Source organism: Vanessa cardui, chromosome 15, assembly GCF_905220365.1.
Source record: "Vanessa cardui chromosome 15, ilVanCard2.1, whole genome shotgun sequence".
Lineage (NCBI taxonomy): Eukaryota > Metazoa > Arthropoda > Insecta > Lepidoptera > Nymphalidae > Vanessa > Vanessa cardui.
This window is the reverse complement of record NC_061137.1, coordinates 10,936,645-11,198,913: the sequence shown is the minus strand read 5'-3', so window position 1 is coordinate 11,198,913 and position 262,269 is coordinate 10,936,645. Positions and strand designations below refer to the sequence as shown.

Genomic DNA, 262,269 nt, shown 5'->3' with positions numbered 1-262,269 from the left:
TGCAATAATTTTAACCCCATATGCATAATCCAAAAGTGACGTAACGGATGTACGTCGAATTACCAATAACCCTTTTTTTTGTTTTACGAAGAGGAAAGGTATTTACGCCTTAGCCGTGGCCGACGAGCAAGCTCAAGCCGGCCCCGTTGCCCAGGGTGCGCCACGAGGAGGCGACTGACATGCACCCCATTACCAATAACCCAGTACATAATAACGTTATTAGAGAATGCATTTAGTCGTAAAGAATTTATGTATCCAGCATTTATTTCTGAATTTCCTTATGAAGTTTCTAAGGATATAGCTTGCTTTAACGGTTGATCCAAAGTTATTGCAAGGTTTTCTAAAATATTCTCGAATATCCCCAGAAGTAATAACAGCAATAAACTAACAACAGTAGTCTGTTGTATGATAAAGTATATTCTTTCCAGGACTTTAAAATTGATTTAAGAAATTGTTGTTTCATCAATTAGAAATTCAAATAGAACGAGAAAGTTCCAGATTATAGATGAGCTTCTTTTTAGGATGCGGTAACATTAATAAACGTATATATCTATGATAAAAGTAGCTATTTCTTACAGCGTCAATGTGTACTGGCGCTGATGACCATTAACCATCAAGGGGCTAAATTCTCCATCCGCCTTCCTATGTAAAAAAGATACGTTTCTATATTAAACAAAATCGACAAATGTCTATACTTTTAACGCTTACTGTTGCACTTGTTGGTTTTTATTCTTTGAAAGGTAAAATAAACTAAGTAAAGTAAAAGCCTGTAAATTTCCAACTGCTGGGCTAATGCCTCCTCTCTCATTAAAGAGAGGGTTTAAAACATATTCCACCAAGCTGTTCCAATGCGGGTTGGTGGGATGCACATGTGACAGAATTTCAATGAAATTAGACACATGCAGGTTTCCTCACGATGCTTTCATTCACCGCCGAGCACGAGATGAATTATAAACACAAATTAAGCATATGTATATATAGTGGTGCTTGTCTGGGTTGCAAACGGAAATCATAGGTTAAGATGCACGCGTGCTAACCATTGGGCCATCTTGGCTCTATATGAAAAGTATTCGTTACTTTTTAATATTCGTTAAAAAAATCATGGCACAAGTTTATCCTATATCTCATTTGGAAGACATAGAAATGAACAGAGATGTCTTAAAAAGAAACACTATATATAAATATATATCGATGTACCAATAGTTATATTTTCTGTCGTCTCGTAATAAAATAGACGACTTAAATCTCTCAACGGTGCGACGTCAAAGACCAAAGTTTTAAAGTACACTCACCTGCCAGTAACTTACTTATGCAATTACAAAAGTTTTATTGGCTAGGCATTATATGATTGCAAAGTTTGAGAAGATTTTGTTTCAATATATTGATGTACTATGATATGCCGGAACTACGGTGCTATTTATAAACATTTTTAGGGGGAGGTTTGACGAAGCTTTTTATCTCTTTCTGTCATAGCTGATTTGATATTCAAATGAAGAAGACAGCATTGTTTTATAAATGATCACTAAGATTTATAGTATGTAAATCCGATGAGTAATTATTAAACGAATTCTAAGTTTAATTTCTAATTAAGACGGGTCTTAATGCAAGGTGCAAGGGGTGTGTAAACCGAGGGTGTTCGCTGATGGTGGTCAAGTGATGGACCATTAATAAGGTGCCCCAGATGCTCCAATATATTTGGAACGAGGGGAGATCCCCAGAATACTACTTGTGCCCGCGCAATACATTAAATAAATCTTCTTTTTGATTAATTCGAATTCACTCTCCTCTCTTAAAACGGATGTAACAATTGTATTAAATAAATAAATGTAAAGTCAAGTAACAGCCTGTTTAAATCTTGGTGACGAAACGAAACCTGCGAAAAGTTTTGGAGCTTATTCCACCACGCTCCTCCACAGAAGAAAACCGATGCTTTTCTTTTCCGAGCCCGAGCACGGGATAAATTATACACACAAATTAATTTAGTGGTTCTCGGTGATAATATCGGTTGAATGTCAGAATCATCAATCATAGTTCATGTTTTGTCATCAAATGTGTAGACTATTTAAATAACAACAAATTTTCAATAAGGTCAAAACGAAAGTAACAAATAACTATCATCAAATAACACTCGAATCATGAGTTTATATCGTATGTAATTATGTATTTTTTAACTCAAATTATTAACAGAACTTATAATTAAAGCACTTTAAACTTGTCTCATTAGTCACCGCGTACCGTTGTTATTATAACCGTACAATACAGATTTAAGATTGTATGTTTTTTATCAATATGTATTGCTTCACCAATCACCGGTGAGACTAGTACAGAAGATAATGATTATAACAACCTATAACAACAGCCTGTACTTGACCCACTGTTGGGCTAAGACCTCCTCTCTCTTTAAGGAGAAGGTTTGGAACATATTCTAACACGCTGTTCATTGGGTTTTGTGGAATACAAATGTGGCAGAATTTCTATGAAATAAGACACATGCAGGTTTCCTCACGATGTTTACCTTCACCGCCGAGCACGAGATGAATTATAAGCACCAATTAAGCACAAGCAATTCATATAGTTGTGCTCAATAATATATCGATGACTGATGGGACTGAACATGTTTCTATGGAGCGTTTCTAAAGTTATTAACATTTCAAGCTTTTTATGACCTATAAATCAGAATTTCTTGATTTATTTCTTGTAAGGGTAGTTCTACAAACTAAGGAATTTTTTGCGGCTCAGTCAAAATATGTAAAAAAAATGTTACTAATAATTTTTTTACATGGAATATTATTTATTATAATTGTTTCTAGATTGTCACTAAAATAATAAAGATTTACAATTACTTTTCTGAACAAAATCACCGTTCAAAGTGTCGAATTCTCAGGATCCTGCAGTGGCCCTCGTACAAATTTTAGTTCAAAGTGCGTCGTGATACATTTACTTCTACATATATTTGGGTCTTAAAAGAGTCGCTTATTAATAAGCTTACTATTTTTTCTGGACAGTAGGCCTAGTTTAGATGAATTGTTGTTGAAAATTATAGATTGGTGTGTATTTTATTTTTAGACAGAAATTATCAGAAACCTGGCCTCAGGATCCTGTCAAATTAGTACCCAAGCTACGGAGAACTATCCAGGATCCTGAGCAGATCCTATTAAAAATATTGATGATGTCGTATCATGTGGAGGTGATGTTACTAACCTAGTGAGTTCTACGGAGATATTCAAAATTGCTGCTCTGGTATATGGTTATTTAAAGTGAAATTGAAGATATGGAATATGTCTTTCTTGTGGCTCGATTTTTTTTAAACGGCCATAAATCAAAAAATATGTAATATTTTGACTATTCCCTTTATACAAAGCTAAAAGATACTGTACTTTAATTATTAGACTGAATTCCGCCACCAGAATATATAAAAAATGTCAGGCCGAAATCAGACTCGAATTCGTCCATAAGAGTAAGAGTTTTAGTACAACTGCCTCTCGACCAACCAGGTTTTTTTGTTGGTAATATTCGTTATTACCTTGTAATGGACAAATAGGGGTCAGAGTCGAAAACGAAAGCATAATAATAAGTGAAACAAAACATTTCAATACGTATATATACAGTCCATATATTTATATACAAAAATTAAATTTTGTATGTATCTCGTATTAGAATTTTACGTATAACTAGCTGTACGCGTTTGAATTTAACAAAAAAGATATTTATTGTATCCTAAGTTACTCCTTATTATATCAGTTATCTGCCAGTGAAAGTCTCGTCAAAATCGGTCCAGCCGTTCCAGAGATTAGCCGGACCAGACAGACAGAGAGACCGACAAAAATTGTAAAAAATGTTATTTTAGTAATATATACATATGCATGCAATATGCATAAAAAAGCCTTTTTTTATTCAATGTATATTTTAATATTTCAAACAGACACACCAATTTTATAATATATATAGATATAACAGTACCAGAAACTACACGTCTGTGGAGATAATTAATAATAATATAAGAAAAAATGTGTATTATATTAAAAAGCAAACTTTAAAAGGAATTGTTAAAAAGTGAAGCCTACAGCCAGACTAAAAGCTTGATGCAACAACGACAAAACTATCGGACGATACAAATTCGTCAATGCGCTCTCTGCGACCGGCGCCGCACAGTCGACAGTCGGACCGACAACTGGGAAACTGCCAAGAATTGATTGAACGCTGCTAGACTACGTGACGCTGGTTTGTTTATTATCTAACAATGTCACCGCTTAGCTGAGCTTATAATTATTTCAGTCACGTTTAATAAAAATGCTATAACGGCTTGCTTGAGATTTTAAGACAAAGGGTACATTTTTCGTTTCTTTTATTCGCTGCAAATTATGGGTGTACTTGAATATTAGATCTTTTTACATTTAAAGCTAGAAAGTATTTTTCGAATTTAAGCTACCTCCATAAATAGAAAATAACTATAGGATATATGTGTGTTAGTTAAAACACATATATCCTATAGTTATCACACAAAATCCACGGAGCAGTTGCTCCGCGGATTTTTCCTAAAGGTTATATCAAAAAATAAAAAAGTTACATTTTAAATGATGTGTCGCCCGCGGCTTAGCTCATTTTAGGGGTTTGGCTGTCATGTGCTGGTCATAAAAGTGGCCTATGTCCGTCCTTGGAGTTCAAATTTGCTCCTCGACTAATTTCATCAAATTCGTTTCACCGATTTGATAGTGAAAGAGCGACAGACAGACACACATAGTTACTTTCACGTTTATAATATTAGTATATGTAATATATGTAAAGAAAAAGTATTTTCTTTAATTTGAATTCCGCGTATGAACTGTCATCGAACGCATCATGACAATTAAATTTTGTTAGCTATAAAATATCGATAGAGAGTTCTTAGAAAATTAAAGAATTTTGTAATTTAGTACAAAGACATTGTTAATAGTAACATTAAATGTCGTTTCTTTTACAGGTGCGTAAATATTATTTTTTTTCAATGTTCAATGTTATTTTATTTTATTTTTATTAATGTGAGGTATGTAAAACTAACTATTAAATTTCCTTTTACAGAGAAACACAATTTTGTTTTATTAACCGTGTCATCCTAGACAAAAGAATAAAATCTTATAAAACGAAAACTTAAAAATTACTCAGAAATTGCCAATAAAAAAAAGTGAAATGGTTTCCAAGGAAACAGACAAAATAGATAAAGTCTCTAAGGAGATTAAATATGATAATTTAATAAACTTCAATGAAGGTATACAAAAAGAAAACTTCAAAATTTGCATAAATCATCTAGACTTTCAAAAACAGGCAGTGATTGATGAATTAATTTCTAAATATAAGTCTGTTTTTGCAAAGGATAAATATGACATAGGACAGGTAACAGGTTATGAAGCACATATTGACCTACTGATAGAAAAATATTGCTCCAAAAGACCATATCGTTGCACAATAGAAGATAAGAAGGAGATTGAATATCAAATTGCAAAATTATTGGAAAGAAATATAATAGAAGAATCATATAGCCCATTCGCAGCGCCAGTTACATTAGCTTATAAAAGAGATGAAAACAAAAGATCAAGATTGTGCATCGACTTTCGAGACTTAAATAAAATTGTTGTGCCTCAATCACAACCATTCCCTCTTATTGAAGACCTAATACTAAAGACGAGAGATTGCAAGTTTTTCTCAACTCTGGACCTAAATTCAGCATTTTGGTCAATTCCTTTACTTGTCACAGATAGACATAAAACGGCGTTTGTGACGCAGGAGGGACACTATCAATGGACCTGTTTGCCATTTGGTTTGAAAACATCCCCAGCTATATTCCAGAGAATAATGTGTAATATAATACGGAAACACAAGCTTGGAGATTTCACAGTATGTTTCATAGATGATATTTTAATTTTTTCAGAAACTTTCACAGATCATATAAGACATTTGGAAAAACTTTTTGAAGCAATAAAAAGCGAAGGTTTAAAACTAAAATTCTCTAAATGTACATTTGCAGCAGATACAGTTAAATACTTGGGTCATATAATACAAAATAATTCAGTTAGACCACTAAAAGATAACTTAATATCAATAAAGAACTTCCCGACTCCTAAAACTCAAAAGAATGTGAGGCAATTCTTGGGGAAAATAAATTTTTATCATAAATATGTGCCGAATATAGCTATTAAATTGGAACCGTTGCATAACCTATTGAGAAAAGGACAAACCTTTGACTGGACTGATGCATGTCAGGACTCATTTAATGAAATGAAACAAATATTATGTTCTCAGCCGATATTAACAATCTTTGACCCAAACCTACCTATTAATATATACACAGATGCTAGTATATTAGGAGTAGGAGCAGTACTTAAACAACCACAAAAAAACAATGAAGAAAAACCAGTAGCATACTTTTCGAAAAAATTGACTGAAGTACAGAAAAGGAAGAAAGCTATCTATCTGGAATGCCTGGCAATTAAGGAATGTGTAAAGTATTGGCAACATCTATTGATAGGCCGGAAATTCACTGTATTTTCTGATCACAAGCCATTAGAAAATATGAATATAAGATCTAGAACAGACGAAGAATTAGGAGATCTAACATACTACTTATCACAATATGATTTCGAAATTAAATATTCGCCAGGAAGATACAATATTGAAGCTGATTGTCTAAGCAGGAACCCGGTCCTTGGACCAAATGAAAACCTAGAGGAACAGTTAAAAATAGTTAATATAATAACACTAGAAGATATTCTAAAAGATCAGGTTAACAATGAATATATACAATGCAGAAAAGACAAGTTAATGAAAAAACACAATGTTTACTACAAAAAAGTAAGGAAGAAAGAAAAAATTATCATATCAGAGGAATTTAGCATAGATTTCATGAAAAGTGTACATACAGATATGGGGCATATAGGAATTAAACAAATGCAAAGAATGATTAGCTCAGTGTATACAGCAGAAAATATGACTAAAAACATAAAAAGAATCTGTGAAAGTTGTACAGTATGCTTAAAGAATAAGTCAAGGGGACAAATTAAATATGGGTTGATGTCTCACTTGGGTCCCGCCACGAAACCTTTTCAGATATGCTCTATTGATACCATTGGCGGTTTCGGAGGTTCCAGATCAACAAAGAAATATTTACATCTTTTATTAGATCATTTCACTAGGTATGCGTATATTCTAACATCTAGTACTCAAAATGCTAATGACTTCATTAAATTAATAAGAAATTGTACAGAAAGTGAAGATATTGAATTGATACTATCAGACCAATACCCAGGTATCAATTCTAAGGAATTTAAAAGGTTTTTGGATCAAAAAAATATTCCCATCATTTTTACAGCAGTAAATTCTCCCTTTTCAAATGGCTTAAATGAGAGATTAAATCAGACATTAGTTAATAAAATCAGGTGCAAGATAAACGAACATGACACAAAAATGGCATGGACGACTATAGCCCACAATTGTGTGCAGAAATACAATGAAACGGAGCATACTATCACTGGATATGCTCCTAAATACCTACTTTATGGTACAGATGTTACGATTTTGCCAAATGAGTTAAAACAGAAGAAGACTGATCATGATTTAATCCAGGCTAGGAAAAAAGCTTTAGAAAATACAATCAAATCACATAATTACAACAAGACAATTTATGATAAAAATAGAAAACATATAGAGTTCAAAGTCGGTGATATTGTTTTTATAGAAAATGGAAACAAACTCAATCGAAAGAAGCTCGATGAACTGAAACTTGGACCGTACAAAATTTTAGAAAAGATTTCAAACTCAATTTACAAAATAAATACTGAACATAAGAGATCAGAGTCGAATTTTTTCCACATTTCAAAGCTAACACCAGCTCCTATCTACGATTAAAGACTGTGCAAGAAAAAAACATCTCCATATTACTTTCTTTGCGGAGGGGGGGAGATGTAAAGAAAAAGTATTTTCTTTAATTTGAATTCCGCGTATGAACTGTCATCGAACGCATCATGACAATTAAATTTTGTTAGCTATAAAATATCGATAGAGAGTTCTTAGAAAATTAAAGAATTTTGTAATTTAGTACAAAGACATTGTTAATAGTAACATTAAATGTCGTTTCTTTTACAGGTGCGTAAATATTATTTTTTTTCAATGTTCAATGTTATTTTATTTTATTTTTATTAATGTGAGGTATGTAAAACTAACTATTAAATTTCCTTTTACAGAGAAACACAATTTTGTTTTATTAACCGTGTCATCCTAGACAAAAGAATAAAATCTTATATATATAATGTAATCTTAATTATTATATTACTGAAAAAAATAGTTGTATTTCGAAAAACGGTCCCATATTCTTGAATAAATATCATAAACACATTTATCATCTGTAATGCATTATGTTTATAAAATGTTATGATTTAATTGGAGTTGGTGGATATACGTATCAAATGATATAAATTTCCAACAAATGCCTGCCTTATTTCCTGACGAATATTTCTTTCAACATGCACGGGGGGACTAATTGCAAATACATGATGCACTTGACCGGCTTCGACTTTTACATTGTTTTCTCGACTGTTACACAACAAAAACTAATTAATTATTATTTATCAGACATTAAAATTCATTAAATACATATAACAATACAAATTTGAAATGTCCTGCTATTTTACTAACGATGCTTTCGTTCATCTAACACGAGAAGAATCATACGCAGAAAGTACGTGAAATTTAAATCGTGTTTGGGTTCAAATCCAACTCAATCCAGTTAAGATTTACTTGAACTATCTAACTGTACAACTCGACTATGAAGTTAGATAAACAAAAAACAGTTTAATGTACGCTTATTTCAAGAAATCGTAAAGGAAATAATATTTCGTAGCGGCGACAATTTCTCAGCTAAACAGGAAAAACATATGCATTTAATATTGTGTCTGGAGTAATGGTAATCTTAATGATAAGATATCAGTTAAGAGAATATTATTAATAAAGGAAAACCTTAATTTGCTTTAGCGATTTATTATTATTTATTTATTATTAGTGTCCGCCGGATGTGACCGCGCGCAACTATTACGCAGATTTTGCGTTCTGCCACTATTTCATTAATTCATTCAAACATATAACTGTTAATTAATATAAACAAATAAGAAATGCTGTTTTTATCTAATTTGATAAATTACACATTGTAATATTTTTTGTACAATAATTGTTCATTGTTGGCTAATTAGAGTGTGTAGCGTTCCGTAGAATCGTAGCACGTCTACAGCGTAGCTCAGTCTATTTGCTGACGAAATTAAATCGTAGGTTAACTATTTGTACAAACATTATTTGTTTGTTTCTTATGGCTGGGAAATGGCAAGAGATATTACTTTCTTATTTCATTTGAGTCGATTTGCTATTTACTGATTTTATTGTAAATGAAGGATTTGTATAAGTAATTGTTTCGATTACATATTAGAAAATTCTCCTGTATAACGAAACAGAAATTATACATAAATAAATTAAATAAGAAAATTTTATTTTTTAGTTAAGAAATAGTTGTTATGATAGAGCTGGAAATTTTTTAAGTATTTGTTACATATTTTAGTTATAAATTGTCCTTTTCGTAGTATGGGTATAAACATTTTGAATAATACAATATACAATATCATAACAATCAAACAAAGGTAAACATATATGTAAACAACGTACAGACTTTGACCTCCACGACAAAAATACAAAAAAACCCAAAATCTTTATCGAAACGCTAACGATACTGCATTCTTAAGAAATTAACAAAAAACCCACCCCAGCCGCTAGCCGCAGAAAACTCGCCAGCTATTTGTGAATCATGTCCACCCCCCGGCGTATATAAAGCGAGGGTTTCCCAAGACATTTCAGTCGCGTCACATTCGCCGTGGGGGAAGGCTGTTCGTCGCTGTCAATGGAAAACTTTTTACGTAACTCAAACGACGAAAATTTTCCAACGTGAAGGTAAGTGAACCTTTTGAAGATCACAACAAAATAAATAAATAAATCACTCGCTATATTAATTAATGAAACTATGTTTGCTATACTTTATACATCGTATAAATGCTTAAAATAATATTTAATATAATATTTGTAATATTCAAAATCAAAATGATTCTTCATTTCTTCACTAATGTAATTAATGTTCTTGCATGCACTTTTATATCGTCTTTTTACAAAACTATAGTAAGTGAAACTACCACCGGTTCGGAATGTAAACCAAGAGGAACCGACGAGAAACTCAGTATTTACTTTTTTCCAACATTTAATACAGTAATGTTACTGACTGTTAAAGTTATTTGAACTTTATTTTTTTATTTATAAATAATATCAATCTATTTAAGATGGATAAGTAATGTAGTAGGGATAGCTTTGTTTAACAATGAAAGTTACTTAAATAAAGTTACGTCGTAGAAGAGTTCAAATTCAATTTATGCAGAAATTTTAATTAATCGAATTTATATATACAGTTAGAAAATTATAAATTATATCACACATTCAAATTATTAATCAGTATTCAACGTTATAAAAGTGTAGAATGAAGTGAGAGAATTATTGTTTTACATAAGAAATCATTGAAATAAGAAATACATAAATGCTTTAATACAATATTTAATGATAATACTTCATGACGTACGTTTCATTACTTATTCATTTCTAATTGACAATTAATAACACCATACCCTACCAAAGAAACACACTCTATGTTATTTATCTCCTTATCATTGTAGAACACAATAATATTATATTTTTACTCAAGATAGAAGAACACAATAATATTATATTTTTACTTATGTACACAATTTGTTTATTTTTTGCATTAGCAACACTGATTGATGACATTGAAAGTAATATATGTATTTTGTAATATCAGATTCAGTGAGTTTTCGAAAGTTCATTGCACACTTCATATTTATATGCAATAAAAAATCAAAGGATTCCGAAAAATATGCTAATAACTAAATATAAATAAATTTTATAATTATTGATTAATTATTAACATGAAAATGTTAAGTAAATCTTAATACATTTAGATACGCTAAAACTAGTAACGATTATTTAACGTAAATGATTTAAATCTTAAACACATTAAAAAGTTATGACCGTAGCAGAGTCGGATCGCCTAGTCCATTAATAAAATGAAATAGTACGCTCATACCTAATATTTCGTTCCGGGATAAAATCATGGGATGATATTATTATAAACAACGTAATCTCTTTAAACTCATATAAGAGTTGTGAATTTTGTTTTTTCTTTTCACTTTATTTACTTTGGCAAGGAAATAAAAATTTTAATTAACTTATAAGTTTTCTTCGCAGAAGCACATTTTAAATATATGTAGGTTAATAGTCTACCTTAATACATTCTTTAAAGTTATAAATACAATTAATTCGAGTCACTTTTTCAATTTGTTATACATTGTTACTAAAATAAAGTTGTTTCATTTTGTCAAATATGTAATATATGACAAGTACTTAAAACTTATAAGGAAGTCAAGGTAAGGCCTAAATTATTTATTTATATCATAATTTGTATCAATGCTTATATATTTCAACATTCAGCTTTGCTTTGGTCGTACAAAAAATCACAGGACATTTTAAGTTGGATTCTAGTAATTTCATGATTGCTTATATTTTGAACATCACGCCCTTGTTTGTCGAACTTCTATTAATTTTATTCGGTTTTCATTAGAATTCAAAGTTTTAAAATGGTTCTGAATAAATTCAATTTTAGGCGAAACCTTGTACAATTACTATTATTATCGGAATTTAAAAATGTTTCGAAGTGATACTATAGATACTAGTCATATTAGTTATGTTATATTATTATTTTTACCAAACTAGGATTTTTTTTAAGAAATTTGAAAGTCTTAAAAATCTACGACCAGAAGAACTTAACTTACTTTTTTATTGTGTTATTTTGTTCTTAACTATTGTTAAAAAAAGTAAAAAAACTCATTTTCACCAGTTGAAAATAATTTAACCAAATGAAAATGAAAATTATAAACACAATCAGTATCAATGTTATATAGATTTATAGCAGCAGCTCAACCCGACTTCGTGCGGCTAACAACAACATTTGATAGTTGGAACAATAACAGCCTGTAAATTTCAGTGAAAAAATCAGCTTGCTTGGCTTGAACCCGCAAACATTGGTTGAGATACACGCTTTCTAACCACTGGTCTGTTACGGCTCGTATAGGCAAGATTTATACAAAATCCATATTTAAAATGTCCATAAAAAGGAATTCTTAGAAAATAAATCTAAGACGCAAATCTCAGCTTTCTGTACTAGATAGTTTTGGCTGTGCGTTTATAAATAATAATCAGTCAGGAAAAATGGTTTTATAAACATACATTACTTTATAAATAGCAGTGAGATAAAATATTAATGTATTGACAGATATACATATATCATCTTATTCTGAAATTGAATGCTACGTTTCAATGCTATTATAACTACCCAATTTTCAAAAAGGGCTACAACAGACTTATGATAACCAAACAATGTAATAATGATTTATCTTTCTAGATATCTACCTAATGTTTATAAACTAAACATAAGGTATTCCCAACAATAGCGTTACATAGTCTAGAATAAGGTCTTACATTACCTTTGTGAAGATTGATATATTTTCACACGCCTCCTTATTCAATTGTAATTGTTAAGAATTATGAAAAAAGCCTTTCATTACAGAATATTACAATAGACGCTAAATTAGGTATATATTTTAACAATTAATTCTCTATACAGAACATATGTTCCTTCCCGCGCTGAATAGTTATCTTTTATTAAAACTATGTATTGTTTAGTGGACACGATAATCTTGAAAATAAAATCTTTTATTTTATTATTACCTATATAGGCGAACCTAACAGTAGATTATGTATATTTCTGTATGGACTATCAAAAATAATAACGCTTCGAAAAAAGTTGTGGTCAAGAGCTGGCAAGGACACTCACACTAGTATAGTTATATGACGTTTGTAGGAGTGTCAAACGTAGGTGTTATGCACACCAATATAAAAAGGCTTGTTTTTCATTTTATTATTTTGTATTGAAACACTATTTATTTATAAATAATCTAAATAAATAGTTAACCTTTTGGTTATTTTATTGTTTAATAGTGCAACTTGTAATGCCAATAGTATTAAAAATAACTCGTGAATAATGTCACTATTTATTTTTAATACTTAACGTGTACTCGCTAAAAATACGACACATGAAAGGATGACAATTAATAGAATAAATTGATTATGATACCTACAGTGAACGTCGCCGCATTTATTCAAAAGATTTATAGGGATTTTGAAACAGGTTTTGGTTTGATTTAATTTCATTGTATACTGACATCTTTTCGCACGTATAACTTTTTTTTTCGTATTTATATATCGCCGTTTTCTACCCGGCCAGTGTCTTTTTCACCATCTTAAATACTTCTTTGTTATATAAATCGTAATAATTTATTAAATCCTTCTTATTTTTCTTCACATTTATGGTTGGAACTATTCAAAATAGGACCATAACTGATCTTCTAGGTGCAGCTATCGTCCCATAATCACTGAGACAAAAATCAGCTTACGCTAATAATATATAAGATTTTTTCGATCCAATTGATACACAGAATAATTATGCTATTATGTTTTTAATTTATTATATTTACATTTTAACTTTTTTTTACTTTGTTAAAGAAACAGTATCAGTCGTTTATAGATTATATATATCTTTTTTTTTTTTAAATAATCATAACTAATTTTCTGCCTAAACTACTGCTAACAACAACAAACAACAACAACAGCCTGTAAATTCCCTCTGCTGGGCTAAAGGCCTCCTCTCCCTTTGAGGAGAAGATTTCGAACATTTTCCACCACGCTGATCCAATGCGGGTTGGTGGAATACACATGTGGCAGAATTTCTATGAAATTTGTCACATGCAGGTTTCCTCACGATGTTTTTCTTCACCGCAGAGCACGAGATGAATTATAAAGACAAATTAAGCACATGAAACAGAGGTGCTTGCCTGGGTTTGAACCCGCAATCATCGGTTAAGATGCACGCGTTCTAACTACTGGGCCATCTCGACTCACTACTGCTAAACTTGTGATATATTTATACTGAAATGAACTACTTAGTCTAGGCTTTGGAATATATTATAATTTGGTTACTAAAAACATAAACACCCACCATTCTTCCCTTTAATATGCCAAACTAAATGCCTAACAATAATATTAGAAAGGTAATCAAAATTAAATTATTCTAGTTATTTTTTAGAATTCGACGAAGCTTGCCTGGCCTTGATCTAGAACAATAACATTCAGCCTAAACTGAGGCTTTTATTATTAAAATCGTTTTCAATCGAATAACATGGGCTGACCTTCAATTCTAATTGAACGATAACATTGCCGAAACGGTGTTAAAATAAGAAATTTTTGATATTTTGAGCCATATTTACGTGGACTTAGCATTTACGTAAACGATTTTTTAAAAGTTTCCCAAGTTAATTTCCCAATTCTAGTAAGTTATAATGATTGCGATACATGCCCTTCAGTATTCAGTATAAACTTTACGCACCAATAAAATTAAATTACAACAGCATCTAGTTTAAATCCAATGGGATGTTTCAGAATTTGGATAACATACTTTTGACGTAACATGACGGTATTCGTATTATCTGAGAATTGTATGTGTTTTTATTCTTATATCAAATTTTACTGACGACTACTAAAATAATTAATAGACATAAATGATTCAATTAATTATTGGTTAATTCTCTTATTATGTTTAGACTAATATCAGGTTCAAACTTTGAACAAAATCTATCTAAATCATAATATTTAGCAAGTTAATCAAAATCAAACGTCTTATTAAAGTAGGCGAGGACTTTGTGCCATCGAATCGACAGGAGACCCAGCATATTTGCCTTTTTCGTACTCAATAATCGTATCAAAATAAAATAAAACTTTATTCAAGTAAACTTTTGCAAGCACTTTTGAATCGTCATTTAACAAACATATTGTATATTAAGTGAAGGCCAAGGTTCGGAAAGTAGATTCTATCTGAGAAGAACCGACAAGAAAGTCAGTAGTTACTCTTTTTCGACATTTAAAAATATGAAGTCATGTTAGTTAAATACAATATATTCGTAATTACGTATATATGTATTTACAGCATAAACAGCAAACTCAAACTCAAATTACTTTGTTCAATATAGAAGTATTACAATTTCTTATTGATGGTCAATTGAAACAGTACCACCGGTCCGGAAAAGATAATACCCTCACCTGAGAAGAACCGGCGAAAGAAAATCAGCGGGGTTTTTTTTTACTGACTCATATAATAGGTTGGGGAAAAAGTTTCTTCGTATTTTATATGAAAATTAAAAAGTTTTTTTTATAGTTTATTTACATTTGACTAAAGTATGTACGTGCAATTTTGTTCCATAACTTTTTGCCATCTTGTTGGTAGTGACATGATCCCATTGCTGTAAAAATTTTGGGGCTTCTGATCGAAAAACTGCGACAAGTGGTTTTGGCAGTCCTCTCGTGATGTTAACCTGACACTGCCTAAGGAATTCTGCAGAGACCGAAACAGATGAAAATCTAAAGGTGCAAGATCAGGACTATACGGCGGATGCATTAATACCTCCCAGCCAAACTCTCGTAATTTTTGTTGAGTGGCTAAAGATGTGTGAAGTCTAGCGTTGTCATGGTGAAAAACCACACCCCTTCTGTTGATCAATTCTGGCCGCTTTCTCTCAATTTCTTGCTTCAATCTCATCAATTGTTCGGAATACAGTTCTGAATCGATGGTCCTGCGGGGCGGTAACAGCTCATAATGAATGATGCCCTTCCAATCCCACCATACACACAGCATTACCTTGTTGCGAGTTAATCCGGGTTTTGCCACAGTCTGTGAAGCTTGACCGGACTTTGACCACGATCTTTTTCGCACGTTCTTGTCGTATGTGATCCACTTTTCATCACCAGTTATCAGCTTCTTCAAAAATGGTTCGGTTTCATTACGTCGTAATAAAGAATCACAAATGAGTACACGGTTCATTAGGTTTCTTTCAGTGAGTTCATGAGGCACCCATATATCGAGCTTTTTTGTGTACCCAGCTTTATTCAAATGAGTCAAAATCGTTTTGTGGTCAATTGCCAGTTCTTCAGCTACATCGTAACTACTAATATGCCGATCTTACTCCACTTTTTCAAAAATGACATCAATTTTGTCCGTAACAGGGCGACCAGAGCGAGATGCATCTTTGATATCAAAATTTCCGGCTTGAAAACGCTTAAACCAAACTTGCGCTATTCTCACAGATACTGCATTAGGTCCATAAACATCACAAATTTTTTTCGCGGCTTGAGTTGCATTTTTACCTTTTTTATAGTAAAATTTTAAAAAGTATCGAATTTCTTCTTTAGATTCACTCATTTTAACATCAAGAAAAAAAAATGAAAATCACACAAATTCCTAATTTGAATTTGGAAGTGCCTTCTTTAAAATTAAAACTTTTTAATGATACCAAAACCAGCCAGATACAAATGGTATAGCCAAAGAGATTTTATTACAAGTTCATACATACTATATGCGAAAAGACTTTTTCCCCAACCTAATATTATATAAATAAGCATAAACATCAATCTTCTTGTAAATTTGCCTGATTATGACTATATTTAAATGAGCTTTAATGTTGTTTATCAGTGAATATAAAATGGTCGGCGTATTTTATTACGTGGATATGAATAGACTGAAAACAATTTAGTATTAGATTTCTGTTTTTCCATGCTTTTCTTGAGGATAAAGTTACCTGTACTTTTCTTTAGGGATTGAATAAATCTTGTTTATTTTTAGTTTTTTCGAAAAGATTCTATTAACAACTAGCGACGTGACCCGACTTCGCACTGATACTTAATCGTTATCGTTACATTATGACCAAATTACATAGAATCATAAATTGTAGCCATTTTTTTTTTTACAATGAAGCTGTAAGAAATATTAACTATTCCTTATATCGTCAATGTGCCACCAACCTTGGGAACTAAGATGTTATGTCCTTTGTACCTGTAGTTACACTAGCTCACTCACCCTTCAAACCGGAACACAACAATTCTGAGTACTGTTATTTGGCGGTAGAATAACTGATGAGTGGGTGGTACCTACCCAGACGGGCTTGCACAAAGTCGTACCACCAAGTATGTGTTACTGCCTATGTGTTACTCTAATATATGACTATATTACTATAAAATTTCAACCAAATCCTCTTAGCATTTGTTCGTGAAAGTAACAAACATACATATCCTACATATACATATCCTCACAAAGTATCCCATTTATAATATTAGTAGAATAGGATACTTGAAGTTCCAGCTTGAACTTATTTTGTGATGCTGCCTGAAATAGTGTATACCTTTACATCTGTGACGATGAAGTGAAGGGCGTATTAATGATATAATATTATAAATTCAAAAATGGCTTCGTTTATTTGGTTATTTACCCTTTCGAGCTGTAACGACTCAACCGAGTATCATAAAAATTTGCATACGTGCTGTCAGGGGTAGAGAAAGGTCATGGGATACCTCAGTTCCGCTTCTATAATATGAGTTTGCATTCCATATTTATATTATAAAGAGGTCAAAATATTTGTATGTATACATAACATGGCACATGTTAACTCCGGAATTAATGATCTTTTTGACGACCTCCATGGTCGAGTGGTGTGTGCACCGGTTTTCATGGGTACGCCACTCTGAGGGCCCGGGTTCGATTCCCGGCCGAGTCGATGTAGATTACCATAAGTTTTTTGTTTTGTCTTGTCGTTACTTCTGATTTACATAACACAATTGCTTTAGCTACTTGCATTGAGATCAGAGTAATGTATGTGATGTTGTCTCATATATTTACATTTTTAACTAAGAAAACAAAATTATTCTAGATTGTTATCTATGTTAATGAATAAATGTGAAAATAACTCGCTCTGTAGACATACAGAGCGAGTTATTATTATTTTATTATTATTTATACGAGTTTACATAAGAGCGACAGCTCTTTCACGACCAAACCAAGGAACAGAATTTGATGAAATTTTCTGTGAAGCAAACTTGAGCTCCAAGAAAGGACATAGGCTACTTTTTTTTCTAATATATGATAACCAACCCCTAAAACGTGGGCAACATTAATAAATTACTCTCGTGGGAAGCCGGCCCGAGTGGCTAGTAAAATGATACTTAATAGAATAATATAAAGAATACTAGTTTCATTCATTCACATTATCCATAATAATGAACATATTTCATTTTTATATAAAACCTTTTTTTGCAATAATACTGTTTAAATAAATTATATATATCGAGTTAGTGTACATTGATTTTAATTAATTAATTGAAGTTATATTCCGAGGTTAGTTTTGTATACATCTTACAAGATACTTAGTGTATGTAGGAATCTTTTTATAAATTATAGCTTTTTCTTTTAATAAACCAATTTTTTTTCGTTGTCTCTGACATAAAAGTTTAAAGCCTAGTTGCAAATAATTACTAAAGTTATCTGTGTCTATGCAGACCAAGGAATTATTCGCGGTTAAAATTAAAAATAATTATTATACCGGAAAAAGTTAAATCAAGACATTTCTAATGAAAGAAGGGAATATAAGTCACGCAACCAGAGGTGTTACTGTTAACAATTAACGCGAAACGTAAAACTTCGAAGAAAAATAATCGTGATAGTGATCGCCGCGTAAGGTTCAATGGCCTGTTACCTGAGCAATGAATATATTATTATTATAATAAGTAATATGATTATATTCTTATATATTTATATATTATTAAATATAAAAAATAAATCAATGGATAAATTATATAAAAACCGGTTGTATTTGTGAAATCAAAATTTGAAGTTATTTTGTTAAGCAATTTGTTTCGAAAAACTTTGACTATTTATAACTTAATTGATTGATTAACATTTTTTATTAAAATAAGAATTAACAACATTAAATGCTTAAATATATATATATACAAATACAATACATTTTTTTTATGTTTACTAGAATTTATAAACATGTACTACTTGGTGGTAGGGCTTTGTGCAAGCCCGTCTGGGTAGGTATCACCAACTCATCAGTTATTCTACCGCCAAATAACAGTACTCAGTATTGTTGTGTTCCGGTTTGAAGGGTGAGTGAGCCAGTGTAATTGCAGGCACAAGGGACATAACAACTTAGTTCCTAAGGTTGTTGGCACATTGACGATGTAAGGAATAGTTAATATTTCTTACAGCGTCATTGTCTATGGGTGATGGTGACCACTTACCATCAGGTGGCCCATCTGGTCGTCCACCAGCCTATACCACAAAAAAAAAACATGTCTTTAATATTTTTTTGTACGATTATCACTAAAAAACCCTCTTTCAAATGAACTTTCTTTTATTTTCTAACAGCTTGATATATATAAAAGCTTATATGTTCAAAGAAAGATAAAACAGTAAGCATACATCATGAAGAACAGCAAATTCTGCTGCACTACCAAATCTATTGGGGTCATCTGTCAACCTCGTTAGGTAGGCTAGTTTACTTAGCAGTTACTGGCAACTTTCAGGAATTTTCGCATATTATCGATATATATTTCTATCCTTAAGCCTCCTAACAATTAAAACATGCATAATATTATTATAATTTTGATGATATAATTATTTGGATATCGGAGTTACATGTATCCAACCTCAATTTAAGCCAAGAAACGATTATGATTAAAAATAATGTACAGTACTATACACACTAAAGGCAATAATTATCAGTTTTGTCCTTAGTTTGCATGTTAGATTTATTTAACGTGAGTGGTCTTCGCTCTGAATACCAATGTTACGGGGCTTATAACCAAGGCCGTAGCAAAGTAGAGCAAATATGGTAACTACTGGAACTTGCAGCGCCAAGTGATCAAAATAAAATATTGCCATTTTCTTAAATAGCAAATTCACATAGGTAGAAATTATTGGAATAAACTAGATACATATATTTTATCTCAACACACTAAGGACTCAAGGACTAAGGAGAACTTTTAATAGATATCCCTTATTTATGATTTGGCTTATGTAGATGTCAGACTTTTGCTCACTTATAAAATCACCAAAACATTAATTAAATGGGTTCATCTAAATCAGTTCTCTCTAATATTACAGGAAGTTTTCAGTTTTAAAGCAATTTTCTTAGGAGTTTTCTTTAAATTTTAGTAGAGCACGTATGGAATAATTTATATTTGGAACAACGGCAACTTTTGTTAAGAAGGTTCGCGAAATACCTATTGTAATCGTGACACACTTGACACAAGCGATTTACTATTTTATTAGACGGAGCGGAAATTGCAAAAAAATATTTAAAACGAAACTTGTATGGGTAAGAGCATACTAAGAACACTGTTTTAACGTAACGTGTTTATGTTTTATTGGAGTGAAACGCTTCTCACGCAAATTAATAATTTTAAATATGTATAATTATATTTAATTCGATCAAGGGTCACTGACCTTAGTATGTTCTATTCAAGGCGAAATTGTGACTTAACGAAATAAAATTAGGATTTTTTCATACCATATGTTCGAAAAATAAAACATTAAATACAATCATAAGAAATCGATCCATACTTCACTAACAGAATTCTACCTTACTAAATTCACCATATGTACCTTGGCAGTAACAGTACCGCGTCTGCATTTCAAAGATTGATCAGGCGTAAATTAGTACCTAACTACCTCGCTGAAGACCTATGTGTACTTAGTTTTCGTGTAAACTAAATTAAAGAGGGCATAAGAATCGATATAGTTTGTTGCATAACATTGCACTAGCGACAAGTTCGATCCACTGCCGTGAATTATTTAACCCCATGTAGGTACCATGGCTAATTTTAAACTGGCCAATTGACCGCCTTAGTCTTTACCAAGCGATTTAACGTTGACTATGAAAGGCAAGAGCAAAGTATGATTATTTATTCAGTATTTCTTTATAACTCGGCCGCTACAGTCCGATTGATATCGACTTGGGAGTTGTTTGTATTTAGTAAATGTCGTTTTAATTGTGACAAATTAAATGCAACGAATAAACAGTGCTTTTGTTTTTATAAGTTAAAATAATGGTCTCTGAGTATGACTTCGATTTTGGAATTAAAAATATATTTTGGTTTTAAAGTTTTAACGATATTCGTTCATTTCTTTATAGTCATTTGTATCGATTTAATAACAATACAATCGATTTTGTACTTTTTCTACCATTTGGACAATATTATTACATTTTAGTTTTTGACATCTTAACATCGACATTTTCATAATTTGAAATTCGAACGAGAGGAATTAGCATTATTTAACCAATCAAAAGCTGAACACACATTTATAGGTAAAGCCGGCGATACATTTGTTGTGGTTAGATATATTTTTTAAATGTTGGAAACAAAATAGAGTAACTTCTGAGTTTCTTGTCGGTTCTTCTCGGTAGAATCTACTTTCCGAACCGGTGGTAGCATCACTTAATATAATTGTTAAATGACGATTCAAAAGTGATTGTAAAAGCCTACCTGAATAAAGTATATTTTGATTTGATCGATTACCACACATTTAAGGGACTACTTACAGCATCTTTAATTCCCGCTAAGTATGATATACTTATATACGCCCTTTGTTTAGACTATATAAATTCAAATATGACAGATTTCCTTAGAATTTTTAAATGTTTTTTTTTTTCCTTTTAAGGGCAAAATTTACAAAAGTCAGTTCAGTTCTTCAACGATATTTAACTAACGTATTTTTTTACGTGATAAGAATATTATTATAATAGATTTTTGAATCGAATTACCGTCACAATAAATCAACTATTTCACGATTAACTATTAAAGAGGATTGCCAGTAAGAATATTGCTATTGTAACTAACATCTATAAATTTATAGACTAGATTTTTGTAGATATTTTGAAGTTGTAGTCGCCTTCAGTCAGCCAGTCGGCTTCACCCTTGTTTGAGGTTTTGGTCAAGGACAAGTACTAGAAAAAAAATATTTAGCATGGGACAGGCTATAATTTCAAGCTGTCTTCATACCATGGACTTTAGTTCAGTGGTTTGGCCGTGAAAGAACAATAACAGACAGAGTAACTATCGCATTTAAAATATTCGTGTAGATAAAACAATGTTTAATTTAAAGCAATTATTTAATTTGACTTTTCTTTTCAGGCATCACAATGCGCAGAGCCGATCGCCTGCGTGGGGTTCTATTTGCACCGTTGGATATTCCGTAGTCAAAAATTTTCATATATTTTAACGAGCACGACAGCTGCTGTGATGCTGTTCTTAAAATTTTATTCACGTCCATTCATTAGGTTTTTCTATTTGATGTCGGTGTATGCACGGCAACGCGCACCTGAATCGGCGTGTGTATTCGTGCTCACTTGAACGAGTAGACACGGCGACCGGGCTAGTGTAGCCTACAGCCATAGGCGACAAACGTGCACACCCGGCCTTACCTTCCCATCCTTCCCAGAGCCTCACAGCTGCTGTTCGAGTCATTTCGCCTTAGGTAGGGACCATAGGGCCACTCTTTACGAAAAGTGTAGAATCGTCATTTGAATTAGAAAGTTTTCTGTTATTAGGTGAGACGCTCAATGGTCAGCGTCTTATCGAGTTTCGACTAGGCCAGGAAGCAGAGTCGGAACAGGGGCTGTCGGTAGCGGCAGCCGAGTTAATGGTGCGCGCTGAAGCGACGCCGAAAGCACGCCGTCTACGCTACACGCTCTGGGCGTTCACCGTTCACGGGAACTCGAGCGTGGGCGAACTCGCCGGCACTACAGAAGCCGGGGGTGTGTTACTAACGTTATTACGTAAACCTTTCATATTTACAATACATCCTCCGGCCTAGCTAGAGAGCTAGGCCGGAGGTTAGATGTCAAGGGCAATTAATATAAAAATTTAGAAGGATGATAGTATGAAGACGTATTTTACTTAAAAAGCAATTATTCAAATCAATGCGCTTTCGAACCTTTGAAATATTTTAAATATACATTGATATTTTACAATACGACATCGTGAAGGTGGTAGAAGCGGTCGGGGATGGCAGCGTGTAGACGTAACGGGCGCCGCGCGGCGATGGGCGGCGGCGGGCGCGCTGGAGCCGCTGCGGTTGCTGGTCGACTGCAGCGGGTGCGCGGGCCGCGTGCGGCTGCGGCTGGGGGGCGCGGCGGCGGCGCGACCGCTGCTGCGGCTGCGGGTCGCGGCCCGCGCGCCCCGACGCCGCCGCGCGCTCGACTGCGATGCCGCCGCCCACGGCCGCTGCTGCCGACAGACATACTACGTGAGCTTCCGCGCGCTCGGCTGGGACGACTGGATCGTCGCTCCTGAGGGCTACTACGCTAACTATTGCCGTGGCGCGTGTGAGCCATACCTCAACTATCACTCGCAGGTAATATTCCGAGATTTTGTACATGCATTGTGCTGTGTACGACTTCACTGAGTTGTTAAGGTTGTGTGAATTGGAATTGCTTTTGAATAATCATATGTTTGAAAGTGCCCTTTAAGTAATTTCGCCAATGACGCAGGTGGTGGAGGCGGCACGGCTGGAGCGCGCCGCGTGTTGCGCGCCCGTGCGCTTCTCCGCGCTCTCGCTCATCTACTTCGGCGCCGACTCGAACATCATCAAACGCGACCTGCCCGAGATGGTGGTCGAGGAGTGCGACTGCCCGTAGCGGCCCTGTACATAGCCTCCGCCGCGTCGCCCCGCCTCTCTCCCGCCGCCCATGCGGCAACGCTTTCGCCGCTCGAATCTGATTTAATCCGAATCGATTATAAATAATATTCTCGACTTGTGTAATATTTTGTTCCTCGCGTTCGAAAGACTGTATCCTAAAATCGAATAACAGACCGTCTGCGGTCGACGCGCGTCGCGGGCGCGGTGCCGCTAAGACGTTTTGCATTCGGGCGCGGCGCGGCACACGCGTGCTGCGAGTTCCGTTGCGTTACGAAGCCGTACCTCAGTGTCGCAACCTGCCAAATTCCCTCGCGAGCACGCGTGTGGCGAGCCGCCGCCGCGACGGCCGCCGCGCGCCGCCGGTGCGTGTCGTGTGTAGACGGCCTAAATAATTAAATATGCCGTTTTCTTTCACCCCGTTTGGTGATCGCTTGTAATTATTGTAAACTGTATTATAATAATTATTATAATTATAATAATAATAAATCAACTTTTTCATAATTATTACGACTTCTTTCATTTATCATCACCCACCAAATATATATATTTTTTTATATTCATGTAATAATGTATATTACATGAAAAAATGCCTTGAAAAAATTATGGAAATAGCAATATATTTTACAATTAACAATTTATATTTCCAAAAAATGTTAATTGATGGAAAGAAAATATATGTATATAATTACTTTTAACCAAACAAACCTTCCTTTACATTGATAAAGCAACATCATATCAAGAAATATGGATTATTTAATGAATACTTATAGTAAAATTTTCTCGGAGCTTAACTTATTAAGCCATGAATACTCATTTGCACGCGGATATAATAATAAAAAAATATATATATTATGTTTATATATGTTATCAGACAATAATTGCAACGAAATTTGTTTATAATTAATCTAGCTAAATTGTAAATAGTCGATAAATACTATCTACATTGGTTGACAAGTAGTTCATACAATTACTTTACGGTGACTTATATATTAAATCGCATATTGGCTTAAATTGTATTGTTTTTTTCCGAAACTCTAACAAATACATTTGTAAGTAATTAATTGAATTTCGTTACCCTGTCAAGGTTGTATAAAACTTTTTTTTTATTTATACATAGGTAAACTAACGACCTATCCTGACATTTTTGTCGATAGAATCTCCATTCAAACCAATGATAGATTTTCATATATTATTCTCACTTCAATTATAATTTATGTTATTATAATGATTAATATATGAAAAGCCTTATTAAATTTGAAAAAATCTAGTGGCAATAATAAAAAAAAAAACACTTTACATCGACACTTTGCTGGGCGTAAATAATAACTTAATAATAATAGAGCTTGAACTTTATTATTTACGATATATTATAAGAAAGATTTATTATAGACGTCTCAAATTTTGAGTCGCTTTAACATTATAAATTATTAACATTTAACCTCCGTGGTCGAGTGGTGTGTACTCCGGTTTTCATGGGTACGCCACTCTGAGTCTTGGGTTCGAATCCCTGCCGAGTCAGTATAGATTATCATTCAAATCAAATCAAATCAATTTATTCAAGTAAACTTCACAAAGAAGCGTTTTTGAATCGTCAACAATTAAATACTACCACCGTTTTGGAAAGCAGCTTGTAGCGAGAAGAAACGGCAAGAAACTCGCATAGTTGCTCTTTTTAAATAAACAGATTTACAATGCTGTTGTAAATGTGCAATTTACAGTAATTAGTGTCCTATGATGGAACCCGAGCCTATCTCCAGTCGTTTCTTTCTAAAAAGTACTCTTTTAATGAATAATATGATTTATTTATTAATTTAGTCTTAATACTCTTTTTAAATTTTGAGAATGGTAAATTCATTATATTCGTTTTCTATACTGTCTTGGGTCTGGGTGTTTGTGGTACTTCGTTACTTCTGATCTCCCATAACACAAGTGCCTTAGCTACTTACTGTGGGATCAGAGTAATGTAATAATATGTGATGTTGTCTCATATATTATTATTATTGATCATGGAAGAGATGGTATTATTATTTTTTATAGCAAGATAACAGACGCCGAACGAATGAGCAACCTGATGGAAAGTTGTTGCCGCCATTAAAGTATATTACTAGCGTCCCGTCCCGGCTTGCAATGCAATGGTGATACAGAATGTATTACCACGTTCACAGTTTTTCAGTCGCTATATTGTGCGTATAATATACACATAAACTTTCCTCTTAACAACAGCCTGTAAATTCCCACTGCTGGGCTAAAGGCCTCCTCTCCCTTTGAGGAGAAGGTTTTGGAACGTATTCCACCACGCTGTCCCAATGCGGGTTGGTGGAATGCACATGTGGCCAAATTTCTATGAAATTTGTCACATACAGGTTTCCTCACGATGTTTTCCTTCACCGCTGAGCACGAGATGAATTATAAAGACAAATAAGCACATGAAACAGCGGTGCTTGCCTGGGCTTGAACCCGCATTCATCGGTTAAGATGCACGCGTTCTAACCACTGGGCCATCTCGACTTGTCTTTCTTCTCAAATAACTCTATATTTAAAAAAATCGCATTAAAATCCGTTGCGAAATTTTAAAGATCTAAGCATACATACGGACAGACAGCGGTAAGCGACTTTATTTTATACTATGTTATGATAGCGATATTACAATCGACCTTCCACTAGAACATTTAAAATAAATATCGACGGATACTAATAAACCAAGTTGCAGTTATTACCAACAAAATATTATTCAATTCATCAAGAATGCAACAGACAGTCACAAATTAGTTACCCCATGACAACCTTAGATAGATGCCCCTTGCTTTTACTAACCTCTGAAAGGTGACGTCACTGATGATTACGTCACTCAAATTTCGTTCCATAATAATATATGAATTATTCCTTAGGCCGTATATGTTCCGCTAATTTTACGAACTATGACTTTGTTTCTTGTTATTGTAATTACATCTACAAATGCCAGGTTAATATATTAAGGATATGATTCGTTTTACCAGGAATTCGTTTGCTACGTTTCGCTTTTTATACATAGTATTTTTATACACAATAGTTTTCTTTATACGAGGTCAAAAATCGAAACATAATGCTAAGGATAACAAATACACAACTACACTACAATTATTAATAAACATAATAAATACGATATTCTTTATTGTAAATTGTAAAATATTGTAAAATATTGTAAAATTATGAATGCCTGCGCGGAATATATATGCGAACAAATCTTTACTCTAAAATCAAAATTTATACAGCCACAGCTTGCTGTTAAAAATACATATTTTTAGTTCTCATTAAAAAGTATTAGTTTTTTATCTTAAAATTATTATTATTATGAGTCTATATCTATAATTAAATTAAGGAATACAACAACGTCAGCCTGTAAACTTCCCACTGCTAGATTAAAGCCTCCTCTCCAGAGAAGGTTTGGAAGACACATGCAGGTTTCCCCACGATGTTTTCCTGCCAACCACGAGACGAATTATAAACTCAAATTAAGCACACGAATATTCAGTGGTGTTTGACTGGGTTTGAACCCGCAATCATCGGTTAAGATAAACGCGTTCTAACCACTGGGCCATCTCGGCTCCAAATTAAGGAATACTAGAACTTTTTTACTATCTGCATGTATTTTTCCGAATTTATAAATAGAATAAGATCTACCACGTCATTTTATCTAAGAGATTTTTTAAGTATCCTAAATCATAATCCTAGTTTCTCGTATAAAGGTCATCGCCCACGCGCAAATATCAATCAAACGTAATAGACAACGTTTATTATATGAAAATGTTAATGGAAATAGAAAATCCCGCTCAATGTAATAAATATGTTGACATGTATCAATTTCTTCCTGAGGACCTATTCTACTTATACGCTTTCGACTATTCATTACAAAAATATTTTTGACTGAATATACTGGTGACAATCTAGTTTACTTTAAAGTGTGTACACCGGTTTTCATGGGTACACTCCGAGGTCCCGAGTTCGATTCTCGGCCGAGTCGATGTAGGAAATTCATTAGTTTTATATATTGCCATGGGTCTGGGTGTTTGTGGTACCGTCGTTACTTCCGATTTTCCATAACAAAAGTGCTTTAGCTACTTACATTGGGATTAGAATAATGTATGGGATGTTGTTGACAATATTACATAAATTATAAAACATAAGTATGAAGCTACGAGATACTAGTTGACTTCCAGACTGGAAATATTCTACACATAATTGTATTTAACTAAGATAACTTTGTATTTTAAATGTTGAGAAAGAGCAACTACTGGATTTATTGACGGTTCTTATCTGTAGAATCTACATTCCGAACCGATGGTAACTTCGCTTAATATATATATTTTTTTATGTTATAGGTTGACGGACGAGCATAAGGGCCACCTGATGGTAAGTCGTCACCATTACCCATAGACAATGACGCTGTAAGAAATATTAACTATTCCTTACATCGTCAATGCGCCACCAACATTGGTAACTAAGATATTATATCCCTTGTGCCTGTAGTTACACTGGCTCACTCACCCTTCAAACCGGAACAACAATACTGAGTACTGTTGTTTGGCGGTAGAATAACAGATGAGTGGGTGGTACCTACCCAGACGGGCTTGCACAAAGCCCTACCACCAAGTAAAGATTGCAAAATGACGATTCAAAAGCGCTTGTAAAAGCCTACTTGAATAAAGATAACTTAATTTTGTTCGTAGAATTGTACCCCTGCTTTGTAATGAAGTACAAGCTTTCATTTGTTATCTATATAAGCGCTTGGTAGAACACAAGCGAAGTTATAACAATCATATCGTGACGAACATAATCTTTTATAATCTAAGTATATGTTTAAAATATTAATTTCATGTAAAGGTTATATTATATCCGTAACATTCAAATCTTTACAAATCTATTTTTAGATAATTTCTTGTAAGAAGTATATATTTGTTGAACAGTGGCGGATTTACAAATTTGCCGCTAGTAGGCTAGTATGCTATTCCATTTTGCCGCCCCTACTGACTTTTGAAATTCAATACGTTAGTTTAGTTCCCAATCATATTAATTACATTTATTATGAAATTGCAACTTTATGATTTGTGTTCTATCGTCCTTATTACATCGACTTTTTCCCGTTATTAGTATGATTAAAAAACTAGTTGATATGATATTTTTTTATTTCTATAAGATAAAAACAAATTTAGTGGCGGCAAATTTAGTCCAAATTTGCCGCCCCTCTAAATCAACCACCCTAGGCTCCAGCCTACTTATCCTATTGGTAAATCCGCCACTGTTGTTGAAATTCCTTTTACCGATTTTAAAAAGTATAATCAATCATTGTAACTAGAGTTTTTGATGCGTACACGTCGAGGCATTTTCTATACATTTTTTGAACTGCCGTATTCAAAGTGTGTAACTGTTTTGAAAACAAATTAACTATAAATACATAAAATTGACTTCCGTAACACAATTCAACTTCCTGACAAACAAATATAACGCACGGACTTGATACAAAGTTAGCAAACAATTGTTTACGAACAGGCGCCGCGGTGTCGAGAGCTGTGCGATTCGGGTGCGTTTTGCGATCGATGGCTCTCGCAGACGCACCGGCGCCGGCCCGTCAACTGTCGGATGCAACATCGTATGTAACGGCCTATTGGAAACTTGAGATGATTCCAAACATTGTGAAAACTATACCCTTTGAAAGTAAACATGCTGAGTGATTAAAATCAATAAAGTAAAAAAGAACACCAATATACAAAAACTAGTGAGAAATATTTATTACACGGTTGTATTATACGGTAATAAAAATATATAAAAGCCTTTAGATATATTTTTTTAGGAAAGCTTAAATATAAATGCTTATAAAATTACAACATATGAAAACATTATAATAGTTGTAAATGCACCAAGATATTGATAATTCCCTTGTTATACATTATAACTCATATCATGTATATTTTATGTAATAAATTACATATTATAACAATTACGAAGGCTAACGAGGCTATTAGGGGGTGTTTTGCTGTAATAATACATTTTTATAGTATATATTATCAAAACCGTAGTAAAAATAATACAAACAAAAATGCAAATAGTTAATTTGAAAATATATTTTTTGGGATTAGTATTTAATTATAAACTTTGTATATTTATTGAGATATAGCAAGTTCTCGCAGAAGCTGGAAAAGTTCTGGTTTGTTAAGGATTTATTAACTATGTTGTTGTTATATGACCACTACATACCGCAACGCTTCCCAGCATCCCGGCGCCCGCCGTCCTGTCTACCGTCACGTGTAAACAATCAGTAAGATAATACACCACAAACAGATCCCAGCCTGCCGCCTTGCATTATTACGATTGCTCGTTTAAATTAATGATCTTTTTTATAGTCAATTTACGTTATAGTGCACTTTTACTTCTTAGGGATACATTGTTGAAAAAATAATGTATAAATCTTCGTCAATGTCATTTTTATCTGTGTATGAAACACAGATAATAATTACATAAGTTTTTTATTTTACAGAAACTAAGTTTCAGTATTATTACAAGTTTTTAAAATTGGAACAGTTTTTTTTTTATTGAGACAAGTCTTGTATATTTGTAAATTTTAATTGATTTGTGTAGTTTGTTATTTATGTATTTTTTATATACCATATTGAGTTCAGATTTCAAAATGTGTTAACGGCTCGTAGGTGACTTTAATATTTATTTTTTCATCTTTTTCACCTTTTCAGCAATTCCTTCACATTTTCTATGCCAGCCTACGTACACGATTATTATAATAATGAAATAAAATTGTGAATAGTAACGATTTTATATTTTTTGATTTGTATTGTATAGGTTGGCGGACAAGCATACAGGGCCACCTAATGGAAACTGGTCACCATAACCCATAGACAATGACCTTGTAAGAATATTAACTATTCCTGACATTGTCAATGCGCCACCAACCTTGGGATCTAAAATGTTATGTCCCCTGTGACTGTAGTTACACTGGCTCATTCACCCTTCAAACCGGAACACAACAATACTGAGTATTATTATTAGTAGAATAACTGATGAGTGGGTGGCACCTACCCCGACGGGCTTGAACAAAGCCCTACCACCAAGAAGAATATTTCTGTAACTGTAAACATGTAAAATATTATTTAATGTACCTTATGTCTCATTTAATGCTTAATGTCTGTAATTAAGAGTGCTTGTTCTGAAGCAAAATATTAATATAAGTGTATATAAGATGTCAATAAAATAAGGAGATACTCATTATTTATTTCGTCTAGTCTTTCTGAACTCACTGAATGTAAAACATCATTCATAGTAAATTTTTCGAAAATCCATAGTAAATATCATAGATTATTAGAGCTCTTCACTATAAATGATATCGTGTCAATTCGATATCCAATGCATATATATATATGTTTGTTGTATATTTATTTATGTTTATTTAGTTTTCGTCATCTCGTATCATTTAAGGGAGTTGTTTTTTTATGTATCAGCAAAAACTAGCTTTTATATATCCTTCCTTGGAGTTCAAGTTTGCTTCAAATCAAATTTAATTTGATTTGAAGCAAACTTGTTCATTCGTTCATTGGTTCAGTCGTGAAAGAGCGACAGACGGACAGACAGACAGATAGAGTTACTTTCACGTTTATAATAATAGTAAATTTTTAACATAAGAATTAACAAAATTAAATGCATACAAATATGAACTAAAACTAGTTACTGTATAAATCTTGACCGCGTGGAATGGTGGCAATAGTGGCAATAACGATGAAATTAATTAAAATTTACATACGTTTCGAATCAAATCAAACACTTTTGAATCGTCATTTTACAATTAAATAAAGCTACCACCGGTTCGGAAAGTAGATTCTACCAAGAAGAATCGGCAAGAAACTCAGAAGTTACTCTTTTTTAACATTTAAGAAATACAAAGTGATGCTAGTTAAATACAATTATTTGAATGAATAGGTATATCCTGTTTTAAAGTCAACAGGTAATTAGTTCCAAGCTTTTTTATCATCTATTAAATCTTGTATCGAATAATATGCTTTTTCTACCAGTGTATTTTTTACAAACGATTTAAATTTACTAAACTAAAGTTACAAAATGTCTGCGGAGAAAGAGTCTTCGATTTTTCCGTATACATATTTCTACGTAATATAAGTATTTCATTCAAATTCATGACTATCATTGTTATTACCTATCACGTACTACTATGTTTTAGGGATATATGTATATATATATCCCTAATATATATATACATAATATGTTGTGGTGGTAATAACTTAATAGTAACTATATTTGTGGCTAATTGTAAACCAGCAACTGCATAGCATTCCTTGAGGTTTGTGCATCAGCATAACATCATGCAGCCAATGTCTATAGATTAAATAAAAATAAAATATATATTCTACAAAATATCGTTCAAATTTTACATAGATTATCATGGAAAAAATACTATACTTACTACAATGTAAACTCTATATAACGACACTGAACGGACTGTGCATTTTATGGCGTTATAGAGAGTGGTCGTTAAATGAAGAGAAGAAAAATCAGAATTAAAAAAAAAGTTTATTTTAGTCTATTGTTGGTAGTTATGTACAAAAAATATATATCTTATTTGAACGCTATTGCGTATACTCTGTTATTTTTGTCTGACGCCTTTTGCTGCACCAGTAATTTTGTTGTATATTTTTAATTATTTTATTTATATCTGATATAAAGGAAGTAATTTTCCAATAATTTAGCTGCGTTCAGAACTTCTTTAACGTTCGGTGGAGGCTTAAGCTCATCCGTCTCATCTTCTTCATCTCTTTGTTCTTGAACCTCAGTTTTTCTCACTGAATCCAAAATTTCTATGTCTGTGAGTGAAGCCGTTGTAAGCAGGCAGTTGTCTACTTCGATGTAGGTTTGAAAATTTACTGTATTTCCTGCCATGTTGACCTGCTGAATCCACTCAGTTAAAGGAAGGTCGTCGTCGCTATAAAACTCAAGTTCTGTTTCCACCTCATCAGTCGTAGAATACATATGATAACGTTGTAATCCATGACTCCTACTTATAAGGCATGGTCACTGTCTACACGTGCAAGCAATCCCAATTTGTAAGCAAATGAACGAATTTCTTAGAAAGTTCCTAATGCGTGGTGCCGACATTCGAGTTTATTGAGGGCTAGAATAATAAAGTGACAAAAGAACGTACACAGATGCGCAGTTTTCAATTTTAGCAACTTAAAAGGTATTTTTTATTTCTCAATTGTTGTCGTTATTGAGAGTGGGTGTGATGCTATGTAGAGTGTATCATTGTATGGAATACAAGGTAAACCAACTAAAACCAATTGATTTCGACGCTTTAGAGAGTTTGCCGTTAAATCGAGTGACGTTACATGGAGTTTACACTGTATATGTTTATGTACATACTATGCAATCCATGCTATAGTGATGTATGTATAAAAAGTTTTGTCATTCATTTTATATAAGAAAACTGTATATAACGAACACATACAAAATGACATTTATATAATATACCACATACAACCTACATGCTAGGTTTATGTACATTTGGCCCATTGATGTGACCTTAAAAAGCCAGTGTTGTTTTAGAAAGTTATAACCGTCTCTTTCGTACTCACTGCGATTAGCGCTATCTCTTTTTATCTTGAATGAATCCATTCTCGCCGTATGTGCGGAGATCTTTGCCCGTACGCATGTTTACGCGGTAAAAAAAAAAGAAATTTGTGGTTTTGTTAAAAATATCGTAAACATTTTTTGTGTATAATGGTTTGAACAATTAATTCAGAAGATGGATGAAATTAAAAAGAAAGAGGAACAATATAGAGAGGATGTGAGTATTTTTTTCATTTGTGTGAATAGATATAACATTAAATGATAATTATTTTAATGTGACTACACAAAGATGCAGATCTGCATAATAACTTCTTAAAAACAGCACTTTTACGATTGATGTTATATGGATACAGCAATTTTCATTTTTTTTTTTTTTTTTTTTGTTTATTGGACCTCATTTGTTTTTGTCCAAAAACAACATCAGAGGATTTATTTCAATACAATAAGCTACATCTGACTTGACTACAACTTGATATTAGACTTTCTAAAGAGTCGTACATTCTTAATCTACTTACAATCATATGTGATTTCGAATGTAGAAAAATTAGCATTAACTCGTGTCATCCGACATTTCATATTAAGTTATAAAGTCACTATACCTCATCCGGATATTACCCGTCTATAATGCAAGAAATCCTGAAGTCCGGGTTCGAATTCCAGTTGGGACGCGTAGAGTTGATGGTTACTATCGAATCAACTGCGATCTCAACTGGGGTTTTAGAGTTAGGAAACGGGTCGTATTTCTTTCCAAGTGCCTAAAAAATGGTGAAATTTATATCCAATTTCTCCCTAGTCTTATTAGTCTATATAAAGTGTAGGAATCCTTAAAACAGTTACGGTATACAGTAATGCTAGCGGGACGCCCGCGATACTTCGCGTTTATTCAAAAGAAGTTTTTAGGTATTTTAAAACTTATGACTATTTTTGATTTGATTTCATTTCATTGTTAACTGATAAAACCTTTTTTAAATTAAACTTTTAATGTCAAATACGTTAAGTCTCTATAACAGGCCAGTAACTTTTTTCCGCTCTCCTAAATTAATTAAAAAATGTAAAGGTTTTACCTGATATTCGAATGTGTTTATAAGCTTACTTAATCAAATTGTCTTTTACAAATTATTGTAGTATTTAAGAATACCTCTATTATGTATCTATATATAAATGGATAAAAAAATGACGATTCAAATTATCTTGTGAGAAACTATTTCAATAAAGTACTTACCTTCATTTTGATTTTTTTATGTATTTTTTAATCCAGTTTAAATAATCCATAAAGTTATCGTAACACTGAAATGATTAAAAAAATTACAGGCAACGTTACCTAAATTTAACATTATAGGTACTTTCTTTCTATAAAGGGTATTGTTACATTGTGCCTTAGTATAATTATATAGAAAAAAAAACTGAAATACAAAATGTCTTACGTCCATCACATTAATCAGCTAATATATCCTTCCCAAAATATCCATTGAGTAATGGTACATAATAGACCGTTCAACTAATCCTATTAATTTATTTTTAGAATAAACAATTATTAGATCGTAACGAGAATATATCAGAAAAAAATATCGAAAAGGAAAACGTCACGAATGTATACAAGTATAAAGGAATACTGACAAGAAATGACACAAATACAAATATATTTCTTGTGATATGTATAATAGGTCTATCTTCAGCGATACTATTAGAGATAATAAAAGTACAAAATAGAAAAGAAAATATTTACAAAGATTATGAAACGAACAAAAGAAGATATTGGGTCTACTCTGCCTATAATGATGTAGAAAATAAAAATGGATTACTGAAACACGTCCATTTAGTTCTAGAGAGAATTGGTTATGAGAAAGCTACCAATAAAACTCCTTGGACGCTACTGTGGTCTCACGATTACCCTTTCAGAGTTCTATATCCAAATTTGCACAGATTAAAAACAAATCAGAAAGTCAATCACTTTCCCGGCACGGGCTTCATAACGAATAAGGTTGACTTAGCGACATCGCCTTCCAAATTTATTCCAAAAGCGTTCAAGATTCCAAAAAATACCAAAGAATTTTTAAGATACGCGAGTGAAAATAGGAATGCAGTGTTTTTGGAAAAGCACAATCAACATCGAGGTGTATATTTAAAGAACGTGACTGCAATTGATTTGTCGAGTGGTGAAAGTTTCGTTCAGGAGTACGTACAAAAACCTTTCTTGGTGGACGGACACAAGTTCGACATTGGCGTTTATGTGGTGCTCACGTCTGTTGATCCTTTGAGAGTGTATTGGTACAAAGGAGATGTACTGTTCAGGTGAGAATATTTAAAATTAAATATAACATGTCTACATCATAGTAATACAATGAATTGAATACAGCTATAAAGACGGCTCTCAGAGTAATTTTTTTTAATTTTGTATAAATTTAACCATTTTTATAGATTTACTCGTCTCATGCTCACTAAGCCATCTAATAAGCCTGTACCGTGTATCACATCCAAACGGATACTCCAATTTCATTATATGAATAGTTGTCAAATTGTAATAAAAAACAAGATTAATCAGATCACTAATGTGATATTTCGCGTTAGTGTTATTGTGAATACCTAGTTTTTTTTTAAATTATAGATTGGCGGACGAGCCTATGGGCCACCTGATGGTAAGTGGTCCATCACCCATAGACAATGATGCTGTAAGAAATATTAGCTATTCCTTACATCGTCAATGCGCCACCAATCTTGGGAACTAAGATGTTATGTCCCTTGTGCCTGTAGTTACACTGGCTCACTCACCCTTCAACCCGGAACACAACAATACTGCGTACTGTTGTTTGGCGGTAGAATAACTGATGAGTGGGTGGTACCTAACCAGACGGACTTGCACAAAGCCCTACCACCAAGTGTACATAGTCTACACTATTATTTTAACTCTTCAAAGCATAGACGATCAAAATAATGCGCTGCAAGTTGATTTGCAATATTTCACGACTCAGATACGAAGCTTATTCTAATAGAATAGTCTGCTAAAGTCGAATAATTAATCCATATTAAAACGACTAATTTTATGCTATTAATTTAAATTAACTTATCGAGCTGAACCTAGGCTATAAAACATTGTGTTACAATGCATTTTATACAAGTATAGGATAAACGATTAATATATATGTAGATAAGTGAACATTAACGCGATTAGTAATCTCCACAACAAGATTATCTTTACAACAAATTTAGCTTGCATTATGTTCTTTTTATTCACTTGACGAAATAGAACAAATAAAAATAGCAGAAAAAAAAAACAATTTCGGCCAAAATCGACATTTTTTTCAATTTCGCGCTTACATATGTACCAAAATGTGCTGAAGTTTTGGCCGAAGCCGATGGTTTGGTTGAAGGTGTTTTTTTGTCAAAGCTAGTCGATGCTGAAGTCAAAGATTCAGTTCATATAAACCTCGGCAACTGATCTATTAAAATTAGAATAGGTTATTATAAATTAGGTTATATATAGGAAGTGATCTATTAAACTTAGGAAAATTGTCGGTAATAAATCTTATTTCCCAATTAAATAATTTCAAATCAATAAATCGCCTATATTCAATCTGAACTCTGTAAAATAATTAGATATAGCTTGATTGCAAAGTTTTTCAAGAGTTCCTACTAGGATAATTTACAGATAATGGCTTCGCTATCATATTTTATTACACCACAATAATATAATGCACAAATTAATTTTCGTGTATCTAATCAATAGTATCATATATAATAATGTTCCATATATTGTATTTTTATTATCAAGTGTTTAAAAAGAGGTTCATTTAATGACTTAATAAAATATAGTTAAGTATTACCACTTTTTAAAAATTGACACTATATTTGTCCTTGAGAGCAAAATATGTTGATTTCACTTCTGCTTACTTTCGTACAGTAAATAGTATTTTACATAGTGAGCAATTCGGCTTTACTTGGGTCGCTCAACAAATGAGGCTGAAATAGCACTTATACGAATAAATGATATGTGAGAGAAATTCCAGAATGCTGTTAGAGTATTATGCGTTTTATCCAAAGCATTTGATTGTGTAGATCACAAAACTCTTTTATGCCAACTTCAACATAGCGGTGTTATCGGTAAAGCTCCTGATCTCATTGCTTCAAACTTAAGTCTAATAATAATTCAACAGGTGAATTAATGCCATAATGTCATCTTGATTTGCGATCAAAATTAGTGTTCCATGAGGATCAATTTTGGAACCTTTTTATTATTGATATATATAAATGACCTTCTTTTTTATATTGAAGATATTTGTAATATTGTATTAAATAGTGATTCTGATGACTTCATAAAATTAAATTTTGTCAGAAAACAAGCCAATTGTAATGAGGTATACGCCTTAAATTGTCACTGATGATATAAATTTTGTTTACAAAATAATATTTAATTTCATTGCCGAAAAAACAAAATGCTTACTTTTTGTCTTAAAATTTAAATTTATTCTTTAAACAATAATCTAAATCTAACAGAAATGTAATTTTAGGAATCACTTCAATAGAGTCTTCATTTATTGTCCCTGCCTTAGCTCTTCAACATACGTAGTTAGAAAAAATAAATAAGTAACTGACGTTTACGCTGCCCAGTTAGTAGGTATGCGTTTCTTATTTTCATAATATTATTTCTAAATGTCACCGTTACAGATATTGAAACTGTTTTCATCCTGCAAAAAAGAGATATCTGGTCTATTTATAATCTTGGATCTCAAACTCCCTTTTTTTCATTTAAATACATCATTTAAATGTTTAACACATTTTTCTTTGTATTCACCATAAAATAGACATAAGAAGCACTTCACTAACCATTCCGTCTAAATATACTACAGAATTTGTTTATTTACGACATCACAATAGAAACTTCTAAAATTATCAATGTTTCTTTACTATATTGTACATATATTACGTTTAAAAAACTTCCTCTCGAATCACTCTATCTATTAAAAATAACCATATCAAAATCCTTTGCGTATTTTTAAAGATCTAGGTATACATAGGAACAAACTGCGGTAAGAGAATTTTGTTTTATACTATGGAATGATAATATTGATAATGATGATGATGCTCCACTTAATTTCAACTTGGACTATAATATATACATTTAATTGTACTTTACTGGCATACATTCTAGAAACTATTAAGTGTCTTATCGTGTCTCCTCTGTTGCGAACCGGTGAGCTTTACATTTGATTCAAAATGCCTATTATTATGTACCATACTTATTTTGTACTCTGATATGAACTTGCATACCATAGCTTAATTATGCCTAATATTAAGCGCAAATTTAAAATACTCTTTTATCCAATTTACAGATACTGCCCAGCAAAATATTACCCCTTCGATCCAAAAAACCTTGACAAATACGTGATTGGAGATGATTACCTACCTACATGGGAGGTACCGTCCTTAGCACATCCGTACACTGCCCTGGGATTCAGTATGAAGGAAGCTTTCGACCATTATGCAACATCTAAGGTAAAATTGTTAATAAACTTTTATACACTATTTATAACGGAATACAACAACTTAAAGAAAATATCATGCTTGTGCATTTTATTTATACCTCGATTAATGTTCTCTATCAGCTTATCAGATACAACCTGTCCATCATCTTCCGTTTTGAGATCATATAGCTGAGATGGCTCAGTGGTTAGAACGCGTGCATCTTAACCGATGTTTGCGGGTTCAAACCCAGGCAAGCAACACTTATGTGCTTAATTTGTGTTTATAATTCGTCTCGTGCTCGGCGGTGAAGCAAAACATCGTGAGGAAACTGCATGTGTCTAATTTCATCGAAATTCTGCCACATGTGCATTCCACCAACCCGCATTGGAACAGCGTGGTGGAATATGTTCACCTGCGTGGTGGAAACCCTCACCTTAATGAAAGAGGAGGCCTTATCTCAGCAGTGGGAAATTTACAGGCTGTTACTTTACTTTTTAATTAACTTTTATTATCAGGAAAACAACGATGAGTTAGCTCTAAAGACCTTTTAATAAATATCAAAATGTGTTTTAGTATATTTTTAATATCTCAAATAGATAGATTTAAGCTATGTTCTTCAAAAACAACACTTTATATAATTTATGTTGAATATCCAATACAAATTAAGTTGGGTTAAATCCATAAATCAATTTATGCAACATTGTAAACTTTAGTTCGAATCCAGCAAGCATTTTTCTTTTGTGTCATTTTAATTACTAAACAGGAGTCGAGTGTTTAACGCACTGGCGTTGGCTTTTGCCATGTAAATCCGTTCAGCAGACGATAAATAACTCGACACCATGATACGCACTTTAAAAAAAGGGGAAAATAAGGCCCCCAATACACGATGCGTTGCACACAGGACAATATTTTATGTTACATTATATAATTTTAAAGTAGTGCAACAAACAGGAGAATACTTCAAATAATAGTATTAAAAAATTGAAATAAGTATACTTTTTTCTAGTAGGCTTTTACAAGCACTTTTGAATCGTCATTTAACGACTATATTAAGTGCAGCTACCTCCGATTCGGAAAGTAGATTCTATCGAGAAGAACCGGCAAGAAATTCAGTAGTAACTCTTTTTCAATATTTTAAAATACAGTCATGTAAGTTAATTACAATGATATATGTATGTAATCTATATCTTATATTTTATATCTTATATTTATATTATATATTTATTAATTGAGTCGAGATAGCCCAGTGGTTAGAACGCGTGCATTTTAGCCGATGATTGCGGGTTCAAACCCAGGCAAGCACCGCTGATTCATGTGCTTAATTTGTCTTTATAATTCATCTCGTGCTCAGCGGTGAAGTAAAACATCGTGAGGAAACCTGCGTGCGACAAATTTCGTGGAAATTCTGCCACATGTGTATTCCACCAACCCGCATTGGAACAGCATGGTGGAATATGTTCCAAAAAATCTTCTCCTCAAAGGGAGATGAGGCCTTTAGCCCAGCAGTGGGAATTTACAGGCTGCTTTTGCTATGTATGTAATTTATCCTGTCTGGAAGTAAACAAGTGTTAATTCCACGCCTCTTTATCGTCTGCACAATCTTGTATTGAATAATATGCCTTCTTTACCAATGTATTTTTTACAAATTATTTAAATTTATGAAACGGCATAGTTAACAAGAAGGTTCGTTCGTCAATAATATGACTTAACGTAAAAACATAGCAATAATATTTAGTTTCAGCTGTTACATTTAGTTATACAAGGCGAAATACTTTAACCATTCAATAGATCACTGCCAACTTTCCTACTCCTACACATTCATACGACTTAGAAGAATCTTCGACTAAAATTCGGTGCAAATAAAATTTATTTGACAGCGAACACTGGAATGCCATTCGATATTTTATCGAAGTTACTTAATGAACAAGTTAAATTATAATGTGAGATTACTCTAACAAAAGCAATCGCTTACAGTTCTTTGAGCTCTCTGTATTCTGCTGTTACGAATTTACCTGCAACATATTAAGATATAAACGTCGTTTATATTAATACCCAAAATAATATTAGTACACACTTGAAAAAATATGTACAATCACTTTTCGTACTTAAAAATTTTTAAAATTATCAAACGATCAATTAAGTGGTACCGATAAACGAGCGGGTTCAAACCCAGGCAAGCACGACTGAATATTAATGTGCTTAATTTGTGTTTGTAATTCATCTCGTTCCCGACGGTGATGGAAAACAGCGTGAGGAAACCTGCATGTGTCAAATTTCATAGAAATTCTGACACATGTGTATTCAACCAAAACTGCATTGGAACAGCGTGGTGGAATATGTTATAAGCCTTCTCCTCAAAGGGAGAGGAGACCTTTAGCCCAGCAGTGGAAATTTTTCAGGCTATTGTTGTTGTCATTGTTGATAAACGAGGAATTATGCGGAAGCCAGTTATGGTATAGGTATATTATATATAGGCATACGGAGTAAAGAGGAGAGTATTGTGAGGAAGGTTTGAGCATGTGTATAGAAGAAAGGGCGACCAAAGAAACGATGGATGGATTGTGTAAAAGACGATATGGCTGGAAAGAATGTTACTTGTGAGATGTCGTCAAAAAAGATAAGTATGGAAGAGTATATGCTGCGCCGAACCCAAGTAAAATTGAGTAAGGACAGAAGGATGATAATCAAGTGATAAATTTAAAATTGCCTATATTTATTATATTATATATTCAAGTTTTTTCCCAAGTAAAATAATAAAAACAGTCGTAGTATTGTTATTTGTAAAAACCAGTAAAGATTGGGTATACGTTTCTTATGATAAGTTAATTTAAAACAATAGTAGGTAATAGTTTCGAGTCGCTTGGAATTAAAAGTAACGTCTGAAGTCAGCATACGCTTAGCCTGGCGCCACGTTTAGCCACTACACGTTAATATGTCGATCACCCCACCGACACGAACGCAATGGGATTAGCGAATTAAGCCTTTACCATATCGATTGTCATTCAACGTCGACATCCCATCTCGTATTACCTTGTAGCGACTATGACTATATGATTAGACCTTGCTGACGCGGAAATTCTTTGATGCGATTTCATAGAAATTTCAAGGTCAAATTTCAATAAAACCTTTTTGCTTGAATACTTTTCTTTTAATGTACTTACAGGATTTATCTTTTCACGATAAACTGACCATTTCTTCATTGTATTTTTCATCATCATCATCATCATCAGCCCGTTTTTGTCCACTGCTGGACATAGGCCTCTCCAAGTGCACGCCACTGTGGTCTTTCTTCGGCTACTCGCATGCAGCTCCTGTATTGTATTTTTATTGTAAATACAGCTACAAAATATTGATTACTTTAGGATAAGGTTTGGAGCCTTTTCCCTCACGCTAAAAAACCTGGTTTATAGATACACATCATACTTACATATTTCATCCGATAAATACATGTTTCCTTACAATGTATTATTACATTGTGCACGAGAGCATTAATAGCAGAAATAAAGTACGTGTTATTGTGGAAAGTATTCATGAAAAAAAGAACTGGTATTAATAGATTTTTAACAATTTTAACGGTCTTTTAACAAAATACAGCAATAATACATTTAGATTTTTGATAATTGTTATGTTTCGTTTTAATATGTATCTCTTCAAATTAAATTATATAAACAATAGGTATAGTATGTTAACAGATAAACTTGTTTAAGTATACCTTTACGTTCTCTATTTCAAAAATAAAAGAAAGTTTACTTGCTTCCCAAGTAAGTTAAAATTATAAAAAAATTACTTAGAAAACTATCGTAATTACCTGAAAGTATTTTTATTTCAGGGTAAGAACGTAACAAGAATGTGGGAGGAGGTACAAGAAGCCATAACAGAAGTGTTTTTGAAAAAAGAACACTATATTATTGAAGCAGTGAGTACAAATGCTTTCATTTTATTTTTAAAATACTAATAAGATTCATGATATCTATTTCATTATAATATTAATTGCAGGAAATATACATTTATTTAATGAAATTTACTCATATGTGAGCTGAGCTGAGTGGCCCAGTGGTTAGAACGCGTGCATCTTAACCGATGATTTTGAGTTCAAACTCAGACAAGCTCCACTATATATATTTATTTATTTATTTATTTATTTGGGAAGCCAACGTGGTATACAAGGTGTCTAATTCTACAAGATACATCCTTTCTTAAAAAGTATTACCATGTACATCACTCTTACAGGCTAACTCATCATGTAAAAAAAGAAAAAAAAAATAAAGAAAAGAATCAGACAAAAAATACTACTGTGCTTATTAAAGAAGAAACAAGTTACAAAAATGAAAAAAAAAAAAAAAGTTAAAAACTAATTAAAACTATAAAATAAACATAAAAAAATACATTATACAAAAAAAAAAAAAACAAAGAAAACAACTGTGACATTAAAACAGTGTTATGGTAAAAAATATTTCCTTAATTTATTCTTGAAATTCAATTCAGTGTTGCTAAATATATCAATATCAGCTTGTTTAAAAATAGAATTATAGATTTTTATAGCTCTGTATAAGGGAGCAGATTTGCCTAAGTTAGTTTTAGTATTCCTATATTGAAAAGTTTTTTTATTCTTATTTTGGGCTCTTGCATTTTTCTTCGGTACGGCCAACATGATTTTACTTAATAACTCAGAACAATCTATACGTCCGTTTAATATTTTTTGTAATACACAAAGATCCATCATGTCTCTGCGATTAGACAGTGACATTGTCTTGTAAAATTCTAACTGATCTTTGTAACTTTTATTACAAATTAATTTATTACTCTTATAACATAAATGGCGCATAAATTTTTTCTGTACTCTTTCTAATCTCTCCTTATGACTTTGATAGTACGGACTCCAGACAGTAGAACAGTATTCGAGCTTGCTTCGAACCATTGAAATGAACAAAGTCAGCCTACTGCTTGATTTCTTAAATTCTTTTGTACTTCTAATTATAAACCCTAATGTTTTAAATGTTGTCAAAATCAAATTATCTATATGCGGTATAAAACTTAATTGACTATCAATTATAACACCCAAATCATTTATTTTTTGAACTTTTTCTAAAATATGGCTTTTTATATTGTAATTAAAGTTTATTCTAAATAACTTCCTACCGAAAGTTATAATGTAACATTTTTCATTATTTAATTTCATTTTATTTTTTTCACACCATACCAAAAGTCTATCCAAGTCTTGTTGCATTAATTCACAATCATCAATACTATTAATTTTTTTATAAAATTTAAGATCGTCCGCGTATAGAGAAAACTTACTGTTATTAAAACATTTTGCAATGTCGTTGATAAATATTCCGAATAATAATGGGCCGAGATGAGAGCCTTGTGGAACTCCAGATGTAGCAATAAATGTATAGGATTGATATCCCCCAATAACAACATTCATTTCTCTATTTATTAAATAAGATTTTAGCCACTTACCAAAACTTCCGCATATACCATAGCTTTCAAGTTTATGTAGTAAAATATTATGGTCAATTACATCGAATGCTTTAGAGAAATCCGTATATATGCAGTCTATTTGATTATTATAGTCTATGCTTTCCGATAAGTTACCAATAAATAGTGTTAAGTTAGACAATGTAGATCTTCTTTGAATAAAACCATGCTGATTCACGGAAACTACAGACTTCATGTGCCATGTCAACACTGGACAAATTAATGATTCAAAAATCTTAGCAAATGCTGACAAGATACATATTGGTCTATAATTTTTTATTTCTGATTTATTACCCTTTTTAAAAATAGAAACGACTCTTGCTATTTTCCACGTACTTGGCATTTCACCAGAACTTAATGATTTATTGTAGATTAATAATAAGGGTCTAGCTAATGATTCTGCACACCGTTTCACAAATACTGGCGGTATATCATCCGGGCCTGCTCCTTTATTTATATCCAGACTTCTGAGTTTGTCTATGACTTCACTCTCAGTAAGACGGATACTATATATATGTATATATATATATATATATATATATATATATATATATATATATATATATATATATATGCGTAATTTGTGTTTACAATTCATCTCATGCTCAGCGGTGAAGCAAAACATCTAGAGGAAACCTGCATGTGTCTAATTTCGCATTGGAACAGCTTAATGGAATATGTTCCAAAACTAAATTTGCAGGCTGTTACTGTACTGTTTTTACTATATGTATTTAGATAATAATTAAAAAGTACTAATACTTTGTCCACAGTTAAAAAACTACCCGTCAAAAGAGAACTTCTTCGAAATGATGCGTTTCGATCTCGTTTTGGACGAAGATTTCAAAGTGTATCTGTTGGAAGCCAACATGTCTCCAAACTTAAGTTCAGCTCACTATCCTCCGAACCAGCTTCTATACGAACAAGTTCTGTACAACCTGTTTAATCTTGTCGGAGTTGCTAATTCTGTTAATAAGTAAGTGTTATTCATTTGTAATCAAGGGCAATAAGACTGCTGATCATTTTATATATAGTCAATTCCTCCATGACCTCCATGGTCGAGTGGTGTGTATACCGGTTTTCAAGGGTACGCCACTCTGAGGTCCCGGGTTCGATTCCCGGCCGAGTCGATGTAGATTATTATTAGTTTTCTATGTTGTCTTGGGTCTGTGTGTTCGTGGTGCCGTCGTTATTTCTGATTTTCCATAAGACAAGTGCTTTAGCTACTTACATTGGGATCAGAGTAATGTATGTGATGTTGTCTCATATATTAATATAATCGAACATCATAATCGAACATCATTTCTTCAATAAATTGTTTTGCTCCTGTAAGATAATGACGTCATCAGTGATACACATTTGAGTTCGAAGTAATATTCCAGTGTGGCTCATGATGTGCTATTGGCAGTGGCGGATTTACCAATAGGCTAAGTAGGCTGGAGCCTAAAGCGGCAGATTTAGAGGGGCAGTAAATTTAGCCCAAATTTGTTATTATCTTACAGAAATTAAAAAAAAAAACTTATAATTATATGTATACACATTACGTCCGCAAACCGTATACTCGTCACTACATAGTTGGTTGGAAAATTAATCATACTAGTAACGGCAAAAATGAAAATGAGGACGATAGAACACAAACCATAAATGTTGAAAAAAGAAGTAGGGGCGGCAAAAGTTTAATAGCCTACTAGCCTACTAGCGACAGATTTGTAAATCCGTCACTGGCTATTGGTCTTAGAGCTTATACTACATTTAATATAATATATACAACCAACTGTTGATAGATATGTTGTAAATTATTATACCCATATTATATGTTTCTTACATTCTCGAAACGCATTACATTTTCTGTAACACGTTTGATTTTGTAGTTGTTATCTATTAATAACGAAAAAAAAAACATTAATTTATTGATATGAGCTGCTTACAGTTTTCGAAAATTCAAAATACCTACCCATACTACTAAGGTATTATCAAAACGTTTTATTCTATAGTTCAAAAAAACTAGACCAGTTATTTTATTTAAAAAAAAAACACTTGATTTAAATATTCAGCTGGCCTTTAGTGTTTTAGTATTCTTAGAGTCAAGCAAACATCTTGTACGCTCGTTATACTTTTATGATACACATGTCAGCAACTATTTATTTTATACTACTGACAAAAAATCATATGCCTACAATGAACCTATTCGGAGATAAATATTATTAAAATAACATTATTGATAACAGGAAATATCTAAAAATAACAAATTAATCGTCTTTTAAGATATGGTCGGTTATTATGTAATATGCGGCCACAAATGTAATAAAAAATAAATGTTTCAGTAACAATGCAGCGGGAAACATGATATCATCGCAGAAAAATATAGCAGTTTACAGCCACGAGTGCAGTACGATATGCAAGGATAATTGCGATTCATCTGATATTTGCAAATTATGTAAACCATGCCTAGAACCTAAGCTAAAAACAAGCTTACTGAACGCACACAGAGAATATCTGCACAAAGGAGACTTTAAAAGACTATTCCCGCCTCGGATGGTATGCTAATTCGAATAAACGTCAAAAAATAAATTCAGTTATTGCTCTTTTAATATTGATATGACACAAATATTTTTATATTTAAATTTAGTAATTAACTCTAAAAGTTAATGTTTTATAATAAACTTATTTTCGCCCGCGTGTTTTAACAAAAACACTTGTAGTTCATTATGAACAGATAATGTACGCAAATTGATAACATTATTTCACAAGTTATAGTTACACTGAGTCATTTTTTTTTTACAGATGCCAAATTCAAACAACTTAGAACAAATAAAAAGCGCTAATCAAATGAACAAATTACAGTATTTATGGTTTCAAGGAAAATGCAATAATGACATCACTTGGTGCTTGTAAATAAAACAAGATTTATTTATTTACCCATTTATTAAAGATTTAATACCAAAAATAACTTTTCTTACATTACTAATAGTTACTGGACCATTGATTGTAATAATCCTAATATATAACTACCCAAATCCTCATCCTGATTGGTCCATGACACATATATACTCTTAGTATTATCATCATCACCTTCAACTTTAATTAGAACTGATTCGACAGATATATTACCATCAGATATTGTTATTGACCAACCTTGAAGTTTCTCTGCTAGCAAGGTCTTCAACTTTTCAGCAGTTTTTACTGCAGAACCAGGATCATCAAAACGAACAGTACTTGTAAACCTAATCACATGTCTATTTATACCAATTTCATCACAAATCTCATCTATATCTAAGAATGAAAGTCTATTATCTTTAACGCAAAGAACTCCATGAACAACTCGACGCCTTTTTGGATCTGGCGGCTGGGCATTGTATCTAACAGCCTCTGCCTTCAATAGCCTCAAAGATACATCAATAGGTATCTTTGTAGGAGTGTTTATAACAGCTGTTTCACCATTGGCTGGCATAAAGCAACTTATCTTAAATTCTTTTTCGATTTTGTCTTTCAAGAATTCCATTTTTTGAGCCTCACCATGTACTAATAAAACATTCTTTGGTTCACAATATTGAATCAATTGCATAATTCCCTTTGCATCAGCATGTGCAGAAAAAGACATGTACTCTACTGCCATCTTGACTTCGACTACTTGTCGATTTTCAAATTCAATCTTCTTTGCCCCATTCAATATTTTATGTCCGACAGTTCCTTGGACACAGAAACCGGGCATAATTAACATGTTCTGCTCATATGGGGCCCATTTTTTAAATATGTTCAATGATAAACCAGCATGTAACATTCCAGGAGTAGCAAACACCACCATTGCACCTGGATTGTCAATGTATGATTTATCAAATGGTTTGATGTGTTTAAAATCAAACATATTCCTTTGGACGAATGTCTTGCGGATTTTTTGATTTGTCCATGTGATAAACATTTTATAGTAGTTATTGGCTTTTTCTGTTAAACCCAAAGCAAAGTAGACAGGATACTTTAAATTCATACGCTCCCAATATGTTTCTAATAGAATACAAAGTTCTTGTGCTCTTCCTAGTGCAAAAACAGGAATCAAAACCTTTCCTCCTTTTTCAACGCATTCGTGAACTTTCTTCAAGAAATCTCTCTCACGACAACGCTTAGAATCTCTTATTGTAGTTGCATAAGTGGACTCTGAAATTAAAAGATCTGGCCTGCATTTATCAATCCATGCTGCTCCCAAATGTCTATCTGGAGTCATATTGTAATCCCCAGTATACACGACAGACTGGGATCCAACTCTTATCCAAAACATGGCAGCACCGAGTACATGACCTGCATAATAAGCTTTTATTTCCAACTCATTGTCTACCATAACAGATTGATGTAATGTTACAGCAGTAACCTTCTTAATACAATCCTTAATCATTTGAGAAGTAAAAAAGTTGGATTCTCCTTTCCTTTCTACAGCAACCTTTCTCATATCTTCTAGGAGAATAGGTGCTATAGCCTTTGTGGGGTGTGTCATATAAATTGGACCCGTGTAACCTACCATCTCAGACATGTATGGTAAGGCACCGCAATGATCAAGATGAAAGTGTGAAATAATGACACAGTCAATCTGACTTGTTATAGGGCCTTCGGGCACTATGTAAGAGAAATCTGGAAACCGCCTCTCGTCATTGTATCCCATATGCATGCCGCAATCCAACATGATGTTTTTGCCGCCCATGGACAGCAAAATACAACTGCGACCGACATCTTGGCCTGCGCCTAGAGGGGTTATCTTAATCTCAGGCATCTCAATGGAATTATGCTGTTGTCGCTAATAATAATATATATTAATAAGTTATAGTAGTAATAACTTTACGTATTCGCAGGTTATTGCGTTTTTAAAGATTAACACTGACATAAATCATGTTTATATTGTTGTGTACAAATATTATTTCAATTTATATAGGAATATAGTCATGGCACCACGTTTTTTTACAAAGTTAGTTTTAAAAAACAATTAATCTTGAACCTTGATATCAAAATCAAGTTTACAATAATTATTACTTAGTAATGTCAGATTAAAAAAACAACCTAATAGAACAAATGTCAGATTATGGATGGATGTGTAGAGGTTTCTTCGTGTATAACAAATGTTCCTAAAAAATATGAAATTCAGATGGCGCTACCTAAGCTAAAAAGAGTGAAAGAATTCACTAAGTTATAGACTGTCAAGTATAAGTTGGCGTTCCTGTGGCAGCACCTGCTACACCTTTGTTTTGCCACTTTTTTGTTTATTTTACCAATATCTCCCTAGAAAATAATTCTCTACGTCTCATTTTTAATAGATTTTGGGTGAGTTTTCTTAATAAGAGTAAATAAAACAAATAAGATATTAAATGAACACAAAAAATTGGTACTTGTTTTTGCCACACGCCAACTTACACTTGACGCGCTATAGCAGATGAATGGAAACAGGTCGACTAAAAATAAAATTAGACATCCACCATCGAAAGACCCAATTTTTGAATTTATTATAATAAATATGCACGACAATTTTAAACAACAAGTTTTACCAGACAGTATTAAATATCTTTTTTATGTTTCGAAAATACCTATAACTTTCTATTATATCACATATCTTAAATATTTATGCACAATGTAATAAAAAAATATAGGCACTACCGTCACTTTAACACTTATTTCTGCGTTCTATATCAAATAATTTTTTTCAAAGTTGTTTATTCGTAACCAATTAACAAAAAAACAATTAAGGCGTTATCATATATTTTTACTGGACTTTGACTATGTTTTATGTATATTCAGTATTACAGCAAACAATACATCACGTACCCTAGTCCTTAACAATTTTTAATTTTACGTATATTCTCAAATCTGTTCTTAAATTCCTCCTACGAGTCATTAATAACACTTTTTAAATTGTAATAAGCTTTAAAAGACATAATTTTTGATTGAAAAGTAATTACTGCACTTCTTTAAATATATCTTGAAAAATCATTTCTCTTGGATTTGTAGATATTTTGCACATTAATCCAGACCAAACCGATCTTTATTATATTCATATATTAAGAATATTTTTTATAAATTTGTATAATATTTTATTTATATTCATCTCGTTTTGAATTTATTAATAATTCCATACGCAATTGTGATTAAATTGTATTTTGCTTGTTCGTGAACACAACGTTTTGATTTTGACATTAGGTTTACTACTGCAGTTTTGTTTATTAAAATGTACTGAAACATCTAATTTCCGTGAATCGTTAATCAAAATACATGGTTCACTACACTCATATTGCATTAGCAATGTTAAAACGTATAATCAAAAAGTAAATTCTGTTATATTCCGGGTTTAATTGGTGTTGACTATGTGTAACAGCGTATGTGATAAGCTTATCATTATTAAACGTTGCCGGCTCGAGAGTTGCAGACGTGTTTTTTATTACGTTCCCCTTTTAGATTAAAAAATATACACACAAAATGTCCGGCGAAGGGTCTAGCGCTAATGGTAACAAGAAGGTGGCTTTAATTACTGGAATAACTGGACAAGTAAGTTTTATTCTTAAGGAACTATAAAAACATAAATATTTAAGTTTTCGCTTCGTTGGCAAAAAGTGTAGCCCTTTTTAAAAAGAATGCAATTGTATCGTGTCATAAAATCTTATAATTATTACATTAAGTAGTTCATATAACATTATTTGTTAATTTAATAGACCTATATAAAGATGTTAAACATGAAAAAATGAGTTAAATATTTGCTTAATAATTTATAGAATAATGAAACATTTGTATTTGTTTTGAATGTAATACATAATGGGTAGAAATGATTAGCTTCTATCCTGAACTTAAATGTTAATATACAATATGAATATTATTTTAGGATGGTTCCTATTTAGCAGAATTTTTAATTAAAAAAGGCTATGAAGTACATGGAATACTTCGCCGATCCTCCTCATTTAACACAGGTAAGCTCCAGATACATAACATTGTAGACTTATAATATATACATGGAAATATATAATATGCGTAAAGAACTGTTCTGTTTAATGTATCTAATTTTTTTTTTTTTTTATATTAGACTTAACTTTATTGCTGATATTATTTTTTTCATATTTCAGCCTGTCTTGATATTAGATATTTCATTCGTAGTACTAACCATTAGTATTATTAATAATATATTATATTATGTAAATGATGAGATGTGCATGGACAGGAGTATATAATGGCAATAATTATCACTTTATTTCTTAGGTAGAATACAACACTTGTATGGTCAGCCGGCTTGTCATACAGGTGGTCAGATGCACCTACATTATGGAGACCTCACAGACACAACCTGCCTCATTAGTATTATAACTAAGGTATTTTTAAAATATTTATATTTAACTTCCAGATCCAAACATTACATTATTCATCAAAAAATGAATTCAAACACTTCCATTTATATTATGATATGACCTTTTTGAATTTTAGTTATTTATAAAATAGGATTTGGAATTGATTATACCTGGCCTAGCACCATTGAATTTTTCTTGTTGAATTTGAAGGAAATCCTTATAGGAACCTTCCTCGTTTCGGTTAAAAATAAACCAGCATAATTGAAGTAGTATACTATAAAAAGTATGAAGTTCTTTTCAATAGAAGAGGTGGCCTTAGCCCAATAATGGGATATTGACAATACAGTTTTATAAATATTTATTACTATTTTTGTCATAATAGACTACTATGCAGGCGTTTATAGGTGAACATACTGTATTGTCATGCATATAATATATTCAAGGCCTTTTAAAAACAATTGTTGATGGTGTTACAATGTAATAGTCCTCTGTGTTTATACTATGGCAATATATGTATGTACTGGTGCATTGTAACAATATTGTTCTTTATACTGGATACAAAGTAAAGTAAAATGCAAAGTGTAAGTAGTTCATCGGTATATAGTTCAAGTTATATTCATACATGGGCCTCGATATGTAGACATTAAATTTAGAATGTTGCTTTTTTTAAATTTCCAAACAGATGAAGTTAATGTATATTGACGATTTTATGGCCCAAAAAACGGCTTAGGTTTTATAGAAGCCGCAATGTAAGTAATTCTCATACACTATGTTATTTTACATAGTTTAAATTTAGTATTGCTTTATAATAGTACTATTGCTATATCAATACATTTATTTTGGCTGACGTTTCGTATGATCTGTATGCGTAAACGCCAGTACTACAGTACGTGACAAGGCTAAATATCCCTTTTTTGTCAGAAACATTGTAAGTATATACTAAAATTTAACCTTGACATTTTCCTTACTATGCTGAAAAATAAGGTTCCTATTTTTCACAATGAGGATTCAACCTTAGCAATATATAATACAATAACTCGTATGATATAATTATGTAAGTACATCGCATAAGTTTGAAGTATAGAATTAGAACTATTGATTAGTATCAATGTATTTGTAACAAGATCACAGATATCGATAAAACATGCTAGCTAGCAGAAATGTGTCATACTTTGATTTGTAGTGCCATTAGCCAAGTGCCAAAACGTCGTAAGTCGTAGCGTGATATCGGGCTATCTACTTAATAGTACTTGGTAGTAGGGCTCTGTACAAGCCTAATCTACCGCCAATTAGAAATACTAAGTTTTATGTTGGTAACTCATTGGCGCTGGTTAATATTTTTTACGACGCTGATGTCTGAGGAAACTGTCTGAGACCACATAGAAGTCACTATTTGTGCGTCCGCTTGCTATTTAAAATATTATAAAAAAAAAAAAAACGAAATCTATTACATTCATATTACATACAACCCCTTAATATTTTGAGCCTTAGATAATCATTTGAAGGCCAGTGAGCCATTGTACAGGCACCAGACATTTAGAATCTTAACATCAGTTATATGATGTTTTCTGGCATATTACTGGTATTAAGGGTGGTTTCTTACCATATACAGAAATTTTCCATCGGATCAATTTTATTGCCCGCCTTTTTAAAATAAATTGTAATAGTAAATATTATCATTAATAATCTAAACAAGATAAAAATTTAATATTTTATAAATTTAAAATTAAAGTTTACATGAACACTCGATTAACTTTGTGATAAAAAAAATGTAAACTGAAATCACGAAATCAATAAACGAAGCCATGTGTGTTTATTTTATCTGTGAATAATTATTGAGCGGAAATGACCCAGTATCGATATAATACTTGGATCTTAAACAGAGATCGTGAATTAAATTCTGGATAAATACCATCTATTTTTTTCTGCCTGAGAAAATAATCAGTTGCATATGTCAGAAAAATTTTTGTTGTACCTTTGGAAAATAGGTTTTAGTCCAGTCTTGGAACATTTACGGATACCTACAATACTAAAGAAATAAAATATATTCATCAAAAATTAAAAATCTTTACGTTCGTCGCTAAAATAGCCAATAATTGTTACAACATTTTCTTATCGTTTTACAAACTCACTTAAACCGATAACATATACATAGTTTTCTAAGAAATAGATTTACCGAATGTTTTACATGATATTAATCTTAAAGTAAATTATAAAACGTTTTTACGTGCTAAGTGTGTTTGTTTATTCTTAATCTTTTGGCATCAAAATGTGTCTATCCGTCACAATTACGTACGGATAAAATACGTACAAATAAACCTCTCCCATAAAGATGAAATTACCAAATCTTCCTAATGCGATATGTCACGAAAGTTGTAACTATGCTAAATTTTCAAGACAATATAGTTTCAGAGATCTTTTGATGAGTAGTATATTATATACTAGTAATCGTCCGCGGTTTCGCTCGCATTTTGGAATGTTAGTTGTGAGGTGTTAGGGAAAAATGCCATGTGAGTGTCTTGGAGATCAAGTTTGCTTCATAAGAAATTTAATCAAATTTATGCTTTGCTCAAAGGCTTGGACGTCAAAGTGCAGACAGACAGACAGAGTTACTTTCACATTTATAATATTAATATAGGATAATGTAGATAAAATATTACTTTCCGCCTGTCTGATTGTCTCCTAGGGCTCAGTCAGTTTTTCAGTGTATTTTCTTTACATAGTATAAAACAAAATCACTTTTTCTGTCCCTATGTAGGGACACAGGGACAGAAAAAAAGGGTTGTACGCTTTAATATTTAAAATTACGCAACGCATTTTGATGCGGTTATTTTTAATAGATAGAGTGATTCGAGAGGAAGGTTTTTATATATAATACATAAATAAAGAAACACTAAGATAATTTTAGAAGTTTGCAATGTGATGTCGTTAATAAACAAATTCTGTAGTATATTTAGTATCAATATTGCACTCGTGCGAAGCCGGGGCGGGTCACTAGTTTGGAAAAATGTAGCCTATATACACTGGGCTGTAATCTATCTCAGTGTCAAATATCATTTACATCTGTCGAGCTGTTTTAATGCGATTGTGTAACAAACATCATTCACGTGACCAAGCTAAACGTGAAAATTTGTCGTGCACACATAATGAAGCCGTCAAATAAATAACAAACACGGGATTCCTCAGTCATTGTACGATAACGGTGCATTTTAAATTTCTTTAAGTATCTCTTAACGCGCAATCGAAATCTTAATATCAAAAATATTTCAATACAATCAATTTAAGTTGATGACTCATAAAATCACGTCACCTAATTTTAAAAATTAATCATATCATAATCTTTGAATATGTTGCTTATCATCAGTTCGGCCAGTTTTTCATTAATGGGATTGCCTTTTATCAAGACAAGATAAAGTTTCGGCCTTATTTGAATATGCTTCTTCGCTTCTGGTTTATGTGTAAAATTCAACTGATGCGATTTCACTTACACTTTTTTTACCGCTGAGTAAATGGATAACATAATTGAAGCATGTGAAAAACCAATATTACTTCCCAGATAAGAACCTAATCCGTTCTTGGTAATGGCTATCTCAGTTCTTGGTAAATTGTAACGTTCCACATAGTTTTTAGTCCCGTATTTATTTCAAATTACATTTATATGTTTATTTAAAACATCGGCAGGATAATATCCCCTAATATATAGTCACAGTAAAGTATTCTTTTCCAGATTAGACCCAAAGAAATATACAATTTAGGAGCTCAGTCACACGTAAAAGTATCCTTCGAACTGAGTGAATATACGGCACAAGTAGATGCTTTAGGCACGTTACGTCTCCTGGAAGCAGTCAGAACGGCAGGACTGGAGAAGGAAACGAGGATATATCAGGCTTCCACGTCAGAGCTCTATGGAAAAGTCGTTGAAGTGCCACAGACTGAAAAAACACCATTTTATCCAAGATCGCCTTATGGTAAGTAATGTAGGCTGTGCCTAGAATACACATTAATAGATAGAGCAGTAATATATACTTTCAGATAATAAATGGCAACTTATGGTCTCCCACAAGCCGAGATGGACTAGTAGTTAGAACCCGTGCATCTTAACTGATGATTGCGTGTTCAAACCCAGGCGAGCACCACTGAATATTCATGTGTGTGTCATTAAATTGTTTTTATAATTCATCTCGTGCTCGGCGGTGAAGGAAAACATCATGAGGAAACTTGCATTAGTCTAATTTGATAGAAATTCTGCCAGATGTGTATTCCATCAACTCGCATTGGAACAGCGTGGTGGAATATGTTCCAAGTCCTCTCCTTAATGGAAGAGGAGGCTTTAGCCCAGCAGTGGGAAATTTACAGGCTATTACTTTACTTTAAGGCATTTTTCCACAGCATGTGCAAAACTATACGGTTACTGGATAGTTGTCAATTACCGAGAGGCGTACGGCATGTTCGCTTGTAACGGTCTCCTGTTCAACCACGAGAGCCCTCGGCGCGGGGAGAACTTCGTGACGAGGAAGATCACCAGGGGAGTTGCCAAGATACAACTTGGTTTGATGAAGCACCTGGAACTTGGTAACTTGGACTGCAAGCGGGATTGGGGGCATGCCAAGGATTATGTTGAGGTAGGATAGTTCCTTGCTTTGTCTTTGTTCTTTAAAAAGTATCCTATGTCATTTTCTGGTCCAATATTATTCTCTGCATATTCATGTAAAATAAACTCTGATTAATACATGTGTCCAGCGTTATCTCTGGGGGTTTATGAAAGTAGTCATGTGAGTCCTCTGGTTCCAAAGAGATAATCAGCGATATCAAATATGTCGTGAAATCTTAAGTGAAATAACTCATAATTGGTTGTATTATAGTATTAATACTACAGTCTCGTGGTACTTAGTTGTCAAGTTTGTAGTAGTTTATAACGCTTTGTTGGTTTATTGGATGGGTGATTCTTGACGCTCCACTGTTTATATGCATAAGAAATAATACAAAAGACTAGGAATATCTCACTATTTATCGCGAAGTTTGCTATGAACTTTCCCGTTATTCGTAAACGTTCAGGGTGATTTAGTTATTTCGGTCCCCAATGGAAAAAATAAAGAATTTCTGGATTATTAAATGAAAAAATATTTCAAATCTAACTGGTATATAGTGTTAGATATAATCTTGTTCTGTCTCGTTTCTGTGATTTTTGATTAATTTGTAAAATTACTAAAGGCCATGTGGCTGATGCTCCAACAAGAGGAACCAGAAGACTTCGTAGTCGCGACGGGAGAAGCGCACAGCGTCAGGGAGTTTGTTGAGAAGGCGTTCTCGTACGTCGGGAGGAAGATAGCCTGGAGGGGGGAGGGGGAGAACGAAACGGGTCACGACGCTGACACGGACGAGTTACTGGTGAAGGTCAACGCAAAGTACTTCCGGCCCACGGAAGTGGTGAGTGGCCATAGAGAATGACCCTATGTTAACAAAACACGCGCGGTAACAATGGGATGCGACCTTTTGGAACTGAGGCACAGTCCTGCCAATAGTTTCGCAAAGTTGATGCTCGTATGTTTTTTATTTCAGTGTTAGAATGTTGTGTTGAAAATTTTAAGTTTTGAAATGGTATACATAAAATAGACATATTCTTCTTATCATTACCCACATTTGGTGTACCCAATGTCAGTCAATTATTATTATTAACTAAAAACAAAAAAGCAACCCCGGCTTGGAACGTGTGTAATATTAATACTAAATATACTGCAGGATTTTTTTATTTACATCACATTGGAAACTTCTAAAACTATCAGTATATCTTCACTATATTATCCATGTATTATATAACTTCTTCTTGGAACACTCCACACTCCACACACTAAACGAATCGCTTCAAAATCCGTTGCGTCATTTTTAATTAGACTTTGTTACTCTTTACATGCTCACTGAAAATACAAAATAATACTAAATATATTTCAGGATCTATTGCTGGGTGATCCCTCGAAAGCTAAACAGAAGTTGGGATGGAAACCTCGTGTGACCTTCGAGCAACTCGTCCGGGATATGGTGGAAGCTGACTTACAGCTCATGAAGAAAAATCCAGAAGCGTAGACAGACAGACTCGAGAACGCGTTATATATAGCTGACTCTAAACTAAAACTAGCATAAGTTAAAGTTATATTTTGCCTTTATTCTATTGAATTCATAATATATGTGCGTATACATGGTGATTAAAAATGTATTTATAATAATAATATTACTTTTTAACTAAATATTTTTGTTATAATTTACTGAAGATATTCAATTACTCTTTATTTATTTATTTAAACAGCTTTTATTACAGAAACTAAGTTTGCTCATTCTCTATAAAAATATTTTTAGTGCATTTAAATACACATATGCATGATTTAATTTTACTTAGTGATATTTAAGCTGATTTAAAATTAAATTCTAGTAAGTCGAGATGGTTCAGTGTTTAGAAAGTGACACCTTAACTGATAATAGCAGTTTCAAAGCCAGGCAAGCATTTCCTTTTGTCAGCTTAATTTTTATTAATAATTCATCTCGTGTTCAATGGAATATGTCATGATTCCTAACGATTTATTTCATTGAAATTAGACACACGCATTTAATTAATAAGCCTCAGCCCAGTAGTGCTACATAGAGGCTGTACTTATTACAGATAAAAAAACCATTAACTGTTGCATTATTTTAACTTTTTTAAAGAATGTTACTCTAATTTGATTTTGTCAATATTTTGTATAATTGACAAACCTTTAAAAAAATGAAGGCTTCATTTCAGAATACTGGTTTGAATAAACAAGAAAATAGATATTTTTAATGTAAAATATAAATCATTATGTTAAGATTTTATTGTTCTATTGAAAAGCCTTTGTTCGAATGCAAATGTATTACCGATAATAGTATCTGTTTAGTAATTCTAGGACGAACTTAAACGCTAATAGTTACGTTTGCATTAATTTAAACGAAAAAAAAAAATATAAATAAAACATGCAACAGAAACGTTTCTGCGAACGTTACATACAGACGTTGCACAGGAATACAATTTAAATATTGTGTCTATCCCAGAGATCTTCCACAGAATTAATCTGGATATTTTGCTTTTAAAACTAATATATTATTCTTTCCATTGTAAAATATTACAAGTAATTTAATTTTATATTTGTAATTATGTTGAATTTGACGACCTCCATGGTCGAGTGGTGTGTACACCGGTTTTCATGGGGTACGCCATTCTGAGGTCCTGGGTTCGATTCCCGGCCGAGTCGATGTAGATTACCATTAGTTTTCTATGTTGTCTTGGGTCTGGGTGTTTGTGGTACCGTCGTTACTTCTGATTTCCATAACACAAGTGCTTTATCTACTTACATCGGGATCAGAGTAATGTATGTGATGTTGTCTCATATTATATTATTCAAATTAACGTGAATTGGAACTGAATAACAGTTATAATATAAGCTGGCTAAATAACACTGATTTATTGAATATTATAGACGAAAGCTAGATTCAAAATGATTTAGACAAATGACGCATACACATTGTCTAATCCAGGGCTCTTGTAGATCGTCTAGAACTAAAATGGGGCTCAGTAAATTTTTCGGAGCTTTACGTGTTATACTAACATAGTACTAATATGATAATTAATATAACATTTTATTTATTAACATTCAATTCATGAAACATGTTTTCACATAAGATCGAAGTAAAAATAACATCAAATATTGTATCAAGACACAACAAACGACTTTCATCCTTATTATAATACAATGAAGTAACATTTTTCAATGACAAAAATAGTCATGAATTACAAAGCACGAGAAGTAATGTAGCCTTACTATTATGCGAGTCTTTTAAAAGCAACCTTGTACTTTTCAAACCAGTACAAACTAGTTAAAGATTTCATTTCAAGAAAATAAATATTTCATTTCAAATGCCAACTGCCATTTATGTTGTTATGTATAGTCGCTGTCAACCTTAAATCCTATATAATTATTGTTTTTAAGTATAATTATTATTTAAAATAAATTATTTACTTTAAAAAATACTTTAATTTACTTAAGATATAATTTTCCACAGTGTAAATCTTAAATTTATTTTTTAGTAATTATTTATCAAGTAATTTAGTTAATTAAGTATTAAACCGAGATTTACAATAAACGTTAGAAATGAGCAGCATGTTGAAAATAATAATATTTATGTGTCAAAAATAACATTGACTATTAAAGTCATATTGTTGACCAACATTGATCAAAACGTTAATTGAAAATTAACAACAAAAATTATTTTATTAGTAATAACCACATACAAGAAAATTGAACTATTTCTGTTTGGATCGTAATGCTAAAACTTGTATTGCCTTCGACGGCTTTATCGGTCGGGATAGAATCGTAGACAAATACATATAAAAATATATCAGATGTTTACATAACTACAAGATATGTTTCTGAAAGATTGAGTAAGCAAAAGAGTTTTTGAAAAGTTGCGAAATGTTATGTTAAAAATAGGAACTTCCTTGCAGTTGAAACTTTGGCGGTAGATATAGTCGTCCTACATTGTAATCTTACTTGGATTGCACGATTTCACATGTAATTGAGTATAGTAAAAAAAACTCTTGAAGATTTAACTTGATGGATGAATCATGAAGATGAATCTTTTCGTTATAAAATAACTTCATCAAGACCGTATAGTCGTAGCCATAGTCTTTGTCACAAGGCTCCCGGTATACTATAATTTAATTTTATTGATAATGTTCTGACTGAGCTGCCCACTAGGACGCCGAAGATTAAGGGTAGGGTTACATCTAACAAAAAACAGTAAAGGGACTCGAAAAGCCCGGAGTATAATTTTGATTGATTTATACAGTAAAAATATATTACGTATATACATATTTTCTAATACTATTTATGTTTAAACTTATTTTTTTCTAAGTGTGATAAAACTTGTAATATTTATATGTAAATAAATATCTTGTGTATAAATGGTTTTTTATTATTATTACATATATTTATAGAAATCAGTTTAATGAATGCACAAATCGTTTAAAATAATAATTATGTATCGGAACGGATTCTATAGGTTACAAGTTATAATAGTTGATTTGATTAATTAGGATATTTATATATACACTTAAATATGTTGCAGCTTTAGTTTACTGTTATTCATTTGTAATTAGATATTTGAATTATCGCTAATTATTTTTATGTTAAATGTATTGTAACAGTATTTTACAATTAAAAAATATTTATATAAACTATTTATAAATAAATGTAACTAAAATATATGAAGCATTTCATTTATTTTTATTAATTTATATCAATATATTACATAAATTAAAAATAGCAAAAATATTGAAAGCTTATAATACCTAATTTGTACGGTTTGCATACTGGAAGAGCTTTACACAACCTTGCTCTGTTTCCGTTGTAAGTCAAGTAAGGATGGTCATCAATCAACCATTTGAGGTTTTAAATTTAAGCTTTCATATTTACACATACATGTTCGATGATGTGCACATGTTTTAATAAAAGAAATTAAAATAGAAAGAGGAAAAATATAATAGAAAAATAAAGAACGAAATATTTTATTATGTACAGTCAACAAAAACATTGTGATGATTAAAATTAAATTACAAATAGGTTTACGGAAATAAAATAATAATTAACATATAATATTGAAAGAGATTATTAATTATTATATTTATTGAATATATTTTCCATATTTAACTTCAAAATATAAAACATTAAAATGCAATAGACGTAAATTTTATACAACGTTAAGTTGGATTGATTTTATAAATGTACTTTCAACTTATTTCAATGAACTTTATTCAGGGGCTGCCATTACTTTATATATAAAGTTTTTAATGTTAACGTAATCGAGATTGTGAATATACAAATCTTAATAAGTTTTAAAATTTATCATTTAAAAAAAAAACACAATTTAATTTACACGTTACTATTCATATCAGTAATTTGAGGAATACTAAAATATAGGCGGAAATATGCATTAGTACAGACATTTTAATCAAAGCCAAATTTATTATTTTAAATATATTTTATATTTTGAACTTAATGAAAAAGAAGTACAGTAATATAATTAAAAGTTTCTTTAACTACAATTTGAAAGAATAGATTGTGATTAAAGATAAGATAGAAAGAAAATACAGACGAATTGATAACCTCCTCCTTTTTGAAGTCGGTTGAAAATATGACACAATCGAGTTTATTATAAAACTAGGTACAATATTCAAAATATAATTATAATAAGGCAGTGTATTATTAATTAACAATATCTAGTTACCTCATACCTAGATCAACTAGATATTAATGAGAGCTATTGTTTAAAACAATTGCTTTACGATATACATTTTCTTCTTTGTACACCAATACACTGTTTAAATTATTATAACACTATTTATACAAGTGTAATATGACAAAAACATCAGAGATTAAACGTTTAAGGCACGCTAAGAATATACAAGGATGCTTAATAATCCGAAACAAAATGTATGAATTATTAAAATATATTAAAAGGCAATTTTTCCAGTTGTGGACGGTACTACTCGGTACTAAGTATCTTAACGATATTACTAATATCGTGACTTATCGAGGCATTTCTTTCAATTCTATGATCTCACGAAGATATATTAATTATGACAATATAATTTTATTGACAAGGTCAGTACGCTATGGGACTGAGTTGGAACTTTGTCAAAGTATATCGAAAATGACAGTTCTCTAGAGAAGGAACGTAGCGTTAGTAAAAAAAGTACCGAGTAATAACTATTTTTTTTATTTTATTTTTATTTATATTTATTGTTTACTGCCGGAATTGTTTCGCGTGTATTGTCCTTTCAAACATTTACTTTTTTATTCACGCATTTACAAATATCGTATCATCATAAATTTCTATGACAATAATGTACTTGATGAAACTACATTCGACCAATATACAAAATCTGGTTACAAGCAGATTATATCAATAGATTAAGTTATTTATATAAAAATAAAATATTTAATTATATATTTATTAATAAATTGTAACATAATTACGAACGATCGTTTACTTTTCGCACAGATTTGATTGCAATGGCATCTTAGAGTATCATAGTATGTCATGAGGGTTGCAACGAGTGTATATAAATAAGATAGTCATATCTTTGAATATATTTTCTCTTTGGGTAAGTCTTAATTGTTAAGCCAACCTATTCTTGTCTATTTCCACTCTCTGTCGCAGAACACCGGCGAGGATGAACTCTGTGGATACAATGATGGCGCCTTTTTTCTTTAGAGCCGGCCAGAGCGCTTTGTCAGCGTTTGCTGATACACAGATCCAGTTCGGTCCCTTACTCTTCCACGTACCACCGGAACATTCGACGATTACTAGAAAAATAAAGACAATTATATGTGTACTGGCTCGATTTTTTGAATAATTAAATTAGCCTTTACCGGACGATATTATATAGATTATAACTTTCTCGACTTTTCTTGGTAGTAGGGCTTTGTGCAAGCCCGTCTGGGTAGGTACCACCCACTCTTCAGCTATTCTTCCGCCAAATAACAGTACTCAGTATTGTTGTGTTCCGGTTTGAAGGGTGAGTGAGCCAGTGTAACTACAGGCACAAGGGGACATAATATCTTAGTTTCCAAGGTTGGTGGCACATTGACGATGTGAGGAATAGTTAATATTTCTTACAGCGTCATTGTCTATGGGTGATGGTGACCACTTACCACCAGGTGGCCCATATGCTCGTCCGCCAACCTATACCATAAAAAAAACCTGAACATGGCAAGCAAGGCATGTATTAAAACGCTTATCTGAAATTTATTTGGTATTATTATAAATGTAAATCGAATTCAATTCTGTTACCACGTTAAATAGTCAGATTGATGTTTTCTTTGTACAAACCCATCTGGATAGCTATTACTCCCAGGCACAAGGGACATAACATCTTAGTTCTCAAAGTTAATGGCGTATGGGTGATGTATGGAAATTATATTTCTCACCGTTCCAATGTCTATAGATAATGGTAACCAATTACCATCAGATAGCATATTTGTTTATCCACTTATATTATAAAAAGTATATTATCAACCGACTTCAAAAAGAAGGAGGTTATCAATTCGTCTGTATTCGGCTCCAAATATAACAATAACTATAACTACGTTATATAATCATAAATCGACTTTTAAGTAGTCTAATATTTTTTATTTCATTTTACTTAGGACGACTCTAAAAAATATGTTGAATATTCAATTATTTTTATTACTTTTTAGTGCATATTCATTTGTTTTAAAATAGTGTTTTGTTTGAAGTCATTTTTTCTTTTTGTTAAAATTTTTATTTATTTATTTATTTATTTATGAGTCCCCAACAAAGGATACACACTAATTACACATTCAAAATAAAACGGTATAAAGGTTACACAAGTTATGTGCTCCTTCAATTATAGGAGACCACAGCATGCACAGGAAAAAAAATAATTTAAACATAAAAAAAATATACTTCAAAACAAAATAATATACTAACGTTGCATTTCTTGAGCGCAGGGCGTCACACTAGGGGTGGACGAGATATTGAAGCCCTTGAGGAAGCCCCGGCGGACGGCAAGCGAGCGCTCCAAGTTAAACTGGAATCGCTTCTCAGTTGCCTCGTCCTTGATCAAGTGCAGCCAGGGGTCTGGAAGAGATTATTCAAAAATAAGGACAGTTGTATCAAAATTTTAGATTATTCAGAGAGAGATTTAGAGATGATTTATTTCCCATTAAGAACAACGTTCACTTACATAGGAAACTTAGTAGTAACATAATAATAAACATATATATAGTTAATGGTGACCTTATTTATACAAACATTCAAATATAATTATAAAGTTTGACAGTATGTATTTAATTTAGTTTTAAATTTCAAAAAAGATTTTTCGTTAAATATTTCTTTCGGTAGATTATTGTACATTAGCGCTCCCTCAAATTGTATAGTTTTGTTACCATAATGTTTAGTTCTAGGCTTAGGTATTTGTAATTTATGTATATTTCGTGTATAGTATTTGTGTGATTTAGTATTGAAAGTAGTTTGTGTGTGTATAGATCCTGAGAGAATTTTTCTTATAAGTATGCATGTTTTGTATTTGTATAATTGTGCTATAGATAGATATATAGATATTTTTTTACTATAACGCAATGTATGCCTTCTGATATAATTACATACATAGAAATTGTTTGCCCTCACATAGTTTATCACACTAAAGTGCAATGGTCCTCAATATTTCTGAACACTGATCTAAGTAGAAGAGGTAGAAATATTTTATTCCACACGAGGATTCAAAGTTACAATAATGGCCTAAGATTGTCTTCTAAAAAAGCGCGCCTTAACTTAGAAGGTGTTCTGAATGGAAGAACTTAGCAAAACGTGCAGTCTACAAGCAGAGCACTATCTCTTGCCGGTAGAGATGACGTCACTGTTCATATCAGTCACTGTTAAAGGAGTGCCTGTCGTATGCCACGGTGGCAAGCTCAAGCGATCCCGTGTTTTACCTCTATTTGTGGATATTCCACTGCCCAAGCCGTTTTGTTAAGGGAGAAAGCGTTTGCCATGGGACACACATGAAATTGTTTTACTTACCAACAATCATATTGGTGTCTGCACACACCTGCACCCAAGACGGTCCAACTATGGGTTTTCCGAGCCCAAGAGCACATAATAGTTTAAAGGTGCGCTTGATTTGCATCGTCAGCACCACAGTGCACTGCATCACGTCGGTCACTATTTTAGCCCCTTGAATAAAAAATAAAAACATTATTTTTGACGTCATATAAAGTTGCCACTTATTGTATGTACCAAATATGCCTTTGGGATAAAATTGTAGACATATATTATATGGGTCTGGTGGACACTTGCAAATTCAAGTCCGTTCAATCACCACTGAGTTTTCCCGTGCCGAATTAATGTTTATTGCGCATTTCATTATCTGAAGGTAAAAACAACGTGGCCGGGATGAAGGATGAAATTTTGCCACATATGTATTGGTGCCTAAACTGACATTGGAGAACCATAGAGGAATAAACTACAAACCTTCTCAAGCTATAAGGCATAAGCACATAAGTGGTTTATTTACGGAATTTTATCAATACATGAAAAAAATATAGAATCTTGTTTGCTATTCATATTGTAATTCGGTTAAGTTCTATATTCATTTGCTTGACTAATTCTTCACAAGCAAATTAAAATGAACCGGCATTATGTTTATTATTTCGATTATTTTTTCGCAGTCAAGGAAGATTACGACAATACGATTAGAAGATTGTGACGTAATTTATATTTCTACATATATTTTTAATAAAATTCAATCCTATGATAATTACCAGAATTTAATTAAGTTTGAAAATATAATTGTTAAAACATTACCTAATTTTTCTAACTTCACCTTCACTTCTTCGCATGGGAATGCCGTAAATAAAACATGGTGAGTCTTGATCTTCCGAGCGGGCGTCGCTCTTAAAGATAAATTAGAATTTGTTTCTGTCCTAGTTTTCTTTGCACTTGGAAATTCAATATTTTCAGTAGCTGATCTCTTAATCTTCGCTTTATTTAATGAACCGGAGGAAACGTTATATACTGCACTTTGTTCGAGTTCGCTTTTGGAAAGGTTTGCTTTAGATATGGTATCGTTCTCTTCTGCTTTTTTAGACGATCTTTGTCTCCTGCTTCGTCTTACAATTTGTGAAGGCGATTTACTCCTATCCGTTTCTTTAGTGTGATGACTTTTCTTATCTGCGCTTTGTCCTCGAGTTTGTGTTTTTTCTTTCTTTTCTGCTTCTACTTTTTTATCATCTATAGCATCTGATTTTTGGTTACTTCGACTACGCGTCCGTCTGTCGGTAATTTCTAGATAATGTGATATATCCTTTGTAATTTTTTTATTATTTGCTTGTACAACGGTTGATTTTGTTTGCTCTGGTATTGGTTCACCCTTTTCTTTTTTCTTTCTCCCGCGAGTCTCGTTCTCCGATTTTCTCTTTTCTACCTTTGTTTTATCATATGTTTTTTTGCTGTCTTTTGTTTCATCAGGTTTAGATTTATTTTTATCTGATTTCTCTTTTACATTTTTAATTTTTTCAGACTTTGTTTCTTTACTTTTTTCTGATCTTTTGCTGGTTGAAAGTGTCGTCATAGGAAGATTGTCTTCTAAACTGTTGGCGGTTTCATCATTATTTTGGATCATTTTCATTGTAGGTTTTCGGATTCTTGTAATTTTTCTCGTAGGTATCGATTCGTTTTCAAATTTTTTTGTCAAACATGTTTTTGCTTTAGATGGTTCCTTTTTGGTGTCGCGTAGTTTGACTGGTGTGTCATCATTTCCCGGTTCTGATTCACTTGACACGTTTAAATTTCGATCTTTATATAATGACAAGCTGTTTTTAATTTCCTCTGTATTTGGTAATATGGTGTTCATTAATGAAACAACGTTTATTTTTTTCGGTGTTAATTCAGAATCTGAACTGCTACTCGTCACTTTTTTCGCACCTGCAACATCCTTAATTTGCGAATTAGATAAGATAGACACAAAGTTATCGATTTTATCGTCTATGTCACTATCATCAGTTGAGTCTTGGCCTAACGGTTTTGGGGTGACCGTTTTAGCTGCAGAAACTTCCTTAACTTTATTTGTTTTACCAACATTAGGTGCCTTGGAAGGAGTTTTATTGAATACGGGAGAAGGCTCCCTTTGAGAGCATAAGTCATTAAATATGTCCTGTGTAGCCGCGTAGTACAGTTTATCATCTATATCAATATTTTCATTTGACTTCCTTTGCTCATTGTTTACTATTTGGTCAACAATTTTTAAAACTGAATCATCTTTCTTTTTATTTTTAAAAGGTGATGGTTTTGGAACTTTAAAAGGTGGCACAATTTCTTGGGAATAGATTTTTTGTGTTAATGCTTCTTCAAAACAAATATCTTTCAATGGTTCTTCTTCTAATATTTGTGTTGGTAAGTCTTCGAAGTCAACAACAGTTTCTTCTTTCTTTGAATCATTTTTGTCTTTTTCAACATAATTTGGTGTCCTATTCTTATTATCTTTCATTACTATATTACTCTGTTCAACTGTCGTGTCCTTTTCAATTATTTGCGTATCTAAATCATGTATTTGCTTTTTAGATACACTCAAATTGCCTTCATCTAAATTATCTTCACAATCAGTGACATCGTCATCAATAACTTTATCCTTTGTTGGTTCAGTTGTTTTAGTTATAGCTTCGGGTTCATCTTCACAGTCAGTTATATCGTCGTCATTAAGTTCAGGTATTTTTTGGGTCATCGCAATATTAATATCGTCATCTTCACAATCAGTTGAACTATCAGATTTTAATCGATGTACTCTTTTGGTACATTTTTGATCATCACTTATTTTCTTGGATTCCTTTGTATTCTCTATTGGAACATCTGGATTGTCATTCGTCAGGCCGTCAAATTCTGGGAGTACTAATGCTTGTGACTCGAAGTTATCTTGCAAAGGTTGACTATCAATTTCCTCAAATAATATTTCTTCATCTGATTCAGTGTTTCCACTTACAGTACTCAAAGGATTAGACTGTGCATTGTTAAAAACATTTTTATTTATATTGGGTTCTACCTGTGTTTCAGCATTAAATATATTATTATCATTTTCTTTGTTTTCTGTAGTAAAATTAAAATGAAGATTGTGTTGTTCTGATATCTTGCAAACTTCAGGTAGGTCTGTCGGCACCTGTGTTTCCATATTATGTATTAATGGTGCTGATGTATTTTCTATAAACTGTGTATTAGCATTATAAATTGAATCTATTGTGTCGTCATGATTATCTGCAATTTGTGTATTAACTTCATGTATATTTATTTGATCTGATGTTCTGTCAACTGGTGGTACCACTATATTGTTATTAGAAGTATTGGATTGCGAGCTAAATGAATCCGACTTTTTAGAAGAGCTCCAGAACACATTATCAATTTTATTTGTACCAATTGGTTTGATTGATATTGTTGTGCCCGATGTCTTTATGAATCTGTTGTTTGGACTTTTGAAAATATTTGTTGGTTTTGGTTGTGATGCAACAATAAATGAATCATCCTGTAAATTAAAAATAGAAATTTTTAGACACAGATACATGAAACAATTTTTTCTTTCTTATATGACTTTTTAATAGAAAATTGAATTTATTATTAGAAGTAATACTTCCTTACCCTATCACTAACATCAGGTGACTCGGGTATTGTAGTAACATGTATTGCATTCAATTTAGAGACATGTCGACTATGTACTGGTGTCTCTGGAACATCAATTGCTTGCGTCATTGGAAGGTCATTGTCCTCTTCAAATAGCCTGAACACTCCAAAAACTTGCCCAAACTGTACCATATCCCCATTTTTTAGAGGATATGGTATATACGCTTCTAATGTTTTCTGAAATTATAATATTAATATATTATTAGTTGGAAAGATCAGAGACTACTTTCTACTTTGTTATCTATGTAAGGTTAAAAAACTGTCACACAATTTAGTGTGGGAATGGTAAGGTTACATTAATGATTTTACAGGTTGTAGAACACCTTGGGAGTGAATTTTTCCAAGTGGTTTCAAAAATTACAAATTTATCATTGTAAACAGTCATATCAGACAAAAGAAATAACTGATTTTCTTTCTGTCTGTTTAAATCTGAGCTATGTATTTCTAAGCAGTTGAATTTTGACAGTAAATAAGAGAATGTTTTTATGTTGAATGATGATATTAAAATTTAACAGAGAAATCATTAAAGAGCTTGTTGATTATAATTAAAGATTAGGTGCGATAGAAGTAAGTGGGTGTGATGGTTTATGGTAAAACAAAAAATTAACACTAAATCTTTATCTAAATTGCTTTTAAGTAAATATAAAATTACATGCAATATAATATTTTCTACTTACATCACTGAGTTTGGTCTTGTTTGCCGAATCCAAGTCCATAAGCATATATTCATGGTTGTTCAATATATTTATGACAGCATGCTGCCTTGATATTGACTGAAAGGTAATTTTAGAGGTCATGCAATACTTAGACAAAACTTTTATTGGAATTTTGAGAGTAAAATTAAAATAACGCAGAATAGCAATAACTTGTTAAGAGCAATAGTCTTGTTAAATAAAGATATACTAGTCAATAAGTCTCAGTAGAGCACAATATAGCTGAAATATGTAAATCTAAGGATTGTTTATTTTTTCCTACCACCATCTGAATAAGCTAAACAAATTATATAAAAAAAATTATATATTTAAATCATTTCTTGTAATATCTATATTTTTTTATGTAATGAGTTAGATAGAAAAATGTAAAACTAATACATGAGTTAGATGTGTCAACTTTGTTAATACATGTATAGATTAGAGATTTTAAAATTTATTGGCTAAGGCTATAAGCTGCCCTTCATATCACTAATTTATTAAATGTACATATATTCTATGACATGACTAACTTCAACTGATAGTACCTAAAAGATAACGATAACATATTTAATTCGTAAAATCAGATGTTATATATTAGTAGTTTAATATCAAGTTGGTACTTACGTTTAGGTTTAAATTAATATTACAAGTGTCAGGATCTCGACCGATTTTATTTGGGCCTTTTTTCAGTGGGTACTTTTTACCGCAAATACCCAAAAATCCGATCTAAAATTAAATATACACATTAATATTAGTCTAAAATATTCCTATAGGCTAACAACATCTTGTAAGCAATGCGAGACCTGATCAGGAAATTCCTTCTCAGAATTGTTTGGATACAATTCTTGTGTACATTCTAGCCGCTGTGTTAACTCCATTGCCGACCAATGTTTTTATCCATTAGCAGAGCTGTTATACAAAATATTTTTGCGCCAAAAATCGGACCGCAATAAAAACAACAAACACAATTGACAAGTCAATGTGATTAGTGATAGCATAGAATAAAGAGCAAAGACTATAGACTATATACACTTATTTGCACAGAGTACACAAGAGTAGTATTTTTTTTTGGTCACAAATAATGCTTTAATAATTGATAGCTGTTAGGATAAAACGAAATAAATTACTAAGTATATATTAGGAAACCGCAAAAAGTGCGTTTTTCATATTACTCTCTTCAAACCTATAGCTTATTTCTATATAAGTATACAAGCATATTTCATACATTGTGGTACATAACATTAAGACGTAAATCCATAAAATCAAAACTACATACAATATCATTAAATAAAATTGAAATAAAATCAATCAAAAAGCACAGCTGCGTGAGAGCGACATTTTAATTTATGTTAAACTTTATGCGTACATGAAAAGTAGGATTTTAATTCAACTCTATGGAATAACAAATAGGAGATAAATCAAATGTTAAAGCTCTGTGGTTTAGGTTTGACTATTTGTGAATTGTGATTGACTGATCGCTTTAGAGGTTTTCAAATTGTAAACCTTTGCAAAAACGGAAACAAATTTCGTTCGTTTCCATAGTTTAAGGGTTATGTAAATGTATCATCTATTTTTTTTCTCATACTAATTTGATGTAATTTTTACCTCAAATAGCAAATTTATAGTGGTCGTATGCATGTTGCAAGTTTTACTATTATTAAGATTTTATACTATTATTTATATTCTACTCTTTTTAGTAGCATTTTGTTCGCGTACTTCGGTTTGTATGAAATAATAAAGATTAAAATAGCCCTACAGTTTTATAAATTAATATAGTATAAAATGGAAAATCCAAGAGGTTCTTCTGATGGTGAAGATATTCCGAGTGATTTCTTCGACGATTTCAATAAGGAAGAGTTTATGGAAGGTCTTAGTGTGATCGATAGTTGGGACGATGAAGAGAAAAAAGCTCACGGTTCACGGGCGCGAAATATAAACGAAGCAGTTGATAACGTTCGGGATTTGAGGGAATTAATAGTTAGACAAGAGGACGACACCAGAAAAGACAGGTCAAAGTGGAGGCGAAATAAGTCTCCCTCTCATAACCAACAAAGTAGTCGACATAGACTTAGTAGTGATCACTTGGATGACTACATTAAGCCTGGCAGTCGACGTGACCCAAACAAGACAAATGAAGCCATTAGGAGAGATAAAGAAGTAAAAGTAAAGGAGTACTTAGCTAAGCATTTAGAGTCTGGTAGTGACTTATGTCCACCTGGAACTGAACTTGAAGACTATTTTGAAGATCACAAAACTGTTCAAGCACGAAAACGTTTATCTGTTAACAAAAGTGATGCCATTTCACCAGTTAAAGAACATCGCGTAAAACACGCTCGTTATAGTGGTGATTCTCCCATGAGACGGCGTGAGTCGCCTCCAAGATATAGGCGTATGCATGGGAGCCCTCGACGACCTCATCATAGCCCGCATAGAATGATGAGGCCCAACATACGTTATCATAGTCCATATAAACACATTCGTAAATATCATAGATATAGTCCTCGAAGAGGAAGTCCAGAATATCGTCGAGATCGTCGATCAAGATCACCGTACAAGCGTTTTCGTCATCAGTCACGATCACGTTCACCTGATCGCAGACATGAGAGAGAAGAACATCATCGATCTCGGTCATCGAACAATAAATCAGGGAGAGATGATTTCCTTTACCCCAATGACTATCTTCCACCACCTGAGTATTCCTCTGTTAAAACTGAAATGCCCTACCAGGTTGAACCAGAACCACAGTACTCTAATCCCGTCCCTGTTAAGTACGGAGATGCCCCTAATTATTCCTATACACAGGTTCAAGGGTACAGTGGTTATGGAATTCCATATGAATATGGAACTCAACCAACTCCTCCAGTTGTTATGCCAGTTCCTCAACCTGTACCAGCCCCTATAATTTCCTCGACACCCTCAGACCCATCACTTTTTAACCCCATTCCACCATCTGTAAGCATTCCTTCACAGCACAATGCTTTACCGGCTGTGACTAATCAATCTGCAATTCAAAACATACCAGAAACGATGCAGAGTAAACAAATTGATGCCTTAGCAAAAGTAATTATATTTCTTCTTATCTGTACAAATTATGTATTAATTATTCAAATTTACATAAACTTTAACCTTACAGCTGGTTGCAGATGGCAAATTATCACATGAAGACTATTTGAAATTGGCTCCTAATAAAGGTATAAATAATACTGTAGTACTAATTATTAAAATAAGTTACAGTTAAAACTGTAAGTCTAAATTTCTTATTGTTAATTTACATTTCATTTACTTTTAAAAAATTTTACAGTAGCCATTTATGTTCAGTAATTTTATTTTATTTTTTATCATTACAGGTTTATGCCAATCTATGGATACCCATGCAAGAGTAGCTGGTGGGTATTAATTCACAAATGTTTACATGCTAATTTAGTATTAATCAGAAAATCGTCCATTTTCGAATCAAATATATTAATCCTTAAAAAACAGTCTTTAATCAAAGAAATTTTAAAAAATTTTAAATAATATGAATATGTAACTTAATTTTCGAACAATTTACTGTATTCTATTTTATAGGTACTCATACGCAGTTTTATTTAGGTATTTGCTAAACTTGACTTTCCTTATTATGGCGATAATGTGAAAGTCTTATGTTTTAAATACCAGAATCTGCAACAGTCATTTGTATTATTCTAAGTGTTACGATGTAAACATTTTCGAAACTTCTGTGTTTCCAGTGTTGAACCGCTGCCACAAAGCCATGTCTAGGCTTGGCAACATTATGGTGCCAAATCAACTGTTAATAAATAACAGTATTATTGGCCCTGAACAAAAACAAATTGCTCCAAGGTTTTGTTCACCACTCAAGCGTCAAGAAAATATGGATTTTCACTTCACCAAACATGATTCATCAGCAGTCGCTCGGCAGAACAAGCTCATCGTAGATTCTATCATAGCTACGCTCGACATCGAGGATGTTGTTGGAAGAACGAAGAAGATGCAGAAGGATACGAAGGATGCAGCGGTGCAAACTACAAGGCCTTTCTGTGATGTGTGTGAGATTCGTGAAAGTACAAAGTTTAGAAATGCGGAAACATCCATCGATCGTGAACAATTTATATCCACAGTTCATACCCAGGTTGAAGAACAACATTTGGTTAATTCTAAGTCCATTTTCAACCCAACTGGTGGTATAGCTGAAGGTCCGAATATTTCGATAGCTCACATGACTCCGGCGCAACTTGTTTCTCAGCTTGCAGCACGAGCCAAGACCTTGAAGCAGACAGAACCAGCACACTCATCGTCCCAGTACCGTCATACGCAAGGTTTCGACTACGACGACAGAGGGAGTGACAAACAATATCGCAATCATTACAACTATCGCTATTAATGTTAAAGTGGAAACGAAGTCTCGATTGTAAGCTTTGTAGCCTATTACAGAATAAAATCATACTAAAAGTTTGAGGATTTTGTCCTTGAATTTTAGCTATCAAAACAACGAGATTTTTGTTTGTGCTGAATATTATTACTTTGTATTATAATTTATCATTAATTCTATGTCGTTCGTCACAATATGATGTAATCCTAATATGAATTTCTTTGTATATTATCTTAATAAATTATTTTCATTCTATTTGGAAATAGTTTTTGTGTTAAACATTGATCTGAAAAGAGACAGACATTTTTTTCATGGATTTAATAAAATTCAGGATTGAGTGTAATTGTTACTTGTTAAAAATATTTGTCGATTTCTGTATATAGGGTAAAATGTGTGCAATATAAAATATTTGTTCGTTTGTCCTGAGCAAAAAACACATTATATTTTGAAGATGGGCTATTTCCATCTGAAATAAATAAATCTATTTTAGTTTGTCAAAAGTCTTAATCTGTCTTGGTTTTATGTTAGTATTTTCTAGTGTTTTTTTAAATTATTTTATGATTTTTTTTTAAATTTACCTATAACTGTGGGTGGGAGAGGTGTGCAGTGTAAGTATTTCAATTTTTAAGTCACTAAAGTAGTTCAATATTTCTATCAGTTTTCTATTAGTTTTTTTTTTTTTGTTTTAATTTACAGTTGGGATAACATACAACTTGATACAACCTGAGTTGTTTTGTTTTGCAGTAATTATTGATGTATTGCAATCGAGTGTGAACAGTTTTGTATATTCTATGTTAAAGTGATGGTTAAAATGTACAAAAATTGTTGTGAAGTGATTAATATTAAGGCAACGAAAGAACTGTGTCCTACAACGTTATCGCCAGAAAACTAGTCATCAGGAACATTGGACAGGAAAGAATAATATTCAGACAAGGAACAAGAAAATTGTACATACCTACACTGTGATTTCGACGCTTTTAGAATTACTCGTCGATTGCGTCGTCGTGGAATTGACCATAACAAACATTAATATTATGAAAAGTGATAACAACTTCCTGTAAATATTGTTTTGGGTGTTGTTCCACGTTTAAAAAAAATGATACCTACTGGATATTGTAATCAATATTGTAAGTTAATAATAAAAGTCAACTGTGCGATGGATTGTTTTTTTCCTCTAATCATTTATTTGTAATATTAAAATTATTCATGTTTTTTCATACCATAAACTTAACTACATTAAAAACATCCCTACACTATTTATATTAGTATATGTAAAATATAACCTATCTGATAAGAAGAGAGATTTCTACTTAATAAAATTCTTTATTACGCGTTATTATTTTTCACAAGTGTTCACAAATCTGATAATCGTTGTCGCGTTTTACTGTAAGGCTTGCTTACGTTACATAATATAATCGGAGAAAATAAGTTTCTTAAGACTAACAAATATTTAGTTTTGAGCTACATCTTGTTTAGTCCACGTTTGTTTCTGCGGGATGATATTCAATAACACAAAATTTGTCAAACAAAACGTTTTAAATGTAACTTACGTTACAATTTAGTATAAATTGTAACGTAAATCATCGGATCTCTAGTTCGTAGTCAACCATATTCGTCCGTATGCTGAGATTTTTTTAATTTTATGTTTTGGTTATTTACATAAATATTTCGAATATCCTTTGATTGCTCTACTTTGTATTATTTGCCTTCTAAGTTGATGACGATTTACTAACAAAAATCATTAAATATCGATCCCACTTAAAACTAGGGTAGGGTCTCAATTTTACCCCACTTTCCTCAATCCGGGGCGGCAATATTTTGCCGGGTAATAGAAGGATCAGTCAAAACAAAGTCAGGGTTTCGCAGGTTGACTTGACTTGAGGATATATATGAAAATATTTTCCCGGTGAAGTTTCCTTATCTTTATGACTAAAATATATGTATTAAATCAATGTGATATAAAATAAAAAACTAGTATATGCTTTCAAATAAATAGTTATTAATATGCATCGTGTTTTATTTATATTACAACTATATTAGGTATTAATGATAACAAATAATATTAGACGTATAATAATAATCGAGCACACTGCCTCGTAATCTTTATCATAAAGCCGGTGTATGGTTAAACGTGCTAAGCGACGCTGTGACCCTCAAAAAGGCTAAGAATCTAACATTAAATATCTAGAAATATTACACTGTTTGAAATGATTTAATGAACAAAACTATATATTCCATGCGATTTATTTACAGGCCTACATCGTACTACAGATAGTTTTTGTTTAATATATGTTTACATATAAGGCAACACAAGTCCACACTTTGCCGTCATTCAAAACGCGATTATTTCGCGAATCCTCAATGAATATCATAGATTATCCAATCATGAAGGGTGATCCACAACCGGCCACTGAATATTTTAACCGTCCAAGAAATCGTCAAGCCATTTTTCGAGATCTTCGGGAGATTCAATAATTGGATTCTTAGGTGGTTCCTTAGGAAGATTGATCGGATTCTTAGGTGGTTCGGAAGGCTTAGGAAGATTGATTGAATAATCTTTTGGAGCTGCAAAAATAAAAATAATTAGATTTTATAGCGTGGCTACGTGAGTAACAAGAATTCAAAGCCAGCGAGCGTAGGTATTCGCGCTCTTTATTTGTGTTTATAATTATTTACACCATTAAGGTCTGTCAGTGAAAGAAAACATTGTGAGGATAAGGAACTTTATATTGGATGTCATTCAGCCAATAATGTCTCCCATGTGGGGGGAGATATTATCACTAAATGTTCTTTTTAAGATAAAATGTCTAAGGCAACATTTTAATCACTTTTTAGAGATACGATTTTTGGTAAATATGGTATCCTGCACACTCAATTTTTAGTCAGTAATATAGCAATTGAGAAAAAATAGTCAATAAGTTTATTGTTTTTAAAAGTTTTACCTTTTGGTAGTTCTATTGTCTTTGGTATTAAGTTTTCTTGACTTAATGTAGTTTCTGGTTTAATTTTAGTAATTTTTTCTTTATCAATAACAACATCCTCTTCTATAACAAAGTCACTAGCATCTTTTTCATTTTCTATACTTTTATTATCTTTTTCAGCAACTGTTTTAGTCTCTAGAGGTGTCATGGTATTATTTTCCTCATGTATAGTTATTTTGCTTACATTATTTATAACATCCTCTGAATTAGTAGGTATATTTTCTTCTACAGAATCTTCTTTTGATTCTTTATTTCTAATATCAGTCATATTTTTGTTAGAGAAAATATTTACAGGTTCATAATGTTCTTGTTTAGCATTTATAATATCTTTTTGATTATCAATAACATCATCTAACTTTGTATTACTTTCATGGCTATTACTAGTTTCATTGTTATTATCAGATCTTGTTAAACTATTTAATATTCTTTCTTGAGCCTCTAGATCTGGTGTTGTGTACTTCTTGTCATTATAGTACTTTTGTTTGAATTTTGTGGCTCTGTGATCCATGCTTTGGATATCACTCTCACTAAATAAACTTATATCAAAGTCATTTCTTTCATAGAATGGTATTGTTAAGAGAGCTACATTAAGATTTTCCATATTAACATCAAAATACTTGTCATATGGTGTGGGCCCTGTTGTGATATCCCAAGATTTTTCATGCTTAAATTGGAAATGTCCTCCTACTGAGAAAGAAGCTTGAATGAGAGTCTGAAAAGTAATTAAATAGTAATTTAATTTGAACATTAAACTATTGATTATTGATTTTTGCTTTTTCTTCTTGGTAGAAACTATACAGTACATTCTGAACCAGCAATAGCTTTTCATTAATTACTCTTACAAAATGAATCGAAAGTGCTAATAAACATATATTTGAATACATTATATATTAATTTTCAACAATAATAATAACCCATGCAAATAATTAATGTAGTGGGTTCAATCAAATCATTAGACAGGAATAGGGAATTAAATTATAAAAAATGATAAAGTCTGGTAGAGATTTGCATATCAATAATTATCAATCAATCTATAAATGATTTTGAATACCTCATAGTCAGCCCCTAGATTTTCTTGTTCTTCAATTTCTTCATAGGACTCAATGGGCATTTCATACTTAGCCCAATTGCTTTGAATTTCTTTCTTCTTATATTTCGAGTTCGCTTCTTCAGTAATTTTTAATATTTCATCTGTTTCCCTTTTTAGGCTCTGGTAAAATTCGGGTCCAGGAGGTACATATGCTGGTTTTTCGGGCTCTACAGCTGTAGAGAAGATTTTACTTCATTTTAATTTATAATTGCATTATAATAATTTTTCACACTTTGTAAAATTCTAAGATTTAAAGTTACTTAAATAAATAATAATATAATTATTATTAAATTGAGCAAGAACAAAATCCACAATGTTGAAGTATTACAGTTTGTTCAGTTGTTTTAGTATGAAGAAGGAATTACATAATGCTGAATGATTTTGTTTTTTATTTTTATATTATGTGAACAAAACTTAAGTACACCTTGTGAAATTTGCATTGTGGAAATATAGATATTCTGTTTTTGACAAGCAGGTTCAAATTGTTTTAATGACTATAAACCACAGCAAAAGCCAATGTGGAATGATATATGATTAATTAATTATAGTCATACATTATTTTGTTTGGTGTAGTTATTGTGTTCGAATAATTATCTTTTGAATTAAAAAACAAAACTCTTATTAATATCTCTCAATGTATATGTTAAATACCATAGTCTGTGTCATGCCTATATCTGCTTAATTAAATTTTAAATCTGATGCAAAATTTTATAGGCACAATTTAAATTAAAGATATTAAATATTTTTATTCGGTTTCTTCTGATTAAATTTATTTTGTAGGTTGTATCGATGTAAATTTAAATGTGTTGACAAATATATTTTAAAATAGTATTTACCCTTTGGTGGCTCTGGTGCTTTTTCTACTTTCTTCTCAGCCGGAGCAGCATTATGCCGGCCCTGTCGTTTTCGTCGCTGCTCTTTAGGATCACTTTTGCCTTTTTGTCTGCAATTCATTTTAGTACTTATTATTAATGAAACAACGCACGAGAAATCTTGTTTTGCTGAATGCTTACGAAGTTTTTTTCGATTCTTCGGGCATAGTGGCTTCCTTTTATTAAATTAACTTAGAAGGTATTTCAAGATTTTAGACTTGTGTGCAAAGAAAACTGTTTAGAAATATGAAAACCCAGAAAATTGCTAACGTTGAGATTAAACATATGTTATAACTGACGTTACGATATTTGAAGACCGACAATGACAGGTTGTTGACGGACTGCTGACAATTGACATTTTGTGTACATTTTTTAATCTATTCATTTGTTTTTAATAAGTGAAGTAAATATATTTCGTTCGACTAGCGTAGATACACATTAGAAAAAAATCAAATTAAATATGTATTCTTTATTTTGTTCTACTTGTATGTATTTGTATTGTATTGTATTGTACTTATTGTATTGAGAACTATGTAAAAAAAACCTTATTAGATTTTTTTGTACATCGGTGTTCGTTGTCAACTTATAAAATATGAGTAAACAAACATTTATCTCGTTTATGTTTCTAGACATTTAGGTTATTTAAATAGTTACGTTAATTCAAAAATTTAAAACCAGCACATAGAGGTGTACCTAGCTGGTAAGTAAACCAAACTAAAATATATTTCAACGTCACTTACTCATCCAAACACGTATATACCACAGTGGCGTGCACTTAGAGAAACTTATGTCCAGCTGTGGACAAAAACGAGCTGATAATCTGATTTGATGTGACTTACTCATCATCTTCCATCCTACATCCTAAATCCTATCAAAGCAGACTACTACCGCTACCATTGGTACACCAATATTAATATATTTAATTGCGAATTTAATTTATAAAGAAAGAGAAAAAAACACATTAATTTTTACCATACATTTACTATCTTATAAGTGAATTAAGTACGAGGAATTCGTCCATATTAAATATTCATTATCTTTAACATTTAAAATTCAAATATCATCGTATGAATGAAATATTAATATTAATATACAAATAATGAACAGAAACGCTATTTTTTTCTATCCGGTGTTACGAGAATTTATAAATGGATGCTGGCTATTACATAGAATGACACCGTCGCCATGAGCTGCTACCGTCAGCAGAGGCCGGCAACGCATCTGCAAGCCCCCTAGTGTTGCAAATGTCCATGAGCGGTGGTAATAGCCTTCCATCAGGTGAACATACGTTCACGTTTTCCTTCTATACGTTTAACACCTTTTACCATAAAAAAAACAGCACTACCCTCCCCAGGGGCTCGATTACCTATCTAAGGTTTCCAATTCGTGAAAAAATACTTATCAGCACTAGTATATTGTTCGTTAATACTCCCTACTAGGCCTCTTTCCCTTAAATACGGTTAGTTAACTCGGTTCTGGTTTAAGTCGCTTATTTCATGAATTTGATTTGTATTATTTTCGTAAAAGGTCTTCATCAAAGGTTTCACCCCTTTTAATTTATATTAAGGTATAATAATTAAATACTGAAATAGCAATAATAACTAAATAACAAATTTAGAAAAGTCCTGAAAAATATTGAAATATAGAATAATGTCAGACAAATAGACTAACTTTTAAGTGATAAGCTGATGTAGACTATTTTTTCTTAATATGTATAGATTAAGCGTGCCGTTTACATGAGTCAAAAACTACTTCGATGACAATTTCAAAGGAAATTTGCGAATAAAGCAAAAATGGACTTTCGAAAATGCGGCTTTCATACATGCGGCATTAATTACAAGGTACCACCCTCGAAAGAGCTTTAATCGACCTCCATAAAATAACTTTGCAAAAGAGCTAATATATGTTGTACATCATATGACATAACATCACAAATACAAAATTTGATTAAAGGCAGTAAAAAATTCTGCCCCATATCGCACCCGTGAGCCGTTAAGTAGTTCCATCACTAGATATCAAACAAAGTCGCTTTCTCTATCCCTTTGATGCGGTTTTTTTAATAGATAGTGTGATTCGAGGGGACGGTTTGTGTATACATGAACAATATAGTATAAAGAAACATTTATAATTTTAAAAGTTTGCAATGTGATGTCGTAAATAAACAAATTCTGTAGTATATTTAGTATCATTATTGCACCTGTGCGAAGCCGGGGCGGGTCGCTAGTTGATTATAATATTTGACTATGACAATTACATGAACATAACCACGTTACGGGAGGTGACTCAAATGTCCAAATAACCTGTAAAATAAAAGATTCGGCCGAGTATCGCTAACGTGGAGAGTAATAAGTTAATTGTTCCGTTCCCTTCCGTTCCGTTACTTTGGCGTGGATCCTATGCTCAGAACCTTACTTAACTTTCATCAAGCTACCTTTGAAGTATATCCTTTAATAATATTATTTAATTTATGTTGTCATAAAAAGTATAAGATTATTTCTCCTATTTCAAAGAATGAAGCACACGCAGAGAATATTGATCGGTAACCATAGGTATACCGTTTTATTTCAATAATTTCTTTAAAGATAAGCTAGTAAATAATAATATTCGCTAACAATAATCCTCAAAACTTAATAAATAAGCTAAAATAAATAATATTTATTCGATTGAAAAAATAAATATTTTTAAACATTAAAGTTATTAATTTTGGAATATTTACCATGTTTTTTATTTTTGTTCGGTGGAGCTCGATATTTCGACATTATCTACGAATGTCTTGTTCACGAGACTGAACTTATATTTTTTAACAATACTATATTTAATGTACTAAATAACTCCACCTCCCACATATTACTTCTATTTGTAACTTTCTATATAAAAACGCCTTGTTAAGTCAGTTAAGATGCACGCGTTCTAACCACTGGGCCATCTCGACAAATAAAATTAAAATAAACTTTATTAAAGTAAGCTTTTATAAGCACTTTTGAATCGTGATTTTACAAGTGAAGCTGCTACCGGTTCGGAAAATAGATTCTGCCGAGAAGAACCGGCAAGAAACTCAGTAGTTACTCTTTTTTAACATTTAAAAAATACAAAGTCATGTTAGTTACTCATTTTCAAATAATTGCATCAAAACATTATTTCTAACTTTATATTAAGTTACTTTATATTAGTAATATCAATAAAATAATATAAGCTAAAATATGAAACTTGAAACACTAAAACTGAGATTCTTACGTCGTTCTTATTACAATGATTGAAGACTGATTATTGAATGTCTTAATAAATGTAAACTTACGAGTAAAAGGCTTCAATGAAGACGCGTAGGCAAACTGCATGAATGCATCTCTAGATCATGTCTCCACCCACACGAGTAAAATCATTGAAGGATTTGACTTTTAACGTATACAAGACGATTATCACGTTTCGCTTTACATTGCTTCGTATGAACCGCTTTTAGACATTGCGATGTTGACAATTACAGTAATGAACAGTGTACATTTTGCTGTTTATAAACACTCGTAAGCTAATTTTAGTAACATAATAGTAACTAATGGCAGACAGCTTCATTGTATATTTATGATGAAAACAATAAAAAGGACCCTCAACAAGTAGAGGGGAAAAGCGACAACAAATCTTCTATTGTTGGTGGTGTTCTTTGTATTTTTGATCATAGAATGAGTGGTTATGAACATACACTAAGTAATGTACATAAGTACATACCCAAACTAACTAAAGATTAAAAACATTAGGTCTTATTATTGTACCATCCAAAAATAATTTACACATATACCTACTATTCTATATATTATTGTTGTTGTTACATCGAGAACATTTAATTAAACTTAAATAAAATTATTTTTCTATCTATCTATCTATATAATATAATCATATTTATCTATTCACTAAGTAGATTCTTTCTTAAGTTATTAATTAAATATTGTAAAAAGTATTTTTGTATGGAAAATGTTTATATTGCGTACATAAATAAAAATATAGAGTAACTCTAACATTTACTTATTTCAATACATTAAAAAAAACTTTTTAGTTTCATTCGTACTAATTTATATCCCAGGATATTTCAGAAGTGTGTATATTATAGATAACGTCAACAGAGATTTGAACGTTTCTATGTCTTTATTTTTAAAAGTAAATAAAATTTTCAACCAAAAATAGATTAAATTCGTTTCATTAATCTGTGGCTCGTTGCACCAGGAACAAGGAAGGAAGGATGGGAGCGCGGGCGAGACAGGGGTGACGCAGTGAGCATGCGTCGCACAAGGGCGGCTGCGCGCAGTCGCCACGCGCCCGTCCTCAAAACAACATGGCGTGCCGCGTCCCTCAAGGACATATTTGACAGCCCCGAAAAAAATATAACCAGCTGTTGTTTTATCCATAGTGCAGTTTAATAATAATCTAAGTGGGTGTGTTATTTTCCGTGCAGTGTGTACCATATATTTATCATTTGGAATACCGGCGTTTTGTACGCCAGTTGTTTTCATAAGGTAAGTAAAATCTAATAAGAGGTTTAATCATTTAATCGGTTTATATTTTGGGATTTGTGTAGATGAAAGTATTTATTATTTATTTTTGATGTTTGACTCTACCCCTGTTGGAGTTCTACATTTGCAGCCCCGTACACGCCTATTGCCAAAACCTGACCCTCTTCAATGCCCACAAATTTGATTTACTTGCTTTAATAAATTGGATTTTCGAATTAGTTTGTCTATTAAAACGTAGTTTCATTGGTTCGAAATGTGTATTAATGTGCATTTCGGACCAGTGGTAAATTTACATTAAAAATGTAATCATATAAACGAATATTAAAAAGAGCTTATTTAAATAAATTATTTTGATATATTGGGGATTTATAAAGAGAATATATAATATTATTAAATGAACTAAACACAAGATAAGTTTATTATTGCAGTTTAATCGTAACCAGGAAAATGTACAGAAGGAAATTGACATACCATAAATAACACATGAATAATTTCAAAGTAAACACTTACGACGATATTTAAGCTGAATATTTTATTTGAAAAAATGCTGAATATTCAAGCAAGGCAAGCGATGTAACACGCAAGGTAACTGACGCTGAGAAAACACATACAAATCCAAGAAATACATAAATACGATGCAGTATATTTATATGCAGGATACTTATATAAATAACAAATTATAATAGAAATAATATAACAAGGAAAATAAAAACAAACTGAGTATTAGGTAATAATAATACATATTTTAGTTAAAATTGCCATAACTGTGGAACTATTAGAATTAACTAAATCGGTATAAAATAGAGATATTTTTTTCCGTGATTTTATAACAATAATGTTCTTAATATTAGAAAATTAAAATTAAATCTTTTAAATAGGTCGATATACGTATATTTTTGGTATATTTTATGAAATATTATACGATTATTATCTTTAGGTAAATACCAAAAGTAAGTCTCATTCAGTAAAGGAAACACTCATACTGAGGTGATGAATACATATTTACGATTCTCGTTCTAGTTTTTAAAATGAGCAAGATGTGAATCACTTGTTCCTGGTAACCATAATCCAATGTATAAACAGATAACATCCAATCCTTAACACGATTTCAAACTATGAACTATGACGAATTCAAGTGGATCAACTAGAAATTATACGAGTTATAATCACAGTCGTATATATATATGATACACTTTACCCTAGTGACTGATTTCGGCCACGTTTTGTCTGGTTAGATACTAAGTATATAAGATATAGCAGCAATACTTAGTATTGTTATGTTCCAGCGGCTTTGCATGATTTTAAACTCACGGGAGTGTAAGCACTTATAACTTTAAACCTTCTCTGCAAAGTCTCAGATACCTACTACTGATACTATCATAGAGAACTCAGGTCAGATCTACTTAGCCTTATGAGCTGGCTAACTTGCCACCAATCATGTATTAACCTCATAAACATCGCTATGACGAATTAAATCAACTAGATTTTGATGATAATTCATAAACGTATATTATACCATTTATCGTGCGATGACACTTGGACAGATAACATGATACAATACAATGATTATTTTTGTGGTGTAGTTATAGACCTGCTTTCATTAGCCGCTCGCACTTCAGAGTTGCTAATTATCCATTTCAAACATAGTCTTTGTTCAGATTACATACTGAAATTGTATCTGACGATTATGATATCCTCCTGACCTATTTCCGTCAGCTATTCTCAAGGACACTAGTCCATTCCGCGCGATATAATATTATAGTGCAAACCTTATAATCTCTATCCCGACACACTCATAATATAGGTCGGCAAATCGGACGTGACCAGAGAATTTTAAGAAGGATGGCATTATATGCTTACAGAGAAACGGGAGAATGCCTATTCCCTAATCCTAGGCCACTAACAACAGTTTCCTAGCTAGACTGGAAGATTGACCGAGGACGTGGCTCTCTACTGTATTAATATAATATTGAGACTGTCTGTCAGTCTTGGGATTAAATACAGTATTTACGTAAAAAATGCTCATTATTTAATTACATACTATGTGAAAAAGAAACAATTTTGTAGATTAAGATAAAGCTTTGTGACAAGTAACTTGCTGATATTTGGGAAAAAATGTTTTTTTTTTTAAATCCACTTTGATTTTAAAATAAGAATATAAAAATGATAAAACTGGCCATTATTATTTTTTGTATACTAACGCAATCAAAACTTATTGTAGAGTACCGCGGGGTGCCGCCCTTCCTGTCCTCCCCTTAATCTGGCAATGCTCAATTCTCATAATATATGCGCATAATACTGCATACCCTGTAACTATTAATCTATATTTTGCACTGCGATGTAGGTTATTAGGACTTTTTATTTCGGTTATTGCATTTTGAAACTTTTATAAAATACAGATTAATTTAAAAGTGAATGCAAAATGTAAGTACAAAACAAATGCGCTTTAATGGAATTAAAAGTGAAAATAAATGATTTTATTGAGTTTTGTTAATAATTTAATATTAAAGAAATTTTTTCTTGTTTTAATATAAAATGTTTGAATTGTTCGAAAGTCTGGTTATGTGTAATAATTGATTGCAATATTCTATTATATACTTAGATTTATATATAAGGAAATAAAGAGATGATAAAAAATATAAATTTGTGAATGAAATCACATAGTACACTGTAGTAGAAGTTTAATATAGTTATAAAGTACCTATACGTATATTTTCTATGATTCATTGTTACTACTCTGAAAATCGTGTCTCAGAGAACGAGTTAACGGCAAATTAGTATTACCTATTTTAGTTACACAATTGAATTGGTTAATAAAATTATAGTGGAATTATCATTGAAAATAATTCATTTATTTTTTTAGATCAATTTACATTGAATAGAGCGATAATACTTGGTGGTAGGGCTTTGTGCAAACCGTCTGGGTAGGTACCACAAACTCATCATATATTCTACCGCTAAGCAGCGATTCTTGCTATTGATGTGTTTAAGTTTAGGTGAGCCGGTGTAACTACACGTACAAGGGACATAACATCTTATTTCTCAAGGTTGGTGGTGCATTAGCGATGTAAGGAATTGTTAAAATTTTATAAGGCGCCAATGTAGCTAATTGGATGATGGTGACCACTTACCATCATGCGACCTATTTAGCTGTCCACCTACATATATTGTAAAAAAAGTATTCAATAGTTTTTCGAATGTATTCAAAAATATAAATCGTTTATAGTTTTTAAATTAATGATTGATTTTTCAAATTAATCATGCAGATGGTTCGAACAGTGTATACGAAATGTACCTATGTATTTTTAAATACGATGACTAATTCCTTCGAATCATATTATCATAATTATGCTAAAAGTACTTCTTTTACGAAACACATGTGAAAAAAGATATAATCCATTTTGAATTGCTTAATTTTTTTTATTAATTGCCTACAGATTATACAACAAAGTAACTACGGTTATCAATTGTAATGTTGTCCAAAAAAACGACTCCCGCTGCGCTAAAAAAATTGGAGCGTTTAGATTACAATATAATGATGGATAATGAGGATATTACTTAAATGATTAAAATGAATCACAACTTTGACTCATCACTACAAAGGATGCTGAATAGTGCATCTAAGGCTTGCTCAGCGGAGACATTAATAAACTTGGGTGCGTGCCAAACGACAAGACATCCTTGCATAATACTATCTAGTGACTCTATAAAGTATGGTTTCGAATATAAACTGAACATTTAACCATACTTATTAATAATTACGTAAGCAAATACATTAATATGTGTATATTAAGATATTTGTTTTATTGTTTAGATTTTAATGTGATGATTAATTATTCGCTATAAATTGTTCGAAAGCTTTTTATACCGATAGTATTTTATTTTGTTTGATTAAATCAGTAGTAATGTTAATTATTGAAATGTAGGTAAAACTATTATAGCTTAAGAGTTCTATGAAACTGCAGTTTTTTTCCTTTTCTTTTGAATTGTCTAAATAAATGTTAGTCTTACTGTCAGATATTCCGAAAATGCAAGATATATGATGAGATGATTTGAAATAAATAAAATTGTAGTCAATAGTATTAAACCACATATTTTTGATAGATTTATAATGATCGCTAAACTAATTTTAGGTATAAATGCAGTGCAGACGAAGAAATTGAATTATACCTGTTTTTTTTATTTGGTCATTTTCCATGAGCTCATATAAAATTCGGTAACCGTAGAGTCAATTTTTGGCACGTGTACTAAGAATTTGTGTTTATATTCCGTGACAATATCAATGTCATTATCAGCCCCTAAACTTGCTTCGTCTAAATAAATGCCTACATTACTGAGACACAGGCCGGTTCGCCAGGTCTTTGAACCTCGAAATTCCCCTCCAGTGTTTAAACTGCTATATTTAGAACTGCACGTTCTTACCAAATTGGGACGGTGTTATTACTTAAAATCTAGGAATCCGTTTTATAACCAACTTTGATAAAATTGTGTTCACTATCTTGGGTAAGTGTTCGGGTATTATAGAATACGCTCGGTTATTATAAAGTATTGACGATACAAGAGAGACATTCTTTTAAAAGCATCTATCACTTTAATGTCACTTCCAGCAAATCGTTTAATAATGCATGTTTTGTACGCGTTGTCTTTAAGGATTATATTATCATTCCTAAATATAGATTGTCAAGTCTTCATAATCATCTGCATATATAAGCGCTGTGCCTCGTATCAATTATCTCATTGTTGTATGAGTTGAATAATTCTCTACGATAGCCATACGCATCTTAGTCAACGGCTTAACAATGCGGTGAAACAAAAAGATTTAGTTGAGAATATAAATCACATATTCTGCCTCTGTACGGACTATTACTCGATCTTGTTCGTCGATTGTCTGGACGGCTTTTTATTTGAAAATCGTTCTTGCCTCATTGTATCCTACGGATGATCTTGCGTTCGTTCGTCTTTTTGCAGTCCAACTGCCTTTTCGATTTCTCTTGTTGCCGATGTCGTGATCGGAATAGTATCGATCTTAGTTTAGAACTATGCGGAATATTCAGAATAGTTCTTGTAAAAAAATCGAGTTCAATTTAATTTATTATTACTTAGTTATTTTTTTAAAACCAGCTCGTAGCGGCCCGTTCCTTCGCACGGAGGGACCTTTTATTTATATATTTCGATTGCTTTTTTTTCGACATGTTTAACAATTGTCGTTCTATTTCATCTTATTTGCACAAAAACCCATACCTATATATACCTAAACCTTCCTTATGAATCCCTCTATCTTTAGTGAAAGCCGCATAAAAATCCGTTCAGTATTTTTGGAATTTATCGCGAACACACACAGACACGGTCGGGGGATTTTTTTCTTGAATATGTAGTGATATGCACTCTGCAAAGATATAAACTATAATGCTGAGGAAGTTACATATTTAAGAAATTGATTGTTTGAATTATTAAGATCTATTTTTCTCTATTTCTAATTCAAATGATTATGGAGAAACCTTAAAGGAATTTAAAGCATCATATTGTTTCCCCCATAAGGCAGTGTAATAGGAAACGACAAACGTACTGGCATATAGAATTTCATTACGTCTTAGGTATCAATTTTCGTTCCTCGTGTTCAAGTATGTTTGTATCTACTATGTTGTTTCTTTCGACTCCAGTGTCATTTGCATTAAAAAGAGGTTCGTATTATGTTATTATGTTGAATGTTAATTTATTTTTTTGTCGCTATGAATGCGCGTAAGTGAAGTCATCGAAATAATTTTGTCACATCCGTTGGTTATTATTTCCGCTCACAAATCGTTTGTGTGATTAAATACTTTATTAAGTCATAGCTAATAATAGAGTGTAATATTTTCCTTTAAGTAGATAATCCTCTGTCCTTCAAAGGGCTCTCATCTTGAAGTGTAAATCCCACACAAGTGTGGATACACTTATATATAAAATTATAATTATTCGATACATGAAGTTTTCTTTAAGACATTGCTCTTCACAACATCAGGTTTAGTTAAAAACACAGTATCAAGCATATGAAAAATAAGTGCTTTGTCGGATTTTAAATCCTTTTATAATAACAATCTACCCACACATACTGGTTATATCTCGGCCTCGATAGCATTAATACCACCTGTAACTTTCCTTCTCTACTTTTTAACTTGAAATAACAAAGTTACTCAAAATTCGATTTGTATTCATTAAACATGAGCTATGAGAAGTTACAAAGAAGAATTTATTTAAAATTCGAACAGTTGAATCCAGCCTGAGATAAGATTAACAAACGAGTGTAAGCCGACCAGTTGAAATAAATCCAGTTAATCCTTCCGAGAACACGTGAACTCGTGCTAATTGCGTTACGTACGTGTTATATCTGAGAGAAGTTGCAGGAAGCATGCTTCCATATGGCTATCACTGCACGTGCACTGAAGCCTCCATATCATAATGATCCTAAACTGTTATGTCGTAACGACTAAAATACAATGCAGCTCTCACGTTCTTTGATACATGTAGCATACCATTTGATCAGAGGAAATTCAACTCTACATAATTGATTATAAGAAATATAATTGAAAACATTTAAAATATATTTTTTTATTCAGTCGTTGGCGCCACCGGACTTACCAAAAAAGTCGCTATCAATGTATATGAAACTAGGTGATTGATCTTTTATGTTTTACCTTTCTCGTCTACGTATAATAATGTAAAGGGAGAAAGTGTGTGTATGGGCTATAATCTGGTAAGTCAAGTTTGGTTCAAAGAACAGATTTTTAGTAAGCAACATTAATATATTTTCAAATTTTGTTACCTGATAGAATAAGCCTTGAATAAAATATAAGAAATTCGAGAGTATGGCAAATAGAAATAAGATTATGATCAACGTTTTATAAATCATATTAACCTGACAAATTGTTTCGAAGGTAAAGATACTCAAAATTATAATTAACATTTAATACTCGTTCTATCATTGCATTTAAAAATATATACTTCATTTTGTTGTTGTTCATTTGGATAAATGGCTAGTTTTGAAAATATAAAGGAATTTTCATTTTTACTCACTTTCATTATGTTATTCGCGTTTTATTGGGATGAAAGTTAAAGAGGATTCCTTTAAAGTGAAATCTATGTGTGTGATGTGTAAATGTCTTGTTGCGAGCTCGACTAGTTTACTCTGAAGCAAAAACAACGAGGGTAATAAAACGATAAATAGGATAGCGTCGTTGCGTCGAATAATGAATGTACTCGTACTTGTTATTGTGACTGACTTGCGTTGCGTACTTCAAGACCTGTGTTTGCGCATGACTCACGTGCACTGAGTAAACTTTATCGATATAAAAAATATTCGAACTTTCACATACAACATTTTGTTAACTACTAGCCACCCGATAATAAATATACTACAAAAGATGTATCTACTTACGACATCACATTAGAAATTTCTAAAATTATCAGTGTTTCTTTTCTATATTTTCCACGTTTTATATACAAAATTATTCCTCTCGAATCAATCTGTCTATTATAAAAACCGCATCACAATCCGTTGCGTAATTTTAAAGTTCTAAGCATATATATAGGGACAGACAGCGACTTGTTTTATTCTATGTACCTAATGACAATGTTATCATAACATACGTTTAGTTATTTGAAATATTTTATCGTATTTTTAACCGACTAAATAAAAGGAGGAGGTTCTCAATTCGACTGTATTTTTTTTATATATAAACGATACGATGTACTTACGTTAGAAATTAAGTAGAAACATAAAAAACGCTACATATTCATGGAAATGCGTAGTGTTTTATAACATGCGATTCGATAAATTATTCATAATTTCATGTTCAAGTAATCTTAACAGTAAATCAACTGGAACGATGTAAAATGAGCAATATGGAATCAAACAGCTGTGTGATTCACGCAGCTGCATGTTTTTGTTGCGGCAGGAAGCGCCTGCGCACCCGCGCTCGACTCTCACTCTCGCGATCATTGCTGCGCTAAAACCGAACGGACCAACAAAACGATCCACCTGGTGTGTTATTTCGTTATAATTGATGTCAAATATGTGTTACTTTTGATCGTATTTATAGTACATCAATTATTAAATTATACTTACACGATAATTGTTATTAAACTGAGTACGTAATTTGTCGTAAGTATTTCGATTAGTTTATACTAGCGACCCACCCCAGCTTCGCACTAGTGCAATACTTTGATTTGATCCTAAATGTACCACAGAATTTGTTTATTTACAATATAAATTTATAAGCTTTTAAAATTTTCAGTGTTTCCTGATTATATTGTCTATGTACACAAAAACCTTCCTCTCGAATCACTCTATCTATAAAAAGAAATCGCATCAAAATCGGTTGCGTAATTTTAACGATCAAAGCTTACGTAGGTATAGACACCGGCAAGTGACTTTGTTTTATACCATGTAATGATCTTCAATTATTGATAATATATGATACACTACTCCTAACAATTTAGCGCTTATTTAGTGGATCAATTATGATTTCATTAAAATATTTACATAATTCTGTAAATTGTATAAAAACAAGAGAGTTACCTCACTTCTACGTGCGAGTTTATCGTTGTCAGGATGTAAAGCTTATCGATAATAGTAATTTTATTGCTACAGTAAAGTATTATACATAAACGAAAACAAATCAGCATTATAGTTTCTATACTTAAATTAAAAAGAAGTACTAATAATCACTTAGTCATAATATCTTTATAGAGAATTTCTTTTTGACTAAAATAAATACTAAATGAATTTAAATCATTAATGTACAAGTAATGTAGGCTCATATGTATATGCATGCTATATATCAGGTACCGTACATTATTTTATTTAAAATATACAATTATGTCACGGTAACGTTTTCATATAGTATGTTTATATCTAAGTGTACACTCCTACCTCTTTGTATATCTGTTTCTTCCCTCTACCTTAAGGTTGGCTGGAGTGATCGCTGTTTAAGCGATGAGGCCGCCTCTTGTGCATCTTTATTAAAAGTGTCTAAAGTTTGTGTTTACTGATGTACAAAAAAGAGTATTTTGATTTGATTTGAATGTAATCAATTCTGGTTATTTTATGAGTTGTGCTTATGACATATATACAAATAATATAAATATATACATATGTATAATGAATAGTGAAGCATTAGAATGTAACGCCTGTATAACAGACAATAGAAATAATCTTTACTGCGCTTATTGCTTTTATAAGTTGTCAGGTAAGTGTTTATTTTTTTCATTTTTACACTAATATTATTTAGCTAGACGTGAAATAATATGAGTGTAGAAATGTTAATAAATAAAATAATATATTATATGATTAAAATTTTGCTGTATTATAATCAATTTAAGAAATTTTTGACACCGGCTCCAAATATAACATTAATTGTAACTACATTATATAATCGTAAATCTACTTTTAAGTAGTCTAATATTTTTCGATTAATTTTACTTAGGAGAGCTCTAAAATATTTTGATATTGAATGTTTTGTTTGAAGTCGGTTTTTCTTTTTGTAACAATTTTAATTTACATCATTTTATAAATATTTTTTTTTAGCTTTGAAGTCAACGTTATGAAAGAGACTTTTAATAAAGTATGTTTTAATTTAAATTATGATGGGAAAGATTAACTTTATGATGTATTTGTTTAGCGCAGAACACTAGGTGTATTATTTTAAACTGTAATGTTAATACAAATATTCGAAGTTCCTAAACAACTTTTAGTCGTCTTTCTAATACCTGATTTCGCTTAAATTTGTAAAGCTATTAAAATTAATGTTCATTGTGCAAAGACTAACTATATTAATTACCTTAACTATATAAGGTACAGACAGTTAATTTACATTGTAGTGCACAGATTAATTGAGCAATGATTACTTTGAGACTTTCCCCTTTAAACTTCGTAATCCATTTATTAATTTTCTGATTCTAACCAGTGGCAGATTTACAAATTTGCCGCTAGTAGGCTAGTAGGCTATTAAATTTTTGCCGCCCCTAGGATTTTTGGGCAACATTTTTGCTTTGTGTTCTATCGTCCTCATTACATCGGTTTTTTCCCGTTATTAGTATGATTATAAACTAGGTGATATTTCTGTCAGTTACTAGATAACTTATTTCTATATATATTTAGATAAATAATCTTATTTTTCCAACCCGCTATGTAGTGACGAGTATACGAGTATACGGACGTAACGTGTATGCATATAATTATAATTACTTTTTTACTTCTGTAAGATAATAACAAATTTGGGCTAAGTTTGCCGCCCATCTAAATCTGCCGCCCTAGGCCCCAGTCTATTTAGCCTATTGGTAAATCCGCCACTGATTCTAACTCTAAAATGGTTAATACAATCTATTTAATAAAACGTAGCGTGAAGTAAATATAAAACATTACAAATATCTACTAATTATTATGTAAGTAAAACAAGCTCGCTGTTTTGTGGCTTTTTATTTAGAATGTGAGTGTACTATTTTTATACTTAAAAATAAATGCAGTGCATTTTTACTCTAGGAAAGCAAAGCTTGTCTAACAGAGGCCATACAAATTACAGAGTACCTAACAGGTTTGCTCGTTAAGTAGAACTGTAAAGGTAAACCCAAGCATTAATGTTGCGCAACTTTGCACCGTACCTGTACAGGTAAATCGATATAAAGTTTCGTTTTTAGGAATTATTGTATCTGTAGAGATCGATAGATTTATGCTTTCGCGGCTAATACACATAAACTACTGAACTCAATTTGATGATATTTGCTTTAAAGAAATCTTGAACCCCTAGGAAATACATAGTTTTATACTTTAATCCTGTGGGATAATTTTGTAATCATATTGTGACGTTAGTAGTATGTTAGTAGTTATGGTTTTCCAAAATATACCATCAAAAGTTTAATACGAAATGAATTTTAAATAAAGTCTTATCTAAAGCAAAGGAAATGGAAATCTTTTTGTAGATTTGAACCGTCACTCTAAAAGTAGCTTATTAAGTATTGCAATGAAAAAATATTTTTCAACCTTTGTTTCGAGGGTGCATGCAAGCAATTTTTGCAGTCGGCTTATGTTATCTTTAGTCGATAAGCGAAAGCTTACCCACCTTAAGTAAAAGCCAAATAAAATTGAATACTTTGAGTGCTCGTGCTTGTTACAGTATAAAATTTGACGACCTCCGTGGTCGAGTAGTGTGTACACCGGTTTTCATGGGTACGCCACTCTGAGGTCTGAGGTCCCAGGTTCGATGTCGAAAGTTCATTAATTTTCTATGTTGTCTTGGGTCTGGGTGTTAGTGGTACCTTCGTTACTTGTGATTTTCCATACCACATGTGCTTTAGCTACTTATATTGGGGTCAGAGTAATGTATGTGATGTTATCAAAAAAAAAATGCTATGTATGGTGACATATATTAACACAATGCAGGCAGACATAGCGCTTGGGTCAACAAGTACTGATTGTATTATTAAAATTTTTGATATGACTTTTTTTTTAATTCCTTGGATTGGTTGACGAACTAATAGGCCTTTTGGTGGTTAGTGGTACTCATAGCCCAAAAACATTGGCTTGGTAATTTTCTGAAATTATTTCCTACATAGCTATTGCGCTACTAATTTGGAACGTCTATAATGTTAAGTCAAGTGTGGCTTTAGATACACTGGCTCACTCATCATACAAAACGGAACACAATATCAAGGCCTAAAAACAAGTAAATATTTTTTAACCACAATATTTCTGGAGGTGGTTCACTTACTTGGTGTTTTGTACATGCGATACGATCTGGCTGGGTATCGTCAATTGTGGGTATTGGTGAACTTTTACCATCAGGCCCAATATGCCTATCAATATTATATAAACAAACATTATGTAACGGTTATATTAATAAAGCATTTTGAGTAAGATGATACTTTTTAGTGACGCATATCTCTGACGTGACCGGTGTACCTTAATGCGATTCATATAACTTTTAGTATAGATTGAAAGAGAAACTCGAGAAAATAAAGAAAGAAGTTTTATTGTTATGTTTTATATCAGAAGGAAGCAACATAATTTGGAGAAAGGGGACCGATAGCATGACCACAGAATAATAATTAGTTTAACATCCTAGTACGATACTACGACTCGAACGACTAGTGACGTCGATAAGGTCTATCGATTGTTGGCATGTGACATATCGATAACGTGACATGTATTGGCTTAATCGGAGATAACATCGCGATAGCTTTAATACGCGAGAGAAAGTGAAACATGATAGAAATGTTCAATATTGATATGGTTTATTTATTAAACTTCATACAATAAGCTATACTATACTATACTGCTGGGCTAAGGTCTCCTCTCCTTTTGAGGGGAAGGTTTGGAACTAATTCGACCACGCTGTTCCAATGCGGGTTGGTGGAATACATATGTGACAGAATTTCAATGAAATTAGACACATGCAGGTTTCCTCATGATGTTTTCCTTCACCGCCGAGCACGAGATTAATTATAAACACAAATTAAGCACATCAATACTCAGTGATGCTTGCCTGGGTTTGAACCAGCAATCAACGGTTAAGATGCACGCGTTTTAACCGCTGGGCCATCTCGGCTTCATTTCGTAGCAAAATGTTTCGTAATTAAATCTTTCGATTTTAAAGCAAATAAAAAATATTACAATGAATAAGTATTGTGTCGGAGCAATTAAAATGACCGCAGACGATATTTGTACAAAGGAACAATGCGTTACATCATGCAACAGCGCTGTTCGATACTTTGTATAATCATACGAATATGCAAACCAATTTATGGACTGGTTATTGCGGATTTCTTGCCTGATGTCGTAATATTGATGGCAGGTCATGACAATATTTTGTGTTTTCTTCGTGGTTGATGAATCGTTATATCACTTGAAGCTTATGTTAACTAATATATATTAATAATAAATGTATAAATACATTTAAATTAATTTGGGATAGTATCACCAAAGTTATTTTATATATATGATACAGACATATTTGTTGCTTGGCGTAATTGTTTTTGCTGTGCTTTAAATACTGTCAAATATTTGGTTACTGAGTTTCTTAGTAGAATCTACTTTTCGAAACGGTGGTAGCTTCACTTAATTGTTAAATGACGGACGATTCAAAATTGCTTGTAAAAGCCTACTTGAATAAAGTTTATTTTGATTATGATTTGATTATACATATTGACAAAAAAAATCGTCACATTGTTTTCCAATAGAAAAATTTTAGTGCAGGAATTTGAATGAATTTATCGATAGAGAAATTTCTCAGCACTGTCGGCGCCGTTGAGCACGGCTACGCATCGAATGCACAAGATGCAAAACTAACCCGAAGGCCGTCAAGTACGTGCCCATCGAATGGGGGTCACCGACGACACGGATGTCGAATGCGGGCTCCGCTCCACACCGGTGTTAACCTGAGAAATTATAGTTGAAACAATGCTTTCAAATGTTAGTTTTATAAAGAACGAAGCCTTTTTACATCATGTTCTTACTCTTTAAATAATATATTGTTTGTTTGTAAAGTTTTGTCTCCATTAACGGGATGGAACAATTTAAAAATGTTATTAACTGGACATTAATCAATGTCTATGCAATCCTTGATCATTCATGCGATTATAGTAAAGCTTTCATGAGTTGATGACCGTATTCCGTGAAAGCAACTGGTTAAAAAAAAAGATTAAAGTTTTGTAATTAATTTTGCAATTTAAAAATCATGTAAAATTTTAATCTAGCCATGCGTAAAATTCTTACGATTTAATAAACCTTAATTGTAATATTCTTACTAAGCAATGGGATCGCATTACAAAAAACTGTTTTTGGGAATATTATAGTTCTAGTTGGTTTAGACGATTTAATTATATGCCAAAGGGACCCGTAGTCGTAACTAATATTAGGTATATTAGTTACGACTAGTAAGTTATTAAGCGTAAAATACTTTGCCATAACAATTAAATTAAAGTTATAGTAGTTGCATAAATGTTATTTTTTATAAATTCTTCTCAACGTATAAATAAGAGCGTATTATGTAATATTAATAATATTACATAAGGAGAAGCTCCTATAGTAGCTTGTTTGAATATCGTCTTATATGATTCATGTAAATGTTATTATAGATGACCGCTTGTATGCAAAAGATTTATTAATGACTAGCTGCGCTGTGAATTTTCTGACAATATAAACTCTACATGATATAATATGAAGCCGCTTCATGCCGTCTAAGCTTTGACATTTAAACAAGGCGACGGATTTTGATGCGGTTTTCAAGTTGTATTTATTCCTTTATTGTATTTCTGTGAAGGCAGGATAATATAAATACATATATGTTAATATTATCTCAACTAAAGTGGATCATGAAAATGATGTTATGGTTTTCATTTTATGTAAGGTATAAGTAAGAGTGTTTTTATCCCTAGTTTGGAATTATAATTTTTTTTATAATACTACTAGTCGGACAGTCAAATAGGCTATCTAGGTGCAAGTGGTTATCACGGCCCTTAAACTGGCATATAAAAATCTATTTTTACATTGCCAATGCGCCAAATACCTTAAAAACTATGACGTGTGTCCCTTGTGCCTGCAGTTACACTGGCTCGCTCACCCTTCGAGCCAGAATACACAAAACGTATAACATATATAACTGTCAAATCAGTTACACTGCTTATGTTTGTTTATATGAAACTTTGTCAAAATATTATCAGTTCCGCCTTGGGAGACATACCGGACTCGAACTATGAATGGCGCTAATTAGAGAGTCGTATCTCTCAATTGTTACGTAAGTTAAAATGTAATGGACAACTGTTATTTAGACGTTTGACCGGTTCGATAGGAGGACCAAGACTTGATATTTATATTAGATAGGTACTTCATTATTTAAATGTATATATATAAATACGAAAGTGAGTTTGTTTGTTTGTAAACTTATCATTTCTTAACTACCTTTCATATCATAACCGGTATGATTCTTCATACATATTATCAGGTGTGCAAAAAATAACATAGGTGACTTATGCCCCTCCCCTATTTTGGAAGCAGACATTACCTATCTCTCACAGTGCAAGATGTTACAAAATTATTTTTTATTTTTTTCAAAAGCTGTCATAAACGTAAAAAGTAAAGTAACAGTATTGAATAACAGCAAAAATCAACTTTTTAAGGAGGTTGAATGTCTAAGAGCTGACTCTACAACGTAACCTCCAATTACCTGGTAAACACATGGCAGGTTCCCATCTACAGCGTGCAATCATTAGTAAAAATTATATACGAATTGTTGATTTCAGGAAATGTTAATATATTTCGGATAGACTATATAATATAATTATTATAAAAAAAGTGCTGCTTTTTATAAAACACTTTGAATTTACGAGTAAGCATGTGCCTACAGTTATATGAAAGAAGAAACACAAGACTATACTTGGGGGAGGAACTGTTAGCTGGCTACAGACTCTTTGTTACTCCTCGCTCGCTAATTGCACCCTCCAAGAGTCTTGTTTAGTCGCTTCATGGGATGTTTTTGAATGTGAAAGCTAGCCGAGTTATTAGCGATTCGATTTACTATTTAACGCGATACGTATCTCGTGTCGAGATATTCCGCATTGATTAAGTGTTATCGAACGCTTGAAAAGTGCTTTAGTACTAACTTACAGGCGATCTAAATAGATAAGTTGATTTTGAAATCCTCTTCCTAAGTATTAATTGGCTGGAGTTTCATGGATTTTGAAATTTGTTGGTTAATGTAGGCATTATTATTAATGTAGGCATATTAAAGAGTCGAGATGGCCCAGTGGTTAGAATGCGTGCATCTTAACCGATGATTGCGGGTTCAAACCCAGGCAAGCAGCGCTGATTCATGTGCTTAATTTGTCTTTAAAATTCATCTCGTACTCGGCGGTGAAGGAAAACATCGTGAGGAAACCTGCATGTGACAAATTTCACAGAAGTTCTGCCACGTGTGTATTCCACCAACCCGCATTGGAACAGCGTGGTGGAATATGTTCCAAACCTTCTCCTCAAAGGAGAGGAGGCCCAGCAGTGGGAATTTACAGGCTGTTGTTGTTGTGTTGTTGTTGTAGGCATTAAAAAAATAACGTTAACGAAATTTTTTGTAAAGTATGTTACAGGTCATCTGTATAAATTAGGCTGTGGTATCATGACGTCATTTTTGTCTTAGTTTGACATTTCTGGCAAGATTTATAAAAAGTGTTCGATATACCTATGCTTAAACTCGAAGAATGAAATCTTATAATTAAATACGTTTAATAATTTTATACATCATTATTTTGATTTTCCATTGTTGTGTTTGTTTCAAATCACAACGATTCCAAAGACTCCTTTGAAAATAATATTAACACAGAAAATAACTTGTTGCTTATGTGTATGCATTCAAAAAATATTATCAAAATTTAGTATTTTTCTGCGTTGAAACACAGCTACAGTTACACAAGAAAGCGTTTAAAATACTTATGTTATTTATGAGTCTTTGCCCTATTTCTTCTTTAAGAGAATTGTTACTGTAGGGTTGTCAATTTTTTTTATTTATTATTATATATTTTGATTATAATATAATGGGGTATAGCTTTGCATTGAGAGCATATAATGGATTTATATGGCGGGTAGCTCTATTGTTCTGTTTTACTTTTTATTTTGCTTTAGTTCTCTAGCGAAAGTTTTACCTGAATTTACCGAGGAATAGAACATATCATATGTAAGCAATAAGCAACTGAGAATATATAAGTTTAAGGAAACTTTTCAAATGTAAACATGGCCTAGAAATAAAGCGCTGGCAACCCTGGTTGTTTTGCATCTGTGTGTTACAATCGCAAACAATGGGTGATTGAGAGTGTTACTGGCGTACACCCGACTTGCAAGGTCCTCGATTGATTTGTGACACCCACCCGTGACTTTGTTTCAGTTGTTTGTTGTAGGGTATAGGATTAAGCGAATAGCGGATTGATATTTTAGGGAAATCCCCCGTTAGCAATGACTTTGCAATTTCACTCGGTTGGTTCTATTAGTAAAAAAAAAAATTAGCTACTTAAAAATTTTGTATTTCGCTTGGAAATTTTAGTGACGGTCAGTTTTGAAACTACACTGCCTAATCTTTTAAAATTTGTGGTACTACGTTATCGAAGTACGGAATGCTAATGTTTTGCTGATCTTTTATTATATAGTGCAAATTTGGTGGTATGCTCCTCCAATATAAGCATACTATGTTAAATAAAAAACTCGCACACGAGTGGGTATCGAATACATAGAGAACTCTTTAGTATTCTGTTTAGTGTAACAATTGTATTATTAAATAACATAAAATAGTTAAACTTTCAAATTGTAAACAAACAATCTTTACTAACGTGTTCAACTTGGACGTTTTAACACATAATATTGACTGTATATTAAACTCGTTTCGCCCCCTGGCTGGTGTTATTACTGACAACCTAATCAATTTGTTGATCCTACGCAGTAATTAACAATTTCGAATACAAGAACTTGTTTGGTAATCATAAACATTAATATACGGTTAAAATTTACTTAATTGCTGTATTTTTTTATAAAACTAATTCCTTATACAAGTAGTTCTACTCTATGATTACCTTTGCCTTTTCTAAGAAATGAATAAAAGACTTACTGTCATTTAGAAATAGAAAACAATGTAGTTTTCTGTTTTTTTTTTATCTCCGCTTAGTTATTGTAAACCACTCAACGGATTTTTCTGTGGTTTTCACAAATAAAAACGATAAATGAATAAGGTTTCTTTACATAATTTGTATATACCTATATATTGTAGAAAATTACTTGACTATTCCGGTTTCTTTTCCAAAAAACGTAGGCACGTGTTTTCGTTTGCTAACGCTGGCTGGACATGAAAATAAAGTATTAAAAAAATTTAGGTGTAAAAATTCCGACACGAGAGTCTGCGATGTCATGTGTCTTTATTTTAAGGCACACGCTTACTAAATATTTATATCTGTTACAGATTATTAAAAATCTTTAGGATTTTTGCAAAGCTAATATTTTCTTTTAAACACATGTATGAATAAATAAAGTGTACTTTATTCAAATATTCTAAATTACATTGAATGTAAAACTATTAACGATTCTGATATACCAACGAATCCGCCGTTATAATAATTTTCTGTTATTATTAATTATGAAAAATAAATTGATTTTTAATAATATGCGTTTAAGATTTTTTTTTATTCGGTATAATGGTGATTAAGAAGACTTAACTGTTTTCAAGCATCAGTAAGTTTGTTGATTTATTGTTTAATTGCTAGTAATTTACTGTTTAGGGCATGATTGTTCATTAGTAAGATTATCTAAACACTCTTATTGGCTTAATTTTATGTTATATCAAATTGAATATCATTAATGCTATGATTTTGAGTAACGAACTTGATTGAAACATTGTTTGTTTTAAGTCCGTTTCAAAATGTAATATTCCTAATCAGTATGTTACTAGCTTCGTTTTGGTTTCGCAGGGGAAGAATAATGTCACATTTGTATCGAAGAAGGCATCAGTGAAAAGTTATAAAAAATATTTATGTAATAAAAACACGTTATCTTTCTAAACATTTATACTCATACATATAATAAAATTATTCGTACTTAAATGAATTTGTTAACGTTTATTTTAATTAGGTATCCATTTTTTTCGCGCACTACGTACATATATATATTTATAATATATACCTATGCAAATGTCTATATAGGTAGGTATTTGTAATGTACCGGAATCTTAAATGAATAAATATGATTTACTTTATTTATTTTTTCAGTCTTATGTATTTTAATTTTTGTAGCGTTGAAAATAATAGCGGGAATGCCATTTCCATTCCGACACGTATCGGGCACGCGAAGTTAAAATCTTTCATATTTTTATCCATGCGTCGTAACTTTGTTTTTTCCTCAAAATTTCTATAGTCGGAGTCAGTCAGAGCGAGTGTCCTCATGACCAGAGTGCGTCTCCTCGTTATCTGTCTGAGCACGTGTGAACTTGAGGACGAAGTGCGTGGATGTGACAGGCTTTACAAAAAATGTTCAACGGCAAATCGTTGCGATGTCTCGTTGACTTTCTCACATTGTCTGAAAGGCACGAGGTAATCTCATTATACCAAACAATGAAAATTATGCAGCTTCCACTTCAATTGGTTTAAACGGATATTTAAATCTTAATAATTAAAATGGATATGCAAAGGGAAACTAAGGGAAAAGGCATGTTTGATAAACTTCAATTCTAACATCAAAAAAATTTTTATCAGGACAATAATTAATGAAAATTTTGAGGAGAATTGTAAAGTTAATAAATTGATTGTGATTTTACTCAAATTATTTCAAAGTGGGATAGCTATAAAACATTAAATTGTTTTCATTGCATACATACATATATAGTTTATTTCCTTCATAGAGATGATAAAAGTTATTTATATATAATATATTGCATTGTATATGCATGAAGTAGAAATGCTTTTGTTATATCTATGCCTAATATGTGTATGTAGAATATAATTGAAGCGTAAAGTAATGGTAACGTTCTGCCGATATAAAACTTGCAAGTTTGATCCTGGCCCCTAAGGGCTATTGTCATTCTTACAGCACAATTAGCTTTAAGCTAAAAAGTAATGCTTTAAAATAGGTTGATATTCTTCCTATTAAAATAAAAATACTCGCATTTAGAAAGCATCATCATCGATAACTCTACCTAATTGTATCTGGCTGTAATACAAAATTCTATATATATTTGTGCTTCTTTAACAACTAATTTCTATTTAGCCCTGTTGTACACACCGTGTCATATAAAAGTTCTATAAACAGATAGTAATGTCGACTTTGTATTCATAGTTCAGTGTTGTCTTTGCCCTCAAATTATGTTTCCTTTTCTGTCAGCAATAGTGGCTCATTACTTACTGTAAAGGCTCTCGACACGAGACAGCGCGTCTGCGCTCCTCGTTACCAGTTTGAGCACGTGTTAAATCGAGTACGTCGGGGCGAGAGCGTTGCTAAAAGGAGTTTCAGTGCCAAAAAGTTTGTATAACTTTTTTTTTTACTTATAGAGACTGTTTTGTGAAATATCTTGAAATAAAATATCAGAAGCGAATGTTTTGTGTTACGTAATTTAATTTAAAATCAACTTAAAATAAATATAAGTATAAAATGGAGTAGGTACAGTCGGCTTCATAAAGTTGTATACTTTTACTAAAATCTTTACGATTATGAATATTAACTACTACATTACACTTAAATTTGTGTAATGTATGTCTAACTATGATGTTTTAGTAAACAGATAGGTTATTAACGCGCAAAAAGTGAAAACTAGAAAACGTCCTAATTAGGGCGTTTTCCTTTAGTCGTTTTACGTAGTAATACGTTATAATACATCATAATTACGTTGTAATACGTTTTGCGTAATTAAAACATTTAGTTATCCCTTTTACTTATTATTTTTATCAAGCTATCCTTTTTACTTTTAACGAAATGTAAAAATAAACTAAAATAAACGGTTCCCGGCGCGGCACACTTTTTTCTGTTGTTTAGTATGGGTATAACATATCTGTTTATTAGAATATCATTGATGTCTAATGTTTAATCAACGACAAGCTTACTAATTTACGTAATTTTTAAAATTGAAATTAAAAGACAACGTCATTAAGTTTAATTGTGTGATGATTAAAATTTTGTTATTTCGAGTGAATACAAAGTTTTAGGATAAAATTGGGGTAAATAAAAAGTGTTCTTAATTTTGAGACTGACTGTACGTTGGACAAGTTAAACCAATATTTTTATGAATAATTTGTATGTCGATCATTTATCATTAAGGAGAAGGAAAAGCCTGGGGCGGCACTTAGAAACAAGGTCTCCTACGATATTGAATTATGTAAAAGTATTTTTACTGCAATCAATATGATAAATGATATGGGTAAAACTTTATTAATTACCTTTGGTTTTATTGTACCAAGGTACGTATTGATTAAGTGTATGTGAAAGTTAAATACAATTGTTTTTTGTAGTTGTATTAAACCATTAGCTTCCGAAATTAGTAGTATATAATTATAATTAACTATTAAAAAACTTGAAATACGTCAGTCTTCCAACACTAAGCTGAGTTCTCCTGAAGTGTAAACATGTGGTATGGTCCAAAAAGAACATATTAATTGCGTGTCTTAGTACTAAAAGCTTATGTACATTTTTAAATAAAAATAAAACCATATCTCCCATTCACCAAATTTTATTTTTCCTATTACAGCATAAACTTTACTTATACCAGCAACATTGCGCAAAAAGGTATTTATTGTTTCTATTCTGATTACCAAAAGTAAGTAAAGATTATTTAGATTGGCTTTTTATACCGTATATTTGCGTATATTTTATTAGTTAAGATTGTGTACTTTATAATTATATTACTAGCTGGCTCAAGTGAGGCGCGGTCAGTACTTAGGGTGACGTAAACATGAAATAGGAGTGTCCAATGAATATTTGTACTAATCACTGACTCGCTTATTACAACAAAAACAGCTGACCCTTCGAGCGAAGTGTCCTCGCAGTTAGATTTCTAATTAGAGGCATTCCTAAAGACCCTACCTACTACTCACTTTACTATATTATAACCATTACCATATTTACATAGTGGTAAGGTTTGGTGTAAGGCTGTCTGGGTAGGTAGTCCACTCTTCAAATCTCCCTCCAAACAGGAATACTTAGTATGATTTGAAGGGTAAGCCAAATAGTGTGAGAGATATAACATTAGTTCCCAAGATTGGTGGCGCGTTGGTGGTGTGTTTTAATATTTGTTAGAGCACCTGATAAGCGGTGGCGATCACTCATCTTAACGTGGCACATTTGCTATGTATGTCGTACCAAAGTATCTGTCCAATTTGTCTTTAAAATACATCTCATCCTCGAAAGAAAACATTTCGATTATGATTATGGTTGCATTTTGACCATTTAACGAATCCAAGCAGGATATATTAATTTAAATAATTGTATTTAACTAACATGACTTTGTATTTTTTAAATGTTAAAAAAGAGCAATTACTGAGTTTCTTGCCGGTTCTTCTCGATGGAATCTACTTTACGAACCGGTGGTAGCTTCACTTAATTGTAAAATGACGATTCAAAAGTGCTTGTAAAAGCCTACTTGAATAAAGTTAATTTTGATTTGATTTGAACTAGTCTGCAGAAATGTCCGACTGCTAAATATATCTTAAATAGATAAGTCACAGTAAACATATTTATGTTTCATGAAATATGATTTTATTACAATTTATTAGTCACATTTAATTAATCCTTATCAAATTAAATTTTATTGGAATTGATATCGCTGATTAATATTTACCATTTACGCTTTGGAATTTAGACCAGTAGTTTTAGAAAAAACATCTTTGAATAAATTCATAAAAAGTAGTACTTAGTTTCTAAATAATTATAATTTGATATGGGTTAACCCTTCCCTGTCCTTTCAGCCACACTATTCTCATGGTTATCGTTTAAGTACTGGGTCTGTTCTTTGGACTAGGAACGGTTTCATAATATTCATGAGTACAACCCTCTCTCAACCACTTTGATGTCTAGACTGATAGGTATTACAGTCTGGCCATTAGGTACCTTGGTAAGGTTTTGGTTTCCCCACATTAGTCGAGCCATTTTTTCGGATTACCAATACCAATAGATTATACTAAATTATTAAACTATACTCTTTCAACATCTCAGAACCTAATTAAAATAAAAAAAAATCAAATCCTTTTAGATCCTGTTCATCTGCTCCGAATGCTATGATATGTAAACCATATTGCAATATAAATGAAACCAACCAATTGGCCGATTTCCGATGAAACTGACGCTTTGGATATAAAAAGCACTTTCTTGATTATTATTGTCAATGGAATGCTTCTCTTTTTGAATACTAATATCGCACTATACAATTTTAAATTTGGTATCGTGTAATGAAATACGGTCGAAGTTGAAATGATGAAATGCCGAACATTTAGTTTTTTGTCCCATGTTCGGCGGGATATTGTCAGGATTCGGCGAAGGTTCGCGTTGTCGAGGCACGTCTGACCAATTAATTCGAGAAGGGTTTGAGCAATCTCGCGTAGTTATTGCTCGGTAAATAAACGCACACCAAATAGTTTTGTCGGGACTTTGAAGTCCGAAAAATCCGAAGACGATTCTTGAAGTTCTCCGAGCTCAAGAAAGGGCTCAAAAAAAGGGCGAAGTCTTCGCCCATGTCGAATGTTTGCCCTTGTATATGCTCTATTGAGTTAAAGTAAAAATGGAGTCAATTTTATGAATTCTCTGAAATCTTAATCACGAAAATAAACAAATGATACACGATGATTGGATTCAATTTATCAGATATTCGTCCATTAAAATTTAGATGGATCCATTAAAATTTGGATGATCTTGGCGTCAATAAACCATAAAGTTTTTATTGCTACAACCCGAACCTTCAGAGAATAATGTGACCGTAGTATGATAATATTTTATTTCGATTTTGATTTTTTAAGTTATTTCTTTATTTGAACTGTAGTTACGTGAAAGTCTCCCTGCAACTGAATATTAAAACTCCTCCAAATAAGTTGAAGATAATCTTTTGGTGACGATAGAATATATTGTATATGCGTTGGAAGCCTGGGTTTAAACCCGCAATCATTGGTTAAGATGCGCGAGTTGTGACCATTGGGCCATCAATAATATATGTATATATAAAAATAAGTTTATAATAGTGCACCAAGAATTCCGATAAAAAATATCAGGATAAAAAGTACATCCGTATATGTGTTAAATTATCCGTGTGCTTCAAGATGATCGATTTAGTCGTCGAAGCGTGAAAGCCGGATAAACCAACAAAGTTTAACAAATTTTTACATGAATAACGATAAGGATATGTTATGGTTTTTAGTTTTTATATCTATTAGTTAATGTCCGTTTAGTTTACAAGCATAACTAAATTAGTCTAAATGTTAATTTGATAAATGCTGCCAAAGCACGCTCGAATGCTTCCGAGTTTGTTTGTTTTTTTTTTTAATTTAAAATATTCGATCATGATCCGATATTTGAGTTGGAATGTTAATTGTTTAATTTGTTTAAAACTCGAAGGTACATATGATACATATAAATCTTTTTTTTCGTCTCAGCGAAAATTGGAAACTATTTTATACGATTGTCGACTTTATTTATAAGGATTTAAGGCTTTACGACTTTAATGTCATGTAATGGAAGTATTTGTTTGAGTTTACTATATGAGAATATACTACACGTTTTCCTTGCTTGTCACCTCCATATCAAAATACAGACATGGCGTTCACAGAACAAAGTTTATAGAAATGATAACTATGAAAGTGTGTTTTGAACGGTTTTTTTTAAAATATTTATGTTAATTAAGTGTGTGTGTGTGTGTAAAATCCATGTCTCTACTTAGGCATGGGTTCTACATTATAACTATGCCAAGCAGCAATAACTAATATTGTTGTTATTATTGTTTGGACGGAGAGTGAGCCATTGTAACCACATATCTCAGTTCCCAAGGCTGGTGAAGCATGGGTATGGAAGGTAAAGGAAGGTTAATACTTCTTTCAGCTCCAATGTCTATGGTGTATGGTGACATATTCGACTGTCCGTGACTAAGTACTTTAAACAAAAAAAAAATTGAAAAAAAAAAAACAAAACACGACTCACGTCTTTCACGCGAAAGCCATGACGAGACTTTTGACATTTACAGTTTATTCAGTGTTGCCATTTAAACAGTAAATAAATAAAGCGCATTAATCATTAAATGTACATATCAATAATAGTTTCTCGTGATCTTTAGTTATGCTATTTTCATTGCGTCTTTGTTCTTTTAAATAAACGTCGAGTAAAAAGTCGTCCCGTCTTAAATCTCATGTTAATTTTAGATCACAATGTATAGGAAATACGACGATTATATGTATATAGATGAAATGATTCAGCTGTTTAATATATGTCGTGATGAACATGACTGCTTTTTATAACGATTGAAAAGATAATATAAATATTTGAAGTATGAAGAAATATACGTTTGCAATATGTTTATCTGATACATATACTTAAGTTGGAGAACGGAATTGCAACGTTATTATGATTTGAATTTAACATATTTATATTTTATAGATTATTTATATATATTGAAGATTTTCAATAATGAGTATACCTAAAACATAGTGGTCAACATATGGCAACTAAATAACCACACACATAGGAACACTAGCAAAATGGTATGACGTTTTGCATGTATTAGCATAACCCTCACACACACAAAGATAATAAAGTTGGTTCGTATGAGTTTTTTCTAGTGCAACACTCTTATCTAAATATATAAGTTATCACATTTAATATTCAATTGCGCTTAAATCTGGAATAAAATATTAATAAAGCGCATGTCGAAACTACATATATTACACTCTCTACATATAAAAACTGCACTAAATCTCGACCTTGAAATTTTACTTTCATAGTTTCTAAGAAGCTTCAATAACACTTTTACGACCAACTCTTTGACTGTTAAAATGTTGTTATAGTACACAACTTAGATGTAGCATCGGCAAGTTCAATAAAACCGATTACTGCCGATTTATATTATAGAAATAGCTACCTATCGCGCCATTCATCGCTATTTGTTACTATAGATTCGCGCATCAGTTCAACACGAGAAAGCAAGTGCATGTAAATCGACGTGTCATTTTGACTAATAGGTCATTTGATATTAGAAGTTATTACGTTTGTGTAAAGATCATATTATTTACATAAGACATAAATGATCGGTTTTGCGAATTTTGCTGATGCTACATCTAAGTTGTGTCGTACTGTACCTCGTATTGAAGTGACATTTTCCCTTTATTTGTGCACTCAACGTCTAACATACATTTAGTTCCATATACTCTTTCTCCTTTTCATATCTTCGGACACGGTAGTGCACTTAGTCTAGTTACGTTTCTGTGTTAACTCGTACTGGATGAATATTTATTTCGTTTTAGGAAAACGGTAGGATTCAATGAAAGGAAAACCTTTTCTTAATGTTTGCGTAAAATTGTTACGATATTATTTTTGTTTTGTAGATAATAATCGAAATAATATTGTTAATATTATGCTTGTATAATATATTTATGTTTTATTAATTACTAGCGACGTCCCTCCCCGTCTTCGCACGGGTGCAATGCTGATACTGCATATACTACAAAATTTTTCTTGCTTCTATAGTAGAAGCAAGAAATGTATTATATATATAAAAACCTTTTTCTCGAATAATTCTATCTATTAAAAAATGCTCATCAAAATCCGTTGCATAAATTTAAAGATCTAGGTATACATATTGACAGATAGCTGTAAGGGACTTTGTTTTAGGCTATGTTATGATTGTTATTTTTTTCCAATTATGAATTAATTACAGAAAATTAGAATTGGTTTATTACAACATTCTAGCGTTATTTTGACGTATAATGTTTCATTTTACTTCTATATCAACTATACAAAATCTTTCTTTTACATAAATAAAGATCTTTGTGCACCTCACTCTGGATACCTAAATAAAAAACTTTACAGGTTAGGGCTATCTTCAGATCTTGGTCAAGTTTCTAATTTCAAATTTTTAATCTATATGTGTATATTGTTTAATGGAATTGACATTGGAATATGGAAGCGTAGATGATGACGTCATATTTCGGTTGGATGAGCACTTTGTTCCAACACAAGCCTTTCACCGAAACCTAGCGTGTTATGTTTAACGAGTATAGTTAGTTTAGTAAATACGTATCATCGTAATAGCTATTAAAATTGTATGAATTGTCTTCCACGGTTATTAGTTATCGATTATTTTTATAAAAAATTATAGCATGCCGATAAATACAAAACTTCCGTCGTATTTCCTGACGCATAGCTGTTCTATTAGTTTGTTCCATATATAGTCGTGCTATTGGGAAATGAAGTGTATTAGCTACACTTTAATTCTCATTTTCCAATAGTTCTGTTGGGGCGCTTATGGCTTTCTTCCTTTTCAGTGATGATATTGGCATTTTATTGCAATGAAATTATTAGGTTAAATTAATCATTTTCTTTAATTATATTTATGACGTCAGTATGATAGCCATGGTGATCATTACGAGGGAGATCACCTCGTTGCTCAGAGTGCTGTGTACAAGAATAAGCGTAAACCCTTTATTATTTCAGTGTCATGGTCAGTGGTTCCGCAAATCCGACGTAACCAGTATGTATTGCAAAGAATAAATATGTTCTAACGTAATCAAATACAGTATCAAACCCTGGAGAACTCAGACCAGAACGTGGATGTATCTGTGTGTTTATTACCGTTTTATTTGTTTCTTCTTGTGCTCATTGCCACGTCACTATAATTATAATATAAAGCAAACTATTGATACAATTTTACTAAATGTTGATTTATAACTACAAAATAATTTGAATAGGACTTGGCTTCTATGAGATCTCAAAACTTTTTACGATGGAAAGACTGCATCGAGAGACTTGGGATTTTTTTTAAACTCTTGTTTTTTGTGGGACAATGATTATGTCAAGCATGTGTTTCTTTGCTAAAAGAGTTATTATCATAATATTATTGTCTCGATTTTATAAGTACATTACGTTATTTTTGTCTCCTTTTTTAAATATATATAACAGGGTATCGTTTTATTCTTAATGTGCATGAGAAACACGATGTAAATCACTTTAAACGGGTTTATGACCCGTGGCCCGGTAGTAAAATATTTTATTATGATATATTTTAGGATATCTATACTATATAAGGACGAAGAATTTTTTGTTCGTAAAAACATTAAGATAAAGCTAACATTCCAATTTTAAAAAAGATGCATTAGATTCGTCTGCGACCTATGGAGAGGGGGAAAGGGGGTAAGTATCGGTCAGTGCGGATTAAATCATATATGATATTAGAGTCAGTTATTCACATATGGATGGTTTGTTGGATTGTTGAGAAGGTGTAGTTACTTGTAATTAATTCCGAAAAATTTTAAGCGTAATAGTGATAGAATGTGTGTGAGGTTTGCAACGGAATAGCTAGAATTTCCAAAAACTCAAAAGCATAATTTATGAGCATTTTTGTAATTAATAGTTAGAGCCTGTTAATGTCCCACTGTTGGCCGTCTCAAATGGGAAAGATTTCTTGGGGAGAAGGTTTGAAGGCAATGGCGTTTTATGGATGCACGTGGTAGACTGATGACACCACGTGCAGGTTTCTTCACGGTGTTTTCCTTCATCCCTGAGACGAGATGAATTATAAATACAGATTAAGTACATTAATTTAGAGGTGTTTGTCCCATGTTTGAACACAGAATTATCAGTTAAGATTCACATCTTGTAATTGGACTATCATGGCAGATTTGCTTTGATTTGGTTTGATTATTTCTATTTGGAATTGTTGTCTACGGACCATTTAAAAATTCATTAACGGAAAAATACTTACTGATTGTTTCTGATGCCGAATATATTATTTTATTTTAATTATAAAAATTTTATTCTTTACATAATTTATTGTTATTACTGTATAATACAAATGCGGAAAGGTTATGTGTTTGGATGTTTGTTCGATCACGCTCGAACGACCGGACGGATTGTTGTGGAGTTAATGCAAGACGATTACGTATCCGAATAGGAAATAAAAACGTTTTATTTATTTACTATTAGTTACCCGCGGCTACGCTCGCGTTTTAGGTTGTTGGTTGCCACGTTTTAGGCAAAAAAGTAGCCTATGTCCTTTTTTTAGGTTTAAGTTTGGTTCATACTAAATTTCATCGTGTTCGGTTCAGTGGTTAAGTAGTAAATGAGCGACAGACAGACAGACATAGAGTACAGTAGAGACATTATTAATATTATAAATGTGACAATAAAACACATTTATAATATTAATAATACTACATATTATAAAACAAAGTCCCCTCCGGCTGAGCCTGTTTGTCTGTTTGCCTGAAACTTAAAAACTGCTGAACGGATTTTCACTTATATATCACAGACATACTTATATATAACAGAACCATATAATTTATTAAGGTTTTTGTTTAGTTTTAAATGGAAATATACCGAAGATTGTTAAGATGTCGGAAAAAGCAACAAAAATATATAAATAAAAGGTTAAAATATAATAAAAACCTTATATCCACCAGTGCGAAGCCGGGACGGGCCGCTAATAGACAAATAAAAAGTATATTTGTATATCTCAGTGAAAGATTGTTAGCATTATATGTACAAGAGTTTTCTTGCTGATTGCCGTTCTTTCATTGAGCGGAATGAACAATCGCCCCAGGCGCCATGGGGAGCCAAATTGCTAATGACAATTTCAAGCAAAATATAATTTTTTGTGGACATTTCTTGCGACTGAAATCGTAATCTCAAAAGTTGTTGATATTTTATGGTTCAGCTGGTTTACTAACTTTCTTATGTGTTTATTTCTGTACTACCTGTGTCCCGTGGTTTTATCTACGTCGCATTTTTTTATATATAGAATACCACGCATGCAATGATTTTTATTATATTTTGGGTGAATTCCGAATATTCCTAATAATTGTTTTTGATGATTATAATAATTATTTACTCAATATATATGGATTTTTTAAACTAGCGATACATAAATAAATATAGGTACTTAAACTGTATAATTTTTATTAAAATAAAGTTTAAGCGGCACCTTAAAATTATTCACATTTTTTGCATCCGTTTTATCCGACGATTAACACATATTATACAGGTTGCAAACAGTCCATATAAACATTTAAATGAAAGGAATTCAATTTTATTTTCGCCGGTGATTTTTCCGAACCGATACAACATGGGAACCTTCAAGAAAAGAGCGTACTCGTTCCTTAAATGCCGGCAACGCACCTGCAAGCCCCTGGTGTTGCAGATGTCCATGGGCGGTGGTAGTCACTTTCCATCAGATGAGCCTCCTGATGATACCTATGTTATAAAAAAATTACTTGTTACAAGAATATGACCCTTAGTCATGATTGTGAGGGTCGAGCTTGGAAACTGTAATTTTTGGCGCTGAAAGACAATCCTTGGTGGATTAAATGGTGGCCCAATTCTGTAGATTCTGTTTCACAAATCGTAGACTTGTTATTAGGTCTTACATGTAAAACAGTTGAAAGTATATTTGCATTATTGATATACAAGATATAAATCAAGAAAATTTATAGAATATAGATACATATCAATAAACGCTTAATTATTGTATGATATCTTGATTAAGACGACGAAATATTTTATTGAGGTTGGTTCTAAAATTTAACACGCACGAATGCGCACGCTTGCGAATGATTTTATGAGTACGGTTTCGTGTACAAAGAAATTTTGTGAATTAATTTTTAATGTTTATGAAATATATGAAAGTAAACATTAATATATTAAGATCATCCTGTTTTTGAAAGAAAATGAAAGGATTTTTGGAAATTTTCAACATATGGGATGTGACGGTACAAAGTCGGGAAGAGTTGCTAGTGTTTTTAAAAATGGAATTATTTGAATGTTACGACTCCCATGCCATACAAATCAATGATTCAATCTCTTAAATTTATACTTGTCTTATTATTTTTTAAATTTACCAATTAAATGTATTTTCATAATTTTAGAAATACTCATAAAATGTTGTCGAGATTTAAATTATGGTTTACCTTTTCATTTAACGACACTACAGCTAATAATTTAATTTTTTTTTATCTGTAGTATGTTTCAGTTATTGGCGTTGCGGGTGATAAAAAAAACTTAACAAATGCTTTGTCATAGTCTGCCGTTTCTGTGACACGTTATGTTACGGTATTTCTTTGTTTTGCTTTGTATTTTGATCTTATCTTCATAACCTCCCATATTAATTTGTATGTATATATGATTTATTTATCTACATGATAAACTTATCTATCTATTATTTGATCGGATATATTCAGTTCATATACGACAGAACAAGTTTACTCAGCTGATTGAAGATATTCCACGTTAATTAATCCGACACATTACATAGACTTGATTGGATTATAGGCTGTTACTAATTTGTTGAACATTTGATTAACATATATTTGAATAGATTGCCAAGAATGTGCGATATTGAATATTTAAATTCGTAAAATGATCGCGCCGTATCATGTATTTTAGTCCACCTTTGCATTTAAATAATTAGTAATATGATTATGTTTTTATGTTGATATATTTTATAGTATAAATTGGTCTTGTTTGTTTAGTGGGTAGCTTTTAATGTTACAGATCTTGAAGTACACGGTTCACGATTGGGAATAAAATTGCATGTTAATTAAATCATTATGTGTGGTATGTTAGTTGAGTATCAGCCTGTATTTTCCCACTGCTGGAATAAAAACTCTATATTGAGAAGAAGAATGCATGTTGTGCTCTCCTAAAATTAATTCAGTTAAATATACTCGGACCTGCGACAAAAATACTTACAAAATGCAATTTGTCAGAAATTATTGCGAGTTGCCAAAAATACTTTATAGAGGACTCTTTAATATTCCAGTGCCAACGGACCAGTGCCAAATTTAACGATGAACTTTGGTTTCCGCCACTCGGAAGTTCAGTCGGTGGTCATCCAAACCATGCTGGTTTTCTAAATATGTTTTCCTTCCCCACCAAGCACTAGATGTATCAATTTGAACCCGCAACCTTCGATTAAGATTCATATGTTCTTACCACTGGGCCATAACGGTTTAAGGTGATATTTGTTGTTCTATTAGCGTGATCAAAAGCTATAAATTATTATTGATAGTGAAATCATTCTTAAATATACATGGCGTCTCGTAAATGTATAAAAAAATGGTGATTTCGTTGAAAAAGCCGCTCGAACTAGACGTATTAAATCTATTGCGATAATTACAGTTTCATTTCTAAGAAATAAATATTCTTAAGGAGTATTTATATGTTTAAGTGGCATTACGTAAAATGATTTTTGGTCGACATTTAATTTTGTTTAAATAATTCGGTTAGAACTGAAATGATACGAAAATTACGCTTTTGAAAAAAGTTTATATAAAAATTTAAACTCATATTATGAATTCGAGTAACTTTTCACGTTTTAGCCTTTGAATCGATTTAGATTAAAATTGGTATGGAGTTTGAGTCTCGGGTAAGGATATAAGCTTATTTTTTTAATTCACTCGAGGACGTAAAAAGTGCCCCTACTGTGAGGGTTTGTGTACTATAGGTAAAAATTTATAAATTACTCGTTTGTAAAGTTTTATTTAAGGTTAATATACCAGAGATAATTCCAATGTTCTATTATATAGTGATATTGATTTATTTACAACATGATAATTTTAGATGCGAGATAGGTAATTATTGACTTGGTATAGACGTTTGTATCGCGGCGTTAATTATAAAGCTGATCATTAATGATACTGATTTGTGTTCTAGACATTCATAAATGTCTTATAGATTTCTACTAAAAATGATAGCAATTTTGTTTTGCAGTTCTACAAGGAAGTATTTTTATAACCACAGATTAACCGAAATCCCAACGATTTTTTATTTACTTAACCTTTGGATACCAATCCAAGAATATTGTGGTCTGCAATTACAAAAGGTAGTAATGAATGTACAATTAGTTATATTACCTTTGAATTCAAAATCAAATCAAAGGCTGGCAACGTACCTGTTAGCCCCCTGGTGATGCAGATATCCATGGGCGGTGGTAGTCATGGAAAGCCATCAGGTGAGCCTCCAGCTCGTTTGACACAAAAAAAAAGAATTACAGGGCAGATTACCAAATTTAAAATGCGCTTTAGTCAAGTTGATTTTACATGCATTTTTGATCAATCAATTCAAAGGATTGTATTAAGTAACCGAGAATAATCGAAGTAACTCAATAGTCACTCATTTCCAGCAAATCAAATTAAAATCGTGTTATCAGGTCAACTCGAACTTTCTACACTTAACACTTGATGCAAGTCAGCCCAGCGGAGTACCTACTTCGTGGGTGTCCGTACGAGTTTAACATTCATAACTCATCTTTATCTGTAAATTTTAAATTAGTATTGGAAAACGATGATTTGTTAATTTTTACGATGGTTAATTGGTCGTAGCTGTTCTTTACAGCCTCTAAGTGAGGTATTAATATTTAATTATTACTAATTAAATAATATTCTATCTATATACGAAACGATTGTATGTACGTTCGGTTACAGCTATTTTGTTTGTGGACTGATTTTTGACTATTTTTATTAGAATAGTTCCAAGGATAAAATTTATTTTTTTCTGGAATCTGTTTTTCGGTTGCCTGTTTTAATTTACCTTCCGAAACATTCCTTGCACATAGGTGCTTGTTGAGATTCAAATCAGGTTGGTTAACTTAAATTATTATTTAATTAATTTAAATTAAATTAAATATGAGTACTAATTACATACATATATAATTGTGTTTAACTAACATGACTGTGTTTTTAAATGTTGAAGAATAGTAACTACTGAACTTCTTGCTGTTTTTCGCAGTAGAATCTACTTTCCGAACCGGAGATAGAGCTTCACTTAATAGAGTTGTTAAATGACAATTCAAAAGTGCTCGTAAAAGCCTACTTGAATAAAGTATGTTTTGATTTTGATATATTACATACATATATAATTGTATTTAACTAATGTGACTGTATTTTAAATGTTCAAGAATAGTAACTTCTGAGTTTCTTGCCGGTTCTTCTCAGTAGAATCTACTTTCCGAACCGGTGGAAGCTTTACTATATTACGAGTTCAAAAGTGCTTGTGTACTTGAATAAAGTATATTTTGATTGATTGATGATCGGAAATGGCTAAGGAGTCGTTTATTCTTGCGTTGGTGGCTTATTTGCTCTAACAACAAAAATAAGGCATTAAACAACAATGAATTCTTGTGTATTCCATATTCATCTTTGTCATCGAAAGATATTTTTTTAATTCTATGTTTCGTTATATTAATTATTAGCGCTTCACGTTTCTTTATGTAGTTTCCGTTACAGTTACCACTTTATCATAGTCATCATCCTCAGCATAGTAACCTCTTCAACCTCTCGTTATCTTGCTTTTTATACGCTATCTTATTCGAAAGGGCACTTGTAATCGGGGTAAAATTTTTGCTTTAAAATAATTTATGCTTGACGACTTTTGAAAAGTAGACCAATACTACAATTTGTGCTCAGTGTATTTATGTTTTATAAAGAGTAAACGTTTATAATATTTTTTATTTAAATGACCAACCTTCTAAATTTTATAAAGTTAGTATTTTAAATCAAAATCGAAATCTAAATATTCTATACTAGTTGTTGCCCGCGGCTTCCCTCGAGTTTTAAGGGGATTGGTTTTCATGTGTTGCAAAAACGTGGCTTATTCCCTCTCCTGAAGTTCTAGTTTGCTTCACACCAAATTTCATCGAATTTGGTTCATTGTTTTGGCAGTTTAAGGGCGACAGACAGACAGAGTTACCTACTTTCATATTTATAATATTAATATAGGCTCATAAAAGCACCTTTGAATCGTCAATATGTATACCATATATCAATGTATTTATTTAACAATAATAAAGTATATTTTTTTATGGTATAGGTTGGCGGACGAGCATATAGGCCACCTGATGATATGTGGTCACCATCACCCATAGACAATGACGCTGTAAGAAATATTAACTATTCCTTACATTGTCAATGTGCCATCAACCTTGAGAACTAAGATGTTATGTACCTTGTGCCTGTAGTTACACTGGCTCGCTCACCCTTCAAACCGGAATACAACAAAACTAGAGTACTGTTATTTGGCGGTAGAATAACTGGTGAGTGGGTGGTACCTACCCAGACGGGCTTGCACAAAACCCTACCACCAAGTAATTATTGTACTATTATTAAATTATTGAGATTCCGAAAAAAGATTTTTATGATACACTTATGGTTAAAATGTTAAATAAAGTATTTTTATATCTGCACTAAATTCAATTCGATTTCATGATGGCTTCGCACAGAAATGTAACCTTTTGACGCAACTCTCGGCCTTTGTTTTATGATATCGTAATGTAAAAGAAAGTAAGTTTTTTTTTATGAATATAAGTATAAGTTTAAAAGCTCACATAAAAATCGAATGAATTTAATATCGATCGAATATTTTATTACAAATAATATTTCACTGAAAGTTAGTAAGAGTTGAGAAATCGATTTCAAAATCGTGGATTGAGTCTACGTCAACTGCTATATACTCGTATTATAATTGCAAACTTTTTCGACATATTTATTTTATCTTAATTTTACAAAACTAATTTTTAAATGATTTTCGAATTGTCGAGTATTATAAATAAATGATTTTTTTTTGTATAATAAAAATAATTTAATTACCTTTCCACTGTACAAACATGCACTTAATACGCTGTTACGAAGTTATAGAACCAAACTACAGGTTTTAAATTTGTACAAAAAGGAATAATTGGTTAAAAGGTTTTATATCACAAGTGTCTTGTTGAATATTGAAGTTCATTAGTCGTTAGTGTATTTTTGTGAATGTAATCAATAATCATCATTACATAGTATAAAGCAAAGTCGCTTACCGCTGCCTGTCCCTATGTATGCTTAGATCTTTGCAATTACGCAACGGATTTTGATACGGTTTTTTTTAATAGATAGAGTGATTTAAGAGACATTGATCATTTCAAAAGTTTCTTCTGTGATTTCGTATATAATAAACAAATCAGTATTGCACCCGTGCGAAGTCGGGGCGGGTCGCTAGTAAAATATAATTGTAATGTATTTGATGATCTTTACAAAAATTATATAACATATATACAGAGTATAAATCACAATAAATTTATAAAAATATCGGATTTTCCCCTGCCATTTCTGTAAATAAATTTAACATAGCGTTATTTAATAGATTTAGCGTAGCTGTGGGTTATGTACAGGCTGTTTTTACTGTTAAGTAATAAATTATATCCTAACTTTGATTTATATATTGAACGGTCACACAGCGCGGTTTTTCTTCAGCAGATCTCGTACTGTTCGATTTTTTCCCCTCGGCTGTATTCAATAATTATCTGTACAGTATCGTGGCATATATACCTTGATACACATGAAATGTGGTACCATTGTTGTGTTCCGTTATATGTAACGAACGCGGTGTTCATCTGTGATTCCCACTGAATATATTACCATCTGTTTAATCTATTGAGCTTATGAATGGATTTAATCTGTTTTTAGGTTGTTGTTAAAGAGTGCTAGCTTACTTTATTTACTTAAGTAATTATAATGCTGAAATATCTGAGGATATTAAAGAAACCTATATGTGTTTAATTTTAATGATTTTCTTTTATATGTGTGTGCACTAATCAGCACTGGAGAAGCGTGGTGGAAGCAAGTCTCTCCTCAAATTGAGTGCGAGTGAGTTGGAGGAATGTCTTCCTAGTGTATATTATGATATAAAATCATATTCCATTTCAAAAGTAACACCCTGTCCTAACAGGCTGTTACCTTTGATATTTTATCTTGGTCTAACCATACATTTAAGTCTCACGTTGAAATTACGTTAGTAAATAAAGACCGCAAAGTTAGCTGATATAAACGTGTAGTTAATTATTAGATACACATAATATATATAAGTTATATTATATAAATAATAACTACGGAATGTCCATCTGCTTCTGATGATCGAATCTGTATTTCCTTCATATGGACGAAGGTTTTTATGTGATTTCGATTTTACTTTATCGTCTGCAACGATTTTTGTATGTGACATATCTTATTATACAGTAAAGTAAATAATAAAAAATGTCAACTTTTTATAGACATGTTTTTCTGTTCCAATAATTAGTTGTCTCCCGCGCGTCGTAACTATTTGTCTTTCTTTCGTCACCTATTAATAGGATACGATGTGTTCGTCGTGTGTCTGTTGGTTTATTAATCATCGCTCCCATTAAACATGGTAGAAAGTAATAAGAACAGAATAAGATAGTCGTGATAAGTTTTTAGTTAGAACTGGTGTATCTTACACCAAAGGTAACGGGTTCTAAGTTTCATGTACTTAATGTTTGCTCAGAATTGACTACTTGCTCGGTGGGAAGGAGAGTATCGAGAGAAAATCTACATGTGACTATGAAAATCTGATAATTCTTCAATGAAAGATATGGATTGTAATTCGAGTTTATTAATCAGTATTTTCAACTTGATTTCGTAACGAACATTCATATTCACTGATAAGATAAAATACAAAAACAACAGTCTGTTAATTTCCCACTGCCGCTGAGAAGGTTTGGAACATATACCATCACGCCGTTCCAATGCGGGTTGGTGGAAACACATGGGGTAGAATTTCTATGAAATTAGACATATGCAGGTTTCCTCACAATGTTTTCCTATACCGACGAGTACGAGATAAAAACAAATTAAGCACATGAATACTCAGTGGGCCTTGCCTGGGTTTTAACCCGCAATCATCGGTTAAGATGCACGTGTTTTAACCACTGGGCCATTTTGGCTCAGATTAAAAAGGAAGATAAAACACATTCTAAGTAACATATTTCATATGTCTTAGTATTAAACTTGTCTGTACTTTTGTAGTAGTCGTACACGTTTGATTGTCTCGTGCTCCACAGCGACGGTTTATTTAATGGTGTCATGTTTACACGACGAGTCGTAACATCTGTCTCCGCTGTGAAAAAATCCATTCCTTATTTACACGGTCCAGATATAGAATGCGGAAGCCGAGGAAAGAGAGATTCCAAATTTAAATGTATATTTTTTTCTCGAACGCATTCGTTTAAATGAAAGTTTGGCAATTTATTTCCTATTTTAAAAGGGTGAACAGTTTGGTTCTTTAGCGTTACGTATGTGGGTTTGAATGAGATGCGTTAACTGTTAAAAGCTGTTGCGTCGTAAGGATAGTTTGTTTCTGATTTTTATTATTGGAACTATCAAATTTTATTAATATAATAGATGAAAGCCCGCTCGCTTGGGTAAATAAATTGAACTAAAATGGAAATTTTAGTTCTTACACTAATTATATTAGATTAATGGGTGATATTATTATAAGTTATTTTGGTGCAATCTCCATTCCGAAACGTTGAATTTATGTATTTAATGTCTCTACTAAAACTATAATTTAAATAACCTTTTGATTTTATTAGTAGTAACATTTTATAGTCGAAAGAACGTACTAATAATAGGATTGGTTTAGACAGAGGGAATATTAGTTTCTTAACAGACGTCTTAGATCTATTAAATCTTAGATAAGTTAAAAGTTTATTATTATGTATTTTGTCACTAAAACAGCAATTTAAAATTGATAAATATCTTCTTATCTCATCTCAAAAGGGTGATAGAAGTAGAAAATTGATTACAAAAACTGATCAACAAATGGAGTGGCATCTTCCGTATTAATAAATAAATAAATATTACACAGCATCCCATAGGTCCATTACTCTGATCCCAATGTAAGTAGCTAAAGCACTTGTGTTATGGAAAATCAGAAGCATCGACGGAACGACAAAAACCCAGACCCAAGACAACATAGAAAACTAAAGAATTTTCTACATCGACTCGGCCAGGAATCGAACACGGGTCCTCAGAGTAACCCATGAAAACCGGTGTATACATTACTCGACCACGGAGGTGATATTGATGATATTCTGGTCAATTTCTTTATGAAAGAAAATTCGAATCTCACCGCAGATTACGATCGTGGATCGTTAAAGTCGATAAGCGATATTGATTTTAAAAATTATAGTATTTTAAGGATACACGCGTCATAATAGCTTATCACCATATGTCGGTTTTCAACAAAGCGATAAAGGAAATGATTTTGTACAGAAGCACAGCTGGCCTGGATGCTCAAGCGCTGCTCTGCTTGCCAATGTTGCGTGATCGTTCTTGCACGATGTTCTGGTTAGGGTTGGCTAAGATAAAGAGTAAAAATGATTAGTTTAGGAGTAGCAGGAATGAAAAAATGGTTTCCTGTAGCTAAATGCTTGTGGTTCTAAAATGAAATATTTCCATCTATAAATATGATATCCGAATCAATTAACTAGAGATGGTCTGATTTAAAAAACTAGGAAGTGATGTCAATGACATAGAATTTTAATGTACGAACCAGTTATAAGCGAGCGAAGAAATTATTAATGACCAAATTTTTATATATTATCTAATACTGCTATACATGTATATGTAATATTTGTGCTTAGTAATAAAAGCAATATATATAAACAGCTTTTCCTTAAAGTATACAACATACGGTACTTATAATATGGCTAAACGTTGTAATGGAATGTGTCTTCTCAAGATTTGTTGAACTACGAATTATAATAACTCGGTCGTGTTAGCTGTTACTTTATCAACCGACTTCCAAAAGGAGGAGGTTATCAATTCGTCTGTATTTTTTTTTTAGTACTATGTTATTCCACACACGTGACCTACTTAAACTTGTTGACTTATATTTTATGGCTAATCAGAAAGAGATCGAGCAAGGTAAATTCCACTTAGGCTTATACAATTAAACCATGCATTTAGATTTTTTAATTAACATAACGGTACCTCTATACAATGATCCCGTTTATTTATGTATATGAATAAATATTTTCCAAAACTCTGTTGTTCGGAGAGTATATTGGCATTCCCAGAAAAACAAGTTTAGTATTGAGTTGGGACCAATGACCATAATGGTTTTCGTGACTCCGATATTATTTTCCAATTATTCTTGGTCCCACGCTTAAATAGCTCTTAAAACCGTATTATAACATGTAAATATACTCGCTTCGGCACGTTTTTTTACTTGTTCTCGATAATTTGAGAACACGGCTTTAGTATAAACGATCGATGTACATGTCTTGTTATATTTGGTATAAGAATGGGTTCTTGTAATCTAAATTCTAAAGATGGATGCGGAAATGTTAATGTGGAACCTTATCTATTACTTGTGATTGATATTCATTGATAATGTTACTTCTAATATGTCTAATACTAGTGATGGTGAATGGAATTTTTTTTTTCAAAACACAAAGGACTAATAAAATTATGGCTTAAAATTATTCGATCGTTTTAAAAATATTTATATAAATAAAGTTTAATATTTTTTCTTCTTTTATAGAAATCATTCGATTTTATTTACAATAAGATATGTTTTTGAATAAGTGAATTGTAAAATAAAAAAAAAGAAATTATAATGTGCGTTATGATCTCTGCTAAAATATGTCAACGAAAATCTTTCAGAAAAAGCCATGTTACGCTCTTTAGAAATCTACTAATGCTATGCGATTCTGATTGAAGGAATCAATTACACCTAATGCATTATTATGAGGAATATTCTCAATTGAAATGCCGCAACGAGGTAATCATTACTCTGTAGCGTTGCATGTCTGGTAACAAGAGCACTATCCGTATAGGATTCAATTAGGTTAGGTTGGTTTCACGCTCAGTCTGTCCTCTTAAGCATACAATAACTAGATGAGTCCAGATGTCTTTTTTTAAATTTTGAATTATTAATAAGCAAAGGTAAAATTTTATTCGAATTAAAAAGAAACTTTTTTTGTTCAAAATGTTTTTTTTTTTCGTGTAAATACTTTTAAATATTCCTTGCAAATTATCAGTTGAGATATGTTTGTTAGTATGTCCTGTAATGTTTGTTTATGTCACATGTTATGATTTTACCCGCGAGATATGATTATGTAATAACAGTTTTTCATAAAATTTTATTTTATGTAATACGCATAAGTGAATATACATTTACTTATTCTAATTAAATGTTTTTAATTTTATACTTTTTGCCAAAACTTCGAGTTACATAAATATAAAATTAATTCACCTATATGTCATAATTTTTATATTTTTTACAGTATTTATACTTTATTTAAATAGCTTTGAAAAAACTTTCTATGAAAATAGCACCATATGGAGGGAGTATGAAATGATTTCCACTTTTTTCTATCATTCGAATCAAAGTATATAAGATTTGAAATAGCAATGTTTGGCCGTCGAATTTCCACCAATGAGCGATCACTAAAGTTATTAAATCAAATAATCGTTGTACATTATTATCGCAGGGTTTTAATCTGTTGCGGAATGACAACGAAATAGTGAATTAACAAGTTGAGGTGATTATCAAAATCGGTACAGGTAACGGGAAACTTGATAAATAAGGAAGTATGATTTCCTTTAATGTTACTTTCAATAATAACGTACGTTTCTTATTATAACGCTTCCAGTAGTTCTATAATGTAATAAGTCGCATTCACTCTGTATGACCATAGTGACTCTGTCGAAACTATGCTCATGGAGTTTGAAGAACGCCATTGTTTACGGCGGACGGAATTATTGCGAAACTTCTAAGGATGTTATTTTTTTTTAAGATTTTACGTAAAGATACATGTTATGTAAACAAATTTGCATGCTCAATTTTTATGTATAATTTTATAGTATTACAGTTATTAGTTACGGGATATTTACCATGTTTTTTATTTTTATACGTTGGAGCTCGATATTTCGACATTACCTACGAAGGTCTTGTTCACGAAAAAAAAAAAATTATAGTATGATCAAATCGCCGCTAGAACCCGGTAATGATATCGATGTATAAAATTGAAGTGACTATTAGTATTTGACAACATATGAAACTTACAGTAGTTTTTATCTCCCTGTGTGTTCCGGCTAATCTCGAAAACAGCTAGACCGAGTAGAAACTTAGATTATTTTAGATAACAATAATAAATATAAATTATTGTATGTACTTATACAGAAAATAAAATAAAATGTGATGTTGTAAACAGTACCACCCACCGGGTCCAATTATATCTAAGAATCAAAATCGAAATATAATAATTTAATTTTATGTCATAACTGAACGTGACTCAAAATTATTTTACAAGCAACTTCATTTACACAGGATTTCAGTTGTTCTAAATAGCGCGACTGATTTTGATAAAGTAAGAGCTCAGGCATCATAAGACTTTATACATAAACACAGTCATCTGATTGTACAAGCCCTTTCCATCACATTTATGTTGGTACGTTATTAGAAATAATTGCAATATCAATTATTGGTCTTTAAGTAGTTTTCAACGTACTCGTAATGTGGAATGTATGCGTTAAGTATATTGTAATATATAATTTGGAACATGTAAAGTGCATTTAAAAATTACCATAAGTAGCTCATTTGCCCTTGTCAAATGAAATCAAGGGTAAAAGGGATTGTGTCGGTGTTTTTTTTTCTTCATTATGTTGATATAATGGATCTTTTTTCGAAAAGATAAAGCGGTATAGCTATTATCATCAAATATACAATTATCAAGTCTGGTTGGCAGTGTTAGTATCTTAGAATTTCTTATGAACTTATGAGGTATTTGAACACCATGGTTTTTAAAAACAATAATAGAGCAATAGATAATACTAGAACTTATTATTGGTGAAATATGCATTTGTCGAGATGGCCCAGTGGTTAGAACGCGTGCATCTTAACCGATGATTGCGGGTTCAAACCCAGGCAAGCACCGCTGATTCATGTGCTTAATTTGTCTTTATAATTCATCTCGTGCTCGGCGGTGAAGGAAAACATCGTGAGGAAACCTGCATGTGACAAATTTCATAGAAATTCTGCCACATGTGAATTACACCAACCCGCATTGGAACAGCGTGGTGGAATATGTTCCAAACCTTCTCCTCAATGGGAGAGGAGGCCTTTGGCCCAGCAGTGGGAATTTAAAGGCTGCTGTTGTTGTTGTTGTTGTTTGTTGTATGCATTTGTCTTATTCAATGAATATCAGCTACATCTTCCATTCAGGGTATCCTCCGAGTCGATTTGGAGCAGCGCGGTGGAATTTGCCCAGCATTGGGGCTTGTTAAGGCTGTTCCTTTTACGTTTCAACGTATTGATAAAATGAAATATTTGAACAGAAAAACCGTATAATTTTGAAATTTCTTTTTTTTTGTTTCCTTAAATTTCTTTAATCATTCTATTCCAATTCCAATCAGCAATAATGTATTACAGTCGTGGATTCATAGAGAGTTAATTCTTTACGAAATAGTCTCGGCATTTTTTTTGTACTAACCTCAAATCAAGGTCATGAACTCTACCACCCTCGGTACGAAATCGCAAGCCGTGAAATGTCTTTGACCCGAAAACCATAAGAGATAGCGAAGAATGTGAAAAGTTTTACTTTTATACAATCAACTCGCTGTCTAGGCAACCTTTGCGGTTTCAGGTTTTTGTTATGGTTTCTAAGAAAACATGTTCCAACAATGGCCGCTCGAACAGGTGTTCGTAAAACGATTAAAACGTCGATGCTATCGGTATCGTTTTATCGGTGAAAGTATTTCGTTTGTAATGTAAGTGTTGACTTTAAACTTGTATTTTATGCTAACCAGAATTAAATCAATTGATTTATAATTGTCAACTATGCTACCACTTTTTTGCGGTTGTTCTTATTTCAAATTTGACGTTATTGTTTTTTAAATGAAGAGCTGAGATGGCCCAGTGGTTAGAACGCGTGCATCTTAACCGATGATTGCGGGTTCAAACCCAGGCAAACACCATGATATATACATATGTGCTTAATTGTGTTTACAATTCATCTCGTGCTCGGCGGTGAAGGAAAACATCGTGAGGAATCTTGTACGTGTTTAATTTCATCGAAATTCTGCCACATGTGCATTCCACCAACCCGCATTGGAACAGCGTGGTGGAATATGTTCCAAACCCTCTCCTTAATGGAAGAGGAGGCATTATTCCAGCAGTGGGAAATTTACAGGATGTTACTTTTACTTACTTGTTTATTAAATATCGAATAGAATTAGGGTTTTAATATTAAAACGGCTGAAAGGATTTGAATGTAATTTCAATGAAAGAGATAGTTTATAGTCTGGATGTCCTTTTGGCTTAATCCGAAAGCAGGCAAAGCCTGGGTAAAAACTAGTTATGTATATATTTTTAATAATCAAACTACTATAGTCTCAATGTAATTTTCTTCAAAGAGCTTTATGTATATTTACAGTAAGTGCTGCAAAATCAGTAAAGCAGCAAATTGCGAAGCCTGGTAGCGTTACACTTTGCTGACTTCATAGCGATATTGAACTGTTATTTGCGTTTCATCTGCAGATCACCCAGTTACTGAGAAACCATTTAATCTGTCTTATCATTCATGTCAAGGTGTGTTTAATATCGAGGCTGTCGTAAACCTTGTGTGATTTTTAGATTTGTTAGATTTCTGTGACAATATTAATAAAGTTACAACTTACAACTGTGAATCTTTCCTCTTTTGTTTTCAAATATATTTAAAAACAGTTAGATTTCTAGATCACAATATTTTTCGTTAAATAAAATACACTTTATTTTGATAGTCGTACGAAGTTTGTATGATTACTAAAGAAAATACGATCGCATACAGTTATTTTTTATGGCATTTGCTCGGGAACAAGCATATGGTTCACCTGAAGTTAAGTGGTCACCACCGCTCATAGACAATGGCGCTGTAAGAAATATAACCCATTCCTTGCATCGCCAATGCACCACTAACCTTGGGTACTAAGATGTTATGTCCCTTCAAACCGGAACAAAACAATACTGAGTAGTTTTGTTTGGCGGTAGAACGTCTGAGTGGGTGGTAACTACCTATGGGCTTGCACAAAGCCTACCAAGTAAACAGTTCCTAAACAAAGTGAAGTGAACATAAGATTGAAGTCCACTGTTATACTACGATCACACCAGTGAGAAATAAACACGACGATCCTTTGTTATTATAATGCTTAGACCCAATAGGCCACTAGTAACTTGTAAAATATTCCAACCGCTGTTTATTAATGACCATCTCGGTTTATATAAACAAAACACGAATTATTCAAATCGTATTCAAATATAAATCATCAAGTTCATACAAGCAAAACAATAGCAAGGCAACACAATAACAATTAATTAAATTAATCTAGAAATCGAGCCTAATGAAGTTATTTATTTCCATTGCAAAACGGTTGCCACTCGACGTGAATCGTAATGAAGTCTGATCTTAAATGTTTCGTTTTGAAATAGTTGAGATGCGATGTTTTGATTGTATCATTGTTGTTGGAAAAAAAGGCCGTTCAAACAGACTAGTTGCCATGTTCATTATATGTCAAACAAATATTAACCCAGTATTGTTAAATAGGTATAGTACGACACAATTAGATGTAGCATCGGAAAATACAATGGAATGAAAATAAAACCGATTACTGTCGATTTACACAACCATTAGAAATAGCTCCCTATCGCGCCCTATTCCACGCTATTCGACGCTATTCGTCGCTATAGATTCAGCGTCAGAGAAAGCAAGTGCATGTAAATCGACGCGTCAAATTGACGAATAAATTAGGTCATATGATATTACAAGTTATTACATTTGTACAAAGACCATATTCGCATGAGAAATAGATATTGATAATTTGGGATAGCGTACTTGATTCGGATGTGATCGGTTTTACGAATTTTGCCGATGCGACATCTAAGTTGTGTCGTACTATAAGTCTGTGGTGACAGTGCTTGTTCAATGTCAATAGTTATAAGTTCAGTCTCAGGTCAAATATTCGTCAAATATGGGCTCATGAGCTTCTTGTTGGTTCATTAAAGTAAAGGTATTAAAGAGATTTATGAACTTTTATTTTGTGTTTTTAAATTAAAAAAATAATAATAATATGTAACGTTTATCAATTTTATATAATTATTATTTATAATAAGTATGTACCGTTACGTGATTGACATATTAAATTTAAATAAAATTGTACATAACCAAAATTCTGCAATTAATTAAATTAAAAAAAGAACTGTAAATGCAATAAGTAAAACAAAACAAAGTAAACACTTTTTTGATATTTATATTTGAAAATTAGTGATGGCTATTGTTGTTTTGTACGAAAGAAAAGAAAACTGTTTACTATGAAGTAGACGTTATGAAGCAGTGTTACACTGTAGATGTGTTACTGTAGGTAATATACATATAAATCTAAGGGATCACTTACAAATGTCTTAATTTTATTTGATAATCAGTTACTGAAATTATAAAATTTTATGAACATAAGAATTAATAACATTAAATCCTGAAATATATACAAATATGAACTAAAACTGATTACTGTATAAATCTTGACCGCGTGGAATAGTGACAAGAATGCTTTTTTTATTGTAAACAATCATCCTTTTTTAAAATAATTATTCACAAGATCTCTAAGACTAAGAATTATTATTTAAAAAAATAATGTAATGACTGTCATATTATTATTTAAATATTTTTTGCTTAAAACTCTTGGAGTCGTACATGATATAATTCCGAAGGTAGACTTAACATTTAAAATACCCCAAGGCTTTTTTAAAATATTTTGTATATTTATATTTGCATTCATCGCTTTGATTATTTACGAATGTGTATACATATAACAATGTAAAAGAAGTGTTTGTATTTCGAATACAATAATACCATTGATTTGGTTGCACAATGTCGTAGCAACATCAGGACGGAAAATATTATTGTTATCTTTTTATATATAAAGTTAAAAAGAATAAAAAAATGTTTCCCTTTGTCATCATATGACTTATTATAAATTTATATATAAACTTTACACTTTCACGATGTATATTATTCGTTTCGTATATTGTGTAGGCTCCCTGACACCTCGGTACCGTGTCAGGTGCAACTTCTGCTAAAACGATCGACAGAATAATAAAAAGTAATGATCGAACTCAAACCCAAATAATATTTATAAAATATTTTATTCTCTAGATATAAATAGCCCGCTGATTCTGTGCCCGTGATTGGTTGATATTATAACAATGTTATATTTAAAGAATTAATAAATAAATTTGATCAAATATCTAACGTAAAATTCCTTTGTCAGTTTGTCTGTTGCTCTTTCATTTCGAATCCACAGAATCGACTTTGATTCAATTTGGTATGAAGCAATTTTAAACTCTAAGGAAGGATATATGCTATATAGTACTTTCCCGAGGCGTCATGGGATCGCTTGCGCTTACTACTGCGGGCGTGACGTCCCCCAATTTCTTGATGATTCTCGGGGTACAGATTCCTAAACTTCGACAATGAGTTGAAAATCTGGTGTTAGGCATTATATTTTAATCCCATGACGCCTCGGGAAAGTACCGCTAGTTTTTAGTGGGTATTCTGGCGCCTAAAAGGCGAGCGAAGCCGCGTGTAACAATTACTATAACATAACGTTACAATTTTTCCAACCACTGACATATCTCAGTCAGTAGAAAAATTGTTCTATCTTTACATAATAATGTTATACTAATTGTTGTGACTAGCAGACGCAATAATTAACATTTTAACATGTATAAAAGAATTAATACTAAACATGTATTTCGTTATACAACTAATCTTCTGTATAAATAATAATGATTGTTTATCGTTCCCTATGCATTCCGAAACCTTTGATCAGATTTGTTGAAACTCCGTTGAGTTGGAATATCCTAATATCGTTTTGGATTTAACATTAGTAAACGTTTTTCAATGGCTGGATGAGCGAGCATTATATAATGTAAACTTTTTTTATGAATGGATAGGCAAGCAACTGGTCTACCTGATGGTAAGTGGTAACCATCGTCTTAGACAGCTGTATGAAATATTAAGCATATCTTGCATTGCGCATTCCTCACCACTTAAATGTTATGTTACTTTGCTTACTTACTCTTAAATCGTAACACTACAATACCAAGTGTTGCTGTTTAATGGTAGAATATTTGATGAGTTGGTGGTATATATCGCGTAGAGTTGGGCTTGCAAATAGCCTGTATAATACCCGTGTGAAGACAAGATGATTAGGTAATGTTATAAAAAATACTATTTTTTACCAATTTAGTTCAGCTCCGTATCGTTAAAGTTCAATAGGTAGTTCAAGCAAGGAGTTACAATATTTGCTTACAAAAAAAATTAAAGAGCATTTAATTAAACAGCAACAAAAAGAACATTGAAGAAACTTCCGATGTTACGCAGAGCATTGGCCGTGAACGTTATCACGGTATATGATGTCTGAATCGCGCTTATCTTGATTGAAAGTCATTTTATCTGTTTATATCCCAAAATAAACAAAGTTACACGCGGTAAGATTTTGTGTACCTAATTTAAATATTGTTTTTCTTATTACATCGTACTCCTTAGTGTACTATCCCTTAATGTTAATTAATTGAGCGTCGAAATATTCAGGAAAAATTTTAAAATAACGTAATAGTTAATTTGATATAAATATAGAAATATTTTGTATACCGCAATATTTTTTATCTTTGTTAATTATTCTGACTTTAGCTGCAAATTAGAACAGAAAACTTTTGGTCTTTAAACGTTTTAGTTGTGTAAGTTTTAAATGTGGTTTGAGGTTCTTATTATGCTGGAAAGGTTGTGCTAAATGTCTGCGTTATGGGATATTTTTCAATCCCATGCTAAACCAAAACAATGAGCATCAGACACTTCTCGATTTCAACAGTCTTTTGAAACGTCTAAGTCATCAGGCTTTGTTTCGTTTTTACTGAAATTTCACACCTAAGTGTACTTAGCACGGATTACATTAAGTAGGATAATCAACGTAATAAAAACCTTAGATCGTTACAATTGTACTAAAGCGTTTCTTTGTTTACAGGTAATTACTGAATTAACATTCAATCAACAATGTCAATAAAATTTAAAGATCGGAGCCCGGTAAGGTAAGCAATGATTGTTTTCTAACTTTTCTCTGGCATACCGCGACATCGCTACCTACTTGCGAACTGCACACGCCGGCCTAGTCGCCTATCGCCCATCGCCCACTCGCTGAGAAGCCTCCTGCTCCCTCAGTCACCTGCCGCGTACTGACCGAGGCGCGCGCTCATACGATGAAAGGCACACTCTCGAATGTTTCGATCGTATCGAAAATTTAACCGCGAAATTGTGAGGTGCAAGTGATCAGTGACATTTCTTTTGAGGTCTCGATTTTTTTTTCTAAATAATTTTCGGATGTACAGGTAATGATAACGTCCTTTGAAACAAAGGATTTTGAGTGTTCTTTTTATGAAATATATAGGAATATATTCGTAAGGCTTCGATCGTGTACAGAAGAAATTGTTTAAGTGTGAAATGATTTAAAATATGAAGTTAACCTAGAAAAAATGTTTCCGATCAAGTTTCGAGTTGGCGACCTTTCACACAAGTGAGAAAAGTGTCGCGATTAATGTTAATCGTTACTTTGCATAGCTGGCCTCGCAGTCTTGATACTTGTTTATTTATTAATGCATTAACTAGTGCATCTGTGATTATAATTTTACTTTCCCAATTGGCTTCAATAAACATTAAAATTTATACGATTTAGTTTCATATCAGTAATATATCAAAGGATTTTTATCACGATATAACATTCTAATGACATTTAAAAGTAAAAGTAAAAATAAGAATTGTTTATTTTCTTTTTGCTTATACTAGACCACAGATTCAAAATATAGCCGTATACATGTATTTTTTAACTCCGTGAAATTATTCACATATAATGAATTACATTATAAATAAAACATATACATTGCTTTTACATTTTTTTTATTAAATAAAATGTTGTTTGTGAAAAAATAAATTTACGAACGCATTGACCTTTTTAATACTTATTTTTAATAAATTTGATTTAAATGGCAAGGTACCTTCGTTTACCTCAGAAAATTTAAACTGTCAGAAAACAGAATCGCTTGTGGTGGTGAAGTTGTATTACAATGTTTATTGAATAATCGGTTATTGGAATTTATAAAAAATTGCATCATTATTTATATTCCATTTTTGAATTTTTGAATTAAATGACTGTTATTTGTGCTGGAACATTCTGGTGACCTAAACAAGAAATTAGCATGGTATGGTTTTAATCAATTTCAATATCATTAGATTAAACATTAATTGTTCGGTTATTATAATTGAATTCATTAAAGTCACTTAATATCTTAATGTTACTACAGAAATTTTTATTCATTTACAAAACAATGTAGGTAGAATACGAAAACGAAATGATTTCACTTATACTAACTAAATTCGTTAAACTAAAATATTCGTTAAATTATAATAAATGTTGCTTCTAATTTTTTTGTGTGTATTATTCATAATTTGAATAAAATTTTAGCTTGAGAACTGTTTCTTTACATATTATTGTTATGTTTTTATACGCTTATAATCTGTGCACTAAACGAATCAAAAAGGTTCGTTAGATAAGGTCGCATTTGCATGTATTAAACTGATATTTAATCATGCAATTTTCCGTAAAGTATTTAATTTAAAATTAATGCAAATTCTTTTGTGTCTATTGTGTAATTGGACTACTATACGTAAAGCGATAGTAAGGCAATAAAGGAAAATGTAGTAGAATTTTGTCACAATATATATTTACTCACATATAAGTTATGTAATATAACGATCTTCGTGCGTTTTGTATTGGTTTCCTAATTTTTAAGTGATGTGTCTTAATCTTAATCTACCGCTATTTTTGTTTTTCTTTTTTCAAAATAGTTTCGGTAATCCAATCCATCCACGTGATCTATTATCTCGTCCCACAAACGACGCGGTTTTGCGTCACATTCGTGAGATACATGCAACATTGCAATTTTACTCTTCATTTACACGTCAGTTCCTACATTAAAACCGTTTTGTCACAATTTGTACGACCGACGTTCTGATTGCTCCATTATTTCGCTTTATGATTTATGCGCTTCGTAAGATTGCATAGACTCTGTAATATCACTGATTGTAATGTTATGTATTAGTGGGCTAGGAATGTTTGTATACGTTGTATTTCATTTCAATTTTGAGACCGGAACTTTAAAATAGTTCCACTTAAGCGATTGAGTTGAAATTATCGCGATGATTAACTTACTAAGAACTTTTTTAAAATTATTTATCATACAATTGAATTGACAGGATAATGCTTTAGATTAAATTTTTATGGGATATAGTCAAGTGTGTTGCTAGTAACAGATCCAAGCCCTGCATTGTTCGCTATCCACCAGTTCTTAAGTGGTTCTGTCTCCTATAGATTAATTATAGTGTCTGATAGAATTCTGTTTCTCAAAGCATTTGTATTTGATGATAGCTTATTCAGTAGAACGTTCAATATCATTTACGTTTTTGATATTTGGACAAAAAACACAACTTACTTTGCCGAGTGTTTTTGAGATGTAACATCCATACAGGGATTCGGAAATCAATTAGATCCGAAATGCGGATATGTATGAATACCTTCATATGTGCCGATGTCTCGAATGTTCTATCAGGTTTTTGGTGATTATTTCAAATATCGCGCTATGATTTTCAAACATAAGTAGATAGCTGTATACTTTGATTAAGAGTCTATGTATCCATTCAGGCATCTCGGCACCACCGTTTAAACATAGCATGTTAGCGATGTAATTGAGTATGAAAAAAATATATATGAAAGTAGTATGATCAGCGTGTTAGCTAATTACGAAAACAATTTGTCGGAAATTTCAATAGCGATAAGTTCTCTCACTTCCACGGTACACGAATAGCGATGTGCAACGCGCGATACGTGTATGAGAACAGCTTGATTCATCATCAGTGAGCATTCGTGTTTGTATGTGTTCCGGATTTGTGTAGTACTTTGACTTGGGGGTAATGTATGACTTAGGGTTTTACGACCGCACGTCGTTAAAAGAAACAAAAATGTATAATGTCGCTGCTCCTGCAAAAGTAGCTATGTGTTTTTTTTTCATATTTTTCGATTGCTGGTTTTTTCATTTGATTTCGTTATTTCAATATATGGAGATTTCGATGTATGAATATCGCATAGCTAAATTTGTATACTTTTAAACTATAGACGTAATGACAAAAATGTTTTTACAGTTCGTGCGTATTGAAACAACGCTTTAAACGGTGTAACAATCAAAAAATATAAAAAAAAACACATAGCGACTTTTGAAGGAGCAACGACGTTATATAGATTTTGAATTTATGAACTTAATTCTTAATTTGAACGGACTTCGTGTATAATTCATGTTTTTTTGTTGTGAAAATAATTTGATAAGTAAGTACTAATGTCACAGGTTCAATCTGAAATCATTGGAGTATGGAACTGTATATAGGTATGATAAACTAGTAGTTGCTTACGGCTTCGACCGCTTTTAAGGGTGTTGGTTGTCATTTGTTAAGCAAATAAAGTAGCCTAAGTTATTTCTTGGAGTCCAATTTTTTTCTGTACGAAATTTCATCAAATTTGGTTTGGTCACGGTAAGAGCGACAGACAGACAGTCAGAGTTACTTTCACATATATAATATTAATATATATTTTACCCTAAAATTTTGTAAATCAGTATCAACTCGACGTATTTCACGTTGAAGCTCACTAGTGCAGCTTAGTGTAAAAATAAATGGTGCAATACAGATCTGGTGTAACCCAGGTTTAGACATAAGAAAATTGTTCTTACCGCGAGATTTTTTTATTGCTACATCTCGCTCTTGTGCAATTGTGTAAGATATTAGAATCGAATTAATATTATTCTAGTTACTTAACCGATTAGCTTGGCGTCATTAAAGATTATTTCACCGAGTTTTCTTTTGTCATCTCGTTTTAATGGGATTCGTTTATAATCAAATCAAATCAAATGAAAATAAACTTTATTCAAGTAGGCTTTTACAAGCACTTTTGAATCGTCATTTTACAATTAAGTGAAGCTTCCACCGGTTCGGAAAGTAGATTTTACCGAGAGGAACCGGAAAGAAACTCTGTAGTTCCTTTTTTAACATTTAAAAATAATAATAATATAAAGTCATTTATTTAAACTAATTATAAAGTGGTCGTACTCGATTCCCGGCTGAATCGATGTAGAAAAAGTTCATTAGTTTTCTATGTCGTCTTAAGTCTGGGTGTTTGGGGTACCGTCGATACTTCTGATTTTCCATTACACAAGTGATTTAGCTAGTTACATTGGGATCAGAGTAATGTATGTGATGTTGTCCAATACTTATTATATATTTTTTGTATGTAAAGTTACTGCTATAAGTAAACTACATAGTTGGGTGTACCAAAATTAGAAATCGCCCTAAAACATTGCTTTTTGTTAATTATTTTTCATCAATTATCTTAAAATTATGTCATAGTGAAAGTGAGTGATGAGTTTGATGTTTAAAAGTTATGCCTTCATGTGAACTTTGTATAAATATAAATTTAGTATTAAACGTGGGAATGTTGTAATGTTTACGTAACGCAAACAATGTAGAAAATAACTTGTTTTTTCTTTAACTACGATTTTAATGTAGCCCATACAATAGAATAAAGTGGAAAATAAATATATTCGTGACGTAATATGGGACATTCTGGAATCTGTTACAAAATTATGCTCATCAATGTAACAAATGGATTGAGGTGGTCTATATTAGACGGCACCGTTCAACATACAACTAAATATTCCACTGCTGGGCTAATGCCTCCTCGCCCTTTGTGGAAAAGCACATTCCACGAAGCTACTCCAATGCGGTTTAGTAGATTCACACGTGGCACAATTTCGTTGAAATAAGACATATGTAGGTTTCCTCACGATGTTTTACTTCTGAGCATGAGATGTTTTATAAACACGTGAAAATTCAGCGGTCCTTGTCTGTATTTGAACCCGCAATCGTCGGTTATTATGTATGTTTTCTTACCTCTGAGCCGATCCCCGTTAATTTTTGTCATATATACTATCTTGGAGTACTCTGTGACAGTCAAAACGCAAAAAACATATTATCGGTCAGAATTATCCTTGAAATATTTTATATATTAAAAAGTGAAAACGTTATCTTTAATAAAATAATCTATTTTAGTATTTATCTAGTTACGAATGAAATACTAAAGTACTTGGAATTAAGAGTTCCTATTACAAGGAGATTTATACAAAATTAAACTCTACTTAATCTTCGTTCTTTTTTCAAATATATATACATATATAGGTACTTAGTAGTAAATTATAGATATGCAATTGAACAAAAGATAAGACGGAATTACGCAAGCAATGTAAATTATGTAATCCTCACACAGGGTTATTAAATGAACACTATTGTCAGGTTTTTTTTTTGTGAAAGCGATTCTTCAATAGTTATTAATTTGAGTACCACCAAAAAGGCATGAAATTGTTCACCGTAAAAATCAATGGTCACTGATAGCAGAAATGCTATTGTTTATTCTGAACCTTAAATCCATAGCAATACAGGTGATAATGATCGAAGCTAATAAAACCACTCTCGTTTTCTTTGGAATGTAAACAAGTCGAAAGTTAAAATCATAGGCGCCAATACGAATTATAGCAAGCTCAAAAAAATATAAATAAGAAGGTATCGTCGCGGTCGATATGACGTCATCATCGAATACTTTTTTTATATAACTATTCTTATATTTATAAGGGCTAAGACTGTGAATTTGGTGTACTCGTAAATACGAAGCAGGTTTTATATTTGACTGTCGTGTGTTTATTATTTTTTTTTAAATAAAGTATTGATATCAAACTATACATTGTTCAGGTAGACTTATTAAGCATTTTAAAATCGCCATTTAAATGGTTATATTTGTTACGTACCAGCGAATCGGAATGTAGATTTTATCGAGAAGAATCGGCAAGCAGTAATTAACTAATTACTAAGTGTCGCACAGGGGCTGCTGTAATTACAGGCTTTTGTTTAACGTCACCGATTATTATGCGTGGCTCTTATATTGCTAGTGAATATTAAACCAGTTTCTTCGAATCAAATTTTGCATATACTTGGTTCTGATGACAATACAATCATATTAACTGTTTTACTTGATAACTTTGCAATGCCTTCGCTATTGACGCGGGTTTGGTCAATTTATCACTAATAAAATAGTATAGCGAGATAGTCTACTTAATAATACATATATACTATGTTTATTAGTATAAACGTAAGAAATACACTCATTCTAATATTGTATTTTATTCTGCTTAGTAGTAACAGTTTCTATTTTTTTTTTAATTCTACGCGAATTTCAATTGTTTTATGAAGATCTCGTCTCAATGCTGATAGCGTTGTGTCAAAGTAACTTTGCTGTTTCTATTTTATATAATCTGTTTTATATATTGTTTAATTTGATCGCCGTGGTGTGTTCATCATAGAAAACTGTGTTCAGAACGAAAGTGGCTTTAGTTTAGGTACACTCGATACCGCCGTCTCTCTTGACCTTTCATTAATATTCATCAACAAAGTCGGCACATCAATCGCTAAGAGTCGGTATCGTTGACAATTGATGATAAATACGTACAACATTGAATGGCTTATTAATATTTACTTAGCGAATGTCAGCGACAAATTAGAAAGTGAGTTACCTAGGTATTGGTATTAATTGACTGCGATACGGTTGGTAGGCTTAGCTACTGTATAGTACTTTAATAGGTTAATGCGAGTTAGGTATTGCAATGTCAAATCATGCCTATTATTGTTGTATAAAGTCCTTATATCTTTGTATAAATGTTGCCAGTTTTTTTTACCACGGGCTCACAGTTGCCCGTGCCTTTTTTTACATTTTACCTGTATACATTTTGGCATTTTATATTTTTACTTAACATCAGCAGATCTTCGCTGGACTTCAAGTCTGTCGTCTCAGTGGAAGATGTTTTACACCAACAATTTTTTTTAATATATTAAAAAAAAAACAAAACTTAAATATTAATATTTAATGTTGCCAGATTCCTACTCGCTTCGAACAGCGGACGTTGATGTTGTTGAATAATTTAAATTCATATGAATGTAGTGACTTATTGTTTGGACTAGACCTACATCAATATAATTATCAGTACACATAGTCTAATCCAGAGTCATTTGTCTGCTCATTTTTTTTGAGAACTTCTGTAACCACAATTTTTATTGTTTTATATTCCTTTTTTGAAAAACTATATTACATATATTTCAGTTTTCATCAAACCTCGAAGTATAAAAGTATGCGCATTTATAATATTACTAATAATTATAATCTTATGACTTTATAAGTAGCTAATTTTATTACTTACGATAAAGAAGAACAATAGAGGATGAATTCGTTCCAAAATATTAAAATTTATTTATTTTGAATAATCTCGAAAACTTTAGGTAATTAATTTTAACCGTTAAATTATTAAATCGTCATCGTTAGATTATAAAATCTATGTGTTTCATTGTACAACCTAGGTTATAATCTAAGGATATTTATAATTTTACGGTGATAAAAATATGTTAAAACATCAATCCAGTCTATAATAGGTGAATTTTTAAAGTCTTAGGCTGTTAAGCGTCCGTCGTAGTCAAACATGTTTGACGGGTTACGAATTATTGTTTATGCAAACAAAACAGGGATGTAAAACAATTAAATCTGCGATTTCACTAAAACAATTTAGAAAACATGCAAATCTTATTACAATAACTTGTTCTGACATGTTTATATAAACATATTTTTTTGCTTGTTTATTTTTACTTTATAAATTTAAATTGTAATTTGTTTAATTGAAATAAATGAAGTGAATTTAAGAGGTAGCATCGAAGTAATCTTTAGCGTTATACCACCATTTTTATCATAAGTGATTGCATATATTACACTTACATATTATTAACATCATTTAGCTTAATTTATTAATATTCAAAATTAATATTTATATATATATATTATACTATTTACATAGTGGGTCAAAATATTTTCAATTTTTTAAATATATAGTAGCAAAAGCTATCGCTATATTTCCTTATAATCGTTGTTATATGTGTGTTTCGTTCTATAATCATTGATTTGATATTCGAAAGAAAAAGACACGTAATTGTTTCAAATAATCATTCTATTTAAAAAGTTATAGACAAATATCGCTACCCTATTCGCGCGATAAAAACTGATTGTCAATTGTCATAATACCAGACCAGTGACCTGCTCAGCCTTTACACCGGTACAATTTATAATATTTATAGAAAGATTTGTAGAAATGCATATCTAATTAATACACTGAACTAACTAAACATAGAATTAATGTAGCTGTCTATTTGCGGATTTTTTAACTGAATTATTAGTTACTATGGTTACGAATAAACAAATAATATTACCAGTAATACAGCTATAGATGGTATAAATTGAATTGCAAATGAAACACATAATGAAAACTCGGCGATAATCAAATCACAGCGTTTGGTAAATGTGTGGGTTAGATAGGCAATTTATTCGACGGTAATAGCTAAGGCTCTCGCTGTCGTAACGTAATGTTACTAATGAAACAATTTAAATTTACAATCAGTCGATATTGATTAGCATCTAGCCCATACCTGATACCTTGACGTCAACTATCCTAATTATTTCGTGATATCTATTTTGTTTGTAATTATAACGATCGATATACTGTTATTGTCTATTTGCGTTATTTACGTTTCATGGTTAAAGTTAATGAACATTAAACTCCACAAGGTTTTTTCTGTTGTCTATGCAAACCACTTAACATATTTATATATACTCGATGGTATATATAAACTTAATTGATAACTAGTAATTAATTTTGACGCTATTCAAACAAAATAAATCGTAATACTTTTAATATGTATAAAATAAGCATTGTATAGATCTAATTAAAAATCTTGACCTTCAAAAGAAATAGTTAAAGGGAAATGAAAGGAAGCGTTCATAATTGATTCGAAGACTGAGAATGACATCTTCGAAAGACACAAGTGACTGATGTAGCAGTGATTGTGAATAGTGAATACAACATCGATTACAAAATGTGCAGCAAGGATCAGATAAGTCACATACTCGGAAAGATCAATGTGGTGAGTAGATTTTTACTATAAATTAAAGCTGAAAATCCTGTACTTTTCAAATATGGCGCTTAAGCTGTTTTAACACTTTCCCGTGCATGGGTAAAAAAATTGAATGTCATTTTTGATATCGGATAAAAATTTGAATAAAACATGTTTGTGGATAATATTTCTAGGTGTCAGTTATAATATTAAGAACAAATAGGCACTTTGCTTAATAAGTTAATATTAATTACAAACTAGTATCGTTTCAAATGACTATTTATAACGGCACGCTGTAATATCAGCGTACGAATTAAGTGCACTTAAAATTATAGCTTCTAATGAAATAGAAAACAGTTTAAATACCCATTCATAAGAACTTGTCAATTTTACTAATAGTATAAATGCATGAGTTTTATATTTATAAGAGATATTATATGCAACCACCGTATTCTTAGGTAAATTCATTGACAGCAAATTGTTTTCTTATAAAAATTATGAGACGTGTAAGATTATTATGTCGTACTTGGTACGTGCAATGTCAAGACAGTACATCATGAAAATACTTTGATAATGATAACATGGATTATTGAAAGACTTGACCAGCTGCACGTATTTTAAAATCTTGACAGTTTTACGAATTTATCATTATTCGTCAACAATTTTCGTCGGCGGTATTTCTGAACCGATACGACATGGGAATTTTAATGGAAAGAGCGTACCTTAAAGGCCGGCAACGCACCTGCAAGCCCTCTGGTGTTGCAAATGTCGATGGGCGGTGGTAGTCACTTTCCATCAGGTACCTCTTGGTGGAGCCTCTTGCTCGTTTGCCACCTATGTCATAAAAAATATATTTGAAACTTAAAATTATTTTCCCAGTCATCGATACTATCAAAATTAGCGGATAAGTAAATGTGATTCTGCTACTTACGAATCTATTCTATTATGTATGGATACATTTATCTCTCTCTTAAGTGTTATCAGTTGTCGCTAAAATGAGAACTGTCACCGAAAAAAAAACCACTTAAACGTTTCATATTTAAATTGAGCTTCGCATCTTTATCATGTTATTTGACTTTCGAATTTTTTTCGGAATCTTCATCAGTTTAAAATTTGTTATCACCAACTGTTGTGACTTTTACTTTGATTTCTTTTTATGTCTCATTAAGATCTGCCCTGATGGCTTCGCTTGAAGAGACTCGATGTGCTTACCTTGTACCTTGGTCATCCGATTTAAGATAATGCGACATAAATTCTTATCTTACTGCTTATAAAAGGAAACCACGTTTTTAAAGTAATGTTGAATCATTTGTCCCTTTTTGCGGTCCTTTATATAAAGTCTCTACAAAATATTAAAGATAAACGATAAACATTTATTAGGTTTGCAGCAAATTTATGTTTTTTAGCTTTACCAGTAATGCGAGCAATTATTGCTTAAACAGTTTTACTATCCGAGATATTATGTAAAACAATATTGATATATCCTATATATTTTAATTGTATTTAATGTATGTATAAGTATTGTTAGTTAGTAGATTTATAATCAAGTGTAAGCTTATTAGGATTGAGTTTCGATTTTATTTTCTGTTTCCCCCTGAATAATAATAGTATACGTAATCTGAAAGACACAAAGTGTTTGTCGATTGTTTACATGTAGATACATCTGTTCTTACAAGTTTATAATCAAATCGTTGATAAGCTAATAAATTAGTGATAAGAGATAATATATCACTTTATTAAATCTTAAGTCAACTCTTCATCACAATTAAACCGAGTGTAGCCTTGAAATTTTAGTATCGTTTGAAATCTGACTGGAAGAAGAATAAACTCGTTTTAAAATATTATGAATAGGATTCAAATTCTTTTATTAAAAAATGTATATGATTAATCTTGATAAAAATTAAGTTATAATTTAGATAAATGTACTCGTAGTCATGTCTCAAGACGATGCAGTCTGGGTACACAATGATGTTTACATAAGACTCCCTGAAGATCTTGATAACATGATAGTGAGATTACTTTGTTTGACGGACGCATTACTATCACACCTTTATCTCGTGTTTTATTTGTGTATAACGTACATTCTTTAAAAGAAACTGCATTTTTATATGGGTGTTTTTTTAGCATATGGCGATGTTGGCTTCGTGTCATGTATTATATTATATTCTTGGTGGTAGGGCTTTGTGCAAGCTCGTCTGGGTAGGTACCACCCACTCCTCAGTTATTTTACCGCCAAATAACAGTACTCAGTATTGTTGTGTTCCGGTCTGAAGGGCGAGTGAGCCAGTGTAATTACAGGCACAAGGGACATAACATCTTAGTTCCCAAGGTTGGTGGCACATTGACGATGTAAGGAATAGTTAATATTTCTTACAGTGCCATTGTCTATGGGTGATGGTGACCACTTACCATGAGGTGGCCCATATGCTCGTCCGCCAAGCTATACCATAAAAAAAATACTTTTCGCTCAACGCGTTATATGCGATTTTTACAGCGAATAAATTCCATTGTTCTGGGTACACCTTAGTTCCATTTTACTTTCTTTTAATATATCTATATCATAGCCTCAATATTGTAATGCAAATATATTAATATATTTCAACTATTAAAAGATAAAAATTGTTTGCATAAATTGATTTAATTGCTTTCGATTGATAAAATTATTTATTTATTTCTGTTAATTATCTCGGGATGAAATAAACATTTTTCTTGACAGCTAAAACTGGACATATTTTATTAAACACTCACACAAAAATACTCTCACACACACATACACGGGCACTTATAAAAAATGAATGCCATTATCCCCTATAATCTATTATAGCATTGATCACATTAACAAAAACATGATTACATAAGTGTGTTCGTTTGTCATTTGATCGATGTTGTGCATACCGAGGATTTTTGCTCCCGTTCACAGTCACGACTGACCTTTGTGGTTCTGCTTATGTTTTGTACGTCTGATTACATTAAACATATTGTATTATATGTTAAGAAGGAAACATATATAAAACACAACTTAAATATTTTGTTTAAAATCGCGGCCTTCGCGAACGTTTAAGGAACTATCGTGATTAAGTAACTGTGAAATTGTATTAGTAATTAATACTGAATACATCTAAATTATGCACTTCCTCTGTGTTATATCATAAATTATAGAGAAGTATACCAAAAAGTCTTTAAACATTTTAGAATAGACTTTTCTCTCTCTAATTCATTTCACCAATCTATGTTAACATATTATAAATGTAAAAGTAACTCTGTGTGTCTATCTGTGTGTCGCTCTTTCACGACCAAACCAATGTATCGAATTGGATCAAATTGAAGCAAACTTGAACTCCAAGGACATAGGCTACTTTTTGCCTAACATTTGATAACATTTGTTACGTTTGCTATAAAATTTTTTGTTATCTAAAAAAAAAAGTTTCATTTTATTTATTTTTAATTTTTTAATTGTTTAGTAATAAGTTGGTAATTTGTTATTGTCTTTTGTAATTTACATTTTATATAGTATTATTATTGCTAGTATTTTTTTTTCCCCTTTTGTATAATTGAAGTAGAAAAAAAAAAGTTGTGTTAGGTTAATAGAAAATACTGTCCTTTTCCGTGCCGTGATAACTTTTAATTGAAACAACACTTAGCTAAAAATGTAATTACCTTTATTTTAAAATCTATAAATGGTGTATGTTTTGTAAGTGGTCCTTATAAATAAATAAATAACCAATCCCTAAAATGCCGGCGAAGAGGCGGGCAAAAACTAGTAATTAAATAATTTTGAGAAACGAACCTATACTTATACATAATAATTACAAATAAGACCTTGGTCATATTTTCATAAAAAAATGCTTAACGTCGATTAAAAAAAAAGCAGTTCTTTATTCAAGTTGTGGTGTACGTAATTGGTATTATACGTAGTTTATTGAAATCATGACACGAAGTAAGTCAATCAGACATTCTCGATTGTCGCCTATCTTTATCTTCGCGGGGACACTTCGTCGCTTGCTCCACTTGCTCGACACTTCCGCATACTTCGCGACTGCCTGTCACACTTTGAGGTGCAGTTACGTTTGCTCTATAGTACTGCGTTAATTCTGCGCAAACTATAAGTACAATATGCACAGGTATTTGTTTTTTATGTCTGTCTACATTCATAGAAATGTCTGTTAATGATTCAGCACCGTTCCGTCCTTGAAAGTTGGCGCAAGTATGTTTTTTTTTATTGATATTATACTTTAACTACTGTACGGTTCAATCGTTCACAATGATAATTTGTATACATTATTTTTTATCAATAGGCGGACGGGCATTTCGTCTGATTGTTATTTCCTATCATAGCTCATAAACATAGCTGTTGTTGGGCATTGCCAATGCAATGGACTTGTGTCCTTTGTGTGTGTAGTTACTCTGGCCCAGCCCCTATTTCTTTGGTTTGGGCACTTTAAGAAAGTGCCCAGGGCCCCGCGATCGATAGGCCCCCTCAGATTAAATAAACAAGTAAAATATAAATATGTGATTGTTAATAATGAAATAAGTCTATAAAATTGTTTATCTACTTCCTTTATCTGTTCTAACATAATAGTGTTCTGTCGAAGTTATTGGGGCCCAACTATTCTAATATGTCCGGGGCCTCAATAAGTTAAAGCCGGCCCTGCGCTGGCCATCTATCCCTTAAAACCGGAGCATGACAATTCTTATTACTGCTGCTTGACTGTAGTAGTTCAAACTATAAAAATATATCACATTGCATTTAACTGCTCACCAATGACAATTGAACTACTTTGGGAAACAATATTCTCTATATTGTAGCGCATTTCTCAATGGATAATGTTTACAAACAGATTTAAAGAGGTATTGCAACGCATGCATGACTTCAGTTGATTAAATGTAAAATTTATGACCATATAATAATATATTTAATGACTTAATGTGAAACAGGCTTAAGTATGTATCTATTAATAAGATATATAGTCGTTAAAGCATTTATAGAATACAGTTTTTTTAACATTTTTATATTAAAGTGTATCATATTTATATTACAGTTTTGTCAACGTTTAGAAGCTAATTAAATTGGTCTTGGTTTCCAATAAGTGCCTGATTCTTGGCTATTACGATATGGTACTAAAATTTATAAACTTACAAATTACGAACGAACGAACTGCAAAACGATTTATTATTCACACCTATGCGGTCATATTGTCCTTCATACATAATACATTATAGGATTTGAGGTGTTTTATGTTAAGTTAGACATCATGTGTCAAAGGCCGCAATCAATTCCACTTATCGCATCTGTTATTCAGTTATTGTATTTAATTAATCGAATGTTTCAAAATTTGATATTGACATATGACCGGACTGTGTTCGAAATTCAAATGTTTTGCTTTTATAGACTTCACACAACATTCAATGTTGTGCTTAGTTCAGAAGATTGAACCAATTGCTCAGACCGCAAAAGACAATACTTTTTTTTATTACTTTGATGAAGATTCTAGTCTTCTAAATATATATATTTTTATTTTGGCTGCAATCTTCTCATAATATATCTGCTAAAGCTATTATTAGTTCTTTTTATATTTTCGATAATTCCAGTATAAAATAAAAGAGAGAAAGCTATAAGTAAAAATACAAATGTATGTACAATATTAAATTTAGTTTTGTATAAAATGGTTATTTCAACTGCTATTTTCTGGACAGGCCAAAAGTTTGACATGATATTTACATACTAAGTCCATAATAAGTAACTTTTACGAGTATTTGTAAGACACAAAATTAAGTTAAAATAAATTAAGGTATCTTTCTAATTAACACATACACAATACAGCGCTTAATCATTCATAATAAGTTACAAGTTTCTATCCTTACATTTATGACATTGAAAGGTAATAATAAAATTTGCTTTTACTTAATTAAGTGTTATGATACGTTAATGTAAGCGATGTGATTGATGTGTTAATTAACGCACTACTTAACGAGAGGTTGTCGTAACCTTCGCGTGTGAATGCACGGTTTTGGGCATTTGTGAGTGCAGGGCTTAGTGTTGTGAAGCTAGCTTCGTTGGCCAATGGTTTTAGCATTGATCTCTTTATTTATCTAACCGTATTTATTTCAAAAACACGAATTAATTACTGAAATACCTTGGAATTGAATCACTTTCGATTAAGTGTACTAGTAGAAGCCCGCGGCTTTGCTTTCGTTTTTGGGTGTTGGTTGGCCTATGGTCCGTTCTTGGAGTTCAAGTTTGCTTCATACTAAATTTCATGAAATTCATTTCAGCGGTTTGGTAGTAAAAGGGCAACAGACAGACAGACAGAGTTTCACATTTATACCATAATATATTATTAATATAGATTAATTCGCAATGTCACTTTCAAAATGATTACTTAAATCATATGTATGTTGATTTTGAAATATCGAATACTACAATCTGAGTACGTAGTTTGAAACGGCGAGTTGATACGTTACAGCACTCGCAGACAAAAGTGAGAATCGCTCATGTGAATACATAGTTAAGTGCAATACATATCGCATAATTGCCGTAACAGTTACACAGACTGATTAGTGCCACTGATGTCTTAGATATTCGTATAAGGCAATATGCAAGAGACAGCAAACGTTGCTCTGAGAAATGTACAGTCGGGGTAAGAAAAGGTTCGTCACCTTAAGATCTATTTTCGTGTGCACAGTATGAGCGATAATCTGCTTTACCGATCGAGAATATATGACACTGACAGACATATTTTGACAATTCAGTAAATGACATCATATTTAATTTAAATTCGTAATGACTAATTACGTCATTGGCAGTAGTCCAAAGATGTTACACTATTTTGAACCAAGTTATCATAGTATGTATGTTTAGTTTTATATTCACTTGTCAGTTTAGTGCTTTAGTTTCAAAAGGTACTAAGAGCTTACGACTTGATGATGAATGGTTTTCTTACTCTGACTGTACAAATGACACAATCTTGATGAAAGCGAATTATTTCCAGTCTAACGTCCTATGCAGTTGAGGTGAGCTGTGACGTTTTTCTGGTTCCGTCGGAGAAAATGAGAGTTATTTTAATTGAATCCGTCGTTGTTTTTGTGCACAGTTGAATTATTCAATTGAACGTGACAGCTTTTTAATCATTTTTTTGCTTCCCTTTAGGCTTTCGTTATTTATTATATAACTAGCAGTCGCCCGCGGCTTCGCATGCTTTTTAAGGTGCTGCTTGTCATGTGTCAGACAAAAACGTCAACGACAAAAGTACATATATGCATATATAGGTTTGAATTTATGTTCTAAATTTGAACGGATTTATCTTGCGATCATTCCTGTTTTATTTCGTTGTGAAAATAATTTGATAAATACTATATCGCATGTTCGATCTGATTCATTGGAATTTGGAATTGTATATATGTATGATAAACTAGTAGTTGTAGTAGTCCGATCGCTTTTTAGGGCATTGGTTGTAATTTGTTGGTGAAAAAGGTAGCCTTTCAAGAGTTCAAGTTTGCGTCATACCAAAATGCATCCAAGATTATACAGTTTGGTCGTGAAAGATCGACGGTCAGACAGAGTTACTGTCATATTTATGATGATATTAATATAGATTTACATCAAAGATTTGTTTATATCTCAATTGGTGGTAGGTCTTTGTAAGTATTACCTCATACATCACATATTCTACGGCTAAACATAATTGGTTTGTATTGATACTTTTCGAAGGGTCATGGTAATATAATGCACGAGAAAAATTTAATAAATAACGTTACACGAATAAATACTGTTGTTGTTCAAAGCACATAAGTATCTCTTATTGGTCGAATGAAACTTGTTTTAAAAGTTAATAAAATTCCATTAACAATTTGTTATTTATACTGTATCACGACAAAGGAAAAAAAAATTCTTAGAAAACAAATAGACTTTTTATATTATACACTAGCATACTAACGTTGAACTAATTAAAGTTATTTTTAAAGCGAACTGTTTGTTGGTATGTTAATTAATTTGATAATTATAGGAACGAGTTGCAATGCCTTTTTCTATTTTTTTTATAAACGATTGTGCCAGTATATATATGGTATATATTTATATCAGAATTTTTTGTTGAAAAACTTGACCGCATAAAATACGAAAATGATGCAAGAAGTATTTATAGTCTGTTCAATTTAAATATTAAAATAATCTATATTTTTAGTAAAATATATCGTTCGATTTTTAAATTTTAAAATTCTATTTTTTTTTGTATTATTATTGTACTCGTTCTTTACCATGATACTGACCTGAATTGGTTTCGAATAACTTGGAATGTGATCCACGTTTGGCACCAATAGTGCGACGTGGTTGAAAGTAAAGATGCAGCCTAGCTTTGAGGTCACCGAAACTGTTGCATATTATAAATTATTTGCTACTATTTTTGTAAATAAAATTAAGAAATAGAGAGAAATGTAATTGTTTCAGTCACGAATTGTCCCACATAAGTATTGATTTTCGAAGCTCGCGACGTACCACGCGAACTATTGTAGTTCAATGAACAGACTCAGGCATTAAAAAAACAATTGCATACATTATATTTTATTGTAGTATTTAGAAATATATTTATTGTGGGCTTAAAAAGGAGGAGGTTATCAATTGTTCTATGTTCTACGGACAAATATCTTCGGAACAGCTGGCTTTATTATTTTTATTTTTTTTTAATGGATTTTGTTTGTGCTAAGAGGGTACAGATTATTTCGCCAATGTCACTTGCGGCAGCTGTCTTTGACAGACGGTTTGAAGTTCTGTGTATGATGGTAGGGTCAAACTCCTTTACTCAATATAGAAGCATTACACTTACTCATTGATGGTCAAATTAAACACTACCACCGGTTCGGAAAAAGAAAAAAAGCGATTGTTTCAAAAATGTATATTGTAAACAACTAGTGCTATAGTTTATGAAATAGTGATCATATACCATTAATTAATTAGTCTATAATGCCTACTTTGATTACTTGTAACACTGACCTATTTTAATTCCTAATTATAGATGATTGTTTTCCTGTTATTTCTGAGTGTGTTACCTACGTGCAATTGTTTTTTATAAACAAGGCTACTGGTCTTATTTATGGGTTTGATTCGTCCATTAATTATTAAAACAACTTAAAGAGCTATGTTTAACAGTACATACTAATTTTCACACTTCTGGTCCATACACATGATTGTTGTTCACAGACGTGATTCTTATGTAAGGTACGTGAGAAAAAGTTTCGTTCAAGATTTGAGATGAGAGTTCTCTTCATTATCAAATAGTCTCACAACATCCGCTAAGAAGAAAGTTGTAATGATAATAAATTATATTCAACAATTAATGTATTCATAAAACTATATTAGTAATGAATAGGGCATTCTATTTAGTCCCAAATTATGTTAAGCACTGAATAAAATGTCCTATATATAACTAGATGTGTCCGCGACTTCGTAGCCTATGTAACTTATTACATCAGCTTTCTACCATTGAAATTCCCGTCAAAAATCAGTCCAGTAGTTTCAGGGATTAGCTGGAACAAATAGACAGACGAAGAATATTAATTATGTATATGTAGCGTGAACATAAGATAACATAACGTTTAGTAAAAATCGGTCATTTTAATATTACAAACAGACAATCCAGTTTTATTATACGTATAGATTATACGAGATCAGTAGTTTCTTGTCGGTTCTTCTTTTCGAATAGATGTTATACTGAAATTAAGTGTTGTTTAAAAATTACTCGTAACAGCACATAAGAATAAAGTACATTTTTGTTTAAATTAATTATAATGTGACTAGAAATTCTTTTAGAGTTTGCAAATTTAATATTTATATTATATGTAGTTATGGGTGATGGTCTTCTTGGTCAAATGACCGCGTCTCGCGAAGTATTTTAATTCGGCCTTGATTTCTTATCACAAATATTTCGAATGAAAGGTATCTTAATGTCCCCCTGTTGGGCCTACTCCCCTTTCAAGAAAAAGTTTTGGGAGTTTATTCCACATCGCTTCAAAGCACAGGGACACATTTTGGACGTTCGATACGTCTAATTTTCATTACGATATTTTCCTTGATAACTCTGAGCTCGAACTGAATTTTAAACACTATTTAAGCAAATGAAAAATCAGACGGTTTAGCCTGGGCTTAACCTTAGGAACCTGTAGTTTTCGTGTAATATTTACCTGGTCCAGTAATGGGCCACTATGGCTCTTAATAAAGTATAGTAACATCTTGTAAATTACCCATTGCTGGGCAAAGTTCTCCTCTCCTTTTGAGGAGAAGAATAGGAGCATGTTCCACCATGCTGCTCCATTGCGTGTTGATGGATTCACATGTGGCAGAATGTCGTTGATATTAGACACATGCAGGTTTCCTAACGATGTTTTTTTTCACCGCCAAGTTGAGATGAATTATAAATACAAATAAAGCACATGAAAATTCGAAGGTGTTTGCGTGGGTTTGAACCCGCACGCGTCGGTTAACGTGTCTAACCATTCGGCCATATCTGCTTAATACAGTAAAATATTCTATTTCAATACGTTCGTTAAATTGACATTTAGGTAGTTGTAAAGTTTGAGAAGGTCACCGGTGTGTAAGTCGAATGAGTCAGGGTTTATCAGAGGTCATGTTTAATGCCGTCAAATCAAACAATCAATGGAAAAATAAATCAACTGTTTAATTAGTCATTAAACGCTATGAAGGTTGTCCTCGTAAATTATATGATTTGTATTAATCCAGGTTATATCCCAATGCCGTCATTTAGTTGTGACGAGGTAACTAATAATCGGGGTAAAGGTAATCTTGAGTATTCACTTGGTAGGGCTTTGTGCTAGCATATTCGCGTAGGAAAACAGTAATAAAGAGTATTGTTATGTTCCGATTTGAAGAGTGAGCCAGTGTAATTACAGGGCGTAACATCGGCGTAATCGACATGTTGGTGGTATATTGCCGATGTAAGATAAATAATTCTTATAACGTCATTGTCTATGGGCTGTGGTTATCGCTTACCATCAGCATCATATGGTAAAAAAACTTTATATGTATATTACGTACTCTGTAGAGTTACATGTAAATAGAACCGTTAAGATTTTTAATAGTTAGTGTCGTCAGCAGTTTTGCTATCGTTTTTAATATACGTAGAACATAATACATATATTTTTGGTGCTTTCTTTTTAATATGACTAAAAATTCGACCGAGTACGACGGTCGTATTTCTTAATTAATTCTTACTTTTCCTTACGAATAGTAATAAGTGAAGGTTCTAGTATACTACGTTTTAACGGTGTTTAGTATTCGGCACGCACCTTTTTGTGTGTAGGTCGCGATATTTAAGTATCAAAATGTGTGCAGCAACAATATTGTAAGAGGAATCACTAAATAATTCACGTTCACATTTTGTGCGGTCTCTATTTATTTGAATTTTATTGTGTATTGATATTGATTTTATTTATGAATGTTATGTACACTCGATGAATTTGTATTTGATTACACAACTGCCCAAAACAGGCGTGTAATGTTTTATTTCAATGTGTGAGTTTCTTATTCGACAATAAAAAATATTGTGGAATAAAATAACATATACACAGATTAAGTATCGTCTAAATCCTTTCGTCATCGAGTGTCGTGAGTGAGTATCTATATTAATATTATAAATGTGACTCTGCCTGTCTGTCGCTCCTTCAGGACCAAACCACCGAACGGAATTTGATGAAGGAATTTGGTATGAAGAAAATTTGATCTCCAAAGAACAAACGCTCCTTTTTTTTTCTTAACATATGACAGCCATATCCCTTAAAAATCCGCGGCCGACAACCAGTCGAGCATAAATTAATTAATTCTTTCGTTTGTTGAGTGCAGCATATATCTCAGGAGGCTTTAAATTGAATATATAAGAAAATGTCTTGGAGAAAATTGCTCGTTGTAATATACGTTTTGTATGAATCTAACATAATATGTAAGATAGTACGTATCAGTTTACTTTAAGACTAGTTTTTCCTCATAAGGCGAAGTCTTGAAGTCAATTCTATTGCGTGATCCACTGCTGTTATAAAATTTCATTCGACACATATTGGTTTCCACACTTTATGTAGTTTTCTTCACCGCTGAACAAGAAAATTATTATAATACGACATAAGCCTTATGTAATTTTGCTCATTGTGAAAGAAAATTTCAAAGTTGTTTCTTGGATTCGTAACTGCCATCATAATCGGTTCGGGTCCAAGTTTTATCCACTGGGCCATCTCGTTTCAGTGTATGTATAATGTTATGATATGAATATATTTAATTTACATTCGAGTATTGCATAAATATAACACACGCTTAGTTCGAATCGCGTGTTACTGAGATGTGAGAAAAGGTGTTTTTTTTCACATTAATGTTGCATTTTGTTTCGCATTTCCATTCGTTGCTACACCTTGTTAGTTAAGTATATACATTCGTATGAATAACTTGTCCGATGTCTATATTTTTATTGCGTTAAATATGAGCATGAAATTTCTCACATGATTTCAAAACGGCTGTTGAAATTTTGCAATTATGGATTATTTATATTTCGTATTATCTTCGAGTGCCTTTCTAGTTTGTATATTAATTTATTTATTAATAGCAATATACGAATAATATGTTTGAGTCGAGATGGCTCAGTGGTTAGAACGCGTGCATCTTAACTGATGATTGCGGGTTCAAACCCAGACAAGCACCGCTGATGCATGTGCTTAATTTGTCTTTATAATTCATCTCGTGCTCAGTGGTGAAGGAAAACATCGTGAGGAAACCTGCATGTGACAAATTTCATAGAAATTCTGCCACATGTGTATTCCCCCAACCCGCATTGGAACAGCGTGGTGGAATATGTTCCAAACCTTCTTTCTCCTCAAAGGGCTCTCCCTTTAGCCTAGCAGTGGGAATTTACAGGCTGTTGTTGTTGTGTGTTTTAAAATTTATAATGTAATTTTTGTATAAAATAGACGTTCAATCGAGTCTCGGACTTATATTTTTAAATGTAAATGTTTCTCTAATCGACTCGGTCCATAGCGGTAGTTCTTTAGGGAGTCTAGCAAAGTTCATGGAAGGTATTTTAGTGTATGATGATTTTCTTATTTCACATCAAGCTCAAGGCCAATGGCTTTACGACCTTTGCGAGACGCGACAATAAATACAGGCAAATTCCAGGATGTTACAGCGAATTTATATGTAGGAAATAACTAATTGTTTTTATTGGTTATGTTAACTTAAGGAAATCTGGGAATTAATGTATAATCCAGTCATTAGACTAACGAGGCAGTTAGCCTTACAAAATGAAGTATTCAATGTTCATTTGCAGCACAAGTAGCTAATGCAGTTTGTTTTTGAAATTTCAATACGAGTAGCTAGAACAAGTCAGGGTGAAAATAGGACGAGCGAACAATGTAACAAGAAATGTCAATTAGTGAAATAATTGGGGTTAGCGTGAGGTGATGTAACGGTCGATAGATCCGGTTGTTGTTTCCGCGTCTTAGCGATTGATTGACTGGATGCACGTGGTCTTACTACGGTTCTTTTTTTTTAGTGGTATTAACGTTCGGATACTTGTACTTTCATTGTTATCGTAATTGGGTTCCGTTGAATGCTTGAAATGAATTAATGTATATAATTTCTTTTTCTTTAGTAATAAATTGTTTTGCTTTTTTTTTGGTTTTTGTTTTTGGTTTATATAATTATATAAGCGAATCTTTACTTTCACATATTTATAGTTAATACTCTCAAATAGACCAATCTAGGCTTCAAACGAGTTATGTGTTTCGTGCTTTATACTTTATTTAAACTGGCTTGAAAACTTCAAAACAATATATAACAATACGAAGTCGTTTGACATTACATATTTAACTATAATTTGACATTTATTTGCAAATTACGTTCGATCTTTAAATTTATCATTTGTATTGATAGCTCTATCCGAGACCTAGTACACGTTTGAATTTAACAAAAAAAAAATATAAAAAACAAAATATTGTAGCCTCAGTTATTCCTTATAATATCATTTATCTGTCAGTGAAAGTCTCATCAAAATCGGTCCAGCCGTTCCAGAGATTAGCCGGAATAAACAGATGTCTGTCTGTCTTTGAAAAATTGTAAAATATGTTATTTTGGTATATGCGCTGTGTATTCATATGTACATATGCATTGAGTAAAAACGGCCTGTTTTAATATTACAAAACAAAAACTCCAATTATATTATATGTATATATGTTAAGAATGTCAGCGTATCAATAAATCAATTTCTATTCTTCCACTTCGTCCATCTCTTGTTCTGGTGTGACATGAATAATTCAAGGATTGTTCGTCGTTTACTTTCAACGCAGTAGGTTCGTAAATTTATCACTGTTTACGCGTCTCCAATTCAAGTGATGTTCACCGAACCGGATTCACGGTGAAGGCTTCTCGGTTGATCCACTTATTGATTCCGCTCCAGATTGATTGTTGATTTCTACGCAGGATATGTATTAATCTAATTGTACTTTTTTTTATGGTTGGCGGACGAGCATATGGGCCACCTGATGGTAAGTGGTCACCATCGCCCATAGACAATGACGCTGGAAGAAATATTAACTATTTCTTACATCGTCAATGCGCCACCAACCTTGGGAACTAAGATGTTATGTCCATTGTGCCTGTAGTTACACTGGCTCACTCACCCTTCAGACCGGAACACAACAATACTGAGTACTGTTATTTGGCGGTAGAATAACTGATGAGTGGGTGGTACCCACCCAGACGGGCTTGCACAAAGCCCTACCACCAAGAGGTTATTTGATACACTCTAATTAAAATTGTTGAAACGTGTAACTACTGACTTTTTTCAAATTTATCTCAGCAGATTTACTATTTGTATCCGTAGATTTACATTTGCCTACACTTACGAGCCTTTATAAAAGACTATTTTGATTTTGGTCATTTTATTGAACAGTATATGTTAACTGTTCTTTTTTTTATTTATCGTCGAATTTAGACAGTTTGAAAATAGTGTCATAATTATTATGTTCAATAATTGCATTTATATAATGTTTTTAAGTTATTGTGTCAATAACGTACCTGTGTGTATAATAATTAGTTTTCAAACGAGTATATCTATTGAAGCTTCTTATGAATAGTCAATTTTTGTCGATGCAATTAATTTTAATGGAAACTTCATAGTGAATTGATGAATGACTTGTTACCAGATAATCTGCCTTTATAATTATTTTATTACGTACATGACTGATTACATTTCGGAATGTCCACAATGTCAAAGTGCAGGCATTCGAGTATAATAGTAGCCTTAGTTTTTGTCCCTAACAAGAGATAATTATTGTAGAACCCTTCTGCTTTACATTCCACGAATAATTATCAAAAATTGAATTTAAGTACTTACTTTAGTTCATTGACTTAATACCTGTTGACTTCCAAGCAGGATATATTAATTTAACTAATTGTATTTAACTAACATGACTTTGTATTTCTTAAATGTTGAAAAAGAGTATCGAATCTAGTTTCCGAACCGGTGGTAGCTTCACTTAATTGTAAAATGACGATTCAAAGGTGCTTTTAAAAGCCTACTTGAATAGCGTTTATTTTGATTTTGAAATTAATATTCTATAACATTCTGCAGTTACTTTTTTTTGATGGTTAATTTATATAGGTATTTATATAAATACAATTTTATTAATATTTATTATTTTATGCATTTTATCATCTTTATAATATTTTTATCGATAAAAAAATTCGCCTTATCTTTGTTCTCGTAACGCGAGATGTAAATTCATTCGTTGGTCACAACCTAAATCAATTTAAACAAAAATGTCAGATCAATTTAGTTATTTTTGTGGCTGATTTTGTGTGGTTTCGTAACTTAAAAATGATTTAAGACGTTATGAAGTATAATAGCCATAATAGCTCATGGCAACATTTGAGATCTCATTAGATGTTAAAATACGAATTTACTTTCACCTCATTGCTCATCACCATTGCGCCAGTTGCGTGATGTGAATTATTATGATACCATCTTCATTAATTCACATTTGTAACAAAAACATTGTAATTTTTACAAACGTACATAAGAAAGTCGTTATTTTTACAATCAAAAGATCATAGGGCATTAGGAATGTATTCTCGATTCTCCGTTTTCTAACATGTATAATCTATACATATAATAAAATTGGAGTGTCTGTTTGTATTATTAAAATAGAATTTAGAATTTTTAAATAAGATTTTAAATTAACATGAAATATCGAGCTCCACCGAATAAAAATAAAAAACATGGTAAATATCCCGAAATTAATAACTTTAGAACTTTTTTATTCAATGCATATGTATGTATACACGGTACATATACCAAAAAACATTTTTTACGATTTTTGACGGTCTCTCTGTTTGTTCCCGCTAATCTCTGGAAAGGCTGGACCGATTTTGACAGGATTTTCACTGGCAGCTAACTGATATAATAGAGAGTAACTTATTCTACAGTATTTTTTGTTTTGTTAAATTCAAATGCGTAAGGTCGCGGGCACAGCTAGTGTATAATATAAAGTATAATAGTTCGAATTCACTTTCACCTCGTGCATCAGCTCATCTGCTATGGCAACGCGATGTCCATAGTAACGTCGACCCCCTGACACACTAGCGCAACCATCGTTCACGGTCAGAAGAAAGTGGTCAGCCATTGTTCAATTGCTTTGGCGAAATTCGCGCTTTCGACGCCCAATATGCATTGATTATAAATATTTTGTATTACGTTCATTGTTCAATTGTTCTCGCTCCGCTGTTTATATTTAATTGTTAATTTATTCGTGTTGCTTCGGTGTTCAATGTAATTAGTGTTTATGAATGAAGGTTGGATATTTTTGTTTTTTTTTTTCTTTTTAATGTATACGTTTTATAAATTCTAAATTTAAAATGTGTTTACTTTGTCTAAGCTTATTAGATTTCTTTTCGTGTTCGTGTGTCGATTTGTGTGTACATCGGTTTTCATGGGTACTACACTCCGAGGTTCCGGGGTCGATTCCCAGCCGAGTCGATGTAGAAAATGTTTATTAGTTTTCTATTTTGTGTTAGGTTTGGGTGTTTCTGGTATCGTCGTTACTTCTGCTTTTCCATAACACAAGTCCTTTAGCTACTTACATTGGGTTCAGAATAATGTATGTGATGTTGTCCAATGTATATAATATATATTAAGAGGGGGATCCGAATGTGCGTGTTGACAGCTATTTCCCGACACGTTATAAAAGTTCACGGTCGATGGGCGGTGATCGATTTGGATCATTGTTCGATTTGATTCAGCGCATGCGCAACGCTGACTAGCTCGTTCGGTGATATGATTATTTATTTGAACGTGATGTGGAAATGGCAATTTGCAAAACAGTACGTTGTCCGCTGTAGCGTATATGATTTGATTAAGTATGTTGAGTAATTATCTAGTTTCTAGTCAACTTTATTAGGTATTTCAATTAACGCTTCGTTGGTGAAGTCTCTAGGATAACGTTCAAATTCGAGTATGATATTTGGGTCACTGTATACTGACACATAACGTACAGTCGGGGTAAGAAAAGGTTCGTCACCTTAAGATCTATTTGCGTGTGCTCAATTTTAGCGGTAATTTGCTTAACCGATTGAGAATGACATATTGCGTCGCAATGATTTGATGTTTAGATTCAAAAAGTACTAAGAGTTTAAGAATTGATAAAGAAATTAATTTAACAACTGACGAAGGTTTTCTTACTCTGACTGTATACACTGACAGTATGACACATCTTAGATGTAGCATCGGCAAATTCAATTAAACCGATTACTGTCGATACCAATAGATTTAGCTCCCTATCGCGTCATTCGGCGCTATTCGTCGCTATAGATCTCGCGTCAGTTCAACCTGAGAATGCAAGTGCATGTTAATCGACGTGTTCAATTGATGAATATATTAGTTCCTATGATATTACAAGTTATTATGTTTGTGTAAAGATCATATTCGCATAAGAAATAAATATTGATAATTTTTTATAGAGTACTTAATTCGGATGATGGATGAATGAATTTTGCCGATGTTACATGTTGTGTCGTACTATACATGGTAATTGTTTTACGTCACTCACAAGGTTTCCTCACTAAAGGCTGATTTCAAGTAAACAGATATGGGTAGAAACGCCATCAGTACAAGCTAATCATCCGTTCCGATCTACCGCAATAGTTCGCTAAATGTCGAAGCAAAGTTCAAACGAACAATACACCTCGTTTGTGACGAAATCGTTCCACTGATACGCTTCAGCCATGACTTAGTATTGGAAATGGGTTGGGAATTATTAAGGTCATGTCGCCTATGAAAAATATTTCATTCAACTTTCAAATGTTTTTTTTTTTTATACCAATTTTTATATACCAGCTTGCATTTAACGCTATGATAAATTGAAAGTGGTCTCATAATGGGAAAAATCTCCTTATTTCGGTTGTGGGCTTTATGGATGTGTTTTCATTAGTACTATAGACCTAAATAGTGTCCAAGGTCTCATTATTAATCTATGAACCACAAGTACTTAACTCCTCATCGACTAAACATAACTTCGTCGTATTTGGGCAGTTATTTTCGTTTTAGTACACGTCTTAAATAAGAGTTTGTTTTTAAAAAGGTTTTATATTTTTTTGAATCTTGAAGTTGTTTCAACAAATTGAATTTAATAATGAACGCTTCAATATAACAAAGTAGATATTTCGATGTGATTTTGTGAAAGTTTAGTTTTCTCAAATTTAATACAGTTCGTATTCGTAATATCAAAATTAATAAAATAAAATACTGCATACAACTAATTAAATTAAAATATAGGTTAATTTAATGTCTGTCATAACTCAACGCATGAACACATTTCGCTAACTTGGGATATGATTCTCATCAAATTGATTAATTTAAATATTAATGTCGTATTAAAGCAATCGCCATAATTTGATATAATTTCCCGTAATTTAATCGATGAAAATTTAAAAAAATGTTAATGAAATTAAATTCGTGAAACTATCGTTGCTCTTAAAACATATGGTTTTATCAATGAGGAGATTATTAGTAATGCTGCGTCTTCAGATCAGAGAAGCGAAGTTCGTAACGAAGCAAATCAGTGTTCAACATCCTCTAGTATCTTTAAGTTAATCGTCGTCGACCATTAATCATAATAACGTTTCCATGAACACTTCTTCGAGCGATTGCGTCAGTAAAAGAATAAGGTAGTTTATCGAAAGTTTTTGCTTTTTCGCGATGAGAGTTTAGGCTTAAAGTTATAATATATTTAAATTATGTGCAAGTCAACGAGAGAGATTGTTTGCTATGGCCGCAAACCTGCTTCTCAGCACATCATTTACAATTGGACCATATTGTCAAAGTTTTCTAATATATTTTTCTCATAAAGGCAACCACGCTTGATGATTCCATCTGGCGTGTGTTTTGATTTTAGAAATTCGCATTATCACAAGCACCCGGTCAATGACCGATAAAATAATACGATCTGTACAAATATTTATTTCAGTAGATATGTTTTGAGTTTCATTTTATAATTTTGATCTTATATTGGGACTAGCCTGGGGACTTTGTGATCAGAAATTAAGGAAAAGCTACACAATCTAGTACTTTAATCTTTTGTAATGGTAATTTGATACAATCGAAAATAATTCAGAAGTTCGACTGCCGTATAACTGGTTATTTAAAAAATAAAAAACATCATTAAACTCTATTCATGACAAATACTGTTATACCCTAAATCATAGTTCGAGAGTCAAAGTCTATTGTAAATATATGACTATGATAATGGATGGAATGGTGTTTATATTTTTTAATCGCCCAAGACAAGATGACTTACAAAAATAAATTTACTGCATGAAACCTCATTGGTTCAAGTTTAATTACGATATCTTGAATTTCACATGATATAATTACTAGTGTTTTCTTGTAAATTGTTCAAACATTTAACCCAGTTTTTGAATAATTAATCATCAAGAGTTTAGGTAATGGTATTTCACACGTTCGCGTAAGCTTACATTAATTTTTTGCGATAAATCAGTTCGTAAACAAAACTCAACGAAGTCAATAGGGTGTGAAATATATTTCGTAGCTTAAGCAAGCATATTTAAATGAGCCCGTGTCATCATTCGCGGTTTCACAAATTATTGGAAAATTGGTTCGACGTAAATCGATTTGGTGTTACAAAATTTGCATTTCAATCGGTTATTATTTGCATACGATTGAGCAAATTTACATAGAACTTTGTAACGTATTTTTTTCGATGTTATCGAAATTCGCTTTGAAAATTTTTCTGTACAGCGTGAATGGTACAAAAGTTTAAGGAGAAGCTATGTATATACTATATCGAAGTCCCGATTACTCAGACGATCGATCGACCCCCTTTGTCCCCTTTGGATATTCTAGACTATCCTCCTCATAATGTATAATCTTAATATCTCCAAAATATACAACAAGTACTCCTAAAATAATAAGTTTTTCGAAGATTACATATTTTATGCATATTTAGATCATTGCTTAAACACAATATTTATAGATAAATTTATGATACCAAGTTTTTACCAAGTCAATATATTCTTGTTATACTTACATTTATCAATAGAATATAGTTATTTATTATTTTATTGCAATTGTAAAATAATTCTTAAACGTAACTTTGTTTTTTGTGTCGATTTTATTTCTGGTAGGTTTGTATATCATATTTTTTCGTACCAGAAATAAACAGTTACAAAAAACATTCAATGTAATTGTATGTTTAATTATATGCATTATTATGAGTCGTATTGTATAATTCAGTTTTAGGGAGAGAATGACTTCTTGTTTATTTGATCAGCAGTTAGTATATGTATGTATATGTTAGTGTATGTATGTGGATAAACTATACAGTAAATTAATGATTCTAAAGTATTTGATATATTTTTCTCGATTAATAAAATGTTTTATTTGATAATATGTTCAATAATATGCAGACAACATCAATTCTAAATTAATTTATACAATCAAAACATTATTTATGCTACTAAAATTTGTGTATTTTTAAAGTATTTTTTTGCATATTACGTTACTACATTTAACGAGTTCCTGTTATATATTTTGACCGAAATTAACTAAGCGATTAATATTTAAAAGGATTATATCATATTTTTATTGATTGACTAACAATTTGATTAAATGTCAATTTTACTATTTTTTCATCTTCCTTATTTGCTGGTTTTGGGTAATTCAATATTTTTTCTGAACGGATTACAAATTCAATCTATTATACTTATGTAAGGGTACCACCCACTCATCAGTTATTCTACCGCCAAATAACAGTACTCAGATATGTTGTGTTCCTGTTTGAAGGGTGAGTGAGCCAGTGTAGCTACAGGCACAAGAGACATAACATCTTAGTTCCCAAGGTTGGGGGCACATTGACGATGTAAGGAATAGTTAATATTTCTTACAGCTTTATTGTCTATGGGTGATGGTGTCCGCTTACCGTCAAGTGGCCTATATGCTCGTCCGCCAACATATACCCTAAGAAAAAGGAATGTTTAATCACTTTGAATTCTAACATGTAACACAAGCATTGCTTGCAGATCAATTCGTTTAGCATGGTGAAAATAATAAGATTAAATTTAATATATTTTGTCAGTTTTTTTTTAAATTAATTATTGTAAGTTCTTATTTTCCTTCAATTCATTATTTTTTTACAATAGGCAAAGGCAAAATAGCTCCAGTACTTTTTCCTCTGTTTGACAACTGAGTTACATATTCGTTTGGTACTATTTAACAAGCTTTAGTGTTATTGATTAAAAAAAGGAAATTCCACTTTTTTTTAGAAGAGTAGAAAAAAAATTTGCATGCTCTGTCAAAACGTCAAATTCGAATTTCAAAATTTCGAATCTCAGGCCGTAGACTAGTCAGTTTTATTACAGTATCTGTAGACCTTGAGAATAATGTAACTTTGATCTGTGATATAATTTCGCATACATCAAACATTATTATTATCCTGTCATGTATTACCTTAATTTACATAATACCCTTACATTATGGCTTCGCTAATGGACTAGTATATGCCAATGCTAATATTCGTTTTTGTTTTTGGTATATTGAGCAATAATGCAAATTTAATTTGCAACCAGAAATACTTCTAGGTAAAGGAACAAAATTAACACATGGAATTTCAATGAAATGTAAGATGGTGTACTAAATAAATTATCTTTCTATCGGTCAAAATTTATTATTTATATTTGGTTTATCCTTTCAATTTCAATTTTATAATTTAATAAAACATTAATAACTAATAAATATTTATATATGTAACTCAGGACTAACGTGATCATCACGCGCAAAAAACGCCTGTTTGTAAACAGTGGTATTTTTTTCCTTCAAAATTTGTTGATAAAATTGCTATTAAAATAGCCGTATTATCAAGTTTCAAACAGGACATTTGAGGGAACGGTTATTTATTATTTATTAACTACATCCACTTTTAAAAATAATTTAATTATGTGTCAACAATATTTTGTCGAAAAAATATACTGCCTGTTAAAGACGCCATACTTTTGGGATTTAGGTAATAAATGAGGTCATGGTTTTAAATGAAGTTGTTTGATGTCCAGGGTCTCCCGTCTTGGTCGCGCGGTCTGGAGGCAGCGGAGGCGGCGCGCGCGCGCCTCGTGCGCTGGGCGTGCGGCGACGCGCCCCCCGAGCCGGACCCGCCGCGCAAGAAGATGCCCCACGCCCTGCGCCGACGGTGGCCGATGTGCCCCTGTTTACAAGTAAGTACACATTTAATCTTTCAATCAGATTATAAGTATTAACCTGTCAATCTTTATCTAAAAATAAAAGTATTAATCGAAAAAACAATTGCGATACGTATTTGATGGTGTGGGTATAAACTTTGATTACATAATTTCTGGCTACGATTTTACAGCGTATTTGAGAGTGCATTTGTTAGGTAGCCCAATCTTTGCCTTACATAGATAATTATTTAAATACAAAGTTGGATAGAGGTGGGTTCTATTTTTAACATATTTACAACGCGTATGCTGATTTCAAGATTATCAAAAAAAATACATTTAACTGGTAGTTAGACGAATAAGTAGCTTTTATATTTATCTTTTTTAGGTAATTATGTATTGACGTTACCGTAGCAAAAAATGTATATGCGAATGTGCCAAATTGGATTAGGTTAGATATTATTTATTTATTTAAAAAAAAAAACACCGATTTAAGTAACCGATATTATCGCATTCAAAGTTTTTTTTGCGGCGGTGGCATTAGTACGCAGAATCCTTTTTAGTTATATTGAGATGACAATCGAAATAGTCTGTGATAATAATGAATTTGTTTTGGACTGGCTTGTCAGTCAACGCTTCATTTAAACTATATTGGTCATATATCATATCGTAACGCACCGATTTGCCATTTGTTGTGGCATTTCGTTGTATTTCACAAATGTTTTGGCCCTGTTTTTGATTGAACGTGAAATGCAATACGTTATTCAATTATAATATTTATTTATATGTACAATAAGATGTATATTTGCTTAATTTACGTTCGAGTTAAAAATTAACATATTGATATACGCGACTGTTGACTGGTGACCTAAATTGATATTTATAAGATATGTGAATGAAATTGAATGAATAGAAATTTGATTTTGTACTTTATATTTAAAAAAAATTAAACTGTTTAAATTTTTTTAATATCTTACTTCATTCATTGTAAAATTTAATTTATGCTTTATGTCTCAAAAATACCGATATATTAATTTTAATACACTTGATTATGAATACACACAGACATGACAGGACGCTCGGTTGTCATACTTATGACGTCATAATGATAACGTGTTTTTGACACGCGTTGTATTTGGCTGTTTAAAGTGGCCGATTTAGTACTCTGACGTCACAACGCTCGGTAGCCCTTCATCAGTACTCAAAATACATATCCGTTTATTCACCGCCGAGCTCGAAATGAATTATAAACATAAATAAGCACATGCATATTCAGTGGTGCTTGCCTGGGTTTGAACCCGTTTGACCCAGTGGTTTCACCACTGATTACGGAGCGGGAGATGGAGATGGCCCTCGGTCGCTTGAGGGCCAGGAAGACGGCGCCGGGTCCGGACGGGGTTCCAGGGCGTATTCTGTGCGACGCCCTGGAATACCTAGGTGCAAGGCTTCGGGAGCTATTCGATGAGTGTCTGTGCAGCGGGCAGTTTCCGAAGCCTTGGAAAGAAGGGAAGTTGGTCCTGTTGCCGAAGGAAGGTCGGCCGTTGGATTCCCCTTCGGCATACTGGCCAATTGTGCTGCTGAACGAGACGGGAAAACTCTTCGAGAAGGTCCTCGCAGCCCGTCTCGTTCAGCACCTCGAGGAGGTCGGTCCGGGTCTCTCGGAGGCGCAGTACGGATTCAGGGCGGGCCGATCGACAGTCGACGCCCTGAATGCCCTGAAGACTCGGACGACGGAAGCGGTGGCCCGGGGGCAGGTCGTCCTGGCTGTGTCGCTTGACGTGGCGAACGCCTTCAACAGTCTCCCTTTCGAGACGATACGGGAGGCACTCCGATACCATGGGGTGCCGACCTATCTGAGGAGACTGCTGGAGGCGTACCTCCAGGACAGGGAGATCCTCTGGGCGGGGGTCGATGGGAGGATCGTCCGGCATCGAGTGGGCTGCGGCGTTCCACAGGGGTCGGTCCTCGGCCCAATTCTATGGAACGTCGGTTTCGACTGGCTCCTGCGGGCTCCCGTCCTTCCCGGGATGGGGGTGTTGTGTTATGCTGACGACACTCTCGTCACGGCGATTGGACGGGACTTCCGGGAGGCGGCTCGCCTTGCCGAAGTCGGAACGGCTCTCACCGTGGACCGCATGGGAATGCTGGGCTTGAGGGTCTCCATATCCAAAACGGAGGCCCTCCTCTTTCACGGTCCACGAAAAGGACCCCCACGAGGGGCGAGTATCACCGTCCAGGGGACGGTTATCAAGGTGCAGGCCCAGATGAAGTATCTGGGCCTGATCCTGGACGGACGATGGAGCTTCGGGCAGCATTTTGTTCATCTCGGCCCAAGGCTCATCAACGCCGCTGCCGCTCTTGGTCGCCTCCTTCCGAATGTGGGAGGGCCGGGGTCGCTATGCCGGCGTCTTTATTCCGGCGTAGTGAGGTCGATGGCGCTGTACGGTGCCCCGATCTGGATAGACGCCCTCACCGCTAAAAATCGGGCTCTGCTGCGAAAGCCACAGAGGGTCATAGCGGTGAGAGGCATCAGAGGGTACCGTACGGTGTCGTGGACTGCGGCGACACTTCTCGCGGGCGATCCGCCCTGGGAGCTCCAGGCGGAGGTGCTCGCGGAAGTGTACCGGTTTCGGGTCGAGGCGAGGGACCGCGGCGACCGTCCAGGGTCGGCGGAGATCGGGCGGATCAGGGCTCTAGCCCAGCAAGCCCTGATCGCCCGATGGCAGGAGGATCTGGGGACTCCCACGGCGGGCCTAGCGACAGTGGAGGCGATCCGTCCCCACTTGAGTCGCTGGGTCGAGAGGAAGCACGGCACACTGTCGTATAGAATGACGCAGGTACTTACCGGACACGGATGCTTCGGTAAGTACCTGCACGGGATAGCGCGGCGGGAGGAGTCACCCTCCTGCCACGAGTGTGGTGCGCCAGTGGACACGGCGCACCACACCCTGTACGAGTGTGCTGCATGGGGGCCCCAGAGGCACATCCTTGCGGCGACTATGGGCGGAGACCTCTCGCTACCGAGCGTTATCATCACCATGCTCGGTAGCGAGGTGTGCTGGTCAGAGATGCGCTCCTTCTGCGAAAGTGTCATGTCGCAGAAGGAAGCAGCGGAGCGGGAGCGGGAAAAAAATGCCGCCGCTGACTCGCTCCGCAGAAGACGACCGGGGAGAAGGAAAAGGCGTTACGCGCATCTTCTCCCTCCGCCTCAATAGGCGCCGTAGGGACCAGGGGGGGTCCCAGTACCCTGGGAATCCCCCCTAGCTGTTGAAGGCCCGTATAAGCGGGCCGACCGTCAGGGCGTCACGGTAGCATGCGTAAGCGATCCCGTGGCGTCCGCCGAAAGACGGAGAGGGTACCGCTGGTTTTTTAGTGGGTAAACCCGGTGTGCTTGGGCGCACTAGGCGTTCAGGGCTCCGGGGAGTCCCACACACCCCCCCACTTTCCATCACGTGGGGGAAGCGCGCAAAGCGTTTTTCCAGCGTAATAAAAAAAAAAAAAAAAAAAAGGGTTTGAACCCGCAATCAACGGTTAAGACGCACGTGTTCTAACTACTGGGCCATCTCGGCTCTATCTATAGAATAGTTTTGTTTTAAATCTATACTTATATCTTAAATGCAAAGGAAACTGTTTGTTACGACGCTGAAAGCGATGAATCGATTGAGATGTAATTCGGCGTGGTGATAGCCTAAGTTTCAGGGGAAGTATATAGTAGTCTACTACTTTATTTAATTCATCCCTCGAGGGGTAAAATTAGCTACCAGTTTTTGTGAAGTTTTATAAATTAAGTGCGGGTAAAGCCGCAGGTCGAGCTAGTTTTATTATGTCTATTGTGCATTACTGACCAACCGCATACGTGATGGTGTATTATAACAATTCTATAATTGTGATAATCTAATTATATCTATACATATAATTAAATTGGAGTGTCGGTTTGTAATATTAAAATAGCTTTTTTTACTCAATGCATATGTGTACATATGCCAAAATAATATTTTTTACAATTTTTGTCTGTCTGTCTGTTTGTTCCGGCTAATCTCTGGAACGGCTGGACCGATTTTGACGGGACTTTCACTGGCAGATAACTGATATAATAAGGAGTGACTTAGGCTACAATATTTTATATCTGTTAAATTCGAACGCGTACCAGGTCGCGCGCACAGCAAGTTATGAATATGATATCGATACATTTTCTTGTCAATTGTTGCGGAACGTGTCATATACACCAGAGATCACGTAACTCGACACCGGATATCGGATTCCTTTGGGTCGCAGGTTCGTTTAATGTGCCACTTTCACCACGGCACTTGTAGTCTAGCCAATAACTATAATTAGTTACACTCCACATACTATAGATTCTTAATTATATCATTATTTTAATTCTGTTTAAACGTAATTATTTAAATCGTGTTTTAATATTAAAAATCTATATTAATATTATGATTGTGGAAGCTACTCTGTATGTGATCTTTTCTTGTTTCAACCGCTGAACAAATTTAGATGAAATTCTGTTTGGAGATAGCTTAAGACCAGGGAAGGCCATACGCTAACAATTGGTGTGTTACAGGTATTTTTTATAAATTAAGCATGTATATATCGTTATATATGTTGATCTAGTATTCACTGCATATTATAAAACAAAGTTCCCCGGCCGCGTCTGTCTATCTGTATGTTGGCAATAAACTCTAAAGCTATTGAACGGATTTTCATGCGGTTTTCACTAATAGACAGGGGGATTCATAATGAAAGTTTAATCATATAATTGATTTAGGTTTTTTTTGTTAATAAGTCGAATTAGAACGACAATTGCTAAATATGTCGGGAAGAAGCAACAAAAATATAAATAAAAGGTAAAAATATATAAAAAAACTGTCCACCCGTGCCAAGCCGGGACGGGCCGCTAGTTAAATGTTTGTAATATAATTGTATTTGTTTTTTTAGTTTTGTTAGCAATATCTTAGTCAAAATCACATTTCTTTAAAATGTATCTCAATTACAGTTTTTTTTTGTTTTCAACATTTTCTTCAATCATTTTTTTTAATTAAATTCCATTCAATCAATCAACCCCGACTTGGCGTAGTCATTATATTTATTAGTGCATAAAGTTCTTATCTATAATTGTTTGTTACGCCCAGCTTATTAATTAATTAAAGCAGTTAATGTTTGTTACAATATGTAATATATGTGAACATTTGTTTTTTTCTAGGTTTACATTTTACTGTGATCAAAACCCTTTTAACTATTTGGATCGTAATGTAAACTTAAACAATATATTATACTAGTTGTTGCCGCGGTTTCGCTCGTCTTAACGGGTTGGTTGTCAGGTGTCTAATAGAAAAGTCGCCTATGTCCTTCTTCCTTTGAGTTTAAATTTGCATTATCCCAAATTTCATCAAATTCGGTTCATTGGTTTGGTCGTCAAAGACCATCAGACAGACAAAGTTAATTTCACATTTGTAATATTGGAATAGAAGTATAGGTATTATTATTGATTAATAGTTTATACATATTGTGATTTTTTTTTGTGTGAATATTGTATCTCTACGTCAACACTTCTTTTCTGAGGAGTTTGAGGAGCAGCCACCCAGTGGGAGTTAATGGATGCACATATTATTTCCTCAATATGTTTCCCACACATGAAGATTTAGTGGTTTTAGCCAGTGGGTCTTAAAAAAGACGTTTAAATTATTCATCTATAACATATAATAAAATTGGAGTGTCTGACTGTAATATTTAAATAGTTCTTTTTTACTCAATGCATACGTATTTGTACATGTACCAAAATAGCATTTTTTACAATTTTTTGTCTGTCTGATTGTTCCGGCTAATCTCTGAAACGACTGGACCTATTTTGACGAGACTTTCAATGGTAGATAACTGATATAATAAGAAGGAACCTAACAACAATATTATTTTTTTTTTGGTTAAATTAAAACGCGTACGAGGTCACGGACACAGCTAGTTTTATTATATTATAATTATATGTTTGTTGCAAATTTTACATCATCGACAGTAAATTCGTATTTCGAATGCGGTTGATTGGCCAATGAGAAGGTTTGCTCGTTATTGTCGTTGCAATTTATAATGTTTCCACTCTCAGCACAGATCGCGCTTTTACTTGCCAATCCATCAGTCCTATTATAGGCAGCATTGACACCGACGCGAGTAAGTCTGATCGGATATAAAGCTGACCATCTATTACATGTGTGCTATCATTGGCAGTAAAATAATCCAATGAAAATTCAATTTATGCCTTTTCGAGATATTGTTTTCTTTATTTATCCCTTTGTTTTTCTTCAAGAGAGGAAGAGACAAAATATTAAAATGTTACTTTGGTGCTATTGTTTTTAAACTTATCTTATTATAAATAAAATTTTAACAAAAAGAAAAACCGACTTCAAACAAAACACTATTTTAAAACAAATGAATATGCACGAAAAAGTAATAAAAATAATTGCGTATTCAACATATTTTTTAGAGTCTTCCTAAGTTAAATGAAATGAAAAATATTAGACTACTTAAAAGTCGATTAACGATTATATCATGTAGTTATAGTTATTGGTATATTTGGAGCCGGTGTCAGCCACGGTGCCCTTGCCCCAACAATCAAAAGAAAGAAGCGATAGGAGCCCCTTGATTGATCCAGTATATTATTGTGTAAAAGGTAATTTGTAAAAAACATATTTGTTAAAGTATTCTCGTATTGTTTTTTGATAGATATACTGTAGGGTTTTATTGGCTGACACCGACTCCAAATATAACAATAATTATAACTACATGATATAATCGTTAATCGACTTTTAAGTAGTCTAATATTTTTCATTTCATTTAACTTAGGAAGACTCTAAAAAATATGTTGAATACGCAATTATTTTTATTACTTTTTCGTGCATATTCATTTGTTTTAAAATAGTGTTTTGTTTGAAGTCGGTTTTTCTTTTTGTTAAAATTTTATTTATTTTTTGATTTTAAGTGAAGCTGATGTTGACTAACTAATTTTTTTTAATATGGATAGATTAAGCGTTACGTTTATATGAGTCAGAAACTACTTCGAGGACAATTTCAAAGGAAACTTGGGAATAAAGCAAAAATAGACTTTCGAAAATGCGGATTTAATACGTCACGCGGCGTGAACTACAAGGATCCCTCGAAAGAGCTGTAATCGAACTCAGTAAAAAAACTTTGAAAAAGACCAACTATATTTCGTACATCATATGACATCACATCACATACACAAAATTTGATTAAAGATAGTAAGAAATTCTGCCCCATATCGCACCCTAACTGCGAGCCGTATAGGAGTTCCATCACTACAAAATATAAAACAAAGTCGCTTTCTCTGTCCCTATATCTTTAAATCTACGCAACGGATTTTGATGCGGTTTTTTTTAAAAGATAGTGTGATTCAAGGGGAAGGTTTGTGTATATAATACAGGAACAATATAGTAAAGAAACACTGATAATTTTAGAAGTTTGCGATGTGATGTCGTATATAAACAAATTCTGTAGTATATTTAGTATCAGTATTGCACCCGTGCGAAGCCGGGCTGGGTAGCTAGTTGATTATAATATTCAACTATGATAATTACATAAACATAACCACATTACGGAAGGTGACTCAAATATCCAAATAACCTATAAATAAAAGATTCGACCGAGTATCGCTAACGTGCTCCTCAGAATTGTTCCGTTCCCTTCCGTTCCGTCACTTTGTCATGGATCCTGTGCTCAGAACCTTACCAAACTTTCACCAAATTACCCTTGAAGTATATATTTTATAATAAAAAAAGAATTATCAAAATTGGTTAACGTGATTTTCAGTTATTCACCTATTTGTCGCGCATATACATAACGCAAATTTAAGACTTATGTCGTTTTCACATGGATACCATCATCAGAAAAAAAATAAAAAAAATGGGACCCTACGGGAGGCACTACCTTTCAAACAAAAAAAAAATTATCAAAATCGGTCCACCCAGTGAAAAGTTATGAGGTAACAAACATAAAAAAAAAAAAAAAAAAAAAAAAAAAAACAGACGAATTGATAACCTCCTCCTTTTGGAAGTCGGTTGAAAATATATAGACGCATGAATATAGTCTAAGCAAAGGTGCACTAGTAATACGTAATCCATCGCTTTTGTTTTATATATAAAAAATAAGCAATAAAATGCCTTTTATTATTATATTTCTGAGTGTTTCGAGTTGAAATTAACAGCATAGCATCGTGCGTTTGGTGGAGTAAGACTTCACGTCAATTATTATCTTAATCTCCGTCGTAGGGCCGAAATATACAAGCGGCGGTATCTATCGAACAAGTTGTTAGGATTGGAAAGCCGGCGCCGATGTCGGTCAGAGCCGGTGTGTGTTTATTGTGGTGAGATATCTGAGTGATGGCCGTGGCGTGTGCCGGTGCGGTTTTAACTGGTTTTAACCGGTAATAATCGGTTTATTTTATTGCCGGCGGAAACATATTTTTCACTTTGATTTGTGTGATTGATTTAATTATATATTTTATTTATTGTAAATAATTAAAATTAATAGCACTATTTATTTCCTAGTCTTTTTCATGATATTTCAAGTATAGGTGTTAAATGAATACGCTACAACATAATACCGGTAGATGGTGTTAATTGGATAGTTCACGATTATATTCGCACAGGGAAGATTTTGCTACTGAATCTCGCCTAGAAGGATGAACAGCGAAGTGCACTCCTTGGTTTATTTATCGTTAGATCCTAGCGATCATATAACGATACGCTTTCGAACTTCTAATTTGGTTACCAAAAAGTCGTAAAAATAATTGAGATTGTCACGTCAATAACGATTTTATAACATTAAGTGTGCTAATGTGATTAATATGTGTAAGCAATATGTATCTATTGAAGAATATGGCCCAGAGTCGAGATAGCCCAGTGGTTAGAACGCGTGCATCTTAATCGATGATTGCGGGTTCAAACCCAGGCAAGCACCGCTGATTCATGTGCTTAATTTGACTTTATAATTCATCTCGTGCTCAGCGGTGAAGGAAAACATCGTGAGGAAACCTGCATGTGACAAATTTCATAAAAATTCTGCCACATGTGTATTCCACCAACCCGCATTGGAACAGCGTGGTGGAATATGTTCCAAACCTTCTCCTCAAAAAGAGAGGAGGCCTTTAGCCCAGCTGTGGGAATTTACAGGCTGTTGTTGAAGAATATAAAAAAAATTATACATGTTATAATATATGTCTTAATTTGCACGACATTTAAAAAAAAATAGTTTATCTACATTAAATAAGTGAGTAGTATAATTTAAATAGCCTTGATTTTTGACCCGGAAGTATGACTACCGTGTAGTAGTGACCTCTAGGACACGAGAGTTAAACTTCATTAATTCCAATTAAGGGCAACGACAGGACTTGACTGATCGCAGTGCGAACTTGCATCATGGCCTTTGCTGATGGCATCTTTAGATTAAACTCGCTAGGATCCTTCAACTTAAAGTAGACTTTTAAACCTTTAAAGCAAGGCTTAAACATCGAACGATGCTTCGAGCTTGCTTGCACAATTTGATGGCAGATATTTAAAGTGTGATTACATGATTAAATAAGAACCTGTGTTATCAACATTTGTTAATTTAGACTATAATATTATAGAAGAATATTGTTTTATATCAAAAAAGTCTTTATATTTCTTTTGACCTAATTTCGAACATGATTCTTCACGTCAATAAGTTTATTAGGGAAGATGGGGAGTTAGTGCAATGTTAACACATCCATCTATCCATTTTCTATTCGCACACGATATGATATTAAAGTAAAAAAAGTAAAAGTTCCTCTTAAGGGAAAGCCCAATAATATTGACTTTTTAGGCCGTGATCACAGAATCTTTTGTTATACACAGCACTCATAACGAGGTAGTTAATATAAATGTACATTTTTTGTGACATTTAAATATGCTCTCAAACGCAATTTCGAATCTTATTTGTATTATTATTATTAATTTAGTACATCTTTCATCAGCTTGGAAGGTAGATTCTACCAAGAAGAACCGGTTCTATAGTTACTCATTGTCTCTATTTATGTATTAATTATTATGTACAATTGATTATATTCATATACCCTCCATGAATATAAACGAATCCAAACACCACTGTTCACTTTGATTGTTTAGTGGGATTTAATTATACCACTATGATTCATAAATATTATAATGATATCAGGTAGAATTTTGAATATTCTGGTCATTGACCTTCTTTAACAGAACCCACGCAGAGGAAGTCGTAGGCAAGACTAGTTTAAATTAAGCGCATTCATAATGTTTAAAATAGATCGATTCTAATATTTTGATTATTTAAAAATGGAATAAATGAATATTTATTAAATATATATGTAAGTATTCTAGTCAGAATTCTACGTTTACTTACTATTTAGTTTTATTTGAGTCTTTTTTTATCTGTACTGTATATACTTTATAAACGGGAAAGTGACTCTATCTGCATGTCTATCTGTCGCTCTTTCACGATCAAACTACTGAATCGATTTCGATGAAATTTTTCATCGATCGATCTATCGATCAAGCTTGAACTCCAAGGAATCCTTCTTATGTATTAAACACAACACACCTAAAGACCCAAACAATACCTTTATATTTGTTATAATTATTATTAATAGAACGATATTTCCGTTATTTTCTGTTACCATTTAATAAAAGTAATTCTAAAATACATTTTATACGTGAACAATAAAATACATAGATCGAAGCTAACGCATCAATAGATCTTCAGGTAGTGAGCGATCAAAATGTACTGCACTAGTAGTTTGGATAAAGAAATCAGAAGGCGGATAGTTTTAACGTGTAAACTACAAAACGAAGAGCTCAAGTGTATACGGGCGATACAAAAATGTGAATGTCGTAGGGTCTATCTACCCTTAAGCTATTGTGTATTCCTTGTACAAAAGATAGTAGGTAGTAACATTGTCCTTGCAATGGTACCTGATAATTATTTTACTATTGTAATGTATACGTTCTTGTTTAATATGAAAGAAGTGTTCTTGATTGATTTCATTCATGCCGGCCAAGGTAGTAGTATACTACCAGTAGTGCTTTAGCACTATAGCTATCACTGTAGTGCTCAAGTGTGCGTGAAAGAACATTGCTATTCTCACACACTTATAATTCGATGGGGTAGCTATCCTTTACGATCGGTGAGTGTTCAGGACCAGTGGAGTGGAAGGTTATCACTTCCCACTAAAATTTGATGGTGTTACTGAGAATTTTTATACTCAAAATTCACTAACTTTTTATTGGTTGAACTGGATTTGAACCTAGGACCTTGCGGTTTGCCTTTTAACTTCTAAACCAAAGAGTTGTACAAACTATCCAACGCGTGACGTACTTACAGTCATAGTAAAGTAATAAAATAAATAAATAAATATTGGACAACATCACATACATTACTCTTATCTCAATGCAAGTAGCTACAGCACTTCTGTTATGGGAAATCGGAAGTAACGACGGTACCACGACGACGGTAACACACAGACCCGAGACAACATAGAAAAGTAATGAACTTTTTCTACATCGACTCGATCGGGAATCGAACTCAGGACCTCGAAGTCGCGTACTAATAAAAACCGGTGTACACACTCCTCGACCACGTAGGTCGTAATAAGTTATGACTAATAAAAACTTATCAGTCACGTATGACAATGTGTTACGAAGCTCAAACGGAATATCCAATAATTAATGATCGTTTAATTGTTAATCGAATTAGAGCGAGACAATAGCTACGGGTGGAAGAGCGGAAGTAATTACGAACACACAGCCGCTCGACTGATTGAGATACACTGACGACCGGTGACAAGACAGACATGTCTCCCGATTGAAGATCATTTGTTTTGTTTCATATTTAACGTGAAATGTGACCTCTTCAATTTGTACGTGTTATTTAATAAATCGAGACTTTGAAAATAATAGTATAATTAGTAGTGAATTGTCAAGTGATAATGTTTTCGAGGAAGCGAAAAAATAAGCAGATTTTCACGTTGAAGAGAAAATGTTCCACCAAACAAAATGTAAGTTTCGTATTCGAACTTTGACTCTTAATGTTTCTTAAATAAGGATTAAATATTTACTATCATTACATAGTAGGTATAAAATAAAGTCGCTTACCGATGTCTGTCCGTATGTATGATTAGATATTTAAAATTACGCAACGGATTTTGATGCGGTTTTTTTAATAGATAGAGTAATTCGAGAGGCAGGTTATTGTGTATAATACATGGACAATATAGTATTAGAATCACAGATAAAATTTAGAAGTTTCTAAAGTGATGTCGTAAATGACTTGGCGACCTCCGTGGTCGAGTGGTGTTTACGCCGGTTTTCATGGGTGCGCCACTCCGAGGTCCCGGGTTCGATTCCCGGCCGAATCGATGTAGATTATCATTAATTTTCTATGTTCTCTTGGTCTGGGTGTTCGTGGTACCGTCGTTACTTCTGATTTTCCATAACACAAGTGCTTTAGCTACTTAAATTGGGATCAGAGTAATGTATGTGATGTTGTCTCATATTTATTTAAATAAACAAATGCTGTAGTATACTTCGGTATCAGTTATTGCACCCGTACAAAGCCGGGGCGGCCGCTAGTAAAATATTCCAGTATAAAATAGAATATTCCTGAATAGGCACTTTGTATAGTAAGATAAAATTATAATATGACCTATTTTGTTTGTTAATAAATTGTAATATTATATAATTTTTCCGCCGGGGTTAGTTACAGGATGTTGCTTCTTAGAATAACTTTTTGTTCTGACTTTGTTCATTAATTTGAAATACTTGTAATTAAGTTTTTAGACGACGATCTTGAATGACGTCTGCGTCCTGGGAACGATTCGCTAATTGTAATTAAAAGTAATTTTGTAATGGAGTTTGTTGAAAAATGCAATGAATTGTATATGGATTAGATTAGAAAATCGCTTAAATTTTTATGTAATCGACAAAAGAAAATAATTTTGATTTAATTTCTGGCTAAAAATTGGCTTTATCTGAGTGTTGGTAGATGCAGGTGTTCAGTACCTTATTTCCTATTTCCAATCCTTGTCAATGTGTACGCAAAGTTTCATAGTTATGACGAAAAGTGTACAAACAATACATTAGTAAGGATAAGTTAGGGTGATGGCATACAGAGCTTACAAAATTATGTCCTTTAAAAGTTAAATCCAGATTGTATACAAGCCGTTACAAGTCCAATCTCTATGATAAATGGTGGCTGAATGGACACAGTCTATTATACAATTATTAAAAAAAAACCATTTATATGAGCAAAACATGAAAGTCGTAAATGTGAATAATTTTAATATTGTACGTGCATATAAATATGTTCGTTCTCTCGGGACATCCTCAGTGAAGTCATCGACGAAAATACTATACTAGTGCATCGTCTTGTATACTCTGAGGATCAGGGTTGATACAATATTTACATTCGTTTGTTTGTTTTAATATAAAATACATTCTTGAGCTTGTTTTATCTTTAGGATGCATTCGTTTCATCATAAAATTTTCCTTTAATATTTTTCGCTCGCGTTTCAGCATGTTAGTTGTCATGTATTTTTATATGTAAAGACAAGATAAATAAAAATTTTACCAAAAAGAAAAACCGACTTCAAACAAAACACTATTTTAAAACAAATAAAAATGCACTAAAAAGTTATAAAAATAATTGCATATTTAACATATTTTTTAGAGTCCTCCTCGGTAAAATGTAATGAAAAAAAATAGTCTACTTAAGAGTCGATTTACGATTATATAACGTAGTTATAGTTATTGTTATATTTGGAGCCGGTGTCATAATGCAAATTTAAGATTTATGTCGTTTTCATACGGATACCATCATCGGAAAAAAATAAAATTAAAATGGGATCCCACGGGAAGCATGACCTTTCAAAGAAAAAAAATTATCAATATCGGTCCACCCAGTGAAAAGTTATGAGGTAACAAACATAAACAAAAAAATACAGACGAATTGATAACCTCCTCCTTTTTGAAGTCGGTTGAAAATAGGCTATGTACTTTCTTAGAGTTGAATTTTGCTTCATACCAAATTTCACCAAAATCGGTTCAGCGGTTTGGTCGTAAAAGACCGACAGACAGACAGACAGAATTACTTCCACATTTATAATATAAATAATTAGTTATTATAAACAGTGGCGTTTAAAAACAATTTTCGAATCAAAACACGTTGATGTTTTATCTTTAATTAAATATAAATAAAAGATTCAATTGTTCTTCGTTTAAATATTTTCCGTTATTGTTCACGACTGTGTGTGTAACGTTTGCATTTCAATTGTGTGGTTTTTATTGCATGGATTATTTAAATTTTTATGTATATTCCTTGAAAATATTACTTTTTTTTTTTTAATTCTTTATCTTAATAGCATCGTCGACCTTCAACGAAATCGAATTAATTTAATCTGTACGTGTTTATCGCGACAAATCTTATTGTTTTCATTGGGTGACGATTACTATATATTTTGTTATTTGAAATTGGAATCTGTTTTTTTTTAAATTAGAATTGTTTAGCGTTGTTTTGAATTACACACTGAAAAGTTTCGGGTTCTCCTAGTTTCGTTGTGGACGACAAATATATATTAGGTACTCTATTCTTATGTTTTTCTCAATTGTATAACTACGATTCTGGGTAATCCCAAAGATTTAAGATGCATCGTATTGCTGGTAAAAGTAGGTTATTTATATTTACCTAGGGATGTATGTTTGTATTTTAGTCTCTGAACTAATAGCTCTGTATCGAATGACAGTAAAAATAAGGATTAATGTGTCAACATATATAAACTTTTTATTTACCCTTTTTGGGATTATAGCAACTTCTTCTGCAAAATACTATTACTGGATTCAAGCAACTTTAGAAATACCGATACCAAACTGTCGAAAAATAAAGGAGTTTCTACTTTCAATTAAAAAGTAATCGACAAAAAGAATTAGTTACAAAATCACTATCGTAGTATAACATATAATTGGATATTATTTGGTTATGAGACCTCGTATTATACAAACATATGAAATAAATATGCACGAACAGATCTTATTTTGTTATTAGTAATATTTTTCTTCGGTACAAGTTCACTGCGTGTTATCTATCACACAAGGAAACGCACTTAATGAATGTAAATGTATAATAATTAGTCATTATACACAAATATTTATGATGAATTTTTATCATTAATTACATACTTACGCTGTTTTAGTATAAACTTTTGGTGTAAATGTCAAATTTAAATCGTTATTCAAATATTAATGAGGTCTTAATATTAATATTTATATCACTAATTATATCTAGGAGCACTTTAGTTGTGCATATAATTTTTACAATATCCTGTTAAATGTATAATTTTAACAAAAAAAAAAACAATTGCCTAAAGTTTCTTCCTTATTTTGAATGATATCAAATGAATTGTTATCTTCCTTCTTTTTTTTTAAAAATTGGCTTAAAAAAGTTTTAAATGTTTTTAGTACTAATTAATTATGTTGTTTGTTTGAAATACTTTGATGATAATTTTTGTTTGCTCTATTAATGATTTGTATATTATGTGTGATAAAGCTGTAGTTCACCAAATATTGACAGATGTGTAGTCAGGAGAATTGTTTATGAAAATCGCAAACGAATATAGGATTGTATATCTGTTTTAAGCGTTACACCAGTGAGTGAATGAAATTAAATGATATACTTGTAAACTGGGTACAGGTACATGGGACATTATACATAGTTCTCAAGGTAGGATACACGCACGATGTAAAAAAAGGATTTGTATTTATTGCACTGTATTGCAATAAATACTTTATACTCTTTTTAATGGGACTAAAATAATGCAAATAAGAAATTATTTTAGTGTAAGAGAATCTTTATATTTATGAGAAAGGTAAAATAAACTGTGTTACCATTTAGCAGCCCTGTAATCGTCAATGAATCTGCGAGACAGTCGCATGAGTGTATTGAGAAGAATCGTTCGGGTCTCAGGCGCCACCCTGAATCAACTCGCCCGCTGACTCACGTCTAATTGTGCTGCGTATTTAAACGGACATGCGGTTTTAAATATATCTATAGTGTAATATTGCTTTTTTTGTTTTTTTTTTTTATTTCTAAGTACCGTTATCTGTGTGGAATGATGACCACTATCAGGAGACCCAATAACACGTCCTATTTTATAAGTAAAGACTTCTCAACTATTTGACCTATCACCGCGAATGTTTTCAAATAAAATATGTCTTTTTATTTACTACTTTAAATAAATACACTTTGAGTTTATACTACTCGCTATTCAAACAGATCTCAAGTGATCATAGACAATGAGATTGAGGCATAGACGATTTAATAATTTTTTAATGATTTCATATATTCCTAATAGTTATTTCCACATTACTTGGTGGTAGTTCTTTGTGCAAGCCCCTCTGGGTAGGTACCACCCACTCATCAGATATTCTACCGCTAAACAACAGTACGCAGTATTGTTGTGTTCCGGTTTGAAGGGTGAGTGAGCCAATGTAACAAGGACAGACAGGAAAGGCACAAGGGACATAGCATCTTAGTTCCCAAGGTTGGTGGCACATTGACGATGTAAGAAATAGTTAATATTTCTTAAAGCGTCATTGTCTATGGGTGATGGTGACCATTCATCATCAGGTGGCCCATATGCTCGTCCGCCAACCTATTCCATAAAAAAAAAACGTGTTTCGAGATAATTGAAACATTCGAATTGTAAATGAATCATTAATCTCGTGACAATCATTAAATTGAAACACCCGCTTCCCTAACAGATGACGTATCGGACGAATGAAATTAATGATTATTTAATTACTTTCCAATATGGGAGCGATTATATTAATGTTTTGTATCTCTTTCCGTATCTTTGTCCGTCCGTCCGACCGTCATATGTTTCCTCGTGTACCGTATAAGGCGACGATTCAATACAATCAACATTTTTCTTTCGATTTGCGATTATAATCGAAATTCTCGATGCCATGTAAGCTTTCTCGTTTTCGATTGAATGAGGTGAATTCGTTATGAAGATACCACCGCAGGAGATCCGGCAGAAAAATAAACGGTTATTTTTTTTCAATTAAAAAAATGACTGCAGTATAATGTGAATAATTCTTTACTAGAAATTGTTTACTTTGAATAATTTCATTCTATATGAAAATTAAATCAAATTAAAACTATTTCGTTTTGTTATCTATTATGGATGAAATTTATATAATCTCTGTTTTTACATATTTTTGTTGGGGTGCCTAAATATACATAAACAAATAATAAGTATATAATTTTACTTTTTAAAAAAACATGTACCTATGTTCTACCGCTATAGGGAATGCTTAGTGTCATTGGTTCTGCGGATTGAGTAATCCGAGATTACTAGGTATCTTAGTTCGTTAGGTTTGTGGTGCATTAATAATCTAACTCACCACTTACTCCTTTTCAAAACCGATACTTAAATTCTACCTGTGCACTTTAGATACGTATATATCAAATATCTATAAATTATATTATAGATTTCAAAAATTGAATGCGTGTGATATGCTTTTAGAAGGTATAATAATAATAAATAATAATAATATTTATTTCAAGTATCATCGACTCATTTTGTTAGTAATACAAAAAAAATGAGTTTTTTTTTAAGATAGTCTTAGGATAGGATTTAGAAGGTATAAATCTTATAGAAACAATTAAAACTTGTTACAGAATGACGAGCCACCCGAGATCACGTACTGCGTGGTGGGCGGCGAGGGAGGCCTGGCACTGCAGGCGGTCACCCCCACGCACCCGATGCCGCCGCAAGACGAGCTCGACGCGAAATTTGCAGAATTGGTGGTAAGTAAAATGCTCCACAATTTATTTATGCAATCTTGATATATTTATTTAATTCATTTTTATTGTAATTTTAACTGACTTTAGCTTTTAAATTAATTACTCATTTATGTCGGGATCAGAATACGTTTAATCTAAGATTGCGCTTTCAAAGTGGAAAAGCATTTCCTAAAATTGATTTGGTATTGGATATAAATCTTCTACATGTTTATTGAATAATCCGTTATAGAGCAAGGTGGCGAATAACCAAACCATTTCGTTAAAACATTTTTAATTCACCATTAATTCTATAGGACTTAATACATTTTAATTTGGAATCAGTAAAGTCGGGTCGTAACGTTAGTTACTATTAGTTAGTATCGCAGTTATTATTACATTACACGTTGCTTATTTACTTGTCTATAACTAACAGCATTCATTATATCTTCGTGTTAAAACTGTACGAGTGATGTTTAAGTATATGAAAGTAAATAATAATTAAGTATTAGTATGCACGAGGAAAAATGTTGGTAAATATAAGTACTGTAGTTAGAGTATGACTCCGGTAATTAGTTATCATTTAAACAATTACTAATGGCCTTAAATAAAGATATGGTTATTAACAAGTAAAACTATGGAGTTTTCCTACCGTGACGTATATAAAGTTGCTACGTCTGTTTTTCTGTCTGTAACGTATTTACATAGGGTTTCATTGGTAATGCGATGGATAGGGCATTGGTACCTAATCATTGTCATTATATATTATAAAACAAAGTCGCTTAGATCTTTAGAATTATGCAACGGATTATGATGTGTTTTTTTTTTAAATTCATAGGAGTGATTTGAGAGGATGGTTTTTGTATATGAACAATACCATATTGTTCATATACAAAAACATTCTATATTGTTCATTTAAAGAAACACTAATCATTTCAGAAGTTTCTGTAATGTGACGTCATAAATAAATTTATTCTGTAGTATATTTAATATTAGTATAGCACCCGTGACAAGCCGGGGCCGGTTGCTAGTATAGTAAGTATAATGAAAGTTAATTTCCCCCTAAATAATATACATTTGACTGATTTTAATCCGATATAGGAAGGTTAATGATGACGTCATCGAGAAAGAGATGAATTTTTAACTCAAATTAAATACATTTGTGAACGTACAATCTTTGTTTAAGGTTAATGCGATGAATCCACCGGTACTCGCTGTCGGCTTTACTATAAATACCATTACTTGATGCCAGTTTTCAACATCCTTTTTTAGTAACAAACCACGTATAGAGTTACTTTCCGCTCGGTGACGTCATTGCCGGTACCGACAGCATGCGTAAAAAATATGAAAAGTATAGTTGGAACAATAATATTAAGACGACGACCTCCGTGGTTGAGTGGTGAGTACACCGGTTTTCAGGGGTACGCCATTCCGAGGTCCCGGGATCGATTACCGAGCCGATGTAGATTATAATTAGTTTTCTATGTTGTCTCGGGTCTGGGTGTTTGCGGTACCGTCGTTACTTCTGATTTCCATAACACAAGTGCTTTAGCTACTTACATTGGGATCAGAGTAATGTTTGTGATGTTGTCTCATAATTATTTATTATTTATTAAGTTATTGTTTAAGTTGGTCAACTTTATCTCCCATGTTGTAAGGAGAACAGTAGCACGTGTTTCGTTAAACTGAAGTTTATAATGATAAATAATCATAGTGACAGCTCCGGTGACAGCGAATAAGAATAGTCATGATCTCAAATCTGTTGAGTGGAGCTTTTAAATAATTTATCGTAAATTTTGATTTATATATTTGATACTAATACGAAAATCACGATCTTGACATTTGCATACAATAAATGGTTACGCACTAGCTGTTCTGTCCCATTTCGTCCGTGTATATTTATAAAAATTCCGTAATTGTTTCGCTTATGTTCTTTATTTCAATTCACCAATTGTATTGATTTCATATATGTATTAGAGGAAGAGTTATAGAATAGGGACATCCTTTTAAATTGTAACTTCATTTTCACACTAGCGCCTGGCTCCGCTTTACACGGGTGAATTTATTAATAAAGAAAAAGTTAGTCAAAAGTCAATGTTTTGACGCGGAAAAAATGGATCATCACTTTATAATTTTATTTATTTTTTATATATTCATTATAATATTATTATAAAACATATAAGACGACTTTAAGGAACTGTTATATTTAATATTACAAAAAGTAATTTAGCTAATTTGTGTTATCAGGCATAGTTGAGTAAATATTAAAAATGTTAATTTAATTCCATTCAAACGAAACTTGAAAATGCGATATGAACTACAATCTATTATAACAAGGACGAAATAACTGGCCGTGACTAGTTTTACAAACGAACGTTTAACTTATAGAATTAATGAGGGACTCCATATAACTCAAAATAGTTGAATTGTTATCATTGACCGACTTATCATTCAATGTTTGCTTTTGATATTATTTAAATAAGTTATTATCTTATAGCAACCATGCTACCCATCCCGGCACTTAGATATATATATGTATACATAAAACGTTTCTATCGAAGAACTAGCTATATCCGCGATTTCCGGCGCCTTTGAATTTAGCCACAATAAAACATTTAGGACATAAAACATTGTAGCCTAAGTTACTCCTTATTATACGAGCTATCTACCAGTGTAAGATAGACCACAAAATAGGTCCGGTCGTTCCAGAATTTAGCCGAATAGACATGACAGACAAAAATTTAAAAATATGCTATTGTGATATATGTACCGCGTAGACATACATATGCAATTACTAAAATACGGAAATTTAAAACTTATAGATATCTTTACTATTATAAAACAGAGTCCCTTTACGTCGTCTGTACGCTTAGATATCTTAAAATACGCAAAAGATTTAAATGTAGTTTTCATCAGTAAACAGAGGAAGGTGTATATTTATGTTTATTAACATATATGCATAATATAGAAGAGAAAAACCGATTATTTCATTTTTCCTAGCCTTTTAAGTTTCTCAATCCTTCTTATACTGTAAATATATACTTATTGTGCTTGTGTGAAGCCGGACAGAGAAGGTAGTTTGTTTATGAAAATGAGTAATATCAACAAGGGTTGGCAACTATCTTTAGTGTTGCCATATCTTTAAACGGCTACAATTTTATTTCTTTTATACCTCTAATTGGTCTTGTTAAGTTACAAAGTTTTAGTAAAAGTTATTTATTGGATTCGTCTTTCAAGATTGTTCTCGAATGAGTATCGTATCCCGGAGTGAAAAAAGGGTCGCCCGGATAATCCGTAAAGGAACGACGTGTTATTGCACCTGATCTCTCTTCGTGTGGGATATCCTTCCTACTGGATTGTGGAAATGAGAAAATAGATAGTGCGTCTGTGTTTGAACACGCACACTTATGCAATGTTATATGGTTCTGGGAAATGTAATCAGTTACTCGGATAGTCCTACGATCTCAGTGGTCGAGTTGTGTGTACACCGGATTTTAGGGGCACGCCACTCGGAGGTCCGGGTTCGATTCCCGACCGATTCGATGTAGATTATCATTAGTTTTCTATGTTGTCTTGGGTCTGGGTGTTTTAGCTACTTACATTGGAATTAGAGTAATGTATGTGATGTTGTCTCATATATATAGATGAATTAACTTGTGCACTAAATATTTGCATATAAATAAATATATTCGAAAAATAGTCGAACATTTCAAACGAACATAGTTACAGATAACCGGTAGACACAAATAACGTCGTAACATCACTTCCGACGTACATAACATTACGTACGGTAACCGGTAAGTGAAAACTCGTTCCGTAAAGAAATTGTTTTCGATACGATTAATATGTTAACAGCTCGTTAAATGTATGATATATAATTAATTACATTGATGTTGTTTTAAATTAAGCGATTTGTATAACGTTTTATGGCTTAAATATTATTCAATAATATATCGGCTCCGATATAATTCTGGCTGGGAATTTCTAGGTCAGACTTCCTCTGTCTGTTCAATGGATTGCTGTATAAATTGTCGTATACTAACATGCACGATATTATACGTTCTAGTGATTCGTAGTCTTTTTTTAATTATAATAAATGCGTTTTTGTTTACGTTTTTTTTGTCGAGGAATTCTTGACATGTATGAGACTAAGATTTTTATCATTATATATATTATATTATAGATTGTATCTTGAGACAAATTGTCTAATATAATGTTTTTTTTTGTAAATTATCAATTTGTTAAATAAAATTTAAAGGACTTGAATTCATGTTTGTTTTTCTTGTAATTAAATTTGAAGTGGTCGATTGCATCTTAAGCATTTATTTTTAACCCCCGACGCAAAAAGAGGGGTGTTATAAGTTTGACGTGTCTGTCTGTCTGTCTGTGTGTCTGTCTGACCGAGCGCTATTGTACAAAACAATAATGAGTGTTAGATAAAAGATGAGATAGGTAAGCAAGCATGACACTAATTAATTTGGAGCGGTCCCCCAACGCGAAGTTTTTTTTTTAAATATTAATATATGGTTTTTTATTAGTTATGAATTACCAAAAAAAAGTGTTAAAGCCGTGAGAACGTCAATCATTTGAGCTCAAAATTATAATATAAAAAGTAATAGTTGAGGTAATTCTGATATGCGGTATAAAAATATATATAGATCAATTTTTTTTATTACAATAGGGATATTTTTTCCTCAAAGATAAAATTATATCGATAACTATCCCATTTTTTTTAAGGAACACATAAACATTAATTTTTTTCGTATGTTTGTCCTTCAACAAATGTTTTAAGTTGCACAAAATGTTTGGTGAAAAATAAATCGATATAAAACAAGACATTAAAATACGACTAATCTTACGAATATGGTCATACAAATAAACACGTGCGTCCAAAGTCAATACAAGCTGGTAATGAAATTTCACTCGCAAGCGAAACTGGTCCTAGGTTCAGCTTTGGCGCCAAATAAATTAATGTACTAGGAGCCTAATTGGACGGCCGTTGGAGACTTTCCATTACGGACGGGAATTGAGAGAAACCGTTTGTAAAGATATTGAAAATGTCGTCTCTACGAAAGGGAGGAACCGCGTTTTATTGCTCAATTAATTCTTACTTACTTTTACCTGTGACGTTTATATTGATATTTTATATTACTGTGCAAAGTTTATTCATTTACAAATAGAGTAATATACAAATCTGTTTGGGATGAAACTATAAGTGTTGATCACTTTGAATTGAGAATAGTTATTTGATGCTCAATAAGAAAGGGTTTTTGGGTAGAAGGAAGTAGAAGCTTTGCGGTAAGTGATTGGATTGTTATTCGTCTGTGCCTTTGTCTATGGGCTTAAGTGATTACTTATCGCAAGGACTGCCCTTAGAAAATGACTTATGGCTTGATTCACTTTGTCATATTATTTTATTAGTTCTTAGTTATAAATAATTATATCGGATAGAAACAGCTATCTTTTTCCATTATTCTGAATTATTGTAAAAGTATTAAGAATTATTTGTGTAAGTAAATTAAAGTAGCAGCCTGTAAATTTCCCAATTAATTTCCATGAAATTAGACACATGCAGGTTTCGTCACGATGCTTTCCTTCTCCACCGAGCACGAGATGATTAAAGACAAATTAAGCACATATATATAGTGGTGCTTGCCTGGGTTTGAACTCGCAATCATCGGTTAAGACGCACGTGTTCTGTGTGTGTACCACTGGATCATCTCAGCTCATTACTTGTGTACTAGAGGGCATTCGTTCATTCGTCATAGAAAACAACGTCTAAAGTCACGTGATTTGTTAATTGAAAAAAAAATTTTTTACTGGTATTTTTTTAATTAAATCTTCATGTAATAAATTTCGTGTCTGTGCAGGTTTCCGTTGAAGAGATCCTTCGTTCTCTCGAGATCGAGATCTCCTCAAGGATAAGTCCTGGTTTTAGAATTAGGTCTCGCTTTGCATAAAAATGAATTGACATTTAATTCTATAGGATAAGAGGAAACGGTTCATTCAGCTTGCAAAATTTTGACCTGAGAAAATTAGGAACCATTGCAAATTAAATAAATGCTTGTATAAAATTTTAGTTCCAATTTTGACATTAAGTATATGTAATAAAACGAACCAATATTTTGGTCACCGACATTCGACCTACTTTACAAATAACGTTTGTTTTGATCGCGAAGACTATTCTTCTTTTGACAAGTTCACATCAAAATAATGACTTACAATGGACTAATTAGAAAAATAATCGAGTTGTGAATGATGATTCATTCGTTGAGCGTTAAGGTTTACAATTTTGTTTGCGCCGTTCATCCACATTAGCATAGATAATAGTTCCAATTAAAGTGTAAACGTTCTACAGAACGGTTTAGATTAAAAAATAAATTACGTAACAGTAAGGCATCTCACAGATGTATTGTAAGTGATTATTTTTTTAGCACATAAATTCAGTAAGTAAAGTTATTTTTTGTTTATTTATCGACAATGATCATATTAAAAATTGAAGAATATTGAATACTACTATCACTTCTTGGTTCGCACGGTCGCAATGCTGATACTAAATACATCACATTGGAAACTTTTAAAATTGTCAGCGTTCCTTTACTATATTTTCCATGTATAATATACAAAAACCTTCCTACCGAATTCATCTATCTATTAAAAAAACAAATCAAATTCCGTTGGGTAATTTTAAAGATCTAAGCATGCGTAGAGACGTACAACCTTAAGTGACTTTGCTTTATATTATGTTAAGAAAGATTATGTGAAAATTGGTAAACGAATGTGAAATGTTACAAATGTTATGAAACGGCTAGATGATATTTATTTGGCTTTTCTCCTGCTATGTTTGGAATACAGTATAGTTAGTTAGTTAGTAATTTCGATCTGGCTAGTGACTGTTCTAACTCGAATACTCTCGTGTGTAAGTTGCCTTAAACACGAATAATATGCTAATCAAGTATTTGACACGATAACTATTAAGTAACAAAAATCAATTATCGATTAATTAGAAATAACTTATATAAAAAAGAAAGTGGCGCAATTATGACAGGTATATTAGCAGATTGAAGTGCCTTCGACGGACGAGATACGAACGATTATGTTGTTGATATGAATTAGATGTTACATAAACGTTGCATGCTACTTTCACTGTGTGATGTGATTGTGATGGATTACTCGTGTACATTCTGATGGATTGAACCCATTCATAGAGCGCGATTGGCTATGATGCGCTGTACTATTAAGGATCATGAATTGATAATTATAATTCGAAAAAGGAATATCTATTTTATTTAAAAAAAAATCGAATGCGTTGTTATGCCAGGTATTTATATGGTGAGTTACTTATTGATCTCATCGCTTGATTTTTAAAAATAAAACTACACTCTATTCTAACCATAACAGAAAAATAAACAAATAGACAACATCTAACAGCAAATTGACGCGATGTCATTGGTCAGATAAGTCTTGATATTCACTAGGGGTTTGCGAAAAAATGTCGTTATGAACAACGAAACTGTTGTCGGAATTTTGGAAGTAAAATTAAAGTGGAAATAAGTAAAGTACGACACAAATTAGATGTAGCATCGGCAAAATTCGTAAAACCGATCACATCCGAATTAAGTACTCTATCCCAATCAATATTTATTTCTTACGTGAATATGATGTTTACACAAACGTAATAACTTGTAATATCATATAACCTAAAATATGCGTCAATTTGACACGTTGATTTACATGCACTTGCTTTCTCGGGTTGAACTGACGCGAGAATCTATAGCGACGAATAGCGTCGAATGGCGCGATAGGGAGTTATTTCTATTGGTTGTATGAATCGGCAGTAATCGGTCTTACGAATTTTGACGATGCTATATCTAAGTTGTGTCGTACTATAGTTAAGTGTAATAGTATTGTATTATGAATGAAGATATATTGATCATAAACTCTTAGAAGAGCACAATATCGCTGAGTTATAAGCGAAACGCATGAACCGTACCGTGATAATCCCTCGGATATATCACGAATTTATGCAAAAATTGCCATTTAAAAAAAAATCAGTCAACTAAACGATTTTTCAAGCGAGCAAATAATTGTTTTTTTTTTTTTTTTTTTTTATAAATAGATAAAATAGCATCAAGTATCTTTCCGTATTTTTTACTCATGATTTGTTTATACAATAAATTATATTTGTGTATTTTTTTATTTAATTCGTAATTTAAATCAGAAATAAAAATTAGTAACATCGCGAGATCTGTCAATTAGAAATTTTGGTTAGTTCGACATCATCTATGTTAATTAATAAATATAATTATGGATGCTAATGATGACGTTTCGGTATATGTCAGTTTCCTATTCGGAATAATAATTACTTCCGTTTATGATGTTGATTCTGTGTTTAAACGTAAATATTATTGACATATGATTTGTAATGCTTACTTTCTTATAGTAATTTTACTTGGAATTTTTTTAATGTGTTTTTCCAAGTACCAAGATAGCGAGTAATTGTGTATTGTCACAGTTTCTCGAAATGTGGTTCGTATTTATACTAAAAAAGCGTTAAGTGTGGTCGTTTTATGAAAATCAAAAATCGAACATTTTTTATTTTTTCTTAACGTTCTATTTATTTGCAAAAAGGCGAAATACGATTACAGCCAATGATTTACACCTCGCGGCTTATAAATCAATTTGTTAGCATATTTTTTATATAAATTTGTCTATAATTCGTAGATTATAATACTGACGCATGAATTGGTATATTCCTGCCAACAGATATTGGCACGATGAGAAGGATAATCTAAAAAGCTATTCCTTATTCGTTTCATTGCTTGTGCCAATCTAGGACTTTGAATTCTCGAATGGTACTCGGTCCAGTTCTGTCTATGCTTTAAGATAGGGATTAAATTATACGTTCGTTAATAGAAATAATAAAAGTACAAACATTCATAGAAAATAATTTGACACCTTTTTTAATATTTCTTATATCTTGTAGTAAATACTTTAATGTTATTCGCAGAAGATGTTGTGCAATAATCACCGTTATTAACTTGCATTAAGGTCGAAAAGGGCCAGTCGTATCGTCTTCGGTATGCCTATTACAACTTTCTCCGATTCCTTGCTGACAGTGTGATAGGCAGCGCTGCCAATTGAAGTTATTAATTATTTCTCTTAATTGAACTTGACGTTTTCGCCTTTCTGTTTATATCTATATATTTATAAGTAAAGGTGTGCTAGCATTTTGATATTAACATTTGCTCATTTGTTCATTGCTAGCAGCTGCTGTCACAGGTTCAATACCCATTCGCTGTAAAAAGTTTCTTTACGTCGTAGTTATGACGTCATTGTTTTTTGTTTTATGTTCCGTTTGTTTTTGGACTCCTGAAACTAGTTAGTGCTATTTAATGTTGTGTTTTTTTTAATTTAATTGATCCGAGATAGCCCTGTGGTTCGAACGCGTGCATCTAATCACGATGAGTACGGGTTCGATCCCAGGCAAGCATCACTGAATTTTCATGTGCTTAATTTGTGTTTACAATTCATCTTGTGCTTGGCTGTGAAGGAAAACATCGTGAGGAAACCTGCTGTAAAAGTGTTTTTTTTAATTAGCTCAAATACTGTTAGTATGTTTTGTAGTAAACAGATATGTTAATAACGCGCAAAAAGTGAAGACTAGAAAACGTCCTAATTGGGACGTTTGCCTTTAGTTGTTTTACGTAGTAATACGTTATAATACATCATAATTACCTAGTAATACGTTTTGCGTAATTAAAACATCTAGTTACCCCTTTTATTTATTGTTTTTATCAAGCTATCCTTTTTACTTTTAACTATATGTAAAAATAAACTAAAATAAACGGTCTCCGGCGCGGCACACTTTTTTATGTTGTTTAGTATGGATATAACATATCTGTTTATTAGAATATCATTGGTATGTTTAAACATGTTTATAATATATAATTTTTAAATATAATGGAATGACGATTGCATCATAAGTATCTTATACGATTGAAATAGTTGAAATGAGTATTCAATAAGGTCTTATTATAATATTGGTTATTAACAAAGTTGCATAATTAAGTCGTTCTCGTAACATAATAATGTTCCCGGTACTTTGTCGTAATACGAGCGCGACCACACGGCTTCGTGCTGCGGTCGAACAATCTACGTGAATAGAACAAGCCAAGTGTTCAAAGAAATATTCTGAGATCATTTTTTTTTTATAATTGTAAATAAATATTGGACAATATCACATATACAACTCTGATCCCAATGTAATTAGCTAAAGCAGTTGTGTTATGGAAGAAAAGTAACGATAGTAAGACAAACACCCAGACCTAAGACAACATAGCTATTCTACCGCCAAATAATAGTATTCAGTATTGTTGTGTTCCGGTTTGAAGGGTGAGTGAGCCAGTGTAACTACAGGCACAAGGGACATAACGTCTTAGTTCCCAAGGTTGGTGGCACATTGACGAAGTAAGGAATAGTTAATATTTCTTACAGTGTCATTGTCTAGGGTTGATGGTGACCACTTTTCATCAGGTGGCCCATATGCTCGTTCGCCAATCTATACCATAAAAAAATGGCTAATGAAATTTTTCTACATCGACTCAGTCGACGATCGAACTCGTAGTTGCGTACCCATGAAAATCTGTGTACCTACATTTTCGTCGACCACGGAGGTCGTGAATTGTAATGGTATTGTATTGGTTAATTCGTGGAATTTGAATTTTTTTTTAAATTAGTGTTCTATTTTTTTATATATCTTGTAGGAGTTGATATGAGAAAAAAATCTAAACAAGGAGAATATTACATAATCAATATTTTGCCACTATTAACTAAAGCGTATATCATAAACGAATGGAATGATTGTATCCACTCCGATATAGCATAAAGCCAACAAAGATCAGTTAAATAGACGACCTCCGTGGTTGAGTGATGTGTACACCGGTTTTCATGGGTATTCCACTCCGAGGTCCCGGGTTCGATTCCCGGCCGAGTCGATATAGATTACCATTAGTTTTCTATGTTGTCTTGGGTCTGGGTGTTTGTGGTACCTTTGTTACTTCTGATTTTCCAAAACACAAGTGCTTTAGCTATTTACATTGGGATCAGAGTAATGTGTGTATGTGATGTTGTGTCAAATTTATTTATTTATTTATAAACATATAAAAGTAAGTAAGTAGCAGCCTGTAAAAGTCCCACTGCAGATATTACTCCACAACGCTGCTTTAACGTACATATGTTGGTGGTAAAATTTCAGTGAAATAGTCACATGCAGGTTGCTTCACGATATTTTCCTTCACTACCGAGAGTGAGATTATAAAAACAAATTGAGCATATGAATTTTCAACAGGGTTTGAACTACAATCATCGGTCGAGATGCAAGCGTTCTAACCACTGGGCCATTTCGGATCCAATAAAACCTCTTTTGTACTGTATTGACTGTCTGTCCTTCAGTTTAATCGTAATTGAGATTTCGTAGTCCACTCTAAACAGATAACAGTTTTATATATGCGTTCTATACGTGATTCGTTTATAAATAGACTTCGAAAAGCTTTTGTCTGTATATAATAATGTTTCTCACAATTATCTTTTGATAATGCGAGTTTCAATAGCTGGTAATGATTTTTCACTGAAATTGTAAAGGTTGTAATTGGGTATAAGGTTTAAGAGCGATCAATATATTTATGAATTTAAAATAACGATTTATACAAGAAAATTGATAAATGTATTAAAATAACTGCATTGTATATAAATACTGTTAAAACGAATATCTATATATAATTTCTTATATCTATTTATTTTATATTTGTTACGAAAATATAAAAGGTAGACAAAACATAATAATTAAAAAGAAATGTGATTCAATAAATTCTATTTTTAAAAATAGAATCGAATTTTATTTTTTCTTATGACGACGTTATTCATTAATTATTTACAAAACTAGTAGTCTTCTGCAGCTTCGCTTGCGTTTCAGGGGTTAGTTAGCCTCTCTTTTGAGTTCAACACACGTTCAAGACGGAGTTACTGTCGCTTTTATAATATTAGTATGTATTATGATACGATGAATGTGTTAGAATAATGAAAAACTATTGAATATGAATATAAAAGCGTATCGTATTTTTATTTTTATTGGATAATTTTAAAGCTATCGCGAATGAATTTATTCAGGCAGCCTTGACACAGCGCGAAGTCACGATCTGCATTCATTGTGGCAGCGTCCATCCCGTCACCCATATTTAATCGAGGCGAGACTCGATTTAAAACACGAATATCAATCGTTTCGACGTGGATCTACATTAAATATATATAATCATTATCATAATTACATAGTACAAAATAAAGTCGAATACCGCTGTCCATCTCTATGTATGCTTAGATCTTTAAAAACACAAAGAATTTTGCTGCGTTTTTATTAAATAGATAGATCGATTCCAGGGGAAGGTTTATATGTATAATAATTTTAGAGAAACACAGATAATTTTAGTTACTAAAGTAACGTCGCAACGGTTTGTATTGTCTAATCACTGAAAGATTGTGAACGTTGTAAGACATTCTGTAGTATATTTTATATCAGCATTGCATCCGTGCGAAGCCGGGCGCGACGCTTTTTATTTATATATAAAAGTAATACCACTCATGATTAATCACGAAATCTCATGAACTATAACACCTACAAATTTAAAATTTGGCTATTGGTTCCTTATAATGTGTAGACATCCCCTTATTACGGATTTTACAAAACTTCATTTCTAAGCGGTTTTTAAGGGGGTTGTAAGTTTGTGTTTTATAAATATTACGCGATAAAGTCTCATTTCCAGCTAGTTATTGTATAGGATACCCCCTCGCTTCAAATGTGATGAGTGTTGTGTAATCTCATTGAGTATAATTAATGCATGTAATATTTCTCTTCGCCCCTGATAACATCTCGGTAGAATCTACGTTTTGTAATCATATCAACATGTAACATTATCTTGTATTACGATTCATTTGTTTTGGTTTATATCAATTAATTATTCAGCACGTTGTATAGATATTAGATACACTTGGTGGTAGATTTTTGTGCAAGCCAAACAGAAATATTTAGTATTTTTATGTTACGGTTTGAATAGAGCCAGGGTAACTTAAAGCAAGGGACATAATATCTGCTCCCAAGATTGATAATTTTGGTGATGTAAGACATTTTTAGTATTCCTTATAGCCATTATCTATTAGAGGTGTGCGGTCAATGACCCGTCCATCTATGTATGTATTATGTAATATGTCTGTTTGTGTACTATTAGTTTTATATATAAAAGCCGCAGGTTTTGCTAGTTTTTTTTTTTAAAGATATATTTTTATTGCATAACCCAAAAATTGCATGCGTTTCAAAATATATAAATTATAGTATTTTATCAATGAAATAAATTATTATCGCTCGAATTCTTTACTAGCGTGCTACCGAGCTTTCTACGTAACATACAATCAATAGAAAGGAGTCTGACTTTTTATATAAATGTAGTAATATATTTCCATCACATCCAACAAACACTAAATTTCTCACTTTGACTAATTTTTAACGAACATTAAGTTACCCAATTCCTGATGATTTCTCAATTCTTCTTTTTTCATTTGTAGCTTTTTAGTGAGATGGTGAATAAAATTAAAGTAACATTATATAAAAATAAAATGATTATTAAATAGCTTTGTTATATTTTTTATGTAATATATAATTCATTGTAACACTTTTTCACAGTTATATAATATAATGAGCTTATAAATTGTATAGTACTTTTAATGCATAATCAAATGGGTAAATCACAAAAAAATTTAATAGAAAAATACATATTGATTAATCTGACGACCTCCGTGGTCGAGTGGTGTGTACACCGGTTTTCATGGGCAACTCCGAGGTCCCGGGTTCGATTCCCGGCCGAGTCGATGTAGATTACCATTAGTTTTCTATGTTGTCTTGGGTATGGGTGTTTATGGTACCGTCATTACTACTGATTTTCCATAACAAAAGTGCTTAAGCTACTTACATTGGAACAGAGTAATGTATGTGATTTTTTTTCATATTTATTATTTATTTTATTTATTCTCTTTTATATTAATTTGTGTTCCATCACTACTAATAGTGTGTTCAAAAGTATAACTGCACTTGAAATTTAGTTAGGAAGTTAAATACTTTACAAAAAAAAACCGACTTCAAAATTAGAAACAGATAGTAACTGTTACTGTTATTAGAAATAAAAAAAATGTTTAAGAAACTACTAGACCGATTTTAATGAAAATTACAGTCTTTCCTAAGTTGAAGTGTATCTTACTTGTACTTAGACTAAAAATGATCATCTCAAAACGACTTTCAGTATTCGAGGATTTTGTGGACAAATATACAAACATACACTTACGAAGTTAAGCACCCGTGCTTGGAACGGATCATTATACTACATGCATGTTGATCATACTACATACATACATTACAAGTGGTAGTGCCACGCTGTATACCTTCGGGTTACAGCCGAATGGGCCGGCACGCCCGGGGAAGTACCACTCTCTCACTTAAAATCGGCGTAAAGTAGTAGTTATGCTACCGCGTTTCGTCCGGTAAGTGAGAGTTCCGGAGGCCCAATCCCCCTCCCCCCCAAAACTTGATGGTTGTGCAGAATTTGGTTAAATTACCCCAGGAGGGTACCATCAGCGACAGCGGTGGAGAATCCCTCTCTGGGCATCCATGCTCAGGACATACACCACCTGAGCAGGGATGCCCAGGCTGCCCTCCGAATTCTGGGGGGGGCAATTTTGCGCTCGCCACTGTTCGGGGCAAGCGGAGCAGGCATCATAAGGCAACCCCTACCACCCTCGCTGTGGACTTCTGCAACATAAGGGGACTCAACTCCAACCTCAACGCCGTTCACTACCATCTGGAAACGGCGAAGCCGGCCTTGCTCTTTCTAACCGAGACCCAGATATCTTCTCCTGCCGATACGACTTTTCTCTCGTACCCTGGGTACAAATTGGAACATTCCTTTATACCACGAGCTGGGGTATGCGTTTACGTCAGAGATGATATCTGTTCTCGACGCCTCGGCAGCCTTGAAGGACAGGACCTATCGATTATCTGGCTGCGTGTAGACTGCGATGACCATCCGCGAATCTATGCGTGCCTTTATAGGTCCCATAGCGGTAATGCCGAAACCGACCGACTGGTTGAGCACGTCCAAATGGCTACAGATTCCGTGCTTCAGCAGATTCCATCCGCAGAGATCATTATTCTGGGTGACTTTAATGCTCACCACGCAGAATGGCTCGGCTCACGCACCACCGATCATGCGGGTAGATCTGTTCTGGACTTCGCTCTAGCATATGATCTGACACAACTGGTCAACTCGCCAACGCGAATACCGGATGTGGAGGATCATACACCTTCCCTGTTGGACCTTCTGCTGACTTCACATCCGGATGGCTATCAGGTTATCGTCGATCTGGGCTCGTCTGACCACTGTCTCGTCCGGAGTACAGTGCCGGTTGTGCGGTACTCACGGCCTCACTTTGTTGGGTGCCGCCGAGTATGGCACTACAAGTCAGCAGATTGGGATGGGATGCGGTCTTTTTTTGCATCGTACCCATGGGGGCAGATTTGTTTCTCGCCGGATGATCCGAACGCTGCTGCTGACTCTGTTGCCGATGTGGTGCTACAGGGTATGGAACTATTCATTCCTTACTCTGCAGTACCCATCGGTGGCAAGTCCCAGCCTTGGTTTGGTCGCTTCTGCAAAACGGCATCACGCCGAAAGTGGGAACGCTATCAAACCTGGGCTAATGCATCTGCGTCTCGTGATGTAAATACCAGCGCATTTAAAAAGGAATACAACTCTGCCTCTAGGTCCCTCAAAAACGTGATTGCTAGGGCGAAGACGGAGTACATTGGCAGAATTGGCGAGAGACTGGTGCGTCTCCCTTCAGGAACACGAGCGTTCTGGTCTCTCGCTAAGGCTGTCTTAGGGAATTTCTGTCAGCCATCTTTTCCATCTCTGCACAGAGACGGTGAGTCATTGGCCCATACCGCGAAAGAGAAAGCTGATCTTTTAGGCTCTCTCTTCGCGTCGAACTCGACTCTGGATGACCAAGGAAAATCTCCACCAACAATTCCGCGATGTGATACCACGATGCCGGAGGTTAAATTCCGGCAAAGTGCAGTTCGTAAAGCACTTCTTTCCTTGGACATTCATAAGTCGAGCGGACCCGATGGTATCCCTCCAATCGTGCTACGGACATGTGCTCCCGAGTTGGCACCGGTCTTAACGCGTCTTTTCCGGCAATCCTACACATTAGGCGTCGTCCCGAATTCCTGGAAGACAGCTTTGGTGCATCCGATCCCTAAAAAAGGCAACCGCTCAGACCCGTCCAATTATAGGCCTATAGCCATCACCTCCTTGCTCTCCAAGATAATGGAGTCCCTTATAAACTGCCAGCTCCTGCGGTATCTAGAGGAGAACCAGCTGATTAGCGACCGCCAGTACGGTTTCCGTCGGGGTCGGTCAGCCGGTGATCTTCTAGTTTACCTTACTCACAGGTGGGCTGAAGCAGTTGAGAGCAAGGGGGAGGCATTAGCAGCCAGCTTGGACATAGCGAAGGCCTTCGATCGTGTATGGCACAAAGCGCTTCTTTCGAAGCTTCCTTCCTATGGGCTTCCCGGGAAATTATGCAATTGGATTACCAGCTTTTTGGCAGATCGGAGCATCAAGGTCGTTGTCGACGGTGCATGCTCTGACTTAAAATTCGTCAATGCTGGTGTTCCACAAGGCTGCGTTCTATCACCCACTCTGTTTCTTCTGCATATCAATGATTTGTTGCAAATCGGGAACATTCATTGCTATGCAGACGACAGTACCGTTGACACCTTATACACCGGCCGCGCTAATATTTCTCGGGAAAACGTCGAAGAGAACCGGAACAAACTTGTGTCTGAAATCGAGTCTTCATTAAACGAAGTCTCGAATTGGGGCCGGCTAAATCTAGTCCATTTCAACCCCAAAAAGACGCAAGTTTGCGCGTTAACCGCTAAAAAAACACCATTTGTCGTATCTCCACGATTTGAGAACATTCCGATAGCCGCTACAGGTAGTATCGGAATACTTGGCGTTGATATTTCGAGCCTCGTTCAGTTCCGCGGTCAATTGGAAGGCAAAGCCAAATTGGCTTCAAAAAAGCTGGGCGTGCTCAGCAAGGCGAGACAGTATTTCACGTCGGCCCATCGCCTTAAACTTTACAAGGCGCAAATTCGGCCTCACATGGAGTACTGCTCTCACCTCTGGGCGGGTGCTCCCCAGTACCAGCTCCTTCCATTTGACCGCATCCAACGTAGAGCGGCTCGAGTTATCGACGATCAAGCTCTTTCCGATCTCCTTGATCCTTTGGCTTTGCGTAGAGATGTCGGATCACTCTGCATCTTCTACCGAATTTTTCACGGGGAATGTTCCGAGGAATTGTTCGGATTAATCCCGGCTGCTGAATTTCACCTTCGGACATCTCGCCAAAATTCTAAGTTTCACCCGCACCACCTTGATGTCCGAAAATCCACAACAGCGCGATTTCTCAGACATTTTCTGCCTCGCACAACCACTTTGTGGAACCAGCTTTCGCCGGCGGTTTTTCCGAACCGATACGACATGGGAACCTTTAAGAAAAGAGCCTACTCCTTTTTGAAAGGCCGGCAACGCACCTGCAAGTCCCCTGGTGTTGCAGGTGTCCATGGGCGGTGGTAGTCACTTTCCATCAGGTGAGCCTCCTGCTCGTTTGCCTCCTATGCCATAAAAAAAAAAAAAAAAAAAAAAAAAATACAAGTCGAACTCATAGCCACTTGTTTTTGAAGTCGGTTTATAAAGGTAAAAATATTATGAATTGAAGATATAATATAAATAATCAGTTTTTATTAAATGATGCGTATTACTTACTACATACATAGGTAAATGTTTTTCTATGTGCATGTTTTAATGAAATGTTTTAACTGTTGTAAGTAGTATGCCAACCAATGTTGGCTAATATTGGGTGAAATTATCACCAAGGTTTGTATAACGCTTGTTTGAACGGCGATTTTCTCGTTCGAGTGCAACTTCAGAAGCGGATCCGTGATTTAACACGCCAGTCATGTTTTCGTAAACGAAAGTTCTTGAAAGTCATCGTTTTAGGTTAATTTCGTCGTACATAATTACCGTTTTAATTTAAACAGTCGAAGATTACTGTGCCATAGAGAACGTATCGAAACGAATCGATCATATTTTCACGGTGGCTTATAACTGGCTCATATTCCGTAGAAAGTATTACTCGTTGGCTAAATAGTAGTAAAAGAGTAACTGCTGAGTTTCTTGACGGTTTTCCGCGATGGAATGTACTTTTCGATTTTTTGGAAATTGGAAAGCAATGATAGTAATCGTGTGCTAACTGTTGATTACTAATTAGGTAATTTTTGTGATAAAACCTTTTTTTCATAATATTGTTAGTTGGATAGGCAAATGGTAAATGGTTACCACCGCCCCCTAGCTCATACCTAACTTTAAAAATCAGTATTGGGATTTGAAAACCAACGCGGTAAATGTTTTATACATATTTATAGTCCCGAGTACAAGGAACAAAATTTTTTTGATACAAACAAATGTAAAACTTTGTGAGTGCCTTTTTTGCGATGAATCCGACAAACTTTTGTAATGGAAAAGTTTCGGCACTGCTGAGTTTTTAAATGCTCGATTCCTGGAATTGTCGAAAGGACGTCACTGTATCTCCGTATGACTATGTTTTTTTAATAAAATAAATTTAAAAATTGTGGTCAACTTGTCCATGCAATGACCATGTGACATCATTATGTCTCCCCGTACACACATCTTTAAATTTAATATTTTTCGATTTAAAATAAAGTTCTAATTGTATATAAATTATGTCCGACAAATATCTAACGAGTAAATCCTGTATACTTTAATTTTTCTTCCTTTTCGTTGTTTTTTTTTTAAATTAGTATTGTATAATTTGCTATTTTTGTCAGGTGTGCGGTATTTGTCGAGCTTGCATAAAACCATACAACCTAGTACTGTTATAGTTTATAGTTGGAAATTGATTTTTACTTAAGACCTTTTGCAGTGACAGAATTAAAAAAAGTTACCAGAACCAAATTTAAATGTACGAATGCGTACTAAAAACTCGCTAACATTGAAAACAAGCGCAGTGACCTGTAAGATATGAGATGATGAGGTGATTAAGGTTATTATTCTAAACGCTCCCGGCATACCCGGCAATTAACTAATTCAGTCGCAGCGACGCGAGTAAAACGTTCTTACTCAACGAAATGTCCTAAAAATTTGAAATATTTAGCTCATAATGTACCACTGAGTTTTCCAAATTAGTGCTGATGAAATAACATTAAATCTTGGTGTTTACATATTATAACTAGTGCCTAGCCCGGCTAGCTGTTATTGATAGCTGTGATATTAAATATAGTTAATAATAATAATAATATAGTTGATACTAATAATACGGAATGTGGTAATTTAAGAACGGGAGAAGAACCGGCAGAAACTCAGTAGTTACTCTTTTTTAACATTTAAAAATACAAAGTCATGTTAGTTAAATACAATTATTTAAATTAATATATCCTGCGTGGAAGTCAACAGGTATTAGCTCCACGCTTTATTTGCCTTTAAACTCACTTAAACTACAAAAATATATATAAAATTTACTTTGAAAAATAACTTTAATACTTTAAAAATGGTTAAGTCGTTCTCATCGCTCTCATAAAGGTCACCGAAATCACTTTGGTTTCGATGTAACTGTCACTCAAGTGACAATTCCTAATGATTCATTCCTTTCAGGCGTGGTTCTATGCATTTCACAGGCGTGGATGAACCTTGACATTCTTTAATGACAGACGCCTTGACAGATCGGTACTTCCCCCATTAAAGTAGGCGACTCGTCGTCCGAATTACTGCGTAAAAGTTAACAATGTAATAATGTTATACTTATTAGTGAGAATTAACGGCTTAACGAATGAAGTACTAGTATCTCTTTCTATCATTATATATATATCGAGTATTTAGGAGATGACAAGGTAAACAATGATACGTCTTTTTCTTGCAAATGTGATATTAATTATCTCTTTCTATCATAATTAATATCACATTTGCAAGAAAAAGACGTATCATTGTTTACCTTGTCATCTCCTAAATACTCGATCCCAATCTAAAGAATAGAGATAAATCAACAACAGTTGACATCGGATTCACGCAATATCATTGGTATAGAGCTTGAATTAAATGTATTGTAATCATTATGGATTCGTGAATGGTCTTTTTAATGTCAAGGAAGCTGATATATATATATATGTTTGGAAGTGATATTAAAGTGGATGGATGCAAATCAAATCAAATCAAAATAAACTTTATTGAAGTGGGCTTTTACAAGCACTTTTGAATCGTCAATTAACAATTAAGTGAAGCTACCACTGCAATAAGTTAAGTGGTGTGAGTATTCTCTTATGAATTGCTAACGACCCGACCCGAATTCACTCAGGTGTTATACTACAGAATTTGTTTTTTTACATCACAATAGAAATTTCTAAAATATACAAAAACCTCTCGAATCACTATCTTTTAAAAAAAGCTGCATCAAAATCCGTTGCGTAATTTTAAAGATTTATGTATAGAAAGGGACAGTAAGCAAATTAGTTCTATACTATGTAATGATAATGATAATGATTATTTATCATGAACTGTATATAGTGCACATTGTAGTAAATAGCATGGAATACTTAAATTTAAGTTTTATGTTTATCTGTTTATCAATAATGGAATGGGCCATGGCTAAATATATCTACAAATATTTAAAAAAAACGCATATGCAAATTGTTTAGGATTTTCGTGCAAACTTTTTTTAGAATTTATTTTATAAAAACTAAATTCAACGTCAAAGTAACTGAAGCGTAGTTACGCTCATTTGGAACGTAAATTATACCTACGAGGACCAACGATAAACCTTATAATTATTCTATATATTAGACTAGCGATCAGCCCCGGCTTCTGTTTTTGATTTTATCGCTAAAAGGCTTATTTACTATTGTTAAGCATTGACAGAATCGAGATGGCTTAGCGCTTCGAACACGTACATAATAACCGATGATTGCGAGTTTAAACCCAGGCAAGCACCACTGAATTTTCATTTGCTTGATTTGTGTTTACAATTTATCTCGTGCTCGGCTTTGAAGTAAGAAACATTGTGAGGAAACCTGCATGTGTCTAATTACAACGAAATTGTGCCACGTGCGAATCCCGACCCGCATTGGAGCAGCGTGGTGGAATATGTTCCTAACTTCTCCCAAGGGAGAGGAGGCCTTGCATTTAGTAAGCATTGTTTTGCTATACTTTATCCTCTCCTTTCTAAGACAGTTCCATATGTATTTAAATATTGGATTGGTTATCGTTAATTTTTTTATGTGAGTAGATTCGAGTCGTATTTTGACAAGGAACGAGTATGATATTTGATGGCCCTTTCATTCATCAATATGTCTTAGCAGACAAGAATTTGAATATTGAAGTTACTTGGTGGTAGGGCTTTGTGCAAGCCCGTCTGGGTAGGTACCACCCACTCATCAGTTATTCTACCGCCAAATAGCAGTACTCAGTATTGTTGTGTTCCGGTTTGAAGGGTGAGTGAGCCAGTGTAACTACAGGCACAAGGGACATAACATCTTAGTTCCCAAGGTTGGTGGCACATTGACGATGTAAGGAATAGTTAATATTTCTTACAGCGTCATTGTCTAGGGGTGATGGTGACCACTTACCATCAGGTGGCCCATATGCTCGCCCGCCAACCTATAACATAAAATATATATATATATATATATATTGAAGTTTACGTATAAAATCATATAAGGTTCTATGTAAAGATTGATTTCTAATTTTATTGTGAAATTCTTTGATATAAAATCGAAAGCGTCAATCATCGTCTGATAGTTATGTCACTTAGATTAGTTCTGATGACTTGTACAATCGTTCCTCTCTATTTGTTTAATGGTACCATTACCATTATTAACGGACTTTCTTATAATATTACATGACGATTAAATTTTCCGTGTGCGATATTGTTCTTTACATGATACGATTCTAAATATTTTGTAAGGATTGTTAGTGCAAAGAATGTGTATGTAGGCTGTTTTAACTGAGCCTATTAATTAAATTTTATAGCTCATGTTATTATAGATATCTGACTCGAAACAATATTATATTTAAGATAAGAAAGTGGGGACTTAGTATTTAATAACTTCTAGATAGGATATATATATATATATATATATATATATATATATATATATTTATCCCGCAAACAATTGGACGTCCACTGAAGGCGAAAATGCATTTAAACTGGCGTCCGCCTGCTTTTGGCGTCCGTATACCGGACGCCACTTTTTTAGCCGGTGGCATTGAGGTCCTATTCATCCTAGCTAGCCGTAGTACAAAAATCGACGGAAGTTAAAAATCGCTCTAAATAGTTGCAATAAAATATTGAAAAGTTCCCGAAGAAATCACCGCGCAGGTGAGGCGCTGCCGCAGCGCGTATATCGCACACTGTATATCGAGGGGAATTCCTGACTACGGATTCGCTTATTTGGCGTCCAAAATTGCGACGTTGCCATCTCGCTCATTACTTACGCGTTACATAATACCTATTCGGTGCTTGATTATTGTTTGTTTTACATCAGTCATTTAATGTTTATAAAATATATTAATAATGAATGTATGAATTCCCGAGGATTTCGTGGAAGTTTTTTTTAAATATATTACAATAATTAATATTTATATTAATTATTCATAATAATAATAGTCTGTCTGTTATCTTTACACGCTTAAGCTGCTGAACCGATTTAGATGAAATTTAGTATGGGGACATTGTAGAGAAGAACATAGGATAATTTTGTCTAAAAAAAATATACCCTAACGAGATAAAAAAGGAAAGTAGAAGTTTGTACCGGGAATCTATATCCGATAAACTATTTTTAAATTAAATTTGGTATGAAGATAGGATAGTTTACATCCACGAAATCATCCTCTAAGGGGATAAAAGGGGGTGAAAGTTTGTACAACATCTATATCAATCGTGATTGGTATCTGTACTGTTAAATCTTCTGTTGTCTGTGATTGGTAGTTTTTATAATTCGGTGTAAACAAACCGGCAAACAAATAGCTGTATACGGACGCCCAATAGCTGTATACGGACGCCCAATACCTGTATACGGACGCCCAATAGCTGTATACGGACGCCCAATAGCTGTATACGGACGCCCAATAGCTGTATACGGACGCCTAATAGCTGTATACGGACGCCCAATAGCTTTATACGGACGCCCAATAGCTGCATACGGACGGCTCCATAAAAAAAAAAACAGAAATCAAAATAAAATTTATTCAAGTAGGCTTTAACAAGCACTTTTGAATCATCATTTTACAATTAAGTGAAGCTAGCTTCGGAAAGTAGATTCTACCGAGAAGAACTGGCAAAAAACTCAGTAGTTACTCTTTTTCAACACTTAAAAAATACAAAGTCATGTTAATTAAATACAATTATTTAAATTAATATATTCAGCTTGGAAGTCAACTGATACCTCCACGCTTTTTTATCATCTATAAAATCTTGTTTCGAATAATATGCTTTTTTTACCAATTTTTTACAAACGATTTGAATTTACGAAATGGCAAAGTTAAAAATTTCTGCCGAATTTTATTATAGAATCGGATACCTTGCCCCAAGAAGGATTTATTGACTTTGCGGAGTCGGAAACTTGGTGTTATAAGCTTATCCTTACTTCTAGAACACAAACAATGATGATCACTGATTTTATCAAAGTGATCAATGTTACTGTGAATATACATAATATTGTTGTAAATATACTGAGACGCAACAGTGAGTATTCCTACTTTTTTAAAAACATCCCGAAGAGAGTATCTAGCTCCAAGATTATAAATAAACCGGATTGCTCTCTTTTGTAAAATAAAGACACATTCAATACCTGCAGCGTTACCTCAAAGTAATATGCCATATGACAAATACTGTGAAAAAACCAAAATATACTAGACGAGCGGGATCAACCTCAGTTAGTTTTCTAATTTTTCTAAACGAACGTATGTTGCAGAGCTGAGTCTTCCTGTTAGGGATGATAAATGAGGACTCCACTGAAGTTTGGAATCCAATTCTATTCCTGAGAACACCGTAGTATCGGCTACATCAAGACCGTCACCATTTAAAGATATCTTATAATTATACTTTCTAAAATTGGGTAGGGTAAAAACTACACATTTTGTTTTTTGAGCAATCAAAACTAAATTATTTACTGTAAACCAATTGTGTATCTGTGATAATGCACCGTTCACATCGTCATAGTAAGTTTTTTCTTGTCAACCCTAAAAATCAGTGAAGTATCGTCAGCAAACAACACTATATCACAAATACCTTTAAAATAAAAAGAAAGATCATTTATATATATCAGAAATAGAAAGGGACCCAAAATTGAACCTTGTACAATAGCCGAGCGATCGTGATCTTGAAGCATACTATTTTAGGTGGTACTATGAGGCTGTATGCTACCAAGTATAAAATGAAAGCACTGTTCCCAGTAATTTCATTTTATTATAAATACTATCATTTTATTATCGTAAATATGAAATTTGGTAGGTAGATTTTTTGACATACAGGAAAAATAAAACACAGGAGATAACAAATGCAACAACAAAGTAATATGATAGAGAAGTCATAATTATTCCGATGAAGTTTTATGGGCAGAGCCACTTGTATTAAGAGTGAAAATGAGAGACACGATCATATTTGCGCAAACCAAATATGAATCTTATATAAAAAAAATTGAAATCGCTCAAGTTTTTCGCTGATCCTCCGTGAGATCTGGATAACAGTCGTCGGCGTAATCATGGGTAGGAAGCAAAAGATTCGTATTTACACATTATAACATATCGGACATCCGTATATAAGCCTTACGAATATTGGAACAAATTAAACGTTTAACTGTTTGTACAGAACAGCGATAGGAAAAGAAAGAGACAACAAACCTAAAGCTGGCAACGTCGCACTTCCAAATACAGTCCATCCTGTGAGGACGCTAAATAATCGATGCCATAGGCAAATTATGATCAATATATCTAGGATGCCTTAAATGTATCATCATGGTTAGGGGTTCAAAAGTATTTGGGCATGACTGAAAGACGAATATCGTGGAATTTTTTTTTATCGGAAAACAAAGTATCCCAAGGACCTGGAAATCAAAAAATTAAGCAGTATTCATTAAGACATGTTAAGTAAAGTAAGAGGAACTTGGGGACGTCGTAATGATGCACCACGTGCATGACGCCAAAAAGGTTGTAGGATGTATATATATATATATATATATATATATATATATATATATATATATATATATATATATATATATATATATATATATATATGTATGTATAAAGTAAAGTAAAGTAACAGCCTGTACATTTCCTACTGCTGAGATAAGGCCTCCTCTTCCATTGAGGAGAGGGTTTGGAACATATTCCAACACGCTATTCCAATGCGGGTTTCAATCAAAATCACGACGTTTTCGAGAATTATAAACACAAATTAAGCACATATATATAGTGGTACTTACCTGGGTTGGAACCCGCAAGCATCGGTTAAGACGCAAGCGTTCCAGCTACTGAGCCAACTCATATATATATATATATATATATATATATATATATATATATATATATATATATATATATAGTAAATATTTTTTATAAATATATACATATATATAATATATATTTATAAAAAATATTTACTGAGTAACTGCTGAGTTTCTTACTGGTTTTTTCGGTAGAAACTACTATTCGAACCGGAGATAGCTTGTAATTTAACTGAATAGTTTTAAATCATAATGTTAAATTTCACTGAATATTTTGGTTTTGATTCCAAACACTTCATACTAAGTAAACATTTAACACAAAGTCTATTTGATTACCTGCATTTGAATCCACAATGTTTAGTATCATCATGCTCTACTTCTATGGACTATAACGATTCTCAGTAGTAAATAGAAAGAAAATCGAAGTAAAAAGTTACTAAAATTAAGTAACATTAAAGTGTGTTCATTAGCAGTCTGAAGACCACGAAGAGTATGCTATTTTTTCCATTCATGGAAACCAAGCCTGACTTACAAATTTTCGAAAAATGCGGTCATTTTTTTTAAATAACTTGATTCATAAGTCTTTTCTGGCAAAGTTTCCTTTCGGTTTCGGGGTATTTGTGTGAAGGTCTCCAAGGGCCTTAGATCCGGTTTAACTTATTAGGTCTGCGGTATTTCTCATCTGATTTAGGATTTGAATAACCAAATCTATATGTAAATGTTTGTTAATTACGCCTGCATTTGTCTTAATTAACCGGCGTTCCGTATAAATAGTTATTTTTACATTTTTCTTTTTTCCTGTTACTCAGAAATTTGAACATTTTGTATGGTTAAATGTTTTGAGAATTTTGTTTTGATGATTTGCTTTGCTTAGGAGAGGAGGAGATGACAATAAAATCTTATTCATATTTTAAAAGATGAAAATAATTGGCTTATATAAAATTCGCTTCTATTTTCTTATTTACTTTTTTGTTTATTCAAATACAGATTTGTTATTATATGTATCCTCTCATATATGTAATTAGTAAATAAATATTTGAAAAATAAAGTATTCATTTCTTATATAGATAAGTTGATCCTCATTCAGTACAGATAAAATGTATGTTAAAATATTTAATACATATTTTGCTTGATTATTTCTGATTTTTGTCTTCGTCAGTTAGTACTTTTTCAAAATATTGATATTATCGTGCTTCTTTTAATCTGTTCTTTAAGTGCTAGTATTTAATGTTTACATTTTTGTATGGTGTAACTACAATATGCAGAGTTAAACTAACAATACAACGATCATTTTCAATAAAAAATCCTAATAAAACCTTCGCCAAAACGTGCTGCATCTTCAGATAACGTTTTTTGGTTTAGTAGTTATTTCATTAAGGCATCTCAAAAAGATAACGCCTGATGTTCTATGATTGTTTGTTACAGGAAGAGTTGGACTTAACAGCAGTCAACAAAGCGGCGATGATGGAATTGCCAGCGGCGAAAAAGTGGCAGATCTACTGCAGTCGCCGGCCGCCGCCTGGGCAAGCGCCCCCACTGGCTACGGCGCCACAGGTCGAAGACTACATCAAGGCTCTGAACGAAATTGCTGATGTAAGTTTATCGACCCCTTAAATTAAACTGTATTATATGTTATTTTTCAAAGGGTTATTGTTTGATTAGTTTTTAACTGAGGTTTGAGAATGTATTCTTAATTAAACAGAACGAAAGAACAGCTTACATTTACGAAATTTACAATAAATGTCGTAAATGAAAGCTGTTCGGATGGTTTGTTTTAGGAGTTTAGTCACGATAAATTAATTTGGTGATAATTTAACGCAATACAAATTTGTTTTCTATTATTGCATAAGATGCTTAGGTTATTGTCTCCAAGCTAAATTAATTAGAGTCGTTGTTAGGCAATGAGAGCCTAAAGAATGATTCGTTTGATGAGAGGTTGATTGCAAAGCTAGTCCAATTGGCACTAAGACAGAACTTTGTTTCCGCTTCAGGCCTTTTCATCATCAGAAGCAACAACACCCACCGAAGCGTGTGCCCTGGTCGATGGTCTGAAGACGGCGCTCCGGACGCGGGCGCACAGTTTTGTCCTGCGCTTCATCAAGCAGGGCGGTCTTGCTGCTTTGTTGGAAGCGCTGCAAAGAGCCCCGAGAGATGACGCCACCACGAGGCACAACCTCATTGCTGGGATCAAGGCACTAATGAACAACTCCGTGAGTACTACTTAGTTTCATTCATATCATTTCATATCGTTCATTTGACGACCTCCGTGGTCGAGTGGTGATTACACCGGTTTTCATGGGTACGACACTCCGAGGACCCGGGTTTTATTCTCGGCCGAGTTAGGTATCGACCTGGGTGTTTGTGGTACCGTCGTTACTTCTGATTTTCTATAACATATGTGCTTAGCTACTTACATTTGGATCAGAGTAATGTATGTTATGTTGTCTCATATTTATTTATTCTTTCGCTGTGGATGAAAATCATTACGATATATAAGAAGATGTAAATTTTTATAGACTTGTTTTATATTTAGGATTATTTATATAAATATAATCAATTCAATGTTATCTTGCAGACGGGTCGAGCTCATGTCCTAGCGCATCCGACGAGTATCGATCTGATCGCGCAGTCGATGGACACGGAAAATGTTAAGACTAAAGTCGCTGCCTTGGAGATATTGGGAGCAGTTTGTCTCGTGCCAGGCGGACATAAGAAGGTAAGGTTTTATATTATAGACTTAAATTTAATGGATGGAAACGCGGAGAAAGAGCGTAGGTGATTCTCTTAAGTAAGCTCCCAATAGTCTCATAAATCTTTTAAGAAAAATGTATTAAAATTTTTGATACCATTAGCCAATTTGTTTATTTACTACACCACATTAGAAACTTCTAAAATTGTCATCATTTCTTTACTATGTTTCCTTGTATTATATACAAAAACATTCCTCTCGAATCACTGTATCGATTAAAAAAAACCGCATCAAAATCCGTTGCGTAATTTTAAAGATCTAAACATACATGTAAGCGGCTTTGTTTTATACTATGTAGTGATTAAATACACGCTGCGCTTGAAATAGGACTAAATTTGGTTCCTTATTAATTTTTATTAATTAAAAACTTATATTACAGGTCTTGGAGGCAATGATCCACTACCAAAAATACGCAGGCGAACGAGCTCGCTTCCAGGGTATCGTCAACGAGTTAGACCGCAGTACGGGCGCGTATCGTGATGACTTAGGTCTCAAGACCGCTATTATGTCCTTCGTCAACGCCGTACTTAATTACGGCCCCGGGGAAGAAAGCCTAGAATTCAGGCTGCACTTGAGATACGAGCTTCTCATGTTAGGAATACAGCCTGGTGAGTATTCATTAGCTTTTCACTTCTATGTGTTGTTCATTAGCCTTTTCTAAGCTGAGAAAGATTATTCGATTAAAACTGTTTTATTAAGAAATCATATTCATACTCTTATGTAAACTTTAATTAGTTTTGTTTCGATTTAAAATAATTTCTGAAAAACTACATTAAATTAACATTAACGACGAATATTTTCAGCTTCTTCTAGCTTCATATTCTAGCTAACTCAAATTTATTAACTCCTTATTCTTTGACAATGTATAAAAACAATGCGTATTTCTGTTTCCTGGCTTAATATAACTCATACTTTAAGTAATTAAATTAAAAAAAGAATACCATTTGTCCCAACATACAAAACGACTTGAGTTCAATGCCAAGTTTATTAAGGATAGGACACACTTTGAGTGTTAACGAGTGTTTGAGACTTATATTTTATATAGGCAATTGGTGTTTTTTTATGGTATAGGTTGGCGGACGAGCATATGGGCCACCTGATGGTATGTGGTCACTATCACCCATAGACAATGACGCTGTAAGAAATATTAACTATTCCTTACATCGTCAATGTGCCACCAACCTTGGGAACTAAGTTGTTATGTCCCTTGTGCCTGTAGTTACACTGGGTCCCTCACCCTTCAAACCGGAACACAACAATACTGAGTACTATTACTTGGCGGGAGAATAACTGATGAGTGGGTGGTACCTACCCAGACGGGCTTGCACAAAGCCCTACCACCAAGTAGTGTGTTTTTGGATTAGTTAAATTTATATGAATATTTTACTTTGGGCGTTATAATTTATAACAACAACAGCCTGTAAATTCCCACTGCTGTGCTAAAGGCCTCCTCGCCCTTTGAGGAGAAGGTTTGGAACACATTCCACCACGCTGTTCCAATGCGGGTTGGTGGAATACACATGTGGCAGAATTTCTATGAAATTTGTCACATGCAGGTTTCCTCACGATGTTTTCCTTCACCGCTGAGTACGAGATGAATTATACAGATAAATTAAGCACATGATACAGCGGTGCTTGCCTGGTTTCGAACCCGTAATCATCGATTAAGATGCACGCGTTCTAACCACTGGGCCATCTCGACACAATAATTTATAAAATTATCTTCAATTCCAGTGATAGAGAAACTTCGAAAATACGAAAACGAGACCCTCGATAGGCACATCGAATTCTTCGAAATGGTACGGAATGAGGATGAGAGAGAGCTCGCCAGGAGGTTCGACAAGCAGCACGTTGACACGAAGAGCGCGGCCGCCATGTTCGAGCTGCTGCGACGGAAACTCAGCCACACAGCCGCCTACCCGCACTTGCTCTCCATGCTGGAACATCTCCTACTACTGCCGCGTAAGTTGGAATATTGTAATCAGTGTATATTATGAGCTTAAAAATTAACATAAGAGTTAACAACATTAAATGCTTAAATATATATATACAAATATGAACTATAACTAGTTACTGTATAAATCTTGACCGCGTGGAATGGTGGCAAGAATGCTAGCAGCATTTCCCCGTTGAATCGCAATTCCGATCCTCTGGGCAAAAAACGAACCAGCCCTCCTGTCACCAGTGGAGGCAATGAGGCGAGGTGTTATACTTTTGATGAAGCTTTTTGCACCACTACTCCAAGGGCCAAGCGTTTCGACAAAAATGGTTTTTTTTGCTAAGGAAACTTGAAAATAATACTTAATTTATTTAAAAATCAATAAATAAAAATGCATTTTTTCAAACGTTTGTCACGTGACACAAAACGCTGATGATTGGCCGGGCTTATGATGAAGTGACTTTTGAATTGACTATTTGACAATGCGAAAAATATATTGTGAATTATTGTAATCAGTGTATATTATGAGTTAAAAAATGGTTTTTTTGCTAAGGAAACTTCAAAATAATACTTAATTTATTCAAAAATCAATTAATAAAAATGCATTTTTTCAAACGTTTGTCACGTGATATAAAACGTTCCTGATTGGCCGGGCTTATGATGAAGTCACTTTCTGGTAAACCTTGCTTTTTAATCTGTGGTACATATAGTACTATGTACCACAGATTAAAATACAGCAAAGTGACGTCACCGACCCCATTGCAGCCCCATATTGTCCAAGTACCGTTTTCGTGCGTTATTTAAATATGGAATTTTTAATATGGTATTTTTGTGTATATTATGAGTTTAAAAATGGTTATTTACTAACTAAACTTGAAAATAATACTTAATTTATTCAAAAATTAATTAATAAAAATGCATTTTTTCAAACGTTTGTCACGTGACACAAAACGCTCCTGATTGGCCGGGCTTATGATGAAGTCACTTTCTTGTAAACCTTGCTTTTCTACTATATGTACCACAGATTAAAATACAGTGTGACGTCACCGACCACATTGCAGCGCCATATTGTTCAAGTACCGTTTTCGGGCGTTATTTAAATATGGAATTTTTAATATGATATTTTTCGCCAAATATGTACTAGAAATAAAAAAAATCAACTTTTACTTTTACTTATCCTCTACTAAATAATATAAAATGGATTTTATAAACCAGTCAAATAGCCTATTGTGTATCCTCCGTTAAGGAGAGTCTGGTATATTTGCAACTCTGTTTCAATAAGGTTGGACCCATATATGAGAATTTCGATGGGTACGAGCAAATTTATCGTAATATTTTCTTTAACTGCCGTTTATGAGACTAAGTGTCGAATATTCTAGAATACATGATAAAAAAACAAATGAAGTAGATGAATCAAGGTTGCAGAATTGAACTCGCGATTTTTCGTTGATCGTTGAAGATGGTCTACGCTTTGGGCATTATCAGCTCATTAGCTTGACTTACTGAATTCTTGATGTACTCATATTTTGAGTTACTATTGTGATTTACTTAAAATTTTAAGATACAGGTTTCTTAATAAAAAAGGAAATTAAGATTTAAAGATTTAAAGATGTTTGAAGAGACTACTAATACGTCATACGGTACTTAAGTTTTAGTCGAATAAGAGTATTTCTTTTGTCATCAAAGTGGAATACAACCCGCACTCGCAACACTGGCTTCTGCTGGACCGCGTGGTGCAACAGGTGGTCTTGCAGCAGCCGGCTGCCGGCAGCCGCGCCAACAGCGACCGCGACAGCGCCTCCGACGCCGGCTCTGACCACGTCAAGGTGGGAGCACCTTCTTCTTATTCAATTTAAACTTCTTCGCCTTCTTGATATCTGGTGCACTCAACAACAACAGCCTGTGAATTCTCACTGCTGGGCTAAAGGCCTCCTCTCCCTTTGAGGAGAAGGACGCAAAACGCACACATATTACAGTCAGTAGGCACTGTTACGCTTTCGAATGTCATTTGTTTTTCCCCTCAATAATAATAATAAGTTCCCAAATCAAAGGGACACTTTTGTGACAAAAATATTTAAATTAATGTCTTGTTACAACAACAGCCTGTTAATTCCCACTGCTGGGCTAAAGGCCTCCTCTCCCTTTGAGGAGAAGGTTTGGAATATATTCCACCACGCTGTTCCAATGCGTTGTGAAATGAAGGGTTGGTGAAATGCACATGTGGCAGAATTTCTATAAAATTTGTCACATGCAGGTTTCCTCGCGATGTTTTCCTTCACCGCTGAGCACGAAATGAATTATAAAGACTAATTAAGCACATGGATCAGCGGTGCTTGCCTGGGTTTGAACCCGCAATCATCGGTTAAGATGCACAACATTTGTTGTTTGTTGCTGTCGTTGTTAACCAAAAATGAGCGTGATTAATTTTGAATATTTTAACAGTCACAGGTTTACGACCCAGACGTCGCTCCGTTAGAGATAAACGTTGGCGAGATCGTTCACTTGCTAGCTAAAGAAGAAGAGTTGGTCGCCGCTAGAACTAAAGCCGAGAACTTGGAGCGAGAAAACGTCGACATGGCTACAGAACTAGCGAAGAAGGTAACGGATACTAATCTTATAGGAAATTGGTACGTTTCGAGTGATTTGAGACGATATTGTTTAATAATAAACTCGAGTAATCGATTCGAATTAATTTTATAACAATTATAGTACCACACAACTTAGAAGTAGCATCGGCAAATTCAATAAAACCCATTACTTACTGAAAGAGCTCCCTTTCGCGCCATTCGACGCTATTTGTTGTCGATTCTCGCGTCAGTTCAACCCGAGAAAGCAAGTGCATGTAAGTCGACGTTTCAAATTAACGAATATATTAGGTTATGTGATATAACAAGTTATTACGTTTGTGTAAAGATCATATTCACATAAGAAATAAATACTGATGATAATTTGGGGTACTTTGGTGTACTTAATTCTGATGTGATCGGTTTTACGAATTTTACCGATGCTACAACTGAGTTGTGTCGTACAATACGTGATTGACTCGTTTAAATCGAATATCGTCGTATTTACTCGAATCGCTCTAAACGTAATACCGAGTAAGTTTGGGAAGCGGTTCTTACTAAATATCACATAATGGTATCGCCGTTTGAGATAATCTCTATAACTAAATAATTTCATCCCATCGGCTTTCATTAAGAGCCCGGGAAAGTGGTTTATTGAAATTAGTTTACCAAGAAAAGTACTTTTACTTAATTATTTATTTATTCATTTCTGTAACTTCATTGATATATGGCTGAGTTAAAAGTTTAACACTTTATATAATCCAAATAAATGAAATCTTATTATTTATTATACTGTGAGCGAACATAATTATATCAATAATGTCCTTAATATAAATAATTATTATTTAAAATAACTATTTCTTTATTAAATTAAAATGTATCGCTCTCAGTACTTCATAAAAATAAACTAACTCTCACAAACCACTGCATGGGCTAACAACTAACAGGAGAAGCAAGTGGACCAGCAAACGCAAGAGAAGGAGGAGTTGGAGGGAGTCGTCTCAAGGCTGAAGGAGAGGCTCGAGAGGGAGACTGCCGCTCACATGGAGTGCACGGAACGGGCCAGGTCTTCCGCCTGCAGAGCCCACCAGCTTGAACAACAGGTGAACTAGACAGGGGAGGGGAGACAGGGGGAGAGAGATTGGGGAGGGGAGACAGGGGGAGGGAGATTGGGGAGGGGAGACAGGGGGAGGGAGATTGGGGAATGTTTCCATTGGATTTTGGCAACTCGTTCGCAAAGTCACTGCTCTTAATTTCTTATTTAAAAATCCAACTTCATTGTAATAGTTGTAAGAGTTTATTGTTGTCTAGTGATGATTGAATCGCGCCCATTTTGTTAAGTGCTAACTGCTTCTGGGAGTGCAAACAGATTCGTTACGTAACGCGTTACAGGCTATTTGGCTTCCCTTTCTCGTACGCATACAGCAGCCGTAGGTAGGCTATTGCTCTCTCACTCTAACCCACAATGCTATTTCGGGCAGACTTTTTTTTTAAGTTGTCACTCCTGTCGGGTGTTTTAAGACGTACACGTATTTTTTTATTTTAATTCCGTATCACAACTGTATTAACAGATCCAAATAGTATAATGATTTACAATGTTTTCAATTAGCGAGACGCAGTTAGCTTGGAAAATAATGTATGCGTATAAACATTGAAGTTGCCCTAGTAACTTGTTTGATATCGGATGATATTGGGATGTATAATTATGAATAAGTACATTTTTCAAATTTGGGGTTATTTTCTTCAGTTACAAATCTAGGATAAAAATTAGTGCATGGTATGAGTTTTGATTTTATATTATTATTCATTATTTTATGTGTTTTCACTTCACTCAGTTGAATCAAGAGCGAGCTGAACGAGCGAGATTCGAGAAACTGGTCAGCGAAGGCAGCATACCTGATGATGCGAAGGTAGGTTACAATTACCCTTACGAAAAACTTTACGTGTCTTCTTAGCAATTTTTCTGAATCGTGTAGATTATTGAGCATTGAAGTAACGTATAAATAAGAAACAATTTAGTATTTTTTATTCCTTATATGTATTAGTCCAAGATTTTTAGATATCCGCTCTGCATAAAATCCTTCTACGTGATTTTTCGATTGGATTATGTCGGAGGGTGCCCCTAAAAAAGTGGGAAATTTTGTTCTCTACAAAAAAGATTTCTTCGGTTTTTAACGTAAAACTTACTTTTTCCGAGATATTAGCAAAAAAAACGTTTTCCAAGATGGCGGCTAACGCTCGCGGTTTCGGGCGACAGAAACTCGGTTTTATACTTGGGGGCCACCCTCCGATATAATCCAATTGAAAAATCACGTAGAAGGATTTTATGAAGAGCGGACCGATTTTTGGTGCTAAAATTCCTGGACTATATAGGTTTCCCAAGTTTGATGGTGCATTGGGGATGTGAGCAATGGTTAATATTTCTTACAGTGTCATTGTCTATGGGCGGTAGTGACATATGCTCGTCCGCCAACCTGTAGCAAAAATATATATAAATATAATGGCTTGAGCATGGATGTGGATGGATATAGAGGTAGAGGACGACCAAGGAAACGATGGATGTACAGTGTGAAAGACGATATGGTTAGAAAGAATGTTACTTGTGAGATGACGTCTGAAAGAGAAGTATGGAAGGAGAAGACATGCTGCGCCGACTCCAAATAAAATTGGGAAAGGGCAGGAGGATGATGAATGCTCGAATTGTAGTTTGTTTTTTACTTGATAATTCTATTTGATCTTTCAGGTCAGCAATCTGAAGAGCGCAGTTATCGAAACCTGCAGCGTGCCACCACCCCCACCGCCGCCATCGCTCTGCCCCCCTCCCCCCGCCGCGCCGATGCCTCCCCCGGCGCCCCTCGCACCCCCCGCGCCCCTCGCCCCTGTCCCCCCGAGACCTAAGAAGAACGTTCCGACGCCCGGAAACCCGCTGAAGAGCTTCAACTGGAGCAAGTTGCCCGACGCGAAGCTTCACGGCACGATATGGCAGGAGCTCGACGACGCGAAGCTTTACAACGCAATGGACTTGCACGCCATCGACAAGATGTTCTGTGCCTACCAGAAAAATGGCGTCCAGGTATACAATCGTAATGCTTTAATAGGAGACGATTCTAGGTGTTATCTTCTCGGAATTGTTTGTAGAAAATAAAAGATTACATTTTATAAAATGTCGTATGTTGGGCATTAATCTAAGAATTTTGGTGACAGTTAAGATATTTTAGTTCTCAGCCGTTTGTTCAAAAAATTGCCTTTTATGATCTTTATTTTCTTTGTAATTGATTGTTTTTATTACTAATACTACTATGTTGTTATTCACGCTGAATATATCTACAGTTATATTTTAATTATAATACAGACATATATTAATAATAAACATTAATTACATATAACTTATAATATAAGCCCAATAATATTAAATCTAGTTCAATCCATCCTCCATAGTATTTTACCAACAGATTAATACTTTGACTTAAAGAAAATATTTTTTTACTATATTTCAGAACGAAGGATCCGTAGAAGATTTACGACAGCTAGGATCCAAGCCGCGAACAAAAATCCTATCCGTGATCGACGGCCGTCGTGCTCAAAACTGCACGATCCTGCTTTCGAAGTTAAAGATGTCCGATGAGGAGATTTGTCGGTGAGTTCTAGAGAGCTTATATTACTTGTGTTTTCATGTATTTTTGTTAATTTATTTTATGTTAAACTAATTTACTTGTGACTACTAAAAGGTCAAGGACAAACATTGTATTTTTGACGCGTACTTTTTTTTGCAGCTCATGTCAAAAGTAGGTTATTTTCATGTCCTCTATTACGATTAGATGACAAAACCTTATCAGGAACGTAACGATGTTTAATCTAGTACGTCTAGATTGGGATTTTTTATCATTAAAAAGGAAATATCATAGATTTATTACAGTTATTAATTACGGGATATTTACTTTGTGTTTTATTTTATAATATATGAAAAAAATTAAAAAAACATGGTAAATATTTCCTAACTGATAACTGTGTTAATTAAAATAACCATGTTAATTTACCATAGATTGTTATATAATATATTTATTTTTGTATGGTAGAGCAATTCTGCGCATGGACAGTGGTGAACAGCTACCACTTGATATGGTCGAACAGTTGCTGAAATTCACACCGAGCGCTGAAGAAGCTGCTCTGCTGGAAGAACACCAGGATGAGTTAGACAGTATGGCGCGTGCGGACCGGTTTCTCTACGAAATCTCCAAGTGAGTGGCACAAAATTCATAATCAAATAAACATATATCATATTATGCTGTATTTAAATATAATGGATCTGTACCGAATAGTTTAGTCTTTGGTCAAGCACATTTTACACAGTATTCATAGTAAATATATAAGTTGTCACCAACCTCATGCTCTCACGTGCTGTATCCACTGTACCTATGTTGACACTATTTAAATCGCAATGCAGCAATTTGAAGTATTAATATTTAATTGGGGATTAATAAAGATTTGACGACCTCCGTGGTCTGACGACCTCCGTGGTCGAGTGGTGTGTACACCGGTTTTCATGGGTACGCCACTCTGAGGTCCCGGGTTCGATTCCCGGCCGAGTCGATGTAGATTACCATTAGTTTTCTATGTTGTCTCGGGTCTGGGTGTTTGTGGTATCGTTACTTCTGATTTCCATAACACAAGTGCTTCAGCTACTTACATTGGGATCAGAGTAATGTATGTGATGTTGTCTCATGTTTATTTATTATTTATTTATTTGGTGCTGTCGGTGCTGTTTATGGATTGTGTGAAAGACGATATGGCTAGAAAGAATGTTACTTGTGAGATGACGTCTGACAGAGAAGTATGAAAGGAGAAGACATGCTGTGCCGACCCCAAATAAAATTGGGATAAGGGCAGGAGGATGTGTATGTATGTGGGTGCTGTCGGTCTCCAAGTGTGTGACGTCACCGTGTCGTTGCAGGATCCCGCACTACTCGCAGCGCGTGCGCACGCTTCTGTTCAAGAAGAAGTTCTCGGGCGCGGTGGGCGAGGCCAGCAGCCGCGCCGCCGTCGTGCTGCGCGCCGCGCGCGACATGACGCGCTCGCGCCGTTTGCGCGCTCTGCTCGAAATCGTGCTCGCGCTCGGCAACTACATGAACCGGTAGGACGCTCTCTCATGCCTATACTCACTTTGCGATACCATAGGGACACAGGCGGACCACATACATATACTCACTTTGGGACTCACTACCTATAGGGACACAGGGGGCAATTTTGTGAAGACCTAAGCTCGAGCGAGGCTACTTTTGACTACGATTAGTTGGTGCTGGATACCTAAAGAACTTTACAATATATACTAATCGTGCTCGCGCTCGGCAACTACATGAACCGGTACGACACTACCTCATACCTATACTCACTTTGCGATACCATAGGGACACAGGCGGAAACTTTGTGAAGACCGAAGCTCGAGCGAGGCCGTTTTTGACTACGATTAGCTAGATACCTAAAAAACCGGCAACTACATGAACCGGTGCGACGCGCTCTCATACATATACTCACTTTGCGATACCATAGGAAAACTGGTGGCAATTTTGTGAAGACCTAACTCGAGATCGTGCTCGCGCTCGGCAACTACATGAACCGGTACGCCACTCTCCCATATGTCCCCTGTACTATACTATAGGACAGGGGACAGGTGGCAATAGGCTATTTGACTATGGGAAAAATAAATTGTGAATTATTGTAATCAGTGCATATTATGAGTTTAAAAATGGTTATTTACTAACGAAACTTGAAAATAATACTTAATTTATTCAGAAATCAATGAATAAAAATTCATTTTTTTCAAACGTTTATCACGTCACACAAAATGCTCCTGATTGGCCGGGCTTATGATGAAGTCACTTTCCTGTAAACCTTGCTTTTCTACTATATGTACCACAGATTAAAATAAAGCAAAGTGACGTCACCGACGCCTTTGCAGCGCCATATTGTCCAAGTAGCGTTTTTGCGCGTTATTTAAATATGGATTTTTTAATAAGATATTTTTCGGCAAATATGTACTAGAAACAAAAAAATCTACTTTTACTGGAATTCTTAACCTCTACTAAATAATATAAAATGGATTTTAAAAACCAGTCAAATAGCCTATTTTGTGAAGACCTAAGCTCGAGCGAGGCTACTTTTGACTACGATTAGTGGGACCCGGATACCTAAAAAACTTTACAATATATACTAACTAAATATATACTAAAAATGTTTGGTAATTTTGCACAAAAATAATTGTTAGATACTATTGGTCCTCGGAGCCGGATACATTTTTGTGGTCTAATTGAAGTAACTTAGAGATTTATTTTTGTATAATCAAAAATCAAAATCAAAATAAACTTTATTCAAGTAGGCTTTTCAAGCACTTTTGAATCGTCATTTTACAATTAAGTGAAGCTACCACCGGTTCGGAAAGTAGATTCTACCGAGAAGAACCGGCAATAAACTCAGTAGTTACTCTTTTTCAACATCTAAAAATACAAAGTCATGTTAGTTCAAAACAATTATTTAAATTAATATATCCTGCTTAGAAGTCAACAGGTATTAACTCCACGCTTTTTTATCATCTATAAAATCTTGTATCGAGGAATATGCTTTTTCTATTAATGTATTTTTTACAAACGATTTGAATTTACTAATATTATAACATATTATATTATTAATATTTTCCATTTAGTGGCGCTCGAGGAAATGCATCGGGCTTCCGATTGTCATCTCTAGGAAAGCTAGCCGACACCAAGTCCAGCGTTTCGAGGAACACAACGCTGCTACACTATCTCGTTGAGCTGTTAGAGACGCAGGTATGTCTAAGAAACTTGATATTTTTACTAATTGTTGTAAAAGTTAAGAATTTAGTGTCATTTTTATGCATACACAATGTGTATCAGAGAATTATATCGCCAGTGCAGTAATTCCAACTTACTTAACTATTTTTAAATTACTATACTTTGCCTAATTTTTCTTTCTTAAGATGGAATAAAATTACCATAAAAATAAACAAATGCCTCTAGCGTAGCATTCGTTGAATGAATTTCTTTCTCATGTACAATATAGATGAAACTCGTTTAGTTTTAGTTCCAATATTGTTTTTTCAAACTATTAGACGACCTCCATGGTCGAGTGGTGTGTACACCGGTTTTCATGGGTACGCCACTCTGAGGTCCCGGGTTCGATTCCCGGCCGAATCGATGTAGATTACCATTAGTTTTCTATGTTGTCTTGGGTCTGGGTGTTTGTGGTACCGTCGTTACTTCTGATTTCCATAACACAAGTGCTTCAGCTACTTACATTGGGATCCGAGTAATGTATGTGATGTTGTCTCATATTTATTTATTATTATTATTTATTACAGTTCAAAGAAGTTCTTCTGCTCGAAGAAGACCTACCCCACGTAAGAGCAGCTGCCAAAGTCTGCATCGACCAGCTAGAGAAGGACGTCGGCGCCTTGCGCAACGGTCTACGCGAAGTGTCCAGGGAACTGGACTACCACGCGTCTTTACCGGCTCCGGCACAACCGAACGACGCCTTCGTACCCGTCATGAGGGAGTTCCACGCCCATGCTGTCTGCTCCTTCACGCAGTTGGAAGATTTATTCCAGGTTGGTAAAGATGAAGTTATACGCTATACATATATAAACTTTTTTTAACATAAAAGCTTACTTAAAAGAAAACGCAATGTTACTCAATGCTGAATTATTTTGTGTGTTATTTTTAACCCAATGACATTTCTACGAAAAAAAAAATTGACCATTCATTGTTTGATATATGATTCAAAAACTTCGTTATAGGATATTTATTATAATTATTATTGTTATGAATACAGGATATGAAGAGTCGTCTAGAGGCTTGTGCTCATGCCTTCGGCGAGGAACCAAGTGCGTCTCCAGAGCAGCTGTTCGGTGCTTTGGACTCATTCCTGACTCAGTTGGCAGAGGCCAGGGCCGAGTGTGACGCAGCCAGGAGACGGAGGGACGAGGAAGAGAGGAGAACCAGGCACGAACAGGAGGTAAGAGACTTGCTATTCAAAATTTTGCTTGAAAAAGTAGTCTAGTGTCGTCTGTTTTATTAACAGCTCACCATACAAAACTATTATAGTCTGTTCGCGTTAAGAATTCAGTGAGTTGTCATTGTTTACCGTCCTTACTCCGCCCCCTGACCAATCAAATCTTTTTAACAGAAGGGTAAAGGTGTTTGTATATTTGTGTTAAAATTCCAACAAATTATACTTGTTTTAAAGGCTAAGTGTAATGAATTTTAAAAATACACATTAACGTAAAAAATCGAAATTAAGTCATTAATATTTTAATCACTATTACTAGTGTCGTCGTTAGTGTTTATAATAAAATAATTTTCTGCAGCGAGTTCCATAACATTACCTAAATCCCACATGGCAATTTCTTCTTGTAAGACGTGGTCGCAGTATTTCTCGCACTTTTATTTTTACAAATTGGTGTGGTATTCATATTCGTGGTAATAATAATAAAAAAAAAATTAATTATAAAAATATCAGTTAAAAATTAATTAAATCCACAACCGTCACGTTCGAACTTATGTCTTTACCTGTTCAATGTGAACTTGACTTTGTAATTTGAAAAGATTTGATTGGTCAAAGGGGCCGATAAATAATGACAACTCACTGCATTCTTAACGCGAACAGACTATAGTATAGTGTCTGAGGATATTTCATTTAAAATTTAAATTCAAGAGTAAATTTATGATTACTGATAGTTGAAACAATTTCAGTGGATAATATCATTGGATGTTTCTATATCGAATTACAAGCTATTGAACTAGAAGTGTTTCTTATTCTAAGAGTTTCTAAAATTCCACAGCTCAAGAAACGTACAATGGAAAGGAAACAAGGCTCCAGTCTCCTAAGCTCAGTTGGCAGGTCACTTGGCAAATCCAACGGCACCACCGATTGCAATGGACATTCTGGTGACAACTCCAGAGACGGCACCTTGACCAACGGCCAGAAAGGAGAATTCGACGATCTCATATCAGCTCTGAGAACCGGTGACGTATTCGGGGACGACGTAGCCAAGATCAAGAGATCGAGAAAGGCCGCTAAGTCAGGCTACAAGGGCAGAGACTCCCCCCCACGGGGAGTCTGCAGAGAAGATTCCAGGGAACGACAGAAGAACTGAGCTTATCCAGATTTGATTTAATGGAATTCTGAGTGATCTTTTTCCTGGAATGTCGGGAACATTAAATATAAGCGTTTTAAGTGATATTTCCAGTGTTGGATGTAGATTAGATTAAAAATAATCGAGTCACAAATAAACGTGTTTACTTAGAGAAATAGTAGGTTGATTGTGCCAATATTTGGTTTGTTTGTGGCAGGACATCCCAACCAGTGGGACGTATCTTAGGGAGCAGATATATATTATATACAAATGGGTCGACAGACTAACGACAAGTTAGGACATTGTGATATTTTTTTGTCACATTAAATGTAAAAATAATTACTAATTACGTTTAAAGTCCGCGAAGACTTGACGCAAGGGTTGGGATTTCGTGCTTTATCCCTTATTTTCGTTTCCATTTTGTGATCTGTGACGAATTATAAAAAGATCCATAGACAATATGGATGATATTCTCTATGGTATACGGATCTTTTTTATCTTTGATCAATTTTATTTATTCATTAAGTTAAATAATTGAATGAAGATTGTTGCTTAGACAAAGTGCTTGTATATCAGCATATAATTCTCCGTTTATAAAGTTATTAAACAAAAAAAAATAGATAATAAAGAAATTCAATATTATGAATGTTAGTGACGTAACCAAAAAAAATATAATTATATTATAATCAGCTGTTTTGATTAAAACAAATGTATCTATGGAACTTATTTCGATGAGTAAAAAAAATATCTGTGAAACTTTAGAAGACTTATTTAATTATAACGCGATTAAAAAGAAATGTTTTCGATAGTAAATTAAATAAATTTATTCGAGTGAAGTAAGACTGCATGGTATTCCTTAATTTAGACGTATTTAGTTCAGATTTCGTACATCTTCGATATTCAAAACTTATTTCAATTTTATATTTGTTCCATTTGAAAATATACAAGATTATGATTTTAAAAAACGTCTATAGTTTGGAGTTACAGAGGACAAACTATAGACTTTATGCTAACAATTTTGACGACTTTTTCAAGTATTGCGGTGTGGACCTGAATTAAATTAAATGTTTTTGTGTAAAACTTCACACTGAATTTGTTTTTGATCTTAATATTTATGGCAAATAAGACAACGGTATTATTATTTCTGTTTGTCAACATATACAGTGTTGGAGGGTGAAGTTATTAATAACTAGGGTACTAACTTTTTGCGTTCTTTGGCTAAATTATTTATATTTAACCGCCAACCCACATTGATGCACGCAACTTTATGTAGATACGCACAAGACATTCAGTAAAATGTCTGGCATAATGAGCTGAGATGGATCTGAGGAAAGATTGTGGGTTCAAATTTTGGGTAAGCACCACAGCTGTCATATCAGTCCCTTTCTGGACATATGCCACTCACTTGGCATGTTCTCGAAGCAGGGAGAAAATTTACTAAAGTTTTGGTCAACGAAAAGCCGAAAAAGGTGATTTGTTATACGTATATTTTTAGTCTGTGGCGTGCCTTTGTGGGTCAGTGGTTATCGTACAACACATTGCAGATTAACACGCTAATAGTTTAGATCTTGCACATATTTATAAGAAAAAATGGACGATAAAATAATTAAAAGGACGTAAGTAAATAAACTCTTGGTTGTTCGTCGTACGCAATGTGTTGTAAATGGTTTTGAATATGACATTTTGGAATTGTAAAAACTCGCATACAGACGAACCGTAGAATAGGAATTGATAATCTATGCCTAAATGTACGGCGTAAATTTTGAACGTTTATAATGTATAGTATAAACTTATGCCATATTTGGAATTTTCGAGAAATTTACATTTTGTAATTTTACATGTTTCTTATATTTCGATCTGATTTCGTGATTAATATATATATGTAGTTTATTTTAGTAATTGAATAATGTTTTAATTTATGTGACGATTTATGATAGTTGAATAATTATGTAAATATTAATTTTACTTCGATGCAATCTGTTACCGTAATGAGATGGATTTTTTTTTAAATAATTTATTCAATTACATTCTATAGGTATATAGAAGTTTGTCATATTATGTAAATTTTATTGTTTTGTTCAGTATTGCTTAAGCCTATAGTATATTATATAATACCTTGAATAGAAAATATTTAAATAAAACCTTGAAATTATTATCTGTCTTATTAATACCTTTTCTATAATCGGCATAACGTATTAAAAAAATTTAGATTCTTACTCTTACGTATACGTATTTTATGATAGTGGACTGCCTTTATGATATAAACTTCTACACTAATATTATAAATACGAAAGTAACTTTGTCTGTCTGACACTTTATAACTATCAAACCAATGAACCGAATTTGATGAAAATTGTTGTGAAGCAAACTTGATCTCAAAGGAAGGACATAGGAAGTCTCGGGCAACAACTAGTTTATAATGAACCCGGTTACCAGGTGTCAATTTTGACTCAAATTAACAGCCTATAATAAGTAAAAATACTTACTTTACTTTTAAAACGGTTGTAATGAGTATAAATACAGCAATGATAGAAAATATAAGCATCACATAGAAGTTTGCTTGTGTGCGATTTTGTATATGTGTGTATACAGATATTTATTACAGATTAATTAGAAACGTTTTACCTTTGACACTTGCGACTATTTTAAGAGCTTATAAATCGCTACCTACACTTGACCTTTAAATATGTCTAGGCTGTTGTCGGAACCTTTAAATCTGTCTGCTTCAAATTTTTCATTCTATAATTGCTTCGTACTTTATTTTAGGTTTTGTATAACGTGACTAACAAATCTAATTTATTTGACTTTAAAGGCTTTTTTGGATAACTGAATTTATATTTATGTAATAGTTGGTCGTCAGGTTCTACGCATGTCACTAAAGCAAATTTGATGAAAATTGGTTTAGTGGTTTGACCTTGAAACAGCAACAGAGAGACAGGCAGGCTGAGTTATTCGCACTTATTATATTAGTATTTATATATGACGCTTGGATATATTGCCTTTGAAAAAAAAAAACAAAAATATTTGGACCACCATCAGAATTTACAAAAAAAGAAACAAATGAAAACATTACGATGCATTTCCAAACCATCACTACTAAAGTCACACATCCTCACCAGCCTTACTTTATGTTGTACAACCATATTTATAACATACCAGCAGACTCGGCCACGCGTTGCAGCGAAGCAGCCTTCCATACATTGAAATATATTGATAATGTTTGATCCAAACCATTAAAACGCGCAATGATTAAAAAAAAAACATTTCAATATATTTACAATCAATCTATTTATATATGCAGGATATTCAATTTCATTATTTAAAAAAACCTCGGATAGCTTGTCGGAGTATTTTTAATACGTCTAATGATAAATCAAAATAAAATATTTGTTTAATACAAAATAATTACGCTTGCTTCTTGATTGTTTAAAATTTAGCATCGGCTTAATAAACAATAACTGATCTCTGTGAAGAACTGGTAAAAGATGAATCAATATTTAGTGATGTTATATGTTACAATAAAATTAATGACAATAATTTTTTTGTTTTAAATATCAGGTGGTAATCCTTTCGTCCCCAAGGTGAATTATCACGTAGTCGTTATATATATTAATAGCGTAATCCTATTTTTGTCTCAGTGATTATTAGACGATAGCTGCACAAAAGAAATGTATTGTGGTCTCATTTGGATGAGCTCCAGCCTTAGATGTGCAGAATATAATAATAGTGCCACAAAAAATATTTCTTAATTTTAGCATCAATTGTAGATGAGTGAGTGCAGCTTGTGAAAAACGAAATGAAATCAAGGCAAGTTTCGAAATTCGTAGAAAATCTTTTGAATAAACGCGAAGTTTCGTACGAGACACACTAGTTCTTATAACATTCCTAACTTAATTCTTTAGTAGAATTTTATAATGGTACCGGCGGTAATTATAGTTTGTAAAATAAATCAAAACACCTATTTTAATAAACATATTTTGTTTTCTTTTTTTCTACGAGACGAAGATCGTATTGATATCAGCTATATTACGCCAAAATTGAATATCGTAAACAATTATAATGTAGTAGTAAATGAATTCACGAGGCAAGACGTATCCATAACATTATTTGTTTTTAGAAAATTTAATAGGGAATGTTAAAGCCCTGTTGTGATCACTGATATTAATGCATTACAGATTAGTAATATATTTTTTTTCCATTAAGGTAGTCTTTACTAGAACTACTTACAAACCTTATCATATACAATCAACAATTTCTGGGTACCACATGAAAAGGAACAAATTCCGGCTAACCAAAAAAAAAACATTTTAGCATAAATTATTTCAGGGTGACGTATTCGCGGTGCTCTATTTAAAGTTCTAAAGTGTATTTCTAATGAATTTACGCTTTAGGAAGCTTTAATAAATATAGAAATATTTTTATCAGATGGATTTTATGAATAACTTTTTACATTTACAAAATAACTGAATCCAGTTCAGACTTTTTCCCCTTTATAATCAAATTTGTATTTACTGTTTACTTTTCAATCTCCAAAACGTATTCTTGACGCTTCTTTTTTACTAACTTTTAAAATAACTGATAAATCTTATTATAGAAACGAATACGTGCCCCAGGAAGGATGTATTAACTTTACGGAGTCGGAAACTAGGTGTTATTAGTTTAACTTTCCTCCTGGAGTCTATAGAGTGATTGTCATTCACAACACTCACAACAACAGACTGTATGTTTCCGACTCATCTGATCTGAGGGGTTTGGATCTTTGCTTTAGGCTTTTCTCCTCGCCCTTTGAGGCGAAGGTTTGGAGTATATTCTACCATGCTTCTCCAATGCGGGATGGTGGATTCACATGTTGCAGAATTTCTTTGAAATTAAACATATGCACCGCCGTACGCGACATGAATTATAAACACAAATTAACACATGAATATTCTCGGGCCTGCCTGGGAACCTGCAGTTACGGGATAAGATGTATGCGTTCTAACCACTGGGCCATTTCTGCCCTCATTCAAATTCAAATTCCTTAATTCAATACATCTAGAAACATTACACTTACTAATTGATGATCAAATTGAATAGTTTCGGAAAAAGAAACACCTGAGAAGAACCAGCGAAAGAAACTCAGCGGTTTTTTTACAGATTAATTAAATACATATATATTGAATAATAATTGAAATAACCAGGAGGCGATCGTTTTATACCCAAGGTGTGCTATCGATCATAAATTCACTAATTTTATAGTACCTTTCGCACACAAGCGTTCCTTAAAACTTTTTGACATTGAAATGTGAACAGAAATGACAACTAAATCATATTATAGTATCTGATTTGTCAGTTTAACAACTATGTGTAATTATATAAAGTAAATATCTATATGTTGGGTTGGTTGATTCACATAATATGATAATTATTTTATATAAAATAAATACGCGATAACGAGTTCGATATTGAGATTAAGGAACGGTTGTTTTAATATCTTATAACAATACTATGATGTGTATGTTAAATTTAAATAATTCAATGTTATCATATTAATTTAACTTAACAGTGGCATACGTTATCAATGTAAAATAACATAATTAACATTTATTTTCATTAAACATCTGCCCTGCCTTAATAACAGTACGTTTGTTTATTCAGGATAATTTGATCTACAAATAATTATTTAAATATAATAATAAGTCAATTTACAAATTCGAATCAAGATAATTGTAATCATTACCTTCAGACAGAAATAAAGAGAATTTATCGATAATATTACCATCGATCTCTCCATCACTAAATTCAAACTCTGTTGCGTGAATTGGAATCAAGTTCTATGGATTAAAAAAAAACGATTTATTAATTAAAGTAATTACTAGTATTTATTCTGGAATTAGTTTTGTATTCGAATGGTGTTAATATTGAAGCGACCTTGTTATTTGTTTCGAGGAATTGCAAAGACTATTCTTAATACATTTTATGGCATGTCAGAGAGAGATAGATAATAATAATAAATTAAAAACAATTTAAAATACTTTCTGTTTTCAGTGCTGTATAAAACAAAATAAATATAGGTAAATATTGTTGTAAATACATTCCTATTTATACGAAAATATTTTCTATAAATAAAAACAATGGTCCGTTATTATCCAGTTGGTTGCAACGTCAAATAAATTTTAAACTTGATTTTATTATATTTTCTACAGTTATTTAATGAACATAAAAATGTTTGAGGCTCTCATTCCGAAGAAATTCCTGTGTCGATACCCTCTTAGCACAGGCGCTTTTGTCGGGAGTATCACACTTATGGTCAGTATTCATATGTACAGCCAGAGTAAGAAAACCTTCGTTAGTTTCAAATTCATTTCTTTATCAAGTCTTAAACTCTTAGTACCTTTTGAATCTAAACATCAAATCAATACGAAGCAATATGTCATTCTCGATCGGTAAAGCAGATTATCGCTCATACTGAGCACACGAAAATAGATCTTAATGTGACGAACCTTTTCTTACTCCGACTGTACTTTCAACAATTCTTTAGGTTGAATTTTGAGAATTGATTCTTCTTGACATTACATTCGGATAACTAGTCGAAATTGTTTTGTTTTTAAATTAACATAAAAGAAGAACGGGGACGATTAATAATTTTGTTTGCAATTATTTTATTAATAGCCTTCTATTAATAAGATGAATGTTAATAATACCATTAACAAGTCATTAATTTAAATATTTTTGTCACAAAAGTGTCGCTTTGAGCTGGGAACTTATTATTATTAAGGGGAAAAACAAATGACATTCGAAAGCGTAACAGTGCCTACTGACTATAGTATGTGTGAGTTTTACAAATACTTATTTCCGAGTATCTCTTATCTTATACCGTATAACGATTAAACCGCCTTAAACCTGGGCGCGTGTTGAAGCGTCTTAAGAATAAATAAGTTTTAAGAATAAATAAATTTCCCGCCTTGATTTCGTACGGATAATATTTTTTCCTGGAACCCAATCCTCGTAAAATTGTCATTCCAGAGTTTAGTGATATGAATAAATGTATACTAATGTCAAAAATGTTAAAGTAAATCTGTCTGTCATTCACGACCAAACTAATAAAGTGAATTTGATGAAATTTGTTGTGAAGCAAACTTGATATCCAAGAAAGGACAAAGGCATACACATGATAACCAAAACCTAAAACGCGAGAGAAGAGGAATAACTATTACAAAAAATATACATAGATACGCAAATCTATTTAACGTGTTGGGTGCATGTAATAATAAATGATTATCATATTTCAGTGTGTCACAGCGATATGCATTATAGCCCTAATCGTCCAAGTCTTGTTGATGGGAAACTGCGCGAACTGCACTGCCTATGTGTGGCGGAACGCTTACAGTTTCAGCATCACTGGCGTCATTTACTGCTTCATTATGTTCGCCATGCACGGCTGGCTGGTGTGGGGCATTAAAAAGGTCTCAATATATTACAATATTTATATAACAAGGTTACTCCACATTGCTTAGATTTTATTATTCTTTATGGCGTGTCATGTGGATATCAATCTTTAATTTTTAAATGTGGAATGTTACCCAAATTTAAGAAATGTTGGTTCTGTCTCTGATCTCCTTGGTCGAGTAATGTGTACACCGGTTATCATGGGTACGCCACTCCGAGGGCCCGGGTTCGATAACCGGCCGAGTCGATGTAGAAAAAGTTCATTATATTCTATATTGGGTCTGGGTTTGTGATACAGTCGTTACTTCTGCTCTTCCATAATACAAGTGCTCTAGCTACTAATATTGGGATCAGAGTAACGTATGTGATGTTTTTCAATATATTTGATTTGAGAAAGTGAAAAAGTCAAACAGACAAAATGTTGCCTGATGATAATCAGCCTCTATAGGTAATTTCAATTTTAACGCACCGTCCATAGCGTATCAATGATATTTTTGTTGTTGAAACATGGTATATCCTTCAACAAGATGAAAAAATACAAAATTTTGACTGCAACGGGTCAACGTGTTGTTTTAAATTTTGAATTTGGCTGTGTTAACAATTCAAAACGCAAGTATATTATATTTTATCGCAATGAAACGCTTTGATTACTAAAACATACTTTTATTCATTACAAATAAGCACATTATTAAAAAAAACAAGATGGGAAATGTTTATACAAGAAATGTACTCCACAAGAGCAGGAGTGGAGAAACAAATAAACGTTGATCTTGAACTTGACCCCCCTTGAACCTTTTGAAAATTATAAGGAACTAACGCGGGAAAAGTGTCAAGGGCGAAATGCACTAGACGTCGAGTAATTTGTTAAAGCCTTAAGGTTGACAGGCTAGCCATAACATTTGCTACAATATACAATAACAACAGCAGCCTGCAAATTTCCTACTGCTGGGTTAAGACCTTAAAGTCAAAATCAAGAATTTTCCCACGCTGTTCCAATGCGGTTTGGTGGAAAACAAATGTGGCAGAAGTCCTATGAAATTAGACACATGCAGGTTTACTCATGATGTTTTCCATCACCGCCGAGCTCGAAATGAATTGTAAACGCAAATTAAGCACATGAATATATTCAGTGGTGCTTCTCTTCAAATCACTAGGCCCTCTCGGCTCATACCGCTTCAATATATATACTGAATATTTTTTTGGTAACGATTTTCAGAAAAAGTCATCAGTGCTGTTGTCCTGGGTGGTAATAACATCGATGTGGCTGACACAGACATTCTTCCTGTTGATAACATTGATATGCATGCACAGTTCCGAAATCAATGTTATAGCTTGGATTCTCTGTCTCGTTCTTGGGCTGATCGCTATAGGTAACTAAATATTCTAATTTAATTTTGTCGATGTTTACTTAAATATTACTTTGAGCAAGCACGTCTCCATAAGTAACAACTTACTCCATTTACTATACCAAAACGGCAATGCTTGGTATGAAAGGAAAACTTCAAATAACTAAGGCTTCCTGTCCCTTTGAAGAGAGAGGTTGGAGTTTATTCAACCACACCATTCCAGTCCGTGTTGGTGGATACAAATACGGCATAATTTCATTGAAATAAGACACATGCAGGTTTCACGTGCAGGTTTCATCAATGATACACTCAAATTAGGCACATGAAAATTCAGTGGTGCTTGCATGGGATTGAACCCGCAGTCACCTTTGTCGGCTGCAAATTACGACCACTTAATTTGTTTCCTCACGACCTACAGGCCAACGATTTAGTATAATCGTAAGAATAAATATCTCACACACGCAATTTATATGCCCAAATGTTTTAACACACCCTAATAAGTCAGGATTAGTCTTGATGAAAGATATCGGCATCCTTACGGAACTCTACTTTTTCAGGTGTGCTAACATACTTCGTATTTATCGTGTTTGGACTTTGGCGAGAAGTGAAACATTTACGAGAAAAAAATGTTACAATAACAATGTCTACAGATGATTAATTCTTTATTAGATAATTTTGACACATTTTAATCAATAAATATTCCATAAATTTGAGACTACATTTTCACTTTACTGAATTGAATTCCTAAAACTGGTGGCTAAGCAATATGCATTATAATAAATCTAGAAGCGCTTTCAACCAAATTAGTCATAAATTGTCTATTAAACGAAATATACTTCAAAGCGATTGATTTTTTCAAACGAGATTGGCTACATGAGTAAGTCAGCTAATCTGCATTCAACAGTTATTGTCGCCTATTATTACATAACTGTTTACCCTTGCGGTACGTACGTATTAACGCTTTCGAAGCAGAAAACTGCAAATACGCCAAAATCGATTAGGTTGTTATTTTAGGGAATCACGGTAGCTTGCCAAAGCGATCTCGTTGCGCCCGCCGAAGATACGGTGAAGGTACCGCCGCTTGTTTGGTGGTTATTACACTATATCGGAGCGCACTCGCCGTCCAGGACACCGACGAATTCCACATACAACCCATCCCCTCACGTGGAAACGCTGAACGCGTTTTTCTAGCGAGATCAAAGAAAGTTAAGGTTTCAGTTAAAGTTTTACTTGGTGATAGGGCTTTGTGCAAGCCCGTCTGGGTAGGTACCATCAGATATTCTACCGCTAAACAATAGTACGCAGTATTGTTGTATTCCGGTTTGAAGGGTGAGTGAGCCATAGTTACAGGCACAAGGGACATAGCATGTTATTTCCCAAGGCGCATTGACGATGTAAGGAATAGTTAATATTTCTTACAGCGTCATTGTCTATGGGTAATGGTGACACTATCCATCAGGTGGCTCATATGCTCGTCCACCAACCTATTCCATAAAAAAAAGTTAAAAAAAGCTATCCTGTCGCCTGTGAAACTGTCACTCTCATCTTACCTCTTCGAGAATGACTCATGACCTTTTCAGGGACCCAAAGTATCTCCATAATAGATTTCACATAAATCGGTGCAGTTTTTTTTATTTTAACTATGATTTAAAAAACGTTAATAATTGTTTCAGATTACTTGATACCTGTCACTCATAACTTACAATCTAGTGTAAATTTGTTTATTTTCGAACTTTTTCTAATTACTTTATTAGTTTATCTGTAGAATCTAGTAATAATATAATAATAACGATGTAGATAATATATCATTTTGACAGTTCCAATGACGGCTCATCCACTTGCTCAGCTTATTTAATAAATCTATACATATGATAAAATTTGAGTGTCTGTTTGTACTATTAAAATAACCGCTTTTTACGAAATGCATTTGTGTACATACAATTTCTGTCAGACAGTTTGTATGTTTGTTCGGACTGATCTCTGGAACGGCTGGACCGATTTTGTCTTTGACTGGCAGATAACAATAACTTATTTATTTAAATTAAAACACGTACGAAGTCGCGGGAATAGCTTTTTTTATCAATATTGATAATTTTTTATTTTGTTTCGATATAAAATAAGTTACAGTTGAAAATACTTTGTTATACATTGCAGATATCCTATATAGCTTCAATTTTACAAATATGCGTAAAATAATACGTAATTCGAATAAATAAATATGTTCGTTTGAATACAGGCACAAGCGACAAAGTATCTTAATTTCCTAGGTTGGCTGCACATGACTGAAGCAAGGAATGGTTATATATTATATATGATGGAGCGGCATATCCAAGCCCATTTACAAAAAAAAACATGACGTCAGCGTTGCTGATCATCTCATGACCTCAAAATTCACTACAAATTATAATTTAATAGTAATATATATAATAATAATTTCAAATATTAAAATAATCATTTCTGGACACGTGTTTTTCTTAAATTCGTGGTTTCGCCCCGACATATACGTTTAGATGTAGTTTATAGCGTGCGTATTAATTTAAAATGTGTAACTCTCCTTATAATTCGGATACATTATTTTGTCGTAAGTTTGTAAATTTATAAGCAATTCAATCACAATCCATCAAGATTTATTAAAATTCTGAAGTTACACGTGTTTTACTTGAAAATTAAATTTATTAAAGGCGTCTAGCGATGTCAAAAATCACTAGTGCGATTTCGAACCCTTGAGCTATCGTTACATCGTTCCCACTCTTTGCACGAGCTTTAATTTTATACACGAATATTAGTTAATTCTTATAAAGGGCCATTGGAGTTATAACTTTTACTCACTTATAAAAAATATCTTAAAAATCTAAACATATAATAAAATTGGAGTGTCTGTTTGTAATATTAAAATAGCCCTTTTTTACTCAATGCATATGTATGTAAACACGGTGCATATACCAAAATAACATTTTTTACAATTTTTGTCGGTCTGTCTGCCTATTTGTTCCGGCTAATCTCTTAAACGGCTGATAAAATAGGGAGTAACTTAGGCTACAATATTTTTTTATTGTTAAATTCAAACGCGTACAAGGTCGCGGACACAGCTAGTTTAAAAATACAATTTTCGAATGTTTTGTGATACAAACGATTATACGTCTAATTTAAATGTCAACTTAAACACTTCATAGGTAAAGTACATTTGTGCCTTCTTAATCAAACAGGACAATTGCACGTTAGTTAGTTATCTAAACAGTTTCATCCCTTGTGTCATAATTAGAGGTGTTTGGAGATTACAAAGAGAAACACAGAGATTGTTATTAAGGTTATTTAATTAAAAATAAACTTTCACGATTCTTTATCATCTTTCTCAACGAAATTAGATACAAGACTGTTTGAATCCGAGGCAAGTAACTGTTTCCGATGACTGTTTACGACTAATATGAAGTAGATGGTCACTGAAAAAAAATGCATCTAAAATAAATACATTATTATTAATTATTAAAAGAAAATTTCTTGGTGGTAGGGCTTTGTGCTAGCCCGTCTGGGTAGGTACCACCCACTCAGCAGATATTCTACCGCCAAAAAACAGTACTTAGTATTGTTGTATTCCGGTTTAAAGGGTGAGTTAGCCAGCGTAACTACAGGCACAAGGGACATAATATCATAGTTCCCAATTTTGGTGACGCATGCAAGAAATGCTTAATATTTCTAACAGTGCCATCACACATCACATATATAAAAATAAAATACTTATATTATAATTATTTCTTTATATTAATTTTTATAAATAAAAATTTCATTAACTATGTCTTTGGGAAGGGTTTCATTTTATCTCTTTAAGCCGAGACTGCACGAATCAAGTTCGTAGGAGTGGCTCGTTTTTCGTAATACTAAGCTAGATCTAAGTATGAAAAGTTGAGGCTTAGCTGTTCTTTGGAGATATCATTTTAAGTACTGCCGCGTTAAATGAAACGGTAGACGTTTGCAACCAGGAAATTTGCACGAAGGAAAAAACAGTTGACTATCATACAAAATCTTATACAATAACAAGCGACCCGGCCCGACTTCGGTGCGATGCTGATACTAAATATACTACAGAATTTGTTTATTTAGATACACATAAGAAACTTTTAAAATTATCAGTGTTTCTTGACTATATTGTGTTGATATAAAAAATATTCCTCTCGAATCACACTATCTATTAAAAAAAAGCACATCAAAATCCTTTTCGTAATTTTAAAGATCTAAGCATACATAGGGACAAACAGCAGGAAACTACTTTGTTTCATGCTTTGTATAGATTGCATAAGCCGATTTTCGTCCCAGTGATTATAGAAGGATAGTTACACGTACAAGATCAACTATGGTCTTATTTTCAAGAGCTCCGGCCGTATGTGCACTAAATTACCGAGGATTCTCAATCGCAATTTATTATATTGATTTATATGATAATTTTAGAGACCGGAAACAAGTTATAGGCCGGGTAGAGAGCGACGCTATGGCTGTTATTAAAACGTGAGAGCAGTTGTCTATTTAAAATGTCATTAAATCTACACTAATACAGTTGATTACACTAATGTCCACTAATATTATTAATAAGTAACTCTTTCTATTATATTTTAAATCTTAATCCGCTTACTAATTTAGATCAAATCTGTAATGGAGTCTGAGAAAATGAAATAGCGACTAAATAAAATCCACGTGGATCTAGTCAGTAATATACAAATAACAGTCTGTAAATTTCCCACTGCTGGTCTGAGGCCTCTTCTCCCTTTGAGGAAAAGGTTTGGAGCATATTCCATCACACTGCTCCAATGCGTCTTGGTGGATACAAATGTGACCGATCTTATCTTCACGTTTTCCTTCACAGCCGAGCACGAGATGAATTATCAAAACAAATTAAGCACATGAATATTCGGTAGTGCTTGCCTGGGCTTGAACACGCAATCATTGGCTAAGATAAACGCGTTCTAAACACTGGGCCATCTCGGCGCCACCTAGTTACCTACCTAGCTATGTATATATGTAATTACAACAATAAAAAAATATATCAATATAGAGAAACATTTAACGCACAATTTATTTAAGTGTTTTTCGTTAGAAGTTACCATTCTTTATAATATTTTAAGAAATACTCAGAATAATGTAACCAAATTAATTTATTATTTCTGATAGTTGCTAGATTTAATATAGTTCGTAAAATGACGATTCAAAAGTGCTTGTAAATGCCTTCTTGAATAAAGTATATTTAGATTAGGATTTTTGATTGTCGTTACAATTAAGAGACACAAAATGCCTCTTAACTCTAAGTTATCCTGATCTGGGGAGCATTGACCTTCTTAAGCATATTTACTTTTTTATTCAATTTATAATAGAATATATATATTTATATCTGCTGAGCTGAGATGGCCCAATGGTTAGAACGCGTGCATCTTAACCGATGATTTCGGGTTCAAACCCAGGCAAGCACCAATTAATTTGTTAATTTTAATTGTGGTTATCATATTATCTCGTGCTCAGCACTGAAGGAAAACATCGCGAGGAAACCTGCATGTGTCTAATTTCATCTAAATTCTGCCACAAGTGCATTCCATCCACTCGCATTGGAACATCGTGGTGGAATATGTTCCAAGCCCTCTCTTTACTGGGAGAGAAGGCCTTGGCCCAGCAGTGGGAAATTTACAGGCTGTTACTTTACTTTTATATTTATATCGTACAGCGAAATGTTATTGGAACCGTCACTTACATATATACCAAAGCATGCCCAGTATAACTATAAAGACCCTGTTCCTCTGCTTGCGGGAGGTGAACACAATGGCTAGAAGCATCATCATCATCAGCATCACAACTACGAAGATCACCGTGTACCAGATCCAAATTGAACAGAGATTCGCGTCATCCTGAAAAGAATAATTGAATTAATTATAGAAATTATTAATTCGATTCCGTTCGCAAAACTGAATACCATCACTTAGATGGTACCGTAGACGTTAAGTATTCATAAAACAATTCTTTGCCATCACTAGACGCAAACATTTAAAGAATAAGTTTATAACAGTTAAGATTCTTAACATATGGTTACTGAAATACATAACAACAACAACAACAGCCTCTAAATTTCCCATTGCTGGGCTAAAGCCTGCTCTCCCTTTGAGGAGATGGATTGGAACATATTCCATATAGTGGTGCTTGCCTGGGTATGAACCCGCAATCATCGGTTTACATGCAGGCGTTATAACCACTGGTCCATCTCAGCTCAAAAAGTTTTGATAAAATAAGTTATTACACAAACATAGCTGTAAAAAGAAAGATCATCAACAGACAAAAACTTACTTCGTAAAAGAAAAAAATTTAAACAGTTCTGATTACTGATACTGTTACAGTTTCATTTACATTTATGACGTGTAACATCTTTCCGCTCGTTTTCCCGTAATCTGAGAGAGTGATTTCGTTAAAAGGGGCGGAAGTGTGAAACAGGATTTCTATTTTCATACAATAATTATTTGAAGTGAAATGGTCCATTTGATAGGTCAGGTCGATTTGATATAAAAGTTAATTTAGAAGGATTAAAATAGAATCGAGATGACCAATTGACCAGTGATTAGATCGTGTGTGACAGATTAAGATTAAGTGTTTTACATTATTTATTGTATCTTTTATTTAATTCTGTAATAATAATAATTAGATATAAATTAATTTTGAATTGTATTGATAACTTTGATATTCAATAAGAGGGTACTTTGACTTTTTTGTTCATTATGAATCCCGTGATTTGTAGTGAGGCATATTGTAAGTGATGGAGGCTCTTAGTAGAGTACTCTTTTTACCTGGATCATCGAGGTGTTAACATTTAAGGTACGATTTAAATTTAATTTTTTTGTGATTTACAATATTTTTTATCGCTTGTTAAATTATTTATGTATAATATGATATTATACAACAACAACAACAACAATAGCCTGTAAATTCCTACTGCTGGGCTAAAGGCCTCCTCTCCCTTTGCGGAGAAGGTTTGGAACATATTCCACCACGCTGTTTCAATGCGGGTTGGTGGAATACACATGTGGCAGAATTTGTATGAAATTTGTCACATGCAGGTTTCCTCAAGATGTTTTCCTTCACCGCTGAGCACGAGATGAATTTTAAAGACAAATTAAGCACATGAATCAGCGGTGCTTGCCTGGGTTCGAACTCGCAATCATCGGTTAAAATGCACGCGTTCTAACCACTGGACCATCTCGACTCTATGGTATGATAGTATAAAATATATGAATTTGCAATGAAAAATGCAAAGTTAAAAAAAATCGAACACGTGCATTTTAATCGACAATTGCCGATTCAAGACTAGCCACACCAATGAAACATATCACACAATTTATTTCATGTGTTTAATTTCAATGTAATTCTCTCACATGTTTGATCATTAGTATATCATGAATCAGCGTGTCGGAATATACTCTGAACCACTTCCTCATCAAGTAGGAGGAGGCTTTACTCGTGGAATTAAAATAACTATTTAAGAATGAATACATAATTAAATATTGTATCAATGTTCATTCATCTGGAATACATTATAGCGGAAATGAAGATCGGGCATTGTTGCCAAAATGGAAATGAAAAGGAACTCATTCCATTTCAATTAAATTCGTGGAATCTTGTATTACTAAATAATTAAATTATACTTTAATTACTAGCTGGAATTAACAATCGCTGATAATATTATGTAGAAAATGAAGATGGGCCGAGATGGCCCAGTGGAACGCGTGCGTCTTAAAACAACAAAAGAAAAAGATCGTGAGGAAACCTGTTTGTGTCTAATTTCATACAAATTCTGCCACATGTGTATTCCACCAAACCGCATTGGAACAGGGTGGTGCAATGTGTTCCAAATCTTCTCGATGCAAATGCAATCGTTAAAGCTTTGAAATCATTAGGGAAAATATAGAACTAGAAATTTTAACCACGCACATCTACAGCCTACAAAGACACTGGATCACTAAACCTACAGATGTTCGGTGGTAAGATATCGATTTGAGTGGGTGGTACCGAACTACATCCACAAAGCCCTTTCACGGGAAAATTAATAGTTTCGAGAATATTTCAGGTGACCGGACAACCTCTTACATTCAACAATATTTTAATTAAAATACACAGCAAACGAACAAAGCGTAAATAAGTTTTGAGTAATAACAAGCTCGGTTACTTCTAAAACAATAACTAAATGGACTTGAAATCTTGAATAACAAAGGAGGGAGTTGTTATTCTGGAAATGTTAACACATACTTTAAAATAACCGAACAACTCGAGTAATTATCCAAAAATATAGACAACTTATACTAATAATATATATTATATAAATGTAAAAGTATCCCTGTCTGCTTGTTGCTCTTTCACTACGATCTTGGTGGTAGGGCGTGTGCAAGCCCATCTGGGCAAGTACCGCCTGCATATCAGATATTCTACTGCCAAACTTGTTATTGTTGTGTTCCAGTTTGAAGGGTGACTGAGCCAGTGTAACTTCAGGCACAACGGACATAACATCTTAGATTCCAAGATTGGTGGTACATTAACGATAAAAGAATTGGTTAATGTTTCTTACAGCCTCATTGTCTATGGGCGGTGGTGACCACTAACCCATTGGTTGGCCCATATGTTCGTCCGGGAACCAATAGCATACAAAACCAAACCAATGAACCGAATTTGATGTACTTTGGTGTGAAAACTTGAACTCCAAGGAATATAATATATATAATATATAATAGGCTACCTAATTTACCACATGTCAACCAACCCTCTTAAACAAGAGCGAAACCGCGGTTTGTAACTAGTAAAAGATAAAGAAAAGGTAAATCGATGTCATCGTTGAAATTAAAAGTCTTAAAGAGCCATAAAAGTCTAGTAATGAGTTAGGTTAGTTATTGCGATTCCGACCTTGACCTATTCTGTAACCTAAGTAATGTTGAACTTGTATTAGGAGAAGGTAGCTCTTGATACAAGCTTAGCTCTTAATTGGAGTGGAAAATAGGAAGCTTAGTAGTATCTTGAAGAAAGGTAGTGTTAATGTTATTTTAAAACAAGGTATCAAGCTAGGAAATGTTGAATCGTGTTTTTTTAAGCACTGTACATTTCGGTACCGTTCAAGTTATGGAAGTTTTCATATTGTACTAAATAAATTAATTATATGTATTAAACATAGTTTTCATTGTATTAAATTAATCCAAAAAGTTTTATTTTAGGTCAAGTTACCTTTGCAATACCGCAAAATAATAGTATGCTAGCCGCGAAAAATAATGCCACTAGAATCCAGATGGTAACGAGCAGGTAACTCAGTGGAATAAAGAAGGAACAACCATAGGCCATTGGGTGTACCTGAAATTGAAAAATATAATAAGAGTAACATTTTACTACTGAGACAATGAGACAACATCACACACATTACTCTGATCCCAATGTAAGTAGCTAATGCACCTGTATTATGGAAAATCAGAAGTAACGTAACCACAAACACCGAGACCAAAGACAACACAGAAAACTAATGGTTATCTAATTCGACTCTGTCGGGAATCGAACTCGGGCCCTCGGACTGGCGTACCCATGAAAACCGGCGTACACACCACAGGACCACAGAGGTCGTCAAACTAATTTACTATGAATATAATCATATTTTCCTAGTACATCTTAGATCTGTTGGTATATCGAAAGTTTATATTTCTTATATTATTACCAGCGGAAGATACGACTTACAACCACATATCTCGTTCCTCCCGTATGCGAATTATGAGTTAAAAAAATAAAAAAAAACTAAAAATAATATTCAGAAAGATTAGTACAACTATGAACAACTGTATGGTCCATTCAAGTTTGAATTATATTCCTTTTACACGTATTTTACATCAAAGGAAAATTTGAATCAATTTTCCTTTTGGGAAATGAAAGGTAGGCTTCATTTCCGTTCTATTATTTACTTAATACAATTTTAAAATGACTGAGTTACATATAATACTACCTCAGCCGGCATGATAGGTGATCAAGTTTTTCTTGAAAGGATTTCAAAATTATATTGTATAAGGTTGAATGGGTGATGAATGTTTGCAAAGGCAATCATCATTAGTGATGTTAAAGTTTTAGGATTTTATACGTCCATGTATTAAAATCAGATGTGAAAAATAATATCGTCTCTACTTGAAACAATAAAAAGTCTATAAATAGTATTTTCAAATGATTCCGATGGGACATCTTATCTAGTACATTATCTGTATTTCTATATTTTGATGCTATATTAATATTATATTCAGGAGCAGTGAAGGTGAGCATTTATGCGCATTGCAAAGGACCACTTTAAACCTACATTCGGGTCGCAAGGCACGGGAAAGGAAACTGCTCCAAGTCTCCCTATCTTCTACACGATGGATTAACCGCACCGTTAATCCATGGTTCCAATTTAACAAAGGTATGTATTTATATACGTAACTTTTATACTTCAAATTAAATATTTACATACAGTTAATTAGTTTATAGTTTGCTGTGATAGTTATTGATATGTAGAGAAATTACTTTAATGTAAAGCGCGTACTAGGGTTAAACCTGGTCTATATTTTTATACCATATAAAAGCTTGTCGGCTTTTGATAAGTTATGAAGGCTTTTGCTCGCTGTGGTTTTTATCGTCCTTCAAAGTTGATTATTAAATTTAGAATTATATTAAATATAAAATTGTGTGTGATTTGTATGAGTTCTATATCTACTAAACTAGACTAGAGGCAGTCAATTCAATTGCAACTCTTAATCGTTTTATACCATGTTTGTTGATGCGTACGAATTGAACAAGAGACCAACATTTGTGGCGGCAAGTCTCAGGATCCTTTGAATTGTGTCCGAAAAACCGATCGGCCAAAGTTGGCCAATATCAAAAATGTTTGATTGAAACTTTCGCCCAACATGCTGTTTGGGATATATTCGATCTTAATAATGTAAATATTTATCAAAGTAAGATTCAAAGTATCTATTGACGAAATACAATTCTCTGACTTCTTATGTATTCATGAAGAAACTGATCAAAGTTGTTTGATTTCAAGATTCACTTACCACCCCCAAAGCAGCTATTATCATTGAGCCAGTCTTAAGATCCACTCCGAAGAATGATGAGACATCGGGAAGATCATCGAGTGCTGTCATTATATTTATTTATTTGATATCTATTTATTGTACTTCGTTTAATTTCGATATCAAAATGAACTGTCATTTTTTAATGAAGTGTACATTTGTGTTACTTATGCTCATCGTATTCTGCCACATGTCACGTGAAATGTACAAAAGAGGTTTTTCATGTATTATATTAATATAATAATTGATTAGATTGTTGCAACTGTTTTTTTTCCTGAGAAAATATGTTGTTGTTAATTGTTTCTATTTTTTATGTTCGTTTAAACCACTTATGGTGCAAAAGTATTTGCTGATTGTAAATTAATTTTTAATAAACATTTTTTTTAATTCATTATAATATCTTATTTCATATTATAAATTGAAGAAAATCGTTCAGTTTTACAAAATTTAAATAATGTCGTATTTATTTTACAACCAACCTCTTCCCGAAGGTGCCAGAGAAGATATTGCTTTAGGGATAAGGTCGCCTGTTGCATATTATGCAAATTTGTTAAACCATATAATAAAATTATTTTTAAATATTGATATGCAACAAAGATTAAATAAATAAAATTAAATAATAAATTCATTCTGTTTCGTTACAATAGCGCATTAAGGAGGTTTTATTTTGAATATGAAGTCGTGGGACGTAACATTAAAAGTTTCTGACACATAAATTAACTTCGACGAAACTTTATTACCTTTGAAGTGGGTGTTAAGTGATGCAAAATAAGATGTTTATATGTTATTCCAATCGAAGACTGAGGAAAGGTAAACAAACCATTTACACAACATAATTTTCTAATAGCCCTACTCCAAATAACTTTTGATCAATATATATTTATTAACAATACAGCACTATTTCACTTAAATATGAATTTAATTTACTTCCAAAGTTCGGAAAACAGCTCGCCGACATTTGAGACGCCATTTTTTCACGAATCCATAATTATATTTGTCGATTCAATGTCATTGTTGTTTATTGTTTTGTCTTTACTGCTCTTGTGACTGGAATAGGCTATAGATACGATTACTGAGTAGTTGAAGTGAGCGAAGCTGAGCCGAGATGGCCCAGTGGGAAGAACTCGTGCGTCTTAACCGATGATTACCGGTTCAAACCCAGACAAGAACAAATTAATATTCGTGTGCTTAATTTGTGTTTATAATTCACCTCATGCTCGGCAGTGAAGGAAAACATCGTCTGCATGTGTCTAATTTCATAGAAATTCTGTCACATGTGTATTCCATCTAGCCACATTGGAACAGCGAAGTGGAATGTGTTCTAAACCTTCTCCACAAAGGGAGAGGAGGCGTTAGCCCAGCAGTGGGAAATTCACAGGCTATTGTTGTCGTTGTTGTTGTTGTTGAACATGAAGAAAATACTTTGAAGTATATTTAAATCATTTTTAGTTGAATTCGAGCTCTTATTCTTCTAAAACAAATTTGATATGAGATGTCTTGATATTACCTCCTTAAACTGTAAGCGATTTGAATTAAATTATTTCTAAATTTCTCTGTATGTGAACTTATAATAATATCGTTCCTTGATTATTCTATCTCTTCAGACTCGAATTAATTAATCTCAATGTAAGCTAGCGCCATTTTTAATGAATACAATGAAATGATGTTCGTATTATCTTGTTTTAATTATTCTAATCAGTAAGCATTGTTTCATAACATGGACTTCGTTAAATTGTGAATAGAACGATGTTTGCATTTCATCGAAAACATCCTGACTAATTAATATAATGCAACACAGGTAATTTCGATGTCTGTTTCACGAATTTGACTAAATTTTAGGGGATGAAAAATACCTTTAAATAATTGTATGAATTTCATTGAAACGGAAATAGTTTATTAAAACATTTTTGTTAACAAGTTTAGAAAAAAAAATTGAACAATTCCAATTTTGAAATATTTTATAATAGGAAGTAATTCGATCATTTTCTGCCTCGACCACAATATACAGCAGACATTAGCCAAATTCTCAATGCATAAATAATATGATATACTCTTATAATCATACCATATATGTCGATCTAGGTCGATATGAGATATATATCGAACTAAAACTAAGTCAAATTGCTGACTAGACCACAGTTCATTCACCTCTAGTCTAGTATAATATAAAAAAAATAGCAATTATTGAAAATGATACCAGCACTCTAATTGCATAAAAATAAGATTTCAGTTACATATAAAATAAACAAAATGACTAAAAGCTGAATTCTAACGAGCTTACTTTAACAAATGCTGAAATGGATGCACTGTAATCGGCTTATGCTCGCTTTCACGTTTTCAGTTATTAACCAATAGAGATGCGAGTATATGTCAACGTGATTATATTGACGCGTTCAGAGTTAGGGCACTGTAGCAAACCTATAGAAAAATTCTCACAATTCAAGACAATGGCTATTTTATTTAGGAAGTAGTTTTTTTTAATAATGTAACTGTAAAATTATTTGTTTATTTATGTGTAGAAAAGATCCAACATTCAATATTCGAATGACACATTAATGAATGTGGTTGAAATTGAAAACGGTTTTAAAATAAATCATTGCAATTACAATTTGTCCGTGAAAAACTACTAAACAAAGATACTTTATGCATTAACTTTATGGAAATAATTTATACCAAAAGATGCGTCGCCTTTTGGAGAAGATTTATGGGAACAAGCAAGTTTGTATTATATAAGAAGTTGTGCTTATCAATCTTACCAGCTTTAAATTTAGGCTATTATAATAAGTTATAAGCGTGAATTTAATGTTGTATAAGTTAATTGTTACTGATAATCGCGGACAAACATACCTACCTACCTACATACACACACGCACACACACATACATACATACATACATACATACATACATACATACATACATACATACATACATACATACGTACATACATACATACATCCATACATACACACATAAATTCATACAAACAATCGAACTGAGAACATTATTTTTTTGAAGTCCCTTAAAAATGTGTTTTAGAGCTATTTATAGGTGGAAGTGAGAGAGATAGGTAGATTTAAACTTCAAGCTTCTATCTAAATATTTTGTGATTAAGGTGTAAATTAAATATTTATTTTCTTAATCCTGTCTGAATCCATCCTCCATCCATCCTCCTCGCCTTATTCCAACTTTATTTGGGGTCGGCGCAGCATGTCTTCTCCTTCCATACTTCTCTATCAGACGTCATCTCACAGGTAACATTATTTCTTACCATATCGTTTTTCACACAATCCATCCATCGTTTCATTGGTCGTCCTCTGCCTCTATATCCTGAATTGTATCTTTTTTTGGTGTTACAGTGGTCAGCGGTGTCCAAGTATTTTATATGCCGATAGATAGCAGATAAATGAAACTAAAAATTAAAAAAATGCATTTCGTGACTTAGCGACGAAAAAGCTAGCAAAAAATCTGAATATTCCAAATACAGTCAGAATCAGTTTAATCCAGGCTAATCCAATTAACCTTGCAGGGTTGCCACGTTGACAAACCGGATTGTTTTGAAGGAATTATCGAGAGATTTATTGAAAGCTTTTTCCAATACCTTCATTAAAAACTTTTTCGTTTTCGAAGCTTAAAAAAGTATATATGCAACGGTATTTACATCTAGAATTATGTAACTTTGTTTCATGTTCACCAATTCGGATTGGAGAAATTTTCAAGAATGACTCCCAAAATTCTTCGCCTAAGGAAAACGAAGTATTTGCCCAAAAGTGGGATATTGTCAAGCTGTTACTATCACTAAAAAAGAAACACGTTTCTCGAGCGAAACTTTGTAAGTAATAAGTAATCTCGCGGCTTATGTTTTATTTAGTTTAAGATGCTCAGAAGCTAACTCTTAATTGAAAAGTGGAGTTTGACTTTTAAATAAGTCCTTCCACTGAAGAAGAATAAACTTGTATATTGAATATAAATAAGTTAATAGTTTTTTACTTAAAACTATTTAAAGTACAGTCAGAGTAAGAAAACCTTCGTCAGTTTTCAAATTCATTCCTTTATCAAGTCTTTACTTTTGAATCTAAACATCAAATAATTGCGACGCATTATGTCATTCTCAATCGGTAAAGCAGATTATCGCTCATACTGAGACCACCAAAATATATCTTAAGGTGGCAAACCTTTTCTTACCCCGACTGTACATCTACATTATTTAAATTACTTATTTAATGTGGTGTAAATAATAAAATTTTCGAGTTTTAAGTTTGATATCGAGGCGGTCATTGCAGATCCCAGTCTCTTAACTCTTATGATTGAATTAATAGTGTGTGAGTGAGAAACGCACACATACACAGTGAATAATTCATTGCATATTTCGTTCTCAAGTTGATTGAATGTTCTATGTAAAGAATTGTTAAAAGCACCTATATGTGGAAGTATATATTTATATAAAGCGAGTTGCGTGTGTTGATAAAGTATGTGTCTGGAAAGATTTTGTTTTTATATTAAAGTAACATAAGACAGTGATATCATTTTTTTAAGTGCAAAGGAATTGGTTGAATTATGGCCAAGCCAGTATTAATTTGATGATTGTTTTTGTATGTATCTGATTCGAAAAGCTAAAAAACCTTATCACTGTCTCAAGCAAAGAAAACCTACAAAGGCCGAATTACCATACAATGGCACTCCAACAAATATTACCTCATCACAACTGCATATGTTTGAAAGACATATATGTAGTGTGCATTGCTAATGCCCAATTTTAAGTATTTAAAGAATTACTGATATTCTTATTTACCCCTCCAACTAGGCTTCAAGCTTGGCTAAGAAAACAATAGTCCAGGGATTATCAAATATGGTCATTTTTACGATAAGCCGTAAATCATTGCGTTTTTGACGCCTATGAGACTTAACCACGATACACGCGTAAAGCCATTTAATTATAAATTTGTTTATTTTCAATGCGACCCATTTGCGTGAATTCGTAAAATGACAAACAAAAATTGTTATTGTTCGTATATTTACGGATCTTTCTGAACTATTTGTAGGAATTCTCTTCAAAAGTGATTGTGAAATTAAGTTGAAAGTATACGTTGAAAATATTCGAAACCTTATCAAGTATTGTGCAATGGTTTTCAAGAATAAAATGGAGTCACGTTCCTTGCTTCTATTATTTAGTTAATTTACCAAAACCCCTTTTTTAAAAATTCGTTGCTTTGTACGGAATGAGCAGTTAAAATTAGAGAGCTGAGATGGACTAGTGGTTAGAACGCGTGCATCTTAAAAATTGATTGCGGATTCAAAACATCGTGAGGAAACCTGCACAATTTCATAGTGTCTAATTTCAGAGAAATTCTGTCACATGTGTATTCCACCAATCACATTGGAACCGCGTGGCGGAATATGTTCCAAACCTTCTCCTCAAAGGGAGAGGAGTCTTTAGCCCAGAAGTGGGAAATTTACAGGTTGTAGTTGAGCAGTTAATATTCAGACTTAATATTCGCTTAGCATATTATACTCATAAAGTGTTATCAATTAATAGTCGGAAAGCGTCACTTTATTTTTTAAATATCCAATCAGTTTCATTTATTTTGCAGGGGATTTCCCACATATAGATTAGTCTATATGTATGTTTGCCTAACTTCAAATAAAAAGATATTATTATACGTCTAAGCACGAGACTATTTTTCATGTCTCACTCAGTCATTTATTTCCACCAGTCGCTTAAGACGGCGCTGCTACTGTTCCATACATTAATGTCTTCGTTTTATTCCTTAATACCTTATACGGTACGAACAGGAATCTTAAATCAGTCTGTTTATTGATGAAAAACGCATGAAAATTCGTTGTGTTATATAAGGCTTTTTTAGTTTTTTGTTCTTATAATTTCATTTATTTATTTAATTTTCGTATGCGCGCATGTGTTTATGTGTTTATGTTTACTCAATAGTCAGGGGCCATCTGAAAATCAGTGTTGTGCATTAGCACAGCTTATACTGAGATGAACATCTTTCTACCCACCACTACATTGTATTCCTGAAATTTAATCGTTTTCTTGTGTATAATCGATGTATGTGTATGTGTAGTTTACAGACGATCAAAAATGTTTTTAAAAGCTACTTGACGTTTGAGGTAACAAAATTGATTATATAATATTGTAATCGTCTTGATTATTAATAATTAAATAAATTATAATAAAAGAATAAGATAAACATTAAATAATCAATGAGAGTGTCATAAGTTTTTATAAGATACAAACAGTGTTATCACAGTTTCACAGATGTTATGTGTATGACATACCTTTGGACTTGCTTTTTGGAGTTCGCATGCCAATAACATTCGTCCTCAGGCACGGTGGAGTGACGATATACGCAAGGCGGCAGGCAGGAGCTGGATGCGAGTAGCCGGAGAAAGACCACAGTGGCGTGCGCTTGGAGAGGCCTATATCCAGCAGTGGACAAAAACGGGCTGATGATGTGATGTGATGTGATGCCAAGAGGTTGTCAGAATAAGGTCACGCCTTTGGCGATAAAACTGCACATGCTCAATTCTTTATACAATAACTATTTAATTTGCATATGTATGTATTTAACAAAAACAATTGCCAAAATATTTGTTTAAACAGTGCCAAATTTAATTGAGTAATATTTATTTATATTATTTTGTAACTGAAACGGATGCAAATATTAGTGTTAAGCGCGGCAATCTACACCAATATTATAAGTGTGAAAGTAACTCTGTAAAACCACCGAAGTGAATTTCATGAAATTTGGGATGAAGCAAATTTCAACTCCACAAAAGAAGACAGGCTACTTTATTAGGCTAATACGTACACCCTAAAACTCAAGCGAATCCGCGGGTGACTTAGTAGTACACTAGTGTATAAAGTAAATGTCCAAAAAAATATTCATACATAGAAGCGTTACACTTACTTATTGGTAGTCAAAAATTATAATCGGCTTCACGAATTAAAATTGATGCCTGATAATAATAATACATTAAACTAAAAGTAGTGATAAAAATCTCTTAAGAGAAAATGAAGAAACATAATCAAAGTTGCTCAACAATAAAGCGTAGGTTGTCATGAACATAACTTCAAGATCAAAACGATATTATATTGTTTCAACGAATATCCGCGTTAACCATTTCCAAGCAACATTCTTAGAGGTTGCATTGTAAAGACTAAAATGTAAGGATCGTACTTATTAAGAGAAGATTCTGCAACGGGCAGACTTGTTTAATTGAAAATGTCTGGAATGATGATTATGAGTGTAATATCGTAATATTTATGGATAAAACTGTGCAGCCTCTTAGAGACAAATTTTGATTGTTGCCCAATAAAAGTTCATTAATATTACCTGTCTGGTCTGTAAAACTACCGATCGTTTACTGTTCTACAATTATAACAACAACCAATTTGAGCAGTAGATTCAATTGTCGAGAACTGACAACACACAGTAAATGACAGCTGATGAATGTTCTTCAGTATAGTTTGGAACTGTGACCTCAGGGAATGTTACTGATGCTTTCAACATCAATGTCTGTAGATAGACTATAGATGATCTGCTTCTTTCAGGAAAATCTTTATTAGCTTAATTTTTTGTCAATCTATACTATTATTATTACAAATGTGAAAGTACCTCTGTCTGTCTGTTTGTCGCTCTTTCAAGACCAAACTGCTGAATCGAATTTGATGAAATTTGTTATGAATCAAATTTGAACTACAAGAAAGGAAATGCTACTCTTTTTTACCTGACACATGACAACCAACACCTTGATTGAGCAAAATTGAGCAAAACCGTTGGCGACTACTAGTAAACAATAATCGTTTTTAAAAACTTCCTCTAGCAAAAGACTTAAATAAATAAAGAGGTACTATTGTTATGTATATAATAGGTGTATACAAAACCGTCATGACAAACTTCTGCGGCAACGAGAAGTTGTAGGTGAGTTTGAGAACAAAATCAAATATAAAGAAATGAAATTTCTAGAATTTTAATCTCTGCACTACACCGCTGTGATTTTTTTTTTGATATAATAAAAGCTGTACTGGTGAGATGCGCATTACAACAGAAACAGGAATGAAATAGAAGCACAGATGTTCATTTATTGACAATGGAAGATTAAAAATTGAACCGTTGAAAGTTAGATCAGTTTTATTGTATCGGTAAAATTATAGACGCTAGCAGCTTATTAAAGAATGAGCATCTACATTTTTTTCACAGATGAGCTATGAAATAATCTATTGAATCAATATTTTTGCAGAGATAACCACTTTGTTGATATTTTATCTATCTTCGTAAATATGATTCCAATATTGTTTATTATTTTAGTAGACGGAAAGTATTTTGAGACTTGTTGTTATTTTGAAATTATTTATCTGTCATCTAGTTTAGTTCCTTTCGCCTATTATGTAAAATATTAGTTGTCATCCGTGAATTCTCTTGCTATTTAGGTGCTGATCAATAATTATCGGTCCAAATTTAAAAATGCCAGACGGAAAATTAATTTATTTCATAGATTTTTTCGTAGATTTTAAGATTTTTTTCATTGGTTTTTATTTTTAGTTAATTTTGTGAGAATTTTAAAGAGCGACCTTTAATACGAATTCGTTCATGTTCGACTATGAATTTCCACCAGGTTCCTTTCTGGTCATTTTATTTCGATTGATTTTAAATAATTTCCTTCTTTTTATACATTTTTAAAAAGCTAAGGAAACGGTTATGTTTTTAAAATAATCTGCAGGCCAAGTTTCATAATGATTTTATTAGTTTTCAAGGCATTTTTGAGGAAAAAATATCTAAAAATAGTTGAAAAAAATTAATTTTCCGTCTGGTATTTTTTAAATTTGGACCGATAATTATTGTTTAAATGTTGACAAATATCCAGTCTTTAATTATTTTTAAAAAACAAAAGAAAAATAGTGATTTTATTTCATACTTTTTTTTTAAATAAATTGTTGAAATTGCATTTTTGACAAATTTTGAAAAAAGCTAAAAAACTCAAAAATGGGTCACTTTTGGATTATGCATATGGGGGTTAAAATTATTGCAAATAGTCACCCCTATCACCTCTTAACGGATATACGTCGAGTTACCAATGACCCTGTACATAATATAATTACTTATTTTTAATTCTAATTCTTATATTATAAGGAACTTAATGTTAATAAATTTTATGTAAATAAAATATGCCTCTCTACCAGTATAGTTAATTCCTTTAATAGAATAATATCTGTCAATTAATTATATCAGTAATTATTTCTTGAGATGCATGTTCATGCAGAGTAAAAGTCCTTATCTACTTAATTATTTTCACATAAGAGTCGCTTTACGTGTATGTATTTTAAGAAAGAAATGTACAAAAGCGACGTTCCTTTGTGAATACCCCTTATTTAAAGGGCGTCATTATCATCTCTCGTCTACTTTCACGTCAGAATCTTAAAGCTTAACCCTTTTCCGGGAACTCTTTTGGATTAAGGAGGATTTTTTTTGATTTGGACTAAAAGCCACTCGAATGAGGGTTATGTGTGCACATATTGTTTTTGTTTATGTTAAGATTTTATATTTTAAATATTTCGTTGTAAAACAAATCCAGTAAGCTGAGATGGCCCAGTGGTTAGAACGCGTGCATCTTAACCGATGATTGCGGGTTCAAACCAGGCAAGCACCACTATATATATGTGCTTAATTTTGTTTATAATTCATCTCGTGCTCGGCGGTGAAGGAAAACATCATGAGGAAACCTGCATGTGTCTAATTTCATCGAAATTCTGCCATGTTTGCATTCCACCAACCCGCATTGGAACAGCGTGGTGGAATATGTTCCAAACCCTCTCCTTAATGGAAGAGGGGGCCTTATCCCAGCAGTGGGAAATTTACAGGCTGTTACTTTACTTTTTTTTAATCAGTCACGGTACAACGATTCGAGTGATACGTCTTAAGATTTGGTTTTAAAATTCAACCAAACAGTTATTCGAAAAGAAAAAAAAATCCAAATCCAAAATTACATAATAAAATTTACACGACTTAGGCATAAATTAAAAAAAAAAAATTGTTCAATATTATCATAATAATGATATCCTTCTGACCTTGACATTGATAATTTCATCCAGCATTCTCAATAGTGACTAGCTGCTACATTGTATTATAACTACATATATGTATGCGTACGTAAACACAGTTCCACATTATTCTTTCTGACTCTCTTACTATGAATCTGATTGGACCAGAGAGATCAGGATTCAGTCTTTTGATGATCTTAATCAGCTCATTAGAATATTAAATACGTAATACAAACAAACAGTAATGATAGAAAAAGAAAATGTACGTAACGTTAAAATTAATTTTAATACTTAACATTTCGAATCCACAATTTTGTTTTTTTTTTTTTTTTATTTTATGATATAGGTTGATGGACGAGCATATTTGCCACCCGATGGTAAGTGGTCTCCATCACCCATAAACAATGACGCTGTAAGAAATAATAACTATTCCTTACATCGTCAATGTGCCCCCAACCTTGGAAACTAAGATGTTATGTCCCTTGTGCCTGTAGTTACACTGGCTCACTCACCCTTCAAACCGGAACACAACAATACTGAGTACTGTTATTTGGCGGTAGAATAACTGATGGTAAATACACAGACGGGCTTGCACAAAGCCCTACTACCAAGTAAAGTATTTGAAAATAATGTTTTAACTCCAAGCTGTTGCAACAGGTCTCTCGGTATAAATATGTAAGGGTCGCAATCCTTAACGGTTAGTGCCGCTCCGGGTGCGGGATGGGAAGGTTGTTCCTTGTCGCGTCTCGGAACATTTATCGTATGAATACGATCGTGAATTTTGAAGTGAAGTTTTAATGTTTGTAAAATAGCTGTTGTCACTTCAATTGTTGTTATTGGTGAGTACGACAATTTGTTGTTGTTGTTTGGAATTAAATAAAAAGGCAATATTAAAGTTGAGCTGAAGAGAGCTGTTGTATACAACTCGTTTAATTCAGCACAATGTTATTTTAAAGTAAAATTATGAAATTATCTAGAATATTCTAAAATAATGAAAATCAAATTGTTTTATTAGCTTTATTTTTTTTTATATTCAGCTGAGTGCATTCAATGTGTTAAGTAAAAATAAAAAATCATTCAGAATATTCTGAAAGAACAGTCATAATATAAATGTACTTTATAAAATCAAACAATAACAAAAGATTTAATGTTATTAAAAGAAAATGAACTAAGTATTATGTAAGACGAAAAAAATCACAAGCATAATTATGCTTATAATTTTATTTTGAGAATTCAAACCCTATTATTTATTTATACGTTTCAATAAGTAACCAACGATTACCGGCTAGCCTTTTCAGTATACGTATAATTTACCAACGGATTAATAGCTTCAGTCTGAAAGTTTTCAAATTACACGGAATAAGTTGCAAAGATACACACCACATACGAGTATAAAAAAGTTTCAAAAGTATTAGATCAGACTACGGAACGGAGCTATTGCTCGAGAATTAGTAATTCCACTTCGATCGTGTATATTATTTACATTTCTCCTCGATATTTTCATCCTTTATTAATAACTCCCAATCGGGAAGTTATTGTGAAAGTCCGATTTATGAAATTCTCAACTTTGACCAAGTTCCATTTCCGATTTGACTTTCCGGGAATTTTATACTGTGTTCGTGTATCTATTTTTATTTGTTTGTTTTATTTTATCGCCCGTCGTGTTTGGAACATAAATAATCACAAAAACAAATTCATATGATCGAGTAATAACATGCCGAAAGCCTGATAATTGGTTATTGGTTTATGAATATCGTTTTATTTATACGAGAATAAAATAAAAGAGTATAAAACAATATAAGTATACTATTAACACTAAGTGATTAAACTCAATCTACTGTGTAAATAGACCGGCCATTTTCCACCTTGGACAATTTTCATAAATTAATAACTTTAGTTTGAATTTGTAATTTGTTTAATGTAAAAACTTTGATGTTGAAGGTTTAAAATTACTTTAAACTAGCTATCCAGGCTTCGATTAAATATTCATATTGAATGATAATCTTGTTTAATATTAGTTTTCGAGCCTTTACGTACGCGGAACAACTCGGCAGAGTTTCATCATAATCGAAAGGCTTAGGAATGAATACAGGACTAACATACAAATATCGAATTTAATTATATATTAATAATTGCATCAAACTTCTAGTCAGCAATGACATGTTCATTTGTATAATATAAAATGTATGTATGTCATTTTTTTAATGTTTTGTCTTCGTCATTGTGACAACGCATTCCATTTCAAAGAAAGAGACTAAACATATAAATGATTAGTAATAAATACTAGCTTTGCCCGCGAGCTTGTACCTACGCGATGGAATTTAACAAAAATTGAAAAATATCTTATACTGATATATTTACCGTGTAGACATATATTCATTGAGTAAAAAAGGGCTATTTTAATATTGCAAACAGACACTCCAATTTTATTATATGTATAGATTTAATAGAGAAATAGTTTACCGCAAACAGCATCGTCGTATCTTGTTTTGTTTTGATATTTATAAATAAAACAAATGACATTCTTAAGATTAATGTTTATATATTATAAGCCGAAATGGTTCACTGATAAGAAAGCGTGAATCTTGACCAGTGGTTCTGAGTTCGACGCCACTGAATTTTCATGCCCTTACTTTATGTTTATAACTGATATCGTGCTCAAGGAAAATATCTTTAGGAAATTTTCATGTGGCAAACGAAAATGGCCTGTGTCTTGGAGCACCAACCGGAAATGGAGTAACATAATATCTTCTTCATATTTTATAGGAGATTTCTTCTAATAAAGTTGGAAACACTATAATGTCATGTGTTATTAATATTATCATAGAAAAAGACAATAAGAGCACCAAACCGATAAGTAAAGAAAAACTTCTAGGTAAAATCTACATTCCAACTTGGAAGATGCTCCACTAATAATAAGAGTTAAATTCATATTTTTCAATCAGAACTTAGGACCTTTTCAATTTTGAAAATATATAAATACAAAAATCACCGCACTGCGTATACATAGGTAATAGCCGCAAGCACTTAACTCAATCGAGTTATAAATAGGTATTAAGTATTAATAACAAGTCTATTTGCAATTTATTACTTTACTTTATATATTTATGAGACAATATGGGACAACATCACCTACATTACTCTGATCCTAATGTAAGTAGCTAAAGCACTTGTGTTATGGAAAATCAGAAGCAACGACGGTACCACAAACACCCAGACCCAAGATAACGTAGAAAACTATCGATAATCTACATTGACTCGGCCGGGAATCGAACCCAGGATCTCGGAGTGGCGTACCCATGAAAACCGGTGTACACAACACTCGACCACGGAGGTCGTCGTATTTATATCATGGTAGGCTGACTGGCAAATAGGCCTCCTGATGATAAGTGTTTATTTATTGAAATAGTTACACAATCAAATTGTTACTGAGCACCTTATATATTCATAGCGTGAGCCGATTTTTGTCCCAGTGACTATGGGACTTTTTGGTCTTAATTTGAAGACCTCCAGACATAGATGTGCAGATAATTAAAGAGGATTCTTGATTGTATTTTGCTAAATTGTTACGATTTAACAGATAATTAATTTAAGGGCGCGGAAAAATGTTACTGGTTGGAGAGTTGTTTATTAATATTTGGCGCCAAAATAATAATACCTCTTTTAAATGAAGATTTTATTATCAAATAGTATGCATTATTTCAGTTAGTTTAGTTAATTTTATTTAATCTAATAGGGAACATGCATAATATATATGAAAATTTTACTATTAAAATGATAAAAAATTATAAAAGACTGCAAGGTATATATTTGATATATGTTTTCCTTCACCCCCAAGCACGAGATGAAATATCAACACAAATTAAGCACATGGATATTCATTAATGAATAATTTGATCCCGCAATCGTCGGTTAAGATGCACACGTTCTATACACTAGGCCGTCACGGCGTAATGGGCAAGAATGTCGCACAAGAACCAAAAGTTTAGAAGCTATGTATACACTTTTGTGCCTCTGAAATCACGTAGCCGCTGCGTCTGAATGATTTCCGGTCGTGTCTGATTAGTCGAATTACGAAGGGAGGAATAAAAAGTGGCCTGCGTTGATAAAGGCTGTTATTGAAGGTGGACTTGAATGTGGAAGAAAGAGTGAACGTAATCCAACCTAAGACTGACAAATTCGAAGATATTTGCTCTCTTGTGTCATGCACTACAGAAAAGAAACAATATCTCAGTTAAATATTGGTATCAAATATTCTATATTAATAAGGCAATTTTTTCACAAGATCATAATTAGGATCATAGATTATTCAAGATCTCACGCTCAGCGTGAAAATTGTTTATTTGTTTTACTTTGCGTCCCTGTGGTTGGAATAGGGTATGTGTGACAAAAGGTCTGCCTACGTAATATTTTGAGTACATACGTCTTAATGTTTTTAATGCTTTATTTGGCGGCAAATGGTCCACCTGATTATAAGTGGTCACCTCCGCCAATAGACCATTGAGCTGTAAGATATTAACTGTTCCTTACATCATCAATGCGCCACCAACCTTGAGAACTAAGATCTTTTGTGAACTTAGTTATAATGGCTCGCTCATTCTTAAAACCGATAAACAACAATACTGAGTAGGTACTGCTGTTGTGTATGGTATATAATGTGTGAGTAGTATCAAGTATTCTGGTTAACAGACATTCAGTTTCCTATTTAAAAGTACAGAGCCACATAAGATTTTAAATTAACATGGTTATTTTTAAAATTGAAAACATTGTCAATATCCCGAAATTAATAACTCTAATAATACAAAGCCACATGTTGCTGTTTACGTTAGAAGTTGAAGGATATTGTATTATAATGTTCAGTTAAAAACCTCCGAACTAAAATACGTTGAATATAATGGCACGGATTTCAAGCCAAAGTATTCAGCAGTTTATAAAAACAGTGATCGTTTTAGATAAAGAACATTTGACCTTTTTCTTCGTCAGACATTACTAGTTTATTTTCCCACGTGTGATGTTAAGTTATTAGGTGCCCTTTGTCCGTTAGTTTGACAAAAAAACAGATCAATTGAGAAGTCAAGTACACAGAAGCATTACAAATACACTTTCCCACTAATAATATTTACAAGGTTAATCTCGATTCTACATTTGTGATTGATTGTTGAGAGTAGGTACTATTAAATGGAGTACTTAGTCCATCGTTCGGAAAAACTAGACGTTTTAAACACGGCTATTTAGATATCGTTTTACTCAGCGGTCAACTGACCTCCAATTATCAGGTCACAATTAACGGTGCCCTTGGTAATAGTACCAAGGAGTATAGACTAATTAATAGCCTTTTCACGACTTCGCATAGTCATCAAAATGTTTTTAAAAATATTTTTGTGATCATATCTATAGTACGGCTCACAAGTTATTGGATCAACTGACGCCATCACCTCTTATATAGTGTACAAGTTAAGCAATAACTTGTATATGTATATCTTCCTCCCCTTTTGAAGAGAAGGTATTGATTCAAAACGGTTTAACGGAAATACTTTGGGCAAATTTTCATCCAATGATAAGCACGAGATATTATCTCTAATTACATGAATATTCAACGCGTAATCTTATACCTTAAGATTTATATTATACATATATAAGATTGATTTAATGGAGCTGAGATGACCCAGTGGTTAGAGCACGTACATATTAACGGATGATTGCGGGTTCAAGCCTAGTCAATCACCACTAAATTTTCATGTGCTTAATAAAGTAAAAAGTAAAGTAAAGTAACAGCCCGTTAATTTCCCACTGCTGAGATAAGGCCTCCTCTTCCATTAAGGAGAGGGTTTGGAACGTATTCCACCACGCTGTTCCAATGCGGGTTGGTGGAATACACATGTGGCAGAATTTCGATGAAATTAGACACATGCAGGTTTTCTCGCGATGTTTTCCTTCACCGCCGAGCACGAGATGAATTATAAACACAATTAAGCACATATGTTGTGTTTGCCTGGGTTTGAACCCGCAGTCATCGGTTAAGATGCACGCGTTCTAACCACTGGGCCATCTCATGTGCTTAATATGTATTTCTAATTCATTTTGAGCTCAGCAGTGAACATCGTGAAGCAACCTGCATGTATCTAATTTTAATGAAATTCTGTAACATGTAAATCAAAGAACCCGCATTGAAGCAGCATGATAGAATATGCTCCTAATCTTCTGCTTAAAGGGAGAGGCTTAGCCTAAGAGTGGGAAATATACTGTTACTTTCAAGATTAATTTTAGTATTCATAATTTAAATTCCAAGTATCATATTCCACAAACAACATAAAAATTTATACAAGCCCTAATACGTGTCCAACCGAGTTATAATCTGCTACATACGTTCTGCATATAAATAGACTAGCATATACACATACAGTTGTATTGCTGTCTGGTGGTCGAATCACTTGTGGGCTGTATTTAGTCAAACGTGTATCACAACTGTAAATTATATTACGTAACAACCAAAATAGATACACACCAATGTACAGCTAATGTTTTAGAATTTACATATAAATATAAAATTTATATTCATACATAATGTTAATAACGTATGTGATGTCCAAGATCATTACGGTCACAGTTCCAAACTTTCTCCTCAAAGGGAGAGGAGGCCTTTAGCCCAGCAGAGGGAATGTACAGGCTGTTGTTGTTTGTTTTTGTTTGTTGTTTGACTAATTTCGGAAACGGTGCTTCTTAAGGGAGACCAGCTAAGTAGGCAGATAAATTTGCACAAGTATGTGCAAAAACACAGTTGCACAATATTATCACACTCACAATCTGAGAGGACGTGAGTGACAACACTTCCAACTTCATGACTGTTACTGAGATTTTTTTGATAAATAGTCTAACTGTCCATGCAAAGATGTAAGACAGTCAGTTCCTGAATATATTTGTTTTATTTATCAATTTAATAATATGGATGCCAGTTCTATACATGGCTTTGCTGCTGGATTAAATGCACACACATGTAACTCTGTGTGTTCGTCTGTTTATTGCTCTTTCACGTTCAAATCACTAAACCCTTGATGAAATTTTATTAAAATTATACTTATTAAAAGATATTGGATTTTTTTGCCTGACGCTTTTAAACTGCGCTACTAAAACGGGAGCGGCAGCTGCCAGTGAAAGTCTCATCAAAATAGGCCCAGCCGTTCCAAAGTTTAGCCGGAACATACAAATAGAAAAATTGAAAAAAGAAATATTTCGGTATATTATTTATGTATTAATAGTTATATATTTATATATATTTGCATTCAGACAATAAAACAATCAAATGACTCTCTGTACGTAAAAAAAAATGAAATTAAAAATAAATGTAAACTCATATAACCTTTTTCCTCATTTTTCAATATCGTTTTGGTCTCATATTTTGTCTAGTAATAATTAATACCACTAAAGTCATAATAAATAACAAATGAGATATATTATTAAATTGATATTTAATTATGTTGATACATAAGATATATCATTGCTGAAATTGAAGGTCATATATGTTTATAACGTAAATTAATTACTTGCAAGACATATATAAACTAATACATATTTATTGTTACATTTTAACAATATATTTAAATGTTTTTAAGTTATTGATTTCAATTTGTATATATGGCAATCATATAAATATATGATTTTGTAGAATATGTCGAAGAGTTTTCGAATATACTACTCGGCCGAAGCATCCTCTCTCTCTGGAAAGGTTTGGAACTAATTCTATCATACATACATACAGATGTGGTAGGTTTCCTCATGATGCTTGTCAAATATAAAACAAATTGTACAACCGAGTTTGAAGCCGCAGTCATCGGTTAAGATGAAACCGCGGTCGACAATTAATAAAACATATATTTACTATATTTGTGTATTATTGAGTCACAAAACACTGACATTTTACCTTACATACTTTGTGATATATGTTATATATTGTAGTATTTTATATTACTAATGTTAAATTAATACGTTCTGTGATATACAAGCAGGTTTAGAACAATTAAGCACTGTGGTAATTTCCCTAGACAGTCTACATTTTAGAGTAATGCCACAACTGCGTTACACAATATATTATCTATTTAATGATTCTCCTTAATGAACTTATAAGTGATATGGTTAGATTCTTTTTTTAAATATTAAAAAAAAACACGATTCAAGATGTTTAGTATCACATGCTATAATATATGTAGAAGTATCAAAAAGTTTAAATAGGATTTTTTTATCGTACAATGCAACGGCAGTATGGCGTAGAACACAAGACAGCCGAAAAGTCGATTGTAATAGAATTAAAAAAAAACAGATATTATATTATATTTTGTCTAACAACGATTTCATGCCTTACTATAAATATAAATTATAGGCTATTTATTTAATTTTATTAATTATTAACGTCATATATTATAGGCTATTTATTATACATATAGTCAATAATATAAGCTCTTCCAAGAACCATAGTTCAGTCGTCAGCTCCGAAACGACGACCAGTACAACCGTAAATTTATTATTGGAGAACGCTGAGGTATTTCCTGTTAACAAATTTTATGCAATAACTTAAATAACTAACTAATAGTTTGTTTTTTTTTTGTAATTTTCTCTGATATTGTAAAGCACTGAACTTATCCAACATACTCTACATTTTTGTAGAGTAAAAGTAAAGTATTTTTGTAGGGTAAGTTCACCATCTTTTCCAAATATACAGCGAGTC

At 33.0% G+C, this 262,269-nt stretch overlaps 10 protein-coding genes across 19 annotated transcripts; 6 read left to right on the top strand and 4 right to left on the bottom strand.

Moving 5' to 3' along the window:
- The first annotated feature begins 9,876 nt into the window (after positions 1-9,876).
- On the top strand, positions 9,877-24,127 carry LOC124535727 (inhibin beta chain). Of its 2 annotated transcripts, XM_047112041.1 has the most exons (5): positions 9,877-9,960; positions 22,204-22,267; positions 22,620-22,826; positions 23,058-23,425; positions 23,562-24,127. In XM_047112041.1, the coding sequence occupies exons 3-5, from the start codon at positions 22,712-22,714 to the stop codon at positions 23,706-23,708; spliced, it is 630 nt and encodes a 209-aa protein (XP_046967997.1). In that variant the 5' UTR covers positions 9,877-9,960; positions 22,204-22,267; positions 22,620-22,711; the 3' UTR covers positions 23,709-24,127. The 2 variants fall into 2 exon arrangements, with proteins under 2 accessions (XP_046967997.1, XP_046967996.1); XM_047112040.1 differs by having other exon boundaries at positions 22,204-22,826.
- Positions 24,128-33,390: 9,263 nt separating this feature from the next.
- Positions 33,391-47,233, top strand: LOC124535564 (probable tubulin polyglutamylase ttll-15). Its single transcript, XM_047111812.1, has 7 exons — positions 33,391-33,545; positions 34,851-35,620; positions 38,656-38,818; positions 42,618-42,704; positions 45,040-45,242; positions 46,591-46,804; positions 47,051-47,233. Exons 1-7 carry the CDS (start codon positions 33,504-33,506, stop codon positions 47,159-47,161), a joined length of 1,590 nt encoding a protein of 529 aa, XP_046967768.1. The 5' UTR covers positions 33,391-33,503; the 3' UTR covers positions 47,162-47,233.
- Positions 47,176-49,333, bottom strand: LOC124535563 (integrator complex subunit 11). Its single transcript, XM_047111810.1, has one exon. It carries the CDS (start codon positions 49,023-49,025, stop codon positions 47,238-47,240), a length of 1,788 nt encoding a protein of 595 aa, XP_046967766.1. The 5' UTR covers positions 49,026-49,333; the 3' UTR covers positions 47,176-47,237.
- Positions 49,334-50,419: 1,086 nt separating this feature from the next.
- LOC124535713 (GDP-mannose 4,6 dehydratase) lies at positions 50,420-58,544 on the top strand. The gene is made up of 7 exons (XM_047112024.1): positions 50,420-50,785; positions 51,117-51,201; positions 51,488-51,597; positions 55,301-55,541; positions 55,963-56,195; positions 56,785-57,000; positions 57,523-58,544. Exons 1-7 carry the CDS (start codon positions 50,717-50,719, stop codon positions 57,652-57,654), a joined length of 1,086 nt encoding a protein of 361 aa, XP_046967980.1. The 5' UTR covers positions 50,420-50,716; the 3' UTR covers positions 57,655-58,544.
- Positions 58,545-62,147: 3,603 nt separating this feature from the next.
- On the bottom strand, positions 62,148-70,493 carry LOC124535599 (silent chromatin protein ESC1-like). Its single transcript, XM_047111861.1, has 8 exons — positions 70,322-70,493; positions 70,143-70,244; positions 69,504-69,599; positions 68,785-69,003; positions 65,968-68,671; positions 65,185-65,337; positions 64,093-64,242; positions 62,148-62,945 (listed from the first exon to the last, which is right to left on the bottom strand). The coding sequence occupies exons 1-8, from the start codon at positions 70,394-70,396 to the stop codon at positions 62,758-62,760; spliced, it is 3,687 nt and encodes a 1,228-aa protein (XP_046967817.1). The 5' UTR covers positions 70,397-70,493; the 3' UTR covers positions 62,148-62,757.
- Positions 70,494-70,939: 446 nt separating this feature from the next.
- On the top strand, positions 70,940-75,046 carry LOC124535527. Its single transcript, XM_047111746.1, has 4 exons — positions 70,940-72,578; positions 72,652-72,709; positions 72,866-72,904; positions 73,247-75,046. The coding sequence occupies exons 1-4, from the start codon at positions 71,301-71,303 to the stop codon at positions 73,897-73,899; spliced, it is 2,028 nt and encodes a 675-aa protein (XP_046967702.1). The 5' UTR covers positions 70,940-71,300; the 3' UTR covers positions 73,900-75,046.
- Positions 75,047-75,867: 821 nt separating this feature from the next.
- LOC124535528 lies at positions 75,868-79,152 on the bottom strand. Of its 2 annotated transcripts, XM_047111748.1 has the most exons (6): positions 78,972-79,152; positions 78,795-78,901; positions 77,920-78,131; positions 76,830-77,580; positions 76,438-76,452; positions 75,868-76,398 (listed from the first exon to the last, which is right to left on the bottom strand). In XM_047111748.1, exons 1-6 carry the CDS (start codon positions 78,995-78,997, stop codon positions 76,307-76,309), a joined length of 1,203 nt encoding a protein of 400 aa, XP_046967704.1. In that variant the 5' UTR covers positions 78,998-79,152; the 3' UTR covers positions 75,868-76,306. The 2 variants fall into 2 exon arrangements, with proteins under 2 accessions (XP_046967704.1, XP_046967703.1); XM_047111747.1 differs by having other exon boundaries at positions 75,870-76,452.
- Positions 79,153-83,110: 3,958 nt separating this feature from the next.
- Positions 83,111-223,930, top strand: LOC124535555 (disheveled-associated activator of morphogenesis 1). Of its 8 annotated transcripts, XM_047111788.1 has the most exons (22): positions 132,044-132,248; positions 140,850-141,024; positions 163,598-163,756; positions 181,454-181,582; positions 208,662-208,829; positions 209,228-209,446; positions 209,812-209,952; positions 210,365-210,593; positions 211,720-211,947; positions 213,611-213,750; positions 214,367-214,522; positions 215,436-215,591; positions 216,324-216,398; positions 217,232-217,561; positions 217,986-218,125; positions 218,565-218,726; positions 219,440-219,581; positions 220,067-220,104; positions 221,186-221,309; positions 221,861-222,106; positions 222,331-222,513; positions 223,340-223,930. In XM_047111788.1, exons 2-22 carry the CDS (start codon positions 140,977-140,979, stop codon positions 223,652-223,654), a joined length of 3,528 nt encoding a protein of 1,175 aa, XP_046967744.1. In that variant the 5' UTR covers positions 132,044-132,248; positions 140,850-140,976; the 3' UTR covers positions 223,655-223,930. The 8 variants fall into 8 exon arrangements, with proteins under 8 accessions (XP_046967750.1, XP_046967744.1, XP_046967745.1 ...); XM_047111789.1 differs by lacking the exon at positions 220,067-220,104 and having other exon boundaries at positions 140,856-141,024; positions 219,440-219,619; XM_047111787.1 differs by lacking the exon at positions 220,067-220,104 and having other exon boundaries at positions 219,440-219,619.
- Positions 223,931-229,782: 5,852 nt separating this feature from the next.
- Positions 229,783-233,087, top strand: LOC124535506. Its single transcript, XM_047111711.1, has 4 exons — positions 229,783-229,921; positions 230,905-231,078; positions 232,278-232,431; positions 232,965-233,087. Exons 1-4 carry the CDS (start codon positions 229,826-229,828, stop codon positions 233,063-233,065), a joined length of 525 nt encoding a protein of 174 aa, XP_046967667.1. The 5' UTR covers positions 229,783-229,825; the 3' UTR covers positions 233,066-233,087.
- Positions 233,088-235,711: 2,624 nt separating this feature from the next.
- LOC124535523 lies at positions 235,712-243,613 on the bottom strand. The gene is made up of 4 exons (XM_047111738.1): positions 243,477-243,613; positions 241,639-241,761; positions 238,139-238,292; positions 235,712-235,847 (listed from the first exon to the last, which is right to left on the bottom strand). Exons 1-4 carry the CDS (start codon positions 243,564-243,566, stop codon positions 235,738-235,740), a joined length of 477 nt encoding a protein of 158 aa, XP_046967694.1. The 5' UTR covers positions 243,567-243,613; the 3' UTR covers positions 235,712-235,737.
- Between the last annotated feature and the right edge of the window lie 18,656 nt (positions 243,614-262,269).

Coding starts and splice junctions, on each gene's coding strand:
- LOC124535727 (XM_047112041.1), top strand. CDS start 22,712: ATGGTGCGCGCTGAAGCGACGCCGAAAGCACGCCGTCTACGCTACACG. Junction 22,827..23,057: donor CGGCACTACAGAAGCCGGGG/GTGTGTTACTAA, acceptor GACATCGTGAAG/GTGGTAGAAGCGGTCGGGGA. Junction 23,426..23,561: donor ACCTCAACTATCACTCGCAG/GTAATATTCCGA, acceptor CCAATGACGCAG/GTGGTGGAGGCGGCACGGCT.
- LOC124535527 (XM_047111746.1), top strand. CDS start 71,301: ATGGAAAATCCAAGAGGTTCTTCTGATGGTGAAGATATTCCGAGTGAT. Junction 72,710..72,865: donor GAAATTGGCTCCTAATAAAG/GTATAAATAATA, acceptor TTATCATTACAG/GTTTATGCCAATCTATGGAT. Junction 72,905..73,246: donor TACCCATGCAAGAGTAGCTG/GTGGGTATTAAT, acceptor CTGTGTTTCCAG/TGTTGAACCGCTGCCACAAA.
- LOC124535564 (XM_047111812.1), top strand. CDS start 33,504: ATGGATGAAATTAAAAAGAAAGAGGAACAATATAGAGAGGAT. Junction 35,621..38,655: donor AAAGGAGATGTACTGTTCAG/GTGAGAATATTT, acceptor TCCAATTTACAG/ATACTGCCCAGCAAAATATT. Junction 46,805..47,050: donor GACTATTCCCGCCTCGGATG/GTATGCTAATTC, acceptor TTTTTTTTACAG/ATGCCAAATTCAAACAACTT.
- LOC124535599 (XM_047111861.1), bottom strand. CDS start 70,396: ATGGAGTTAACACAGCGGCTAGAATGTACACAAGAATTGTATCCAAAC. Junction 68,672..68,784: donor CACCTGATGTTAGTGATAGG/GTAAGGAAGTAT, acceptor TTTAATTTACAG/GATGATTCATTTATTGTTGC. Junction 62,946..64,092: donor CTGCGCTCAAGAAATGCAAC/GTTAGTATATTA, acceptor TTATTTTTCTAG/TAATCGTCGAATGTTCCGGT.
- LOC124535555 (XM_047111789.1), top strand. CDS start 140,977: ATGTGCAGCAAGGATCAGATAAGTCACATACTCGGAAAGATCAATGTG. Junction 181,583..208,661: donor CGAAATTTGCAGAATTGGTG/GTAAGTAAAATG, acceptor TGTTTGTTACAG/GAAGAGTTGGACTTAACAGC. Junction 215,592..216,323: donor CCCACCAGCTTGAACAACAG/GTGAACTAGACA, acceptor CACTTCACTCAG/TTGAATCAAGAGCGAGCTGA.
- LOC124535506 (XM_047111711.1), top strand. CDS start 229,826: ATGAACATAAAAATGTTTGAGGCTCTCATTCCGAAGAAATTCCTGTGT. Junction 229,922..230,904: donor TCGGGAGTATCACACTTATG/GTCAGTATTCAT, acceptor ATCATATTTCAG/TGTGTCACAGCGATATGCAT. Junction 231,079..232,277: donor TGGTGTGGGGCATTAAAAAG/GTCTCAATATAT, acceptor AACGATTTTCAG/AAAAAGTCATCAGTGCTGTT.
- LOC124535713 (XM_047112024.1), top strand. CDS start 50,717: ATGTCCGGCGAAGGGTCTAGCGCTAATGGTAACAAGAAGGTGGCTTTA. Junction 51,202..51,487: donor ATCCTCCTCATTTAACACAG/GTAAGCTCCAGA, acceptor TTTATTTCTTAG/GTAGAATACAACACTTGTAT. Junction 57,001..57,522: donor ACTTCCGGCCCACGGAAGTG/GTGAGTGGCCAT, acceptor AATATATTTCAG/GATCTATTGCTGGGTGATCC.
- LOC124535563 (XM_047111810.1), bottom strand. CDS start 49,025: ATGCCTGAGATTAAGATAACCCCTCTAGGCGCAGGCCAAGATGTCGGT.
- LOC124535523 (XM_047111738.1), bottom strand. CDS start 243,566: ATGACAGCACTCGATGATCTTCCCGATGTCTCATCATTCTTCGGAGTG. Junction 241,762..243,476: donor TAATAGCTGCTTTGGGGGTG/GTAAGTGAATCT, acceptor TTTCAATTTCAG/GTACACCCAATGGCCTATGG. Junction 238,293..241,638: donor TATTTTGCGGTATTGCAAAG/GTAACTTGACCT, acceptor TATTCTTTTCAG/GATGACGCGAATCTCTGTTC.
- LOC124535528 (XM_047111747.1), bottom strand. CDS start 78,997: ATGCCCGAAGAATCGAAAAAAACTTC. Junction 78,132..78,794: donor AGCACCAGAGCCACCAAAGG/GTAAATACTATT, acceptor TCTTCTCTACAG/CTGTAGAGCCCGAAAAACCA. Junction 77,581..77,919: donor ATCTAGGGGCTGACTATGAG/GTATTCAAAATC, acceptor ATTACTTTTCAG/ACTCTCATTCAAGCTTCTTT.